Genomic DNA, 288,358 nt, shown 5'->3' with positions numbered 1-288,358 from the left:
GTAGTACTCCAAATATTTCCTTTTTTTAGTTTCCTTCGTATTTCATCCTTAAAGTGGCATTGCTTTCTAAGCTTTCCAATAGATTGTATTGAAAGAGAATAAACAACAGCTCAAACATCTGCAAATGTTTGTCATGATCTAAATGGGAAAATGAGCTTATTTGATTGCTTATAAAATGTTTAACAGCTTTTAGAGCACAACTATCTTGTGTCCAAATGTTTGAGTGATACTGACCTCTGAACATTACAAAACCTATGTGCTTTACTGCAGTTAATTACAGTTCGTGTTTTTTCATATGCATGATTATGTTTCACCCGGAATATGTTGTCTACTGTGGATAAACTTTACATGTATCATAACTGAGGATCTAAAATGTATTTCTATGTATAAATTTGCTTTGTGTGGTTCTATTTGCACCATTTTCAAACTTTTACCACAATAGACTACAAATAATGGTGTAGGACCTCAATCTGTAAGGGACTGGCAACCTGTCCAGGGTTTAAAACCATTTTTGCACCGTTGGAAATAGGCTTAAGTCCCATGTGACCCATCACACAAAACAAAAATTAAAATTCAGTGGATGGATTGGCAAGTGGTTGGTAGAATCACGTAAAAAGGGTCAGTAGATAATCCACTGTGGGGTCATGTATGTCTGAAGGCACAGGACTCTATGATGTTAAAAACCTGAGAAGTTGGATGGATAAAAACAGCTCACATACTGGGACAACTGATAACAGGGTGGAAGAAGATTGGTTCATTAACTTACATATGAATAACAGCTAGGAGAGGATTGCTGTATGAACCATTTGATTCCAGAAGACATTTCTGCCTGTCAGCGGCGTAGGAAGCGGGGGGGACGGGGGGGACATGTCCCCCCCAATATAAAAGCCAGGTGGATATGTCCCCCCCAAAAATTTGTACCGCAAAATATTATTTTGACATTTTTTTAACTAGCGTGCTTTTATTTTGAAGGCGCAGCATAGCGTTACGTCACTGTACTCCCCCTCCCCTCTCTGAACTGCTGTGTGTTTGAGCACTCAGAAGGGAGGGAAACGGCCACAGAAGTCAGAAACTTGTGAATGAGGTAAAATGGTCTGTTGGGAATGCTGCTATGAATATTGCCTATTTATAACGTCTTGTCAGTTCACTTTCATATATAGAAACTGAATCTTTTTGGTTTAGTCATCTTAGTCTTGTACGGAAGAGGATTAGGGCCACTGAAAAAAAAAAAGGTTAACTGATTTTTACATTTTTTTTTAGTTTAACATGGGTAAAAAAAGTCAGAATTCTGACTTTTTTCTTCTGAATTTTTTTCTCAGAAATCTGACAGATGATTAATATTTCTAATCAATTTACAGTGTTTTTTTTTTTTTTTTTGGGGGGGGGGGGGTGGGGGGGGTACTATACAGATATATAAAAACAAGGTCTAACTAAAAAATAACCAGAATATATGTTTAGAGTAAAGATTGACTACTTGTGTTTACACAAGCACACAATTTCAAATCTGCTGAGCTTGCTGTGCAAGAAAATGTAAAATATACAAAAAAACAAAAAAAAAACAGGTTATGACTCATTCAAAAGAAATATAACAGGAAGTACTGATAAAACAAACTAAATGTTAAATAATGTAGATATTGGTTTAAAAAAAATCTTCAGATTTGGAAATTTGGAATACATAATTTTGAAATTAATCAACAAATCTGGTTAAAAAAAATAAATAAATAAAATAAAAGTTGCACTTTTTTACTTGAGGAATTTGTTGAATAACTTCATAATTATGAGTTTAACTAGTTGGAGGTAATGCTACACTTCTCTGCTTCCTGTCCTGCTCATAAAAGGTAAACATTATAAACCCACCATTCATTTTCTACACTATTTGGAAAACACAACACAAATGTAATATAACAAAAGTATGTTTAACAACAAACATGTTAGCATCAAGCCATAGCCATGTCTCTTTTAGAGACTAGCTCTCTTGTTTTAATGACCTTCTGCTCCTCCATTAATGAGGGGACCCCTCGGGCACGTAAAAATTGCCTAATTCTGTCATTTTCCACCAATGTGTCACTGGCCCTCTCAAACAACTCACATCTTTGTCAGTGAAGCTGAGTGCTCTCACATCTCTGCCTTCATGGTGCCCATCTACATTAAGATCAAACATTCTGAGAAAAAAAGTCAGAATTCTGACTTTTTTCCCATATTAAACTGAAATAAAATTTAAAAATCACTTAACTTTTTTTTTCCAATGGCCCTATCCTCTTCCGTAGTCTTGGGCTGATCACTCATCCAATATTTAACTGCTTACTTTCTCTAGACGTTTGCCACGCTAGCCAAAATGTTTTTTTTTTTTTTTTTATACAGTATATCTCATTTCAGTACAATGCCACCACCAACTAAAAGGCTGAAACAGCAGTAGGACTTACTCAGATTTTTTAAAAAGAGAAACGTCAGTGTGAGTAACAGTCACCTAACACAACTTGTGTTGAAATTAGCCCGGTCTGGGCGTGCGTTTTACGAGGATTTTTTATTTTTTGCATGGTTTTGATTCCCCGAAATGGACAGATGTTATACCTGCCGTGCTCCTGATCGTTAGTTAAAACCAAAGGGAGAATTAATTTTAATTCTTAGCAGCGGCGGTCGCATTGGTTGTGCAACCACTAATTAACCAACTAATTAACTTCTGCACCTTTATTTCCTCAAATAAACTGCTGGCTCCTCTTTTTAGACTATAAACAGATTAACACAACATTGACAACTATAGTTTTCTCTGTTCTGTACTGCAAACTGGAATTAAAGACGCCATTTCTACCAAAGGTCTTGACAGACTGGCGACCTGTCTAGGGTGTATCCCGCACCAGCACCTCCCGACCCCACTAAGGGACAGGGTGTTCAGAAAATGGAAGGATAGATGGATTTCTACCAAAGATTTAGAATGCGTTTGTGAACCAGATGCTTCAAAGCGCCCTGTCCATAATTCTTCAACACACTGTCAGCTCCCTCTGTCAGTCAACCTATATAAATTCATTTTTGACCATTATTGCAAGTTTGACAAAATAAAACATATCAAACTTTGCACTTGTGTGGCCTACTGAACTGTTTTTAATCCAACTGAAATATTTGATTTTCTAGTGTGATGCAGACACTAAATATGCCAAGGGCTGAAGCCCTTGAAAGACATCTCCCTTTGCTTTATAAAAGACTCCAGTCATTTTGTTTGGTGATATGCTCACATCTTATGAACAAATGCATTATGTAAATTTTAGATGCATTATTTTTGCAAGACACATTTATAAAGGAATAAAGTAAAAGATTAAATAGCCTTTTTTTAAAGTAGCGTACTTAAGACATGTTTCTGTTGAATATTTACGAATCTCAGATTTCCGACATGTGTCCCCCCCAATTGTAAACATATTCCTACGTCCTTGCTGCCTGTACAGTGGCAGAGGACGCAACAAAGTTGTTTGACATAAAATCAAGTTAAGCCATTGACTCCAAACATTATGGCCTTTACTCTGCAGAAGGTTTGCATATCTTAAAGGAGGTGCAGACGTGTTTGGACATGCAGAGCAGATCTTTAAATAAGATGCAGTGTAATCCACATTTGCAATTGAGCATTTTTTGTGTGTGCCTGTGCCTTCATCAGTATGTGGATCATATTCTAATGACCAGATCTTGCAAATTCATGGATGGAGCAGTAGAACCAAATATGGAGAAGCAGTATTTAGTTCCTATGCTCCACTTATCTGGAACAAACTCCCAGAAGACTGTATAAGTGCTGAAAACCTGAGTTCTTTTAAGTAAAATTTAAAAATCAATTTGTTTAGAACTGCCTTTGACTGTTGAAGTTGAACTGATAACAGGTGTTATTAGTTTAAGGTTGGGGTCCGACTGTTGTATTTGTCTTACTCATGTTTCTATCTTTACCTTATTTTATTCTGCTTTTATTTTTGTTCATTTTTATTATCTAATTCGTACAAAGCAGGTTGAAATGTCTATATACTGAATTGTGCTATACAAATAAACTTGACTTGCCAAAATATATACAACACCTCTTGTAATATGATTTCTATAAAAGAAACTCAGTTGCAGAGGCAGTTATTGTGTCTTTAGTACTTTTGAAAGACTGTTGCAAACTGACGAGCAAAAAACAGGCATTGGTACGAAGGAAGTTGTTTAAATATTATCTAGTATTATCTAGCATTATTATTATTATTTTAATAACCATCATTATAATTTTTATCTGCATGGCTTTGAACCTCATCTTTCTTTTACAATCGTTCTCAAACTGTCAGAAGAAAACCCAATCTAACCCAATTAATGGGCAGAACCAAAGCAATTTGCATGTCCTAATATTTGCACAGCAATATTTGTAGATCAGCTGCAACTCATCCTATTAATGCACGTACTGAAAAAAATAAGTTTATTTTAGGGCCTCTCATATGGAATTTTTGAGGATCAGGCCCTACATGATTTGTTAGTGTAGACAGTATGATCCCTTGTAAATTTATTTTTATTATTTCACATATTTGTTAGTAGCTCAATCTGTTGTGTATTAGCTATTCTTGAATTTAAAAGCTGAAAACTGAAGAAATAAATTTTCACATAAATTTTGAAATAGTTCTAGTTCAAATTTCTTTCAACTTGTTAATTTTGACTAACATGTATTTGTGTTTTAATTATTTGTACCCTTAAAATTTCTCAAAGTATAAAACACTTTTAAATTGACTAGGAATGTCTCAATTCCTTACTGATATCATAAACTGCTCTGATAAAAGCCAAAACACTAATAGCAGAATATGTTGGCTTGCATTTAAATCCCCTACTGTATATAAGCAAGCTGATAAAAGTCTTAAATTTTCTATTTAAAGAACAAATTGTAGGCTACATTTTTGACAAAATGCTGAATAATTGTCTAATGGATGATATTTGAAAGTATATTTAGTATTTAAAATGCTTGGGCTCCATAACGAAGTGAATTGAACAAGAAGTGTAATTTTTTAGCAATGTCTTGAAAACCTGCTTAATTTTTTAAGAAGTAGCATCATTTGACGTCACATGGACAAGTCATTGCTATTTCAGCTCTGTATGGAGAGCAGGTAGTTAAAGTAAAACTGATGTGTAATTGAGTTTTGTAGAAGTTTGAAATTGCATTTATTGATCATAAACATTGTCAAATATTGCATTTTAGGGAGCTGCAAAAACTCTGCTGAATGAAACTGAAATAAATGAAAGTTGTTCGCTCGGAGGGACTGAGATGCTACCAGTATTCCAGCCCCAATAAAATTATTACTGGAGCCGAGGCACAGTAAACATGAGAGCCCACACACACTTGCTAGTGGCTGTCTGATTGGGAACTGTGAATGGGATCAATATGAATCCTGGAAAAACTTTAAATAAAGGGGGAAAAAAATATATCTGTTCTCTCTGGCGGTGCAGTGTGCACATGCACAAAAGGTAGCCAACATTGCTCCACCAGCAGCTGGTGTTTCCTGCAGCTTACCAGCCCAGGTTTGGCGCTTTGATCTGTTTTCATGTTCTTAAAACAGATCACTGGGCTATATCTTTCAGAATGATGTCTGTGGATTAGAAACATGGCAGGATCCTGTTGGACTTAACTATCCTGGTGAAATTGCCTCCACCAGCTCCACTGATTGCTCTCACACCACAGCTCAATCTGTATTCTTTGGCCATTAATTCTCCTTCCAGTTTCTCTCTGCTCTCCTGGGTGTAGACTCATAATTAAAAGGTTGTGTTCTATCATACGTGTTGTTGTACTATTTAAAGCCTCTTTGTCGTCTGAGTTAGCACAGTTTGGTTTCCGTTGTTTACTGCTTTAAAGCTAAGCTGACCCCTTCACATTGCATCACTTAAAATGCCCCGTTTGCAGGTAAAATTTTCACACAAAAAACTACTTCATATATAAAAACATTTTGATTCAAAAACTGATTCCTCACACATTTTTCTAAACACAATTCAATTTCAATTCTTTTTATATATATATATATTGATATAGCACCCATTCACAACACGTCATCTCAAAGCAGTTTACAGTTCACCAGATTATACAGTCAATTGATTCAAAGTTTTCTATCTAAGGAAAACCAGTTGATTGCATCGACTCATTGACTCGAAAGCAATCCCTCACACTGTCACATGCTTGTAGCAACAGTGGAGAGGAAAAACTCCCTTTTAATAGGAAGAAACCTCTAGCGGAACCAGGCTCAGCGTGAGCAGCCATCTGCCGAGGCCGACTGGGGTTCAAGTAGACAGAAGCACACAAGGAGACAGATGTAAAGTGAGGCTATAACTTGCAATCTGCTCTTTAAGTGATATCACTTCATTAAGCCTAGATTTCACTCTACAAAATGAGTACTAAGAGCCCGATCCTCATGATATGGGACGCTCATTTGTGAGCGAACTGGCAAACACTCTGGCACTGGAGTGAAGCCCTCCGCCTCCTTAAGTACAGATCTCCTGATGAGCAGATGAGAGACAGATGGTGCGGTCGGCTCATGCTCCAGGAGATCTCGTGCGCCCTCTGGTGAAGAAAGTGGACAAACCTCCAGATCCCAACAATACTTCTTATCCTTCCTTATTATGGAAACAAACTGAAAAAATGCAAAAGTGCTAAATCCCTAAATTGCATTAAATTAAGATTTAAAACTTACTTTTTGAGAATTACCTTGCTATTTAAACATTATTAGATAAGTTTGCAGTACAACTTTTTAATATTTTTCATCAATCATTTTATCCTTTATGTTTTATGATCATCTTAATCATCCATTGTTATTCTCTTTAATAATTCATTTTCATTAACTATTTATTTACCTTTATGTCACTACAATGTACCATGTGTTTGTGCACTTTGAATTGTCTAGATACTAAAATGTGCTACATAAACTTACCTTCAAAAGATAGAATTTTGGCAAGATATTTTCCCACTTAATCTTATTATGATGATTAAACATGTACACCAACACGACAATGAAATAAAGCTGCACCTATTTCTAAAATGAATCCATCGCCACTGGAATGGATACCAGATTGCTACTTTGGAAGATGCCACTTACTCCAATGGTGTGTTCAAATGACGCATACAAAGCCAGACATTTTTATAAGCAAGCAAACTCCTTTTATATATAGGACCTTGTTATGGTTTCTCCTTTTGGGACTTTGAGTTTTGAATTTTCAGTTATTAGTAATTCTGTTATGGTTGCTCTTTGATTTATTTTCATATTATAAGCAGTCTTAAGTTACTCTCTGTTGCCCCCTTGCGCCTGTCTCCTTTCCCCTAGCACCCTTCTAGTCTCTTCCATCCACACCTGCTCCATATCAGTTGATTACCTCAGTCTTTGTTCTGTCTTCCATCTTCCGTGCTGTTTCCTTGTTTTTTGTTGCTTCCTCGTCTCTGGTTCCCCACGAGTTTTCCCTGATGTTTGCTGGTTTTTGGTTCTCAGTATTTTTGTGTTTTTGGATGTTTGCTTCAGTTTTTCCTCATTAAACCTACAAAAACTAATCTCTGCCTCATTAATCTCTGTATTTGGGTCCCCAACAAACACCCACCCCCCATGTTCACAGGAGATTTTGAGATAGAAATCATAAAGCTTTCAGATTTGAACTAGAATACATACAAATATAGGTTTAATCTGAAATAAAGAAAGTTAGCTAATAAAAACAGGATTATTTTTCTAAACTGTCTAAATAGCAAGCCTCTAAATCTCCCTTTTGAATGAGTCACAACCTGTTTTTTTTTTTGTTTTTTAAGTTTTAGGGAAGTCAGTAATAAGACTCTGTAGTACTGCAATGCATTTATCCATCCTCACTAACATTCAGCTATCTCTGTTTAATCCCTCCTTTGTCAGATCTTTCTTTTTCCTGCATGTTCCTTGCTGGGTTTCTCCTTGTTGAAGGCTCCTTTGTTCTTCCCTCCCTGTTTATCGTTAAGTTGCTTCTTTAAATTCTTTCACCTGCTTCCTGGTGGCATTTATCTTGGTTATTCAATTTAGAGGTTTTATTTTTAGAAACTGCATGTCACTGAGCTTTGCAGGACACTTAGTTAATATATTTAATAGTTAGTTAATATATTACTTATAGACTGTACAGTATTTTACTTTATCATTAAGAAGTTTAGAATATAAAACTATCCAAGATGCTGCAGTAAGAGCTATGATGATAATTTAATGGGAAGATCCAATTTCTTTGATTCTAGTGTCACCTCATTGCCTCTCTGTATAGTGCATAATATAACATTTTTGTGATTCAACTTTGTCAAAGGACAAAGAAATCAGTGATTAAAGTCTGACCACTGAATTACTGCCACACAGCTTTTGTACTTTTAAGATTTGGCTTGAAGTTTATTTTCACATTGGGCCAGGCTAGTTTAAACACATGGTTTACCATCATAAATCAAATCCTTTGAAAACTGCAGTGTGCATTTACTCATATTATTTTATACAGTTCAAACAACAAAACTAAGAAAGTTAAAATCTGTTTGTGGGCTAATACTTTTTAACTATTATTTTCTAATGTTAATGAACTTAAGTGAATACTTTTTCTTGCACTTTCTGTTCATTTTCTATTGTTTATTTCCTAAACATATCCTAACAATCCTGAAAAGACTGGCAACCATGCTGATGTTAGCATTCTGTAAATACATTTTCTAAATGTATTTACAGAATGCTGGAATTTAATTGGAAATGGTTTTTCCATAATTCCTGACTTTTGAGTAAAACAAATTATCTTTTCACTTGTTATGATTTAGACTACTTTCAATTGTTATAAGGAGTGCTGGTAATTTTTCTAGTAATGACATAAAGGTTATGTCTTACTAAAGATTGCTACATACTTCATGTGAACAAGATTTTTTTCTTGTTCTTGCAAACTTGAGAACTAAAAAAATGTTTGTTTTTCCTCAGAGTATTCAAACGCCAAAAGAAGCTTGGTTGCCAAAGTCCATGCCACTGTAGCACACTTCCCTTAGGATTGATAGAGAAATTTTGGCTCATGGATCTGCTCTGGTGCTATTTGGAAAAACTGTAAACTGGGAAGTGCAGTGCTATGGGTGTTGGACTGCCCCATTAGTATAATTTACTGAGGAAACTCTGCAAGTGCAAATAAGTGACATATTTGACTGCAAAAAATTTAGCTTCCGACTAGTGTTGTTTGATTGCAAAGTCATTTCGTTGACGCTCCTTTTTCGTTTTAATGACAATAACGAAAACTGAAAGGCTAAACGTGGATCTTTGATGATTAAAACATGACGAGTCATGTTTTAGTTTTTCATGTTTCTCGTTGATATACAACAAGACAAGACTAAATAAAAAATAGCAGGTCGTCAGTCAGATGTTTAAACTGCATCACCATACTGTAATCATGCAGCCTTGCTTGTGCGTCCTTTTTGATCATGCCGCCCATCTGCCGCGCAATGCTGCTAATGCTGCTAATGCTGCAGGAGCACAGATGGATCATTGTAGCAGAGGCAGGGTCTGACAAAAAAACCTGGAATGGTCCGGTACTGCGTGCTGAACTCTGAAAAACTGCTCTGCTTTTCCATCTGTGCTTGTGCAGAAATGCCTCTTTGCACGCAGAGCTTCGAGTCTACACTTCACACTCCACTCTAATGTTAGCTCTCAGCAGTATGGCTCTTTCATAGCTACTTAATAAACTATGTGGCTGATCATCCGCTGCCAAGAGTATAAAACCCCTTTGTCTAACTATCAAGATTTTATATTATCTAGCTCACAAAAGGTGATACTAAACATTCTTTAATTTCGATCAATGTAATCCCTAAATTATATCCAGATAAGATATTTAATTGAATTCAGTTTATTTCTAGATAAAGAGCCAGATGAAAAGGTACATAGATCTTTGAATATTTCTCTCGCACTGTTCATGTTTCTATCTATTTAAATATGATGTAAATGTTTCCTTATATTGTCATTAAAAAATTTTCTCTGTTTCCTTTAAATATTTAAATATTTTAGTTAGCATATTCATTAAATGTGGGTCTAGATTACCATGGCATTACAAGGCAATTATGTAGGTTATCTCTGTATTATTTTTTTTTAGATCAAAACCCTGTGAATTTAGATCTACTTTGACCCATGAGCAGCGGTGACTGAAGGGTAAATTCTCAGATAGTAAGCCAAAATTGCCAAAGTAGAAAGAAGAATGCTTTTGGTATTTGCTTCTTTGGAGCAATGAAGATTTTATTAATCCGTCTGTAATGCATTATTCATAGTAGATCAGGATGTGTTTGCATTGGGATGGAAACCTTGTTTGTTTAAAATAATTTCTTTATTGTGAACTTTTTTGAGACACTTTTTTTCAAAGTAGAACATTAATTCATAAAAAAAAGTTTATTTGAATTCTAAAAATCAAAGTTTTCTGCCCAAAAGCAATGATGAACTGCACAGCAGCATTCTATACCCAGCAACTGTAGTATGTAGGCTAGCATCTAGTCTGGTAAAGAATCTGGTTGTTATTTGAAGTTGTAAAGGTTAACCTTTTTTTTGCAACATAAAAAGGACTAAAACTAGAATAAAACCTTTTTAGGTTTTGGTCGACTAAAACCGACTAAAACTATCTCGTATCGTAATGACTAAAATGTGACTAAAACTAATAACAGTTTTCGTCCTGAAGACTAGGACTAAATCTAAGATGGCTGTCAAAACAACACTGCTTCCGACATGAGATCAGAAGGAAGTTATTTGTTTACATGTTAACAGCAAAGTGATGAGATGTAGCGACCTTTGTCAGTCTGTTTCAGAAGGTAGCCTTTTAATACTGCTTTATGTTTTTCAACAAATTCCAGTGTGTTTCTAAATAAAGTGATAAAGAGACTAATAGCTGAAGTGACTTAAGGCTTGTCTGAATATGTAAATGCAAGTTATAAATATATTGATCTCGGGTGACAGGGTCATGGTCAGCAGTGGATGTTACTCAAAAAGGTTGAGAAGCACTGTCGTAGAGTACTGTAGTAGTACCTGGGCTGCACCAGTGGGAAATAAATTGATAAGCATAAAAAGGAATAATTTACTGTAGCAACTAAATGCTACCTATTTTTATTCATAGATCAAGATTTTATTTGTCTCTTTGAATAGAATAGATAATTTTTTATCACCCTGAATGGCTATTTTTTTTTATTTCTAATGACCTATAACTATTGTTGGGGTGAACCATACTGATTGATCTTTGGAAATGGAGTTTGAGCCTCTGCAGGCGCAGAGGCTGTCAAGAGAGAAGCAAACTGTAACCATTTAGAGAAAAAAACGTCTTGTTGGAGATTGGATTATCACAGCAATTCTAAATTGCCTGGAGTCTAGATACGATGAGGCTATTTGTTGTCTTTCTTCGTCAACCCATCATTCTCTCACTCTCTTTCTCTCCCTGACATTGCTCTAAATCAGTACTTACCATCAAACTAATGTCAGAATGCTATTTTGCCTCAGCAGCTTAATAGTTTTTAGGTAAAACAGATTCAGTTCTCAAAACCCTTTGCTTACCTGTTTTCATAGAGAGACAAGATTTTCATAAGATCAGATGCCACTCAAGATCTTAGACAGACACTGAGTTATTACTATGAAAGTACAAGGCTGCATACAGATGGCAACACTTAGCAGACTTTCAGACTATCAGGAATTATTTGAAAGAGCATTATTGAAAAGTATTTACTTGCATTCAAAAATATAGTTATTCATAAAAGCCTCATAGCCATAAAACGATAGGCCTTTTTTAAAGAGTCTTGGCTAGAATGTCACATTTTTGTGTTGGGGTTATTAAGTTTTGTAGTACTACATATTCCTCTATCATATGTACTTGTGCATTTTTGGTAATTTTGTAACCAGCTTTTCTTTAGTATTAGAGCTGAACTTTACTGTAATATGTTTCATAACAACAATGCATTAATTTATAGCAGCCAGTGGATATTTTGTATCCAGTTCTGCATCTTAGGATTTGAAAAAGGCGTTTTTTGCTATATAATAGTAATGGTTAATTGGGAATATGACTAAAAAAAGTTTCTTCCACCATACAGTGGCTTAATTATTGTTGGTCCTAAACTATCAAATTTTAGAAGGGTCATCTGGATCTATTGGGAATAAGAACCAAAATATATTGGTATGATAAAGTGTATTACATCATTTTTAGATGATGTGCTGTATTCAATTTGGTTAAGTCAGAACATTAAATTTGAGAACTAAATTTCAATGAAAATAAATCAAGTTACTGTGATTTAAATGGCTTGGAAATGTTTGAAATAGAAATAATGAGAGACAAAATAACAATGCATAAGCACGGAAATGGGCTTCTACTGAGTGAAGATGTGAACTGACCTGAGGTTGTAAACACACCCATGAATTCTGTAGAGCAACAAATTAAGAAACCGCATGCTTTGAGATACTAATGATACTTTAATTGCATTTTGTTTCTGATAGCAGTTAATTAATATAAACAATGTTAATGTGAATCCAATTATTTCAAATGATGTATCTCTTTATCTTCGATTTTATGTTGAGTAAATAATGACATAGGGGGCAATCTCACATGTTTTTGTTTGCTAATGGATGCTTGCATGAAAGTTTGTTAATGAGGATTCTAATCCTCTTGGCTTTGTTCAGGTCACGTAGGCTGTCAGGTAGCTGCAGAGATGCAAAGAGAGGGTCAGAAGAATTCCTTTGTGTCAGCAGAGAAGCAAAGTTAAGCTCCAAGTTCTTTAGCCATAGATTGACACAGGAATGTGGGAGTGTGTGCGCATGTCTGTGTGTGTGTGTATATTTGCATGTTGTTTTACAAAGCAGACTATGTTTGATCTTTCATAAGATGTTTGGGCTACAAAGCCCCTTTTCATTGCAACAAACAAACATGTTTTTTGCACATATTTCAGAAAATCTAGGGACCTGATCCACCTTGGGTGTGATTTTGCATGACAACTCATGACAAAAACCTTAACATTATATCACCATGACAAAGACTGACTGACTATCCTCAATACTACATGGATAACAACCCCACATTATGCAGGAAATTGAATAATAGTTTGGTGGTCTTTCAAGAATACAGTTGCAATGTGCCACACACTTCATTAAGACATTTTAATAACCTTATACAGTCATTAGTAGCACAGTAAACCGGACCTAACATGGATCAACTATCCACTCTACTCATGACTCTCCTGTCCTCTTTTACAGGAAGATGTTTTTCAAGTAATTTATTATTACTAATATAAAAATATGCGTTCTTAAAATGTAGAAATGTTTGTTGATTTTCTTTTTACATATTATGAGATGTAACAGCACACTGTTGTAATAGGTGGTTAGCATTCACTTGTAGATGATTGCACAATGCATAAAACCCTTTTTTTCAGCAAGGAAACAAAGAGAAAACAGCATGTCTTGATTGCAGGTAGGCAAGGTTTTTAAGGAGGTAAGAGAGTCCAGGTGTCTCAATTACTCCCATTGTCTGCTCTCACCGACTGCAGCAGCATATAAATAGCACATATAGATTGGAAACAAGAGCAGGCCAGCATATACACCAAGTTTCCAAACGGACATAGTTATGGCTTTAGGTAATAGCTTCCTATCAGTCATCTAAATATGTTGCATTCTTCCTCCACTTGATGTAAACTAAACGTATATCAACAATTTTTTATCATTTTCAATGTAATGAACAGGTTATATCATAACTTTAATAACCTTTCATGTAAAGGACAGTCTATTATGCAGAAATTATGACTAAGGTCATGATTCCTGCACAAAAATATTGTTTTTCTATTTTCTTATTCATCTGATATGTCCATAGGGGAGACAGAATTTTGAAGGCATTCCCCTCTCCATCCTCTCTTAACATTATTTTCTCTATTTTCAATCTTGATTAAAAAAGCTTGTCTTTTTTTTTTAGCAACACAAATGTAAGCTGAAGCTCAGATTTATCAACTGCTGATAATTGTGCTTCCCTGAGTTTGCAGTCAAGGCTGCAAACTAATTTTGCAGAATACGCCACAATCGGCCATTTGGCTTCCGAAATTCGCAATCTCTGCCTCCCTCAGTTTTGCTTCACTCCAGAACCGCCCCTCTACATAGAGCTAAAATCAGAATCCTTTGCTCCAGCTGTGAAATTCACTTTTGGTGTAAATGCACTTTAACACTAAACCAATTTTGAACTCAATTCACATCTTAGTCCTAAGATGAACACCAGTTCAAGTTCAACACCAGTCAGAGGTTCCATAGGAAAACTCAAGAAATCTCCAGAGCAATAAAAGGCTGAACAAATACAGCAGTCAAATATGAAACATGATTTGCTGATTTTAGCTATTTTTTAGCTGATCAACACCCAACAAAATTATGTATGCCAAGGATCCTAGCCTGGGTGCCATTCCGAACTTAGTCCCGCCCACAAGGTTTGAGGTCGGTCAGTTCGGTCTGGCTCTGCTCCATAGTAGCGCGAGTATGATCGCCCACCCTCTGGCGATCCAATCAAATTGTCAGGGCGGGCTTTATACGATGATGGACAGATGATCAACAGTAACGTAATCAACCACGTGACCAAAGCGCCCTTTGGTGACAACAACAATGGCTGCCGCCGGAGAGTTGAGGTGAGTAGATTCTGCTATTAGGTCTGTTCTAGAAGATATCGACAGCAAATTAATTTTAAAAGAGGAACAGAGAAACGCCATCAAGGCTCATCTTCTTATTCTAGGTGTGCAACTGCACGCTGTGATTTTTTTTGACAACAACTATGCGTCACTTAAGATACGTCACGCACTCCGTTGCTCTTATTGGTTGTAGGTCTATCCAATTGAGTGCAGAGGCATTTTTTTTCCTGGTTCATTCGAAACACGCCCCATAATCACAGCTCTATGGAGCAGTATCAGACTCATATTCTGACTAGAATTGAGTAGGACTACGTCAGGCTACAAGGATACTGCTACATTAATCCATTTAATTTAATGAAATCCTGCTTCAACCCTGCACCCTGGAACAGCAAAGTAAGATATTATCTATGACATAATTGTGCAAGTTACAGCTAGAGACAGTACTCAAGTTGAGGGGGGATAGGGGGGACTGGCATCCCCCTTCTTAAAAAAATCTTAAAAATCATCCCTGTGATATTTCATTACTGAATGTATAAATCTCTACTATATATTAACAGTAATGGCAATAATATTGCCCTTTCAACATTTGGCAGGCTGTCCGCTTACGAGTATCCTGACCGAATTACGGTGGCCCAGAGGGCACACGCAATTTAGTTTTTGACCTCAGTGGCGCAACCAGCAGGTGACGGTGTTCTGAACAGCATCACAACAAGACAACGCGATTTGAGGGACTTGGTTTTTAAGAAGGCGAAAACCAACTCTTCAGGTAAGTCAAGAGTCAGAAGTAGTGATGATTGAATGAGGCATCTTGAAGCGTTTCGAAACATTGCCAAATTGTATTGATAATGTGTTAAAGCATTATCACCTGACACTACAGGCAGCTTATTTGACAGACTAAACTGAATTGAGCTGATGACCTAGTACAATGATATCATTTAAGTTATTGTAAGTTATATTGTATTATTTCATATCTATGTTTAAATAGAAAATATATTTTACATTTGTTGATGCAACCAATAAATAATGAAACCATATAAGAGGAAAATTTGGGGGAAAATGTGAATAAGGATGCTTGTGGACTAGGATTTTAAATCATATTTTTAAAACAATAAGTACAGTAAAAACAGTAAATCAACTAAGCGTCAAATTGAAATGAACTTTAATTCAGATAAGTTGAGTGATAACTAAGAGGAAAAGTATGACAAAACGAGAAAATTAAAATAACAACAGCTAAAACTGTCTGGGTTTGGTTGTGGTTTAGAGCAGCGGTCCCCAACCATCGGGCCGTGGACCGGTACCGGTCCGTCGCAGGCCGCAGAGAAAAAAATACATATATATTATTTCGACGATCAGAGTCTGAGTGATGTTTTATATAGAAAAATATAAAAAATTGGGGTATTCTCTCCCAATTATGGCAGTCGGTGCATCTGTGCCTCTTGACACAGGTTAATTCAGGTCAAGACGCATCCTATCTATAACCCTAACCCGCATCCTATTTCCTGCGGTTAGAGCGACCAAAACAAAGCTACGGAGCAGACTGGACATCAGGACCACACTTCATGTGTCATTGTCTCCGATTACGCCTAGATGGGACCGGCTTGTTTCATAAAAACAAGCTCAGGGCGCCCACTAATTCAACATAATGGTGAGTTTTATTTTTATGCTGTTTGTATTTGATTTTATGCCAGTCGTATTATTTTATTTTATCATATTTACCCCCCACACTTTAGAGGCCGGTCCGTGGAAAATATTGGCTCAAAAAAGGTTGGGGACCGCTGGTTTAGAGGACCCAAATGCAGAGGCAGAGAGGCTGAGGTGATTTCTGCAGTTTAATTGGTGAAAACAGGAAACAAAGGCAGGAATCCAAAATCCACGACAGAACCAGCGACAACAGAAGTGCAAACAAACAGAGGAACCAACAAGGAGTGACAGCAGAGGGAGAGTATATATATAGCTGACTAAATCAAAGACAGGGCTAACGAGCAGATAAGGAGCAGGTGTGAGTAGAGACAAACAGGAAGCCAAGGGAAAAGGAACACACACACAAGAGGGTAACAGAGGACAACAAAGAAAAACATGAGAACTAAAATATATTCAGAAAATACAACAAAATAGGAATTAAACCAATAAAACTAGAAAACAAAGGGCAACGTAAAACATTATAGAGTCAAGACTGCTCCAAAATTCTTGATCATCTTAATTATAAACTGCAAAAGACATTGTTTTAGCAGATACATCATGTTGACAGATCTGTTTTTAAATACAGTTTAGTGTATCAGTCAGTTAGAAACAACTCCTGTATCGGTCACATGACTTTCTTGAAATGACACGCGCACCGTTACACTGTTTTGCTCTATGGGCTCGACGCATGCACCGACGCATCAGTGTTGCTGGACCCATCACTAGTCAAAAAACATTACCTTTTATAAGCTTACTATTGTGTAACCAAATATGTAGAATTCCTAATCTCTGGACATAGTGATAGCATGCAAAACTAGGTAATCTACTTTCAAACGCAAACATTTTTCTGTCTTTAAAGTTGCCATGACACGAAAATTTGTCTACAGGCATTGCTGTACATTCATAATCTGCATTTCGGTTGTGAATTGAACATAAAATTAATATGCAGACTGCTAATGTTTTGCTAGGTGACAGCCAGAATCTAGAAGATGTTGGTGAGACAAGTTGAACTGTGGCCGAGAGCGCTGGCCTGGAGGAGAGAATCGAAGGTTTGAAAAAAGCATTTTAATTAAGCAATTTAAGACAAGTTTTAAGATTATTATCTTGCAAGAACTGCCAAAAATGGTCATAAATGAATTAAATGTTGACCTCTGACTGCAAGGTCCTTAGTGTGACTTGCAGAATGCGAAAGTTGACTGATCAAGAGTAAATATGGTTCAACAGACCTATTAGAATATTTATGACTCATCCATTGCCAGCACGAGCCTAGCTTACTTTAAATTAAACAATAGAAGCAATACTGGTTTTCTGATAAACAGACTATTTTATAAAATAAATACTCTAAATCAGGCATCCCCAAAGTGGGTCCTCAAGGGCCGCTGTCCTGCAGGTTTTAGAGGTTTCCCTGCTCCAGTACAGCTGATTTACATTGATAGTTGATTAACAGGCTTTTGCTGAACTGCAATCATCAGAATCAGCTGTGCTAAAGCAGAGAATCCTCTAAAACCTGCAGGACAGGTGAGTAAAATTATTAGATTTTGAATGTATTTGAATTTGCATTTGAAAATGATTTCAGCTGTTTCAATTTAATTATTTTAATTTGAATTAAAAAAAAATACTTGACTTGAAGGAATTCAGATATTAATTTGGAGGGTTTTCTGAGATTTTATACCAAATTTAATGGATTCATTGCCAAAAGATTTTCCAAAGTAAAATCAAAGAAGTCTCCTACCATGACAATGAAGCTGTTCCCAGTGGGAAATTTGTCCCTAACTATGTAGGGGCAGTAATAGCCATGCCAGCCCAGGGACTGACTGCAGTTCTGATGTAAGGTGCCTTTGGCAAGTTCAGTGACCGGCGTACCTGACATGTAACAACCATACCATGCATATTGCTTTAGGTTCATAGACAAGATTCATTAGACTATGTATGCTTCCACAAAAAAATTCCACCATTTTTTTTTTAAACTTGACTACAGGCTAGAGATGACACATTTTATGCAGAAAGATGGAGGCTCACCATGAAGTAATTGTTACATGTTAGTTCTACTGGAGAAATTACCCAGAATGTCAAGAAAGAATACAAAAATACAGAAAATAAGCGAGCCTAATTTTCCTTCGTATAGATTGCAAAAATCTGTTCAGAATGCAACAAGGAAAACAATACTATTTAGTACCTGATTGGCGACTAAGAAAAAAAAAGACCAATTCCATGCATCTTTGATCACAAAAAAATAACTATTTTGTGGAATTAAATGTAACAAACACAATCTTGTATATGGAATCCTTATCCGCATGGGACACAAAATTCAGTCATTAACTGATAAGGCAATTCCAAGGCAGTTTAAAGTGTGCTGTGCTTTTACTTTACTTATGCTTTTTTTTTTTTACTGTGCTTTAAAACAGAAAATGAAATAAGATTAAAAAAAAAAACACTAAAATTTAACAGGTATTTTTGTACAAAGTTTATATGCCTTGTTATATACTGAATCCTGCTGCAGGTAAGAAAACAATATGTAAAATACCAATAAAATATAGTAAAATACCTGCCAAAACAGACATTTGGCTAGCTGTTAGCTGGTCACTCTGAGGACTCCTATTTGTTCTAGAAGACAGAAGAACTATTACTGATGAATATATTTTAACTTATAAGAATTCATCTTAAAATGCAAACCGTCTTTTTAAGCTCAGACAAAAACCAGACACCAGTTTTCATCTGGCATATTCTTAAGCGCACAATACTCTAATCCATCACCTGGAACCCTATTTCAGCACTATTTTTAATTTATGTGTGATACGGCATTGCTGACTCTTGTACATTAATTTGCATATAAATGACCTATACAAAGAAGTGACTTATACAAATTTATATCAGCTTAATGAGTTGACATGTCACACAGCAATCCAACATATCTAACAGAATTTTAGAAAACATCTTGATTTAAGCCAATTAAAAAACCTACAGCATAACTGCAATGATGTAACATGTTAATGAAAAAGGTGTAAGGGTCAGTTTCTACAAACTGCTTTATAGCGGTACTGTAAATAAACCCAGTGGCTCAAGAGTCAAGGTACAAATCAAGCCACTACAAGTAATTCACAGTTTTATGACAGTGTATCCTTGTAAAAGAGATTCACTTAATTGTAGATAATATTTTTATGGTGTATGAAGCTTTCTACATGTGTCCAGGTGCTGTTTTTTCTTTTTTTTTATACTGCTCTCTTTCTCCTTTCATTTTAACTCCACAAAAATGTCTAAAAAACTCATCCCTAAGGAGAAAGTAAGAATGTCCATTTAAGGATATGTTATTGCCGACAACTGTCCAGTGAAATATTGCAAGTATATAGTGTACAAAAGAGAGGCTTTTTAAAGAAATGATTTAAAACAATAAAGAAAGATAATTCATACTGCATGATTAGGCAAAAGACAAAGAAAAAAAGTGTCCTATTTGAAGGGAAATGACAATGATAGAAGATTCCGTGATTAAAAAGTGTGTACTTTTATTAGACAGAGTATGTAGGAAAGTAAGCTCCCTCCTATCTCTGCCTCATCACACATACCTCCACTTTCTATACAGGAATGGAAGATAATTAAAAGACAGAGCGATGGCTCAGAAGGCCACTGGGGCCTCATCTCCTGCTCATCTGGCTCGGGCATTATTAATATAGTGGCTTCTGTGAGATTTTACATGTGAATAATCATACTGTAGTGTTGTTGTTTTGTTTTTTTGTACGCCTCACTAATTATTCCTGTCTGTTTCCACCTGAGAAGCTTCTGTGTGCAGTCCCATAACGTCACTCTCTGCTCCAACTGAATACTATATATTCCTGACTCAGTGTGGAATCGCCAGATTCTAGAAAGTCATTTGTGTGAGTAGACCTTACAGCATTCCTTCTTTAGACCTCCTGATCTTGAACTGTGCTGTTCACATTTTATCTTGACTGTCTTGCCCCAGCCAGACACTCCTGTTTGCTTCTTATCTCTGGACATCAACCTTTTACATTGCCTTATGACCCTTTCTGGATTTCCCTGTTTATCGTGCATGACCCAAACCTAGACTACAGATCTGCCTCCTGTCTCTGTCGCTTAGGAAACCTCTAACCACTAAGGTGGCTCCTGTTATAGATTCTCTCTCCTGTATTCCTCTTTCTTCAAGCCCATCTGGAAACATCTGACTAATTCCCTATGCATGACTTCCAGGCTGACAATGACTCTTAGACATAGACAACTTTTATTGTCATTTTGTATACACAGAGTGTACACAAAATTAAACTTCATTTTGTACAGCTTTCATGACCTTTCCATTTCTTATCTTTTCAATTCATTTTAGTTCAATTCAGTTGAAATGAAATGAATAAGTCTGTTCATATATTCACCAATTAATTCAAAACACAAGTAATCTCTAGGCATCTTACAGAGAAAATCCAATCATATTCATTTAGATTGATAAAAAAAAAAAATTTAAATTCTATCTTTGGAAAGGCAGCTGATTAAATCGACTCATTCCGTTTAACAGAAAGAATCCTCCAGCAGAACCAGGCTCATTGTGAGCAGCCTTTCGCTGAGGTCAATTGGGGTTTGAGGAGACAGAAGCAGAAATAAAAAAACAAACATAGAAGCATCATTACCTTTTCTAACATAGTAGAAAGGTTAATCGTAAACTAGCTCCATAGTTGTCTCTGTCTGAGAAAGAAACAGTTAGGTAGATGAGCCCTGGGCCAGTTTTCATGTCAAAGGTCATGTCAAGGTGGAAAATTCATAGTAAAATCTGAGACCAGATGAAACTACTGTACTTACTTGAGAACAAGCAAAGAGAACATAAAGTTAGAGGTTGCATTAACAAAGACAGCAAAACTGGAAAAAAGAGACAAAATTAAACAGAATGACTAAATGTGTTCCCTGTGTCTTCCAACAGTTAAAGCCTATAACAGCTTATGTACCGTATAGATAGGTCAGGATAATCCAAGCTACTCTGAGTAAAAGCTTTATCAAAAAGGAATGTTTTAAGCTGCTGGAGATCGGCCTGTTTTCCGGTGTAGTCCTGTTACTCTGACCGTGACTGGCTGGATGTGTTCTCTTCGTCCTCTGGCATGGGAGCTGGCTCGGAGCTCGTCTGCCTGGCTGTGTGTTTCCTGGACGGGGCCGCCTCTTACAGCTGCTTTTTGTGTCTCTGCTTCTGTCTCCTTCAGAGATGGCAAAAGTACTCACTTTCCGTACTTGAGTAAAAGTACAGATACTTGTGTTAAAAAATACTCTGGTAAAAGTGAAAGTACTGATTAAACTTCTTTACTCAAGTAAAAGTAACAAAGTACAAGTTTGTAAATTTACTTAAAGTATAAAAGTAAAAGTAGAAACCACTTTTTTCATGTCGTTGCCTACATTTTAAATGGATGTCTGCCAATAGGACTAGATCTCCGTTGTGTTCATTTTCAATCATCTCGTCGTCCATACTACTATGCTAACGCCACCGCCACCAAGCTGCAATGATTTGCCGCGAATGAATACCGCTATATCTGTCGATTCATCTTGTAGTGGTGCGTCAAATGCAACGTAGATTCCCATCCAATTAGATTGAATTTGGTATTGATGACATGAAAAATAATAGCGGTAACTCCATTGAAATGATTCAAAACTAAAGTAACGAGCCAATTTTTTAAAATGTAAGGAGTAGAAGTAAAAAGTCACCATAAAAATAAGTAGTAAAGTAAAGTAAAAATATCAGAAAAATCTACTTGAGTACAGTAACGAAGTATTTGTACTTCGTTACTTCCCATGTCTGGTCTCCTTAAACCCCAGTCGGCCTCGGCAGATGGCCGCTCACACTGAGCCTGGTTCTGCTGGAGGTTTCTTCCTGTTAAAAGGGAGTTTTTCCTCTCCACCATCGCTACAAGCATGCTTAGTGTGAGGGATTGTGTTTGAGTCAATGAGTCAATGCAATCAACTGGTTTTCCTTAGATAGAAACCTTTGTATCAATTTGACTGTATGATCTGGTTGAACTGTAAAGTGCCTTGAGATGACATGTGTTGTGAATTTGGCGCTATATAAATAAACTGAATTGAATTGAAATTAAGCCTAATTTAAAGCTACAGTGTGTAATAATTACAGGGATATACAGTCAGAAATGTAATATATTATACATAACTATGTTATTTATCATCATCTACGAGCTCAGCCTCTTAACCTTAATATTTGCGTTGCCTTAGAATTCGTTATTTATAATTACATAGGAGCGGGTCTCGCAGCCATGGAGGCAGACATCTTTGCGCTACGGCAGCGCAGAGCCAACAAACTAGTGATTGCGAGATCGCCCATTATGCTGGAAAGTAACTACGGCAAGTTGATAGAGATGAACTGAGATGGTACTGAACAATAGATGGCAGTATTAAAATTATCTATGTAAACAAACCTCATCACTTGAGAAGGTAGGTGATGCGGACGTCGTGGAAGACATTTTGTCCCGTAACACTCGCCGTACTGTTGGGGGGGAGAAGCGGTGGGGGGGAGATGTTCATGTTGCTGCGGTCTGCAGTCTGGATGCTAGATGTCACTGAAAATTACACACTGTAGCTTTAAGCCTGATAACTAATATATCTTTCATTCTACTTTTAGAAATTTTAGGAACCACTAGTAAAGTTGCTGATTAGGAGTGAAGGGCTCTCTTATGAACATAATACAAAATAAGATATCTATTTTAATAAACCTTTTAAATGCTACTGAATTTTGGGTCTCCATAGTCTGTTAGGAGGCATGCATCTATCTATGCCAACAAAAATCTTTCATTGGCAGAAAGTCCCCAAAACAATAACTGTTTTAAAACTGAAAATATTTTACAACCCAATCAGGGAAGCTTCTTAATTTCTTAAGGCATTTAATGGAAAGTTAATTGTTTCATTATTTTCTTGATTTAAGCAAAGAAAACTCCCAAGGCCAGTTTTTACTCAGGGTTATTAATTTTTCTGCAGTAATTATGACCACAACTACCATTCTTGTGACTTTAAGGAAACCCACAGTTTATTGTGTTTTACTTTCTTTTTAAGTAGTATTTGAAAACAAAAATCAATGTTCTAGCTAACTTTGTGCTAAAATTATCATTCTTTATCTCTCGTGTTTGAAAAGCAACCCATTTACATTGTGTTGCTTTAATAAGGACATAGTTCTGTTGTGACATTATATTAAATGCCCATCCAGGTTGGATGCCATAATAATGTTGTGAAAAACTGTTATATTCAATTCCCAGCCAGCTGGGAATTCATATTTTCTGATAGTTAAAGATGTTTATAGCCCTCCCTGGTTGGGGTGGTAAATATCTTATTTAATCAGATATTATTTGGGCTGTTATATATTGTTTATGAACACATGCCCTACTAGCTGTGTGATAGAACAATAAATGAAAGAGGGATTCAAGCTCAGATCATGGTCAAACATAATTCTGCACATACATGGAATAAATTCACCAGAACTTCTGTTCAAAATATAAGGGAGATTATTAACAAAAATCATTCAGCTCCAAGTCAAACAAATTTCAGTTTAAAACTCTGAACTAAAACTAGTGAAACTCAACTAAACTAAACTACTATGTATAAAGAGGAAGGGGAAACATAGCTGAAAATCATAGTAGAGTTTTAGATGGATTTTGTGTTTGAAAACCAAAGTTTATCTAGAAGAATTTTGGAAATGACCAAATAAATTTTTTCACTAATGTAGAGACATTGTAATGTTTTCAAACCAATTCACAATGCAGATCCATGAGGTGAATAAAACATTATTTGGCCAAATAATGTTTTATTAAAGCTACAGTGTGTAATTTTCAGCGTCATCTAACGTCCAGACTGCAGAACGCAGCAACATGAACATCTCCCCCCCACCGCTTCTCCCCCCCAACAGTACGGCGAGCGTTACGGGACAAAATGTCTTCCACGACGTCCGCATCACCTACTTTCTCAAGTGATGAGGTTTGTTTACATAGATAATTTTACAGATAGTATTTCATTAATCTGTGTAGGGTATAGATTTCATGTAGACTTAAGATAATAAATATACCCGTTATTTTTTCTACATCGTTGTGACGTTTTGGTGAGCTGCTTTGCATGGTGATATAAACAGACGAAGTAATTGTAGTCATTAGTTTAACAGCGAGATTGTGTTCACTGGAAGAATATATATTCCCTGTTTACAGAGTCCAAGTCTTGTTTGTGGCACGGGGGTTACAAGGCGAGGAAGAGGGAGAGGAAGAGGGCAGAGAGGCCGGGGTGAGCGTGCAGCCAGGGCCAGGCGAGGGAGAAGTGCCAGCGGGGTGACTAGAGCAGAGGAGGAAAGGCTTGAAGATCTCCAAAGGAGCCGGAGAGAAGTAACCGAGATATATATCCAGAAAATTATTTTACAGAAAATTACTGAATCATTACCTGTGAAACGTCAGGGACGTTGCTGAATAAGTATACTGGAGAGTAACAGCATCATCACTCAGCATGTTATTTGTAATGGGCAATCTCGCAATCGCTAGTTTGTTGGCTCTGCGCTGCCGTAGCGCAAAGATGTCTGCCTCCATGGCTGCGAGACCCGCTCCTATGTAATTATAAATAACGAATTCTAAGGCAAGGCAAATATTAAGGTTAAGAGGCTGAGCTCGTAGATGATGATAAATAACATAGTTATGTGTAATATATTACATTTCTGACTGTGTATCCCTGTAATTATTACACACTGTAGCTTTTGATGATTGGCTAAATCAGGAACCCAAAACCTTTAGTTAAATGATTCTTTACCCTCTTTGAAATAGCTAGCAGCGAATAGACATCAATATTCTACTAAATGACTCTTGGTCGCACTTGGTAATGGAAATTTAATAAGCATGTGAGGAACACATTAAAACTAATGTTATATCATTGTTTAAACCCTTGGTGATATAAAGCTTGTCCAAGCTTCAACAACAGCTCAAAACATATTACTGTAGCATAGCATAGCATGAAGTGCATCCTGTAAGCTTTGTTTTACCCATCAGTAAACACATGAAATGTTCAAAATCATCAAAAGACATATTGTTTGTCCTGTCCTTAATTGTGCCAGACCTACAAACCTTTTGTCCATGTCCATTTGGAAGGTTGAGTTTTCATCCAGCAGCAGCTTAGCAAGGCAGGCTCACAGCAACATGGGGTCTTCTTGTCCATGTAGCTCACACCAAGGGATCCTTAGGAGACTTTCTCGTCCAGTCTGGCTCTGTAAGTTCTGAAACTCAACAGAAATGTGTTGCAAAAAGTCTGTTTTGCAGCAGTTTGGTTCTGTATAGTCAACCCTCATTACTTATCCTTGGTCATTCTGGAGATCTAGGCCTTTTTCCTGGATCTCCATGGTGGCCTCTTCCGATGTGAACCCCCTGGCAGCTCTATGGGAAAGAGAGAGAAGAGAAAGAGATCCTTTATGGTTTTACTGTTCTCAGCTCTGTGAGGGGCCAAGGAAAATCACATTTCCTGGGTCCTGTGGAGCCAGTCGGCTGAAAAGCGGGGGGGGCGTCTCACAGCTGCTCCATGAGCCAAAACTGCATCTTGTTCACCGGTCATCATGTCAAGAGGAAACTTGGACACTGGTTCCCAATGTCCAAAACCACAATCATGGCTCATGACACAACAGCTCCTTTGTCTTTGAGACTTTATAAATTGGAGAACTGCTTGAGAATATGAACACTTTTTGCATGGAGGGCTTTGATAAAAAGAAATAGTTATGAAGATAGTGCAATGATTCTTTATGAGCCACTTCTGCAGATGGGTCCCACAGACACGTGAGCTGACTCAATGCCCGTAGTTCAGCTCTCCTTAAAATAACTCATGTATTTCTTGAACTACTTTGTGACTTTGCAGAACTCTACCAATGTAGGATTACTTTTTCTCTAAGTACTTTGGTTTACATCGGATCATGCTTATTTGCATGACCAGGTGTCAATCTATTTATGCTTTTATGATGCTATTTATAAAAAGAAAAAAAGATATTTTTGAAATAAATGTCTCAACAAGTGGAGCATATGAATTCAGAGGGAGCTAATGCCTAAAACAACAAACAAAAGGACACTATCTGAATATTAACCAACTTACCTAATTGAAAGTAAATAAACTAAATGACAAAAACTTACTTCCCTAACTAAGAAAAACATGAAAAACTTAAGGGAACAAAAACGGCAGCTCACTCCTACACGCTCCAGAACTTTACATGATGTTTAAACAGTGTGGCCTGTTAAGATGAGCTGAGGATGAATGCAGGAAGTCCACGTCAGCAGCTTTTATATACATCAACTCAAGAAGGCCAACAATTGGACATCTCCGTTGTTGTTGTGGTCGTCGTCTAGCAACCAAGCAGCGACAAGCACCTGCACACTCATATTTAGATAAGTTGACTATGCCAGTTGTAAAAAATATATTATGTGAGCATAGATGTAATGACTATTTGGTTCAGAGAAGGTGATGGCAAAGGGCATTTAGCTGGTGAACAAAACCTTTTTATTTCATAATTCATTAATTTGTTAAAGAATTTACACTAGAGACACTGAAGCCCATCTATCCCAACCATAGAAGTTTTTGTTGTCTCCTGTCCAAGAGATATTAGGACAATTGAAGAGTCTGCACCAGTAAACATGCACTAGTCCAGTCAAGGATGCTTAAGGAAAAGCTTGGTCACAAAAAGAAGATCTAAATTTACTTGTGTAACTTTTTTAAAACTGTTGGGATCCGGAGGCTTGCCCACCAGCGGGCGCCAAGGATCCCTTCCTGGGGGTTTGTTTTTCTGTTGGTTTCTGGGTTCTGTCTGCCTTTCTCGTCCAGAGGGCGTCCTGGGTCTCCTGAAGCTGGAACTGACTTCACCAGCTGTTCCTCATCTGCTCATCAGGAGACCAGCATATAAGCAGTGGCAGCGCAACACTCCAGTGCCAGAGTGTTAAGCCAGTTACGGTTAGCAAGCCTGAGCCAACCAACCAGTCTGATTCTCTGACTCCCTTGATTCCTGAACCTGAACCTAACCAGTTTTGTCCTCTCTGCTTCTTAGGAAGAACCTGACTGAATCCTGCAACTCTGGAAGAGAGTTCTTTCATCTGCTACAACCTGTTTGCTCTCAGGAGAGCATTGGATGATCAACTGGTCTGAACCTGCCTGCCCGCTCTCAAGAAGAGAATTGGGGAAACCTCTGATCTGAACACTTGAAAGTCTGAAGTCAAGCCCTGCCACTGTCAAGCCCTCTGCTCACCTTCAGCCTCTGGACCCTCCTGGTTCCCTCCCTCTGCCGCTCAGCCTGAACCACAGAACAGAGAACCCTGTTGTGACCAGTCCTGGACCTGTCTTTCAGAATCAGTCTTTATTATTCATTATGTTAACAATAAACTGTTGAACTTTTCTTCCGTGTCTGAGTGTGTTCTGCATGTGGGTTAGGTCCCTTAATCCCACCATGACAAAAACATCTTTAGGCACTACTCTGAAATGTTTTAGGAATCATTATGAACAACCTAATATGTTAGAGGAGTATTGCACAAGTTTAAAGTCAATATTTTTCTTCCTCCCCATTGAAATTGAAACCAATAATCCTGAAATGTATCCAAAGTGTAATTTTTTTATATCTATGTACAGAAGATGTCTCTATACATTAGAAAATTAATGATAGTGTGATTTGCATTTTATTCCTGAGGTGTGAGTGCGGGTATGACTGCACTCTCTCATTCACCTGGCACCCATGTTTAGTATCTGCTGCTATTGAAGCATTAGCAGGTGAACATGGAGGACTGTTTTTGAAGAGGGATAAAAAAAAAAAACAGGCTACAAGTGCACCCCCAAACCCCTTCCCGGACTCCACACAAGAGTTAGAAAATAAAACTTGTGTCAAGCGTAAATAAAATGAAGACTTTCTTTCTTCAGTGTTGTAATGTTGACACTGCTCAGAAGAGGGCACAGCTGTATACTCTTAAGCAAACCCTCACCAGTATTTGCAAGAGAAGTAATGTCAGAGTGAAAGTATGTCAGAGCGAAAGCATTAAAAAAATATTGTGGTTAAAACAGGGATACAAACTAGAAAAATAAAATCCTCTTGATACAAGAAAGCCAACTTTTAATGAATAAATTAATTTATAATTGTCCCTACCTCCATGCACTCGACAAACACCTGACTTCTAAAGAAGTAATACAATCATTTGATTTTAGGTGTGCTGGAGCAGAACGTTATCTAAAACAAATTAGACTGCATATTGAGTCACTTCGTCCCATGGTCCAAATCCATGACTTTTAGGTTAACTGTGTATACATGAGTGTATCTCGTTGTGCTGCCCTGCAAGGGACTTGCCCCCACCCCCCATAGCCTGCTAGAGATAGGCACATTACACTGACACCAAGCTTCATTACAAAAATAGTGAAACACAAACTGTCTTGAATAAGCCTCCAATAAGCTCAGTTTCAATATTGTTCCACTAGTTCTGGAAGAAATCTTTTTTACTTATTTATCAGCAAGAAAATCCGCTAGAGACCAAAAAGAAAAGAAAAGAAAATCCTAAGGCAAAAAAATATGTTTTACCAATACAATTAGGACCAAAGTCTTAAACAAGTAACCTGCATAAATGATGATTGGGTACAAACACTGAAGTGTCAATGTGGCAGGTTTGTTTTTAGTTTAGAGTCTAAACACAGGCACAATAAAAAAAAATATGTAATAGAAAATGGGAGAAATAAATGGAATTACATGCCAAAAAACCAACACATTTATAAAAATATCTATGATGACCTGGTAAGTAAAAACAACAAGCTGATTTCTATTAAAGACAGGTTAAGCCATGCAATATTTTTTTATTCTATTTTGCCCACTCTATTCTAATGTGGGATTTTCAGTTCGGATGGAAAATTATACCTCTGATTTAAAATTCAAAGAGTTGGAACCATAAGACGCCAAAAATGAAATCAAAGGGAGACAATCAGGACCTGTAGAAAAAATAATGCAGAGTAATAGGTGTAGCACACTTAGCATGAAAAGAAGAAATTAATTTGTTCCTGTTAGGTTCTATCATGGGCTTCAAACTGTGGGACTTCTTGATTAGTTTTAAGAGGAGAAACAGAGAAAGGGCATGGTGAAAAGAAATAAAGCACTAGAGAAGCAGCACAAGAAGCTTACAGTTATGCTGGACAATATTCAAGGTTACTGTTTTGTTACCTACAAGTACATTCTGATAGACTGCCTCTTTTGGAGACAACTAACTTCAGACTATTATTTAGGTGCATCAAGTTGCCTACTGCTGTGAAAGATCAAAGATGAACATGTAAAAATGTATTTTAATGATCTCATAGGGACTTACCTCAAAGTTTAATATTCAAAGACCGAGGCCCAGGACCATATTGCATACATGGGAGAGTTTAAAGGCCACACCTCTGCTAAACAAATGTAAGCAAATCCTCATCTCCAAATTCCCCAAAATATTGCTAAGACTTTGGAGATATAATGTTTCCTCTGATGAAACACAAGTGGACTGTTACATCTGATATAAAACTAATGTAGTATACCTTTGAACTCATTATCCATCCATCCATGTTCTTCTGCCTTTTCTTTCAGGGGCGTAAGGAGGGTTACACCCTGGCCAGGTCGCCTTACTGTCGCAGGGCAACACAGAGACATACAGATGCATACAACCATGTGTACACTCACTCACAACTAAGGACAATTTAGAGGTGTCACTAACAGTCAAGTTTTTGGAGTGTGGGAGGAAGCAGGAGTCCCCAGAGAGAACCCGCACATGCACAGAACATGCATCCAGAAAGATCAGGAATCAAAAAAGGAACTTTCTTGCCAACAGTGCTAAAACTTGCATCACCGTGCAGCACAAAAGCAATCAAACGTGGTGGGAATGTTATGGCCCTTTAGGACTTGGATGGCAACCTACAACTAAAGCCATCATGAATTCTGCTTTATGGCAGAAACTTCTGAAGTGGACAGTGTTGCTATGATTACATGACTCAACTTCAAGTGCAGTTGGGTTATGCAGCACAAACTTTCAAACTTTGAAAGATTATGTCCATTTTAATGGTTCTGAAGTGGTCCATTCAATGTCTACATTAGATATAATTTCGATGTTGTGGTTCAACCTTAAACAGGTTAGTCACTCTTGAAAACACTTATATGTGGCTTAATAGCAGACATGTGTACAAAAACGTGGGTCAAATATGATCCATAGAACTAGAAAATTACAATGCCTTGTACTGCAAATGCTTGATGGCAATTGTTATTGGCGGTGGCAAAATCCGGCTATGGGGACAAACATGTTTTTATAAGGCCAGGATAGTTTTGATAGCTTTTTGTTAGCCTTACATAAAAACCAGAGAAAAAATAAATGTTTTTTATACTTAGATTGTTTTTAACTGTTTAATATTAGTTTGATAAGAAGTAAAAACTAAAGAAATTTGTAAGAGAGCATCGATACTTTTCCAAGGAACCCTAAAAGGTATCAGCAACTGCTTTCTATATTTAATTTGATTCAAATAATACATACTTTATTGTTCATGAGGGGGAATTAAATTCTGTTTTAACTCATAGGGTTTTATTTTATTTTCAAAATAAAAGCAGGCACAAGTGGTTGCGATCAAGGCACATTCAAGGGGTTACTGTTTTTGTGCTGGTTGGCTGCTTGCTTCTCTCCACTCTGCTATTTACGGTGGACAGATGCACCTGCTACATACCCAATCACCCTCATTCCTCCCAGCTATTATTCTAACTACTTATACCTGCCTGTCTCAGTTATTCCCTTTTAGAATGCCCCCTTTCTTGCTCTTATAAGGATCACTGTAATGATAGTGTGCACTGCCAGCCTTCATTGGTTCCTGTGTTCTCCCTGCCCTGAGTTTTTCGATTTATTGTCAATGTGCTTGGCCTGCCCTCACTAGACAATTTGCCTCTAAAGTTGGCCACATTCTAGACTGTTTCTGGCTGACAGGAGTGTTCTACCTGCATCCAGGCTGTTCAGAAGCTGGTTCCAGCCAGTCCGCAACCACCCAGTCTGCTCAAAACCTGCCCAAAAATGGCCAACCTGAGAGGGCATATAATGAACAGCCAGTTCAGCATGTCATCAACAAATTCAGTTATCACCTGCTAGCCTAGGTTCCCTACCAGTCTGCGCTCATGAATATTCACAACAAACTGTACCATAAACCTTTTCAATGCAAGCTCTCTTTCTGACTGCATCCCAGGTTCTCAAAGGTCCTCACGTTGCATACATGTGCTAGTTATGTGTCGTCTATAGAAGCAAAATTATAGAGGTAACTCAGAATGACCTAAGGTAATAAAAAAGATACCATATACGCTAAAATCAGTTTTACCTGTTGCTTTGAAACAGCTTTATCATGTTCCTTTTATCTTCAGACAACTTACGAGTAAATAATTTGAAATAAACTGAGCTTTGGTTGGAGTTTTTATCTCATGTAAATAAGGGCTATATACCAGTGAGTTATTTTGGTATGCTGCTGTTTTACCAAGGTCAGTTGTAAACTTTTAAGATTGGGAAAGCAATTAAAACACCAAGATAAGGTTTCTGTGCTGACGATGACATGTAATATGTCCAAAGTCTCCTGAGCAGCAGCCTTGCAAACTTTGTCAGGTTGTGACAGCTATACAAATTAAGTAATAAAAGTACTTTGACCCCAATGGCTCATGTGGATTTAAAGTTTGACCATGAAATATATCAGGGTCAGAACACCTGAATTAATCTATTTTGTAATTATTACCTCTGCCAATGTAGGTTATGTTTTTCTTCTGGATTTGTTTGTCTGTCTCTGTTTCCGCTTTCAAAATAACTAAAAATGTTATGGATGGATTTTGCTTAAATCTTCAGCTAAGGTGCGTATTGTGACTGGCAACAAATGATTCAATTTTGGTGCTGATAAGGATCATCATCTGGATCCAGGTATCTTTTTTTAAAGATTCTTTGAATACACGTTATCTTAAGGTGGAGGTCGAAACACGTCATAAGGAATTAGTTACTTGGTGGAGGGCTTCGCTCTCAGAGTGGTTTTCTAGTTTTGAAAAGGAAGAAAGAGGAAGAGAATATGTTACTTTATCATTTACTAATAGAGAAAAAGAAAAAGCAACATTACTGCTACCATAGGAACGGATAAGTTTTCTATTTGTGTTTTCTTTTTTTGTCTCTCTAAAATCCATTGACTACCCCTGGTCTCCCTAGTCCCCTTCTCCACAGCCTCAGAGATGGACAGATCAATATTCTGTGAAACTCAGCTCTCACCATGTCTTTTTAAGTGCCTTCATAGCTCCTCTTCCCCTTTCCCTCGTCCCACTACCATTCCAGTTGTACCCTATTGTAATCCCTCTCCTTCTTCCTGGCTCTCCTTTGCTCCCTCTACTTATTTTTCACTCTCTCTTTGAGCTTGCAGCCTTTCTTAGGCTTGATTTCAGTGTGCGCGCGTGCCTGTGTACACGTGAAAGCGTGAGGGAGGGGAAGAGAATGAGAGAAAGCCCTACTAGAAATTTTCTAAATCCCAGGTAAGAGCAGAGATTTTCAGAGGGAGAATTTCATTTCACCACCTCTCATCTTGCACTGTGAGCTGGAGGATAGGACTCTCCCAGTTATGAATCCAATAACCATTGTGTGTATGTGTACCATGGATGTATGTGGATGTGTGGATCTTTGTGAACGGTGGTGGTGTTGGTGGGAGGGGTGGCTAGACAGTGTCTTGTTTATAGGATTGGAGGTTACTCTCATAAACTCAAAATGAAGGTCAAAAAGGAGAGGGAAGAGAAAAGACTGCTGGAGGATAAGAGTCAGCCAACCTGACATTTGCTTTTGCATGAACATATTTATGTGAATAAGCAGAGGGTCACAGAGTAAGTGTGGAGTATTGAGATGAGTCAGTTTGACAGTCTTCAACTCTTTGTTAAAAAAAAACTCCTATTGCAGTTTTTTTATGTGAACCATATTTCGTGAACCACTAAGAACCACTCACTTTAGCTACCATATTTAACCAAATTTAATGCAACATAACCAAGAAGAGTGAATAGAAATATTAAAAACACCTGGTGTTTGGGGCACTCCATCTCATAGTGTTAGACTAGACCCACCATAATTGAAGGCTATTAGACTATAAGGTTATATATCTCTCTTTCCTGTCTGGAACAATGTAAATGAAGTCCAATTGTGCTGCATAATGCTGTCACAATTTGCTTCAAAGATTTAGTGTAGAACTACTTCTCGCCAAAATAATGGCTGAAAAATGATTTCAGGTATGCTTCGACAAACTTTGCACATACAATTGTAAAAAGGAGGTCTAGGCTGTGAATTAGAGTCCTGCACGGGTCGAGTTTTACCAACCCGCACCCGCACGAACCCGTTAAGATGACTTCCGAACCCGACCCGTCACCCGCGGATATCTTCAATTCAAATCTGAACCCGACCCGACCCGTTGATATTTAACCCGCAACCCGACCCATTAACACATCAAGTAATAGGCTATAGTACGCTGCACTGCAGAACAGCACCATTAACACTGCAGCAGACGTGTATGCACTGACTGTGGCCTTTTTGGAGGGAAGCCCACACTGCCGGCAGGGCTTTAAGCTAAGACAAGGGTGACCCCAGTACCTGATTAATATAACATTTCTGATGTCCATAACAACACACACGCATAAAAAAAAAATCACCAACTACCCGCCCCCACAAAAAAAATATCCGCCCAACCCCCCGACCCGTTTATTTTTATTTATGTATTTTTCACCCGCAAAAGAGCATTTTAGCAGGTGACCGGTCCCCGACCCGTTGCAGGACTCTACTGTGAATATCCTTATTTTAGTCTAAACACAGATTCTTTAGCTCTGGATCTGATCGGACTGTATGTAGGGTTGTTTAAAAGTAAAATCCTAATGCCTTCGGCCGCCCTTTGACAGACATTCCTTCAGGCTTTAGTGTAGCTCCATCCAAGGTGCCACATCAAAGATTTTACAAAAAAAAAGGGTCTCATTCAGTGTGCGTATGGTATCATCTAAGCTACATTGTTTTGCAAGCAGTAAAAGCACTTTCTTTAGAAAATCTCTTTATTCTTGCCACTTGACCATAAAGCCACATTTTAAGAGTGAATACTTCAGCCATAGGTCTCTGCAGCTCCTTCTTAGTTATCCTGGTGCTTTGGCTGCGTCTCCAATTACAGCTTCTGTGTCAAACATTTGCATTAGATTCTATTAAAGGCAACACATTAAAATGTTGAATAAATATGCATGTCAAACATTACATACTAATTTGTTGTCCTTTCTTGTCGTTACGCTTGTACATTTTGTGTAACTAAGCCACATAAATTCCCCCAAAATGCATAAAGGTTTATGGTTGTGACATCACAAAACCTGAAAATTTTGATGTTGGTTTAAGTAGTTTAGGAAAGACTGTATACCTGTTTATAAGCACACATATATGCACCCTAGAGCTGAGTAGAAGAGAGTGTATTAAGTTAGAGAGCTGAGGTCAGCTTTAAATCATTACAGGTCACCATGGCCAGCCCAGCAACCCGATTAGATTAAAGTCCAGTTGAGAGAGCAAGCCAAGTGCATTATAACACACACACACACACACACACACACACACACACACACATTTAGACGCTGAAATAAACACAAAATTGTATACCCAAGCTGCACATTAATCACTATGACTCTGAATGTAATGCGCTGTGATGTAGCTTTGGTTTTCTTCTACAGGAGTTGGGGCCATTTGGTGACCCCTGATCAGTGAACAGCAGTGCAGTAGATAAAAGCAGAAGCTGTCCCAGTGGAACATACTGTTTGGGAAATTCAGCCTATTAGGAAGTTGAAGAGACTGATTAGATTAAAGCAAGCTGAGACGGGTCATGGTGCCGGTCCTCTGGCTCCAAAGCTGTCACCCCCAGAGCGACACACACCAGAGATGACCTGCAAATACTGAACATTGCTGTGCTTAATTCTCTGGGAATTATGATCCTTTTTCAAAGATTAAGAGATATTTGAGAGCAGCTGGATGGAACAGAGGGTGGAATGAATAGAAAAGCTGCAGCTGCTTGTCTGCTTGGCATCTCTGCTTTCTAGCACAGGAACATAAATATAAAGCTCCTGTGTGGGCTATATGTTACAGCAAGCAAATCCATACCCTATATTCAACTTTCTGCCTCACTTACACATCTGCCCTTGTAGTTAAGATAACCAATAAAGTGAAAGATGGAAGATGTTTATCTCTGTCCAACCTCACCCCCATCCTCCTGTCTGGCATCTTTCTCTTTCTTTTCACACATTGCCCATCATGCTCAGCAAGGCGATGTACGTGTGACCTTCACTGCCGAGTTTGCCATTTGCTGCCAAGTGGATCCTTAACTGCTTCTGCGATACACATGACCTAACTTCCTCTGACCCTGCTAGGCGCTGCTCCCCATGGCTGGCAGCCAACAGAACAAGGGCACTGAACTCAGGCCAGAGAAAGACTTCTTCAGATGAGCTTAGAGCACAATGATAGCCCTCCTACTTTCTATCATTTCAGCTCCTTTCTCTTTTACTCCTTTATAACCACTGATCCAGGGCTTCAGAAAGTCCTGACTCATTTTCTAATACCAAATTTAATCAACAACCAATCAGGGACTGATTCCAGCTGCTCCTGTTTAGAGCACCTCCTCGCCTTACCTTTGTTGACTGAGTTATCCTTCTCCTGGGCTGCATAACAGTTGCAGGTCCTGGTCAGAAAGACATACTGCAGGAAGCCACCATTACCAGCCGTGACTCCTGGACTCCCAAAACTGGTAGTATCTCTGGATCCAGCCTAGAGTCATAAAAAAACATGCTTTTAACTTCAACTTCTGTGTTAAAAACACAGATGTCCAAAAAGTAAATCAGTACATCACATAAAAAGTAATTTATTTAGCTTAATTGTTTTAAAAGTAAAATTTTAATTACTCAATATTTTATTATAGCAATGTTATAGTCCTGTTATGGTCTGTACAATCGTGGGGAAGAAAAAAAATTGCAAGGAGACTTGTCAGGCTCAGAACAAAAGGAACCAGTTTTCGAGGCGGAGAGACAGTGTTTAACAAAATGTTTATTTAAGACGGAACTGTAGAGAAAAGCGTTGGCGTCTAAAGCAGGAACCTCTGTAGGGGGAGAACGTAGGTCAGTGATCACATCTATCTGGCGGAGGATGACAGTGATCATGTGGGTCACTAACCTGGTCTTATAGTTGAGAACATGCCCAGAGGATGGGATTGGTTTCAGTCAGTCAGCTGTCAGCAAGATACGGTGGGTGCCACCCAGAGACTCCCAGACGCTGTAGTCCCAGAGTCAAGAGGACAGGCTGACGATCAGAACCGAGCAGGCGAAGGAAGGCAGGATAATCCAGAGGGTGAGGACAAAGCCAGTGTCGAAGACATTATCAGGAGTCAAAGACAGGAGATCAGAGATATGAAGAGGTACCAATGGGAAATCCTTGATGGAGTCAGGAAGCAGGTCCAAGTTCGGTTCACAGGCAGAATCAGGAGCCCGAAGACAGGTCAGGCAAACAGATCAGAATGGAGACAGGCAGGGTCAGAGGTCCAGAGACAAAACGAGTCAGGGTCACAAACAATCGGGTACACTAGAAAACTCTCACCTAATGCTCGAATAATCTAGCATTGATGACTGGTAGACGGCTGGTTAGATAGAGGCTGAAGCAGGTGGATCAGATAAATGGTAATGAGAACTGGGCAGAGATGGGCATCAAAGACGCAAACACAAAAAAGAATGCAACAGAAAAAACACTGCAAACATACATCATTATAATCACTAAACTTTGAAGCAAAAATCTACAAAAGACAAACTACAGGCAAAATTGTGCAAGCCTAAAGAAAATGCTGCATTAACCAAAAGAAAATGCTGTAATTAGTAAAAACAGAAGAAACTGGAGCCACATAACAGAAGTGCTCCATTTCATTTCATTTTCATAGGCATAGTCTTACAGGATTACAGAATAACAGCATAGTCATGTGTAGTAACAGATATATTACAGTCCAGTCCGATATTGTTGGCACTGTTTGACTCCCTTTTGCGGTCAGGGGTCCTTCTGGTTCTTTTATAGCTAATTTGATTTTTGTTTTTACGATCACCATAATTTTCTTTCTGAGATTACAGCTTTTTGCTTGTGGTTGCAGCATTTTTTATTTGTTTTTGTACCTGTTGGCTGCCGTTGATACCATCTACAAAGAGGGTAGACAACAAAAGTTCCACTCTAAAGAACCTTACTGTTCTTCAAATTCTGAATCAAAGCCAAATAACGAGTTTATAGGAAATATCAAAAGTGTGTCTCTTTAATTGAGATGTAAGAATACATTTTGATGTATGCATTTTTAAGTAGAAAGTACTAAATGGGACAAAAACAAAAAGAAATGTCAAACTCCGTTTTTCCCCCCCAAACACCAGAGGTCATTTAGACTTACTTTTTTAGGCTTAACCTGGTAGGTCTGTCATAGTCTTCATTTAGTCCAGAAATAGCTGTTGAAAATTGGGCTGTGGTTGGTCAGATTTTGTCCCACTTTAGTCCAATAATAGACATTGAAAAGACATTGCAAATCCAATTTCTGAAAATTACGGCTTTTCCCCTTTCAATTTTCAATTAAATGTTGACATTGTTTGGACATAAACCAGGTCGTCTTTTCAATGTGTTTTAAACATGTGGGTTCTTCCCACAGTAAAAGAAGCCATAGAGCAGTATATCTTTCTTTGATTACAAGTAGGTTAGGGCAGAAGTAATTTTCTACTTTACCTGGTTCTGCCGGGAGTCTCTTTCTGTTTCTTTCAGATCATCCTGTTCTTAATCAGAATCAAAATCACTGAAACAATGTAGCTGTATGCTTTGTTGTGCTTGAATGCGTTCAATGAACATCGTTCAGTGAATACATTCATGTTTTTAGTGAACGGGGAACTGAACTGATCAGTTTGAAGTAATGAACGTGAACGAGAACAACATTCACTCTGAGAATAGTGAGCGACACACACAGCTCACATTCGCATCCAATTGATAACGACAGTTTCGGATAACGTCAGGTTTTATGGTACTTATTACAGCAAACAGCATGACAGACCAGCATGTCTATTGCTAGTACTATTCTGCACGATTCAGATTCATTATCAGGTATTTCTGATGCCAGTTTTGTGGAGCTCTTGGCAGAGTTTTATGAACTAACAAAGGAAGACTTGGACAAAAAGATCTCACTTTTTTGTGCAAATTGTGCCCACTGGGACTTAACAAACAAGTCTGTACATCAGCCACATCCACTTCAAATTCAAAGCAACACCTCAAGTTAGAGGATCCAAGCTATCTTAGGAAATACCTGCTACTGCATGAGGAACATAAGAAATCATTTTTGATAAAGATCAGCAGAACCTGCATGTCCCTGTATGTTTCTGAAGTTCTGTGTAATTTAGCTAAATACAGGCTTCAGTGCTCATACAGTATACCGTGACTGCATCGATTACGTTCCATTTATTTCTATATATTGTGATGACCCATTTAAAGGGTGAAATATGAGGTTCTATTGTGTAGGATTGTGGCTTAATTTACCAAAATCAACTTAGGTTTATAAACTTAGTTCATTTTAAAATGTGGACTATGAGGGTGAGCTAGTTTATTTTCGGCTGTGTGAATTGAACTATTGAGCTGTAATAAGAATTCGCTGTAAAGTATGTAACATACATATGTATGATCTTATTGTATATTTTTGTACATATTTTCTGCTTTGTTGTGGCATAGCATTAGAGTTGTTTTGAATTGGAACTGTGAAATAAATAAAGAGGAAACAAACTCCAGATCCAAGCAGAAACATAAATACCAATCCTTATTACCATGGCTTTTTGACCTCTTAAGAATACAGAATAAGAATAATTCTGGAAAATAAAATTTTGTCAACTCTTCATGTTTGTCTGAACTGTAGGTAGGTCAAATATGCTAAACAGCCTTGGGCACAAGCCTGAGGGATGTGGTGGGGTAGTAGAGACGTGGGAGTTTAAGAAATGGGAGTAGGTGGACAGGGGGCTTTTAAAAAATATTAAAAGAATTTCTGTCAAAGTGCATTAAGCATTAAAACTGTGAATTATGCCCCTATTGAATGTGACAGAGGGAGTTTTAGCAAACACATGCAAATCCAGTAGGACTAAAAGAGAAGTGGATTCTCATAAAAGATATACACATTCTCTGCATATATGCAATTGTGAGTTGCAGCCCTTCTGATACAACACGATGATTCCTTTCTCTGTGCCATTTTATTATAACTCCAGGACATGTAGGGTTCAAATCAGGACTTTAGGAAAAGTAACAAGTAGACTACCCTTCACAAGGGTTGGTTCCACTTTAGAAGCAAGGTTTTTAGCTCAGACAGCCCTGTCCTCAGCCCTACTTTGGTCCCTTCCTGTCTCATCACTGCTTCCTCTTGGATTAATTCTGGTTGGAGCTCCTTTCTTCTTTGTGTCAATTTTCTTCTCATTTTCTACTTCCCTCTTGCTATGCAGTCTGCACCCACACACCCTCACCATGTAACCATAACTAAATATAAATCATCCATTCTTTTTGCTCTTTCATCCCGATATTTCTGCCACTCTTCCATTTGTTCTTTTCGGATTTATCACCCCCTCTGTTCACCCCCAAAGTCTCCCGCCTATTTTTCCGTCTGTGATATTCCTTCTTCTTGGCTCTCCTCCTTACACAAACACAGCTCTAATAAATCGTGGACTGGTAATTACATAGAACCCACCGGTAAATTTCACTTCCATTTACATTTAGATTAAAGAATATTTCACTCCCATCAATCTGCAGTGCCAGTCTGGTGTGCACAGTTATGCCCACGTGCAGACACAACACTTGGTGGCATTTTTATACTCTTGCCAGTGCATGTAGACATTCCTGTGCATATGGGAACCAGCTCAGGGTTCCCAAATATAAATGAACCTAAAGTGCATCAGAGAGAGCACTACCACGCAGGTAAGTTAGATGTAAATGGCAAGCTACTATGCCAACTGAGAGAAATTAACCAGCTGAGCTGTAAATCTAAATTTTCATGAGCTAATACAGGCAACTGCTCATCTACTAATCAAGTATTAAATACCTTTGTGTTTCTAATATACACATATATATTTACTTATTTCTAATATACAGTGTCAATGAAAATGTATTTGTTTATTTGTTAAATTTATATGTTTTTTCTCAAAGTTTCCTTAGTTGTTTTATACAAATTAATACTTAAGCTAAGAGAAACTGCAACACCATCAGTGGAGTGGGTCTTGGTAATAAGACAACTGGTGCTCTTTACTCCCAGTGCCATTAAGATTTATTTTAACACTTTGTTTTCTCCATTCCAAACACCTTATTTTTGTTGTGACATAAATATTAGTAGAGACCAGCTTTAGACTAATGCATTTGATTTACTCCTTTAATTATTAAGGTGGAGTAACAAGCTTGTATCAGCCTTAATCTGGACAGAGCTGTCACTTAATAACTACATTATTCCTTCACAGCATTTCATTAGCAACTAGGTAAATATCGTGCCAGAAATCTAAAGCACAAATACAAAATCTTTTTTTTTTTTTATCACAGTCAGTCCACATTTAGGTAGTTGATACACCGACTTTCTTACTATAAGCAAATATCTACATGAACTTGACTTATGGACAATGGAGCTGATGATGGGAGGTCTTAAAGAAGAATTTCGAAAACTCGAAAAATTTAAATATTAAACACATACAAACAAACACCCGCTGACTCCAATAAGCAACCCCGTTCCTCAAGAGCCCCCTAGAGAGGGGGGCCCCACCAGACTCGCTACCATAGCACGGGGGACAGGGACAGGCGGCAGGTCCTACGAGCCAGCCGGCCACCAGGGCCAACACCGCCACCCCCCTCCCATCCTGTCCATCCACCATAGCTCCCGGCTTTCAGTAACCCACTTCTTGCACACACACACACATGCATGAGCAATTTAACACCCTTTAATGGAGCCTTGTCAAAAGTTCAAATTAAGAAACGATCACTTACCCTAATCTGCTTCGTGCCAATCAGGATCCAAAGTTCATAAAAAATCCACATCTCAGTCATCTACCCAAAGCGCATGCAATGGTCACGCTTTGTCGGAATTCGTTTCGGATGGCCCTAATTTAACCCACCTCCTTCCCCTTCTCCACCATCGTAGCTAAAGCTTTAGAGTGTCATTATTCCCCGACTCTTACTGCGTTCCCTCTCTCATCCCAAATGGTCCGGCAGGAGACCGCCATGTTGAGCCTGGTTCTGCCAGAGGTGTCTTCCAAAAGGGGAGTTTTTCCCCTCCACTGTCGCTTCATGCTTGCTCATAATGGACAGGTTTATGCAACCTGTGTTATCCAAGCTGTACATCTTCCATGTCCCCTAGGGAAGCACTAGTATCAGCTCACGCAGCCCACTGGATCTCTCCATACAGCTCAAGCACACCATCTTACCAGCCAGCAGTCATGGACAAACCAACTTCATCCTCTCCACTCCACCACCAGTTTAAGGTCCTGGGGTAAACATCCCTATTCTTTACTCCAGTTTATGCATATCAAAGCAAATTCAGTGCCAATGTTCACTGCCAAGGTCTGAGCGCAAAAGACTAAAGTAGTTATATGAATAAAATTCTTCTAATTGTCTTCTCTTTCCGTGTGAGTTTTTCAGATTGAATTCTGAATGCTTGAAGATCAGGCAAAAAGACAGCTAAATAAGCCAAGCACAAAAATTGTGATATTTTAAAGGTTTGTGAAAAAAAGACCAAGAGGCAAATCAAACAATGGAAAATGGATACAACCAATAGTTTACCTTTCTTTGACTATTTCTTTAACAGTAATGAAAGCACCAGGAGCTTGTAGAGGGCAAACGGAGAGGGGTGCAACTTTAGGGAATTAGTCTTTAAAATGTACACAACAGTTTTCTTCGAGTGGCTGATCACTGCAAATAAGCCCCCTCACACCTTTCGTTCCTGCAAACACACACAACAGATACCCAGCAGGTATTAAAACAGCAGTGTGTTATCTGTGTGTTATCAGATCCATGATGATTTAACAGCGTCATTATCAAAGGAGCCAATTTTTTTTCACTCTCCATCAAGAAATCTTTGGAGTTGTCTTCTGCATCACCAGATTGACTCGAGACATAAACTGTTCTCACAAACACCTGAGGACAAAGGAAGTACATTATCTGGCAATGTATTATATGTAATAGATTTTATTTAAAGCATTTGTTGGAAGATAGTTTGTAGGTCATTTCCTGAGCGAAACTAGTTTCCTCTTTCTTCTGAGAGTGTAATATAATGGACAGAAGGACCCTGTATTCAAGGTGAGAAAGCCAGTAGGAAAGTTCAAAACGTGTATTAAAACAAACACATTGACAGAACTGGTGTGGGCTGCTGAGGATCTGTGGACCTGTAGCGACTGCAGGTGTGGGGTGCAACCCATCACTAATTATGGTTCAACAGTACAGTCCATTCAGAAACAGACAGATCCGGGTTCCAGGAATCTATCAGAGTGCGAAGACAGGTTCAGAGTCCTGTGCATCGAGCATCCAGCTCAGACAGAAACGCACCTTTGAGGACAGGGTCAGAGTCCCATGCGTCAAGAATCCAGCTCAGATAGAAACGCACCCTGAGCATCAGAATCCAGGAGTCCAACCGTGGTTCAGGAGAAAAAATCAGACAGGGACAGACAGGGCCAATTGGTGAGAGGGAACAGAATCAGGAAGACAGAACCCCAAGGGAAACACTGAAACGCTCTAACCACTGGTTACGGAATAAAACTAGCCTGAAGACATGGGCTCAAAAAAAAAAAAAACCCTCACTTGAACATGAACCTCGGAAATAAACATAAAACTAACAAAACTGACAGACAAGACACTAACAGGAATCAAACGCGGAACAAACCTAAAACAAAACAATGATCTTGCCCCGAATGCCCAGGCTGAAACGAATATAAAGCAAAGGAAACAGGTGAAAGGAATAAATGACAATTACAGCAGGGAGGGTAAATGGCAGGTGAAAGAAATAAACAATTAAGGTGTAGGAATCAGGCCAGATCATGACAGAGAGGAATGTTTATTTTTTATACTCTCTAAAGAAAACAAAAAAAATTCTCAGTCTGACACAGTTAAAATATATCTGCAGGCGTTCACATTAAGGCGCTGTTTCAGCTTAATCTCTGAAGGGGTGAGCCTGTGGCTGCAGGAGTAAATTAAAACAACAGGGTGATGTTAGAGAGTCTGGAACAACAGAAAGGCAGGGAATCATGAAACTGCTACTATAAATATTAAGAATTCAAAGCTATATGGAAGAAAAGATACTGTTCAGACCATGAATTTTTGAAAACCTGTTGAAATAAATCTTGAACAGCACAGAGCACTGGAGAGCACACATGCTAAATGATCAGCATGTAATATGCTGTTTGTAACTACTCAAAGCAAAAGGAAACAAACAACAACACATCTTAGACTTATGACGAGATATCCATCCATTTTCATTACCCTAGAGCCTTAAGAGGGCCAAGTGGACACGTCGGTCTTGAAGTACTGCTCATAATATACTGGGGGAAAAAAAATGTTTTAGGGCAGAAGTCGGGGCAGTTGTAGAGAGTATGTACTTTTTGTCAGAGAACAAAAGTCAGGTATATATAATAAAAAAAAAAAAAAAAAAACCTTATTGATGGCAGAACTAAAGAGTCTTTTCACAGATTAATACCAAAACAATGACCCTGCTTCCACAACGGCAAAGGTTGTCCATTCTCTCTTTATCTTGGTGCTGTAACCAAAGCATACAGCGCCTTGCAGACATTATCCATATTCAATCCCTACTGTAAATCACTTGGAGCAAAGCCAAGGAACAAAGATTCTAATCCTGAAAATAAGCTTGACAGGGCTTATGACCCAACATGGAAAAGACTACAGACAGACATGTCTTCTACCCAAAGTATCAACAGGTGAAAAAGCAGTTTACTTCCAAACAGCAGATAAGCAAGGGCCCTACTGAGATTACTGAGAATATGGGGATTCAGCTAAAAAAAAAAGGTTTACTACCCTGCAGGACCTTAAAGAGAACAGCCTGTTTCCAGACAACAGGAAGAGGTATGACAACATTCTGCTCTCTGCCAAACAGCCTCATAACAAACCAGCTTCTAACCCAAGAACATTAATAGTAACTGATGATGCTGTGAATGAGATTAAACGCTTCTGCATCAAGAGAAACACAGAAATAGTGAATGTTATCTGTGCCATGCTTTCCAAAATCTCAAAGAGTGTCAAGGATCAGAAAGTAGAACCCAGGATTCAGGCAGACTGAACAGATGTGTTTAAAAACAAAATGCTTTATTGACATCTCAGTGAACTGCGGCTGGTCAGCTGGGACTGGCTTACTGGAATCTCTGGTTCTTAAGTTATGTCTGAGCCCAGAGGAAGGAGTGGACTTCAGCCGGATGATTTCTCCAGAGAGTTCCGGGAATGAAGCAGAGAAAACTGATGAGCGAAAGCCAGCAGACGAGGAAGAGCAGAAAAATCCGGAGGAAGAATCCAGAGAAGGTGTCGATGCAGCAGCAGATGTCCCTGCCAGAAGGTCAGAGAGATGAAGAGGTACCGAAGGGGAATCCAAATCGAGGTCAGGGGATAAATCCAAGGTCGTAAAAAGGCACAATCCAACCATCAGTTTTAAGACAGGTCAGGCAAAACAGACTGGAAGAGGGGCAAGCAAAACTCAGGAGTCCAGAGGCAGAAACCAGTCAGGCTCAGGTAATTAAAAACACAACTGTGTACGCTACAGAACTTTCACACACGGCTTGAATAATCTGGCACTGATGGCTGGAAACAAGCAGCTTAAATAGGAACTGGAATAGGTGGATCAGGTGAGAGAAAATGACAACTGTGCAGAGCTAAGCAAGTGGAAGAAATGAACCAATAATCCAGTCATCAGTGCCAATATCATAAGAAAGAGGATCAAAAATTTCACAGAATACACCCAACCTTGAAGAACTTAATCATTCACAGTGGATCGTGAATGATGTTGCTAAGAGGAAGTCAGAATTATTAAAGAATTACATAATTAGTCTGCTTAACACTTCAGAACAGACTAATTTAAAAGTTTTCATTTGCAGCCCTGTTACACTAACTTCAGCAGGAGATGAAGTTTTCAGCGGAGTTTCTCATCAGAATAAATCAGTCAAACAAGCCTGATCTGCAACATCAGTTGGCTTTATTGATAACTTTAAAATCTTCTGGAAAAAGAGACACCTCTTGAAAAAAGATGGATTTTACCAGATTTTACCTATATAGTCCCAGAGCATATATACTGATTGAGGGGTTAGGGCAGAAATTCGGACATGTGCATGGCTGTAGCACTGTTACATTAAATGTAACATTTGCCCCTTTCTTAAAAAAATATATACAGACAAATAAAACTATTTCAAAGAGGACCTTCCATTTTGAAATTGATTATATTTTTTTTTATTATATCTAACTTGTGATTTTTCGTCAGTGTGAGGAAGAGGCAACAAACCTGTGGAACCAGGAGCCAGCCTCCTGGATGCCCTCTGCTGGAGAATAAAAAACTAAACCAGTACAGCAAAGCAAAACAAAACCAACACTATTTCTTGACAAAAACAGGTCAAGGACAGAGTTATGGACATGTTTAAGTTTATTGAATTTATAACATATGCCCAAGGCATTTAGATATACAAAAATTATGGCTGAGCTGCAAACCTGTGAAAGATGGCTCATCTAAACTGAAAAGCTGGGCCAAGGAGAACATTGATCCGAGAATAGATCAGGGGTTTCAGGTAGGTCTTTAAGACATGGACATTCAACTTATTATTAAGAAAGAAAACAAGAGAGCCTCTGTTATAACATTGTTATTTTTTTACTTCCGCAGTGAGAGGGAAGCAGAAAATTGTTTAAAAAACGGTGCGTAAACTTTTTAAAATCTGAAAAAAAAAAAAATAAAATGAAGACAGAGGTTTATGATTCCCCAGAACTTGTAGATTCAGACCAGGTGTGAAAACGACCCATATTAATCATTAAGTTTTGACTGTTGGGCTGCTGACTGGACCGGACCTCAGCAGAGAGCCACGAGCCACCCGTCCTCAGCCAGAGGAGGGGGGCTGGAGGTCGGTAAGGTAGGCGGGGGGAAGCACAGGGCCGCCTGTGTCCAGGCTACCGTCCGCCGGGGTTCCAGGACCAGCCCCGCAACTGGCGGCTCAGTTCGAATGCCTGGTGTGTTTCGACTACATACTGTACTGCACTTTAGTCGACCAAAATCCCGGACGATTTTGAAATTCCCCCTGTACACCTTTTTAGGTATGAAAAGTGGAACATGTCCAGGAAAAGGAGGAAGTATGGTTACACTACCATATCAACAATTTCAATGTTTCAGTGAGTGGGTGCTTGTTGCTATGATGCGTCTTTGCTCTGCAGCTTCGCTCATCGTTAACCAACCAATCAGCGCACAGCGCATCTAAATATTCATGAGCATACCATAAAAGGAAGAAAACCTGTCGTTTCATCCTAGGGCTTTTAACCAGGCTTGAATTAGGGCTCATTGAACAGCAAATATGCCATTTCAGCCCAAGCAATGTTACACACCCTATTGAGAGACCTTAAGGACCAGCACCAAATACCCTATAGAATCATTCTATGACCCCTTTAAGAAAAAAAACATGCAAGGTGTAATTTAACTCTTCATGAAACAATACATATTCACATATTACTTTTTGATAGCTGTTCAGTGGGAAATATTAAAATCTGTGGAATATATGGAATCTATAATTCAATCTTGACAGTCACAAAGGTAGTTGTGAGCTAACCACTCAGTAACACCTCTCCACATTCTCTTTACCAATTTGTAAAGATCTGTACAGTGTAAGAGGGAGATATGCCGGCAGCAGCAAAAATGTGCATGAAGAATACTGTTGACTTATGCATGAATGACTCTGTTTCTGCAATGCATTGTATTGTAATGTAAATCCAAAAAGCAAAAAATCTATCGAGATTAAAAGCAGCATGACCATATGCTTTTTCAGCATAGTAGATCAAAAGGAAGATACAAGGCAGCATACTCCTCCCAGGCTTATTTATGTAATGTGACTGCCCAAATTCTGAAGTGGTGAGAAGTGGCAGAAGCTGGGCCTTAAGAACCAGATAATAATTAAAGACTGTAAAAAATGCAGAGTTTGACCAAGAGATAAACATTATTGGAATATGAGATGTTTGCAGCAAAGTAATAGGATATGGCAAAAATTTTGAATTACATATTTTACAACAGCAGTGATTACAGGAAAAGGATCATGTGAAGTTCTGGTGCAGAAGAACACCCATTAGCTTATTTTTTAGTTTTTATTCTGCCTCTATCTGGGCCATTTTCACAGTCTCTCAGGCTGAATTGATAGCTGTGCTAAATCTGTTGAAAGTTGGAGGATGAGTAGCCTCTCAGAGTCTGGCATTTTTGTTAAGATGTATTGCATCTCCCCACCAAGTGACAAGTGCCTTAACCTTAAATATCTCTTGAATCTTTATAATAAATTACAAGCAGTGCCAACCACAAAAATACCTTTCCTTGCAAAACTCTCCATATTGTACATGTTAGAGCCATGAACTTCCTTGTGTTTTTTTGGAGATGTATGCACTACACCAAGACAAAAACAATACAAAATTACAAAATGAAAGGGAAAAAAATTATAAAATTCCTTTTTACAAAATAAAATCAGAAAATGTGGTTTGCACTTGCATGCTGTGCTCCTTAACATACTTATATTTTAGAAATGCATATCAGCACCATAATAGATATAAGTCTTTTGTGGTTTGTCTTTACCAACACATCGACAGAGAGGTTCTATAAAGCCTTTACAGGTCTGCAGAGGATTCTAAGTTAGACGATGCTAAGTATCCTGTATTTAGTGCAATTTAGTGCCATCTATTTTCTTACGAACTCTGACCAGCTCCTCTCTCTGTGCTGAAGAAAAGCATTAACCCTGCATAATGCTCTCATCACCATGATTTACCAAGATAATTGTTTGTGCAGTATAATGCACAGTGTTGGTTTTCTACCACACATGGCAGGTTTTATGTAGATCTACTTTTTTCTCATCTAACTAAAATACCCTCTTCCACATGTTTATCTGTCTACATATGAGTTCCTGACAAATAAGAAATATTCATTCATTTTGGTATAATTCAGCCATTGTTTCCCCACCTCTATAAAACAACACATTTGCAGAATGCACAAAGAAAAGGACCATACTTATCATGGGTGCTTAAGCTGCTTCATTTATTAATATGCTTTCCTTGATCAGTTGGTCATGTCTCAGTAGATTGACAGTTACTTCATTTATTAATTATTATCTTTTTCAGTGTTAAGTGAAGTATTATAAGTTAAGATATGGTTTTATAACCTGACCCTAGTTGAAACATTTTTACAACCTTATACATGACCTGTTTGACCTTGCTTTGATACAGTATTTATGTGATGGCAATGTTTCCTCACCAATGCTCTCAAAATTCCATCCATCCATCCATCCATCCATCCATCTTCTTCGGCTTATCCGGGGTCGGATCTCGGGGTAGCAGCTTCAGTAGGGAGGCCCAGACGTCCCTCTCCCCTGCCACTTGGGCCAGCTCCTCCGGGGGAATCCCAAGGCGCTCCCAGGCCAGCCGAGAAACTCAGTGGGACATGCCCGGAACGCCTCACCAGGGAGACGTCCAGGAGGCATCCTAATCAGATGCCCTAGCCACCTTAACTGGCTCCTCTCGATAGCTCTGCTCTTAAAATTAGTTTTTATTATTCTATTTATGTTGGTAATTACCTACATTAAGTGGACTCCATTGACTAGATATGTGAATTAAACAATTTGATGGTTGATCTGAAATGTTTCTCTGCTCTAATATGAAAATGCTGCTCTGTTGGTAACAAGTAAATGAAGTTGATCCAACTCATTTTTTTAATTTTTTTTTGCTTATATGTTGAAGATTTAAATAAATTCAAATGGGCAAACTTAATCCATTATGTTTTACCAGTTGAAATAATTAATTTAATTTGGGGCTGCAATTTATTCTTAGAGAGTCTCAAAGTTGAGTAATCTGAATGCATAAGCACGCCATCCATATTAGCCTTTCATTTGTAAAATAATAACAGCAAAAATGGGGCATAAATATAAATAGCTTTCATTGGACCTCACAGTTATTTGACACCTCACTCTGTCATCTAAAATACAAATGAAATCTTTTGACAAAATTCGAAGGCTTGGCAAAACATTGAAAAAAAAACATAAAGAAGTGGAATTGTTATGAATACTGCAATGGCCCATAAGAGTGAACCTACTCAGCCAGCCTATAGGTGACAAGAAAAACAAAAAGAAGAAAATAATGATGGACGTTTTCCAACTTCAGCCATACAACATGGAGCTGTCCGCTCAAGTGGGCGGTGCGCAGAACAGTTTCAGCACCACGTTGGGGTGAACAGCTCCTTGCATCTCCGAGACAACCTGACAGGCTTTTTCTGCTGGATCCGAGCTGCTCTTTGAAACAACTCACTTGGGGTAAAAAATGAGACTCTTTATCGCACTAAGGCTGCAGCAAAGTGAGCCCATATCTCCCATCGGGGAATCTTATAGCCTAAAAGAGGGAGGTGTTTACTTTGATAAAAGGACACTGAAAACTGAAGACGAGGTGGTTAGGATTAGTTGGGAAAAAAAAGTTCAACAGTTTGCAGGAGTAATGGCAAACAATGTCTTGTAAAATGAATAAAAGAAAAAACATGAGAAGACACGGACGTGTGTAAGGAGGATTGTTTGTGAGTTCCTCACACACAAAGTGGACGGGAGATATCCTCCTCTACCCCAGACCCATGCTATAACTGGGGCTGCAAATTTTAGAGCAGACAGGAATAAAGACTAGCACAGCATCCACTGACACACACTAACACTAATTGGAGAGAGAAAGGGAGAGAGAGATGGTGTCTTTGAGAGAGAAGTGAACTACTTCAACCTGCCTGCGCGGGAGCCCGATCTTTTCCTCTGGATGGATTTACCGTCCCTCCCACCACGCTCCGCAAATTTTCGTTCACAAGAGGGCTGATTGTGAAGCCAATCAATATAGAGCGGATGAGAATTGGAAAATAGGGATCGGGTTTTTTCTTTTTTTCTTTTTTCTTTTTTTTTTTTTTTGCTTTCCGACTTGCCTGGAGGGGAATGCGCACCTTCGGAGAATCTCTGCGTCCCTTGCTTTATGCTCTCCCTGAGAAGTCAGAATTGGAGCTGTCACAGCTATCGGCTACACTTTACTGGACTGGACAGTGTACTTGGCATTAGGAGGCGAGAGGGAGGGTGAAGAGGAGAAGGAGCGTGTGTGTATGTGTGAGTGGATGAATCCATCCTTTTCCTTTGGCACTCCACAGGCGCTCGTCCATTTATTCCAGCCTAACCGACGGACTGCATGCCAAACGCAGACTCTAGCTAAAGAGTTTGGTGAGTAAAGACATCCCATTCTCTCAATCAACTCTTTTTGTACCCATCTTCTTCAAAGAGTAAACGTAGCTATCCCACAGAGCAGTTTCATTCGCCTTTCCTCTAAAAATCTTTCATTTCTCAGAAGACTGGAGTTAGACGTTCGCACCTGCAGCATTCCCGTGCAGGACCGTGCAACATCTCGGATCGAGGCTGTGCGGGCGACCTTGTTTAATGGGCCCCAAACCCCGAGACCCCCCAGGAATGGCGTGTAGTGCGTGTTACTACCTGGTTATCAGCTCTACTCACCTGAGCAATGGACACTTTCGACGCGTCAAGGGTGTCTTCAGAGGACCCCTCTGCCCAGCAGGAAGCACTGACTCCCCGGTAGGAGAACATCCTGAGTGGAACATGTGCATGTTTTCATTGTCTCGTCTGTTCAGCTACTTGTTTCTACTATTAAGTAAAGTCATCTTCTTCCTTTTGTATTTGAAGGGTTAAAACTGGAAGTGTCATGTAAGGAGAACCCTGAAAATTGCAGGGTTTACTGTGGAAGCATCAAAAAGAAAATAGAGAATGGAATGGTTGTTGAATTTTCTGACTTTATGCTCCATCCTATTGTCTAAAAAAAGATCCATCAGTTTTTGCAGTTTGCATATGTTAGGAATCCTGTAGTGCCTTGAAAAATAAATAAAAGACAGACATTTAATGATCCAGTGTGACATTTAAAACATTTATATGTCCATATGTTAGGAAATTAGCTTTTGTTAAATATTTATTTATTATCAAACCTCTTGAGTTTTTATTTTTGTGCAAAATATTACTTCTTCCATTTCTATCATAAACAAATTTCTATGTCTGCAATATTTGTTATTGTTAATTAGTTTGTAATTTTTTTGTTGAAATTAATTGCTGTTATGAATATTTTTGAACAACTATTGTGGCATTGAAATAAAAAATATTCTTGTTGCATTAACCCATAACAACTTTTTTATCATACAAAATGGCATATTTAAAAGCTAAGAAGTAAAATTTTGATAGCTGTATTAAACTCAATAACCTGTGTTAGATTAAAAACCCTATAGAGATGTAACCGAGGCTTTTTAGCAATTAAGTTGAATGCCATAATAATAAAATTTAAAAAACAGCACTGAAAAACAGAATCAGCTTTATATTTGATATAATTCGGTTATTATTTCAGAAGTTAGTCATGTTGTTCTTAAATTAGAATAATGACAATAATAGTCTGAAATTATCTAAAAGTACTCAGTTTATTTTTTCTAACATAGATATCAAGCGTCTACTGTCTGCCATAGGTTCACAGTAAAAAATGTTTTATTTATAATTCAAAAAATATATATGCTTTTTTTATTTACTTTTTAAATTTCCTATTCCATCTACGACTTTCAGATGATGGAATGTAAAGTAAATGATAAATTGGAGAAGAAAAATAATATGATTACAAGTTGTTGGGAAAAAAAAAAAAAAAGCACAGAAAACTCTTTTAATTGGGGTGTTAAGATCTTAAAAGAGCCCAGCAAACAACTCGCTAAGAAAACACACAAAAAAAACTAAGAGCTACAGCTTTGGATCAACAAAGTATTTTTGAATTGAGATGAGCTGATTTAAATTGAATTAAACTATTTTCACTCAAGGAACTCCTCAAGTTAACTGAAGGTAGGAGAGATACGAAAAAGATTAAAAAAGCTCATCACATCCACAACTGCTGCAGGGTGGGTTAGAGTATTTTTGCAGGTAGAGATCATTTCATTTTCAAAGCCAGAAAATACATTTTCCATTTTCTTTCTTTTGGTGAAAGAGAAAAGATCATAATATTTTTCTTTTCAAAAAGAGGGAAAATTTGTTTAGTCAAGCATGAAGCCATTGTCCGGAAAAGTTTGTTTTCTCTCCTTTGGGAAATGAATCAAACCACATTATGTCTGCAAGGAGAAGAGATGAGTTAACCAGACAAAATAGGTCTAATTACCTCCAGCCTATTGTCTAGGTCTACATTGTTCGTTACGTGTATTCAAGAAAGAAAGAAATGTTTTTTTCCATTAATGAGAAATATTAGCCATAAATTTGCTTGCATGGATTCTACAGTCTATTTTACAAATCTATGTAGGAAATGTTAAAAGACTGCAATAAACATAAAAAAATCCTCATATTTTGAACTTTTATATTTAGGGTCGTATTTTTGTGCATGTAGGTGTGTGTCGTAGGTCAAAAAACTGCTTGGAGGGTCTCAGGTAATCACATATTATTCATGTGCTCTTAAAGTGCGGTGAGACAAACAGGCAAAGATAATGACAAGTTTCATGAGAACGGAGGAAAGAAGCAGCTGGTGTGTGCGTAAATGTGTGTGTGCATGCGCATGTGTGTGAACACTCGAGTTATTACCAGTCTGTCATGTTCTGCCCGCGCTGTGTGATGGGAATGAGCGAGTGGTGCAGAGCAGACGCACCCAGACAGGACACAGCAATAAGTCACATTCACAACCATCCCTGCAAACTTTAAAATACTTTCTCAAAAAACATGAACACACCAAAAAAAAGATATCCAGTTAGGCAACCTATGCATATCAACTCTTTAAATGCACACTCCAAAGCGCATCTCTCTCTTTCAACAAATTAGGGCCGCATGTTTGAATTTCATCATTCCTATCACCTATCTCAGGGCTCCTTTATCTTATAAAAAAACATCAAAAGCTCCTTTTTGGCTGCTCCTGCAACTGTGTAAGTCTCCTCTCAGCCTAATTTATCAGAGAAAGTCAAATTTCTCCACAGTTATGGCAGTGTGGCACATCTAAATTTAGAGATGGATGCAAAGTTTTCAAACAGTTTCTACACTAATTCCCAAGTTTATGGAAAGTTGTTTGAAGCCCCTTGATGCATGTTGGAGATGATGATTCACCTTAGATTTTCCACAGTTTTTTGTCAAATCTACTTTCAGCTCTAGCAAAGAGGAAGGTTTGCACTTGCAGAGCCTTTAAAGTATCTCCCCATGCCATTTGTCCAACATTTTATCAAGAAGAGACACTGAATATTCTGTTAATATAATTCAGTGAATCAAAGCCTCCCTCTTCTAAGAGGACTATCGATATGGAGGCATTGCATGTAAATTTGTAAGGCACCTTTCAGTAACAACACTATTTTCTGCTGTTCATAATGAAAACATACGAAAACACAGATTTAGTCTAATTCTGTTTCAGTTTATGGTTAAAATAAAGTAGTCAAATACAAGTCTAAACATTCTTGTGCATCGTGTTTGCTTCTGCTTCTGGGTATGCAGAGTAGACTTCAGCTAGAGGACCTGAATGGGTCAGAGTGTTTGATACAAAGATGAATATGTAGAGGTTAAGTCATGTTTTGCCTAATCTTCAAATATTCTAAATAAGGGCATTCAGATTATATGAGTAAAAAGAGAATTATGTTTGCAATAATTGGAAGTGTTGATTGGGCAAACTTGTCCTCTTTTGCCCTATTTAAATATGTACTTTAGGTGTGCTACTTGCAGTTGGTAGTAAAAGAATGATCAATTTCTAAGCAGGAGAGTTGGAATGATTTAATTATAACTATTAGAAAAAAATGTTTTAAAAAAACAAAAAGAAAGGAAAAATTTTCTAAAAAGGATAATAGTGATGGGTATTATTTATAGTGCATTCTATATATAAGGAGCATTAAGTAGTACAAGCAAAAATAGTGAAAAGATTGTATGCTGTTAAACTGATGTAACAAAAGTATTAAGGTAAAAGTGCCAATCAAGCAAAACCATTCAAGGAAGACTGCAGGGAGCTGCATTTCTAAAGATTCTCTCTGAATGTAAGGGTCTGTTCAAGGGCTGACCTTACTTTACTTTGCTGGACAAAAATTGCTGACATCCTGAAAGGGTGAAATAGGCTCAACTGTGTTTAACCTTCATTTGAAACATGGCATTCAAATAGAAATTTGAACACATTTTCTGGTGTTATTCATTTTAGGAACATCGAAAGACTTGGCAGAGCTAATGTAGCAAAATGCACACATAGGAAGTTTTTCAGATTTACAAAATGCTGGCTTGGTAGGAATGAAAGGTCAAACGGTAAAAGAAAAAAAGGTGCTTTCAGATTTATCCATATGAATGCACGCAAGGGGAGATATATGAACTTGTCAAAAATGATGTACAGTCTGTGCTTGTGGTCGAGCAGTCGAAAAGTGAACCGTGTTTTAGGTGAGGTGAGGAGGAGTGATTTTAAAGCATCTCTTGAAGGCAGTTAAACATGCTGAGCAGCATCTTTTTGCTGCTGTCGCTCCCATTCTGGAAACTGCCACAACAGCTGGTTGCTCTTTGATTTGGCAAAGTACAAAGCATCCCACCTTTATATATATATATATATATATATATATATATATATATATATATATATATATATATATATATATATATATATATATATATATATATATATATATATATATATATATATATATATACTGGGCACCAACAGCCGCTGAAGATCAGCCCCATTCTAACTATTTAACATATCCTACTGGGTATGTTAAAAGTGCTCCGTTTTGTTATGTAGTTATCTTCCCTGGAGTATCCTGTTCTTCATCAAGGACAGGCTTTTTTGCTCATGACTACTTTATCACCACTAATTAGCCTTTCTAATAGATTTGTGCAATAGATCTACATTTCTCATTCTTTTTGGATTTAGTTAGGGCTGGACAATGTCAGCATATATACCAATATAATTATATTCAGTAACAGTGATATGACACATTTCTGGTTGGTCTGTATCCATTGCAGTCTTTTGTTACGTCGCTTACCACTGACTCATGTTAAAGAGGAAAAAAAGGGATGTTTTATTGAAAAATAATTTGAGATCTGGTCTGTCTTCATTCAAGCAGCTTTCATTAATTGCAAGGGGGAACAGATACAGTCTTGCCAACGTTCCTGCCTGTTCTGGTCACACAGGATTTCACTCAATACTTAAGAAGCACAGAAAGAGATTATCACAGACAAAGTAGACAGTTTTCCACAAAACCAAGGATTTCTGAAATAACCTTGATTAAAGGAATCAAGCCTCTTACTAAAACATTTAAAACTGGAAAAAAAGCTTCTGAGGTGTCAGTAAGATAAGACCCACATTCAGTCATATCTGTAAGTTGAGCGAATACTTTTTTAAAGTAAGGAAAACAAAATCAGTGCTCATAATTAATGCTATAGGTGATGTGATAGGAAATAGATTTTTTTTCAACCACGCTGACATTCCAGACGCAGGTGACTGGAGTCGAACCGAAAGAGCTGCAGCACATTAGCTAAGTGAGTGATGAGGTACAGCTGTAGGTTGTGCCACGCAACTGCTGTTCTCCAATGTGGTGAGATTTAGCAATAAAATGACCTGTGCCAGGCAGAAGCCTTCCCCTCAAAGGTCTCTGACTTAATGGATGAAATCACGATTGTTTTGTGCAGACGATGTAGAAAGCAATGTTCCTCTTAAAGCAACGGCTGGTCATGTAGCTTCAAGTTGCTTTCAGGAAGAAGAGCTGAGTGCAGGCCTTAAATTAGAACCTGAGTTTGTCACCACAGACAGAGAGCCATCCTGTGACATTATGCGTTCTATGAATTGATTATTTTGTTTTAACTGAGCTGATTCTTGATGAGACAACTTTTGGGATGATGCTTGGAAACATTACTAGTGTTGTTAACCCAGGTACAAAAAAATATGTCTGAGATCTTTTTTATTTTTACTTAAGATGAAAAGTGCAAAATTAACAAGGCTTGTATTAGAAAAAAGAACAACATAAGGCAAGACTAGAGCAAGGTAATGTAACTGAGAAACAGGGAGAGAAATCTTTATGAGATCATTTAAAAAACAACAACAGACTTGTTGTAAAGCACGGCCTACAGTGTCAATAAGGGTTTATCAAACATTAGAATTTTAAGAATTAATTGAGGACCTTTACTGTATTTTTAGATTTGGTTATTATGCCCTTTTCTTTATTGATTTGTGAACAGAGTCTTTCAGGATTCAACTTATGAAAGTTAATCATGATAAAATGGCAATGTCAAAAGAAACTAAAAGAAGCAAGAAGCCATGGACATAAATATAACAAGAGCAAAAACCCTGGTGAAATGTGGATTTCATCTGTTAAACTTGTAGATCGTAAAAAAAGGAGATGTTTTATTTAATAAACAGTTTAGAAAATGTTATATATTGGAGTAATTTTATTGACTTTGATATTTCAGGTTCAGAGGTTTATACAGGATTCTGTTGTGAGCTTTCTTGGCAGTATTTCTGAAGCTTTTACATCAGTATCATCATAATATAATATCGACCCAAATTAAGATAAATGTCCTGAAATAGATTTTGGGCATATCGTCCAGCCCTAGTGTATTCTCAGCTAATCATAACAAGGAAGCCATTCCTAAACCTCACATTACCACTTTAAAATATTTTAAATATTTTAAATATATTTTTTACTCTTGGTGTCAGCATTAAGGGATGACAGGACATAGTAAAAATTAGGGTGTTACAGGTCCAACAGATTCCTAGTTTAGTTTCAGACCGATATACAGCCAGTTATTTTCTGCCATAAATCTCTCTTTAGCTCATTTCCTTAAAAAAAAAAAAACAATTTTCCTAAAGAGAATGAAAGCAATGTTCAACAGTAAATAATGCTAAATATCTGTCATTTCTTAGTTTTTCAAAGCTATCTTTCCTGACAAAGCTGTCAAAAAACAAGGGATGCAAATAGTTTTTTTTAATAAGCGATTTAATACATTTGAGACTCTTAACAACATTTTCATGTAATAGAACAAACAGTTATTAATTTTGTAACATAAAAAAAGCATTTTCATGGCAAAAACAATGGTCAATGTAATGACCAAAGATGAACTTGGACAATAAAGGGTTAAAAGAGAACATAATAGCTAATACTTCTATATTCCCTCTGCCATTGTTGGTCTTCAATTCTCTGCTTTCAAAGTTTTATTTCAATGGTTGTAGTCTGCTGCACTTTCTTATACAAACATTTTACAAAGACAGAAAAGATATCTTGATTAGAAAATATCCCAGGAAAAGAACCACAATCGCTTTTTTTGTTTGTTTGTTTGTTTTTTACAATGACAAGGACAAAAAACATATGGCCCCACTGATTTCTTAAGATTGGCTAGCCTTGTGATGAATCTAGTTTAGGTGGAGATATCTAGTGAGAATGTTTAGCAAATGTTTTATTAATTAAAAATATTTATGCAGTAAACCTTTCAATGTTAGTTTATTAAGTAGAGGAATGGATTAGGGCTGAAACAATTAATCAAATTTATCGTGATTAATCGATCATTGAAATAATCGTCAACTAGTTTAGTAATCGATTAATCATTAAATGAACTATAGAGACTGTAAAACATGCCTTTAGCTGACAGAGCAACCCACTTAGAGTAGTAATTATACAAAGATTGTTAAGAAAAAAATAAGTAAAAACTTTGCATTTAAGATTTAAAAAAAAACTTTCGTCTGCCAATATGCTTTATCCAGAACTTCTCAAGTGGAAAAGTTTTAGTTTCACCTAGCTTGATTTCATAAAAAACATTCTATAAAGAACCATTGGCTATCCAATTATTAATCAATTAAGTAAAAAGATAATCAAGAGCTTAATCAATTTGCAAAATAATAGTTGCAGCCCTAGAATAGATAACTACTATGATTTACCTTTCTGATCCCTAAAATGGTCTAACTTTTAGTTTTCCTTACTTAGTTTAAGCATCAGTACTAAACAATCTTCAGCATGACCCTATATATCATTACTGCTTAGGTTTTAAAGGAATAGTACACCCAAAACATGATTAGCCTTCATTTTCTACTCACCCCCATGCTGAACAACACTCTGGAGTACTTTTTTGATATCTCAAATGCATCTGGAGATCTGGGAGGCTTCTTGCTGTCTGCTGACATTCAAATAATGGAGGTCTATTGTGCCCGAGACAGAAAGGTCCATAAAAGTCCACAAAAACGTGTCAATATTCCTCCATGCTGCTCGTCCAATGTATTCCAAGTGTCCTGAGTGGGTAGCATCCAGAATTTACTCGAAACGAAGTAATTTAGAATGTTTTTAGAGCATAAGCAGTAGTGTATAGGATTTCCTAAAAGCGCGTTCATGAGTCTACGGAAACCGCGGCAGACCAAACCAGATGAAAGTGCGCATTCAGCTCGGCAAAGAACTCCTGCTCTTCCTCAACACTGAAGTCCTCAGACATTTTTCTTTCGTTGTTTCTTTCTTTGCACAGGTAAACAGCACATTTCTTCTTCTACGCTTGCATTATCAGCAGAGCAGACGCTGAATGCGCACTTTCATCTGGTTTGGTCTGCCGGCTTCCGTAGCGTCCTGAACGCGCAGGTGCGCGCTTTCAGGAAATCCTATACACTACTGTTTATGCTCTAAAAACATTCTAAATGACTTCGTTTCGAGTAAATTCTGGATGCTACCCACTCAGGACACTTGGAATACATTGGACGAGCAGTATGGAGGAATATTGACACGTTTTTTGTGGACTTTTATGGACCTTTCTATCTCGGGCACAATAGACCTCCATTATTTGAACGTCAGCAGACAGCAAGAAGCCTCCCAGATCTCCAGATGCATTTGAGATATCAAAAAAGTACTCCAGAGTGTTGTTCAGCATGGGGGTGAGTAGAAAATGAAGGCTAATCATGTTTTGGGTGTACTATTCCTTTAAGGAGATATACTACACAATTAAATTTTATCTGTTAATGGTCAGGATGCAATTCAGGTACTGACATATTGTATATACTTTGAGGAAATAATTACAAGACTCCAAACAATTGCAAGACTCCAAAAGATGGGTATAAAACTGTCGCTGAAAATGTTGACATGGTTAAATCCCACTTTCTCTTTAGATTGTTGTGAGTACCTGTCATCAAATATTTCTCACTTAAACTGGGCAGCATAATTGGAAGTATTAATACTATTTTTTTTAATAATAAATTTAAGATAGCACATTTAAAACAATATTTAAAAAGAACATCTCCTTTTATCAAACACTCTGAAGCCCACTTGAAGAAGCCATGCCAAAATAAGCACAAATGGTGCTAAAATGCTAAACTTTTGTTTTATGGTGAAGCTACATTAGTCCCTCTGAGTCCATGGTGCAAGGTTGGAAGAAGATGTTCTTCTCTGGATTTGGTGCTTGCTGCCTCAAGGGAAACTTTCACTGCATAATGCTTGGTGAATAGATGTGTTTAAACAACCCAAATGAAGTGCTCTAATATCTCGCTCTGAAGCTTTTGCGATGTTTCTCAGTATATGGTACTTGACATCGCAAAGGAAGGAGGCTTTAGAATAGATCAAGGATTTGCTGATAAGATTACCCCTTATTACTGGAATGGGAATGCCTAAAAGTAATATTATTAATAGTTATTAGGGCTGGGACTTTAAAGCTTTCATTTCAATTAATTAATAAGAAATATTTTAACTTATGAATGCAATTAATTTAATTTTCTTAGATATATACTAAAATCCCAGGCGGGAACCTTTGTACTCACTGTTTCTGACACAGAAACAGTGAGTAAATCTGACACACAAACCGCATCACAGGCATTGATCTCCTAAATGCAATCCTTTATCCAGAGCAGAGCTGTCATAGATCTATCACTATTAGAATGGAAACTTTATGTTCTGTTTACAGGCAATTGTTGCTGTATTCATTTTTGTAGCATTTTTGTAGAAGGAATAGTCTTATAATCGTAATATAAAAGTAGTGTTCGAATAACCTAAATAGTTAGATTAAGCAACAAAATATAGCCGTGTTCTTCTGCTTATATAATCCTTTATTCAATATTGAGAAGGAAAATGTTTTTTTCAATAGAACAGATGGGGTTTTTTGGGAAGATCATATGGTTTTCAATTCAAATGCAATTAATTTTAATTAATTAATAAATTACAGACTCGGTTATTAACTTGATAAAAATATTTTATTGAGTTCCAACACTAATAACAATGGAAATAATGTTATGACATCATGCTGCTGTTTTGATTACTATTGTTTCTTCTGTATTTGTCAATAATATTAATTCAGACATTTTAGAGGACATAAAAAGCTAGAAATACTGTTTTTTAAAAAAAGGGCAAGCGATATTCAGCCTCAGTAACTAGAACTTTAATCACAAAATTTTATCAGAAAGAGTAGCCAATCAGAAACAGCTAGCAATCTAACATTGACACGCTGATTAGTCAATCAGTCAGAAAGGCCAAATAATTATGTTCCAAGAGAAAGCATGCTGGCATTTTAGAAGGGAAAGCAGAAGGATTAGACTGCCTTTCAAAGGAAATAAGTCAAACCTATAGGAAGCTAGCAAGAACCCTGCATCTGTCAGTTTCTTTACTGTAGGTTGCAGAGAGGTTGGTTTCATCAGTGGAGTGCCTGAAGCCACCAAGAGTTCGGCAGCTACTTGGACTACACATGGAGGACCTGGCTGAATCTTTGCTCAACAAGATATGAGTAATTATCTCCTTCAAGAGAAAATGAAAACCATAATTCTCTAGAATTTACACAGTAAATATCAATGGGGTTAAACTGAATTGATTGAATGTCCCATAGTGCTGAAAGCATTGTGTATTGCACAACAAGAAGCTGACATAAACTATGAGAAGAGATACGATTAGTGGTGGGACTCGATTAAAATGTTTAATCAGGTTGATTACACAGTCTGTAATTAAGAAGTCACAGTTACATTTCTATTGAAAAAGATATAACAAAATAAGCAACCTTTTAAATTCAAAATACTTTTTGCTCATATTGGTCACTGAAATAACTTCAGTCTGGATAAGTAAAAATGGATAAATTATCTTGGAAAATGAACAAAATAAAGTCAGACATTGTTGTTCAACCATGTTTCAATCATTATGTTATAGAGGTACCTTCATTGTTATCCAGGCCTGTTTCATTACTTCATTATAAATTTCAGTCAACAGACTGAAAATAATGTGACCAAAGGGACATGTTAAATCAGTCACTGTGCTGTTTTGTGACATAGTGTGTACCATACTCAACATGAAACCAGATGAAGCAAAGGAAAGAGAAAATTATAGACAAGCATTTTAAAGGTACAAGCTATTGGAGCATCTCCAAGCAGCTTGATGTTCCTGTGACTGCAGATGCACATTTTTGGGCCAACCCAAAGCTGACATAATGTACTCAAATATATATTTATTGTTATTTATTAAATATACTAAATTACTTATCAATTTACCAAATGATAATCTAAGTAAATCTAAAATAATCTAATTTAAAATAAAGTATCATGCACATATGTCATCTGGTATGCTCTGTGTCTTCCAAAGGTGGGCCAGCTTGACTAAAAATGCTTGAGTCTTCTTTAAGCCCAGTCCGGCCCTGGCCTTAAGGACCAGGGCAGAAAAACAGTCAGAAAATTTTCAGTAAATACCTATGTTATTTTATTCTACTTTATTGCAAAATAAAAGTACACAAAACAATGAAAGGGCAAATGTATATGAATCTTGTATCAACTAAGCGTTGGCTCAGATGAAGCCTGGTAATGACTTTCTGTCAAAAATAGCAGCAAAACAATAAAAACAAAATGCCAGCTAGGTAGCAGTACATAAAAGCCATAAAATGAAACTAAGACAAAATTAGAATTCCCTGTGTATATGATGCAGACAATCAAGCATTTGAATGTTTGCAATGTATAAAGTATAAAAAGAGAAGGACTAACAAAACACAACTTGAGCAAAAGTTCTTGTAATCCAAAAGACGGCCATGCGGGAAAAGTTTGGGAACCTAACGTTTGAGACCTAAACAAACTGATAAGCTTTTTTTACATCCTACAGCCAGGAAAATAGAAGTTTGTTGTTTTAAGTGATTCCTTATTTCAAATGCACTACGTGCTCCCTCTAGGCATTGCAGAGTCAAAGGCTAAGTTGGTATATTTCTGCGAAAGCAGACTGGTAACAGTTTCTATTGATGGAATTATACAAACCCCCCTTAAAGATTGTAATTTTCTTGACAAATGGATACCGAACTCCCGACCTGCATACGGTGTGTAGCCTTGTGTCTGCTCATCCACCACAGATCACTTTGATGTAGGTTTCACTGCGGTTGCATGAAGATGAATTGAATACTGCGTGTCACACAGTGTCAAAGCGACTGGAAGTGCTCTTCTTTTGAGTGTAAATATGTCTCTGCATTCACAACCTTCTGGTTTCATTGTGACTCTGGAGGGAACTAAGCAATGTTGATTTAAATAAACCTTCATTTAAACATAAACCCTCAACCATTACCTTGAAAAAAATTATTCAGCAGCAAACAACACTGAAATGTCCAGAGTGAGTCATGTTGTAAGCTACAAACAGCGGGGCACTTATGAAGGGGCAGAAACAGGGAGAGCCAACTGAAGGGGCCATTTGGCATCGCAGTTTAAGAATCCAACTGGCTCTTTTAATTACAATCCCAATTATAAGTAATTCAAGAAAAGTATAAAAGATCTCTCTCAACAAAATATGAACATTCATTAAGTCTTTCACCTGTTAGCACCAATGTGTAAACATCTTCACTCAAAAGGGGAAAAAAATCCCAAAGACAGCTACTAAATAACGAGGAGTTGCTGTTTCACAGTCGACACCTGTAATGCCGCAGCGCCTCACATTTATAAGGGCTAATGGCAATGCACTCACATGCTCACCGACTTGGCCAATAGGCCCTGGAGGAACAGATTGAGAGAGAGAGAGACGATAAGTGCTACTGAATGCAAACGTCCTGTATGACTGGGCCGTTCCTGCTGACCGCTGCAAAGTACTCCTGCTGATCACGGCTAATGTCCTCCATCACCGCACATGCTCAGTGCTCTAGATCTGGCATGTGTGCAAGTGTGTGTGGGGGAGAAAGGTAGATAATTTGGACAGATGGGTGAGAGGGGATGATGTTAGGGAAGGGGGAAAGGAGAAGAAATCGACAGTTGGCACACTGTATGTATTAAAACCTTCTAAAGCTTTTATTGGCATTTCATTAAACTAATGAAGTAATTAGTGTCTTATAGTATAATAACCTCTGCTTGATAAGTGAACTGACTCCTCAAGAGAGCAGTGCAGTCTATGATCTGTTGCTTCCATACTTTTCTCTTTGAAACTTTCTTGTCAACTTTTTTGCTTTGCTCTCTATTTTAGTTTTGTTTCATTCTCCTAGCAAAGTTTTCTGTTTGTTTGTGCTTCATTATATAACTTCTGAAAAAGTTTCTGTTTGAGGTGATGTAACCTGCAAGTCTCTCAGCACCGACAAAGCATACCCTGAGGCAGATGTTGGGTGTTTTAACATCCTAAACGCCCCCCATGTATTGTTGTATTTTTGAGTCAGGGTTTTTTTTAAGATGGTAGCTGATCTCTATAAGGTTCACTGATCACTAGCTTTTTTTAAGTACAACTCTTGTAAAACAATGTTTATCTGCAGTCCATTGTAAACATACGGATATATTCAAAGTTAAAAGCTTACTTTTTTAGTTTTGTGCTGTCCCTGGCTGGTCACCCTTAGCCAGCTTTTAGGGAAGAAAACAAAAAGACCTTGTTGCACCAAAAAGAAGATCAATGTGACATCTGTTTACATAATCTATAATAGATCAGCAGTTATATTATGGTTGAATCAACATTAAAAAAAAAAACTGTGAAAGCCAAATAATCTATATTCCTGATGGGTTCACGGTTGATATCATTTTTCATTATTATGTTTTGTGTGTTTTTTTTTTTTTCTTTTCTGACAGGAATGTTAGTATTTTGGAGTAGCCGAATTAGAGCCTGATTTGAAAAAGAAGAATTTGATTGTTGTTATTCCAATCCACTTTTCACTGGTTATTAAAATGGGATGGATGATATTCAACAGGTCTTTTTTCCTTCATTAAGTAATGTCTTATGTCTTAAAATATTATATACTTTCTACATCATCTTCTTCCTTATAATGAGATTTCATTTTCATTTCTGAAACAAACTTCTCAATTTGCAAATAGTCTTAAATCCAAATTTGCCACGGTTATACATAATTTTGGGCTTAACTTTAATCTACTTTATGTTTTAGAAAGGGGTTGCACAGTGGTGCATTTTGCAGCACTGTTGCCTTGCAGCAAGAAGGTTCTGGGTTCGATTCCCAGCCTGGTATCTTTCTGCATGGAGGTTGCATTTTCTCCCCGTGCCTACTTTGGTTCTCTCCAGATCCTCTGTCTTCTCCCCATGGGAATAATTATACTAACATAATTATCTCTATCAAGGCACTCTAAAATCAAAATGTTTGTCTTACAATGTTAAAAAATGTGTATAATGAAACTACACATAATCAAAACTTTGTTTTATTAAAGATTTATAATCTAATTAGATTTAAAATTGTATAATTTCATATCCTGCTCATAAACACACAACAGATACTTTCCTATTTAAAAAACTCAAATCTGTACAAATAAAACATATTTATCGCTTTGTCATTTCTCCCAGGGTTATTAGTCCTAGTCATAGTTCATTTTAAAGTTTGATGTTAACTTTGAGACATCAAGTGCCTCAATATATTTCCAACTTGTTAGAACTTTACACTTTTCTATGACTTCATGGTAATCTAACCAGAGATTAATAGGAGTTCCTCAGACCCGAGTTAAAACCCCAGGGAGTTGGTCCTTTCAAAGGAGCTGCTCTCCAGCAGTGGAATTAGTTTCCCTCGTTTTTACCACTCACTGTTTTGATTCTTAAAAAAAAGTAGAAGCAGATCTATTTAATCAGAGATGCTTTTAGTAAGACAGAGCTCTTAAGGATTTTTTTGTTAAATGTCCCTGCATTATCCTCTTTTGTTTTTAATATTAATGTTACATCTTTGCATTTTATTACATTTATTCTGTAGTACTTTCCTGTCTTCTATCCAACAAATCTGCTATAATTACAGAGTAACCTATTTAGTCTAATATATATCTGTCTAGCTATAAACCACACTTAGTGGTCATATCTCTAGCTATGACATCCACCCTATTAAACTAATATCTGTCAAAGCATAGAGTATTTCTTTGATGTCTTCCTTACCAACTGTAGTCTAGTAAAGTGCTTACTGTTTAATTTGATTTTTTGTCTCTAAATGTATTCTTTTGCAGATTAAGGAAATATAAAAATGCTATCCTTTGCTATAAAGTGTCTAACTGAAGGCTATCATCCGTCCATATAAAGATATTCATATAAACATAAACATAGTTGTTTTTGTCTGTAAAAACATAAAATAACACAAATAATAAGGTTCAGACATAGTAAATAATGATAATCTTTTTTCATTTTTACAGATTTCCAAGACAGAACTCTTGGAGTCAGCTTTATTAATATTCTGGAAGAAGCATTACAGATGTTGCTGCAATGATGGTCTGCAAACACTGTGCAAACACTGTACAATCAGTGTAGCAATAACTGTTTCATTATTCTTCTTCCCTGTTTTGCCAATGGAACAAAGTAGTGACATGCTGCGCCTTTTATTTCCAGCTGTAAGACCCTATCATTACCATTTTTAGTGAACAAGTAAGATCCAGTAGATTTGTCTGGTATCCAAAATAACTTATAGTGCCATTCACTCTAACATATTTCTCAGGTTTTAGTAGCTTTTCCGGAAATCCATTTATTGTTTTTCACTAAACCCACCTGGATTTCATTACGATATTATTGCTTCAAGGCTCAATCTTAGTAGCATCTATCCAAAGCAAACAATTCCTGCTGTATTGACGGAGTTAGAAAAAACTCCTTGTTTACACTGGTAATGGTCTAATGGTTAAATCTACAATTAAGGATTGACCTTTGGAGGCTTTTCTTTAATATTCCTGTGTGCCTGGTGACAAGATAAACCTACCTGAAAAGATGATAATTTTTACATTGCAGTGATCATTTATACAACAGTGATTTTTGTTGTTGTTGTTTAGAAAGCACATTTTTATTTTCTATTAATGTGATAAAAATAGAGGGAAATTTTAAAAAATGTTTCTGTATCCCATCATGTTGCATCAACTAAAAATAATATATTTTTAAGGCTCCTCAGAAGCATTTTCAGAGTGGAGGTTATTGCATAATATCCACAAAGATTTCTGCAGAGCTTAATACGCCTGTATTACCACTAACTTCCTTGTGTAAACAATAAAAATGAAAAATGCCCATGCTGATTAAGATATTTCATCATGAAAGGTCCAAATATTTGCAATGTTTACTGTCAGTGCGTGTCGAAAGAGAGACACAGGAGGTATGCATCATGTGTCTTTGTGGATTAAGCATGCACAGTCGATTACTGACAAAAACAAGGCAGTGCAGGCTTGGAGATCTCAATAAGATTACAGGCCACCCTTTACATGCTAAACTTAAAAAAAAAAAAGGTTTAAAAGCTATGTGAATGATCTAAAGCTGTTTATATTTTGGTTCTCATCTATGTTGGTTTTTAGGTAATTTAATGGTCTCTCTGTTTGCCCATAGGTAAAGTTTCTTATTTCTTTCTTGTTTGTTTCCTCCCCTCGTTATTTGTTGCCACGGCTTCTTTCTCTGAACTTTGGATTCTTCTTTTGTTATTGTTCTGGTTCCTATTTTAATCTTCTTAGTTATTTCGCGATTACTAAATCTGTGATTCAAAAATTTATAACATACCCGCTGATGTCCTGATGCCATTACGGTCCCCTCAGCCACCTGAAATGATTCCACTGAAAACTATTTTCTAAAGATCATTCCCTGTTTAAAGGTATGTAGCATATGCATAATTGATTCTAATCAATATTTTAAAACTAAAGATGTCCTGATCCAATATGGATATCAAATATTGGTCCAATATCAGCCAAAACATGATTATCTTCAAAAATCGGCCTGTCTGTAAAATCTCAGATATCTCCACATTTGTTTAAAGTTTATGTAACTGTTTGATGATTAAGAAATGTGTGTGTTTTTCTCATAGCTGATGTTGTTAAATAGTGTGCTTTTTTTGATCAAGCATTTTATATCATTCTATACTATAAAATAAGTAGATTCCTTCTGATATCGTGTCAGGTCAATTTCCTTATCGGCCAATACTTAAAGTTGCAATGTCGGTATCGTATCAGAAATGAAAAGTTGGATTTGACATCCCTGTTTGAAATACAGTAGCCATATTAACTATGTAAACCATACTTTTTTGGAAACATTAAGATTTCTCATGCAGCTACATGTCAGCATACATATTTTACAATAATAATCCACTCTGTACTCTCACACTGAACTTAACTAAATTATTCAATTGAAACAACCTTTTAGAAAACAAATATTTATGTCCCAGTAGCTACCTGTAGTCTCAAATGACTCAGACTCCATACTCCATATGTAGATGTAAGGCTGAACAGTCTATATTTATTAGGGGGATTTTCCCTACAGCTGTACATACTGCAATCATAAACAGCCACTGCACTAGGTTGTTTAACTATACAAACCAGTCAATAGTTTTTTTTTTTATATTTTCTGTTCTCAAACATGTCTACAATCTTATGACATTTATAATTCTCTCTATTTCAGCACGGACTCTTTCCAATGGGGTTGTTGTTCTTGATTAAGTATAGAAACAGAAAATTATAGAAACAGAAAATAATATAAAAAAAATGTAAAAAGAACATGTATGCAGTTTAGATTTTAGAACTGTACCCAAAAGTGTTTCCAGTTACAGACTTTACACCCCTTTCTTTCAGTCATTCCATTTACATCTGCTTAATGTTGTTCAGAATTTTACTGGACATATTAGCTAATCCATTGGATTCTAAACTCTATGCATGTTGTTTCATTGTTGTAAAATCATAGTAATGTAAATAACACATAGGAAAAGTTCAGGAAAGACTAATGGTTTCTCTAGCTGTACAGATCTAAGGATAAGCAGGTTCTTTGCCACCTCCACATGCTGATGTGTTCTGCCTGTCAACTTGCTTTAAGAAGGATGTTTTTCTTGTATTTACATTGGCAACCAGTTTAGCTTTTTTAAAGAAAAAAAATAAATAAAATGAAGAAATAACAGTTCCATGGTACTATCACAACTAGCCTATATATCTCTCAAGGTCATCAGTCCCAAACCAGATACAGTCTGATTGCTGTCATGGTGAAAATATTAGTTTTCCAAGTAATATTTGAGGTAAATCAATTTCTGACATGACTCTTTTAAAACATTTTCTTTAAATTGTTTTATTTTCTATTACCTGCTTGTTACCTGCTTGATTTGATAAACAATCCTTTAGGTTCTATGGTAATTCTTCTAAACTTACATGCCTATCTCCATACTTTTTATTTATTTAGCTATTTATTTTTTCCTTTTTTAATTTTTGGGCGTATTTTAGATGAATTCGTTTTCTGCTGACATCCTGCAGTGATGCCTGCTCCTCCGAACTGGGTGCATGCCAACCAAGATCAGTACTGATTACAGATGAGTGCTTCATTCACCTCCTTCAAATGATCCAACCTAACCTTTATAAAGTGTGCATTTGAGCATTAGATCTGTGTGGTGAGTGACACGTGCTAACAAAAGACTCACATGCTCACTGCAGGCGCAGCAGATGGTCAACCTCTCATTTTGTGCATTACCGCGGGACAGATGTTTGTCTGTGTGGTCATTAGTGATCGCAGCATCAGATAATCACCTGGAGACACACCGTCACATAAACACACACACAATTAGTGAGTGTTTGATAATTACAGGATGTTTGAGGAACCATCTGGAACACAAACTAAGGGAGAGACGGGCATACTTTCTCAAATGAAAACCCTACCTTGTAAAATCTCAGGGTATTTAAAATATATTTAAGGAATGAAACTGTTGACTTTCATCAGAACACAAACAAACAGAACACTTCTTTAGAGCTTTCTCTTGTTGTATTTTGTGGAAGAAATGTGCCCCTTATACTCCAAACTCTACAAATATTTTATTTTCTTATCCAGCAAACTCTCTTTCACAGTTAACATCTGTTTTTCCTTTTCCATTTCTGTAGCCAATACGTTTGTGCTCACTTCTTCCTTCTGACACCCTCCTTCACTGCCCCCTCCTTTTGCTTTTCATCTCATCTCTCAAGCCCATTCATTTTTAGCAGGTCAAAGGTACAACTGTTTAGGCCTTTGAATCCTCTGTGTGTGTCTGTGTGTGTACAGTATTGCTGTTTGGGTGTGGGTGATGAGACTAATATTGCAGTAGCAATATTGCAGAGAGGTCCTTGAAGGAATGAAAGAGAAGACAGATTGTGCTTTATTTGATGGTCAGTTTTTTTTCCTGCTCTTCAATAACCTCAATTTTCACATCTCCATTCTGCTTCTTCTTCATCTTTTTAGTCTCTCTGAATTCTCACCTCCACATAAAAAAGATTGTAGAGATTACATTTATAGCTCCATTAACCAGAGGCTGCATATTTTGATTTGAAATGCATGCCCATCCGTGTGCGTTTTACATATTTGCACCTGTGCCTGTGTATCTGCACCACTGACACCCAGGCCAGGGTTAAGAGCAGCTCAGACAAATTAATTATCTCTTCTCTGGAGGAGAGATGACTCACAGTGCCTTCTGGCAGAACAGAAGCCCAGGAAATATTCCCAGACTATCAGAGACCAAGAGACTGCTCCTGAATAAAGCAGCTTGGATGTCTTTCCCGGCTCAATCTTCACATCATATTTTACTTTGACTTTCAATGAGCATGAGGATTATTTATAAAAATAAATGTCTCTGAAAGTAGTTGAGCACACACTCTACATTTATAAATCAAAGTGGAGGAAAAGTTGAATGCATATGAACAAGTTTTACTCTTCTGAGACCTAAGTTTGATGACACAAGATCAAGGCTTCTTATGTTTTGCATTGTGGCACCTTGGGAAGAACAGGCTGTTATACTAAATGTTGCGGGGTGCTTTGATGCAAAGATAGCATTAAGATATGTTATTAAAGTAATAAGTTATTAAAGTTATTCATACTGTTTAGTCCTGTTATCATATGTTTAAATATGGCTTATTTAGTATCTATAAGGTCTATTTTCATTAAAAAAAAAACATTAACCTGTAATGACTAACACCACCATGAATGGGTGAATGATTCACATTCTTCTCTAGTACTTGATACATTCAACCCGAAAAAGTGTTGAAATAGAACTATACTACAAAATGCTAACTGTTAGCTTTTTAAAAATGGTTATTTTCATCAGATACAGTTTGGCATACTTGTCAGCATTGGGTTGTGATAAATGGGGAGATATTTTTTCATCTGTGTTTCACTAATGGAGTAATTATGTCATTTCTTGCCTTGCATTTTCAACCTGATGAAGGCACCTTATTCTAAAAAAAATGTGTTTCTTTGACATTAAATAAATGAGTTTTATGGACAATAAAGAGGAGTTTTAATCATTTAAATGAGTATCAGAAGGCTAAATAATTAGGCAGTTACACTGCAGTGCATTCAATGCAGTATTCATCAAATTAAAATGTGTATCACTGACTTCCCCCATCTAATAGATTAATTGGCTTTTGCCATGAAGAAAAGTGGCCGCAGCCACTGAATTTTAACATCATGCTATTAAAAAAAGAAACTTAGAGTCGCCAAAACTGTAACTTCACAAACAAATTGTTTAATTTGATAACAGCTTGTTCTTATTATGTGCAGGCTGTATGTGTAGGGTTGCAAAATACAGTGACATCTACAGCTGTGCTTTAACGTTTGCATGTAAATAACACAAAACTGAAAACAGTGATAATAAATTAAAAGTGAAATTGAGTGAAATTAAATATTGATTTCAGATTTTTATTTTAAAAGATAATTCTAAAAACAAACTTTCTCAGACAAATTAAAGTACAGTACAGTGTCAACAGGTGTCAACAGAAGTCCGACTGAACATTTCCGGAACGTCACACAAAACACCAGATTTCAGTGATTGCCTGAAAATGTTGCCAAAAAAAGTGGAAATCATGACATTGATTTCGAATTTATATATATATATATATATATATATATATATATATATATATATATATATATATATATATATATATATTTTTTTTTTTTTTTTTTTTTTTTTTTTATTCAAAATCACTGTCATGATTTCCATTTCTTTTTTTTTGTCATTTTCAATTTATTTTATTGGTTGCTATCTTTTTTCTGTCTTTAAAGGATAGAAGCACACCTGTATATTCCCCACAAGCTTAGGGAGATAACCATAAAAATCATTAGTCTTCAGCCTAAATCTGAAGAATGGGCAAGTATGGTTTGGACCAATATAGACATTCTAAAAGTGTTGAATTTAACTCCCTAGAAGTTGAACTGTCACCTGCAGAGTTGCTATGTGCATAGGTAATACGAAAATATCTACTAAGATGCAGTAATAGCTACATTTTATGTACTGTATTGCTAATATGTATAGATGCTCAACAGTGTTGTTTTTGAAAACATTTCACATTTTAGTTTTGCCCTGATTTATTTATTTTTTTAACAATTACTTTTTCCATATAAAATTAACCTCTTACAAATGCTGAGCAGTGAAGCAAGACAATGTAATATATAATATTAAGCTGTGGATATAATTGTCATTGATCAACACATACATTTGACTTAATGCTTTTTAATTATTCAATTTGTTTTTCCAGGTGATGAAATGCAAAAACTATGTGTCACTCTGATACTTTTTCACAGCGGTTTTCTAAAGAAAATTAGTTAAGTTTCTCATTATCTAAAGATAACGAAAGCCATTTTCCCGTGATAACAAGATAATAATTTTCTCATTAGAAAGGTGTTTTATCATCATAAGAACATGATGGTGTGTCTTAAAACTGATTACATTCTTCAATATCACAAAAGTGGGAGAGGATTTATAAGTATAGGTCATGGCAGCCTATGTGTAATTCTGTAAATAATCCTGTGTTTAACTTTAAGGTAATGAGATGACATTCTGATTCATTAGCAATTAGACCTATGCCTCCTGTGCTAAGGCGCCGGGTGTTTTCTGAATACCCCGGTGATACACCTGTAACAGGTATAAGATGCATTAACCCCCAAAATGAGTCCAGATTAAAGATTTTCATAAAAAAAAAACAGTCAGATTTGTTTCTGCTGTATTCCATCCAATCCAATCATCCACCACGACCAGACAATGAGTAAAAAGAAAAAGGAAACTAAAAAAATCGCTGTAACTGCAGTACCACGACTGCACAACTACAGTATGGACACCAAAGGCCTGGATGGACTGGGAACCCAGGGCTGTTGGCCAGCCTCATTCATTACTCATACAGGTTAATCATCTCGTTATCTCAAGAAATCTATTACAGTTTTGTCATGATAACAGTAAATGTATGTTATCTCGAGAAAACAATTAATGGTTTAGACCTTAAACATAAAAATGAGCTGAACAAAAATGGTGGGAAATCTACTAAGTTCTGAAGCAAAACTTAAATGTTTCTGCCGCCTAAGCCATATTCTTGAACTCAGAACACTCCATAATTTCCTTCTTAGCCCTAACCAACATCCCTGACTAAAAATAGTTGGTGAAAAAGTCAGAGTAAGGGTCAGGGATTCACAGAGACAAAATGGGTATGACTGCACAGTTACTTTTTAAAATCTATGTGCATCTAAACCTATATAATTTATTCAGTATTTGACTTAAGGGGGATAAAAACCCAACACAGCAGAGCAGACATACATGTTGCATTATAATAAAATTGCATGTATTACCACATACACTCATTCTAGCATGTTCTCATATTTATGTATAAGGTAAATAGAGTCTTCTAGGACATTTGGAGGGCCGGTCAAGCATCAGAAGAGATAAATCAAATTATAACAGTTTTACCTCCACCAGCCTCAAGAGCCACAGTAACACTAATAATTCATGCTGTTTGCTTCAACCAGCTTTCACATCAGCTGCCATGGCAAAAACAAGCAGCTGCAATTACCATGAGATGCAGAGCTCCTATGTTTAGCAGACGGAAGATGCCAAACGCTCAGCTTAGGTTAGTGCTGTGCAGAAATGTCCTGGCTGCATGCTGCCAGGATAGCAGGATCACAGTGGTCTGCAGGCAGCCTCCAGCTACCAGGCCTTGGCAAAACCTTTGTATACGGGCAGGGTGCCTGACTCTGCTGTCTGTTTGTGTATCTATGTTTGCAGTGATTGCATTTCTTCTTCTTTCTTTTCTTTTCTTTTTTTTTGCACAAGTCTGCTTGGTGGCCTTCTTACCCTTGCTGTGAGGTATATTCTTAACCCAGTGGTACGGGATTAGTCATAACAGAGAATCGGAAGACACAGAAACAGCAGGAGGGGAAGGAAAAGAAGGAGAGAAACAGCACAAAGATGAGAAGCAACGTGTGGGTGGATTGCGAGCATGCAAGTGTATATGCATGGCCTGGATACTCATCAGGTTTCCTGAGATTCCCTTCTTTCCACTTCCATAAAACCCAGAGGCAGGGAGTATAAACACAAACTCTGTGAGACTCTGCTTCAGTCTGCCTCTTTTTGTTTCTCTATCTGTCACTCTTCCTCTGTCAGGTTAGCAGAGTAACTGTTTGTAATTGTTACCCATGCAACACTTCTCTTGTCAAAAAGAGACACACAAAAAATGTACAGTTGAAACATTTAATCTCTTGTAGCAACCAACCATTTGACATGCAAGACTGGTTAACCCGCTTAAAATTTTTTTTCAAAAACAAAAACTTTATATTTGGCCTCCTGAGTTAAAACTTGGTGCTCTTTAACCCTAGGGCTATGGACCCACTGCCCTATACATTTAGATGTATCTCTGCTCAGGCACACCTGGATTAAATGGTTGCATTCCCTCATTAGCAGCCAACAATGGCTGGAGAGGCCAGTACATCACCTATTTCTTTAAGTCTGTGTTTGGGGACAGGAAAATGCCTTAAAATGTAGGACAGTGATTCCTGTAGACCAGAATTGTTTACTCTTCTGTTGAAAAGCCACTGCAGTTATGCTGTCGGTCTGTGACAGCTTCTTCTTTGCAAACTAGTCCAAGCGCAGTCAGATTAGATAAAGAGTGTCTGTGAACATTTTAATAACAAAAGAATCTGTGGTAGTTTTTAAGGACCCCTGTACTAAAAGATGTATTTATTATGGTTCCTCCCTTGTGGATTTCTGTTTGAGTTTATTTTTAAGCTTTCAGTTCCACTTTGATTTATTGCATTCTGTGTTTTCTTATTTATTAGTGTATTTTCCATTTTGTGTTATATTTATGCAGTTTTGTATTTGTATCTTGAGTTACTCTCTTTTAACCCCTTATGTCTGTCCCCTTTCCCATGGCTCCCTTCTAGTCACTTCTATCCACACCTGCTCCATATAAGCTGATTACTCCAATCTTTGTTCTGTCTTCTATATACAGTATACTCTCCCTGTGCAGTTCCTCAGTACTGGTTTCTTGTTGTTTCTCTGTCCCACACATATGTTTTTCCCTGGCTTCTCCCGGTTTTTGGTTTTCTGTATTTTGCTCCTGGATTTGTGTTTCTGTTGCCATCTTCATTAAATCAGGTAAACTAATTTCTGCCTCCTCATCTCTGAATTGGGTCCTCAAACAACCTTCTCCCTTGACAGTATTAAAATAGCAATACAAGGAATTCAGAAAGACAAGGCACATGTCTAACATAGTTTGTTTGGTTAAATAAAATGTAATTTTACATTTTACTGCTGATGGCATGAAAAATCATAAAGATAAAAAAAAGTTTGAGAAAGGTGAAAGTGAAAATTCGAGGTGGGAAAGTTCGGGGTTTCTAGTTAGCTGGACCTAGAAATTCAACGTGGTCACCTTCCCTTTAAGTCATTTCAATAGCTACAATACATATGTTTTTATGATTTTTATGTCTATAAACCTTTTTTGCAAACACTGATGTACCATGTCCTTTACTAAGCATGTTGCTACAATCTTTGAATATACAGATTACAAAATAAGTTTTTGATAGATTTTATTGATAAGAGTTATCTTAACAATAAAAGATCTGACTGCTTTTAAAATTTGAAACTGAAACAGGTTTTAGTAAAGTTTGATTCATACTGCTATCAGTTCTACATAAACAGAGCTTTTTAAAATGAAAGGGTAGACTGGTCCATCCTAAACAACTGGTGTATCCTAATTTCTACAGCAATACTGAAATGCTACAAAGCTACATAAACTAAAACACTTTGAGATTTTACTCTTTTCATTAAGAGAACATACATTCTCAAAACCCCAAGGGTCCAGACTAAAATGGGCAGCAGGTGTTTTCAATGTTTGGCTCCATTTGTCTATGCAGAATGATTTGGTTCTCCAGTAGCTGGTCTCAATAAACCCTTGTTTCATCATGTGCTTCCAACATGAAAACCTTTGTAAAGTATGTGAGCACACTGTAATGACTTGCTATGGCGACCACTGAATAAGGAGCAGCCAAGGGGACTCATTGTAATTAGCTTTAGCTCTCCATCGATGTTTAGCTTTTTCCCTGCTTAATAATCATCCCAGCAAGCATGGTGTTACCACCACCACCTGTCACAATTGGGAAGGTTTATCAGCGCAACATAGTTTGTATGTTTTCAAAAATATTTATTTTAATAATTGATAACATTAATGTAGTTTGAAAGTCAGTACACATCAAATTAAAAACACTGTATTTGCAGCTCATGTAAACTTTTTTCTTTCAGACAGGGCAGCCAGTTAATGTGTTTTAGGAAAAGTTGAATTACTCCTTTCACAGAATGAGCAAAGAAAAATCTTTGCACGTGCAGCTGAATATGGGAGAGTGTTTGCATTTATGCAGCGGCATGTGAAAAACAGCAGCATGTGATTTATGTAAATTAGTGTCACTGGCCGAGAAGGGAGGAGGCAGAATTCCCAGGCCTGATGAGTGGCTTAATGATTCATCAGCCTAGGCTGAGGCAGGCATCAATAATGAATGACAGAGTGGGTCATGCAGGATTGCTCGCCCCTTGATTAAAGCGCTCCAATGCTAAACGCCTCACTTCCTCCCTTTTCTTACCTTCAGTCTGTGGGGATAAATACAGGAGATGTGCTTCATGTGCACGCTGTCGCACGCCTGCACATCTGGCCGCACACACAGCTCTTCCACAATCTCTCTCTGTGCAGCCTAATGTCATCTCACCTCTCACATGCTTAATAGGCTCTCATCCCTTCCTCATCTCCTTACCCTGTTTCTTCAGCCTTAATCCAATCATATTAAATGTGAGACAGCAATAGGAGAGCGGTAGAACAGGCAGAAACTGGGGAAAGGAGAACATGAAATCCATTTGGTTTAAACAGAAAAGGAACATTTCTTCTTAGAGATGAGACAGAAACATAAATGTTCTTGGACTCTTCTCACACAGACTGGAAAGAGGCATTCTCTCTCTATGTCAAGCTGTAAGCTATATGTGGCTGTTAGTGCAACAGGACAAATCTCTTTCTATTAGGAGACATAAACCTCTAAACCCTGAGCTATACAGCCATACATACTAATGTTGCTATGCAGACAGTAGGAGATACGTTAGAATGATGGTAAAGTATCCAGAGAGGGAAAGTGTGTTGTTGGGAACAAAGAAATGGAAAGAGACAGTGGAGGATGTTAAGATCTGAGAAAATAATTAAAGACCAGGCATCACCTGCTGCAAAGTTGCAAGAAACCAAAAATAAAGAGGTCCTGCAAAGTTGCACAAAACTCATAGAACCTGCTTATGTGTGGCTACAAAAAGTTCATTTCATCTTCAGAGGTATCATTAGTCATCCATACACTCATGCTGTAATCTTTCTGGAACAAGATCACTGACTCTTATTGGACACACTGGTGTTATCCCCCCGATAAAGCACAAATGAACCACACAAAGAGAAGAAGCACGCACATACAAATGCTAGTTGCACAGTACCGGAAGGCTTCAAAAGAATCTGCAATCATAAAAGCTTGAAAGGGAGCAATCATTCCTCAATTCACCGGCATCAGCAACATATCACTCGCTCTCATCCATCCTCACTCCTCATCTGTTAGTTTCCTAGTTACAGGGGCTTAGACAAGCTGCAACAGAAGTGTGTGTAATCTTTATTTATATTAACTCTGCTTTTGAAAGCTCTCTTTCATGAACCGATTAACTGTATTAATCAGCCAATCCGTCTAAACTTAATGTTGTTCATGTAAGTTTGGCTCTTCTGCTCATTTCCTTTCAGCCTCTTAAACAAACTTTTTAGATTCAAGAAGAAAACAGTTTCTAGTTTTAATTGTAAAATTGCATTTGATATTTAGTTTATATAATGGTTTTAGAATTAGCTACAAGGCAAATGGTTAAGTCACTAGGAAGAGCTTGAGTTTTCTGACTGTTAGAAAAGGCTGCTTACTGCAGTAAGTGATATGAGAATGTGTCAACCTCAAAAGAACCACAAAATGTTAAACATAGTTGCATTCAGGACTCCATAACTGCACAAGAAAGGTGAGTCAAGGAAGTTTTGTTTGAATTTGGTAAACTAATCTTAAACTAATGATACCTCAGTTTAACTTCAGCCATCAAAAGAAGTTATAATCAAAGGTGTTTTTAACTGAATTGAAAGAACTCAGGCTTTCAGCACTTTTATAGTCCTCTGGTAGTTTGTTCCAAATAAGTGGAGCATATGAACTAAATGCTTCTCCAAGTTTGGTTCTAGTTCTGGGTGTACAGAGTAGGCTGGAACTAGAAGACCTGAGTGGTCTTGAACAAATCTGTTATATATTTAGGTCCTGATCCATTCAGCGATTTATAGACTAGCATAAGGATTTTATAGTCTATTATCTGATCTACAGGGAGCCAGTGTAAGGAATTCAGAGCTGGACTGATGTTCTATTTTCTTAGTTCTAATGAGAACACTAGCACACTGCAGCTGTCTGATTGACTTTTTTAGGTAGATCTATGAAGACACTGTTGCAAAAATCAAATCTACCGAAGATAAATGCATTAATTTATTGTTTTTTAGATTCTGTTTGGACATTAGTCCTTTAATCCTGGAAATGTTCTTCAGGTGATAAAAGGCTTAACTGCCGTTATGTGCCTCTGAAGATTTGAATCTGAGTCCATCATGACACCAAGATTTCGGCCATAATCAGTGGTTTGTGGCTGTAATGGTTAACTCTAGAGCTAACTCTGGATCTCTCCTCCTTTGTTCCGACCATTATTACTTCATTTTTGTTTTTAAAATATGATTTCAGTCCACCCTTTGTAGTTAGAACAGCTTCAAATCTTGTGGAAATGCTGTCCACAAGGTTTAGGAGTGTGTTTATGGGAATGTTTGACGATTCTTTCAGAAGCACATTTGTTAAGTTATAGACTGATGTTGGATGAGAAGGCCCGCTTTTCAGTCTCTGCTGTAATTCATCCCAAAGGTCTTTTATTGGGTAGAGGTTAGACGGCTGTGCAGACCAGTCAAGTTCATCCACACCAGATTCTGCCATCCACGTCTTTATGGATCTTGCTTTGTGCTCTGGTGCTCATGTTGGAGGAGGAAGAGACCAGCTACAAACTATTCCCACAATGTTGGAAGCAGGAAATTGTCCACAATGTCTTGGTGGAGTTCCTTTCACTCAAACGAAGGTGTGCACAGCTCCTGAAAAAACACCCGCACACCATAATCACCCCTCTGAAAAAGTTTTCCATTTGGCACAATGCAGTCAGACAAGTACTGTTCTCTTGGCAATTGCTAAACCCAGACTCCTCCATCAGATGTTTAGATAGGGTAGCATGCTTTGTCACTCCAAAAAAGTCTAGACTTCTTTTGAGTCCTTTATACCTCTGCATTCACTGCTTTAGTTTGCAGTTGGTGATGTATGGCTCTGATGAAGCTGCAAACATCTTGAAACCCATTCCACGAAGCTCTGTTCTTGTGCTAAGGTCGCATGAAGCTTGGAGGTGTGTATTGACTGACTCTGCCGAAAGTTGGTGACCTCTTGGCACTACACGCTTCAGCATCTACTGAACCCACTGTATTTGTTTAGGTGGCCTACCACTTCAGGGCTGAGTTGCTGTTGTTCCCAAATACTTCCATTGTTTTATGAAACAGCGGCCAGTTGACTTTTGAATATTTAGGAGTGAGGAAATATCACAACTGGATTTGTTGCACAGGTGGCATCCTATTAAAGTCCCATGCTGGATTCTTTCACGGACCTTTGCAACAAAATCCTTAATGACTATAGGTGCTTGATTTTATACACCTGTGGTCATCCAAGTGATTGGAAAACCTGATTCCAAAAATTTGGATGGGTTATGGAACACTTTTGGCAATAGAGTGCTACAGGCCATTTGACATAACTTCTCAAGTGTATTAAGACGTTTCTTGTTCAAGGCTGTTTGCCAAAAAATCCTCAGATCACAACAGGGGGAGCTTGATGGGACCAGCCTAGCTTTAGGCTACCCTGTCCTTTTTACAGCTCTGCTCAAGGCGGCGGTAATTCCCTTCACTACAGAAAAGTAATGCAAACTGATGTGAGATCTGCAGCATTCTTTCTAGCATAGTTTTGGTCTGCCTCCATGTTTCCTTACCAGATTAGATGGTCAGTATTCTATGCAAAAGTCAACTTGTAATGAGCAAAACATCTAAATAAGATATAAAAGGTATTTTGCTTTAAATGGCGAGATTAGTGTCTGTTTTCTATTCTCTGTAATTTAAATGAACTGAATTCAATTGTCCTTCAGATGTTCATACATTAATATGTAATAAGAGCCTTGGGTAGATATGGAGCTCATTAGACACTTTCTAAAAGACATTGAAACTGTTTTTTATGTGATAAAGAAATGCACCCTGTTTATGTAGGTGAGAAAAGATATAATGATACAAAATATTTCAACTGCTAACACAAATAATTGAAGAACTGAAAACTGGGACAGGCTTATTAGATGCATATTACAGAAACTAATGAAATCAGATCTGTATTTTTACATGAATAAATCTCCCCCACATAATAATTTATTCCATTTAACTAAAATATTTTACTTTCTTGTCATCTAACCTGGACACATTTCATATATCTGCCTTTTCCTCAAAATAGTCTGTATAAAACTGAATGTTCATGATTTTCAACTGGTCTTACTTCCGTAAAGCTTACGGTACATTTATAGGGCATCCAACTAATAGTCACAATATAATGTATTGATACATTTTCAATTATGCAACATGCTTTACATTTTCAATTGGTAAGGTATCCAGAGCTTGATGTTTTGTTTTATACCTAACGCCACTCCACAACCTTATCCCTGACTGCTTTGCTGTTCCTTGGTCTTCATGATGCTGTTTTTTGTTTGTTTGTTGGATTGAATTATACAAAAGTTGGTTGAGCTGGTTGGTTGTAGTTGATTTTTTCTCTGGATATATAGTAAATAATATGCACACCTAACTTCGCAGAAACAATTTTTTTATTTAAAGTTTGAAGCATTTGCTAATTTTTCTTTCACATAATGAAGGGGTTTCCTTGTACTAGTCTGTCACAAAAAAATCTATGCAAAAGACACTGAGTCACATTTACCCAACACAATAGCATTTTTGTAAAAACTATAGAAAAAAACAAAGAACAAGTGCCACTGTGGTGGCCTTCGAAGAGCTCAATATTTCCTAATAAGTTTGCCAACCACTGTACTAATGTATGTTCATTAAAAGGTGACCGACTAAACCTTGATAACTTTTTGAAGGCATCTTTCAGCAGCTTTTCTGGACAGATGGGAGAGTGACTGACAGGGCATTAGTGGCAAATTTGATGCATGCAAGATAACTCAACAGTGCTGTAAATCCCTTTACGATATCTACGCAGGGTTTTCAATTGTGTCTGTTATTTAAATGTCAAGAGTGAATGCTCCATATACTTCTTTTTTTATCTGCCAGCTGGGAGAGGAAACGTTTAATACTTGAGGTGACATTTACCACAAACGCAAAGAAGCTCGATAGGCACTCTGATGGAAGGACACATTACTGACAAGTGCTTTCAGCCCGCTTAAGAGAAAAAAGGATACGAATCAGAAAATGGGTGGAATCCAAAACATTATAACAGGGGATCAGAAATAAAATAAAAACACCTGAAAGAAATGGAATGTTTTGTGGTGGACGAGCAAGAGACTGAAAGGATAATAAATTATCAAATCCCACTAATCTGTTCACGCAAAGTTCTTCTTATTTATTCAGCCTCTTTGTTGAATTAGTGTTCAGTCAGTTTAAAAACTGGACTTCAACACTCACAGTAAAATTCATAAAATGAATAATAGTAAAAAGCTGAAATTGCATTGGTCCCATCATCCTTGAGGGAATAAGTGGTAGCACCTTAAACTTTAAAGAGGAAACTAAAGGTCAAAGTCAGTGGAGTAGTGATGGGAGTTCCAAGAAAACATTTCCTGCCTTTATTAATATATAAAGCACTCTTCTTTAGTAAGTTAAAATATATCTTGTTCTCTTCTCTTTGTTTTTCTTTAAGATATATGAAGCAAAATACCTTGATTTCTCCTAAAGCCAGACTGCCAGCCCACATTGTTTTAGTAGGGCAGGAACATGGGGACATGGGGAGAGAGGAGGGCATGGATGCCCAGAAGTTGACATATCTTAAATGTGTCACAGGGTAGTTCAGTTGTCCAGTGCATGATTAACTCTGAGAAAACAAGTTAGCCCAGTTGAATTGAGAGGAGAAATAGAGAGGGGGATAAAGGCAGCGAAGTGTGGTAAGTCCTGCACTCTGGCCCATGTGGCCTTGCATTATGATGGACAGGGAATTAAAGTTTGATTGCCTGCTTACAGCAAATCATAAATTCATGACTTCGGCAGAAGAGAGGTGCAATTTGTGGATGCTCTGAATCTGCTGTTGCCCCCCATATAAAAGCAACCCTGTCATTCTTAGAATAAAAATGTTTGCATTAATATATTAATGTAAAATTTACAGTATTCTTTTCTCAAAAAATGCTGAACAGCTACCTTATTCTTAATTGAAATTATGCAGCATAGATTCAAACAGCTTTCTATCTTTCCATTTATTTTGGAATGTAAAACGAATGATTTTTACGTGGACACAAAAGTGTCACTCACCTGCCTATCTCAGCCCAGTTTCTCATTACCGCTCATCTGTTTCACCTGCTTCAGCCTCTATTTAACCCACCTTCTTCCAGTCATCAGTGCCAGATTATTCGAGCCCTTGGTGAGAGTCTTTCAGCAAGTATTAGTGTTTTCTGATTGCCTTATCGTGATCTTTTCTACCTCTGGACCTCTGACCCTGCCTGTTTCCATCTGATCTGTTTGCTTGACCTGTCTTCGGACTCCTGCTGGATTCTGCCTGCTTACTGAACCTGGAGGTTCTTTCAGACACAGACCTGGATTTCCCTTCAATACCTCTTCAGATCTCTGATCTTCTGGCCCGGTCTCCTGTGAACCTCCACAGCACCTGCTCTGGCTTTGTCCTCTGGATTATCCTGCCTTCCTTCATCTGTTCGGATCTATTCTCCTGCCTGTCTGGGGGTAGGGGTTTCTTGGGTTTCAACTTCTGGGACTCTCTGTGCAGCATCTGCCGTCTGTTGTTGTCAGCCGACTGGCAGGGAACAACCTCGTCCTCTGGGCACGGACTGAATTTTAAGACCAGGCTATTGACTCAGATGTTCATTATCTTCTTCCGCCGCATTGACATGATCACTAATCTGTGTTTTCTTCCTGCAAAGGTTCCTGCCTTAGACTCCCTAGCTGTTCACTGCAGATCCTTCATGTTAAATAAATGCTTTTTGAGATATCATACTGTCTGTCTGCTTGAATACTGGGTTTGGTGTTCCGAGTTGACAAATATTGAGAAAATTAACTGCATTTTAATTAGAATTTTATCCAGAAACCAAGTCCTGCAAGGAAACTGCTTCAAACTGCTTTACCACACAGCACCGTAGAGTACGTCTTTATTTTAAACAAGTCTTTTTTTAACATAATCTAACAGATGTTTTTGATCCATACCTATACAACAGTTAACCTTATGTCTCATTAAATTTAAAACCACAGGGTTTTACATGCACTGGAATGATATAAAAACAGCTTTGAAGAAATCATGCAAGGATGAGAAAATGTACTATTAAGTAAAAATAAACATCATTATATTGTGGATCTAACTATATTTAAGATTCAGTGTCTTTTACAACTTGAAACTGCCCCCATAATTAGCTCTACCCCAATCTGTCTGCCTCATTTATTTCTGACCTTGTTCTCTGGGAAGACAAATTACTCAGAAATACATTTAAAAAGAATTAACAATTTTACAAGTTTAAGTTGAGAAAAAAAAAGAAGGTTTAATCAAAAAGTGTGATCCAGTAAAGACAAGCACATTAATGACAGATAATCAAGAAACAAGCAGGCAGGCAACTAGCTTAGCAGAGAAAGCAAATAAAATAAAAACGGAAAAACAGAAAAGAGAACAAAACAACATTGGATACATGCAAAAAGCTATTTCTTGCAAAATTAAGCTTTGCTCAGATTTCACTCAAGTGAGCTAGTTTCTCACGGTGAACAAATATAGCAAATGAGGAGTAGTTTGATTAACAGGTGGTGGAATGGTGGAAAATTAAACCATACATTCTGTTGTATGATAATATACAATGTTTTAACAGTAAGGACATTTCTGACTTTTTATCTTTAGCAACTGCATAAATTCTCATAAACCTTCCCCTGTGATGTAGAGGTGTAAGGCCAAATATAAAAGCCATAAAACACAAAAAGCTGCAACAGACATACAAATGCCAAAACAAAAAACTGCGTTCACACTGAACATGAATGGGGCTAGTGGAATGAGTGATTCACATGTTACGTGTTATAACGTTATTAAGGTATGAAGGAGAGTTTTCAAGGGATGCAAATGAGACAAATTGGGCAATCAGAGCGAGGTGGAGGGGTGACAAGCTCAGTGGTATTAAAAAATACTTTATTAATCCCAAATGCAAATTAAAGGAAATACAAAAGCACTACACACTACAAAGCCACAACACAAAAAAAAACACAACACCAATACAAAAGCCATAATACAAACAGCCACAACAAATATAAATGGCAACAACACAAAGTTATAACTCAAATAGAAAATCCACAGCACAAATTCAAAAAGCCACAGCAAACATATAAATGCCACAACACAAACGCAAAGCCATAAAATAAACACTGTGAAAACATAATTGTCCTGGATTGTATGTATTGGTACTGTCACTGTATGTTCCAATAGGGGCAGGCTTTACAGTAGGAGAATCCACCGCTTGCAGACAGACGAGGAGCCGATCAGTTATAATTAAAAAATGCAAAATGTATATATTAGGATATTTTTATAATTTAAACAGCTTCTTTGCAGGTAAGGGTTTTTGTGTTCATGAGTTGTGTCAAGCTACAAAAAGGGGGTGTGGCGGTCTAGTAGTTAGGGCATAGAGCTTGAAATCCTGAGATTCTGAGTTCGAGCTCCATTCCCACAGACTGCCACTCTTGTTCTCTGAGCAAGACCCTGAACCCCACACTGCTCCCTGGGCACCACAGAGTGGCAGCCCACTGCTCCCCAAAGGGATTGGTTTAATGCAGAGGTACAATTCTCCAATGTGAGATTAATAAAGTGCAATTATTATTATTTCCATAACATTGCATGTCAAAGCTTAACAGCTCAAAACCCGTTATGGTCAAATACACAAAAGGCTTCAAAACATCACAAAGAACCTTTTGATGCCCCTTGACAGACATGCACAATAGACTTTGCAGGGAAACTGGCCCCTCCAACATCCTAAAGATGTTCGATGTGAACACACCATAAGTTAAAATTTCAGTCATGAAGAAGAAGCTGAATGTAAATCCATTGTATGCTTTGTCTTAATAGTTTGGCAGACATGGCTTTTGTATTTGGCCTCAGCCTCTGGGGCATGCTAAGCTGCTGGCATGCAACATCTCATCATTAACTGTAACCTACAACTGATTGATATAAACATTACTGACAGGACATTGGTACATGATACTTTTATAAGAGACAATTATCAAATAAAAACAAGAATACTCTGATAGTGCAGACCTCTGCCCTGCAGCAAATTTTACACCTATAGCTAAAACTCGTGCTTGAGCTGGATCATCACCCCAAAAAAGGGCAGCAATGTCTATAAGCATAAGACACAGCATGTGTCTGCAGCCACAGTGTCTGTTCTGCTCTTTTCCTTTGACGAACAAATAAATTCTTTGAGCTATGCATGTCTCCCTTTTCTTGTGTTTTTCTATTTTTCTTTTCAGTACAATTCTTCAGGACTTTTTGAGTCCAATCTTAAATAGTCATTGCTGCCATCCATCCCTATGTCACAATATTTGGAGGGTTTTTTTTAACTCTCCTGTATCTGGATTATGCTCTGGATTATCATCAACATTTAATGGCTTGTTCATTAATATGAGACACACCTCTTAAAATAATTTTTATTAAAATCCTTTAATGGTCACTAAAAGTAATATTTCTACCTAACAAACCAACCAACAAACATAAGCAAAAGCATAATCTCCTTGGCGAAGGCAAACACTGTTTCTAAGAGGGATCAGCTCTGCATGACGTGGGAAAAAATAATGGTTGGTCAGAGGTTACAGTAGGTAGAACCAGCCCATAGGAAACATAGCTTGGCAAATTTATTTTACTTCTTAAAGGAACATCTTTGAAATGTGCTCTACATAAAAGTCAGATAGACAGACCTCTAACCTTGCAACTTCCAGACTTACATTTTTGTCTGTGGATATCTCTGTGCCAGATGTTGTACACTTCCAGGGTTTTACTAAGTCTGGTCATTATTAGTCTACTGCTGTGGGACAGTACATGGCAAGATTTATTTTCAACTCTAAGGACTGAAGCAAGTCGGCCTCCACAAATGGCCACTCACACTAAGCCTGGTTCTGCTGGAGGTTTCTTCCTGTTAAAAGGGAGTTTTCCTCTCAACTGTCGCTACAAGCATGCTTGGTGTGAGGGATTGCTGTCAACTAAAGTTTAAACCAGTCTGACTAAATGATTTGCTTGAATTGTCTCTGTTAAGTGCTGAGATGGCATGTTGTGAATTGGCACTATATAAATTTATTAAACTGAATTGGAGACCAAATACAGAGCAAATAATGATAGAATATGTATAAATAGATACTTTTGGTAACATCAGTTTTTGTTAAAATATGGTTCAATGACTTATTAAGCTGCTAAAGGTTTATTGGTGGCCACAGTGGCACAGGATGCAGAAGTTCGTTCTGATCATCGGTTTGAACCAGAGCTCCTTCTATCTCCGTCATTGTGTGTCTTCCACAGGGCAGCTGTGGCTACAATGTAGCTTGCCACCCTCAGTGAGTGAATGTGTGCAGGATGAATGACTTGATCAATTGTAAATTGTTTGTGGTCCTTGGACCCGTTAAGCCATATACAAGCACAGGCCATATACAACTAACCTATCTGACATGCATACAACAAGGACTTGTAAATATCTATTCATCTTCATTGTCTTTTTTAAGTTCAACCTCTTTAATATTTACCATGAAAAACTTTTCAGATGTTTGTGTGCAATATATTTGCTGGCAGAGAGTGTAACTTCTTCCTTAAATTACAAGAAAAATGTTATTCTGCTACCACCGTCTGTCCTCGAAATCCTTAAAAACTCTAAAGACAGGGAGACAAGGAGAAAGGAGGCCTCTGGAGAGTAGAGAAACACAGACACCTGCTTTTCTCATCCTTGCTTGGAATTGTAACAAAGAAATGTAAATGAGAAAATAAGAAAACTATGTTCACAATATTATATTATTTATATTTTTAACTTTTAAACTCATTTGACCTGGACATTTTTTCTCTTCTTTTGTTTCTGTTGATGATCCACCACTTCCCAATTCCAAAGAGATGAAGGCACATGGAACCTCTGGAAGAAACAGAGGTTTAAACTGCATAACAGTCTTCTCTCAATGAGGATTTTATATAAATGGAAAATTTTAATTTGCACACAGTTTTTTGTAACTTAAGACTGATGTTATTAGACCGAATATTTTTATCATTAGACAGTTTTTGCTCCTCTGTCTGCAGATCTCACCTCACACACAAGCCCTTTTCAGAGCACCAGGGACCTGCAGAGTATATGCCGGAAAAAAAAGAATTGCTGTCTTCTCTGCAGTAGGTATATTCGTATGCAGTCAATAAAACAAGATTCTCTGCTGGAGATGCATTCTCACAATTCTTCAGAGTAGCATCTGGGATAAGTTCACAAGAAGCCGCTGTGTTTTGTTTACTATTTGTTGAGAATGGGAGCTAAGGCTCCCTGATGACTTTCTTCTTGTGCTACTATCAATATCACATAAATCTGGACAAATTTACAATATCACAAGGTTACTGGAAGGCAACATTAGAACAGGTGAAACAGTGTGAAGCAGCAACTCCTGTCAGCATGCACTCTCACTCCTTCAATCCTCCTGACAATTTCTAGCTGTATTCACCAATGGTCTTACTTGCTCAAAATTCAGGCTATTCACTTGATAGCCTGCCATATAATCAATCTGCAAGAGGTCCAGAATGAGTTCCACGAATTCATAAATGCAGCAATCTTGAAACTTCTCACATAAATGTCAGGTCTACTTTAATCTACTGTGACCGTAATTCTCATTTTGGCATAATGGAGGGGTACCAAAAATAGATTTGTGTAATTGTAAGGAAAGTGCATTCTGTGAAACATCCTGTCTTGACTTCATAGCTTGTGTGCCTCTTTGGATGTGTCCAAAAATTGTATTATCAGTATATGTTTGGAGAGAGTATGTTTTACCCAAATTCCTAATTGGCTCAATTAATGAGCAGGAAACAAAGACAGCCATACGACACACAAACTCCAGAAAGTTGTAAATAAACCAGAGGACAGACTGGAGCATGCATGAAGATGGATACAAACTCATCAAATGAATAAATGGGTTGGACCACACCACAGAGGCATATTACAGGCAGCCAAGGGAGATACATTAGGGCTGCAAATATCAGCTCATTAACACTCTGCAATGCTGCTTGGCACTCTGTGTCTGAGTACGAGCACGTTTGCATGAGTATGCCTGCCATAGACATCCTCAGGTTATTAAAGTAACGAGCAATTTGGCCCGTGGGTCAACTGTCACTAGCTTCAAAAGAATGGCACAAAATCTCCTTGCTTTGCCAGACGCCTCTGCTGTCGGAGCCTCTCCATTTGCGTAAATAAATGTGTCTGACAGAAAGTATCAGAGGAGCATTTTAGAGGCAGGCAGGGGTAAAACAGTGAATGTGCTTAGAGACGGTTTAGTCGTCACTTCAGATGGAGTTGTTTCTATTCATTACAATGCTAAAGGTGGAGATAATTAAAGACTTAATTGAGCTTGATAAACAGTTGGGTATAGTTTATTAAATTGTTCTCAGAAGGCATAGTAATTAGAAATTCTGTGAATTGATAAATGTCTCCTGTTCATATGGTTGTCCTTGTCTCACTCTTCTCATATTCCTCCCCCTCCTCATCTGATTTGACTGATTTACAAGATATTACTGGAAACACCATTTGAAGCAGTGTGACATTATGCCTTTAGTTCAAATATTACCTGTTAAAGTGCTTGGCTCTGGGGCTGAATTTTTTGAAGTGTAATGATACTTGAACAAATAAGCAAACAGTACATATGTAGCAAATAACAGGGATGGGCTAAATATTTTCCTCTTGTTGTTCCTAACAGCTAACAATTACCAAAGCTTTCTATAAACAGCTTTTATCCTGCCAGGTATTTCAATAAAAACCTGCGTTGTGTTACTGCATCCACACAAATCGGAAACAGTGGGTAGAGATCTCACCAGCAGATTAAACAAAAAATATACATTAGAAATAAAAACAACACTATAAAAGCCTAAACACTTTTGCTGTAGCAAGCTTTCATGACTCCTCCTGAGTCACGAACCCCCATGGAAGGGGGGATTTGTATCTGTGGCACACATCCATACTAGTCAAGACTCATGTTCTTCTATTGTATAAGAGATAGTGACAGTGGATTGTGCACCCCAAAGCCTAGCAAATAACTTATTTGAAGTCTCTCTTACCCAAAGTTTGCCAGTAGGACAACTACTCTATATTGAGGATCCAACAAAAAAATCTTTGCAACAACTTTTAATCTTGCATTTCTGCAACATTCTGATAACTGGGCAATTTTATTTGTATAGCACAATTCAGTACATGGACAACTCGAGGTGCTTTACATGAATTAGATAACTAAACAGAAGAAAAATAAAAGCAGAATAAAAGCAGAAACATTTGTAAAACAAATATATCAATCAGCTAGAGTCCACTAAAACCTTTAAGTCTATTCTACAGAGAAAGGAAAATTATAGCTTCCTACAATCACCTGCTAGCCTTACATGGCAATAATTGTGCAGAATTATCCCGAATCCTTGCCACATGGCAAAAAAAAGACATTAGAATTGTAACGATCTCAGAATATTGGACCCAGAATTCGAGGCGAGACAGGCAGTGGGAAAGTTCAAAGCGTTTATTAAACACAAACAGATACGCGGGGCTGCTCGTCTGCTGCGGGGCGGATCTCTGCAGCGATAGGAGAATACAGGTCAGTGACTGGATGTGGAGCTGAATACGACTTGGAGCAAAGTCACTGACCTGATTCAAAGTTCAGTCCGTTCGCGGAGCTTAGACCGCAGTTGTGGCGGCCACGCCCCCAGAGTTCCTAGAGAGCGAGCAGCAGACGCCGAGCAGCAACAGAGTCCAGAAGGGAAATCCAAGGCCGAAGTCAGAAGACAGTTCCAGGTTCAGAAGCCGGTAGAATCCAGGACCAGATGTGACAAACAGAGCAGACAGGGACAAGGCAAAAAACTGGGCAGAAAACTGGTCGTAATCAAGGAAACGGACAGACTAAAGATTGCTAGGAAATGTCTCAGAAAAACACACGAATAACCTGGCGCTGATGGGAGGCAAACACACAACTTAAATAGTAGAGGAACCAGGTGAAAATGATCGGCGATAATCAGCCGCAGAACCAATTAGACAGGGGAGCAAGGAGCAAAGGAAAAAACCAAACGTTCAGCGCCAAGATCATGACAAGAATCATATCCCCGCTATCTTTAAACTAGAGTCTAGTCAAGGTTTTAAAAATGTTACTTTTCTAACTTCCTGTTACAGCTAGCTGTGCTGTAATAGTAGCACTAATTTGTACTTACATGGGAAGAACTAGAGTATTGTTTTATGATGTTCTATTTTTATACCTCATCTTCCCAGGAACAGTGCAGGCTAACAATCAGGATGCCCGTCCCCCAGACGTTTCTAACTCTATTGCTAATTACCTCAAATGTGTCAGTTTTGAAAAAGACAATTTATCAAACAATGTAAATAAAAATTATATGGTTTATATTTAGATTGATGGCAAATCCAATGCTATGTTTATAACAATTCACTCTGCCAAACAATACATAAGTTCTTATGACCAGTTTATGATTGGCAACTGAAATCAAATAAAGAATAATTTCTTTGAAAGTTGCAGTATTCATTAGGATCTGACTATTTTCTCTCCTATCCCCCCTGCATTAGAAGTTTTTATTCAGAGGTTTCTATATTTGAGCAGAGAGAATTTGTAACCATTGGCTGTGTTCTTCCAAACTCTCTATCTGCATTTATTATGCATGCATAACTGTTGTTCTGTCCTATTTTTTGCCAGTACTCCTCTGTTTCAGTTTCAACACTGAACCAAGATTGCAATTAAAACCTGTGTTAGGGTGCTGTTAACAATTATACCCTCTGATCAATTACATCCCTTAATGTCCAAGCCAGCATATTTAGTAGGCCTGGAGAGGCACAAATACACATTTGTTTAAAAATTATTGGTACTTGCCACTTGCATTCACATATCTTTTCAGTTGTAATGACACATTAATGAGATTTTATGTGTTTATCTAGAAATATCTTAATACATAATTGGTGTAAATGTTGTTTTCTATTTGTCCTCCCTGCTCTCTTCGTCAAATAAAACTGCTTCTCTCTTCTCGAGTCACATCGAATTTGCATTAGGGAACGGTTTTAATAATCTTTCCCCATTCTGTGTCTCATCCAAACATCATCAAATTAAGAGGCAAAATGCTCTCAAAATACAGCGCCGCAGTAACTATCAATCTTCTCAGACTTCAGAGTAAATCCTTGCACTTTTTCTAAGGTCGGCTCTAGCAATCCATGAAAATACTGTTCAATATTTAATTACAGGCAACAAGAGAGTGACCGGTGAGATGAGAGAAACAATTTAGCTCAAGAACAGATGGCTAGTGGGAGCAATATGAATTGTTTATTTTAGCTAAATTGATTAAATCATAACAACTTATTTACTCAGTCATGTATTCTGTAATGAAAAGAAGACTTGATTTTTGTTTTTTCAATGTCATGGGCTCATATGTTAAACCTTTTTTACCCTTTTTAAACCAATTTTAAGCAGGAATCGGAAAAAACATTTGGCATACCAATATATATATATATATACAGTATATATATATATATATATATATATATATATATATATATATATATATATATATATATATATATATATATATATATATATATATATATATATATATATATATATATATATCTTTTGTAAAGTTTTCCATTAATCAATTTGTATTTCATTTTCTTTAAAGCTTTTTTAATATCAAAAGGCCTGATCTGATCTGACCCAGTTTTACCTAAAAAACTTAAATGAAATACAACTTGCTAGCAAATTAGTTTATCTAATGCATAGAATAGGAACAATAATATACTATAATAATAGACATTTTAAAGGATTTAGGGAAAGATGGGTATTAAAGTTCATATACCTAAATAAAAGATTTGATGTGCAGCATTTGTTATTTATGAATTATATTCTACATTAAAACTATGCAAAGCAAAATCTTGCTCTTTACTGTTTTCATGATTTTTGTGATACTATTTAGAGGCCATAGGTTTCAAAACCAAAACTTAGATGTTGCGATCTGTTGGATTTTGAGTTTCATTAAGTATTTTTTTCTGCATTTCATTTTATTCAATCTGTCTCTGTTTATTATGATGTGTTCTCTGATTTACTTTTCTTTGTTACAGGGCTTCTGTGTCTTAGTTATCTGCTGTTTTCCATCTGAAAAAAAGATACTCACTGGTTTAGCAGCTCAGTAAAGAACTTCTCCAGCATTAGTAGTTCTAGTTTTGTTAGTTAGTGCCAGTTTTAGCAAGTCTATTTCTGAGGTCTGATAATTTTTTTTTTCTTTTTAAAATATTCACTCAGCAGGTTCCTTCCATAACAAGCAATGGCAGCGTAGAATTATTAGTGATTGTTGTTGTATGATTATTTTTTATTTTAAAAAAATCCTCTTCTTTTAAACATGGTGTGCCTGAACTGTGCAAGTAAATTCATAGAGGGGGGTCGATTTGTTCATGTGTCAGGGTACCAGCACAGGGGGGAGGGAGCAGCAGACAACCCTGATTGACATGTCAGGAACCAATAGTGGACCACAGACCTTGTTTTGTGATTGGTGGGGGTTTCTCATTGATTTAACACTGTAGCGGGGACCTTTTTTTCTTTTCGTTTCCCTTCCAGACCTTCTATTTCACTGCTTGCTACGTGGCTGTGGGGATTTCTTCAACCAACGTGGTAAAAAATGCGTAAGAAAAGATCTCCTACTACACCTTCTTAGGGAACTGAAATGGCTACACAACAAAGAGGACAGACGTAACAGCAAGTCAAAATAAAATATTAAAAACATTTGGATGCTGGTGGCAGCTGGATAAAGTGTTAACCAGATTTCACACATATCTAGTACAAATGACTACACAATCCAACCATAGCAATCTACATAGAAAATTAATAATAATCGATAAATATTTCAAAAGCGTATAAATTGACAATGGTAAGGGCTAGCATAAGAGTTAAATAATTAAAGTACTTGAATTTCTAACAAAATATTAGTAGTTTATAATGTAAGATGATAAAACAATCCAAACCAGGCAGAATCACTGACAAAGCTGGTTGGTATTTGATCGGTGTGACCGCTGACTGAGTCGATACGGCACCAAATTGAGTAAGCCTGGCTGTTATCCTGGTCAGGAGCAGGCTAACTGCACAGAACAAATCACCATAGTAAATTTTGCATTAATGCTTTTTTGAAACTGAGTAAAGGCTTAATTAGGCCAGAATAACTTAGAATTAACCCTGTATATTGGCTCTGTGAAAAAGGCCTCTAGTAATTGCATGTGTCCCTGCACGGCACACACAATGGTGCACCATTATGTGACTGTGTGTGATTTTTTTTTAAAGAACAAAAATAGTGAACTGCCTTCCCAAGGACCATATTTTATTAAATTCTAAATAACTTCAAATGTAGCCTTGAAAGCAGTGGAGGATTGTTACTGTTAATATGATAAATGTGTGACTTAGCAGCTTTAAAAAAGAAAAAACACTTAAAGCAGAACCACAAAATGGCTGTAGCAAACGTGTGACCTTTGCTACCTGTACAGTATACAAGAATAACTGGTGAGACAGTTATGAGCTGGCAAAAACTCAAACTGTATTACCGTATGCTTCTTCTCCATTGTATTAAGAATTGCATTGATATGCTTTTCTCTATTTTGTGATTTGATTTCTGAGGAGAACTCCCCATGCTTTTTCCATTCTCTATCCCAGCTTTTGTAAACAAGAGATGCAGGGAATAGGTCATTACATTTCAACCAAGCATATAGACCATGATTTTGTTATCTGTTGTAATTTGATGATTTTTTACTTTTTTTCTTTTTTGGGTCTTTAAAGATCTCACTTTGCCTTTGGTTTTAGTTTTCCAGTAGATGTTTTCAAGGGACAAAATTTGCCTTTTCTGAGTCACTGCCAGCATCACCATATAAATAAAGGTATTTAGTTTTAAGTTTCCAATAAAATATCAAAGGTTAGATGTGGCAACAGGGACAACAATGCAGCAGCTCAGCAAGTCAATAAACCGCAAAATTAATAATTTTATCCATCTAAAATGTAAGCCATAATTTTATTTAAGATTGGGATTTTGTTTGATGTATACATTAGATCCCAAAATCGAGCTTCCTTAAAGTAAAAATGGCCAACCATTCATAGATTTGTGATTAAATAGAGATATCTTAAATCTGTATCTGCAGGTAAGGGACACAGTATAGTGGAAACATTGTGGGGGAACAAGCCAAAGCCACAGACTGTCCTAAAAATGCTAAAGGATCAGACATGGTGACCATTAGTATCAAGAGAGCAGATGATTACCTCAGCATGGTTCTGCTCAGTGGGGTCCATCAGCAGGATCTCACTTGATGGGGGACCTGAGCTGTGGCAGCAGAAAGATGCTGAATTCTGAGGCAGAGAAAGAGTGAAAAACAGCAAGAATAGATTTTCATCAAGGCCCATTATGGCTAATTGCTTTGATGAGTTCGGTCACATCTTTGTCTATTTATTTTCATGTAATCCGGAATATATCGTTTTTACTTGTTTTCTTAACAACCAAAACATTAGCTGTGTAAATATTTGTTGATGGATGGATGGATGGATGGATGGATGGATGGATGGATGGATGGATGGATGGATGGATGGATGGATGGATGGATGGATGGATGGATGGATGGATGGATGGATGGATTCTAAGATTTTTTCATATAGAAGAAAACGGCAAGCTTTAGGTAGTAAAGTTATTCTAATATTTCTATCCCTGAATAAACTTTATTCTTCCTGGGAGATAATATTGAAGTCCTAAAAGAAAATGTGGATTTTGTGTTTTAGTCTTATGACTAAAACACAATGGCTGACTAATCTCCCTAACTGACATGCTTTCTGTAGATCTTTTAAGGTTATACTTGCGCTCTCTGTAGCACTTCATTGCAAGTTTAATGTAGTAAATAGCTGTTTTATTTCCTGTGTTAAGTGTCCTTTTGTTAACTTCCACTTGATTTTCATTTTCAGCATTGCTGTCCTCCAACCATGATATTAAATCCGCTGACTCCTTAAGTCTATCTATCTATCTATCTATCTATCTATCTATCTATCTATCTATCTATCTATCTATCTATCTATCTATCTATCTATCTATCTGTCTGTCTGTCTGTCTGTCTGTCTGTCTGTCTGTCTGTCTGTCTGTCTGTCTGTCTGTCTGTCTGTCTGTCTGTCTATCTATCTGTCTGTCTGTCTGTCTGTCTGTCTGTCTGTCTGTCTGTCTGTCTGTCTGTCTGTCTGTCTGTCTGTCTGTCTGTCTGTCTGTCTATCTATCTATCTATATAATTACCTGAGTATCGTCTTTTAGTTCAATTTGAAGACAAACTAATTAACTACTTTTCAGGAGAGGTTTGTAGAAATTAGGACCTTCCCTTTTATATTTCAACCGATATGGTCCTGGCTTACAGCACACACCGTCTTGAAATGCTGATAATCGTTACATTTTTGTTAACATAGTGAAAGAGCCATGTTCTGGATGCCTCTGGTAGAGATGAACCTACTGAGATAAGGAGGCGCATTTATCTCGCAAATGAAGCAAAGGTTTCTGGCTCTGATATGAGCTGGGTCTTTGAGATAAAAGAAGATGGTACTTCATGAGATGAATGACTTCAGTTTTGCCTGGAGGTTTCCCATAGGACCCCTTTGATAGGCAGAACACATAATAGTGTCTATCCTTATCATAAACCCCTTTTTGTAAGTCCGTGGGGTGGAAAGGAATAGGGGTTACATCTCATCTTGCTTGTAAGGGCTTAACGAACAGTAGTGTTTCGCAGTTTGCAAACCTTGATGGATTTAACGGTGTAAACTTGATATAAAATATCACAATATTTTTTAAAGCAACCCAAAATCGGTATAGTGTAATCTATACCGAATAGATTGTGTGTAAATATAATGAATAGATGAAAATTATTCATGCAATTAAATACATTTTACTTTATTGATAAAGAGTACAGTTATAATTATTTTGAAGATAGGTTATGAAGTTCCAATCAGTAGATTTTCCCCATCCCAATATACTGTAGAGGAGTGCTTCATCTAAAATGGAAAAGTGAACAAATACACAAAGTGATGAAAGAGCTTGAGCTAGTCAGAAATAATCTGTTCTAAAAAATGATAAATAAAATTGTATTAAACTGTACAATAGACTTTTAAAATGTAAAAGTCTATTGTACACTAGTAATCATCTGTATCCTATGGTTACAGAAGAAGATCTTTTTTTTTGCATTATTTAAAAAAGTATCTGCTAGATGGCAGCTCTCTGATAAGCTATTAAAATGCACTAACAGGAAAATGAACTACTAGCAATAATAATTTTAATGAATTTTTCTTCATAAATTTAACCACACTATATTCTCAAGGGTATCGAATTGCCCTCCAAATCAGAGAAAGAAAGTGTTTCAATATCTCTCATGCTCATGTGCATTAAATCCACTACCTAGACAAGCAGACCTCTGCTAAACACATGATAATTAATAAGTTGCTGTGTTTTAAGAGAGATACTACAGTAGGTTACCACCTCTAATGTACTAATGATATTTCATAACAACTAAATATTCCCCTGTCAGCTGTTAGCGGTATTACAACAAAGTGGAATCAACTTTATGTGGCCTCTAAATTATCTTGGGAACAGTGTGTAGTGTGTGGAATTCATGTACTCTATCAGCATCTCTGGCAATCCAATGGTTGTGTCAGTGGGCTGACATAATATTTAAGCCTTTGTAATGAAAATAGTAGATCAAATAATGGCAAGTAACCCAATGGATTTGGCAATACAAGGTCTCACTGTCTCTTAAAGCAAAGAATAGGATAGTTCTACAGAATAAGAACATGAAGATAGTACATCTTTATTAGTCAATTGATTCGGAATGTGACTTGTAATCAATTTTTAAGTCATTGTGGATATTAATCACAAATGTTAAAGTAGCATCCCCAGTAATGCCAAAATTAAATGCTGAGCAACACATTCTGTACACAAGATAAACTGTTAAATAAAACTGCATAGATAAATAAATAAACAATCCCACCAATTTTAAGGCCCATAGATTGTTAGATTTTATGTGTTGTAAAATCTATAAAAAACACTATACAGACTTGAAAAATTCCAGAATTAAAATGTTGTGTCTATGCTTTTATCTAGGTTTTAGATTAATGCATTATGCACTATTTAATTTCTGTGGATATATTTGTAACTGATTATTTCTGTAAAACAAACAGCACATGTTCGTTTTCATAGCAGGTAAAAAGAAAAAATCTTCTAAGAAATCCACGTTTCCTGATAATTTGGTGAGGGTCGGTAATTATTCTTATTTATGTCAGTTTTAGGAATGGAAATGTCATTTCTTGGAGAGACGCAAGACAAGAAAAGAAAAAAAAAATCAAGAAACATTGAAGAAGATTAACATTTACAAGCCTGCAAAATTAATCTGAAAACATGACACATTGAATGTTCATTCAGGCCTGCAGATATATCAACTGTGTTTAGATGAGAATAGATTTACACTAGTGAGGTAAATTGAGGTCGAGATTAATTTAGCTCTGGCATTTCAGTTTGACAGACTGTGTATTATTGGACAAGCTTCAGTGTGTGTTAGGATGCTCCTTCTGCCTATGTATTTCTATAAATGGGTTTAAGCGCGCCAACATGCGGGGTAAGGGTTAGGAATAACACGCGTGTGTGTCTTCAGAGCCAATTAAAGTTCTCATGTTTGATTTTGGTGTACAACAGAAAAAAAATTTTCTAGGGTGCCTCTAACACAAACAAATTACTCTTGAGTGCACACACAGATATACACACATTTCTGCTTTGGTGCCTTCGCACCTTTTCTTTTTGTTTCCTCATGTGTACACTCCATACTATATTTCATTGTTAAAAGTAATTATCCTGACAGAATGCAGGGAAGTGAGAGGAAGGTGTTAGAATATATCCTGAGGTAAGGCCAGGCGAAAAATTTGTCAAAATCACACACGGAGAGTATAAATGCATCTACGCATACACCCTAGCATTCATTATTTCCACCTCATCTCTTAAGTTTATTTCCAAGGAACGATGGTCTCTGTGATTGGATCATTTCCTGCAAGTGACCTAAGCTTGCAGGTCAGATCAATACCATGGCAAACACATACACACTTCTAGAAGCACAGGATCGATATATATCAGTTCCATCTGGGTTCATTTCAGTCTGGAAGAGTCCTGTCAGTCCTTTCCTTCTTTTCACTCTTTATGTGTATATGAAACTGACTGACAGCTTGAAGTGTGGAGGTGTTCTTGCAACGCAATGAAATTGTGGCAAAAAAGATTTTGTAGCTAAAAATAAAGAGCTTTAGCTTTGTGGAATAAAATACCCAAGTGCTCATTTAGGTTAGATTTCTAACTGTTGCAGCTATTTCTCCATATCATTTAAAAGATTGAATAGATTCCCATTCATCAAGGTTTTCCATATTGTTGATATTTAAAATTATGTTATGCTTTGTGGTTGTTAAAAGTAAAATAAAATGAAATAGAATAAAACAATTTTGAGTTAACTTTTCTGTTTGTTTGTTTCTTTGTTTCTTTGTTTGTTTGCATAGGCCCCTAAGTGCTCCCCCATACTCAAGCTTTCTCCTCTATTTTTGTTGTTATAATGGTTTTGGAAAATTTACAACACTATGAAGGTTTGCGCAAAATACATTTAAAACATATCCGTCATGTGTTTTCTCTTTGTTAACATTACAATATATCAAAGGAAAAATGCAATGTCAAGTACTCACTGTGCAACAGCAAGCAGGCTTTTATTACTGGCTAACTTTGTTTATAAGATAATGAAACTAGCCAAAGTGAAAGCAAATATATCTATTTATGTCTATAAAATTATAAAAAGAATATAAAATTATAAAAACAATATTTAGGATTGTGCAACCATTTGTTGACTGAAACCTTAGGTGGGGGGTTAGTGGTTAGGGAAGAATCCTGAGGTTCTCAGTTCGAGCCCCACTCCCACAGGCTGCAGTACTCTTGGTCCCTGAGCAAAGACCCTTAACTCTACACTGCTCAACGGGCGCCAAGCAATGGCAGCCCACTGCTTCCCAAGGGGATTGGTTAAATGCAGAGTTCATTTCATTGCTGTGTACTTGTGACAGTGTAATGACAATAAAATGCTGGGGAGCTTAAACTACCAGAGCAATATCAGTCAAATCATATCCAGCAGTCTTAGAAAACACCATACAGATGAATCTAGAGTGTGATGTGAATCTGTGGCCTAATCCTAATATCCAATCCTAGAATGACATAAGCACCAAGTTTAATACTGATATCCAATCAGATCTGACCCATTTCTGAATGAAACATAACAAGTTTGTTGTTTTTATAAATCCCCTTTACGTCTAGCTTTTAGATTGAAGCAAAAGCTCCCGCACAAATATTTTCTACTGATGTACAGCCTTCCCTCTCCCAGAAAGCTTCTTTTAAAAGGTCTCAAGGCTTGATTTGCATGTATAAAATATTGAACAAATATTTATGGACAATATATAAGTTTGGGCTGATATTTACTTATGTCAGTTGGTCCTGAAAAACTCACCGGGTGACCCAGGACTTCACAAACAGAAAAGAAGAGCACCAGGATGTAATTAAAATTGAAACAATGGGAATAAAAGGAGGAGATGAAGTAAAGAAGAAATTAATTGACTGAAAGCAGGAAAATAAAAAAAAGACTAGACAAAGTGAGGAAGGAAAGAATGGACGAAGGATGGAACGAAGGATAGAATGAAAAAAAGAAGTGACAACCTCAAATTAAATTCCCATCATGTCAGAGTAGAACAGAATTCAATAGTGTTTATTGGCAGCTCCTAGCCTCAGGGAAATTACATTTTGAAGCAGAGCATGGCATGAATGCACTACTAACCCCCCCCCCCCCCCCCCCCCCCCCCCCCCCCCCCCCCCCCCCCCCAACACTAGTGCACACACTCAAACATAGCCATACACAAACAAGTGAACACACCTATGTACACAGCACTGTGCAAGGCTCTGGACCCAAAAAAGGCCTTCTGGTTGATGTGAGCATGCAGACAGGCAATTTATCCCCTTGGGTCTATATGCCATTCATTCAGTGCATGTGTGTCTGTGTGTATGTCTCTGTCATTGTGCTACTGTGCTTACCTATTTGTGCGCATGCAATCTTGTTTATACACATCCAGGAATTTTCTGCTGCAAAGAAGTCTAAATTGTTCTATTCAGACGGTCATGCTTCCTGTCGATCCAATGTCATTTCCTTCACAGCCAAACTCAACACATTTCCTATAAATGTACATACGCAGGTTTAATATTATTGTGCTGGTGTTAAACATCTACCTCCAGGCTCCGGCTGCCGTAAGAATAGAGCTTCAGTGACTTTGTTCAGCTTCCAGCAGTGCCAGTAAAGGAACCTCTGTTTAATAGGATGCCGTTTAACAGTTTTATGTGGAGCACATGTAGAGGATTTTATTGCTGATGTCTTTGGGATGCAGATTTGCTCTAAATGGATAACTGTCTGCCATTTGCTCCTCCTCTCACTTTCTATGTCTCTCTAACCCTTTATGCTCTCATTCTGAATGCTTCTGTCTTTCTTCCTGCAGGAGTGCACAGAGAGGGCTTTGGGTTGCTCGATCGAGGATCTGAAGTCACTTTTCTACTGCGAGTTATGTGACAAGCAGTACCTGAGACACCAGGAGTTTGACAACCACATCAACTCCTACGACCATGCACACAAACAGGTAGACAAACGATGCACCTGACATGCTCATACACAAACTGGCAACATATAGACAGAAAAACAGGCCTCATTTTTTGATTTCCTATAGTGAAATTTGGATCTGTTACTATTGCACTTTATGTGTTGATAGAAAACGTGGAAACACTCTGCCAGAATGTTTGCGCTTCTGAGCTGGAATGTGACAGTTTTATTGTTAGATCATAACAATTACGTTAAACAAGTATCAAGAGCTCAATTTTTCTACCCTTCAATGACTTTTAACCTTTTATGTATTTTAGCTGCTTTGGTAACACCTGATAATTATCTGTTCATTTTTGTTTATTGGTTTATAACTTTATTTAATTTGATTTAAAGTATTAATAAAGGCCTTATATGATTCTAGGCTTCAAGATATCACAATTGGAGACACAGGGTGTGTGGCTCTACAGCTGCATACCAAAAGGGCAACTCTAACCTTAGTACACATAAATAAATGCATATTTCATGAGCTGTTCCTTTGATACAGGTCCAGCACTTTATCATCATATTTTAGGGCAATCATTCTGGTATTTTGTTGTAACTCTTGCAGAACACATAGAGGAAGTTTTATTTGAAATGAACTTGTGTTGGAAAAATCCCCAAAAAGTAAACTTTTAAAGTTGCATGGCAATAGTTTAGAGTACAGTATGCACAAATGAAAAGTTACAGAGACAGCTAGAATTAAAAACAAATCTGCAAAGTTTGTAAGTTAAAATGTAAAATTTCAGTTTGAAATAAAACTTATTTTTGGATAGTTTTTGCTCAAGAACAATTTTATGATTCAATTTTGGGTGAGTTAAAGCTATTGGACTATTAGTAGAAGGTCTGCCGCGGGTTTTTTCCTCCTCTTACACCCACTTCACCTCCAGTCTGGACTAACAAGCTGAAAGTTCTTCCTGATAGCCCATTCTCCTCAAGCTATCTGTTGTCATGCCAAGACATATACTTGCACGCTAAAGCGTACAGACATGCACTTACCCTTGTACACTTGTCCGCAAACACAAGGCGATCTCTCAACCAAGCCAAAGCGCTTCCTACTTCTGAACGCCCACACCGTGCATCATGAAATAAACATCGAGTAGGGGCCGTTCCTCCTCTGTCATTGTTCTTTGGAAATGAATTGAGGCAACTGCAGGCCAATGTTAATGCTTTGTTTTAGCCAACGGCAGGCACATGAAACGAGCTGCATGAGGCACTGAGCTGACAGTAGCCAGCGGTACAGTGGAAACACACACTCAACCATACACCCACACACATATACACAGACACACGTGCAGAAATAAAAGGATGCATGCACCTCCTGCCTACAGACAACAGATGAAATTCTAGCTGAAGACAGTTTCCCTGCAGGAGTATTGGCTTTGGAAAATGGAAGCTGATTGCGTTTGCTTTGTCTCCTTTTTCTTGCCATCGATTCCAGGGTAAATATGTCTATATAAAGGACTTTACAAGTCCTTACTGCTGATTATGTTCATTGATTTTACTAAAACAATCCCAATTTTTTCGTTTTTCGATTGAGGGAGGGGTTATGCGGGTGGTGGGTGTAGGTATTCAGCCTATTACCAGGTCTACTTAAAAGCTGCTTAAAAACTATCATCCCTTATGCAGGAGAATTGGAATAAACTTTGGCTTAACACAAAACAAATATAAATGTACTGTAGCATAGTATATAAATACAGACTCTATCTAAAATTCTGGACCAGGAGAAATTAAAAATATTTATTTTTATTGCATTTTAGGCTGGAATTTAATCTATTCACCCATATTGGGCCATGAAATTGCAAGGCACACAAATTCAAAAGGTACATATCACATCCAGATGGCTAAAAACAGAGGGGAGATCTTCTTTATTGAAAGGTAGAGAGGACATAATGGATAACAAAGGAGTAAAACAGGCAGTCACCTGAATGGCAAATGGTTAATTAAAGGGTCTGCTGATGTTTTAGTAACATCTAGGATACATCCAGTGGCTTCAACTTTTTTTATGTAGCTATCAACTCTTGAGATTACATATGGAATTTTCTGCCTCAAAACTCATTTTGAGGTCAATACATTTTAACTGTTAGAGGTAGTAATAATTACAGGTAATGTATGGATTTATATAGCTTAGTGCCAGCAGACAGACACTTAAGATGTTTTCTGATGGAGCTCCACCACGTATAACACCTATAGGCACCTAAAGAGCTATACATGTATTGTTTCAGAGGAAATAAGAAAGGAACTACCTAAAATGTGACTGGATTGCATCAGCTTAACTGGTGAAATAGGCTAAATGATATGCTAATTCAATGCTAATTTGCTTTGTTTTGCAAGCTGAACTTTTTAATACACAATTTTTAGCTATAAAGGGAATTGGAATGTCAGTGTATGTTCCAATGAAATATTTTTGTTGTAAACCTTTATTTAGAGGTAAACTCTAAATAAAGGTTTAGAGGTTTAGACATTGGAAACTGGCAATACAGACATAAGAAATTCCAAATGGTACTTTCTGCTCTCTCTATTGAGCAGTTGAGTTGGGATATTATAGAGTTGAATTGTCCCTGTAAAATGCCTTCAAATGACATGTGTTGTGAATTGGTGTTATATAAATAAACTGAATTGTATTGAAACTGAATGAATTATGAATAACAACATCTGGCCAGCCTTCGAAAGGCTCATGTAATTGTACAGACAAAATCAGGAGATATATTTCCCATGATTTGAAACACAAGATTTTCATGAGTTTTAATTGTCTTGATTGCATGTTTTTTGAAAGGGTTTGGATGTAACATTTTACTGGGTTTTGCTTAAAGTTTGCAAGCTAAGGGACTTTTTATGTAAGAAAATATGTTGGCAAATGCACAAAGTAGAAGGTATTCATCATCATATATTTGTTCTGTTAGAGACTGGTCTGTTCCACTTACTGACTGCCACAAACAGTATTAGTGCAGCATCTCAGATCTTTTCTTTCTCTTTTTCGCTGTTTTCCCCAGCCACAGTAGTTCATCTTACACGCTTGTTTAATCCAGCATGATTAATATTCCCTGTAGGATAAGTTTGGCATCGTAACTACTCACAGCTTCCCACATCTATACACTTGACAAACATCTGGCGGCTCAGGCATCTACATGTTTCAGTGATCCAAAACCCACAGCTCCAGTGGCGTATACCTGGAGCTATCCTTGGTAAGCACAGAGTGGGAGGTTAAGCATCCCTCGATAATGTAAAAAGACACCAGCTTGTGTAAGACACAGCTGAGATTAACCTGACAACTGTCAACTTCTGCAATGGATCCAGCTTGCAAAAATGAGTGAGTATATGAATAAATCTGATGAGTGAGGCACTAATCTGATGAGTGCATGCTAGTAAGTGTGAGATACATATTGCATGGGAGGATAACAGTGTAACACAACCTGAAAGTACATGTGGCGTATTCCTGTTGAAAATTACAATCCAAGATTACATTTACAAATATATGAAGCAAACAACAAACCTTGAGCTCACACTAGCAGAAATTTAGAATATACTGGAAAGCAAAGGGAAAAAAGTGTTGCACAAGTTTGCAGTTATTCCCGAACTCCTGATTCGCATCCCTACCCTTTAGATTTGTGTGGCGACAAAAAGTCTGTGCACTCTCACACCTGCCAAGGATGGATAAAAGAGGGATTAAAGCATGTCAGAAATGGAAACAGGAGTGAGAGGCATGAATCATTGTTTCCTTGAAAGAACCAGTACACCCATGGCTAAAGATTCACATAAAGGAATTCACACACACACACACACACACACTCCCACCCATCGAGGTGGGCCCAAGCTAATTGACCTATCACATTCTTTAAAATGAAAGCACACTTTTTCTTTCTGTTTTTCTTCATGTTTCATGCATTTTTGTTTATGTGTATTTGGCATGATCAAACAACCAAAGATATTGCTTTGTCTTGCTCCCACACACAAGATAGTTGTCAAAACCCCTTTGGCAACACATTGTAAATCAGTTGTTTTCCCTTAGCACTTTCATGTAATGCACCGAAATAATGAGGGAGTATATTTTAAGCCCACCATCCACGATAACGCCAGAAACATGACAACATAATATTTTACACAGCCAAGTTTTTTTTTTCTTATCCAAGAGCACGAAACAGATAGTCTCCACCTTTAAAAGAGTTGTGATTCAGTTTTTTGGGTTCAAAATACATTAAATATTATAGTGAACATTTAGAATTTCACTACCTGATGTAGGCTGTGAGGGTAAACACTTCACAAAGCTTGAAAATCATTTAATGGAATACAATGAAAATGTTCTCTCCCCAAGGAAAAAATGAAAAGTATTGCATTTATACTTTATTATACATTTTTGTTTTCTAAGAATAGGAAAATACAGCATCCTGGAGTACTTAAAAACTCCTCCTGCCAAGCCTTAGAAGAGACAGGACAAGATTCTCGAGGGCATAGAGCAGTCATCATTAGCCATGCTGGGCCAAGACGCAGAACAAGTTACTGACATTGAAGAAAAGCAGCCCAAAAACAAATGATTGCAGGAAGTGTTGAGATGTGTAATTTTAGTAAGGGCAAGCTGAAAAATGATCTGCTAATGAGTTAGTTGGACATTTTGGACATATTTCAGGTGTCTATAACCAGAAATGTGGCCAAACTCTGATTGTGTTTCACAAATGTGAACAAGAACCTGCTCTTAAATCACTAACTTGTATGTCCAGAAGACTCATCTCTGAAATGTATTTATAGTCTGTCAGGAGGAAGAAAAACATTTTATTAAACGCCCAGGTAAAAAAGTAAACACGAACACTCACGCCTGTTTGCCTTATCTATATATTTGTGTTGAATGTAAATTAAATTTTGTTAACTATAAAACAAATAAATTAAAATAAAACCAACTTTAATTTTGCAGAAGTTTCAGTTTCTGTTAAACGTAATGGATGTTAGACATCCATCTGCCTTCTCTTGTATTGCTCCAAGCAACAGTTGTTGCCTGATCTTGTGCATCTCATTTATGTCATTGGAGATTCGCTTTGAGCGCACAAAGGGGGTGCATAAGAACAGGGAGACAGATTTTTAGAAAAATACATTTCAACATTTCAAAGGGCTAATAACCATCCTGATCTTGCTACTTGCTGCTGTGTAATCCTTTCTGTCCAGTCTCCTCTCCAGGTTAGTTGTTGGCTGCGTAAACTGAAAACTCACGAGATTTGGCTAAGAGTTCCAGGGCCTAATCTTCAGAGGTTGTGTATTTAAACACTTGAAAACATTCATAGAAGGTACAAAGCTATTTGTGTATGCAGCACAGCATAATAGTATTTTGAAAGTTGGGTGCAAACTTCCACATAAAAATTCAGCAATCTTTGTAGCTGCAGTAATAATATATAGAGTACTATATATATAAAACTGGTTTAATAAAATATACATACATTTATGTGGCAATAATGAGCCCTGATAGTCTTCAGGTAAACACATCAGTCTGATGGATGCACTGACTGCCATTTTGCTCCCAAACTGTGCTGGTAAGCCCTGACTGGCATCCCGTCACATGCAAGAAGATGTTGGTACATGCACATATACTGTACTCTAGCTCAGACGGACCAGCTTTAAAACCAGGAGACTGGAGAACAAACAAAGGGAGATAGTGAAAGATGAACTACCGTTAGTTGTTCCAAACTGTATGCATTTAATCCAACCTTTATTTATTGATTTATTGTGTATGGAAATTAAATTTGATCCATAACAGATTCTTTTTTATTTGGGTGTGACTTATTGCAGTTTATATGTCCATGTTGGGTTTGATTTGTGGTTTAGCAGATACATGTAAGAGCAATCTAAAGATTGCAGGACAGAACACTGATAACTTTCTCAAATTGTAGTCATCATATCTTTAGAGATATTTGCATGTCTTTGCTGTGGTTGTAAATGTTGATGTGGAATTAGAAAGCAGATAGAAATATAAGGGGAAAAAAATCCTCAAAAAAAGGAAATTATGAAAAAAAAAAATTCTTATTAGATTCTTAGTGATTTTGAACCACTAAAAATGGTCAAGCCTTCAAGAAAAGTAAAGCTTTTGTTGTTGTCCTGTTGGATTACTTTAAATTTGAGCTTTGTACGTTATTGTCATTTCTGATCAACTTATAAGAACTACTTTTTACCTTTGCTGCTATATTTTCTAAAGATGTAGGTTTTTTCAGTTGCTTTTTTTATCCATAAAAGCAGTCATCAGACAATGTTTGTGGTTCCTTTGATGTAAAATCAGAAGTCAGTGAATCATTTTTCTTAAACTGGGATCATTATTTCATTTAAAGTTCTGTTGCCTCCTTCTCTGTCAGCAAAACATAAATGAAGGACCTTCCAACAGTTTAGAAACAGCATCAGTAACTCCCTCATGTCAAGTGCTTCTGTAGGCTGCTCTTCAGTGTTTGGTAGTGTTTTGGTCTCAAGCTGTGTGTTAAAGGAAAAAAACCCTTTTTCCTCAAGCTGAATGAAGTTGATTGCCCATGAGCTTCGGGGGAGAACATCTGCAAACAGAGCTTGCTGACGGCTTTGAAAGACAGCTGCATGCAGAGAGCCTGTGAAACTAATTTCTCTCTCACATCTTCTCTCTGTCATCTTTTTTCCTCCCCAACCACCCACCCCTTTTTATTTGTCTGCTTCCCGCAGAGGTTGAAGGAGCTGCAGCACCGAGAGTTTGTTCGCAACGTGGCCTCAAAATCATGGAAGGACCAACGCAAACAGGAGAAGGCTCTCAGGCGCCTGCATCAGCTTGCACAGCTGCAGCAAGAAAGGCAGCGGTGAGCAGGAGGAACGTGTGTATGTGTGTCTGACCGTGGCAGTCTGTGTGTAATGAGACCAGTGGCAGCAGTCCAGAGGGGTTAGAGAGCGTCACATCCAGTCATCGCTTCTTAGACTTGATGGATGCAAGCACAGATTTGAGAGCACTCAGCTGGCTAGATAGGCCACAGGTGAAGTAAATATAACATAAAGACACATTCTTGCTGACACGTGGAGAGTGGATGATTTGTAGGTGAAGGAGATGCAGGTTTTTTTTGAGGATACCGAGGAGTAGAAAAAATGTAAAGTTAATTATACTAGAGGAAAAAAAAGTTGAAACTTGCCTGTAATCTTAGTTATAAGAAGTGATAAAAAGTGTACACCACTTTATAATCATCTTGGTTGTTCTTATGTTATTTGCAATTAAGTGCTCTTCTATAATCAGATGAAAATAGGAGGATATCACTGTGAAAACAAAACAAAGGATGTTTTCTTTTACTCTTTCCTTATTGTTATTCATGTGGGAGTATTCTGTTGAGAGTGCAGCAATATAATCTGTGCTAAAGTTACATACTTTATGGAATGGACTAAACAAATATTTTATTTATACATTAATAATAGAAGTGCTGGGAAGTTGTCCTAAAAAAATCCTGCAACCAAACAGTTATAGAACTATAGGTACTAGTATTTATATTTCTGTTAATAACTTGAGTTGGCACAAGATGACTTAATGACTCCTCAAGTGAAGGATTGTGAATTTACTTTTACAGCCTGAAATATTTTGAACCTTTATTTGCTTTTCATCTTATAGATATAGTTATAGTTTTCAAATAAGAATAAAACAATTTATATCAGTTAAAAGAGTAAGTCTTACAAAGAACTTTGCTCTCATTAACCACAATTTTTTTATCCATCTTACTTGCAAAGAAACAGGCCTGATTAGTGGCAGACCTGTAGTTTCGACAGATTACTTATAGATAAACTGTCTTCATACATTAGGGGGGCAAAAAGCAACGCATAATACCCAAATACAATAAATAAATAAAAATCGAGAATAGTGGAGAGAACAAAACACGTGATTTATCCATGGAGAGAGTCTTGAAGTTTCTAAGGACGGCACCATACCACAGTGAGAGCCATTGCAGAAAATAGAAAAACCTGAAACAGTGGGGAACCTAACCAGGAGCAAACAGCATAAATGACTCATCCAGGAGCTCACAATAGAATCCATAATAGCATCTACATCACTGGAAACATCATGCCAATAGGGATGTTTCTGGTCTGCGATGTCGATCCTATTTATTATGTATGAGGGATCGTGGATCAGTTTAAATACATCAAAATACTTAAAAAGGTCATGTTTTGTTTTGTTATGCTATGCTATAATATGAAATGTCCCTAAAACCTGAGCTTGACAAGACAAGAACGTCAAACAGCATCTTTATTCCAGACCAACAAGCTTAATGTTAGGAGTAGTCAGCCCAGTCCCTGGACGATAGACCTGGAGAAAACTCAGAGGCTGACATTAAGCCTGTTACATTATTTCTGAAGCAAATATTATTTAAATAGGCTGTAACATCCCCCATGCATTTGCGAGGAAAGGAACAGTCACTTCTTAAGCACATTTCCTTATGTTTAACACAACTCTAATTGACATATGATGAAAAAAAGAAAAAAATTAAGATAATTGAGCCAATAATAACCAATAATAATCCAATAACAAAATTTGTACTTAAAACATTAATGTAAAAGAAAAGCTCAACAGATATTTAGGAGAGCTTATTATTTAACTTTGCTTTTCAGGGATCAATGACAGGAAATATGACCAACAATGTGCCATTTCATTTAGTTCTAAGATGTAATGGATTGTGTTTTAAACACCAGTTATGTTTTATTTTGTGACAAATGTGAAAGAAGTAAAATCTTTTTGTGTATTTTATATCTTGTTGCAGAGTTCCAAGAAGGACTTATGGGCTTATACATGCAGCTAAAGCTTTTAGTCAGACACAAGATAAAGATGTGAACCAAAGAAACTGCAGCTCAGAGGACAATCCTAAATCCTGTGACCACCGCCAGCAAAGCACAGCTACAAAGCCAAGGACTTTCAGCAACAAGTCAGATGATTCATGCCAATCTCTTTTAGAAATACCTTTAGCCACAGCTCTACAAGAGTCTCCTCCAATCTCTTCAGTGTCTCATACAGACCCTCCATCGTTGCATCGTGAATCTTGCCACAGCTTTTGCTCCCAACTGCCTCCCTCTGCTCAGGGGAGGGTGGGTGGAAGGCTTGGAGTGTCCTTCTGTTTCTCTCGGAGAGGACCCAGGCTAGAGCCTTCTGCTTCTGTCTTCTCTGACCTGGAGGAAGAGGAGAGAGAGAGGAGGGAACAAATGAAGGAAAAAGTAAAGGCGATAATGGAAGATATTGACAAGGAACTAGGGGAAGCAGATGAAAGTGAAAAGGAAAAGTCCAGTTCTGAAAGCATAGTGTTGAGAGACAAGGAACCAATCCCCGGAGAGTTCACAAGGAAGGAGGAACAGATGGAATGTTTTCCTATTTCCTCTGCAGCCACTGATAATCAGAGTCAGGACTTATTAATTCCCCAGTCACAGGCTGCAATGACTCTGTGTGAAGCTGCACTAGCATTGTCTGAGATGGACATCAAACAGAAAGACAGAGTTGAAGAAAGACATGAAATAACACTGAGACAGAGGGATGGTGATCATTTTCTAGATGTGCAAGGAAAGGATGGCTCAAGTCACCTGAGATGGCCTGCCAGTTTGCTTAAGTTCACAAAGTCCCATCCACACATTTCCTACAGCTGCAACCCGCTCTGCACAAATGCTGGACCTGTGGAAAGGCTTACTGAAGATCCACAAGAGTCGCAACAAAATCTGCTGAGTGCTCTTTCAGGTGAATTAAATTCGTTTGTGCCATCTGTTCAAACAGCAGATGCTCACTCCTGTTTACAAGAACGAGAAAGACATGAGATGAGAACACACAGACAGGGAAAAGATAAGCAACATATCAATGTAGAGACAGAAGCACATCTGCTCCTTGAAAACAAAGAGCTTCAATCACCAGAATCAGCATCAGACAAAGGAAGGTGCCTGCTAAGAGAGGAAAATTGCATGGGGGTAACCCCCCATCCATTTGACCCCACTCAGAGTGACAGCTCTGATACAAACTCACAATATACTCCAGGAGGCAGATTAGTGGGTGCAAGAGGGATCAGGAAGAGAGCCATCACAACCCTGAGCTGTAAATTAGGGTCTGTCATCCAGCCTGGCACACAGGGGATATGCATCAGCTCGTCCAGGTGTGAATGTGGCAGTGAGACAATACACAAGTGTGCCAGAACTCCAGAGCCACATGTGGGTGTCCCAAAAGTGTCACCAAGAAAGAAAAAGACCAACACCAAGAAACACAAGCTGGCAAAAAGAAAAAAGAAGAGGAATAAGAAAGAAAGATCCTCAAACAAAATACAATTACGAAAGTTCAAAGTGCGGAGCGTTGTCTCTGAAGTCCGGAGAGCAAAAGACACTGAAAATAGTTCGACAAGGAAACTTAAGCAAAGAAAGGAAAGAACGAGGGGGGTGGCTGGCTCACGCAGTAACTGTCTCCTGGGGAGATGTGCGGCTGAACCAGCATCTGTCTCTGTCAGAAAGAGGAGGCCTCAGAGGAGCAACTATGGTAAACTCAAGTCAAAGCTGGGCAGTGAGCAGGCTGAACCATACAGTTTGTGCTCTGGGCTCAGGGGCAGAGTAGGGGAGAGAAAGCAAGAAGGGGATGCAGCCGCTTTTCCCTGGCGGTCCCATTTCTTTCGTTCCCCCTCACCGGGATGCAACTCAACACAGTTTTGGGAAAGGGGTCACCATAGCAACTCCAAGAGTTTCATTGACTTCCGTTACCCTGACAACAACTGTGGTAGCAGCCTGATGAAAAAGAGAAAACTCCTCCGCAGGGACAGAGAATTCATTCATGAAGATAGGATGAAATCAGAGGGTTGGTCAGGCCGCAGAGATAGAGGCCTGACTTTAGACCCCCAGCGGTGGGAGTGGATGAGAAGTGGCCGTGCTGGAGACAGTCAGGACGGCAGGTTGAGGGTTGAATGGAGCCCGAAAAATAAAGGAAATCAGTGGGATCATGTGGGAAGGTTTAACCCAAGTCCCACATGCTGGAGCAGGAGACATGAGAAGACAAAAGATGTAGATTGGGACAGGAGTAGCATTGACACATGGACTTTTGGCAGTAATGACAGCTGGGAAGACAGAGAAACAAATAGATCAGTTTCTTGCGCCACGGCAACTTGTGACAGTAGAGATAGCCCAGGCAGAACATGGAGATGTGAAGACACAAGGCAGTCAAGTTCAAATCCCCTTTCAAGTCCTGAGTGGTGGACAAGCCGGCAGCCGTCCAGAGGCCCGAGTGGAATGGGTGCACAGGGCAGCAAATGCCCTAGCCCACGCTCATGTAGCCCCTGTAGCAGCACCAGCTTGTCAGAACTTAGCTGCGAGTGGAGCAAAAGCAGCACCTGCTCAGGAGTCACTGTTGATAGGTTAACTGTCGGCTCCTGCACAGTATCGTCAACTTTTCCAGAGACACCTCTAGAGGAAAGGAAGCACGCCAGCCCTACATTTACTCCATCCATGCCTCCCGTTTCTCAGTCATTCCCCCAGATTACCCAGCTGAAAAGGCCACGCCTCCATTGTGAGAGTAATTCTACACTGGTAAAGGAGACCCGTTCAGAGTTAGACAATGAATCCTCTGCTTCAAACACAGCTTCTCCTGGGAGGCTCCCCTGTAAGACTCTGGCACAGACAGCATCTAGAGCGATGATTTTACCTCTCATTGGAAAACGCCCTGCGATCCAGAGAAAGGCCAGAGAAAAACAGGGTCTGCTGGAGAGGAGTCAGGAAAAGAAGAGAGAGGAGGATGCCAAAATCCACGAGGCTCTTGGCAGCCTTAAAGGTTCCCTGAACACTCCTGACTCTGATTCCAGCAGCATCCCAAATCTTTTTTTGCCTCAGATTAGGACAGATGACAAACAGACAGGTATAGAAAACACTGCACCAATCAGCTTTTCAGCAGAGGAGATGGACAAATACCGTGTCTTGCAGGAGCAGGCAAGAGAGCACATGCAGAAAGTCCTGAAAAATATTCATAAAAGTCCAGATATTCACACAGAGACAAGCAATACACTCAGCATGCAGACAGATACTGCTGTTATTCTGCAAGAAAAATACAAACCTGCGCTTCAGCACAGCCCAATAGAGCCTCAGTTGATTCATCCAGATTTGTTGCAAAGACAACTTCAGCACACATTTCATGTCAGTGTCCCACTCTCAGAGGAGAGCTATACACACCCTGCTCCCCTGGGAGTTTCAAACCTCAACCCACTTCCCCCTCCTCCCCCAATGTCAAATCTTCAACATGTAATTTTACAACATACAGCTCTCTCCTTGCCCCACCATGTACCCTCCATTCCCAACTCATCTACTTCCCTTCACCAAAATTCTTCTCAACAACCTCCTTCCCTTCCTTATCCTCTTCACTTTACACCATTCCCCATTTCTTCCCTGTTTCCGACAATTTTGTTTTCCCATCATCCTATCCCTCTTGTCTCTCATGCCCCAGCATTGCATCCATCCACTCTCACTCCACTATCCCCAGTTGTCTTGCAGCCTTTAAACTCACCGCCTTTCATTGACCGATCATGGCCAATGCAGTTTCAACAGAAGGCAACATGATTTTTCTCAGAGTCACTGCCATGTTTATTAATCTCTCTTGGCATCACTAAACAGTGACAAGACAAGAGGGAATGCCTGGGAAAAGCGTTTTGTTTTTTTTGTTTTTTTTCCCCCACCCAAACTAGGCCTCTCTTATTGGTGTACACAAATCAGCACCATCTCTTACTTACATTTGCCCCCATAAACTTCACACATGAATATGCACCAACAGATATTTACTATTCTCAAGTGAAAATGTGTCTCTTTGTTTGGCCTCTGCTCTGCTGCAGCTTACAGTTGAAATAAAACTTTATTTCTGTCCATTTGCCATCATTCCTCATTCAGGTCCAGCATAAAGGGGAAAGGTACACCTGCTTTTCAAAGACAAGCTGGGCTCATGTCATCCTCTCCTTTTCCTCTAGAGCTACAGGCAGACCAGGCACAGGGTAACAATAGAAATGGATAATACTCCCTGCTTATCTCCATTTCATTCAGGTTATCTGGGTTAGACTTAAACTTTCAACAAAAAAAGATAACATACCAAGGACCAGGGGTGGTGGTGCCACAGCCATTTTATGTAAGCTCTGTGTGACATAGGAGTAATCCTGCCCAAAGAGAAATTTATATCACAAAGGACATAGATTAGTATATTTGAAACTATTAAAATTAAAATGTTTTTATACACTATTACCTACTAAATAAATGTATTGATAGATATCCATTTACAAAATTAAATGAGGAACATGATGTTTTTGTTTTTTGCAAAAATGCATTGAACAGTTCATGAAGCTGATATGTTATATTAAAGTGTGAGTGATAATAAAGGGGCTGTCAAAAGTTTTCAAAATTCTGTCTGATGTCTTGTGTTGCTGTTTTTTCTCCATAACATGTCTTCTGCATCTCAAATGAACTCCTGGTCTCATAACATACAGCAACTATCTGCTGTTTTATATTTGCTTCAAAAACAGGGATCACTTGCTTTTTAGCGTACTTGGTATCCAAATAACAAATGTACTCTGAATGATATTGAATTGGGAAGATAGTATTTTCTAAAGCAGGCCCTGGTTATTAAACACATTACATTCTACATGTTTGTCTGACCAAAGTTAACTAAAACAATACTGATTTATGTCAACATCAAAATTATCAGCAGTTAACAATCTAGTGTTACCCTGCAATTTTGACAAGCTGTCCTGCATGAAAACATCAGCAAGATGTCACTTTACTAAATATTGGTTGTCAAGCCAGATCTAGTGTACCTTTAAAAAATCAACCTATGCTAATACAGTCAAGATAAAAGATATTCATACAAATATCAGATGAAGTTTTAAAATCAGAGTCCTAACTTGTATCTACTGGTATCTACTGAAGAATCTGTGGCACTTAAAGGTTTTTACTTAGGAACGTTACTTTTAATTATTTTCATATGAACCAGAAAGCATCAGCCTCTAAGGTTGTCCAACCCTCAGCTTAGTCTTTAGTGACAAATAACGAAGCAATACATTTTTTCAGTGAAAGTGTCAGATCAATATCTTAGCTTTTTTAATCAAACTAATCAAACAAGCAAATCAAAGCTGTGCCGTACAAATTCCCACTGGGAGAAAAAAAATGTCTGTAGGTGTCAATAAAAACGGACAGAAGAGACTGCAATGACTAGGATGTCAGGGGTAAGTGAAGTGAGACATTATCACAATACTAATGTAGGCCATGTAACACTGATGAAATGTGGCGGGATACTTCATTACACTTTAGAGCTGCTGAGGTTTCAAGTATATTGCGACAATGTTAATAAAGTGTTGGATGGGAACTCTGTATGATCAAATGTCTGGTTATGAATTAGTTAAGTCAGTATCTATAATAATATCTCCTGATGTGGGATTATAAATGCTAAAATAATCTATGCCTCACCACCTTTCTACAAACTTAGAAGAGGTCATTGTCGTTTTGTATGTTGGAACCAAAAGTCTTGATTTTGGGGTCAGGATTACTAAATGTAGACAATCAAATAAAAAAAGATCTGACTTTAGCCTGTATTAAAGCTAATTTTTCTGAGCAGAAACCTAAAAAATGTGAATTTAGAGTTCCATGGAAAATTCAGTTTATACCTTTTTCATTTGAGGCATTTACCTCCTATGACTCTTTAGCACATGGTGCATGTATACAGTGTTAACCAAATTTACTGGCATGCATTATAAAAACAAATGTTTTATTGTACCAAACCAGATTCACACTGAAAATGTGAATGAAATGAAAATTAGAATGAATAAAAACTTTTAAGTTGAGTAAATTAATTAATTGAAAAATATCCATCCATCCATTTTCTCCCGCTTAGTCCTTGTCAGGGTTGTGGTGGGGCCAGTGCCTGTCTCCGGCAGTATACGGGCGAGAGGCAGTGCACAACCTGGAAAGGTCACCATTCTGTCACATTGCAACACAAAGACACACAAAGACACATAACCAGGCACAAACACACAATAACACCTAAGGACAAGTCAATTTTGGACTGTGAGAGGAACTCGGAGTACCAAGAGAGAACCCACGTATGTACAGAGAGAACATGCAAACTCCATGCAGAAAGACCTGGGTAGGAATCAAACCTAGAACCTTCTTGCTGCAAGGCAACAGCCCTACCCACTGTGACTATCCACTGTTCAGCCCTAAACGAGAAATACTTAAAAAAAAAAAAAAATTGTTAAGACAATCCCTGTTGGCATAAATTTTGGTACCCCTGGTGTAATAACTTCTACAACAGTCTTATGACAGTACACACTACAACACTTCATATTGTCGGACAATAAAGGAAACAGGATGCTTACCCATTCCTCTTTAAAGAATCTCTCTTGATCATTCAAAGTCCTCTCTCATGCCCATTCCAGCTTACATCCACAGGTTTTGTGTCTAGTATTTAGAATCAAGGATGAATAATCATAAAAAATATGAATATCATGTCTTTGTAAGTCGTTTGGTCATACATTTTAGATCACTAAATGCTAAAATAAGTAATGACTACACACCTTCAGTTTCTACTTAGTATGAACTATGATAGTGAATGAAGTTTAAACTTAGAAAGTTGTAAATACATATTCTTAATGTCTAACATGGAGGATGACTTTGCCCTTTAAAAGGTTCCATATTTTGTGGGTGTGATGCATCTTATTGCTAAACACTTAGGCCATTTTGTCTAAAGACTAATTTTTCTAGCCTAATTTCAAGCTGCTTTTAAACAGCAGAAAATAAGGGGCAGAAAAAAAATCCCAAACTTTTTTCATCATTAATAAAATAGATGAGTTTCATTCTCATATTTCTTGCCAAGGGTTATGGATGATTGTAACTGTTGCTATGCATTCAAGCCTGGTAATAAAGCTGCTTGCCAAATAGTTGATAGCAGCAGCGGTCGGCTCCCAGGGAACAGAACCCAGATGAAAACATAGCGGCATCTAGATGGCGTATGGACCCGGACTTCCAAGAGTGCTTGGAGAAATTGAATCGATTTTTCCTCCATGATATCAAAGAGCACAGGTCTTTACTGAGGTTAGAGACGGGAACAGCAGAGGGGGCAATAATCAGACAAAGACAATACTGAAAACATATACCCCCAACACAGAGGTAGTGGCAAAATGTAATGCAGAGATCATGTATTTAGAGCCTAAGTTTGTTTTCTCCTCCTCTTGACCCCTTGAGTACCTGACAAACAAAGAGCCACTATAATTAAATGGACAAGAGATCAAACAGACTGGCTAAAATATATCACAGCAATAGTTAGCACATTTAATCATAAACCTCTCTATCTCTACCTATATATATATATATATATATATATATATATATATATATATATATATATATATATATATATATATATATATATATATATATATATATATATATATATATATATATATATATATCTTTGTGCTCTGAAACTGATAATAAGCAAGAAATTACAAAATCAACAGTGTCACTCTTGGCCTTCATCTCCACTTCATAGGAATTCAAATTAATGCTGCAGTCTTAAAGCAAATTAACAAAAACTAGTCACATTAGGCAAAAAGGGTTGCTTTAGAAGAAAATAATAAGGTAGAGCTAAGAACTTTTATTATAGAAGAAAATTGCAGCTGTCCTAAACTCTGGCAGCGCAGCCATGTGAAAATTAGTAATCACAATATCAGTGTACTTCCTGTCAGTGACTGATTAAACCATTACCTAAACCCCGAGATTTGCCCCCTAGTGGGTTCATGTTTTGCCGCGGCATGCGCGCGCCCCCAGAGAGCATGTTGATTTATGATGGAGAGGAAGCAGTTTGCTCAATCAATCAGCTTCTGAGAGCTAATGAGGAATAAAAACTAAAGCTGGCACTCAGTCAGACACATCAGCAGCTCTGAAGAGCTCTTTGCTTGGGCAAGAACTCGTTATTGGCACCATATCTAACTGTGTTATTAAAGAGCACCGAATGTGTTCAAAGAAAAGTGCTTTTCACAATGGATAAGACAATCAGTTTATCCAAAATGTGTAAGGTTATCTATACTGTCCTGTAAAAGTATTCAGATTCTTAAACTTCTCCACATACTTTTGCATTAAAGCAAAAAATATATTTTACTAGGATTTTATATAAATAACCAAATGATTGTTGCTGCAACAGTCAACAAAATCCAGATTCAAATGAGACACCAAGACCACAATTGTGTTTGTGATGAATGTCATTCGGTGTTGATGCAATCGGAATTAGTCTAGTTTGAGATAAAGGCTAAATAACTTTTTTGTGTGAGCCAACAACTGGGTTCTTGATCGAATGAGAAAATAATAAACTTTAAAACCAAGGGAATGGTAGACCTTTGGCAATGCCACATCTTAAAGTCTAATCAGAATCAATCAGAATCAAAATACCCAGAATTAAAAATTACTTGAAATTATAATTTATGTCTACTCTTTGCTTTGTTTATAAATAGTAATAAGCAGACAGTGATTTATTAATCATAGTTTTACCCAACTATAGTCTCAATAGTAAACAATTACTTTTTTAGTTTCAGCAAATCTAAAGAAAAAAACAGAGATTAAATGGAAATTTAAGATTACGGTAATCAGTTTCACCGATGAAACATGAAATTGATTTAATCTTTAATAACTGGTGTGACTGGTTCACATAGCTGCAATCCCTGAACATAATGCTGTTGGTACCGTGTTTCAGAACAGAGATGGTCAACTGTAACCATTTTCTACTACAGGTAAGATTTTGCGTGCAGGGAAATTTTTCAGTTTTGCTCAAATATAAAAAAAACCCACCTTCTTCAGCAAGTTTGCTGTGTCCACTTATATGAGAACCACATACAATCGGCACAGAGACTTCACGTTCACGACATATGACAATCTCCAGATAAGTTTATTGGATTGCAATTACTTTGGCTGGCATTGGGGTTAAAGATGGTCAACATGTCTGACTTACTCAATAATCAGCTGGAATGCTGTTTTACTGCACAGCACAGTCAACATTATTACCTAACAAGAAAGATTTTTTTCTACTACAGTGACATTCATTAAAAGTTTTTTTTAGTTCTGATGCACAGAAGCACACTGTTTAAATTAAATTCCCCCCCATTTTTACTTCCTCTTTTCAGTTTTCTGTGACTTTACCAGCAAATGAGAATAAAAGTTCAAAAGAACATGAAATGACAGATTTAAAGCTGAAATTCTGGTCTCCATTACCTGAACAGTCTGGTGACCTTTTAGTTGGATCATTATGCCGTGTTGGATTCTGCATCTGCTGTGATGTTTCCTTTTTTTGTGACTCACCTTGTTAACTCTTCCTGGGCTTTTGAACTTCCCCTAAAAGTACAGTTCAAAGACTAATCTGCCACCGCTGATGTGTCAAGAGAGACTGCGTTCCCTGCAGGTGTGATATATGGAGAGATAATTGGATTCGGGCTGTTTAGAGCTTTTACTTCAAAACAATGCATCACCATGTACATCACTGAGCCAGGGAGAGCATCTTCATCTAATGGAAAACCACCTTGTTTTTTGTTTTATTGAATTGTTGTTTACTCCGCTCTGCTGCTGAGCCAAAATATGTTTCTTTAAGACTTTTTTCTGGTGTCGAAAAGTGATATATATATATATACACCGTATATATATATATATATATATATATATATATATATATATATATATATATATATATATATATATATATATATATATATATATATATATATACACCGTATATATATATATATATCGCCAAAGTTACTGAGACACTTCTCTTGAAGTTCAATGAAATATCTAAGTCTTAAGCATTTATTATTAGATTGATAACAACTGCTTCATCTCTTCTGTAAAGGTTATCTACATTATTTAGGAATATCTTTGGAAATATACCACTTTTGTTAGTACCGTATTTCTTAAGTCAGTAGTTCCAGACAAAAAGTCCTGGCACTCTGCACACAAATCTAATAATTTACAAGGTGCTCACTCTAGTTAAGTTCAAAGTTCTGTGCAATTGACGTATTCTCCTACACAGCAAACCTGCTCAACATGTCTTTAAAGTCATTTTTCAAAATTTAAATTTACACTCTCATCCTGCAAAATACCTGGACCTCCACTAACTCCTCTGTCCCCCTCTGCAGTGAACCCACTCGTGACCAGTCCAATCTCTTCCTGGATCTGATTAATCTGTGTGCCTTTCAGAACCCACTCGTGACCAGACGAGTTCCCCACTGGATCTGATCATTTATTGTGTACAACCTTCTTTAATAAACCTTTGAACTTTTCTCCTGCCTCTGAGTGTTCTGCATGTGGGTTAGACACCTTAAACCAAACATGACAAAGAGCCCATATTAGTTGATGAAGGACTCCAAGTGGAGACATCATCAAACTTTTGGAATCAATGCTCTAAAAAGCTAGATTCTAGATGGTAAATCTTCCGCAATATGGGGCACAATCAAAGACCTCACCTCTTTGAGCATCAGCATCACGTCCTGACCTATCTAAGGTTTGCCAGTGACCACTTGGATTACTCAGAGGACGGTTATGTCGTCTGAGGAGACAAAAAGAGGGCTTTTTTTGTTCTTTTGCTTTTTAGTCTAAAATCCAATCACCATGTTTGGAGAAAAAAAAATAATTGTGTACAACCCCAAAAACACTCTCCCTACCATGAAGCATGGAAGCGAAACATACTGCAAACAAAGGTTTTTGTAACAAATACTTTTTTTTTTTCGTTTTTAATACATAAAATACCTATTTCATGAAAAATAAGTTAACATTTATTTCTTCAACCCAGATGATTGAGAATTTACACAGGCATTAATCACTTCAGTATACTATTATACATTGCTTTTTATTTAGATTCCTTCACTCACACTTCAAGAGTTCCGGTATATAGAAAAATAAAAGACATGCATAATCAGCTGTTTATTAAATACTTATTCTCCCCACTCTTTAGGGACTTGAGGTCCTTTAGCAACAACTCAGCATTGTTTGATCACCTCAGTGGTCCTGACCATATTTTTTTTTTTTTTTTACCACCTTCATATCTCAGTAGGAACCCATCTTATAGCTACTTCAAGAAGGACGATACGCCAAATCACAAACTCTTACCATCTCAAGCTGGGTTTTTATTATTTTTAAGATGAGAATCATTCTGCTATTGTCTGTTGGACTACACAGTCACCTGTAGCTTTGGGAATTTTTTTTTGTTTTTGTTTTTTTGTTTAAGATATGTATCTGAGAAATTGGAAACAACTGCATCATCATGACATTATGGACCAAAGACTTTCTGGAATATTTCTGATGCCATGTTGAATCTATGCAGATGTTTTTTTTTAAATGTGAATCTAAAAAAAGTGGACAATGGGAAAAATAAATGGCAATTCTATCCCACAATGTATTTAAAGATTAGAAGTGGCATGCTCTGCGATATTCTTAAACTTGACATGGACTCATCCCAAGGACATGACGCAATCAACACATTGCTTCCACTCATCTGTACAAACCCACAGGTGTAATGGAGGAGATTTCAGGAGGCTGTAATAGTGAGATGTGATGCTCGGTTGTAAGGCAGCATGGTTAATTTCCTGGTTGTGTTATCTCTGAGAGACAGATGTTCTCAGCAAAGATTATGGTGCATGCACAGACAAAGCAAAAAAAAAAAAAAAAAAAAAAACTTGCACACAAACTGGGAGAATTCAGAGATGCGTGAACACATTTGCAGCAGGGGGAATTTAAAATAGCCTCTATTGACAAAAAAAAGAAGAAAAATCAGATCAATTATTAAGAAGAATTCTCTGAGCTTATTGTAGGACACAATCTGTTTCTTTGGATAAAACATGGGAAAGAAACCTATTATTCTTACAGAAAGTTTTTCTTGCACGAAACAGATTCACAGAAGAGGATAAAGATCATTTGATACATGGCTTCACCCTGCGGCTGTCAGCCCCTTGGGTTAGATAACCATCCATCCCATTATGCTGTTAATCCAGTTTGAATGCAGGGCCACAGCTTAAAATACATCAATCTAGATGGATGAGACACAATTTCCTGTCAACGAACAAGTCAGGGGTGTCGATTTCATCCTCTGCATCCTTTTGTCCCGCTTGTCTAAATTTCTGTCTCCTTTCCAGGCTCTTTGTCATGTCTGAGAATATTCATAAACTGCTCCTGCAACCAAGCACAGTATCCATGATTCACAGAGCGGCCTTAACGGCATCATTGAAAGGTTGAACGAATTGTTTATGGGCCTTGAAGCAAACAAGAGTGGTTGAGCGTGACTTCAAGGAGGCTTTTTCCACAAATGAACATATGGAGGTATGTGCAAACATTAGAGCTGCCTCTCAAACTCATTTATTGTCCTCTCAGCTCAGATCTCCCTCCTCCTGTTTTCGTTTAAATGGCTTCAGCTTTAAGTCTCCATATTCAGATAATTTCCTCCTTAATCCCTTCAGAGGAGCTCCTCTCTTAACTTTCTAGTTAAGTCAGTGAAACACACCAACACAGAATAAACAGCACACACACAAGTCCTGCAATTTCCACTTATCTGATACAAGGACAACTGGTGGCTGCCTTGCTGATGTGTGCTAACTGACTGTAGGAGGGTATTTTAATGATTAGAGCCCAATCAGGGTGTTGTTTAGAAACACATGCATTTTAAAGCTGTTAATCCGGGATTATTTCCCCTCCCCTCATATTATTACTGTCGATTATTAAAAACAACATACAGACTACACACAAACATCCACCTCCCACACATACTCAAATGCTAATTATGGCATGGTTTCCCTGGAGACGAAGCTCATACAAGCATCTGAGGTCTCTTAACATAGCTCCACATTGCCTATAGCTTTAACACAAATTTGGTTGATGTATAACTTTATAAAAGGAATTAGTTGGGCACAAAACAGGATGGGCCTTTCTTCCGGATATTTTCTCTGTTAAAAATTGTCATTTTGAAATTTGTCAAAATACATTGCTGCTTTTAAACAATTTTCTAAAGTCAACATAGAGGTGGATGGATGGATGGATGGATGGATGGATGGATGGATGGATGGATGGATGGATGGATGGATGGATGGATGGATGGATGGATGGATGGATGGATGACAAGTGGAATAAATAGATGTATTACTCTTTTTTTCTTCTTTAATAGGATTTTTTTGTTTTCCTTATTACACAAAATAATTCACTCGGGCAGACTCTTACACACCTGTAGGAGTAGACTAGGCTCGGCTAGGTGTTGAGGCCTAGATGTTTGGATGAGAGTGAGGTTCCCTGAGGTCTAAGGTATCTGCTTCCATCATGTCTCGCAACAGCTGTATGAGAAGCCCTTCTAGCTTTTCACCAAGTAGTTAGTGAAATCCTTCGTCTACTGTAACCAGAACAGACTGGTCTCCATTTCAAACATTAATAAATGCTGCTTGAACGAAGACCAATAATTGCTCTCTTGTTGAACAAGACTGATGCTTTTTTTTTTTTTTCCAAAAACAACAATTAGGTAAATTGTAAATATAACACAGACATAGTTCAAATAGATGGGTATACAAATGGACTATTATGTAATTTTGAAAAAAAAATCCACTTTATAACTTCAAAATTATTATTACCTGTACGGTACTTTCCCTTTTCACCTTTCAAAGTTAAAGTTTACCCGCAGTTCTAAAGCTGATGTACAGGTGAGACAATGTTGAAGGGTTTTTATATCACCTGAAGCCTTGTTTGTCCACTCTGGCCCCTCTCACACTGGGTCAGCTCAGAATAACCAGACATGGCTGACTGGCTGTGTCCTCTAACCTCCGCCTGAATCATTAATTGCACAGGGCTACAGATGAGCCAGGCATACACATGCCACAACACACGGGCGTAACCACGAAATTGCACTGGCACATAAGACCTGCTTTAATTAGAAAAACGAAAATGCTGGATGACAAAATAGCTCCAGGTAGACATTCCTCAAGGCCTGCAGTTGTGCATTACCGTAACCCAACAACAACCGACATGGATACTTTAAAAGCACACAGCATGGTCCACAAATAACAAAACGTCATGTCATATAAACCTGTAAAACTTTTAAAACATGCACAGCTCCGACACACACGCACAAACACACGCAGACACACAATCCATGTTTTAAATACAAAGTCAGCTCCTGGAGCATATTTAATGCTCTTTATACACAAACATGAAGAATCTGATAAGGGTATCAAACAGCAACTAAGCCTCTCAGCTTGAAGCAGGGTCACCATCTGCTGCAGGATCTCTGATAACGTTCATATTTAACGGGTCTTGGGATTTTTCAAAGCAACCACACTGCAGTGGATGCTTGTGGAGTGTTTTCAGTGATAACAGTAGGGGAACACTGGCTGAACGGTCTTATTTGGTGGCATAAAGTTGGACAAGATGCTCTCATCATCATTATGCTGCTATAAAAATTTGGGGCTTTTGATTATTTATTTTCATTGGCTTTCTTAGGGTGGTTAGAATATTCAAAACTTTAGTCAATTTAGATTTTTGTAAATAATATTAAAATGAGAATTTCCGATTAATTTTCTTTAATCCAAAGAGGGGTTAGGACAATAAAAATTATAGATATACCGCAGTAGTGTTTGGTGAAATTTCCTTTAGCATAGTGCTCTTTCTAGCAATCAACAAGTGCTGACATACTTGGTGAGTATAAGAAATAGTAGTTAACTTAAATATGACTGTTTTGACACCAACAAAGCTTTTAAGAACAATTTCTACATTTTCAGTTGATCCATGGTTGAGAGTTCAGACTTTTTGTTTACCTGTTTCATTCACTCAACAAAAAAGGTTTCTATGTGTTATGGGGAGTGTTGGCAGAGTGGTTAGAGCACTGAAGGTTGCAAGAAGAAGGTTGCAAGTACCTGGTTCACTCCACAGCCTGCACTCTGGGTCCCTGAGCAAGACCCTAACCTTATACTACTCCCCAGGCGCTGCACAGTGGCAGCCCACTACTCCCCAAGGGATGGGTTAGATGCAGAGGTGAATTTCTCAAATGTGAAATCAATAAAGTTAAATTATTATTATTAAATCATTATTATTATTATGTGTTAGATATCAATTTGCTGTTCTAACATAATTTCTTCTGTCAAAGTTTTAAACATTTAATGTTCTTATTCTAAATTTTTTTCACATAACATGGAGCAAAACATTACAGGCAACTTTTGCTTTAACATTTTCTTTCCAATCTTAGATCATGACCCCTTGTTAAGAACATAGGACGTTTCATGCAATGCAGATAGCAAATGTGCCAACATTTTATACGACTTAACATCCCCCAATCTGTTTGTTTTCTTAAAGGGGAACAACCATTTTTGGGGGATAAATTCAGAGGGTTCATTTAGTTGCTCTGTACTTGTGACAGTGTAATGGCACTAAAAAATAAATTAAAAAGCTGGAAAAAATTATCATTTCAAATCCTGAATAATGTGGATTGCTTTTGCATGTCACTAAACAACTTTACAATAATAATTGTAGTTTGGTGAAGAACCAAACTGCACAGGAATACAGTAAAAACCTCTACAAGTAAGTCAAAGGGGCATCAATCAAGATATATCATACTGTTGCTATGTGCACTTAAAGTAGACAAAAGAGGTTGACATTTTTCCCACTGATTTAAATACTGTACAGCAGATGAGGTAATAAACCTATAATAAAGTGATGTGATGGCTGTGGCTGCAGTCTCAGTGATTGTTTTGTATCTTGGGCTCATCACTGGACTCAGCCAGTCTCACACAGTCAGAAAGGTGTCTGAGAGTGAGCCATGTCTGGTACTTTGCTTTGATTATTTCCATCTGTGAGAAGGCCATCTCACATAGCTATGTGGAGCCAAAAAATGCCTTCACTTTCACAAAACAAGAGGACAGGAAATGTTTTTCTGCTCACAGGTTCCCAGAAGTTGCTTTCCACTGTCCTTGGCTGCAGCTCACTGTCATATTGCAGTTCAATTATTTCTATGTTCACACCATAAGAAAGAAGAAAAAGGGTTCTGCATCTTTATAGATGCAGTTCCAATGACAATGGGAAGAAATGGTATGTGATTAATTTGAAAATCTTCTTTGTCATTATGCTTTATTGGATAAAAACGGAACGGGTCAAGATTGACATCGCTTACTTTCCCTTGTAGTTGTAAGTTGAGGAAGTGTGAGGATCTCCACTTTCTCAACTTTGTGGTCAAGAAAAACACTTAGACTTTGAAGAATCATATAATAACTCTTTGTCTGCACTCTGTGGTTCAGAGTTTAGCTAATTTCTTTGGGCCATTAGGTCTTTGAAGAAACCCAAACCAAGAAGCAATGCAAATGCCTCATGCTAAATAATGCCTCATGTTAAAAAATACTCAGATCTTTGGGAGGAGTTTAACTAGCTCTGGCACTTTATCATGACTTAACTAGCTCGACCCTCAGCATACAAGAGTAAGTCCTGATGTTTGGTATCCAGTTAGGATTCTGTTCTATAGACGTTTGCCCAATTTTTACAAGCATATTCCACATACCAAAAAACTTGGCTAGTGAGCAGCAGTTCTTGCATTACGTAGTTGTAATTGCAGAAAAGAGGTCTTAGCAACAGAAAGGTGTAAAAGCATAACCTGAGCCCAACATTGTTGGTGTGCCCTTAAGTGGTAAAATCATCCATTTTATGAATTGGTATGACAGTAGGGTGACCACATCATGTAAAAATAAAACAAATGTAGGAGGGCTAGGACATTCATGAGGGGCAAGGTGGGTCAGATGCAGCTTTTTCAGCTGTGTGTTTCCTTTGTGACTCACTTTTGCATTGCTGCTTTACATCACAATTCACTTTTAAAAAAACTAACAAACGCAAACTTCACGGAAAGCTCTCTGCAAATCATCTGTCACTGGCCTCAGTTAAACAATGTTTTGGGGTCCTCATTAATGTAAGGGCTGCTTTTTAAAATCTTTTAGCACATTATTATAATTGTATTTATTAAAATCCTTTACCTGTCCTGTCTTAAGAGGATTGGACATGACATGGGTCACTGCTGCTGCTGCTCTGTGACAATGATAGCAGCTCTGCTTTCTTTGCATTTCGAAAAGGTGCCTGTGAATACCGGTATGTTTAAAAAAAAAATCTAATTTGACCAAATCTAATGTGAGACATTGCTTCAATCTGTGGGGCAGAAGTGAAAAATGCAGGACTTTTTCTCAAAAATTGGGACATCTGGTCAGCCTATATTTCAGTGTCATTCAAATGTGATTTAAGCCCTTTATAGACTTCCTCGCCTCTCATCCTCACCTTTTAAAAGCAAAAGTGAGGGTAAAAATATTACTTTTCAAAGGTCATCCCCATGAACACTATCAGCTGTTCTTTGTCATCTTCACAGACTCATCCAATTGTAGAAAGATGAATTTAAAAGAATTACATTTCACAGCCTTTTTGAGATACCTTCTATTATAATGATGCATTTTACGTAGCTACAGTGGCTGAGCCCAGTGGTACGCTCATGACCGCTCAAGAGTTACCTTGGTTTTTATAGTCTTTACATAAAGTTCCCACAGAGATAAAAAAAAAAAGCATGCCACAAAACAGCTGCAGGTGAAAAAAAACGTGTTTTGTTTGTGAACAAGAAAAAAAAATATCATTGATGTTTATCAAATATTGCTGAAAAAACTCCTAAAATCAGTTATGTTTTTCATAAAAATCCTTTAACTTAAATGCAATCAGAACACTTATATTAAGTGTGTCTCAGCCCACCCCCCCTTCAGTGTCCACCACATTGGATCGGTCCATTTGCTACACATGTTCAGAAAGGTCAAAATAGCAGCAAACCATTTGAAAACAAACAATGCGAAGAGCAATGTTGTGAACTTAGAGCTTTTGTTGCCATTTTTAGCAACTTTTCAGACTCTCTAGCATCTAGTTCCAAAATTAGCAATTTTTTTCTGCTACTGGAGACTTTGGCAAAAACATATCAAAGCACCAAAATCTGCTTTCCAGAGCAAGTAGATTCGTAACCCTGCCTCCTGCTCTCCTCTGTCTTATCTGCTTTCATAATATTTATTTAACTTTACAAATGAAAAATGGAGAACATATTAGCAGATCATGGCTTGTCTACACTGAAAAGAAGGACTGTGTTATTTATTTTTGCCTTCAATTTTTTGGAAAAACAGGAAGGAGCAATCGGCAATGTGAGCTTAAAGGAATAGTCCCTTATTCCTTTTCTTGTTTTTTTTCCCTCTATTTATTTTTGTACTCAACTGACTTTTCATGCTGTCTCAAAAGGAATGAAAGATTTTTTCCAAGCATTAAAGGAATAGTACACCCAAAACATGATTAGCCTTTATTTTCTACTCACCCCCATGCTGAACAACACTCTGGAGTGCTTTTTTGATATCTCAAATGCATCTGGAGATCTGGGAGGCTTCTTGCTGTCGGCTGACATTCAAATAATGGAGGTCTATGGTGCCCGAGGCAGAAAGGTCCATAAAAGTCCACAAAAAAACATCTCAATATTCCTCCATACTGCTCGTCCAATGTATTCCAAGTGTCCTGAGTGGGTAGCGTCCATAATTTACTCGAAACAAAGTCATTTAGAATGTTTTTAGAGCATAAACAGTAGTGTATAGGATTTCCTAAAAGCGCGTGCATGCGAGTTCACGAGTCTACGTAAACCGCAGCAGACCAAACCAGATGAAAGTGCGCATTCAGCGTCTGCTCTGCCGACAATGCAAGCGTAGAAGAACAAATGTGCTGTTTACCTGTGCAAAGAAAGAAACAACGAAAGAAAAATGTCTGAGGACTTCATTGTTGAGGAAGAGCATGAGTTCTTTGCCGAGCTGAATGCGCACTTTCATCTGGTTTGGTCTGCCGCGGATTCCGTAGAGTCGTGAACTCGCATGCGCGCGCTTTTAGGAAATCCTATACACTACTGTTTATGCTCTAAAAACATTCTAAATGACTTTGTTTCGAGTAAATTATGGACGCTACCCACTCAGGACACTTGGAATACATTGGACGAGCAGTATGGAGGAATATTGACACGTTGTTTGTGGACTTTTATGGACCTTTCTGCCTCGGGCACCATAGACCTCCATTATTTGAATGTCAGCAGACAGCAAGAAGCCTCCCAGATCTCCAGATGCATTTGAGATATCAAAAAAGCACTCCAGAGTGTTGTTCAGCATGGGGGTGAGTAGAAAATAAAGGCTAATCATGTTTTGGGTGTACTATTCCTTTAATGCTTGGAAAAAATCTTTCATTCCTTTTGAGACAGCATGAAAAGTCAGTTGAGTACAAAAAAAATAGAGGGAAAAAAACAAGAAAAGGAATAAGGGAGAGACAAAACATAGAACAAATAATAGATGTATATTCTATAATCATTTCTGTATCTGTATAATGGGTCTGTTTTATGTGTTGTCTTCTCAATTCACAGGCCCCCCTGCCTGTTTTTGCCTAGGGCCCCAAATTTCCAAAATCTGCCCCTGGCTACAAGTATTTGGAGTTATGCATCTTACATCTTGTCCTATCAAAAGACATAAATCTCAGCCAATTCTTCTCTGTAAAACAGTTCCAACTAAGTCCGAATAGTATATATAGTGTATAAAGTATTTACCAATTCATGGAGGAGGTTCTCTACTTCAGGTTGCTCTGGCTATATGTTTAGGGTCAGTGTCTTAGGAAGGAGAATATCTATCCCAGCATGAATTCTTCTCCAGCTTTTTATTTGTCTTCCTGGATCACCTTGTATTTAATGTAAATAAACATCTACAGTGACCAGATTCACAATCCTTAATGTAAAAACATAACAGCATGTTGTCACATCATGTTTCATGTGGGATGGGGTTGTCCTCACACAGGGTTCCTCGTTTCTGTGTCCCCCTTCTTGGCATGTTGCAAACTATTCCATCAACACCATTTTTTTTTTAACAAACCCTGTGAGCTTTGCAGAAAATGTGCTTTTAAACTGAGATAAAACTGCACCTTAACTATTTACCAGTACGGTGAGTTCTAAAGACAATTTACTGCACTAAATTATATCTAATAATTTTAGAGCAAAGAAGAGAAAAAAGCAAAACATATTTGAATCCCTTTGTTCCACTTCCGATTTATGCACTACTTTATGTTGATCTATAATATATTATTTCAATAAATTATGATTTTGGTCATTGCAAATAACCTGGATCGTTTTCTCCAAATTTGTCACTTGATATGTTGGTTTGTTTTTTTTAAAAAGTAAATCAAGAACATAATTTTAACAGGGCATTTCATTTGGAGCAGTATAATTGCTCAACAGGATTTCTCAACTCTATAACCTGCATTGTTGTGACATAACTTTTTTATTTGATCTACTAAATCATACAAGAAATCCAATATAAAAACAGCAGTTAGGGCAATCATGTCAATTTTATCTTGTTAAATGCCAGAAGATGGTAATTAAACACAGATGGTCAATATATTTTAAGTCTAAACAGTGCAAAGACATCATTTCTTAAATTTGAAGCAAGAAGTGACTGTGCTATTTATAGAGATTTGAAAACATTTTGAACTAATTTATTTTAGAGTAATTGGTAAACAGTCAATACTTTCATTCTTTGACACCTTTGGCCACAAAAATCCATTTGTATCACCTTTATTATGCAACGTTGATCTATACATTTCATACATTGTATTAAAATAACCACTTGCTATTATTATGCTAGGCCTTTACGCACCAAACATTGTGGAACTTTTAGAAGATGTTATACAAAAACTTGTCTTGAAAATTCTGTTTAAGTTTCTCTTTCATGCAAGTCACTTTGAACAATTGAGCAGCAAAAGACAAACTCTGCATGAGTTAATGTCAAATTCGCTGTTTTCTTTTGTTACTGAACCCAACCAAAAAAGAGAAGGAAAATTGGACTGAAGCATAAACTGAATTCCATTTAAAAAAATCAATCATTTACATAAACACTGCATTAAAATCACAGTAGATGTAAAAATAGCATGAAGTGTTAATAACTGGGCAGCACTGACAATGCTTAAAGAAAAAAACGGTTATGCTTGTTGTGCTGAGTGAAACAAAGCAATTAACATGCTTCTTTTGTGTTTTTTGTTGTGTGTATGTGTTGTTCGGTCCTGCTCACATAAAACACTGCGTGGGTGTACAGCAGAGGTGAAAGCATTCGGGGGATCCTAGTGAGAATTAAACCTCTAAAAACTCATTTCTTTCATCGGCATCTGTCGAGATTAGGTGAAGCATTACTCAAGTATGCACTTATTTTGACAAAAGCATTAACAACTTAACTGAAAGAGATGGGAGTAGATTTTTAATGCCACTCTGTTTGTGTACATCAACTTAATCTTTGAAAAGCTGGTATAAATAGGCACTTTGAAGAGGGCTCAAAAACTCAAGGAAAGATGACGGGGTGCAGTCAGTGCTCCATGGCATCCTCTGCTGTGTCATCGTCTTCATCGTCACTGCAAGGTTCAAAGTCGTCTACAACGGCTGGGTCTTCATCCTCTGCCTCCATCTCTCCTCCCAGTTCTCCCAGCAACTGCTCCGCATGCTCCAGCATCGGCTGGTCATCACATTGCAGCTTAGTGAACAGCTGCAAGGAGATAAAAGTGGAAAATGTGTCACCTTTAAGGATGGATATCGGTGGGAACTGAAAAAAAATGCTTCTTCAGCACAAATACTGAAGTTAAGCGAATAGCTACGGATGGGTATGTGGTTCCCATGGTATGAGGAGAAAACTGAGGTTTTATGGTCTCAGGATTTTAGCACAGACATATACCAAAACAGCTTCTCCATTAGTTCATAGGTTTGCAGGGGTAATTAGCCATCCGCCTGTTTTTGGTAAGGTAAAGCAGGGGAACATATGTAGCATACTAGCTCTTAAAGAATTGAATTATACAAACTTTAGATTTTCAGTTGATATCAAGGAACTGAATGACTTTAATTCAATCAGCTTTTTTTTTCTCTCTCCAATCACTAGATTCCTTGCCTGAGTGGGATTCTGTCCTTGCAGGAAGATCTCTTAGATTTTAATCAAGAATATCTGTGAAAACATTCCTCCTGCGTAATGTCCCCACCTCCTCACTTTATATAATAAGGGCAATGAAAGAGTTAATCCTGGTCTAATTTAAACAGAGAGCCTTTTCAGCATTTCATTAGACAGTCTGTGATGCAGCAGACTTAGAGAACAAAGTTTGACTTTTTTGTCTGTTTTTCTGCGCTGGAGTCTTGCACAGTGAGAGTAAATAGAACCTACTGTATTTGATGGCTTTTACATCTTCATCATCATTAAGAAACTATACCTAGAACACATCCTCGGTTTGTGTTGTTCTGACTCCTTGGACAGATATCATGCGAGTGCCATTATCCCATGTCTTGATTATGAAGAAACTAGAAAAGCACACATCTCCTTTTTTTGTCATATGTGAACCTATTTCTTCTCATCCATATGTCATTGCACAGTCATGCTCTTTTTGTTATAAATTACACCGCCGTTATGCAAGTCTGAATTTCTTTTTCATTTTCAGCTGTACTTACAGATCTTTTGAGAAGCAGTAGTTATTGCCAAGAAAAGATGGAAAATTCTCTGCTTCAATTCTCCTTCAAGTTAATTTAATGTAAGTGTTAAAGGGGAACACCGTTTTTTTTTTTCACATTGGGCCCTTGGTTTTACATTATTACATCATGTTCTATTCACCCATTTTAGTTTTGTGTCATTTGGAGCTGTTCCGAAGATTTTCGGTTTTGTTATATCCAAGTAACCTCTTCCTATGGGCAAACTAAACTGATCATAATTTATTCTTCATGGTACACCAGCATTGATAACATGTAGGCGAATCACTGTCCCCCAGACATCCACATTTATATTTTTTATATTTATATATTTTTTTTAAACAAAGCGGAGTGTGAATGACGTCATCCGCGCACGCCGGTTACCGTTCATTCATCCTGTCCGCTGAACTGCTGCTAGTTTTACTCACATGCCTGGAAAATGTCTAGTGCTACTACAACAGACAATCTCTATCTCAAAATGGAATTGAATGATTCAGATTAGCTAGATTAGCTAGCTGAATGAATAGAAGGGGTAGAGCATAGCCGCCTGTGGCCCGGGCTGCCGGTCACAACTCCAGTCCGGCACACAGATGACGTCATACACGCGCCGCTTTGATTTTAAAAGATATAAATAAAAAAATATAACCGCGGATGTCTGGGGGACAGTGATTCGCCTACATGTTACAGTATGAACGCTGGCGTACCATAAATGATAAATTATGAACAGTTTAGTTTGTGCCTTCAACTCGTTGCACATAGGAAGACGTTACTTGGATATAACCTAATGGAATATCTTCAGAACAGCTCCAAATGACACAAAACTAATATGGGTGAGTAGAACATGATGTAATAACGTAAAATCAAGGACCCAATGTAAAAAAAAAAAACGGTGTTCCCCTTTAATTACTGGGCAGCCTTTAGGTTTACATGAGAAAAAAAGTGCTCATTCTGTAACTTGTACCAAATTGCAGTACTGAGAGACAAAGGCAACTCTGGTCACTTCTCTGTTTTTTAACTTTATAAAACCTTGGTATTAATCACAGACTAACAGGCTAACCCCAGGAAGGTACCTGTAATACAAGAGTATTGGTTAACAAAATGGTCTCAACAGGAGTTCTTTCCATCGTGTCACTGAACAGCTCATCAAAGCGCAGTCCTTAGGCAGCAGCTTGGAGCTGAGAGAAGCGAAAAAAACATTGGGTTTAAATGCCTCTTCACCTCCTTAAATACCCCACCATATCTGTGTTCTGTCAGAGGCGCAGCCGCAGCTTCGGCAAACCCTTTTTGTCCTTCATTTGGCAAATCAGCACATTTGATACACAGTTTAGCTGCACCAGAGACAGAAAAAAGCATCATTTATCTTCCTCTCGCTATTGCGACACACATGCATGCAGAGAAATGGATCATGAAACACATAAGGCAATGTGGTGTTCCTGTGCATGCATACACAAGTACTAAAGTTATCACAGTGAAATATGCTGTGAAAGAGCAAGATTTAGGGAAAAAAAATCCACAGGGCTGTTCTCAAAGCTGCCAACAGATTTATCTCTGTAAAATGGGCTGCTTGTGTGTAATTACTGAACTCAAAGAGAAGCTGTCTGATAAAAACTTCTAATACTACCAGTGACAATGGGAATAACGTGAAATTTTGCTTTGGTATGCAAATGCAACATTCAGGGTAAGGAAAACAAATGCAGATATTTGAATGTCACTACCTTTCTTTAAAAAGGTGGTTAAAAAAAGCACAGATTGTGTTTATATAATCTGGGGAATGAATCTTGGTTAGCCTTGAAAATGTGTGGAGTAGAGCAGACAGTTGCTTAAGCTTGTGGACAATACACAGCCGAGTGCCATCATTCTTAGTAAAAGTGTAACGAGGCCAGGGGAGTGAGTGAGTGTGACTGCTTTGCCCCAGGACCAGTCTCTAAGCAACAGCAGGTCCTGACAGGAGACACGCAGTCCCATGGGAACTCATTTGGAGTGTTAAAATGTGCCCTGTGTGTGTGAGTGTGTGTAAATTTAAGCGGATGCTGTCTCTGCAGATCGGAGCTCCTGGGATGCAGAGCGTGACCCAGGTCCAAGCACAGAAACAGATACCAAGAAGGAGGGGTGACCCTGCCAGACTCTTTTAGAACCTTATACCTGCACACAACCCAAGGCATTGTCACTCTCAAATGCCTAGAGATGTATACCTGATATAAAAAACAAAAAAAAAACAGACTTGCTTTACAGTAGGCTCTGCTAAGTATATGCTGAATATATGCACCTTGAAGCTTCGGGTTAACGGGAGAACACAGACACTCATGTGAGTTTTATTTTAGCAATAATGAAATATATGTGCTGAAAATTTGCAAACTTTTCCTGTCTTGTACCTTACTGCATACAACCTTGAAATCCTGTTTGCAGGTGGTAGAGAGTTTCCCCAAATCAATACCACACTACATCTACGGGACAGGGCTTGATTAGATGCTGTGAAGCTTTGATCGAGGAAAAGAAAAAAAAAAAACCAGGAGCTATTTTTTACACATTTCACAATGAGTGCTGTTTAGCTCTGCACGGCTGTTACGGAAAGCAAACAAACAGAACAAGCATTTCTCATTCAGAGCAGCCAGATGGGTTTTTTTCCTCCATATTTCCACCTTTACAGCCCAGAAAGCTGCCTATAGAGGAAGTGATAGTATAACTTTTGCACGTTTTTTCTTGCACCATTTTAAAGTCATGTACCAAAGCACACTTAGTGTAACTGCTAGTGTAACCATTAGTGTAACTGCTTAGATACGTCTATGCTGTTGTACATTTAAAGATGGAAGAACACAACCCAGTGGTTGTATGCTTGCTGCAGTTTGGAGTCACTTTGGCTTTAACAAGGTTGAATAAATAACTATGGTTCCAGTTCTGGTCAGAATTTTTCTTGTCAGAAGGGGAGTGGTGGCCTAGTGGTAGGGCATTGTGCTTGGATCCCAGAGGTTTTGAGTTCAAGCCCCACTCCCACAGACTGCCACTCTGGGTCCCTGAGCAAGACCATTAACCCCACACTGCTCCCCCGGCGCCGCACAATGGCAGCCCACTGCTCCCCAAGGGGATGGGTTAAATGCAGAGAGTGAATTTCTTTGCTTTGCACTTGTGACATTGCAATGACAATAAAGTTGAATTTTTATTATTCTATTCTTTTCACTCACCCATGATGGGCTTTAACATCAATTTTGTGATTTTGATAGTAAAGTGAGCAGTTAGTATCTACATGGGAAAAAACAGCTTGTTTTTAAGAAGTCTAAGTAATAATCTGATTTCAAGTTGAAGAATTTGGAAATTGCTTTCATTAGTTTTCAATCTACTTTATGCAATACACCAGTCCCACTTGAAGTGGGGGAAAAAAACCCTTAGGATGATGCAACCACCACCATACAAGAAAGCACATTTTCTGAAAGGTATAGTGGAGGATGTTCTTTTTTTTCGGGTGGATGATCAAAATAAGGGGTCCTCCTAATTATCAATCATTCTGGTGATTTGTTTACATAAGGCCATCCTACGTGCTCGTCCCCATTTTCGCTTACCGGTGGTGAGTATAACATATTTGAAAAATTGCAAATCTTCTTTTGGTAAGTACAGTAAGCTTTTATGAGCGATGCAAACATCAACTTTTAAACAAATCGTGCACAAGGAGACATGGGCTTGTGCTTGCATGGAGTTGTGCATGTGCATTTTTTATTTTTTTTTTAAGTGCAGAGGGCGGGTCTTTTCAAAAATTTGCAAAAATCCTCCACTATACCTTTAGGTATGTTTTGTTTCCTCCACACATACACTTTACTGTAAAAATGTCAGAGGTATGTCTATATTGAGAGAACTTAATCATTTACCTTGATAATAACTTTCACATAAAAAACCTTTCATTTGGTAGTACAGTCAGCCATGCATCACATTTCTATACCTTTTTAAACCCTTTGTAACAAGAGGGGCTGTTGCCTGTTAGTCAATAGACAAGAAGAAGCTCTGGACCAGTCCCCCAGTCCATCACACGCCTACAACCACACACTCAGACATAAGAGGATTATCTAAAAAAAACCTAACATGCATACTTTCGAACTGAAAGAAACCCAGAGGGAATATAAACCTGTAGTCTGAGGAAAACAAAAACAACAACAAAAGAGAACTAACAAAGAAAAACTATACTCAGCCAGTGAAAAAATGGCCATAAGGAAAAGGCTAAGCGAGTCTGCTGTGGAGCTGGGTGACTGGCTCACACAGCTTTAATATCAACCTGATCAAGCATCTTTTCTATGAATTAGAACAGAGCCATGCCTTCTCATCTAACAGCAGTTCCTGGCCTCAACCAACACTCTCCTTGAAGAATAATGAAATAATCACACCAATAAACCCTGAAGACGCAATTTCATGTAAAGTTGAAGCTGCAAGGGTTAGGCCATCTTTTCATTAAAACCTTAAGACTGGGAAGTTATTACAGTTTATATGCATAAAGGTAAACTTCTTCATTTTTATAGTATAATTGAACATACCACAGAATTATTTACCTTGAATGCAAAAATAGTTCAAAAGGTAAAACATGTATGCAACTCGCCTTGACCACCATGTTTTCAGTCACTTATTCACAAGTAAACTAATAAATGAATTCATTAGAAAACATCTATAGGTTATTTTACACGATAATCAAAAGAGCAGTAGAAAAAAATATAAGCTGATGGACACTGGTGCAAACCTAGATACAGAATGTAACCTCTATAGGAAGATTTTAATTAAGCTAGCTAGAATGTTACTTGTCTCTTGGTTTCAGAGCCAATTCCGACACTATTAAACAAAAAGATTGAAAAAAATATTTTATTAGCTTAACTTTGTTTAATAGATGAATCTGCAGGATAGATTATCTGTATTCTATCTTTATTATAGCCAAGTAAGAACACAAATGTTTAAAATAAAGACACCATTCAGGCATCTATACAACAATATAAACCTTTCCTTTCATTTTCCCGTAGAATTTCTCTTTAAACTTGTATTGCAGATAAAAGACCAATAAAACATTATGTGGTAAGTGCCTAATGATTCCATCATTGTTCGCCCTCTGCTCTGCACCTATGCTTAACTTCAACTTTCATTTCACCTTTTCTTTTATTTCATTTGCTAATACAGTCACTCCCCTGCTGCCTCTCTCTTGTTCATTTTTTCCTTTTTAGCGTTGCCCTCTTACGCTCTCAGCAGACGACCTTCCCGTCAAGGAGATAGATATCTCTTCTCGCTCTCATCCATACGCTCACACAAAGCGCGTACAATCGTCCACCATTTTGGCAGAATAGTGCCAGGCCTCCTCAATGAACTCCTTAAGGTCTGAATATTTCTTCATTAGACCATCTTTTCTTCTCTAACTCGTCTGCTATATCTCACAGTTTTATTCACACTTCTACACTGGCGAGGGTGCGACAGTGGGTGAGATTAGAGCCTCTGGAGTGTGAACAGAGCATGTCACTAAAAATCTCCAGAGAGCTGACCACAAACTCACACAGACACACACAACTTAACACCCCCGATCCTCCAGTCACATCCTTGTAGGGAAAAGGCATTAAAATTACAAGACTAGCCCACTGCCCACAATCTGTGCTCATGGGGTACCCTTTCAGCTACTTCAAATAGCCAAGCTTTTGTCCTCTTCGCCCTAGCTGCATTTGCTGCACAGACATAGACAGCCACACATTCACAGGTCATACATAACACCTTCTCTGTGTGCGTAAGCCACATATGCTGCCTCAAATCGTACCCTATCTCCAATTCCATTTCACGTCCGGTTTACTATTGATTTTACCGTGGCCCACTATTCAAAAGCTACACCCCCAGCATCAACACACACACACACAGACACAGCAAGTCTAATTTGTTCCTTTTCCCTGCTCCCAAGCTCATCTACTACTTTTTTTTTTTCCTATCTGATTTTCCTCATTGTTTTCTTTATTAGAGCTCAGTGTGCAGCCAACAAATCCAACAAACATTAAATGTAAATTTGGGGGTGGAGACGGCCTTATCCCCTCCCCTTGGTTGTTCTCTTTGGGATATTATATTGGTCTGTTTTTTGACAGCCTTGATTTTCTCTATTACATTATTTTTTGTTTTGTTTAAAGACGTTAAAATAAACATTTACGAATCAGGTCCTCATTATTTTTTTTATTCTTAGTTTTTTGTCTCATCCCAGAGCCAGGTTTTGGCAGAATGAGGGCTCGTCAGTTAGATTTTACTCAGTGATACTTTGTTGATTTGGTTAGTATTTTATTTTTTGTGTGATGTTTTCTTTTAGTTTTGATGTTTGTAATTTGAATTTTGGCGGTTTCTTTGGGCAGTATTTTGGCTTAATCTGTCCACTTTGGGTGTTTTTAGTGGGTCATTTAGGGATTGTTGTCTCACTTTCATGATGATCCTCTTCCCTTGCCTGTCCTCATAGGGTCATGGTTTTGGTCTGGCCAAATTAACCTTATTTTTGAGAGGCTTGATTTTTTCCACTGAAATTGTTTTTCCTCCAGGTGTTAAATGAAAAACTGATCAGGCCCTAATGTCCTTTTCCTTCCTTTTTTGTCCCAATCCTTCAGACTGTTAGGTTAAACAAAAAGAAAAATCTGACTTTTGCAGTTAGCCCAGTTGATACCTTTAGAACCAACGTATTTAGCATTTCAGGGAGGAGGTTTTTATGGGTATTTCCCTGCCAGCTTCCCCTGGTCTTCAATTTTTGCCAAATGTGAGATACATGAAATTCCTGTTGAAACAACAATCTAAGTTTGCCACCAATGCTTCATTTGAATCACATGTTAAAATTAATCTATTCATACATTTAAATGGGCCCCAAAATTAAAATTTTTATGTTTAATTTCCTTCTGTCTCCCCCTCTTTCTACTAAGGAGTCTTCAACTCCAGCGCATCAGTCTCTATTCACTACTCCCCTTATCGTTTCCATAGCTTAGCAAATGAACCTATAGACTCTAATCTCACTGAATTCTCACTGAACAGCTTCCCTGTCTCTACTAGAGAAAAGCGTTCCTGCAGCATGATGCTGCCATCAACATTTTTATAGTGGGAATGAGCTTTGTAGGAATAGTTCCCTCCACATGTTATATTATGAACTAAAAGAAACATTTTGGTATCATCTGACCAGGGAACTTTCTCTCTTTTTTTTTTTTGACAAACTTTGTTTTCACCTCAAGGCTAGATTTGTGAAGAGTAAAACCAATATTTATTCTGTGGATAGTTTCTTCTGCCTTTGCTCTGGGGGGATATCAGAGCTCTACCAGAGCTGCCATGGGGCTCCTGGCTGCTTCTCTGATTAATGTTCTCTTTGTAAAACTTGGGATACTGCTTTGTAACCAAGACTGCTTTTAGATGTCTCCTCAACATTCTCCCTGACAAATCTGTTGTGTGTCTGATGGTGCTGCCTGTTCAGTAATGTTCTCTAACCAATAAAACCTTCAAAAAGCAGCTGTGATTAAATCACAAACAGATGGACTCTAATTATTAATTAGGAGTCTTATAAGGCAGGATTACAGCAACAGGTTTCATTTAACAGTATCAGACTAAAAATACATAATTACAGGTACTTACCACACTTTTTAAATAAGTATAAATTTTTTTTTAATCAACAGTTATCTCCATTATCAAATACTTAATACGCAATCTATCATATAAAATCCCCAATAATATACATGTTGTGGTTAAAATAAGACAAAACAAGTCCATCAGGTATAGCTAGTTTGGCAATGGCCTGTGTGTGCATGTACCTGTGTGCCTTCTCTTACTGCACACCCTGCACTTACTAGGGTCATAAAGTATGCAGAGCAGAAGTGGACTGGTGCCAAAACAACCCATTGGGCTTTGAGGCCCTCATTTTCATGTTGGGAGCCTCTTTTAACTAGCAGAGAGACTCGTCGTTAATATTCAAAACTCACGCTGCGGCTTGGAAACAAAGCTCAGATTCAATCTAGATCGCATCTAAACAGCGGACAGATGTGCACACATGCACGGGGGGTGAAAACTGCACTACAGAATGAACTGTGCTGTGAGGGAGAGGGATAACATTCCACCTCACCTTTCCAAGGTCTTTGTGCTTTACCGTTCACATTATTCTTTTGCTCTACTCGCCCTGCAGAGAAACTGCAATGCTGTTTATTCGCCACGCTCCGACGCCCCGCGCCATTCCTTCAGACTCGCACCTTATTTCCTTTGCCTTCTTCCCTTTCGAGCAACCATCCTAAATACCTGATTTGTTCCATTCTTTGTCGCATTTGTCTAATTGTCTCCTGCTCCACATAGGTGGCAGCTATGATCAATATGCACAAGATTCCCTTAGTCTCTCTCTTACCAGCTGCAAAATCATTGCCTCTCTGTCTCAGTTGAAGGTGCAGTCAAAGGATGCTGCTGAGACAGTCAAGTCAATATACTGCCAGTCCAGAGAGAACAAACATCAATGTATTGTCACTAACCTGTCGCTACTCATCTCTAAGAGAACATTTTGGCACGGCAGATGGGTTGAGAAGATGTGTAATGCTATGAAGGGTTGGAGGGGTGGGGGGGTATGAGGAAAAATAGGAGGTGGGGCCTGCCATCCTTTAGGCTGCGCTGCCTGATTTACAAGCCTATTGGATTTTAGACTAACATGAATCACTACTCCACAGAGGTATTACTTCATGACAGAATGACAGAATAAACGAGACACATCACTTGGTGCATGTGCTTGTTTGTGGTAAAGAGAGACGGGCGAGTGGTGCTAAATGAAACTGGGTGGAAACTTAAACATCTTTGAGATTCTGCACGGCTATTTCTGATGCAACAATGAAGCTTAGTGAGAATTGGCTCAATGATTGTGGTGCTGCATATGCAATTCCTCTGACAAGAACCGACTCTTAGGAGGATAACCTATTGTGACAGCTTACTGGACGTTAACCATCTGCACTCACCGTTGATGCACATAATGAGAGGGAGCTGCACTCACTTCACACCAATATTTAAGTACCAAAAAGGCTTACAGGCAGCACATTTTTCTGCAAGTAAGGGGAAAATGAATAAATCTATCTGGTGAGATTCTGTATTGTACTTAAAGTGTTGAATGATGATTGATTTTTGATCCATTAGCCATTTGTTTTCCACTCCCTTATCATTTAATACTCAACACTCTTACATACAGTACCATGCTGAAATATTTGTACACCGAAATCTCAGTCGTTTTTTTTTCTTCAAATGGGTTCATTTTCCCTTTATTTGAGCAGATAAGTAAGACAATTCACCAGCAGATAGATAATATATTTTGTAGTAAAAAAAAAATGATTCCATTATCTTATTTTAGTGCAAAGTATCTAATTATCTAAGTTAAAAGAGACAGGTTCAAAGCATTTACTGAACTATGTCCTTAAAATAGCCTTTGTTTTTTACCCTTTATGACTAAAGCTTCGTTGGATGAGCAGACTGACACCTCAGTAGTTCAGGGCTGATGGATCTATAAGCCTGTATCCTATTTTCCTGCATTTACTTCAGGTTGGAAGTTCCCGTACTGTCTGGCAGATGTGAAATCAAACGCCTGCTAGTATCGGTCCGACCCTACAAACGATTAAAGCTTTACATAAAGATGTATTATTTCGATACTCAGAAGTGACAGGCATCCAGCTCATCTCAGACACTAATGACAACTCCAGGTAAGGGGGAAAAAGTAAAAAAAATAAATAATAACAATAGTCAAGCTCAGGCTACGAGAATGAGCAGAACAGTGCTGCAGTTTTGGCCACAGGTGGCGGTATCAAATGAAAACTACATAATGCTCATTTAAGGGCAGAAATTATCATTCCATTGGTAGATCATCTTTTATACCTGCTCAAATTAAAACCAAATACACTTATATCAAGATTTCTTTTCTAACCAATTTTAATTCAGTTAACTCAAATACTTTGATGTGTGTGGTTTCAACGGGGAATAGAGAAAAGTTCTGTAACTTTATAACTATAAAGGACACCTTTTTTCTATCTGGCAGATAGCAGGCAGGTTGAACTAAATGTATCTTATCTAAGGTAAATTTTAGATACCGGTAGGTATTTATTGCAAACATAACCTTCATCTATATAAAATAACAATGAAAAGAACCAGAAACAAGAGGTATGCATCCTTTGCAGAAAAAAACAGAACAAAAAAAATCACTCAGATCTTATGCAAGTTTGATTAGTACTGAAGAAAGAAAATTATGTCGCTGATATCTTAAGCAAAATTACCTTCTTGGCATTAGTCAGGTATGACCTAGCAGCATCCTGCAAAGCCTTCCACTCTTCTGTTTCATCCTCGGTGGCTTCTCTTCCTTCTGTTTCTTGCTGTTGTTTTGCTTTTTCCCACTGGAGGTAGCACACCCAGCCAGACAGATACCAAACCTAAGAGATATAAAGTGGGACAGGTGAGCTGAGGAGACATGGAGTGAAAAAAAAAAAAAAAAAAAAACTAGCTGACTTTCTCCCAGTTAAGAGTTCTGCAATGACAGAGTGATATTTCAGAACTGTCAATAAATGACAAGAATGGATGTAGCCCTTAATGGTATTTACACCTAATTCTGGTCATGCAATCTGAATGGGGCTGCTGAAACTGAGATACTTTGGGCCAGACAATGCTCTAAGAAATCTGTTAGAGACCGTTTATTGTTAGCCTTTTGGACTAGCAGTCTTGGTTTGCAGTTATCTAAAAGCAGTGGCGCCTGGCGTTGCCTTCTGCTGCTGCAGTGTTTTATGTGTGGTGCATTCAGAGATGGCATCAAACTTAATTAGGTCTCAACAAATGGATATTTAAGCTAGTGATCGGCAAGTATCATATCATTTATCAAGATTGGGGAAAAAAGGCATCACTGATGTTTTTTTGCAGACCCAGACAAAGCAAATTATGGTGCTTTGCTATCATGTAATAAGAAGATGTACCCAACTGAGTGGCTCAGTGCACTTGCACTGCATATACATATGTAAAAAGCTGCTGATTTGAGCACTTCTGGATTATTATTTAAATTACATTAAGTCAGAAAACAAATAGATGCTAAACTATCAGGTACATGCTTCAGTTTTATGTTTTTCTAAGACATAATAATTTAAATTATATTTCTCCCACCCGACCAACAATTTTAAAGCAAAAAGAAACGTGTTTACTGCAGCTCCATCTGACCAAACTATTAGTAGGAAAAGAGAAAAAGTGAGGGAAAAAAAAGCTATTAATCAAAAAAGTTCAAACAAAGGTGGAATATCTTAAATCTAAGTATCTGCTCTCAAGCACTCTGAAATCATCTGGTTCTTTTTTTTCCAATAATGACGCTTCATGCCTCTGGATAATCACATCGACTAAGCTGAGCTGAGCCTTCCACCTTTAAAAACAATCACGTCCAACTTTCTGCAAACTCGGAGGTGTGTGTGCGCCTCTCATCTAAGGCCAAAGATCACCCACCCACTGTTCTTCAAGCACCAAGAAACACATATTAGCTTTATTCATTATTCATTGAGGGTAGAAGCAGTGCGGGGACCCAGCACCTTCGACAAATCAACCATTTAGCTAACAAACACTTCGTGGCATGGCACGCTGAATTTAGAATTGTTGCCCAGCAGGCTGAGTAGGAGGCTACCCCCACCCCCTGCAGCTGGGCTTATCACAACAGCAGCAACACTACAGAAATAGGACTGTGGCCATTTTCCTCATTGTGGCATTTTCTTGGGATGCATATTGAAGAAAATGTGAACTAGAATAAAAACCATATGCATAATTCTGACATTTTTCTTTGAAAGTAAAAAGATGTAATTCTGTCTGATGGTCCACTAATGAATTACGCGCAGCAAAAAATTTAAAAAAAGCCCATAAACATCTACATTAAGAATTTTTTTTAATGAACCAATTAAGAGCTTAGAGGAATCAACTCCACTGAACAACAACTTTACACAAAAGCACAGAGAATATAGCAAATTCTGAGTGTGTCAATCAAATCTTAAGTTCTGTTATAATTTCAAAGGCGAGGCGCATCTTCACTCCCATATGGCACCAGTGAGGGAGGAACAAAAGCATCATGAATCAAGTGAATACCTTTGAAACAAGATTTTGCAAAGCAGCAGCTCTGTTGTTTGTGAAGACTTAATGCTATGCAAGTAGGGTTCCAAGCTTTGAGATGCACGAGCGCAAGCGTGCAGACGCAGAACCCAAGTGCACAGAGGAGGAAGGGACACCGGCAAGGAAGAGAGGAAGCCTGTGCGTTTAACTATGTCTCCGTTATTCATTGCATGTCATTTTTGCCAGGCGACTGTGAAACGAACAGAAAAAGAAAACTGACCACTTGGACTAGTTATTGTTTGTGTGGCATGCTGTAGGCCCGCTCAAATTGAGTGTCTCAGTAGTGAGTTTAAAAGTTCAGCCCCCTGATGGCTGCTCTCAATCTGTCTGTGGAGGGGTTTGTGTGGGAGGCTGAGCCTGAGGGGGGAGAGTGGGGGGAAAAAAGAAAAAGAGAGAGAGTGCTCTTCTGTGTAACACTAAGTGACAAACCCCGATTTTCTGTTACTGACAGGGGATTTTTAGAGCAGATTGGCACATTCTTCTGACTGAATCACTGAGAGTACAGCTATTTATGCCACCATGGAATAGGCTTAGTGCCAAGTCCAATGTATGAGCGCTTACAGTCTTGGTTAGAATTTGGCACACCTGAAATCTAGATCATCACTCACTGCATCTTTAAAAAAAAACTCAAATAAATGTTTAGGTTATCTGGAGTAAAGGAAGATGCTAAAAACAAAACCATGTGGCAAAAGGACAAAAAGGTATATACTAAACAAGGCATGCCCAAAGTCGGTGCTCAAGGGCCACTCGTCCAGCAGGTTTTATAGGTTTCCCTGCTTTAGCACAGCTGATTTTCATTGATTGCTGATTATCAAGCTTTAGCTGAACTGCAATCATCAGAATCAGCTGTGTTAAAGCTGGCAGATAGCAGGCAGGCTCTAAAACCTGCACAAAGTGTATGACATCCAAACCAGGTGTACCTCCGTAAAATGTTCCAAATTGTATTTATTGTTTTGGCACTAGTGATCTTTATAAGATAGTATGCTGACAGGAATACTGTTAAAAACTACATTTGTTAGTTTATGTAAGGAAATGAGGTCATTGATGTCAGTCAACCCATCATCTTTTAATCTACAATTTACACCAAGTCCTGCTACACTGTGCGGGGAACATCAGCGCCCTCCCAACATACATTATTTACGCGCCACTTGGCTCTGCTGCAGTGCAATGCCCACAGGAATGATTATGTGCAGATAGGCTGGTGAAGATTCTCAGTCATCCAGGTCGTAGTCATTCCAAAAAAGTTAAAAGATAATCCACTGGACTTTGTTTCCAAGTTTGAAGATGTTTTGCTTCCCATCCAGGAAGCTTTTTCAATTCAAAATGTCAGAAATAGTGTTGAGTTTGAGGCTCTATAGAGTGGACCAAAAAAAAAAACCTTGTTTTGGCTCAAAACACATTCAAATTGAAGATCAGATGAATGGATTCACGCCTTAGGAATGGGCAGTCATTTGGGCTCTTTGTTAACCTGCAATAGCCAATACCTGTCTAAGCCTCTGAAAGGGGGGTCGTTTGAGGGAATTGTTGGCCTGGATGAACAGGCAAGGTGTTCTGTTCCCCTGTGTGGGGATGGGGGTTGCAATGATAGCGGGAAGGAATCAACTCTATCGCTACATTGTAGGTTTTTGAAAGCTGAAATCTGAGTCCAACCCCTCTGTTAAAGGTTGGTTTTTCTTTCTTAACATTAGATGGCTTTCTTCATGCCCCTCTCAAACCACCTGTCCGCTATGTTTAAAAGGTGAACATTCTGGTCCTCAAAAGAATGTCATTTGTTCATTAGGTGTAGATGTACTGCCAAGTCTTGTCCCGATGAGGTCTCTCTTCTATGTTGGGCAATGAGTCAGTGGAGAAGTTGTTTGGTTTCTTCAATATAAAGATCAGAGATTTCCTCACTGCATTGAACTGCATACACTACTCAGCTCGTATTTGGTCTGGGGGTTTTGTCTTTAGGATGCACTAATCTCTGTTTAAGGGTCTTGTTTGGTTTGATATGTACTGGGATTTTGTGTTTGGAGATAATCCTCTTAAGTTTTTCAGAGACTCCAACAATATAGAGGATGGCAATGTTTTTGCGTTTTTCCGTTATGTTCTGCTGCATGTCTTTTTGGATTTCCTTGCTGATTTGACAAACGCCAAGTTTGGGTAAAAACAGGTTTGAAGAGAATCTTTAATGTGTTTCTGTTCTTTGTGCTTCCCTTCTATTTTAGTAGGGACATGCTCTGCCCCATGTTGTAACATTCTGATTACTGAAAGTTTGTGTTCCAGCGGTTGTTAAGTTCAAAAAGTTGATATTGGTCTGTGTAAGTGGATTTCCTATACACTTCAATGTTGAGGTTACCATCTCCTTCCATGCTCACCAAACAGTTTAGAAAAGGTAGCTTTTTGTCGTTGGTATCCTCTCTGGTGAATTAGATTTTCTGATCAACCGAGTTGATGTGTCTTATGAAAGCTTCCAATGCTTTCAGCTGGATTTTGGCAAATATGTCATCCACATATCTAAACCAGTGACTTGGTGGTGTTCCATTGAAAGTGTCCAAAGCTCTCTTTTCCATTTCTTCCATGTAAAGGTTGGCTACAATTGGTGACATGGGAGATCCCATGGCACAACCATGCTTCTGGCATTATCCACGAACTTGAAATAGGTTGTGGAAAGACAAAGGTCCAGTAGGGTGCAGATCTGGTCCAGAGTGAAATCAGTCCTGTTGTTTAGGTCACTGTCTTCTTGACTGTTTCCAATGCCTCTGATATAGGTATGCATGTGCCATGTGATATCCGTGTCACCAATAGTAGCCAATCTTTAAATGTTGTTCACATAAACAAACGGTTAAAACTTTTTTGCTTTTTGTCTTTGGTCCAGGTGGGTGAACTGAGCGCATAGAAGCTGTATTTGTGTATTATATATTTGGATTTGATGTTCAATCATTAGGTTTTGATTTCCTACGTCAATATATGCAGCCCAGTAACTGATATACATATATATATAAATATACATGTAAATACCGGACTCATTTGTTGCTGCAGTGGAGCATTAAGGCACAGTATTACATCAGGAGCGTTTTCAGAGCTGAGCCACCCAGCGAAGTTGGATTTAAATCATATGAGCATAACATCATCACACAACAGTAGTACAACAAACCAGCAAGGTATTTATTGATCTACTACTCCCAGCCTCTTGTGTGGCTGGTTTTATCTAATCACCTAATTTTTTTTTCTTTGAATCTATCATGGGATAGTGAATTTAAATATATATTTTTTTGTTATTTATTCACTCAATAGCCATATGTATTATAGATTTCGATTAATTTTATAAACAGAATATTTTGCCATATAGAAATCCAGAAAATGCGATTCGTAGTCTGTAGTTTTCTTGTAAACACTGAATTGACTTTGCTTTTCACCAACTTACTTCCAGTCTAAACAATCTGCAAAAATAGAAGAGGAATGTATTTTAGAGAAGGGGCCAGCACCCCGAGGTGTCTGGGGGGTTTTCAGGATTGTGCCACACCACTGGATGAAACCACTATGGCTGACTAAAATTGGCAGAGCTGCATCGTGGCGTGTGTGCTGCTTCCACACCCAGTGAAACTAAAAGTGTAGTATAAATACGTTTTTAAGTTAATATAGTCGTCTTAACTATAGTATTTCAAAAAACAGGATGCTGTGAATGTTCCTTCTTCTGTTGGAGTTATTTCTGGATATTTACTGCAACCAGTAAAATAGGATCAATTCCAACTTTGCCTGTGTGCAGTCTGCTAGATGCCACACTGCACACATACATTACATTAAGTATTGCAACAAGCCTACATTTCCTGGTTTTCAATAAACAGCCTTTGGCCCTCTGGGATTGTAGCTAATAAATTTTATGTCAACTATTGGGAGTTATTAAACATTTCAAATCTAACCTTAAATACACAAGGGGTTAAAAATCAGTGGAATTAATCCAAGAGGGACTGTCATCACATTTGTATTTTTTCACCCTCCTACGGCTACAATAATCATAAGGTGAGATATTTTAGTAGCAAAAGCATTAATATTAGCCACTGTTTTTTCAATAAAATCAATTAAACCATGTTTTACATTTCAGCTTTAATTTTCCCTCCAGCTTAATGGTATGAACCTCATGTCTAGACCTAATTATTTTTTACAATTTCTAATCTTATTTTCAGAGATTAGTAACTGCAATAATATATATCTTTTGTAAATAATAATAATAACAAAACAACAATTGCTTGTAAATAAATTAACTAAAAGATTAATGTTTTAGTGTAATTTTCCCCCTGCTGTTGGCTGGTACCACTTCTCTTCCATTGATCCTCTGAAGTTCAAAGTTTGAATGATTTTTCATATAAAGCCAAATGAGACCTCAGAGCTGGATGCTTTTTAACAGGCTGTTCCTTTTCCACCATCCTTTTGAGCAGTAACAAATATGATTGGGTCATGCTTTTGTATCCCTCCAAAATACCCAGGGCCTTCACCTGAGACGCAATTTTTCAGACAAAAATTACTCCAAATTGCAGCATTATTCTCTGGCTTTATTTTTCCTTTGATACATTCAGCACTTCATCTTTAGCCAGGAAAGAGTCGTATAGTATCGGAAGAATTTCGAAAAGTTCTATATTTTGCTCAGTCAAGTCGTTTCCTTCTGGACTTTATTTTCTATGGGAAAACAAAAAAAAACTGATGCACTGCCTTCACTTAAATACCCTTAAACTATCTTTGAATCTTCTGGATCTTAATCTTTATACAATTTGATGATTTTTTATTTTTTTTTTCACAAAAATTTGGATCAATAGGTTGCAGAGCATAAGTGATAACGAAATTGTCCGGGTAACCATTCAAAAGCTATTTTGAATTCTAAATCAAAGTCCGCAAAACATCTGATTGTTTTCTTACCATAACATCCCTCTTCCAGAAGATCAACATGATGAGTCCCAAAGACTAATATATGTAATGAGGGTTGAGGTATTCACACTGATTGCTGTAAATATTTAAATGCCATTGCGACACCCATGCAAATGGTGTGTTGGATCGGTCGGGTCTTCTGGAGGACCTTGTAAATGGAAAAATTAGGAGGGAACGCCTTTTCAGAGATTACCAAGTTGTCCTAGTCCATGATCATGACTTGCATATGAGCGGATTAGATTCCCTAGATCAGGGGTGTCAAAGTGGTTCCAGAAAGGGCCGTGTGGCTGCAGGTTTTCTTTCCAACCAAGCAATAGCACACCAGACTCCATTCATCTCATCAAGTGAGTCCAGTCCTGACATGATGACTTGATGAGATGAATGGAGTCCGGTGTGCTATTGCTTGGTTGGAAAGAAAACGTGCAGCCACATGGCCCTTTCTGGAACCAGTTTAACACCTGTGCCCTAGATGATGCTCTTATATCAATGTGCAGAACAGGGTCCAATATTGGAGAAAGCGACCCACCAGCCCTCCGCCATCCATGTTTAGTTAACAATCTGAGTTCATCCCTGTATCTATAGAGAGGAAACGTCTAGATATAACCAAACAATTTTATCTGTATTGAAACCTCAATACCACAGTGTGCCATTTACCCAGATTTTTTCCCTTTTGTTATTTTTTATTTTATTAAATAACTACAGTTTTTAACCACTCTGTGGTTCCTGGCAACTGGCTCTTACCAGTGTGAATTCCCAGACAGGTGTAAAACATGATCAGCTATCAAATAACTCTTTGGAACAAAATAGTTCATTGAAATTATCCATAAAGCTGAGATAACAGCCAGCTCAAACGGCAATACCGACTGCTGTCTCGAATGTTCTTGTTAATATGATCAGTTGCCATTCATGAATTTTCCTTCTTTTTGTCATGCCACTAATAAAGCTACCAAACACATTTATCTGACTCTTCAACTAACTCACCAACACATCTATTTCTGCCTCAGTTGAATTGTGTCTATTGGTTTTTAACCCTCCTCCCTGTGGTTAGTATTGGTGCCATATCCATAGAGAACAGAAGCATGCATGGGGAGAACATGCAAACTCCATACAGAAAGAGCAGCTGGGAATCGTGAAAGACCCTGGGCAAGGATTCAAACCCAGGACCTCGTTACTGTAGGGCAATAGCTACAAACCTCACCACCTTGCAGCCCACCATTGGTAACCATTAAATAAATGTAATGTCACGTAAATCCCTTCATTTTCCCAAAACGGGAAAATTACGCTATGCATTTTGACCCATCCCCTTTGGGGAGCAGTGGCCTACCATTGTGTGGCACCCGGGGAGCAGTGTGGGGTTGAGGGTTTAGCTCAGGAACCCAGAGTGGAGGCTGTGGGGATCAAAGTGGGTACTTGCAACCTTCTCAGAGCACAAGCGCAATGCTCTAACCCAGTAGGCCAACACTCCCCTAATTTAACCAGATGGTTGAATTAAAAGCAAAACGGCATTCATGTGGTGCTTTGCATGTACAATATCAGGGTTCTCACCAGCCTATTTCAGGTTAGCGTTCCTGCTAATATATAAAGCTGAGATATCACAGACAGCTATGCTGAAATGTGCAACCCGCTACGCAAGGGGTGGAGTTTCCAGATTCCGAAAGGATTCCCAAACGGGAAGCCGAATCGCCTGTAGGTCATTGCTGCACTGGTGACCAATTCTCCACAGCTTAATCCCAATAAAAAACTATAGTGATTGCTAAAAAACCAAACAAAAACAAAAGCCCCTGTAAGCAAGAATATTTACTCTTTAGACTAAAACCCAAGGCTGAGACTTAAAGGTTCAAGTTAAATAAGTTTTATGGCCTCTAATAGGAAACTTGTTGCACAGGCAGGTCATCAAAAGAAAGAACCCCCTCCACACACAAAAACAAGCACACATTAATCATCCAACAACAGTACAAAAATCACTGACAGTAACGGTTTAAAAAATGGCATTGCACTTGGCACAAAGGAGTTTTTCAGCCCTTTTGTAAACACAGAAGCCTTGTTTGCAATGGGTGTATTCATCAATAAAAGTGTTGTTAAAATTATGAAAGTATTTTACTGAACTGCAATAAACAAAAGAAACATACCAAAACCTAAATCTCAGACCACATAATCACGAAGCAGCAAACTTTGTAATAAACTGCAGTGAATGTCTCTCTGAAAAGATTTAGTCATGAATACTTACTGAAATTCATGAGAGTAATATCTTTAGAGCTTGCAATACAAATATTAATTTTAATACTTTCAGACAAACAACACCTTAGCTGAAGGAACTGAGCCTTTCTCCTTCTCCTCTAAAGCTATAAAAGTCTATAAGGTAGTTTGATCCAGCTGTGGGCACTGTATCACAACAATGAGACTGCAGTCTGCAGAAAGAGTGATAAAAATGGCTATTTTAATCCTTTGGATTGACAAGCGGTAAAATACACACAGGCGTATTTCCTTCCGCAACAAGCTTGCTGAACCATCAGAAGAGATGAATGCAAGTTATCAGAGTCTTTTACAACCTGGAATTTATAGTTAAAGTTCTTGAAGTGAGGGTAAGTGGGGCTGTTTTCTGTTTTCCCAAAGAGGAAATCTTTAAATCTACCCAAAGCCCTGACTGGATAACATCTTCTTTTCAATTTAAGAAAAGCATTTTATTCATACAGGATTGATGTGAAAAACTATTAGGACATAGGCTTTCTTTGAAGGACACCCAGGGAAACCTAGCGAATAGCACAGTTAATATGTCTCTTCTTGTTAAAAGGAAGTGGTACCTTTCAGAAGTCACCACTTGCTTGCTGAGTGGTAACACTTTCTTTTACAGTACATCAATGACTATCTAATAACATGGTAATAACATAGCAAGCTACACTTAAATACTAGGTAACAAGAAAAACTTAATGGAGAATTTTGATAAGTGCTGTGCTTCAAATTTTAGGCAGACAAGGTAAAGTCAGACTTCTCAGATTTAAAATAGTTATTACCAGTTATTACCAATTTTATGTCTAGAATCTCAAAAGTGTTTTTTTAAGGTTTAACTGATCTGATAGTACAATTTCGCATATATTTTATGTTGGATCATTAAAAGTACATTCATTTGACTGCTGCTATGTGTGAGGTTGCTGGAGGACATAGGGACCTCTTTTTTCATAATTCTGCTTCATTCTTTTTCTATTCTCCCACGCTGCAGAATTTCTTATTTCAATCTCTAACGCTATGCAATCTCTGTATTTTCTCACAGTAGCTTCATTTGGTCTGGTAATGTTTGGGTTTGACACCATCCTGGAGACGCTGCCATCAACTGCTTTGCTATGGATGTTGGAGTTTTTTTTGTTTTTCAGTGTAGTCCTGTTTACCTGATTGTAACTGTATGTGCTCACTTTATCCTCTGACATGTAGCGGGCTCGGAGCTCGTCTGCCTGGCTGTGTGTTTCTTGAATGGGGCCGTCTGTGGAGCTGGTTTACAGTTGCCTTTTGTATCTTTGCTTCTTTCTGTATGTCTGCTTCTATCTCTTTGAACACCAGTCAGCGTCGGCAGATGGCTGCTCATACTGAGCCTGGTTCTGCTACAGGTATCTTCCTGTTAAAAGGGAATTTTTCCTCTCCATAGTCGCTACAAGCATGCTTAGTGTGAGGGATTGACTTCGAGTCAATGAGTCGATGCAATCAACTGGTTTCTTAGATAGAAAACTTCTGTCAAGCTTTTTGTTTCCAAGTTCTGCTTTATAATAGGGGTGTAAATAATAATCGTTTTGTATCGCTGCATCGATCCAACAGCAGACGATCCGATGCATCGAATACGTCCTCAAGAGTATCGAGTCATGTATATTTTTTTTTCCTCCGGTCTATTTTTATCCATTTGCCCCTGGACGTAATTCTCCCTCCAGTGCTGCGATGGCGCTAAACCTATTTTGCCCTCCTACCTTACTTCCTGGGTATACTCTTACAGCAGTTTGTTGCAGTCACAGACATTTTTGTTTATGCTCAATATTGAAGCGTGGTCTGCGCTACACACTGTGGTTCTAGATACGGCCGAGGCGGTGAGGAAATGGGGGCGAGTTTAGTCCGATGACGGAGGGACATGAGGGCCAAAAAGAGCGGCGATCCAGGTGGAAAAAAGGTCCCAGCGTTCTTGCGCACCTTCTTGTGTAGGGGTATTATGACTTTTCAGTGAATGAGGTTTTAACAGGAATAGGTGGAGTGCAACTTTTCTACTTCTGTTATTTGCGGTTGTTTCTCAAATAAAATGCATAACGATATTACAGCTTTTATTGATTTATTTCAAATTTGAAACATTGTCTAGTCTGTAAAGTAAAAAAAAAGAACCAATTAATCGAATCGAAACGTATCGTGGTGTATTCTTGAGTATCGAAAATAATCGAATCGTTGGGTCAGGAAATCGATACTGAATCGAATCCCCCATGATGGGTGTGATTTACACCCCTAGTTCCATGGGTGGTTCCATGGGTGGTTTCATGAGGCGTTCCCCAGTGGTTCCATGAGGGGTTCCCCTGTGGTTCAATGAGGGGTTCCCCAATGATTCCATGGGGGTTTCCCAGTGGTTTCCCGGTGGTTCCATTGGTGGTTCCCTGACGATTCAATGGGGGGTACCCTGATGATTCCATGGGGGATTCCCCAGTGGTTTCCCGGTGGTTCCATTGGTGGTTCCCTGATGATTCCATAGGGGGTTCCCCAGTGGTTGCATTGGTGGTTCCCCAGTGGTTCCATTGGTGGTACCCTGATGATTCCATGGGGGATTCCCCAGTGGTTCCCTGAGGATTCCATGGGGGGTTTCTCTGTGGTTCCCTGGTGGTTCCATTGATGGTTCCATGATGATTCAATGGGGCGTACCCTGATGATTCCATGGGGGGTTCCCCAGTGGTTCCCCAATGATTCCATGGGGGGTTTCCCTAGTGTTTCCATGGGGGGTTCCCAGTGGTTTCCCGGTGGTTCCCTGATGATTCCATAGGGGGTTCCACAGTGGTTGCATTGGTGGTTCCCTGATGATTCCATGGGGGGTTCCCCAGTGGTTCCATTGTTGGTTCCCTGATGATTCCATGGGGGTTCCCCAGTGGTTCCATTGGTAGTTCTCTGATGATTCCATGGGGGTTCCCCAGTGGTTGCATTAGTGGTTCCCAGTGGTTCCATTGGTGGTTCCCTGATGATTCCATGGGGGGGTTCCCCGGTGGTTGCATTGGTGGTTCCCCAATGATTCCAATGGGGGGTTCCACGATCATTCCTTTGGTGGTTCCCCAATAAATCCATGGGTGGTTCCCCGGTGGTTCCATTGGTGGTTTCCCGATGATTCCATGGGGGGTTCCCCAGTGGTTCCATGGGTGGTTCCCCGGTGGTTCCATTGTTGGTTCCCTTTATTGATTCCATGGGGGGTTCCCCAGTGGTTCCATGGTGGGGTTTGCCAGTGATTCCATGTGTGGTTCCCGGTGGCTCCATGGGTGGTTCCATGGATTGTTCCATGGGTGGTTCTCAAGTGGTTCCATGGGGGGGTTCACCAGTGGTTCCATGTGTGGTTCCCCGGTGGCTCCATGGGTGGTTCCATGGATTGTTCCATGGGTGGTTCCATGGGGGATTCCCCAGTGGTTCCATGTAGGGGTGTAAATAATAATCATTTTGTATCGATGCATCGATCCAACAGCCGACGATCCGATGCATCGATACGTCCTCAAGAGTATCGATTCATGTATTTCTTTTTCCTACGGTGGCGCTAAACCTATTTTGCCCTTCTACCTCGCTTCCTGGTTATACTCTTACAGCAGTTTGTTGCAGTGAGCTTGACACAGACATTTTAGATTTATGCTCATTATTGAAGCCTGGTCTGTGCTACACACTGTGGGTCTAGATACGGCCGAGGCGGTGAGGAATTGGGGGCGAGTTTAGTCCGATGACAGAGGGACATGAGCTCCAAAAAGAGCGGAGATCCAGGTGGAAAAAAGGTCCCAGCGTTCCTGCGCACCTCGCTCTTCCAGCGCTCAAACAAGTTGTTTTCCGCAATTTCGGTCATAAAAACAAAACAAACCGGCCTCCTGTCTGCGGTCAGCTACAATTTGGGGGAGGTGCAGCGGAGCATCTGCAGAGGAGGCGGGGACGTCTGGAGCCGAGGTATTGAATTGCACTCATTGCACTGATTTTGTACAGTTTGATGGAAGGCCTTTCAGAATCTATAACACTGGGGTATTATGACTTTTCAGTGAATAAGGTTTTAACAGGAATAGGTGGAGTGCAACTTTTCTACTTCTGTTATTTGCGGTTGTTTCTCAAATAAAATGCATAACGATATTACAGCTTTCATTGATTTATTTCAAATTTGAAACATTGTCTAGCCTGTAAGGTAAAAAAAAAAAAAAATTTAAAAAAATTAATCGCATCGAATCGTATTGTGACGTATTCTCGAGTATCGAAAAGGTCAGGAAATCGATACTGAATCGTGTGATTTACACCCCTAGTATATAAACATAATATGTAAAACAATTTGTGCAAATTTTAAAAAAGTCACATATATCAATACCCAAAGCAGCAACAATAGTACAGGCAAATGGTAAAACAAAAGTGAGGAATTAGGAATTGCAACAGCAGGATTTTCCTCCAAACAAACATTCCTAAGAAGCAAGAAGGGAAAAAAAAACAAAGTGTCGTTTCTTTATCTTGTAGACATGATGACCTGATTTCAGACGGAGATTACAAGTGCTGAAAACAGATGGTTAGGCTAATTGTAAAAAGTGAGGGAGATGCGAAGAAACATGTTTCAGGGTGATTTGTTAGCCTTTATAAACACCTCACTGGAGAAAAACCCCCTGAACAGATTAAGACGTTGATTCTGAGGAATATTTCATCCAGCTGGAAAAAACTTTAATCTGACATGGGAAGTTGTCCAGCTACACAACTTTCAGCTAAAATATGATTCTGATTATACATGACTGATACTAAGAAAGGCTAAGTTCACACAGCAGCCTGAAGTGACCCAAATCTGATATTTTTGCCCACCTGCGACTTGTATCTGATCTTTTTATTACAGTATGAACAACACAGATCCAATTTTATCCAATGCGACCCAGGCTACTTGGCTATGTGGTGCTGAATACGATACGTATCTGATCTTTTCCAATGCGACCTGTGTCTGAACGGCCAGCTCACATTCATTCGACCTGAACGTCATTAATACTCAAGAACAATCGTCTTGTAAGGGTAGCAAGAAGCAGAAGCAGTTAGAAAAACAACAACCATGGTGGACGATAATGCGGAGACCAGACTTTATTTTCAGCCTTCTTGAAAAGATTGTTTTATTACTGCACTGGCTAAGGTTGGTAAAGAAATGAAAGATTGAAAGAAGCGCTCCAGCACAACAATCCGTGTTTACTTCAGTAAACACAGAGCCTGCTTGCTTGTGACGTCATTGCTTCCTCTACTGAGCATGTGAGACAATGCAGTTCACACTGTAGATCACATACAAGTTGCATTTTTTGGAAATGTGAATGACCACACAAAAGAATCGGATTTCATAAAAAAAATTAATTGAATTGAGCGACAAGGCTGTAGTGTGAACGTAGCCAAAGAGGCTTGAACTGGAAATTATAAGACTTATCATCCTAAAAACTTTAACCAGCTTGAATCTGTTACATATTCTTTTTTTATTGTATTCCTTTTCGTGGATCTTTACCACTCATAAACACTCTAGTCTGCTACTTTATCACTACTAAACACCGTATTCTGCTACTTTATCCCAGTCATAAACCAAATGCACCGCAGTCATACATATTCATAAGCATACACTAACAAACAAAGCAGATCATTTGATTTTTGTGAATTATGCATAGCTGAACTGAGTACTTAGTTCACAACAAACTATGCTCTTTTTGTTATAATATACATGATACTATGGATCATTTTCTATGCTGTGCAGTCATGGCAGAGCTGGCTGGTTCAACTGGACCCTTCATCGCTATGTCTGTGTGCTTGCTGATCATCATTAGTACCAATGATAGTTTTTCTGAAGTATGGACATATAAACAGTATTTGAAATTCCACTTTGGTTCTTTTCACGATCCATTTTTATACGTTTTTCATTGTTGAACTGTCCACAAACAATGCAAAATTATCAATTTACAATTTGCAAAGGCACAAAATAGAAGTAAACAATCAAAAACAAGTGTGAACTAGACAGACTTTATTTTATTTTTTTATTGAGCAAGTCAGACCTGCTTAGCTGTCCCAACCTGAAGACTAACACCTTCTATTCTGCACAGAATGCAGAAGCTAGTTAGTGGTAAGGATACATAGTTTAATCCAAGTTTACAAAATAAGTGAAAAACATGATTGTTAGAAAATATATGTTAATGTTACAAGAGCATTTGTCTTACAAGCTGACTAGGACCATTGGAAATTAAGCAGCCCTTAATTAAATGAAAACCAGCTTAAAGAGGGAAAATTTAGCTTTACTGACTTAAATTTGTGTATTTACCCTCTGGTATGTAATTTCAAAGCTTTACATAGGGCAACTTAATTTAGTGCCTTCTGACAAACAATCTTAGTTTTTAAATGTTTCATGGCAAGTGGTTTTAGTCATTACATTTCCTGCTCCTGTCCTAATCTTGTCCTCTATATGTTTTGCCTTAAAAGAGACCTGGTTAGTTAAAGCTACAGTGTGTAATAATTACAGGGATATAAAGTCAGAAATTTAATATATTATACATAACTATGTTATTTATCATCACCTATGAGCTCAGCCATTTAACCATAATATTTGCGTTGCCTTAGAATTCGTTATTTATAATTACATAGGAGCGGGTCTCGCAGCCATGGAGGCTGACATCTTTGCGCTACGGCAAGCGCAGAGGCAACAAACTAGCGATTGCGAGATCACCCATTACGCTCGAAAATAACTACGGCAAGTTGAGAGAGATTAACTGAGACGGTACTGAACAGTAGATGGCAGTATTATGCCTGAGAAGCGTTTAGTCTGCCTGAAACCAAAGAAGAAGAAGAAGCAGGTATACTGCGCCTCAGTAACAAGAAAGGTGAACAAGGCGGCAGGCGCGAGTGACTTTGCAAACTGTTTGGCACTGTGTGGCCAAACATCAGACGAATGGAGGATCATGCCTACTCTGTATCACAACGAAAAGCGGCGGGCACCGAACCCCCGTCATCTAAGAAGCGGAAACACGACGAGAATAAACGCAAGCGTGACAAGAAACAACAAAAAACACGGATCAACATTGGCACGGCATTTACACGATGGAAGTCACTGATGGAGGAAAAAGGTTTTCAAAGTGACGCTCAAGTTGCCAGTTTTCTCTTGGACAGGTAATTAATCCTACACACACAATTGTCTAATATCACTGCAGTTTTTGGAGTACAGAATGCTCAGACCTGTCTAAAACAATAACATGCTGCGTGATGATGCTGTTACTCTCCAGTATACTTATTCAGCAACGTCCCTGACGTTTCACAGGTAATGATTCAGTAATTTTCTGTAAAATAATTTTCTGGATATATACCTCGGTTACTTCTCTCCGGCTCCTTTGGAGATCTTCAAGCCTTTCTTCCTCTGCTCTCACCCCGCTGGCTCCCCTCCCTCGCCTGGCCCTAGCTGCACGCCCACCCCGGCCTCTCTGCCCTCGCCCTCTTCCTCGCCTTGTAACCCCCGTGCCACAAACAAGACTTGGACTCTGTAAACGGGGAATATATATTCTTCCAGCGAACACAATCTTGCTGTTAAACTAATGACTACAATTCCTTCGTCTGTTTATATCACCATGCAAAGCAGCTCACCAAAACGTCACAACGATGTAGAAAAAATAACGGGTATATTTATTATCTAAAGTCTACATGAAATCTATACCCTACACAGACTAATGAAATACTATCTGTAAAATTATCTATGTAAACAAACCTCATCACTTGAGAAGGTAGGTGATTCCGACGTCGTGGAAGACATTTTGTCCCCTAACGCTTGCCGTACTGTTGGGGGGGAGAAGCGGTGGGGGGGAGACGTTCATTTTGCTGCAGTCTGCAGTCTGGACGTTAGATGTCGCTGAAAATTACACACTGTAGCTTTAATTATGGAAAAAGGTATGGATTTAAATTCAGGAGCAGAATTATTTTCTACTATGCAGGAAAGTACATCTGGACATACATTTCTTAAGGTGGCGTTGTTTGTTGTGATGCATATTTTAGTATATTCACAGTACACCTACACCCAGAAATTGTTGGATAGAAATGCAGTAAAGCAAACAAATGCCAAAAATGTGTCAGTAACAGCCTGCTGGCAACAAATTCCATCACTATCCATTTAAAACTGCCTATTTGGCAACCAAGCTGTTCATCTTCTGAGTTTGAGAGTCTTTTTTTAGGCCTGAATGAGTACTAGGTTGGAGTTAGGTAGCCAAACAAAAGCAGAATAACAGTCAGAAAAGCTAGAAAATAAAGAAAACAAATGCAAAATGATGCCAGCAGTTCTTTATGTTTTTACCTTATGTATATGAGTGTTATTTTGTATGTATTTTAACTTACCGGTATCTTTTTTTTTTTTTTTTTTTTTTAGGATGACTGTTAAAAGTCTGTCCAGGTAAAGCAGATAAAAAGACCTTTTAGGGCTAATTCTGTTACATTTACAGAACTAATCCCTTCTGTAAATTTAATTTCTAATTTGCTAATTTGTAAAACAAATTTGTAAAACAAATTAGAAATAACTTTGTCAGAACAGTCATCTTTAGGGAGAAATCATGGATGTGATTTCAGGGTTTTTTCCCCCACATTTTAACCCTAAAACTCACTGTTTAATAATGAAGTGTTTGCCAGTTTCCTAAATTAATTACAACAACTCCCAAGGTACTTGCAGTAGAAATGTTAAATAAAGGCTGGGATTTAAACATGGACTTTGTAAAAAAAAAAAAATAAATAAATAAAACAGCAGTAAGAAGGAGGCTGGATCAAAACATATTTAGAAGATTCTAAAAAAATTTTGTAGCTGGGGGTGAGGAGTTTGGAAAAATGGATCACTCAGTGCTGCACACATAATTTACAACTTACTTTAAACATATTTTACAATTTCTTTCACTAAACATGTATACTGCTTACCTGAACAACTTCATCATCTTCCTCCAGGAGACCTTCCAATACATCCACAGCCATCTAAAAAGAGATTCAAAGAGATAAGACAGAAATCTAAAAAAAATTAATACTTCAATAAAAACAAAATATTTTTCATGCATTAATAGAAAGTATTCTGAGCCATTGCTGTAAATAAATCTACAGAGACGAGCAACATTGTTGTGGTCGGCATTGTTGTGCATCCTCCAGGCAGCTCGATCAATGACAGTGATCAGAGGCTCTGATAAGCATCTAAGGGGTCAGCATCCGCATTCACAATGTCATCAATACCAAACAAGACAACAGACACGGCAGTCAATACACACACTCATGAGTTCTTATTGCACGGTCGATAATCACTACAGCCACTGTCTCTGATGGCCCTTTTAATCTTTTTAACTGATAATTTACCCTCCCTTCACCCCAGACAGAAAAAAAAGGACAGAATAAATGTAAAGATCAACTTGACACGCTGTCCGTATCTCCCCGCCTACGTTCAGAGTGTTAGCGTGACTTCCTCTCTGTAGTGTTCTGAAGAGGCAGTTTGAGGTCTACAAGGAGCCAAATGTTAGCTGACCTTTGTTGGAGCGAAGTCTGTGGGAAGTTTCCATTACAGCATTCAGAGCTTGGCTAAACTTGGCTGCGTGTTTATTTAGCTCTGTCTCCCTCCATGTGGTACCTGTGCTCACTGCTGCTTTTGTCAATGTGTGTGTGTATGTGTGTGAAGCCCCAGGTGATGATATATTGATTTTTGTCAACTCCAGGTTGGAGGCGACCGTAAGCAGATCACCCATGCTGAAGGGCAAGAATAAAAGACATTCACACATCCCCTACATGTGCACACACACACAGAAAGCAAAAAGCTCAGAAGAAATGCGACCAGAACAGGCTGCACTCGTTTCTGGTTAAGGTGGACTTATTAGCTAATGAACTTCCCGTTTTTTTTGTTTTGTTTTACTCCTCCTACTCTGTGGCGTTTCTTTTCATTAAGTCAACGTGGTTCCAGTAATGATAAAGAGGCGCAGACTGAGTCGGGTTAATTGAGAGTATCTCGTTAGGAGCGCTCAAACGCGCAAGTCAGAGAGTCAGATGATTGATCGCTCGACCCATTATGAGCTGAGAACCTATTGTCCTAAATTAATTAATGACTGATTAAAAGCACACAAAACAAAACCACCTAATCTCAACCGATGAGGGATGGATTTATCCCTGGTACACAATTATCTCCTCTACTTTCATTTTCTCACCTCAACACATGCATAAAAAGATGGTGGCAAACAATAGATATAAAGTATTTCTAACTAGTGACTTTTTCCACATTATGTCATGTTAAAAACACAACTTCCATGCAATATCACACTAAAGAAAAGAAGTGCGTGATTTAAATTCAAATTTTGTCCAAACGTTTTAATTAGAAAAATAAAAGAGTTGTCGTGTGTATTTTTTTTTTAACGCTGTCTTTACTCTTACATGTCTAAATAAATTCCACATAAAAAAACAATTAATTATGAATTTCATCCCAGTATTAATCCAGCTGTTCCATGAAGTCCTTGCAGGTTTATTAGAGTATTGATTAAACAAAGTGCTTCATAGATAGCTTGAGCAGAAACACAGCCAGCAGCTCAGAGAAAAAAAGTTATTCAGAAGTTTTAAATGAGGATGGGTTATAGAAAGACATACAAAGCATTGTTTACTCTGAGACAATAATGAACAATCATCTGTAAACTCTGGATGAGCTGTAGAGGTCCAAAACAATAGTGACAGAATGGGCTGCTGGGACCACAACTAGTTGTAAACTTCATAAATCTGAGCTTAATGAAAGAGTGGCAAAGTCAGCAGTGAAATAAATACAGTAGAAGGTTTGCCACATGCAAGGGACAAGGCAAGCATGGAAGATGTGGATCTATTTAACCTTTATCTATATAAAAAAAAAAAAACTTGTTAAGGGAATGAAACTTTGCAGATCACCCCGAGGGTTCTCATCAGGATTTCTTATGAGTGTAGCCGGGGAGAATGTTGCAAAATGACATCATTAAATAGACTCGAAATATATTTAAAACTCAATATAAACTTTATAAAACATTTTCTAGTGTTCCAGAAGGCTATTTTAACCTAAACTATCTAATCTAAATCAGTTTTATGTTATCAAATTCAACTTAAAAACAGAGGTACACAGTGGATGATGATGTTTATGACTTAAATGCACAGAGGATCTACAGGTCCTTCTCAAAATATTAGCATATTGTGATAAAGTTAATTATTTTCCATAATGTAATGATAAAACTTGAACATTCATATATTTTAGATTCATTGCACACTAACTGAAATTTTCAGGTCTTTTATTGTCTTAATACAGATGATTTTAGCATACAGCATAAACCAAAAATTCCTATCAAACAAAATTAGCATATCATGAAAAGGGTCTCTAAACGAGCTATGCACCTATTTGTCTGAATCAACAAATTAACTCTAAACACCTGCAAAAGATTCCTGAGGCCTTTAAAACTCCCAGCCTGGTTCATCACTCAAAACCCCGATCATGGGTTAGACTGCCGACCTGAATGCTGTCCAGAAGGCCATCATTGACATCCTCAAGCAAGAGGGGATGACACAGAAAGATATTTCTGAACCAATAGGCTGTTCCCAGAGTGCTGAATCAAGGCACCTCAGTGGGAAGGAAAAAGTTTGGCCGAAAACGCAGCACAACGACAAGAGGTGACCGGACCCTAAGGAAGATTGTGGAGAAGGGCCAATTCCAGACCTTGGGGGACCTGCGGAAGCAGTGGACTGAGTCTGGAGTAGAAACATCCAGAGCCACCGTGCACAGCGTGTGCAGGAAATGGGCTACAGCCGCCGCATTCCCCAGGTCAAGCCACTTTTGAACCAGAAACAGCAGCAGAGGTGCCTGACCTGGGCTACAGAGAAGCAGCTCTGGACTGTTGCTCAGTTTTGCACGTCATTTGGAAATCAAGGTGCCGGAGTCTGAAGGAAGGCTGGGGAGAAGGAAATGCCAAAATGCCAGCAGTCCAGTGTCAAGTACCCACAGTCAGTGATGGTCTGGGGTGTCATGTCAGCTGCTGGTGTTGGTCCACTGTGTTTTATCAAGGGCCAGGTCAATGCAGCTAGCTATCAGGAGATTTTGGAGCACTTCATGCTTCCATCTGCTGAAAAGCTTTATGGAGATGAAGATTTCATTTTTCAGCACGACCTGGCACCTGCTCACAGTGCCAAAACCACTAGTAAATGGTTTACTGACCATGGTATCACTGTGCTCAATTGGCCTACCAACTCTCCTGACCTGAACCCCAAAGAGAATCTGTGGGATATTGTGGAGAGAAGGTAGAGAGACACAAGACCCAACACTGTGGATGAGCTAAAGGCCGCTATTGAAGCATTCTGGGCCTCCATAACACCTCAGCAGTGCCACAGGCTGATTGCCTCCATGCCACGCCGCATTGATGCAGTCATTTCTGCAAAAGGATTCCCGACCAAGTATTGAGTGCATAACTGGACATGATTATTTGAAGGTAGCCTTTTTTTTGTATTAAGAACACTTCTTTTATTGGTCGGATGCAATATGCTAAATTTATGAGATAGGAATTTTGGGTTTTCATGAGCTGTATGCCAAAATAATCTGTATTAAGACAATAAAAGACCTGAAATATTTCATTTAGTGTGCAATGAATCTAAAATATATGAATGTTCAAGTTTTATCATTACATTATGGAAAATAATGAACTTTATCACAATAAAGTTTCCTTCATATTCAATGAATAAAACAGAGGAGAGTCGCTCTTCTCTCTCCGACTGCAGCTGCTGCGTCTGACTCAGTGTTTTGTAGGAGGGAGGGGCTCCCTAACTTCTTATTGAAGACGCTGACACTGTTTTCACATTGTCACCAAAGTCCCTAAAAAGAAAGGAAATGGTCACTAGTCACTTTTTAAACAAAAAAGTTGCTGAGTTGGTCAGCTCAACTCAGTGAGGTGATGACAGTCTAAAAGGTGCACGGTTTGGCGTTTTCAAATCGCTTCCCTCAATGTGTGCAATAAGGAGGTAAATGTGTTTAAAAGCACAGCAGCCGTTACGTTCATTAAAATTCAGGATATTGACTTATTTATTTTTTTCCTCAAAGCTTGCTGTCTGCTGTCAGGGTTGTAGCATGTTTACCTGCCCTAGTGAGCTGAACATCTCAGCAGTGCAAGGTACAGGTTCTCACTTCGCTGCTCTGATGTTTATGTGCAAATAAGAAGGTAAATATGTTCAAAAACAGTTTCTGCTGCCGTTGCACTCATTAAAAATCAGGGTATCGGCATATTTCATTTGTAACTGAAAAAATTTTAGATTTTAGATTTTAGAGGAAGCCCAAAGCCAGTCAAAGGGCCGTTACACTCGTAAAACACGACCATATCAGCCTGAGTTTCAACTTAACGGTGATTGTTTTTCCTGCAGCGCTCTCTATGCTGAAATACACTGGCAAGAACCCTGACCCTGAAGACATCCTCAACACAAAGGAAGAAATGGCAGAAGAATCTATCTGTGGGGAATGTTGTTCTTCACCGGGGGAGAAACATGTTGGTCAGCATGAACGGGAGGATGGGTGACACTCCTAGAAGTAAATATCTCAGAAGTTGCACAATAATGGATAGTTGAACTGAAGGAAACCTTTAAATAGAAATATAATAATAGAAACAGCAAACAGTTCACATCAAAGCATAATCATCTTTCCGCAACAGACACAGAGTACAAATGTGCAAAACTTTATAGAACTTAACTTACAAAAAAAAACAACATTTAAATCCATTTGCTGCTTTGCGTTTTTCTATTATGTAAAATCCCAATAAAAAAACATCCACATTTGTGGTTATAAAATGACAAAATGTGAAGAAGTTCGCACTAATAGATTGGAAAAAAGATCTGCCAGGGTATTAAACAACAGACAGAGCAGGCAGTTTTGGAGCAGTAAAAATAGAACAAGAGATATATCTAGAAGCGAGGACAAGTGAGCAATGATAACCATTATATCGTCTCCAAGTTTTTAACTACGCTGGTCAGCCCAGGGGCGAGTGATTAAAGATTCAGAGTTGTTAAAGCTGCTTCACGCTCTAAACAACAACAAGATTAATATTTCTGTGAAGATAAGAGTAAAATGGGGAGTGATAAAAATTAAAAGAGGGAGAAAGTTGGAAAGGAGGGGCAAAAAAAACAAAAAAACCAAAGATGCACATTAATATAAAAAAAAAAAAAACAAGTATGCCGTCCTCCTTATTTCAGGGCTTGTATAGCAAAAAAAAATAAATTAAAAAAGCAGCACTCTAGGGAGGAACTCATTTATAATGTCCATTGTGCTCGAGTGCAGTTAGTGTGTTTGTGTGTGTCGTCTTCGGGCAATGCTGTTTAACAGAATCATTTTACTGGAGCATGCAGCAGAGACTGGAAAAAGACAAATCACTTTACAAGTGAGGGCGCGCCATAGCTCACACACATGCAGACACACACACACAAACAGGGACAGCTACGGCGAAGTATATTAATCTGGGAGAAGACTATGCAAACTCTGCTCGTAAGCAATATTGGAGAAACAAGCACAACAAAGGGAGTCTAAATTTAAAGACGGAAGCATTTAATAAATAAATAGAAGCAAACACATGTGACAAAGTGAGTAGGTGCTATCCACCAGCTTGTATGACAACTGAACTGAAAGATGCCTTAATGGCCGTCAGGAAAAGGTAGCTGCCCGTTTCCCCGTCTCCTGTGTGACAAGTAAATCAGCAGCGATGATGGACGATGATGATGATGACGGTTGTGTGTGCGTCTGTCAATTTAAGTGAGAAAACAGGAAGCTCTAGAGGACACTTAGAGATGCAGAGGAACATTTTTTTCTTATTAACAACAAAGTGTCTTGATGCCTGTCAGCTGGGCTTCAATAATGTTTATGCCACATTATATTGTTATATAATTTTCTTTTGAAATGGGTAATAAGATCAAAACCAAACCTAATTATTAGACTACATTAGAATAAATTAAGCTAATTCCTTTTAATTGCAAATATTTACATATAACTGAAAGCATATATCGACACTATGCAATAAAAAACTTCTATCCTCTTTTTTTTTTTTTTTTATGGCCACTTTAAATCATCGTTGGCTTTTTTAACCTTCAAGCCTGGTTGTAACTAGTTTGTTGCTACAATTATGGTTATCTCCAAGTTCTTGCTAATGCATCGAGAAGTTGCATCATTGTTTCCTTATAATGTTTATTCCAAAAGATCCAACCTCCATCAGTCCCTTCAGCAGATAATATCTCCTGCAGCATGATGCTGCCACCCATGTGCCTTAACACTGGGATGTGTTCTCAGGCTTGCAAGCTTCCATCTTTTCCTATCAAAATGTAATGATGGTCATTATGGTCAAACACACATCCTGACCACTAGAAATTCCTCCTAAACTATTAAAATGTCTTTATTAGAGAATGCAAAAATGTATTCTGGGATAGTTTGTTTTAGCTTTCTATGGTGTTGTTGAGGTAATACCTTCTTCCTTACTGAGCGGCCTTTTAGCCCATGTGGATATCAGACTCATTTCATAGAGCATAATGACACTATGTCCAATTTTAAGATTTTAGCAAATATGTCTTTAGCACTAAAACACTATTCATCAGTGCAATTCTGTTTATACGTTTAGATAACAGATGACATGAAACTATGAGACATTTGCAAATTGTTCCGATGTGTGAGCTGGTCTTAAGTTCACTTTCTGGAATCTTTACAGATTTTTTTAGAGTGCATGTTTATGTCACACAAGGACGCCGTGTTTTAGGCGTTGCCTTTAAACTCATAAGCCGTGAATCTGATAGACTCAAATGTTGTGAATTGAGTTATCAAAACAGCAAAGTTATGATCATGGTCTGAACTTTCACAAATGATTCAAAGGGTATGATTTTACCTTTGATTCTGAAGAAACCAATAAAAATTGTTAGACCAATAACTCCATTATTAAGTAAACAAATATTTTAGTAAATGATAAATGACTCAAAAAAAGAAAAAAACAAGTTCATTTTGTACAACAAAGGTAGGAATCTCTCTTTATAATTGATTTTAAATTACTTTAAAATCCAAAACTGTTTCAGCAAAAAATAATGAATTAGTTGTAAGCGTAAAACAACACTTCAAAAGATCTACAAGATATCTAATAAAAAGCTATCCTCTTCACTTAAAACAGTGATAGGATTAGTAGAACTATCTTAATGAAAATATAAGCTGTATAATGTTTCTCTAAAACATTATACAGCTTAATATATTTGATAGCAGTGATTAAACTGCTTTAAATCTCACATTGACAAACAAAATATATAGCACAAATTAATGCTGCTCACTTAAGTGAATCTTAATTGAAAGAGTTTTATATAAATTATGGAAAGTCAACTTTTTAAATGTATATAAAGCAATAGAAAGCACAGAAAAACAGACCGATTCGTGTTATAAAAATGATCAGTTATATTTATTTTGTAGAAATTTGAAGGAGTGCCAGTAAGTGTAAAATGTTAGATTTTGTAAAAAAAAAATTATGTCTCAGAATATTCAAAGGTGTTTTTCTCAGAGCTCATAATTATTGGCACTGTATAAGGGACATGTTTGGCAAGTATTCATGTTTTGCAAAGATTCAAAAGGGGGAAATTATCTGAATATGTAATTTTAGCTAATCTTTCTTAGGCAAACTAAAGAGGAAAGATCATTAAATGTGAAATCCTTTCATGAGGGAAAACAATTTTTTAAATGCCGCATCTTTGGAACAACTAATGATCAGGTCCTACTTTCAATCACAAACCATTTATAGGCCATTTTCAATTTTCATTATAAGCTTTTAATATTCTTAAAACAAGAGTAAAGGCTTAATTTTAAAGTGTTTTTATTTTTTTTTTATAATAATAAACCAGAAACTGCTACAAGAGATAAATCTGCTTTAAAAAACGTCTCATCAGAAAGAACAGTTGGAAACTTTCCTTTTATGTAACAATTTTTTTCTATGGCTAAACTAACTTTTTCTCCAGCTCCTATATCTATGAAGATATAGCCAGTGAGCTACGTAATCTTCAGTACATCTTAAATGTTCTTAATGAGATTAAAATAAAGGAATCTAGGGTGGCCAATCAATGAGAGTAATTTATGGTTCATCCTCCCTAAATAACGCTATGGATGTTTGAGCTCATCTGTTAGGTTTAGATGTTTTTTTAAATAACTTATAGTAATTGTAAAGGTGCATCTTAATAAATCAAAGTGTTGTTGAAAAGTTGGTTTCTTGGATCCAACTGTCAACCTCCTTTTTTTTTGCCACTCCTGAACAATAGTGAGCATCAAAAACATAACTAGATTTAAGGAGAGAACAGTTCCAACTGTTGCTAAGTGACCCAAAATACTAGATTTCACATATAATTGGATTATTGGGGTTGCCCAGTCCCAGATGTACAGAATCCAAGCTGTTTAAGGGTCCACTGTCAAGTTTCTAGTCAGTGATGATTGCAGGATTCATCTGCTTATGTTGGTCAACTAAGTGCAATCTAGTCTAACGTCAGCTGAGTCTATTCCGTCTAGTTTAAAGTGATACTGGTTTCATTTTCCAGCAGCACCTGCACCCACTGTTAAAACTAGCCAAACAAATTGAAGGCATGATTAAGTTACATTTTCACCTTAATATATTCTCTGCTAAGTTCCTGAGGTGGTAATCTAAGGGTGGCAGTGCTGTGGTGCTGCTCTTGCTAACATGGACAGCTTTACAGAAACCCAATATAAAGCCAGTGGCTTCACATGCCTCACCATGCCCTACTCTCTAAGGTTGGGCAATCCGGAAAGATTTTCCAACTGATATTCGTCAGTCCAACAAATGGAAATTCTCGATAAATTTGTGCAGGAGACTTTGCTGGTAAAGACAAGCACAGCCTAAAAGCATGTCTTCTGCACCGCTGGTAATATTGTTTACCCTCTGCATGCCCTGCTAAAACACAAGGTAAATTGTTTTCCGGTCATATATATATGTTTCATCCAGTGACAATCGTTTCCTCTTTTCCAGTTGTTCTGACTATATAATTTTGAATTTTATTTATTTTTTAATCAAATCTGTAACAGGCAGAGCTGCCTGAAAACACAATAAGAAAAAATGTCTCTCTGGTTCTAGTTCGGCTGTTAAAAAAAAAAAGTTTGGTTTGGACCAGTTCTTCCTTTCCGTCTCAACTTTAAGTAGATAAATCGCTGCTGCACGGTGACAATGGGGAAATGAGTCTTTTGTCGTGGGCAGCGCCTCAACCTGAAGGGCTGAGTCTATCGTAGATGGTCAATTGATTCGTCCAATCGCCTGCCCTTACTACCCACAGGTGATTATAGAGCAATTGTTTTTTTTATTTTATTACTCATGTGTTTATTACACAGTGAAGCCAGCAAAGAATTTGCAAAGTATACCTTTTTGGAGAGAGGAAAGGAATAAAAAATATGGAGCAGATCAGATGAATTTAATTCCCTTTGGTTATTAAGAAGTATTTTTGTACTGAATTAAAATGAACTGAACAGGGCTCACAGGAGTAAAAACTTTTTAGGTGAGACCTGTTATTGGACTAGTAAGTACCATATCTGCTAACCTCTATCAGACTTACTATTATGAATTCATCTGTATGTGAGATTTATTAGAATATCACAATAAAACATGAAGAGGCTGATTCACCTAATGAGAGTAAAATAAAAACGGGTTCCTTGAGAGACAAACTTAACTGACTTGTATAAAAGTAACAATTTTCAGTGAAAAGCTTAGTCTACACTATTTTACATAATAGATATTGTAAAACATTCCCACCTCTTCAGATATTTGGCTGAGGCAGCACCTGTAGCTTGGTGCTGCGTGGTTGCAGAGGGCTCAAACCCTCACTGCATTGTTGACATATTTTAAGCAGAAGGAGCCACAACGACATACCGGCTGCATATATTGAACAATACATGAACTTTTTCATTAGGTCTGAAACTCCTGAATGAAAAATATGTTTTGCTGGTCTAATATAATATTCTTACCCATTGCTTTTTATGACTGCAAGCCTTAATCATCAAAATAAACTATGCTTTAAATATTCCACTCTATAATAAAGCCAATAAGTTTCAGATTTTTTGTGCTTTTTATTCCAATTACTGAGAAATGGCTGCATATGAAGCAGAACCTTTTTTCTGTTTGGTTAATTTGTGTTTGGTTTGTTAATTTTTCCCCCTCTTAACTAGACATTGTACAATTTTAAAAGGTAATAGGAGCAGAGTTGATTTTTCACTGAGTCAAAGGTCCAGGTGTGTCAGCTTCTTGTTTAAACCATCAACGCCTGACGAGTTCACAGCTGATGAAGTGCTCTCTGACACCAAGAGACGGTCTTGGGAAAAATCATTTTAGGTGATTGAATCTGTCACTACAGTACAATAAAGACATTTTAACCACTTCTTACTAACAAGAAAGGAAATCTAACACACTGATCATTTGGCACAAGCAGTTACAATTTTTTTCTTGCTTTGAAAAAAGGATTGGAATGTATAAAAACGTATCCAAAAACATCCGACAGTAAATCCGAATTTTTAACTATTTTTAAACATATCTAAATATAAAACAACATCTAAACTATTGATTATAAAGGGAAATTCCTAAGCCCAAAAAAAACTGTTCATAATCATTTAGCACTCTGGACATTTGGGTATGGTAAAGTATGAAAACTGCTACAAGTAAATTTATTTGTTTGTTTACTTGCTTCAGCAATATTGTTTCTTTTTTACTATAATCTGATTTATTTCCCAGTCTGCAGATTTAGAGATAAACATGCAAAATGAGTTTTGTTCCTTAAACATACAAGTGCCCGACAACTGTCCTTTAAAAATGATATATTTAAAATCTAAATATGCAACCTAAACAAATATCTGTGCTATAATATGGATGGATGGCTGGATGGATGGATGCTTGGGATAGTGTACAGATTAAAGAGTGAACCAATAAGTGAAGCAAGAGATTGATGACTAGAAAAACAGACAGCTGGACGGATGAATGGACCAGCAGATCTATATGCACTGACTGACAGATGGATTGATTGAATGATGGATGGACATATGGATGGTATAACAGACGGACAGAATAACAGAGTAATGGATCCAACTGGAAATACAAACATGTTTCCATGCTTGCAGAAAACTCCTGGCTTCCTGGATTTTGTATCAACACTTTAATAAAAGCTTGCCTGTATGTCACGCATCAAAACGTATAGCAATCAATGAAAAGTGAGGAGGTTTCCTCCTCGTTGATCCCAATCAAATCTAAAGCCTGATATATGCACAGATACCAGGCCGTCTGCATGTGTCATAGTTAACGCAGATATGCCCCCCTTCCGCAGACACTCTAATGCTCCTCCCCAAAAATTGTAGGTGACTACAAATAGCATTACAGGGAGGATAGAAAGGAGGCCTCTGATTGGTCAATTCTACATCCCTCTACACAATGTGTATTTCCTGTTTGGTACCTAATGGCAGAAACTCTGGCTGTAGTGCCGTCCACAATGGCTGGCACACCTTGGATATCATTCCAGACACCGTGCAGGATGCTAGTTTGTAGCTCTGTGCAACGGTCTGTTGGTTTGCACCCGAAGCCAAAACTCGCAGCGCCACGGCCAGTCTTTTGGGAACACTCACGAGTAAACTGTGTGTTGTCTGGGGTTTGATGAGAGTGTTGTAGATGTCGAACAAGCTCGTCAAACCAACACACAGACACCCAAAGCTAGTTTGTGATTGTCCCTCTTGCATTTGGGTGTGGAATAACCTAGCGCAGAGCACGCTTCAAATTTGGGCATAAATCAAAAATATCTGCTTCATACCTGCGACAAGATAACTATGACACACTGCTGCTAAGGCATACACAGCCCTTAAGACTTGAATCTGAGAAAAGTTATGAATTAAAATTCAATGAAAACAAGCAAATCAGATATATCAGATATTACTTTTCAACGAAGATTTAACATTATGATTCAAAAAATCCCCCCAGATAGATCCTATTTCTGAATAATATATTCAGCTGTAGTCACAGGAATATCGAGCTGGTTGAAGATGGTCTCGTAGCCTTTACCTTTGACATGATTGTCTTTAATTTTCCTTCTAATCTCCAGAGACAACTCTTTCCTTTACTTTGTCTGGTTCATGTTGAGTGCGGTGCACACCACGTCACCAAACAGGACAGCAACTACCTTTAGCCCTATACATAGGCCCACTGACTGATTACAAGATTGTAGACACAGCTTGATTTAACATGTCCCTTTGGAGACATCATTTTCAGTCTTTTAGAGGTACTGTCACTTTTGTCCAGGTCTGTTTTATGAGTTTATTTTCTTTAAATCATTTGGTTAAATCATATTTGAAAAGCACGTCTGATTTTCATTATTTCATTTTTATACAATTATTTTCATATTACTACTTTTTTTCTCCAATTCAGGTTATTTCTGTGTCCATTGTGGGATTGTCTTTTATAAAACAAAGGGTACCATCAAGTTTGTCCATGCTTGTATGTATCAGTGTTGGTATATATGGAAAATAATGAGAGATTATGAAGCTGTGAGCATAACCACAGCTCTGGCATCAGGCTTGATGACACCAACAGGAGGATGAAGACAAATGACATGTCAGAAACTATGGACTGAAACGCTGTCATTTCACTGATGCACCTGACAGCACATATCCTACTCCAACTCCCACACACATGCAAAGACATAACAGCAGCCAAACCATTTGGATGGGAGAGTAAAGAAAAGAGAAAATCATAAAAAAGAGACACTGTGCTCATTTCCTGTCAGTAATAACCATAAACCACCCAACAAGATTGACTAGAAATTAATCATTGGATCACAACAGAAAATTGCTACACTGGCGTCGGTGTGGCAGTCATCACAGAAAATGACTTCAAGCGTTAATGATTGTTAGGAGGTTCAGTAGCAAACTGAAGGCAGCGAGCCACTGAAATTGAGACCATTTAAACTGGAAATTGATGAGTGATTTAGCAGATGAGTGTGCTGTTTCAAAGATATGGCAGCAATTCATCAAAACAGGGGTTCATTGTGATTTTATTCCCTCCATTTCTTGTCCTCCCTCTCCTCCCTCCTGCACCCCCCTCGGTCTCTCGCTCTCTGTAAATACCACTCTTCAATTATTGACACTAAACTCTGAAGGGCATAAAGTCCAGGCATGGCCTTCCCACCTCCAGTGCTATTCAGTGGAAAAGAAAGGCACACGAGCACACACAAAGAAATGCCAGTCGCCCTCCTGCCGTGAACCACGCACAGACTGGCCATAACAGAGCGTGCAAGCACATCACAATGCAAACACATTACCTCATACTCCTCTGACTCGATAAGCAGTTTGGCTGTGGTGATGCGAGACTCGTACGGAGGGATCTCATTCTGGAGAAAGGGGGGAAAAAAAGAGGAGAAAATAATAAAGGGGGACCACCTTTGGAGGAGTGTTTACACGAGCGACATCAAACAGAGTTCTTCCTTCCTTTTGTCTGATAATAACACGATCCAATTTCAGGCTGCAAAATGCTCCACAGCTACATGGCTGTTAATCTCAGTCAAAGTGTCAGCAGGCTGAGTTTGGATCAACCTGCGGGTGAAGATAAGAGTCATAACTGTGGACTCACAGGGGGTTTGTTCTACCAAATCATTACAAAGACTCTTCCTATATCACATATTCTTTTCTTTAAATGAACTTGACTATAATTTATTTGGAGATATTAAAAACTGGTACCGCAGCCATTATTTTTGCCCATTAGAATCGCTACTGGTGCTTTCTTTCATATCTGCTGTTTTTCTAAGCACTCCAACTTAATGGCACACATTTGTGAAGCACCTATTTCATCATTTTACCTTTCAGCATAGCTAATTCATTATCTCATACCTTTTTATCTCTACTGATGTCCTTAACGTCTGCTCCGAAGTGCAGTGTGGCAATCGGACTAGTTAAAAAGGCCTTTTTGAAATGATGCTCAGTAAAGATGTAGCAAAAACCAGAAATTGCCCGGCTTGACAGGCCAGTAGGGAGTTCAGTAGAAACATCTTTACCCAATAAATCATCAAAACCTCCATCAATTCATACAGTGCACAGACATAAATTGGTGAGAAATGCTTATACAATGGAGCAATAGCATAGATTTGCTTTCGTAAAATAAATGTACTTTTATCAGATTATGTTAAAATATAATTATACCTTGAATCTTTGGTAAAGGGACAACTTCCTTTTCTAAATTCTATTCCTTTTTTTAAATAATTAATTCTTAATTAAGTCTTATTCTAATGTAAAGTAAAATAATTTGCATTAAGGGTACATTTCCTTGTATTCTTAAATTCATTAATAAGTGTTAAGGCTTTAACAAGACTTTTGTTGTTTAAAAGCAATGAGGCTTATAGCATCGTTCAACAAATTAATCGTTGTTAACCGTGATGCAATTAGGGCTGAAACAATTAATTGGATTAATTGTGATTAATCGATTATTGAAATCAACTGATTTAGTAATTGATTAATGGTTAACAGGAGTTCAGAGACTGCATAATTTGCCTTTAGCTAACAGAGCAACCCACTTAGAGCAGTATTTATATAGAATTGTAAAAAAAAATATCAAAAAATCTTCTTTAAGGAACCTTTGGGTATCCGATTATTAATCAATTAATAAAAAAAAAATCAAAAGATTAAAAGATTTGCAAAATAATCTTTAGTTGCAGCCCTAGATACAATATTTTTATTCCCTTTCATCGCTGCTGATGGCAACACTCTTAATTGTGGAGGCTGTTATTAAAAGAAACTTCAAAATTCAGAGGACAATGAAGATCTAAGAATTAAATTTTTATAAATATCATTGACTACTCACAGCAGGAAGACATGGAGGTTAATCATTTATCTTCTTTCTGTTATTTACTGACAAAACATATTAAGCTCAGATCTGTTTTTAGCAAGTCAATGCTGTACAAAAGCACATATCAGAACTTGGCCACAAAATTCTGATCAGCGCATCTCTTTATTCTATCACACCCTGAAAACAAACTCACCCCTTCTTCCTCTGTAGCACTGGACGCTACACTTTGTTTGTAAGCAGGTAGCCACATTCCAACACTTTTTAACAGGTATTCCTTCCCTTCCTAAAAAGAAGGCAGAAAAAGAAAGGTGTGTTCAAAGATTAAATCATCCAAAATCTTTCCAAGATGCCTCCTGAGACAACTAACAAGTTAGCAACGTTGTGAGCATGTATTCCTGTATTATATACTGTCTAGTGTATTTATGTTAATGAAGAATTATTATAATAAAATCTTATTATTCTTCATTATAATAAATGCTGTTAAGTAGCAAAAGAAGTTGGTCAGAGGAGATGAGGAAAGTGTGGGAAAAAAGCTGGGGCAAGCCTGACCCCTACAGCTTGTATCTAGGATTGCAGCTCCACTTCAGTTTAAAGGAATAGTACACCCAAAACATGATTAGCCTTCATTTTCTACTCACCCCGATGCTGAACAAAACTCTGGAGTACTTTTTTGATATCTCAAATGCATCTGGAGATCTGGGAGGCTTCTTGCTGTCTGCTGACATTCAAATAATGGAGGTCTATGGCGCCCGAGACAGAAAGGTCCACAAAAGTCCACAAAAACGTGTCAATATTCCTCCATACTGCTCGTCCAATGTATTCCAAGTGTCCTGAGTGGGTAGCGTCCATAATTTACTCGAAACGAAGTCATTTAGAATGTTTTAGAGCATAAACAGTAGTGTATAGGATTTCCTAATAGCGCCCCCATGCGCGCTCACGATTCTACGGAAGCCGGCAGACCAAACCAGCGCATTCAGCTCGGCAAAGAACTCATGCTCTTCCTCAACACTGAAGTCCTCAGACATTTTTCTTTCGTTATTTCTTTCTTTGCACAGGTAAACAGCACATTTCTTCTTCTACGCTTGCATTATCGGCAGAGCAGACGCTGAATGCGCACTTTCTTCCGGTTTGGTCTGCCGGCTTCCGTAGAATCGTGAGCGCGCATGGGGGCGCTATTAGGAAATCCTATACACTAATGTTTATGCTCTAAAACGTTCTAAATGACTTCGTTTCGAGTAAATTCTGGATACTACCCACTCAGGACACTTGGAATACATTGGACGAGCAGTATGGAGGAATATTGACACGTTTTTTGTGGACTTTTATGGACCTTTCTGTCTCGGGCGCCACAGACCTCCATTATTTGAATGTCAGCAGACAGCAAGAAGCCTCCCAGATCTCCAGATGCATTTGAGATATCAAAAAAGTACTCCAGAGTTTTGTTCAGCATGGGGGTGAGTAGAAAATGAAGGCTAATCATGTTTTGGGTGTACTATTCCTTTAAATATGTGAGTGAAAGTCTGACTACCTGTAAATAAATTCACGGTGGATGTATTGCAATTTTATATCCAATTTTTTTCTAATTGCTGTTGGATCAAAGTCATTTTTTAAGCTTTGAACAATGATCCAAATAAGGCTGTAGGATGTTTCCTGTTTCCAACAATGTCAAAAAAATAAACAACATGAACTATAATTAAATGTTACTTTCATGCTTCGTTAAAACTCCATCAACTCATAAAATCCCACTGTGACACAGATGTAGGATATGATGTAAATGTTCCCCTTTAGGCGTTTTTGTCAATTTTAACCCATGATAACCCACAGTGATAACTTATCAACCTCCTCCTGGGTTTGTGATCTAATGATATAATTACCAACACTGAAACGAGTCTCGCCAGCAGCTCTGACAGAACCATGCTTTATTAAAATTGTTTTATATATATATATATATATATATATATATATATATATATATATATATATATATATATATATAAATTACATCCACTGTTAAAGGATTTTTAAATCATACATTTTTTTTTACCATCCACATTATATTGGACCATAGGCTGTAAAATGGTCAGGGAATATTCCGCACTACTGTATATAATAAAATATATAAGTTGAATCAACTATAATCTGTTTTAGTTTAATTTACCGGTAATGAAAATATGTATGAAAGTTTAATTAATTTAAACAATAGAAAATATCACACTAAGACAATTTGTAAAAAGTAATTGTACAAGGGCACTAAAAATTAGAGGTACACCGATCTATCAGATAAAGATCAGAATCAGGGGAATATCCTTTTAGAAATTAGCAGAGCAAACAAGTTGTAAAAATGTGTTGTTTTTTTGTTTTTTTCCACTTGCCAAATCTTTAAAAACGAAGAACTCTCACCACTTACGGTCCATAATGATATCAACCAGCAGCAGGCACCATTATGCCCATTTTCAAAGGGGAGAAAAAGTAAGCAAGCACTAAGAAAAACATTCTTTGACAAATCGTTTAAATCTTTTTTAATTTGAAATTTTAAAAAAATGTTATCTATGGTAATATTTCTACTCTTTAGCATTATTGTGCTTAAAAAGACAATCTGAATCACATTTGGCAGAATAGTAAATCAGAAATAGGCATCAGCCTGAAACACTTGAAAAATTGTTTCCTACAATTAAAACACTGTTTATTTTATTTTGAAATTTTTTGGAGAAAAACATTTTCTTCTTCATTCTTATTAAAGCAGCTGTAAGGTGTTCCTTTCAATTATCTGAAAGCATTTGTTTTGCAGTATAAATACATATAGTTTTATATAAAAAAAATATTTATATTAATTAAAAGACATATGTTACAAAGCTAATTGATTATATACTATATCGTTAATACATTTGATTTGGGATTTGTTTAGTTTGTGAAACACATCTTTTGATGTGTTTCTAAAGCGAAATTCATCTGTGTTCCAATGTGCTAAAATTGGACAGTTGATGTGGTAATTTTCCCACAAGCTGATTCCAATGTGCTTTTTCATCTCTTTCAATTTATCAGATGACTACATGACCTCAATGATCTGCCCAGTAATTAACATTCCTGTTGGCATAACCCATCTGTGATTGTGTGTTAATGTAAGTGTTCATCTGCTGATTAATGGCACACAATTCAATCTGCTCAGAATAATTAACTCGGCAGATCCCTTCTTTAATGTGGCGATAACTCATTTCGAGTCTCTGTGTGTGTGCAAAGACTGACCTGGTTTCTCTCTGTGCTGAACAGGTAACTGGCCATAAGCTGGTGAGCCTCTGGGTTGTCATGGTGATACTGTAAAGCTTTTTCAATGAACTCTCTGCACTTGTCTGCAGCTCCCTCCTCCATGCTACGGTCATGAAGAGACACATTTGGACCCATTAGAAGTGACAGGAATGTGAGATGGGTTTTCAGTAGTATTACTTTATCTGCTGCAGTACCAGAGGTCTGTTAGGTAGATCTCGGCCAGGGAGCAGTAGGCCACGCTGACATCCTTTGTTGAAGGGACCTCGTCCTTCTCCTCCGTTGTTCCGGTGGCTCCGTCCTGAGCCTGCAGAAGAACAGCATAAGAGAGATTTGAGTTACTGATTATCATATCAAACATTTAAACTGTGTGAATGATGAACAGGCAAGTTTTTTTCTCCCCATTAATAATTACATAACATCAGGGAAAACATGTCCATTCACCCAGAGGAACTTCGGCTGAAAGGCCTATTTACACTAAAAACATGGAAGAGTCAAGCTGGGAAATCAGATTTATAAATGAATAATTCAATTCAGTTTATTTATATAGCGCCAATTCACAACATCATACAGTCAAACTGACTCAAAGTTTTCTATCTAAGGAAAACCAGTTGATTGCATCGACTCATTGACTGGAACGCAATCCCTCACCCTAAGCATGCTTTTAGGGACAGTGGAGAGGAAAAAACCCCTTTTTAACAAGAAGGAACCTGCCATCTGCAGATGGGTTCAAGGAGACAGAAGCGGGCATAGAAAAAGAAGCAGAGATACAAAAGGCAACTGTAAAAGGCGGACCGTCCAGGAAACAACCAGCCAGGCAGACGAGCTACGAGCCAGCTCCCATGTCAGAGGATAACGAGAGCACATCGAGCTAGTCACAGTCATAGAAACAGGACTACACTGATAAACAGGACAACATCTATAAACAAAGGTGTTGATGGCAGCACAGCTGATATTTCTCTCCAAGGTGGTGTAACAGCCGAACAGGAGCAGACGAGGCTAAGCTACTATGAGAAAAAGCAGAGAGCATAACTTTAGAGATTGAACTAACAGATTCTGCAGAGTGGGAGAATAGAGATTACATGAAGCAGAATGATAAAAGGGTTCCCAATGTCCTCCAGAAGTCTAACCTTATAGCATCATAACTATAGAGATAGCTCAGCCTCTCTAACTATAAGCTTTATCAAAAAGGAAAGTTTTAAGCCTACCCTTAAAAGAAGACAGTGTATCTGCCTCACGGCTACAACTGGTAGCTGGTTACACAGCCTGATAACTAAAAGATCTGCCTCTCATTCTACTTTTAGAAATTCTAGGAACCACTAGCAAACCTGTATATTAAGAGTGAAATGCTCTGATAAGTAACATAAAGAACAATCATATCTCTGATATAAGATGGAGCTTTGCCATTTAAGGCTTTATATTTGAGAAGGAGGATTTTAAATTCTATTCTGGATTTAACAGGAAGCCAATGAAGAGAAGCCAGGATAGGAGAGATATGATAGGATAATTAACAAAAGTCTAGAATTCCCTGTTGTCCTTCAGTGCAGTACATAGGCTTTCTTTAATGTCACACAAATAAAACGCGCAGAGATTTCTTCTCACTTCCTTACATGTCCCAGTCTAGTGTTTCAGCCTATCAGAAGTTAGGTTTTTTTCCTTCCTATGTTGCCAAACTATCTTCTCCAGTGTTTTCTCTGAAGCTTGAACTTAGATGGCGGGTCATTTTCTCCACAGGAGATATTTCCTGCACTATAGTCATCAACCGTGTCAGACCTAGAGTCACTTTTCAGTCATTTCCTTGTAATGGTCTTTTCAGCACCTGATATCTGTGTTTTGAGGAGATGGATATCCTCACTGTGTGTCTCCTCACTCTCTAACCAACCCAGCGGATAGAATGTGGGCACTCAGGGATTCGTAACCTACTGCATCTTCAAGAGCCTGAACAACTCGACTCCAATAGGTTTATATGTTTGTCCCCTGGCATATACCAGATTGATACGTGTAGTTCCATTTGAGGTCAGAACATGTTTTTTCTTGAGTGTGCGAATTCAGAAATCTCACGACAACTAATCTTGCTTGCAAAGTAAATATTCTAATACATTGCAAAATAATATAAGCATGATTGATTAACTTTTTTGATCTCAAAGTTGAAAGATTTACTCTTTATGTTGACTCAAATAGTCAAAAAGAAGGTGCCCAAAAGAAGAAAAGGTGCACAAGTTATTGTAATAGTGTCGCATCGTAGAGTCTGATGTCACCAGGGATGAATGACCTGCGGTAGCGCGTCCTTTTTATGACGCGATGGTTGTTTATCTTCCACAATGTATCCAACATAATTACCGTTTTTTGTTTTTTTTTCCTGTACTGTGTACAGAATAACTTATGCAATTGAGGTGTTATAATATAATGCATCTAATTTTTCCAACCACATTGCCTCCAGTCTCTGGAGCTTGTGGAGGACGGCTGAGTTCTACACACTGAAAGCCAGACGCTCTTTGACAGTTTCACATTTAATTCTGACTCCAACTGGAACTGTAGATTCAATAATTCCCATCTGATTTTTGTAAGCTTTTGTGGAGCTTAGACTCCATGTTTGTTGGCATTTTCACCTGTGCCTGTAAATAATTTGATTAACTCATTTCCTTTCTGTGGCATTTTTTTCCTTAATCTTAGCAGATAAAAAAAAAAAACTGTCTTAGCTGTAGGCTTGTGATAAATCCACCTCTAAGAGTGTAGAAAAGCCGTTATCCCTATTCCTTTCCATCCCATTAGAAGACAAAAATAAATAAATAAGACTTATAATTGCCAAGCTGTTATTTAGGTTTCCAGTCCGTGATGAAAAAAAAAATAAAATTTTCGTTAATTTGTGACAAGTAAAGTTTTAAGCTAAAAAGAAAATGCAACGCTTGCATTTCCTGATGTTGATGACCACATGAAACTTAGGCATCTATAAGGTCGCCTCCCCCGGGAGGTGTTCCAGGCATGTCCTATTGGGAGGAGGCCCCATGGAAGGCCCAGGACACGCTGGAGGGACTATGTCTGTGGGCTGGCCTGGTATCCCCTTGGGGTCCCTCCAGGGCAGCTGGAGGAGGTGTGTGTGGATCGGGAGGTGTGGGTATCTCTGCTTAGACTGCTGCCTCCTCGACCCGGGGCCAGATAAAGCAGAAGAAAACTGATGGATGGATGGATGGATGGATGGATGGATGGATGGATGGATGGATGGATGGATGGATGGATGGATGGATGGATGGATGGATGGATGGATGGATGGATGGATGGATGGATGGATGGATGGCATCTAAGATATTGACTAGAATGTCACTTTTAACATTGTTTATGTAAAAACTACAGAAGTAAACAAACACATGATATGTTTCATTTCAGGACCTATTCCATCCATTGCTTTTTTTCCAGTTCTATCACATTAACACCACTAAATTCCCCTACTGTCATCATCAACTGTCTCCGGTTCAGAGCAGTGTAGCTCCTCTGACAAACTAAAATCCAGCTAAAAAAATAAAAAAAAATTGGTCAATACAAAAGATGTTTGTTTGATTTCATTGGTAGACAAACACCATCATGTTGTCTAAAACAGGTAGATAAGGGATAAAGTTGTTTGGCCGTTTACACCAAACTCATTGAAGTCCTGTTTATAGTTCCAAGCAGGGGGTGCAGGAAATATTCATCATAACCTAGGCTCTCCACCCAGTGCCTGGACAGGGTTTTCCATCATTCAACCTTAGCAATGTGAAACAGTCTTCCTTTTGTTGTTTCAGGAGGTGTTCAAGGTTTCAAATCATGTATCTTTGTTAGAATGGCCCGGCCAGATGAAGACCTAAATGTTATTGTAAAACTATCAAGACATGAATATAGATATTTACATATTTCCTGTCTCAGTTTGAGATGTTGTGTAAAGATGAACTAAAATTAAAAATAGTCTCTAGAAGTGCAAAGATAGTACAGACATACCACCAAAAGAGCTGCAGCTGCTAAAGCAAAGGCCAAGTCTGTTAACCCAGAAGGCCTTAATACAAATCTATGCCACAAACCTGTTTTTATTAAAATATTTCAAAAAGTATGCATCATATACTTTCTAATTTCTAATACTTTATAATTAAATACTAGTTTGAATTAGTCTGCCATGCAAAATATGTATAAAATACCATGTGTTTTGCTATTGTACTTTGACAAAATGTAGGAATAGGTTTAAAGGGTATGGACAGAGTTCTCCCTCACCATAGCATCCTGCTTCCCAAGTGCAGAGAGAAGGACCTGTATTCCACTTGTGTAGTAGTCTACAGCCTCCAGGCCAGTGTGAATTTGTCCCAGATACATATATTTACTGTGGCCAACATCTGGGCTCAGATCAATTGCGCGGAGAAAGACTTAAACCTTGGTAAAGGAAGCCCAACTCATTCCCACTTCAGGTCAGAATCATGTTTTGTAATGCTTTGATGACTAAGCTGTAAATATGTATGAAAAATAAAATCAAAAAGGATATTGATTTAGCTTTCTCCATGTCTCCTAATTCGGAGCAGATGTTGCCCAGCAGGTCAAGAGCTTGCAGGTTGTTTGAGTCCACATCCAGGGCTCTCTGACAGAAAAGGCTGGCCATCTCGAAGTCAAAACTATCCATGTATTCCTGGGTCTGCACACAAAAGAGAAATTAAATTAAGTGAAGATTTCCAGCGACTGTCTACAGTGATTTGTTTTCAAAATCACCTTCTCTAGGAGTTGCTGTACTGAGTACTTTTCAGCTGTCTTCTTCTTGGCTTTCTCATGCATTCTCACCCTCATCCTTTCCTGAGGCGACAAATCAACAAATCCTCCATCTGTCGGGATGAAACATAAAAATGAAATCTCAAATATAAACCAAAGCACTTAAACCTGGATAAGAACTTGCTATTCAGAATCCATGCCACTTATGTTTAGAAATCCTACAGGAAAAAGACTAACAAAAACACATAATCTGACCCCTGTTTTGACGGCTGTCTTTCTTCTTGGGTTTGTTTTTCTTCTTGCTCTTAGCCTGTCCGCCCATAATGTTTCATACAATTTATTGCGTGTCTTAACAGCTAGCTTTGACTTTTAAAAGAAACGCTTTTCCCACATTTACTTCATGCGTTGTTTAATGCAAGCGGCATGCAACACGCATGCGGTAGGGACTGAAACTGGGTGCGCCTCATTTTTCATCCGATGAAGCTATCGGTTCTCCTTGTGGGCGTGATGTGTACACTCGTCAAATGGTGCAGCTGCCATTGCATGCACTGGATGTCTTTTTCATCTCTGGTATAAGCTTCGGACCCTACTTTGATCATTTTCCAACCATCTATTTTCTGTCACGCTTTATCCCAACCGGGGTCGCGAGAGGTGCCGGTGCCTATCTCGAGCTACTTTGATAATTTTATGATATGTAATTGAATATTGTCTAAAATTGTCAGGGAATCTAATGAATATTATGAATACTTGGTTGTGCATCCACCAGCCTAAATTGCTTTGGTTAGTCGTGTGCAACCGAGATGAGTGGAAAAATGTCTCCTCCCCGAGTTTTCTTTTCAACCAACTTATTCCCCGTCAGACTGTGAAGGATTGTCAAAACTACGGAAAGCGATAAGGAGCAAAATACCAATTCTACTGGACACAATAGTTTCGGAAACCAAACAGTTAAAATATAACAGATCTAGTTCCATGGCTCTTGCTTCAGAAAAGAAACCAAAATCTGTTTAAATCTGTGTTTTTCAAAAATAATAGAATTTCTGCTGAGGCTTGACTTGATTGACAAGTGAGTTGACCAATCTGGAAACGCATCAAGGCTACGCCTTGTGACGCTCCTGGAACTTTCTCGATTTCAACCAATGGTGCAATACGCCTTATGCACGCAGAAGTGTTTTTTTTTCTTCAATTTACTATTTGCTGTAAATAAACGAATGACAGAAATTAAACTGATGGGGAAATTTTCAAGAAAAAACTGACCCTCTGATACCCGAATCGGTTTGTCGGTAAGTGTAAAACAACCACGTTGAATAAATAACCGGTAATAGGCGTTGTGTCAGCGCCTCCGGAGTGACAAGAAATAAAATGATAGGGCAAGGTAATGTTAGCTGCAATGGTAATGCTAACGCTTTATGATGCCAAGCCCATTTTTAACCGAAATATCATTTTCTTTCTATTACCACGCTGTAAGAAACCCTTAGCCGTTTGCTCAGTTTTATTTATTCCCTCCGTCAATATTGTAACCACCTGACGTCGTTAGCTACACCTAGCCTTTTAGCTTGGCAGCAGAATGAATGTTCAAGTGTTCAAACAACCCAGTTCGCGCCAGGTTTGGTATATTGTTCAAACATTTTATGTACCGTCCTTGCATTAACATTATGGATTGTAATTTTTAATTTGATTCCATATCTTATTTATCATTTTGAAATGATACAAATACAATAATTTAAGATTTATGTGTATAAAACTAAATAAATAATAAATGTTGTAGCACAATAACCAAATTCCCCGAAAATGATTAAAATTTTAGCAAATTAAAATCAGAATTATTTCCGAATTATTACCTGTGATGTCAGAAGCAGAAACCCCGTTTTACTGAGTTGAGATTATTAGCTATGTTAGAAAAGCGGTTGTACAGCAGTGGAAATATAATACAATCTGAAAGCGTAATAAAGCCTATTTAAAGTGATGCCAGGCTTAATGTGTGCAGGTTATACAATTTGAAATATACAGTACTGCAAAAACTGATATTATGGAGGAGTTTCCAATGGAAATTGCTAAATGTCTTTTTGTACCAAAATTGCAAACACTTAATTTAACTTTGATTAAAAAGAAAATTGTCGACATTGTGATAGATTGTGATTGCAATTTTTTTTTACTGTTATTCCTTTTGCAGTGGTTGAAATACATTCTTTCCATTTTGATACATTTTTATATTTTGATAAATGCAGGTTAATAGACACTAATTGGCCTGTATTTTCATCTTTAGGCCTTTATCAGACATTAATCAGTACCTGTGAAACAATAAAATCTTCTGAATTAACTGCTCTCAAATATAAATCGAAGTTTCGAGTATTGACAGTGGGTGATTTTCAGACCTTTGCAGAGGTATATAAGATTGGCAGAAAATATCAGATTCCCATCTAAGTATCTGCCGATCACTGATCTCTCAAAATCAAGGCCAGTCAATCGGTGCACCTTTAAAATGCAGTGATCATTTATGTAACTGGCCAAGGGAGTTTGCTTAGGATATTTGATCTATTTGTGTATTTGAAAGTATGTGACTATTTTTGTTTTGTGAAAATTTATAATATTTAAATATCTGTAACTGCAATCTGGCTGAATTCTTTTTTTTTTTTTTTTTTTTTTTTACAAAGTAAAGATAGTTGTTTATCCTCTTTTTCTAATGACTTAAACAGAAATCCTGATTAATGTCTGTCCTGTTGCTTGGTAGATTGATCTCATACTACACACTGACTCTGCTGCCAGTCCCTAAACTCAGACGGATTGGGAGCACTGTGGGAGCTCGTGGCCAATGCCACAGGAACAAGCTACTCTAAGAAGTGGACAGTTGCAGTTAGCAAGAGACGGCATTAGGAGCAGACAACCTCTCTTGTCCCTGCATGAAGGTTCGACTGAGGAAGGTGTGGCTGAGGATCTTAAATCAATCATGTCGGAGTTAAATAAGGAGGTGGTAGATTTGGTTTGGGGAAAACCATCAGGAGGAGGGGTTTCCGCTTCCATTTTCCGAAGGTGGTCTCAAGGTAGGACTTTTGTTGTGTTTATCATTGTCAGTTAAACAGGGTTAAATGTTTAGCAACCACTTTGTGTTGTACTTTGTGTTCTACTTTTTTTGTGTTTTGATAACCCAGTGTTTAGCAGACTATTTTGTACTTTTTAAATCTGTCTCTTTATGTTCTTTTTTAAAAGAAATAGTTTTGCATAATCTTTGTGCCTTAATCTGAGTACATGTTAATCAAGTCTTCCTCTCTCACAGGGTTTGTTTTCAGTGAGCATGAACAAACCGCTCTGAAGCAGTTTGAAGGAGGACCATGTGCTGTGATTGCACCTGTCCAGGTGAGGTTCCCACCACCTAAACGTCAGTTAATCCTAGGGCTGGGCGATATAGAAAAAAAGCTTATCGATTAAAAAAAAATGCATATTGATCGATATCTAGGGTTGGGAATTGAAAAGATTTTCATGATTCCGATTCCCTTTTCGATTCTATGAAACGATTCGATTCTTTATCGATTCTTTTTTCGATTCCAATTTGGGGAAAAAAGGAGAACAAACTGTTTGATTATCAGCATCAACTTTGTTTACTTAACTATTGCACAATCTTACAAAATCAACAAGATCAATATGTCCACAGGAAATGTGAAACTGGAGTAACATCCGTGTTTAAATGAAAAATGAATACAAGAACAAACTTAATAACCAACAATGTCTAATAAAAAATGATGGGATAATAACCTATTTTAAATAACAAAAAATACTAATTATAAAACAGTAGTAGGGAAAATTAACAGTTATTTTGCAGAAAGATAAGCATATCTGCTTTTTCTGGAAGGATACGGGATCTTTCAGCGCTTATGGTGTCTCCAGCCGTGGAGAACACCCTCTCAGATGGGGTGGAGGAAGCCTGCACACAGAGGTAGTTTTCAGCCAGTCAGATAGCAAGGGCAGCACATCTTGCTTGTTCCACCACCACAGTGTGGCGCTATCCCTGCAGGGGATGGAGGGCAAGCTTTTATAGAGCTGGATTTCCTGATCTACCCTCTGGGCTAAGGAAAGACGGGGCTTTGATTCACAAAGTGACCGCAGCTCGTTGTCTTCCTCCTCGAATAGTTCTTCCAACTTGCGTAACTTACGTAACTTACATAACTTACGTAAAAAACGTGACGTAAGTCGTGCTCCCCAGAGCCGGCGCTCTAGGCTCTGGTTCTTACTGGAATCGAAAAAAGAATCGTTCAGCGAGCTGCCAAATGATGCCATGGAATCGGAAAATACGGAACCGGTTCTGAATAGGAACCGGTTTTCGATTCCCATCCCTATCGATATCGATAATTATTGAAAAGATTTGAAACCATATTTTATGTGCAGCTCTGCCTGGACTTTTTATAATATTGCTAAATGATTTAATTTTAATAAAAAACACAAACACAGACTTCGAATGAAATCTTTATTTAACCAACTTTTTTAACCATAACAGAATTGTTTTAAAGAAAAATAACTTAAGAGACCTGGGTTATGTTATTAAATACTGACAAAGAATAAACTAAAGTGACCAGAAAAGTGACCAAAATGAATATAACAAATAAATAAATCCCCCCCACCGCCGCCCCCGTTTCCTGCTTTAACCTGAGTTATTACTTTGAAGTTTCTGGCCCCTAAGCATTTTTCTCTCAATTGTTAGAACTACGTGGGAAACTGCCCAGAACTGAAAATATATATATATTTTCCCGAAATTCCCGAAGATTCCTCGGAGGAGAGCCGCGCTGAGGCCTACACAGCTCGTACTCCTGCGGGTGTGAGCGGCTGAGATGATAAAAAAAAAAAAAGTTGTTTGCGTTATCAGACTTCGTTTTCACTGGTTCCCTACACATTTTACAGATGACTGTGGTTTGTTTTTTGTCCGACTTGCCATGACCGAAATACTGCCAAACTGGCGAACTACAAAAACCTTTCTTTGGAACAATTTCCTCCGCCTCTCCTTGCTGCGACATCTTCATGTGCTCTGTGTTGTGGTTTGAGAGGGCGGCGCTTGGTGACGGCATGCCTGGGTCCGCGATTGTGATTGGTTGGGAGGAAGCAGTGACTAGCATAAACCTACATGCTAGGCTACAATGAGAAGGAAGGAAAACTGCGTTTCTTTTTTATCGAACTTTTATCGACCCTCTTTTTTTCTATTGCGCCACACGTCTATCGATCGATATATATCGTTATTGAATTATCGCCCAGCCCTAGTTAATCCATTGACAAAGCATAAAGCTACCAAATACTTGATCATCATCAAACACAACATTTTGCTACAGTTAACTAAATGTGTTTCTTTTCAGGCTTTCCTCTTAAAGAACATCCTTTTTAGCAGAGAAAGTTCAAATTGGAGACAGATGTCAGGTAGCTTCCTTATACATAGGCTGTTGTTTTTTTTTTCTGTGTGTGTGTTTTGCGAACAAAACTGAGGATGTTTTTTATGTTTGTTAGAAGAGGATCAGAAGATGGCCCTATGTTCAACACTGACTGAAATACTTGAGTCTGCCTGTGCCAGCCCATCCTCAGGGTTCTGCCTGGTGACCTGGGCTAAGGGACAGAGCCCACACACTAGCACCCTTTCAAAGACCCAGACACAGCCTCAAACACAGGGCATGGCCAAACCAGAGAGCAGCCAGTCGCCACAGGAACAGCAACCAAGTTAGTACTGTTTCACTGCATCTTAATCTGCATGACTAACTACAGATTATTAGAGTTTACAGTGAAAATGAAACGATGAACCAAACTAACTTCATTCATGAGATTCTGTCTCACTATTGTCAAAAATGATATAACAAACGTGAAATACATAAATGTAAAAGAAAAAACATAGCTTTGTTTTTTTTTATTTTTGGCAGGGGCACTGCTGTGTTGCAGCACTCTATGCGAAACCCTTAAGGGGGGAGTTCCCTATGCGGCTTCCAGTTGAATACATTGGTAATACCAGCAATACCTTACAACCTTAAAACACTTAAGACATTTGGATGAAAGATGAAACTAAAAGACACTTGATGATCTAAATCTCATTGCTGTCTTTGAGCTCATTCACTGTGTGACTCAAACCATAGTAAGGAGAGAAGAGGCAGTTTTGGAGAGTCTGTAGAGCAGAAGACTTTTGAGTCTGGCAGCTAGCTTTCCATCGGACAGCCAGCTAAAGCCTGAAGCTGCTCTCAGTTTTTTTGTTATTTCACTGCCTAGAAGCTGAACTCTGCTGACTGGCCAACACACTGATGACAGGGTGCAAAAAAATGTTAAGCTGGGAGAGCAGAGACAGCTAAAGTTATGTTGGCAGGTACTAGGTCATCAACTATGCCACTAACTCCAAAACAAACTAACTTAGTTCTCCGACTTTATCCCTATTCAAGTCTTTTACTAACACAATTTTCATCACTTGATGCAGTATGCAAGAATAGGTTATATTATAGGATACTGTTTATTTTATTTTTTACTCAATCTCCAAATAACACGACAGACTCAGCAGATGGAAAATAACATTTAACCAATAAACTCTGAGTACAAATAAGAAGAGAGTGTGTCTTTTAGTGGTGCGTAATTGTTTTAATACCAGCTTGTTTTTGTTAGGTGATGTTACACGTATAAGATTGAGTTGCCAGAAATTTTACTCTAGTAAAAGTAAAAAGTACAATCTTGTAAAACTACTCCTAAAAGTGTATTTTAAAAAAAAAGGAAAAATAGTTACTCAGGTAAACGTAATTGGTTACCACAAAGCTCTGCAGAAATCTCATCATAGCGCTTCCATGTAGCATTGTCTATCTGCAACCTGTGACATACCATCAGTTTGCGCTTAGGCATTGCCACATGGTCAGATCACCGGCTACACAGCCGTCTGTTCTCTCCTTCACAGCCTCATGTCACACGCCCAATGGGCTAAAAAACAATATGCAATGGGATTTAGATGATGGAGTGTCCTTTCACGTTCGTCTTTCATCAAACTAAATTTCTTAAGTGTTTTATGGTTGTGAGGTATCACTGTTATTACCAATGTATTCAGCTGGAAGCTACAGATCGAACCAACCCTCTGACCTCGTTGCATGGAGTACAGCGGCATGGCGGCCCCGCTGCAAAGATTAATGAAACTGACACGTTTTTAATTTTACATTTATATTTTTCACATCTGTAATATAATTATTGATCATTTGAAGACACAATCTTGTAAATTAAGTTAGTTTGGTTAACTGTTTCATTCCCACTTTAACTCACTAACTCTCCTACATTCTGACTTTATAACTATATGGTTTTGTGTTTTTATATGCCTAGCTGCTTTGGCTGCTGAGGACCTTGGCTTTGAGCAGTTTCACAGTGTTCTTCAGTAAGTGAAAATTATTGTGTTGTATTTCATTTTTTATATATGTATAGATTTTATCTACTGTATCCTAGATATCTAGTTCTGTATTGCATATTTTTATATGATTTAAAACAAACAACTCTAGATTTAACAATTAAGTCCAGTATTTTTCCAGTTGGCTGCATATCTTTCAAAAGACAGCATGAGCAGAGTAAATAGGAGGTGTGAATTTCTCTGTCTTTGTTTTTAAATTGAACTTGCCACTTTGCTCTTCGCAGTTTGCCAACTCACCACTTTCAACGATTACCTTGAACAAATCGAATGCTTATCTGACACAAAAAAATGTCTTTCAAAGATGCAAAGGCAAATTAAATGTATGCAGGGTTGAGTTTGCTTTGAGAAATATTTAAATTGCATCCCATAGCTCAATGACAGCATAAACCACAGTCAGCAAAAAGGAAAGCTTGCTCAAAGCGAAGAAGTGCATGCTTAATAAGACAGACAGCTGCACTGGTATTTTATTAATGAGGAACAGGATAAGAAGGATGGAACACTAACCCCTAGCGATCAAATATTTCTTTGTACTTTCTTCCCTTTTATTTATTTTCAAAGATTGTCAAGGACTAGGAAGTACATTCCTTGTCCTTTAATTACTTTTCTCACTTGAACTCAGTTAATTATTGTTCCGTTTATTATTCCACAAACCCTATAACTTGCCAAACATATAGAGTCACAACCACCAAATATATGAATTCAGGTTTGCTAGTCGCTCCCATAGCTGCATATATATAACATTTGGAATTGACACATTTGACTTGACTGCACAGATTTGTGACATCAACCTTATTGAACGCCTTTGGAATGAACGAGTGGAGGCAGCAACTCTGCGTCCCTTGTGAAAGATATTAAAAAATACAAGTTGCAATTGCTTGGATTGGCAGGCCATCAACAAATTGGACCCTGTAGATCAAGAACATTATGGCATCAAAGTTCTTACACAGAGAAATACTTAAGGAATATCATGTCATCATATTTTCCTTTTTTTTCTTCTTCTATGTTTTGCAGTAAGAGAACTGTCCTCTCAGTATCTGATCTCAGAGAAGAGGTGGTGTCTCTCTACCAGTCCTGGAGGGGGTGCTGTGGGGTTTTGCTTTTCCTTTACTCTGTCATCCTCACCAAGGTAAAGACCCAGAGATATACTGATTGGGATTTGAATAATTTCCTCTTGTTGTTTTTTGTATGAGTTTTTTTTTTTTTTTTTTTTTAATAAAGCTTTCTGTCAACCATGCCCTAGCCATAAAACAAATAAAATTTTATATCTGGAAACTCGTTTGTAAATGTTGTAGTTCTCGAGTGTTTCCTGGGGATTTTCATATTTCTAAATGTTCATCTATTTTTCTCTTTTTTTGGTTTTCTCTTTGCAGGGCATAGAAAATATTAGAAATGAAATCCAGGACCCAACAGAGCCCCTCATAGATCCTATTCATGGCCATGGAAGGTATACAAATCTATCTTTCTTTTTTCTTCTTTTAAGCTGACTTTAAATGAATGTGGCACATTCAATAAACAAGAAGTTCTTCTAATATTAGGTTTCAAAGTTAAAAAAAAAGGGTTCATATTTAATCACCTACATTTTCAACTCAATTGTCAGACTGTTATATAATTATACCATCTCCATCCTAACCTGAACTAGTAGTCTAACTTTCTGTTTTGAAATACATTTTAGAAATGTGTGTTGGTCTGAAAAGAAAGGTACAATTATTTGAATATTATTATTTATTATTTTGTCCTCACATACCATTTGCAATCCTGCCTCTCAATGTTGTGATTGCTATACAATGCTGCTTAGTCCTTTTTGGTACGCTTAACTGAACCCTTGTAGATGCAACTTTTATTTACAACATTTTCTTTGTCATAATGTGAAATAAGTCAGTTATTCTAAATTGGAACGACTTGGAACGTCAGCGAATTTTAAAGTGAAATTCACAGTCGTATTAAATAAAAAATACTTATAATAATTATATTTTAATTGGTCCATATGGCCTGACTGGTTGAGAGCAAAGGCATAAATGCAGGAGGGTCATGGCAGAGGTGGAAGATGAAACATTTAAGGGGTGAAAGGGAAGCTTTAAGTGAAAGCTGGGTGACATGTAGGCAGGAGAGAAAGGATGCAAAGCTTGTTCTTGAACTGAACCTACTGAAGAATGTGTTCAGTTCATTGCCTCTGCCCAGACTTCCATCTGTCTGTTCATCCTGCTTGAAGCCTGTGATCTTCATCCTTGACCACTCATCTCTGATAGTGTTCTGCTGAAGCTTGCATTTCCAGCTTCTTCCTGTTTGCTTCCTTGTTTTCGCTTACCTTGACCTTAAGTTGCTTCTGTATACTCCTCAGTAATTCCCTGTCTCCTTTCCTGAAAGATATGTTTAACTTGTTCAGCAGTCTCTTTAGATCACTGATTACCCAGGGTTTATTATTTTCTAGTGGGAATGGTGTTATCGACCCAGACATTTATATAGACAGTCAGTCATACACTCGGTCATTCCACTGATGCGTGCCTCTTAACATTGAAATCTGATTTTCCAAAAGAAAGTCTAACTTAAAGTTGTAGGGAAGTCATATTTAAATGTCAAATCATTCTGGCCTAAGCATGTATATAAATGTACTCTATATCAGATTATATTGTCCCAAAATGTAGAAAATTTCTATAAAAAAAAAAAAAAAAATCCTGTCTTAAAATCTGTGGGGGGGTTTTCGTTATTTTATGCAGGCCTGTTAGTTAAACGTCAGCTTGTACACCTAAATTCGGCCAATCATATATATAAAAGGTCATCTGTCAATAAAATTTTTTTGTTCATAGCAACTTGATTCTTATGTCGCAGCTAATATACGCAATGGTTGAAATAAGAATCATTGACTTTACCATAGAGTTACGTCCCAGTGTTCACGGGGATGGACTGTGTCTTCGACAGGCGTAGAGCTAACAGAACTGGCAGCGTTGCGAGGCAAGGGCTCAAACATGTACGGCTGTAAGCCTTCTACACCAAACCAAGCTTCTGCTGCCCTGGCGTCCTCTTCCAGAACAACTTAATTCCTGCTTTCCTCCTCTAAATAAAAAATGTATGACGGAGGACACTCATCCATGACTTCTGACACAAAACTCTCCTACTCTTGCATTTTTCCGCTGTCCATAGCGTTCCTTGACAGTGTCGTTGCTAAGTGCTACTTGGTCCCAATGTAATTTCCCATTGGGAACCTACTAGCACTAAGTTGCTTACTGGTTAGCAAGATGCTTCTGAAAAACCGGCCACAACCAAACTTTCTTGCGAACCTTCCGCCACAACAATCCCGCCCCCTTTATAAACAACCAATCACATTCACTTTATTCCCTCATGTAAAGCCGGGCACCACTCGGGAGAATTCAGAACTGCAACCGTTGGAACAGCCGCTTCCCTACGACTTTAAGACACAAGGTTTTCTTTTCTCAGGCACAGCAGGTGATAAAGTAACTGCTAGGACATAGGAAGTGTAGCAATAAATGAGGCTTCATTAAAAAAGACCAGTACAATGCAAGTAGATAAGCAATAATGGCACTAATGACCTCACATGCAGTTTCGGCAACAGCAGAAGGTGGAATGTAAACGGTTAGAAAAAAACAACACAGATGAACTCTCTGGGTAGATGATATGAATAAAAACAAACTCACAACAGTTCAATATCTGAGCTGCAGAGACAAATCTTTACAGTAACATGTGCTGGATGACATAATCTGTTTTTCACAAGCACTGCTAATCACCTCACTTTAGTTTTCAAGCCATCTTTTAATCTCTGGCTGCTTGTATGGTCAGAAAGCCAGCCAGAGGAAAAACTCGAGTCCACAATTTGATCCTGCAACTGTTTCTATAAACACATAATACTGCATTCCCATTTTTTTGTCTGGATCCATGTCAGGGCTTGAAGTTCTTCTAACCTGCTTCCTAAAGATATTGTATTGCCCATGATGACTGATGGAAGAGATGACTTATATTTTCTCTTCCTCTCTCTTTTCTTTGCTCCTCCTCTGCATCCCTGAAGCCTCCTTTTCAACTCAGCTGAGACTTGCATAAGTAGTTTAAGTATTATTTCAGCGTTTGAGATGGTAATTTGTTGCTTCTGCGTGTGTTTACAAAGAGAAAAGAAAAAAAAAATAAGTTACCGGTACTGTGATATAGTACATCATGACAAATGTCAAAAAATTAAAACATTTTTAAAAATCCTTTCAGCTTCACAGCATAGGTTAAAAAAACCACACATTCCACATAATTATCAGAGTTAAGCTAGCAGAGCTGCTCCAACATGAAGCCACCTTGAACAGAGCAATTGTAGACTTGTTTTACCACCAAACAAGTTGCTGCCTCCTAAGACCAGCTTAATTTGACTTTGTTTCAAAAAGTTTCAGTTCTTTGAAAATGTTCTGTCTTTTGTAAAAACTGTTTCTCTTGTCCCATTTTTCTTTCAGTCAGAGCCTTGTGAACCTTCTTGTAACCGGCCATGCAGTCTCCAATGTGTGGGATGGGGATAGGGAATGCTCTGGCATGAGTAAGAATGGGCACTGAAGTTATTGAAGAGAAAAAAATATATTATTACCATCATGTTTATCTAAAGGGTCGACACTTATACCAGCAAACCTTTTAAATGGTTTCATATTTAAATATGTTTGAATGATGGGTAATAATTGTCTTAGTCCCATAGCCTTACCCATCAACAGAAAGTACTGTAACTCAGTCTTATGTCAATAATCAGATTTTTCCTCACCTTTGTTGTTTCTTTGATTAATTCCAGAGCTACATGGAATTCATAAACAAGCATCTGTTGGATTTCTCACATTAATGGAATCACTACGCTACTGCAAGGTACACAGAAACACATTTTACATATTCATGAGAAGCTATCACACTCTTTGAGTTTCTCATAATCTTTTCTTTGTTGTTTTTTGTCAGTTTTTTATTAATCCAGCTCAGTTTAATCTAGATGTAGATGATTGTACACACAGAGTATTAAGGCTAAAAAGATGATGTACATTTGCTTCCTCTTATTTAAACTCTTATAATGCGGAACATTTCTTGTGTGTATATATATATATATATATATATATATATATAAAAACAATCAAAACATTTCCGTCACTTCTGGTGCCTGCCAGGTCACACACCTCAGAATTTTATGTTATGTTGATCACTGCCCCTCTGTGGTTTTTTGCGAGTCCTGCACCTACATCTGCGTCAACTATAAATGTGTAAAGCGCTTCCATGGGCTCAAGCACGGCGCTTAGACTGTCATGTCAACCCCATGTGTGAATATCTCTGTATACTATATATGACCTTTTGAAAATATTTCTGAGCTACTGCACTTTCACTTTCTAGAAAGTGGAAGATGCATATCACGACTGAAAATCTAAAGAGGTGGGTAATATTGTACATTGCCAAATGCAAAGTAGTGTACAATAGCTATTTTACTGAAATTTACTATTTGTTTGCTTTCATAAGGTGATTCAGCCTCCATGATTTCTAGTGGTTTTTGAATAATCAATAACACAATTGTAACTCTAACAGAAGCTTGTAGATATCATACTTAGAATTTAAATAACAGGGCAGCATCAATTCTCTATTCTTCTTTTTGTTTCTGGTCTTGTAATGAAGCAGACCCCATGCCCAAATGGACTCCTCTGGAAGCCCTGATCCAATTCTCCTCTATCCTGATAAAGATTTTCTTTCCTTCTTTCTCTTTTTTTTTGCTAGCTCCCCTTTGCCATAAAACTCCAAAATAAAAACTAAAAGTTTTATATTCACTTGTGAGTAGCATAGCATGAAGTGTGTGGCTATTTTTGCTAACAGCCTTTCATTGAGCTGCACAGTAAACCTATCCATCTTACCATGTGAACACTGTCAGCAGGTCAGTGGCACAGAAACTTGCAAGTGTGGTTTTCAGACCAGAGACAGTAGGGGGAGATGTCAGACCACTCTATCGTCTCATAAACACTTAGATTACCATCATAGGGAATTAAAAAGGTACAAATTTTACTTAGTGCTGCATTAAAGTATGTATTACCAGTTTTCAGTGTATATGCAGGTGCCAAATCCAGCTGGAAAATAAAAACGCCATAATTAATAGTTTTTATGATGAAGTATTAAAAAATGTATACAGAGTGTTTATGTTCTGTTTTCCTGCATCACATTGTCTACATTTAAAACCCTATTTATGGTATAATCCTAACCACATATTGGCCTGTATGAGCTCCTTTATGAAACGTGGTGCTAGTATCACGCTTTGGGAAGCTTCCCTTTTAACAGTGACATATTGAGTCACAGTTAATGGTAAAAAAGACTAAGCTAAATGCAGGTTGTTATTGGAAGAATTTTCTGTTAGCTGCCTCTCAGCTAACAGAAAGTTCAGGAAGTTTTTATAATACATGTCATCTCCTTTCAGGCAGTAGGTTTTTCTCCATAATAAATCATACACATGTGGTTAGAAGCAAATGCTAAATCATGGCTGTAATTGCCAATTATGGGCTCTCTAATGTAATATATTCCTCTCACAGTGTTTTTCTTTTTTCTTCCCCACTTCAGGTTGGGACATTCCTCAAATCTCCAAAGTTCCCTATTTGGATTCTTGGCAGTGAAACGCATCTCTCTGTCTTTTTTACCAAGGCAAGTTCACTACACTCATCGAGCACATATTTCATATGCTGTGCAACACGAGCAGGTCGTCTTGGCGGGTTAGAAAAACTAAAAATAAGGAATGTGCTCAGAAGATTAAATGTTGTCCAGATCAGATATCGGTGTGTTTAAAAGCAAGTGAGACAGAGATGGAAAAGAAGGAATATGAGTGCTGGAGATCGTCTCATATGGCAGATGCTGTTTGCTTGGATCTCACTAATAAAGCATCAGGGGTCGGGGCTCACTTAACCAGGCAGAGTTTAACAAAAACAGACATTTACACATCTTCACAGATGGTCTTAGACAGTCCATATATCATAATGTATGATGTAAAACTCTGTTTGACATCAGTAAAAGACACCAGGTTTACCTTTGCAGCCACGATAATTATAACAATGTAGATTTATGTTCCAGCACCTTTTAGGTAAAAGTCTCAAACGTTCTTTGTTCATAACAATCTACATTATCAAAGGCACTACAGTGATTCACTTTGAATACATTTTTTACAGTGTTGCAGATGTTGCACACAAGGAAGAATTTTTTTTTTCTTTCTTAGCATTTAATCTTGCCTTATATTTACTAAATCAAATGGTATCCTCAGCTCTTCATTTAGCTATTGTGTGCTTCCATCATATGGTCCAAATCATAACCTTATGCTGATGTTAAGGAAAGATAAACTAAATACAAGTTTTCTGCAGTGTTTATATTCACATCCACAAGCTCACAGTGGTTTTGGTGAATGAAACTGGCATCTTGATTTAACGGTCTGTAAAGACTGACTGTGCATGCCCATTATCACTTACTGTGCTATAAGTGACAACAGATAACAGTAAAGACAGTTTCTTTTTGGTTTGGTCATTTGGGTTTTTTCTGTCTTTGTATAGTTTTTCTTTTAAGTTTTGTTGATTCTTGTTACTTTCTACTGACTGAAAAAACAGAGTTAGTTAAAAGGCTAAACAGCACCCCCCAATTGTTTTAGGAGAAGTCTGGCACCGATTGAGCCATGATCAGAATCTTCAGTTGTCTTAAATAAGTATTTTGACTTGACTTGAATCTCACAGATGTATACAGTAGATGCATGTTGCTGTTATTGTTGTTGTATTGGTTGTTTTAATCTTGGTAGACATGACAAAAGTAAGAGATGATATAGGGCTACTATAGGTTACTGATTAGATGAAATCCAGTTTTACAAACAGAATGGGGGGGGGAAAAGGAGACTCCAACTGTGAAAATAATAAGATCCATTACTGTGGTGATGAGTATTTTAATTCTGCTGCAGTGATTTGGAGCCATTACTATTTTAGAGAGTTCAACTTTAACAGCTATTGCAAACTTTGCCAACACATTCTAGTTGTGAATTCAGAGCTTTTAGTCTAATTCTAGCCGCTATTGTTCCAATGGCAGAGATCAATGTTCTCATTTATTTATTTAACCCATTTAGGCCTAAAACGCCTGGAAAAAACACCTTAAAAACCTATGGCCGATTTTAAAAAATACCCCTAAAACCTGAAGTTTTTCTGTAAATTCAGCAACTGTGTCAACGCCTTAATTATTGATATCTCATCTTCTGTAGCAGATAGAACTCAAAATATATTTTATCTTTGAAATTCTTCCAAAAAAAAAATGTGAAAAGCAGTAATCAAAAAAAAAAAAATTCAACCTTTTATTTTTTCCATATGTGATCATGTCTTCATTGAGAATGTGCAATATAAAACGTTTTCAAAATAAAGAACAAACATTACATAAATAACTATCTGATGATTACTTATTAACAGTATTATTATGCATAATAATGCATATGTCTGTGTTATAAATTGCATACAACCTACCTCCAGATGGCCACAAATCTGTCCCGGGACATATTTTGGGGGAACTGCGTCCTGAAGAGAGGTTTACATACACAGCCCAATAAATGTCTTCATCTCCGTCACAGTCACGGGTGACCACTTTGCCATCTTTGCTCTTGTTGGAGTTTGGTTTGTTTGGTCACTGTACCTATTCGTCTCGGTAACTAGATGCATCCAAAGTTCTTCATCAAAAATATGCTCAAATGCCTGCAGCGGTGTGGCGTCTGCAGGCAAATCAACTTTCACTCCAGGTGTGCGGTTGAAAACACTCCGTGCATTGCGGTGGTAGTTCGATTGGTTCAGCGCGTTCAAAGTCATCATTTCATCTATACCGTCATCAAAGCCGACACACTCCTCAAAATCACTGCCTTCCGACAACTCTTCTCTGTCAAACTCCTCCATGTTTGCTTGAAAAAAACTTCTTTCTTCTTGCTTGACTTATATGCTCTCCCGGCGTCAATGGTAGAATGACGCAACAGCACCCCCGGCTTGAATGGTAGAAATGCGGTAATGCTTTCCCGGCCTAAATGGGTTAAGTGAATTTATTTAAGTATGTTCCTCATTCAGAATACAATGGCTGAAGGAGAACCCTCTCAGGGCCGTAATCTGTGTAAACACATGAAAAAGCTCCAGATGTCGATATTTTCTGTCGAGGGCCCAGAGATGCTGTAACGTGTTAAACCATCAAATGTGCCCTGGTTTATGCCAAGAGTTATTGATTTCATATTACAGCTGAGAGAATGTTGGAACCTTTGATAGAAACTCAAGTAGAATGGTGTCATGCTTGTTTGCTTATGCAGTGGGTCATGCTCATTTATCCTGCACTCTAATAAACAGGTAATCTTTCTCATTTATGTGAATGTAACTGTATATGGTGAAAGCTAGTGTAATAAAGAAGGGGTCTATCGTTACAACACACCCTTAATATCAGATTGATTAAATGCTTGGTAACATGATGGAAGCTCCACCCTGCAGTGCCAGTGTATCAGATGTTAGCTCTGTGATGAACCTATCATATAGGCACTAATGAGTTAACGATTCCCTCTGCTCTTTGGGGCTGGTGGCATGTTCGTATATATACATCCACATCGCAGAGGAAATTTAATCCTGATTAGCATTAGTGCTCTCTCCCTCTCGCTGTGTCTCTAGTTAGTCGGTGCACTTTGAGAAATGTGATTCCAACGTTTCACAAAAGACCATGAACATACAGACAGAAAAATAATAAAACACACATTTTCATTCCTTTAACTTGCGTCACAAGCTAAAGTCAAACTGAAAAAAACCAAAAAACTTTTGAGGGTGTTTTGGTCAACCTGACAAGTGTGACGCTGATTGTCTTTAGCTGGTAACAGATTTACTTTAAATTTGAAACTTATTTTCAAATGTTTAGTGATGCAAAACTACCCATGCCTGGTAATGGGGCTTTTAGCTCCAAACAAGGGCTGTTCCCTCATGTATATTCCCTTGAATGGTTGTGTGACTATGGCTTTTAAACCCTCACATTAATAGCATTTTGTTTTTATCTAATCTAGCTGCAAAAAGAATTTTGCTGCTTTTTTTTCATCCCAAGATGGTTTCCTGTATAAAGGTTTGTCTCCCTATTAGAGAGAGCCATGGTAACTATTTATTGGATTGTTATAAACCTTTTTTTTGACAGGAGTTTTCCAGATACACTATATTGCCAAAAGTATTTGCTCACCCATCCAAATTATTGGAATCAGGTGTTCCAATCACTTCCATGGCCACAGGTGTATAAATTCAAGCACCTAGGCATGCAGACTGTTTTTACAAACATTTGTGAAAGAATGGGTCGCTCTCAGGAGCTCAGTGAATTCCAGCGTGGAACTGTGATAGGATGCCACCTGTGCAACAAATCCAGTCGTGAAATTTCCTCGCTCCTAAATATTCCACAGTCAACTGTCAGCTGTATTATAAGAAAATGGAAGTGTTTGGGAACGACAGCAACTCAGCCACGAAGTGGTAGGCCACGTAAACTGACGGAGCGGGGTCAGCGGATGCTGAAGCGCATAGTGCGAAGAGGTCGCCAACTTTCTGCAGAGTCAATCACTACAGACCTCCAAACTTCATGTGGCCTTCAGATTAGCTCAAGAACAGTGCGCAGAGAGCTTCATGGAATGGGTTTCCATGGTCGAGCAGCTGCATCCAAGCCATACATCACCAAGTGCAATGCAAAGCGTCGGATGCGGTGGTGTAAAGCACGCCGCCACTGGACTCTAGAGCAGTGGAGACGCGTTCTCTGGAGTGACGAATCGCGCTTCTCCATCTGGCAATCTGATGGACGGGTCTGGGTTTGGCGGTTGCCAGGAGAACGGTACTTGTCTGACTGCATTGTGCCAAGTGTAAAGTTTGGTGGAGGGGGGATTATGGTGTGGGGTTGTTTTTCAGGAGCTGGGCTTGGCCCCTTAGTTCCAAGGAAAGGAACTCTGAATGCTTCAGCATACCAAGACATTTTGGACAATTCCATGCTCCCAACTTTGTGGGAACAGTTTGGAGCTGGCCCCTTCCTCTTCCAACATGACTGTGCACCAGTGCACAAAGCAAGGTCCATAAAGACATGGATGACAGAGTCTGGTGTGGATGAACTTGACTGGCCTGCACAGAGTCCTGACCTCAACCCGATAGAACACCTTTGGGATGAATTAGAGCGGAGACTGAGAGCCAGGCCTTCTCGTCCAACATCAGTGTGCGACCTCACAAATGCGCTTCTGGAAGAATGGTCAAAAATTCCCATAAACACACTCCTAAACCTTGTGGACAGCCTTCCCAGAAGAGTTGAAGCTGTTCTAGCTGCAAAGGGTGGACCGACGTCATATTGAACCCTATGGATTAGGAACGGGATGTCACTTAAGCTCATATGTGAGTCAAGGCAGGTGAGCAAATACTTTTGGCAATATAGTGTACATGTGGAGGAAAAAGATCAAAGAAATGCAGGGAGCGATGTTCAAGGAAAATGTCCCGCTCTGCTTTTTAAATTCCTTTCCATTCCAGTTTTTAGTGAGTGACCTCCCTAGCTGAAGGATCGTCCTGCAGGTTCTTTACCTTATTGGTCCCTCATGGGATGAAGAGAGGAAGAAAGGAAGCTAGGAGGAAGGATGTACTTAAACAGAGCCCTGCAATGGTCACTCAGGAAACAGGCTTAGGGGAGGGTGATCCTCTTGTGACATTTCTCATCAGTCTTACTCTACCTTCACCAAGTGATGAGGTTCGCAGGCTGTATCTGAGGTTCTCCTGGGATTTGTGTTTGTGTGCTTGCCTGTCCAGTGGTTATGCTCTGGGTCAGTGATTTACTTGGAGATGAACAGCCGCTATGGCACTCTGCATCAGGTCACAAGAAACTGAGCTGATACAGTAAATGTAGGTTAGATTAATGCATTGAGATTCTATCAAAATGAACACAGGTTTTTGAAATTTCCAAACTAAAACATGTGAGAAAATATTCAGAAGTTAGATGTATTTTTTTCAACCCTTTGATCAGAGGTGAAAAGGCATCAATAGCTTTCTAGAGTCAACAGTGTCTTAAAGATAACACATTTGTAACATGTTGCATAAGATGCATTTGAAAATATAGGTTTCACAGGGAAATATATTGAATATGCAGTTATATAAAAAACAGAAACTTGAATGTAACTATGTAATAAACTCTTTGGATTTAAACATTTGAAACCAGGATCAAAGTCATGTAGCTTTCCTAGCAGATCCATACCGATAATCTCACTTTACACACATTGTATGTTCTCCCCATATGGTGGAAGTTTCTTGATATGAGCAATATGGCTCACCGACCAGGGTGTCATTCGACTAAGAGCGACATTAGAAGTTAAAAAAATATTTCAAATTGCTTACATTCATATCCACAAAAGAGGGAAACTTTCTTTTATTGTTGTGAGGACCAACTTGGATCAAGACAAATATGGACAGAATTATTTTACACCAATCAGATTCTTCAGAAAAAAGCTTGTAAAACTTTCTCTTTCATAAGAAAAACTGAGAGGCGCATGTTTCCACTCTTATAAGATCCGCTTCTGACCCAAAAAACGTTTTTTTAAGATACAAATAAAAAAAATAGAAGTATTTATTTTTAAAGATGACTTCATATGCATATTTAAGGATCGATTTCTTGTGAAAAGAATTGCTCCCTGTTTCCCTTTTCAACTGTGGGTGCGGGCCACATGTAAACACAAAACAACAAAGCAGTGTACATGAACAGTCATTAATAACTTATGACAGGTCAAATAAAAGGTAATTGTAGTGGGATAAAGGCTTGTCATCTCAGGTGTGCGTGTGCTGCATTATTCTTCATTTCCCTTTGGTTGAATATTGGCGTTATAAGACGCATCAGTAAGTTATACAACTACTCTCCGGTATCCCATCTCTTTTCAGTGAGACGCACTTTTGGATAGTAAAGATGTCCTCATAAATCATTGCTTTGTCCCGTCTGTCACACTTGAGGCTCATGCACATTCTTGCTGCCAAAACTGCATTCCCATTATGTGGCAGGTAGGGCGGTTTCCATTGTTTCCTTTTAATCTGTGATGTATTGCGACATATGCTAGTTGGGATGAACTTAAAAAAAAAAAAAAAACGACAACCAAGTTCACATAAGAACCTCTTACATGTTGACCTTCTTAATCGGTCATGTACTGCGGTTATCGGTCCCTTCCCTGAACAAGACGTGAGACGTTATCTAAGACCTGGGCTTTTTTTTTTTTGAAACTGAGAGCTTTAAACATGCTCCATGTCCACTCACAGCCTCTCAGCAAACACAATAGCTCTTAAGGAGAACAGGAGGGAAAGAAAGTGTAATTCTAGTAAAAGGCTATGCCTACCTGTCTTACCTGAAGTAGCTACCTTGATGAGGAGATAAGGTTTGAAAGGAAAGTCGGAAGGAAGAATGAACAAAAACTGGAGGGCAGGAGGAGAGGAAATACTACAAAACTAGAGTACCTACTTATCACAGGAAAAGGTAGGTAACAAGGGCAAGGGACAAAGCGAAATGGGAAACCAGACTAGGGTGAGAGATCGTCTCTGCTTGAAGAGCTCACAGAAATGCTGAACTGGCATTAAGGTTTTGTCCATTACCAGCCGGCATTCCACAAAGTGACACAAGCGACGAAAAGGTCAAATAACTATCAGACAAGCTTTTGTACTTTATCTTGGAGACCCTGATACAAGAATCCTAAGAAGATTATAACAAAGGAAGACAACCAAGAAAAAGCTCTTCAAAGCCTCTATTGAAATGTCTACAGTAGATCTACTGCAGGGTATTTTGGAGTTTGATGCATTTTCCATGTATGTATTTCAGTGATTGTTACTAGCTCATATTTTTTGTTTTTATCTATTTTTTTAATGCTATTATTAATATTTACATCCAGCGCCATTACAAATAATAGTGGACTAATATAGGGAGGGGCGCTGTTTTGTTCTGTTCGTTTTACTAAAGTAAAAGTCAAACTATCAGCTGATAAACCTCTACTTTCCCAGACTGAACCACATTAGGGGATAGAGCCATACATTATTTGGGGCCAGTATGCAGAGGCATTTTGGCACGTCATTCTGGGAAGTTTACTACCTCACTGTTGCAGATGCAGGACCTTTGCAGACCTTTTTAACCTGAGTCCCTAGAGTCAGCTTGAAGTATCAGCAAAGCTAGCATGTAGCATGGTTCAGCATTTAGTTTGTTGTCTGGGCTGCCTGCCTCTTTAGCAAAGCAAGTCAGAATAAAGCTTCCCTTTTCTTGTCAGCTTGAATTTTTCAATTTTTCTAGCAGACTTTATAACTTTGAGAAGCAGATCATTGTTTTTGCCTTAACCCACACCTAATCAAACATAAATCAGTTTGATAAGAATATTCAATATCAAACCATGGGTTTTGATCATTGGTATATATTGGTTATACATGATTAATTTAAAATCTAAATCTCCCCTCTGCTTTAACTGCAGCAGTGCTTGCTGCAGGACTGGACTGTGACCTTAGCATGGGAAGTAGGAGTGGCTCACAGCAGCTCACTCAGGACAGTAAGTTCAGAATGAATGGTGTAATCACCAAAGGCTCCGATGACAAAAAAAAGATAGATTTGTTGCTAGAAACATAGTTGCTAAGTTGGCACCAATGGCAGGGCTGAGCTTGTGTTGTGCTTCTGCAAGAGTAAGTTCCACAATTTTGGGAAATATCAATGAGCCTGATTATATGGATGTTTGACATGACTGGCTATTAAAGAGTCATTTTTTTTTTCTCCATCACCTTACCCTCTCCCATCTTCCCTTCTCATTTCTTTTCCATTTATCTATTTGCCATCATTCAGTCTTGTTTTCTCCTTAATTCTTACATTTCCCCATTTTGTTTGTCCAACATCCATCTATCCATCTTTTCCCTCATCCATTAATTAATCTTTTTTTCCTTCTGCCACCCAACCATTCATCTTTCCTTCTGCCTATTAATGTATTATCAGTGTGTCAACCCTTGTCTGTTCATCTATCCATATCTCCTTTTTTTCCCTTTTCTTTTAAAGCACCTAAGAATATAGTTTTGGAAATTTAGGCAGTTCCTATAATGGGGAAAACAGTAGAAACACAGACCAAAAAACATAGAAACACACTCACTCTTTCATTACATACTGTATATATGGCCAAAAAAGAATTATAAATATGCAGTCTTTTATCACTTTTTTCCTTGACCAAGCTTATTTGTTTTGTTTAGAGCAATTAATCCCCCATTAGAACGTGTTTTTTAAATCACTAGGGGTTGTGTATGTTGTTCGGCCTCTATTCCCTTAGGATATATTGTTGCGTTGTCATGCAGGTCAAGGGTCTGTGCAAAAAAGGTCAAGCTGCAGAGTTTGGAATGTGCTCCTTGATTTGATTAGCCACACTTAAAGAGAGTTGGCCTTGGTGCGTGTGTGTTTGTCATTGTTTTGTGTGTCTGTATGAGCTCTTAGCAGTAAAGAATCCAGTGCCCCTGTATAAGCAAACACTTGGTATCAGGGGATGCTGTCTGTTTGTTGCTCAGATTCTGTCTCTTTCAAACATGTTCACAGTGGAGGGAGAAGAATTGTTCAAGCAGACAGACACACTTCCAAACCTTCCTGCAGAGTGTTGGCTCCGTGACTTGTTTTCCAACTCAGCAGCATCTTCCTGAGGCCTCTAATAAAACACAGATCAAAGACAAGCAAGCAGACATGTCATTGCACACAGACACATAGTCGTGTAATTTCTGCTGCTGTTATTAGTTTCTGTGGTTATCTTCACAATCTTTTGCAAACCTGAGTCACCACCGTTTTCGTTCTTTTCAACCCATTATCATTTTTTTTGTTTTTTAAACACTATAATTTTGTGTTGCCTTAAGTCATCTAATGACCTCTGGGTAAAATTTGTCTTCTTATAAAGTCAGTGGTCATGCTTTAATTTAAAGTCAACAGAATGACTTACACAAATCGGGTTCTTGCTGGCTTTAAAATTGACCCTATACTTATTTTGTCTCTGGACTCACACTAGACCAACCTGTGGTTGGAGTGCTGCTGTTGGCCCATCCTGATAGGCACATTACAAATTAAATGTAGATCAAACACCCACCCATTGTCTTTTGCTGTTATTGGAATCTTAAAATTGTAAACTTTGTCATCTGAATCTTGATGAGACTGTTTATGGTAATCTCTTTTTAATGAGTTTTGGGAGCCAAAACTGCATTCCTCCACCTAATGCTCAGTTGGTTTTTCCCTTTTGACAGGACAGGCTTCCTTCACGGTTCTTTCCAACCATTTGTCTTCTCTGTCCTAGATCTGAATATAATGGTTGTCAAATGTTTGTCCGTTGTCCTTGAGGAAGTTCATGTGTACGCCTGAACCTTGCCCAGAGCTGCTTACACTTCTGTGCTGCACCATGTTATTATATACAGTGGGGCCAAAAAAGTATTTAGTCAACTACTCATTGTGCAAGTTCTCCTACTTAATTCAGCCAATTCATGCTTTTGACGCATAGCCCCTGCATCCGTCAAATCTGTCTCTATGCTCGACCACGCCCCCCGCGCAGAGGTTCTGCAATCGTCGTTACACACCTCAAAAAAATGCTGACTACGCATCGGACGGTCGCAAACCTGTATTTTTTTTTTTAGGACTAGACTACTGACTGTATTTGTGGTATTGCTCTATCCCTGTCTGTTACAGGTTGTCTCCCTGCATGTGACGTAGGACTGTTATCTATAAGCAATATCAAAATTGCTTAGACTAGGATGAATGGTAGCTGATTATATAAATAAAATTAAGGGTTTCTATATAATCGTATGTTTGGTATTTAAGCAGAATATGTTTAGATGGAAATGGTACTTTTAACTTTTACCAATGGATGGATACCTAAAACGCACAAAAAAGTTTGTCTATTTATGAGAAGTTATATTTTTTCATATTTAACATCATTATTACATATTTTTCTGGTATCTTGCAGCTCTGATTAAATTCCTTTTCTCTTAACTCTGAATTCTTAAGTACATCGCTGTATTATGCTGCTGCCACCACAATGTTTCAATGCTGGGATTGTTTGCTCAGGCTGAAGTGCAGTGATTGTTTATCCTCAGATATGCTACATTGTTTGTCTTAGTTTGATGGAAACACTTATTTTGCTTTGATTCCTATCAAATCGTATGGCAAAAGATTTACTTTTAACATGTTTCCTCACTTTTCCATAAACCACAGATTTTTAGGGATCTGAGAATTAATTGGACAAAAATTGACTCAAATGATTTGATATCTTTTTTTAATTAATAGTTGGGACAAAATTCCTGTAAGGATAACAGCTTAAAAGTTCTGGAATTAAAATGAAACCCATGTAACCTTTTCCGTTCCTCCAAGACAAATAATATTTAAGGTTATAATTACATTTGCATGTGCTTTAATTAAACTTAATCCTGTTTAGTATTGAAGAATAAACAAGAACCATTCTCTTCCCCTCCCCACCTTTGAACCATTGTCCACCTCTGTGAGTGAAACCCAGACATGTTCTGGTTATGACAAATCTGCCGACAGCTTCATGGAGCCTCTAATGTTAACATGTCAGACCCCTTGTGATAGTTTGTGTGACAGAACTGTATGTGATTGTGCATTTGCTGGCGTGTGACTGTTTTCTTTTAAATTTGAAGAGCCAGCAGCTGGGAGCCATCTCTTCTTGATATATCCGCCTTAACACCCCTCTCTCACTTAGGAAGCCCAAAATACAGTAATAAATAGACTGTGAAAACCATGCAGGCTGTGTGGATCTGAAGCTCAGGCTTTAATTAAGCGGCCTGCTAAAAGGTGGACTAGCAGGGTTAATTTGTTCTCCCAAAACATGATGTTTGTCCAGAGATTTTGTTTTCATAAATACTGGCCCTCCCAAACAAGAAAAAGAACAATGAGAGCCTCTCCACTCTTATTTTTCACCATTTTACACACCTTGATGTATGTGAGAGAAGTGAATAAGTGAAATGGCATCTAATGTTTATTTCTCTGTTCCTCACCATGCTGTGATCATGCTCTTATTTTTATTTTGCGGTCCCTCTTGCTTAAATTATTTCTTTTTTTTTTTTATTTCTTGGTTGTTTTGTTTTCTGGTTTATGACAAACTAGATTCTCAGTCGAGAGTTAAAAAATACTATCTTCGAATCTGTCTATCGAATACCTTTTTTAGAGATGAGATTCTATGGTTGAAGAAATCTTTCCTTCTCCGTGTCATGCAACCAACAACAACAAAAAAATATGGAAAGCTTCCGTGTGAAATAGCATTAAGACTTAAAGTGAAGTTGGTAATTAATCTTCCAATAAGTTCAATGTTTCATTTCATCAGCGCTGATTTTTTTTCTTTTATATATTTATGTTAAAAGTGTCTACTTTTTAAAATGTGATGATCTAACAGTCATTCTGGTAGAAAAATATATAGTGTAAAATGACTTAGAAGGTTTCATAATTTTTGTTCAGTTACACCTACAAACCTCAATGTTACTATGACTTTATCTGATAGATCATAGTGCTGTGTGGAAAGAACAGAAGATTTATGCCAAATGTGATTTATTTGAAATCAGTTCTTCTCTACAAACTTTGCATATTTACAGACTGAAATGGTAATCCTCAAGCTGGATGAGCTTGAGTGGAAAACTTTTGGGACAGTCTCCTTTGCATTCTGGATTTTGACCATTCAGCCCTACCCATGAAAATACTTTGGTCAAAACTAGGTATTTCCATTGTGCAGCCTGAGGATCTTTGGTGGCTCTTGATTGGCTCCTGACTCCAAATATGTAGAATAATTTCAATAAGATTTCTAACCATTTTGCATTTGGCATCCAGCTTTTACTTTCAACTTTAGGCCCATGTGGAAAAAACTCCTTCAGAGCCAAAGCATTCCTCTGGCTGAATGTGCTTTAAAGACAGCATAAAAAGACATTGAAGTTTGTGTGTAACTCCTGGCATGAATGCTTTCCCAAGGCAGACATTTACTGTGGATTGCAGGCCTGTCGTTAAAGCCATCACCATGTGTAGATCAATAAACATATCTAATCTTTTCATTCCCTTCCAGCACTGATTTCCTTGAAGCAGCTTTCTGTCAACAAACACCATAGAGCTTATCGTAGAACATGCTATATATGTGTGTAAAGCTTGATATCCTGATTGTGTTTGTTTGCACTCAAAACAAGCTGTCTAAGTTTATCAGGAGATCAGTTATTAGCCCAGTGCTCTCTGCTGATTGTTCTAGCGTCTCTCACCACACCAACACTAGTCTCACACCAAATACATGTTTAACATACATTATCCTGCTCACAGCACAGTCATTGATGACTGACAGAGTATGCTGACCTCGTGTTTTTTTTCCTGTGTAGTAGTTTGTTTGCTTCCAAACCTTGGTAAAACCAGTGTCACCCTGTCTCTCCCTATTCTAATCATAATGCTTTACTGTTGATTAAGCTCTTACCTCGGGCAAACTGACTTAAAATTGGCTCTGATATTTAAGCTGTCTACTCTCTTTAGTAAAAAATGTGGATCCTGTCATAAGTTTGTTTTTGTTTTGCAGGGCTCTTTTTAACATTTCCTTTCTCTCCTCTCCCCATTTCATCCTTTACTCTCTCTTTCATCCTTTCATCTGTTTCCAAATAGGAGATGTTGCTTGTTGGTCCAGAATCTCCATCAGAACAGGCAAGAAGGGTTTTCCAGTCATTTGATCCTGAAGGTAAATAAGCAACAAGCATTTGCATCTTTTGCTCTGTACATGTGATCATAATCTTGCACACTGATGTTGGTTAAGTTTTTGTTTTTTTAAGGTAAAATAGAGCAACAAAATGAAAACTCTAATGCCAAAATGCAGGATTTATACAAACTTCCCCAGAGCTGCACTTGCTTATCAAACACTAAACTTCTACTTTTTCTCCCCATTTTCCAAATTAATTAAACTTCCCCTTTTAGTCTCTTCCCTTTCAGTCGGTATTTCTTTTCTTCTATAAGGGGAACAAGATGGTTCTGTGATGTCTATTGTTGCTGAAGTCAGTGAGATCAGCCCCGCTAACAGCTGAAACAACTGTCCTGTGTCTCTCCTTGTTTTCCCCCTTCTTGCTGCTTCCAGGTGACTGGGGTAAAAAGCAGCAGGGAAAGACCTGACTGATATTTTTTTATCACCATTTTAAAGTTGGATGTTAGTGACTGAAAGGATTTCTAATTTAGAGGATATTTTATTTATAGTCAACTATTTCAGCTTGGGGAGAGGAGAGGCTCTAATCAGCCTTAGGTCTTTTTTGTTTTTCATTTAAAGACGCATCTTGTTTTAGTTGTGTATTCTGCCCTGGGGATTCTTTCCACTATTGCTTTGGTTATAATGGCCATGCACTATGTAGCACAGTGATGCAGCATAGCCTTAGAAGCAATGAATTGAATCAGCCTGGTTTGCTTTCAAAGAGCAGTTAATTGATTCCTGCTAAATGGTTCCTCTTTAACTATGAAAAAGAATTGGATGTCTTTTGATTTTTATTCTCTAATAATCAGCGCAACTTAGTATGAAAACAATCTAACAAGAAACAAATTTGCTAGAATTTAATTAAACCATCAGGCATGGGCATTCTAATTCCTTAATTGGGAATATCTTGACAGTTGAAGCTTCACATAATCATAATCTCTAACTTACTCAGCAGCGTTCAGCTGAGTAAATTAGATGCAGGGGTAGAACGGTGATAGAAAGCCAACATGGATCCCCTCTGGGTGCTGTGGTCCAAGAATATTACGAGTTTGTGCTTCAAGGTTGACTTTGTCAGGAGTGGGTATCTGTTACTGAGACTTTAGACAGCATAGCGTATCACTGGCTTGAACAGATTGAAAAGACTCCTGATGATTGAAATACAACAGCCCATAAAGAATTCTGTTCCAAATTATCCTTTTCACGCACTGATTATACAGGACCACCAGATATGCAACATTTTTCAAAACCCTACTTTTTACCCTGCATGTATGTGGGGGACCAAAATAGGAAATAATGGTTAATGACTTCTTGGGTTTAATGTAAATGCCTGTTAACAGCCTTAAAAAAACTTAAAGGAAATACTGATTGAGTGATTGATACTGAACTTCCCTCATTGTGTCACATCTAGTCGACTTTTGACTCAAGTTATACCAAAGAAATACGGCCATTTTGGGTCACATTTGTCTTTTATTACATCTTTAACCACAGTTAAGTGTGAAATAATGCCCAGGTTAGCAATAATAATTAGCTTTTCTTTCATTTTTTTTTTTTATTTGAGGAAAAAACAATTCACATTTTTTCGGTGGCTTAGCTGCTAATGTTCAAAGCATTTAAGAAATCATTTAATGATAATAAAGTAAAAATAGTATTGTAAGTTAATCATAATCGTCTGGTTTTTCTTTCATTTAGTTATCTCATATCATGAAAATACATGCAGTAGCCCAAATAGTTGCATATATGTTTGTTTGTTGTTGTAAAATCTCAACATAAACGGCTGTCATAAACAGCCCCCAGGAGCATTTTCTGATTTGTGGACATTATTCCTAATATAACCCTACAATCCCCTGAGATGACTCCCTTGAGCTTGGAGCAGTCATGTTTACTCAGTCAGACTCCACAATAGATCTGTAGACATAACTGTCAAATGCTCTTCCTTGTTCTTCATTTGTTTCTTCCTGTTGCACAGTGCACCAGTGCCTCTGTCATCTGCCAGCACGTTCTGCATACCATATGGTATGCTCTCACACATGTGTGCACATAAGCGCATTCTTTGTCTGCTGTCGGCGGTCCCACACGTTTAAGTGCATATGTGTACACATGAAAGGAGCGTGGACTGGACACATATCCAGCATATAGCTAAACACTGTGGTAAAAGGGGCAAAACTGCCATATGTATAGTCAATATAGTGCTTTTGTTGTGGGGGAAAAAAATATTACTGCCACATGCATTCACACGCAACGCAGAGACTCATGAGAGGTTCTCAGAAACTCCCTGTCTCGGTTCTTGCTGAATGTTGTTTGGTCACATCTTTGTGTTTGTGCATGTCCTCTAATTGATTGTCACACTATCAGTTGTCGCTCTGAACATCTGGTGTTGGACTAATCTGAACTGAGCGACCAAGTGCAGTAATTGTCAGTTAATCTGTACAGCACAGTTGGGGAATAGGCATGATGCTAAACAAGATAACCCAAAGGCTCACATGCTAATTCTTCAGTGACATAGAAAAGTATGAAGCCAAAGCGAATGGGCAAAAACACATGTTTGCATTTAAAGTCGCTGCTTTCAGGTAACGCAATCATGCTGTTCTAATCAGAGGGAGACGACCAAGAGTTTTCAGATGACTTCATTCCACAGCATTTGTGACTTGATGTGCCAATGTTTGTGTGTTTTGCTTAAATGCTTTGCCTTTTTTTTTCCACCAGGCTCGCCTTATGTCTCCTTTTGTCTGTCTCTCTCTAGATAATGGCTTCATACCAGAGTCTCTGTTGGAGGATGTAATGAAAGCTCTTGACCTTGTCTCGGAGCCCGAGTAGTAAGTCCTTGCATGTTCAAGGCTTTATATAAGCTTGTGGGGGGGGATTTAGCTTGTGTGGTTGAACGTCGCACCTGTGGAGCTTCTAAAGTTCTGCCTCCTGAGTCAAGGCCAGGCCAGGTCACTGACCCTGTGCTCATGTTTCACCACCAGGCGGCCATTAAGTGAAGCAAGAGAGAATGCCGCTATAAAAGCTTAGAACAAAAAGGGAAAAAGTCAGAAACTGGCTTAGAGTGAGATCATGAACAAAGACGGAGAGATTGAAGAAATGCTTAAAAGTGCCGCTTGAAACAGAAGCATGTTTTCCTCGCTGTAAGCCCCAGTGCTGTAGTTGGGAGGGCTCTGCCAAGAAGTGGACCACAGATCAGGTCTGCAGACCCCCAGATGGCCAATAGATCACAAGAAAACGTAACAAACACAGGAAAATCCTACCGCAAGGCACAATCATTACCACACAAGAGTTTTTGCAGGGATTCCTGCTGTTTAAATGCTTATGGTAAATCCAATTAAGTCCTGTTTTATATTAATAAAGACAGATTATTTTTTAGAAATAAACTTAAGTAACACTAAAAAAGTTTTGTTGTCGATAAGTTTTAATAGTTATAAAAGTTATAAAAATAAAAGTTATAAAATTTCTCCACAGTGCAACACTATTGAATAGTTAACAAGCTGTGTAGTATAAGGTGTATTTAGACTTATCTTACACTGACAACTAAAAACCCAACCTTTAAATTAGTACAATTTACTTAGTCTGGATAAATGGGCCCAGTGGTGTACTATGCCTATAAAAAACGCAAAATAGGGTACGTTTTTTGAAAAATGAAGCTGACCAGATAGTGTTTATTTTGTCCTATTTCAGCCTGAACATATTTTTTACATGTGAGTGATCAGCAGACATAAAAATGTTGTATGACTCATCCACTGAACCAACAGTATCCTGACCACATAACAGTGAGAAAAACAGAGGGAATTTTTTTTATGTGAAAGATTGGAGTTGGGCAGTTTACACTGCTGTGAAAATGTTAGATATGGGTCACATTTGGAGGCTGTGGACATAACCTAGCTATGGCTAAAGGGACCTAAAGCTGATCTTTTTGCCTATATGTGATTCTTTTTCACTGCAATCTGAACGCCCTAATTCTGATCCAACTAGGGTGTTTTGTTGTGCTGTTTTAATTTACCTTCCTTCTTTGTTAATGATATGGTCACAATCCCATTGGCTCCCACTGCTCAAGAGTTCAATAACACAGAGACACCAACATTCACTGTTGTGTATTTTTTTGTGTTTTCCTTCAGAGAAGCTTCATTAGACACTTCTAGTGACAGTTAAGTTCATCATTACTTCAGTGAACAGTGCTCTGCTGTGTGATGTCTAAAGGCTGATTTATACTTCGAAACCAGGTCATCTGCGTAGGTGTCGCAGTGAACAAAAAGACGTCCCCCCCCTCCGCAGACACTCCACTCCACCTCTCCCAAATTTTAGGTGACCGCAGACAGAAGGTCAGCTTGTTTGGTTTTTATGACCGAAATTGCGGAAACCAACTCGTGAAGTTGGACCAGCTAGAAGAGTGAGGTGCGCAAGAACGCTGGGACCCTTTTTCCACCTGGATCCCTGCTATTTTTATTTTTTTTGTTTTCTAACAGTGTCCTGTCTGGCAATTGGCAATAAGAATAATTGTCTCGATGCCAAAAAGAGCCCAACAGATTTTACTTTCACAAGTGTAGCAGTATGGCATTTGCCATATTGCTCTACTTGTTTCATGCATATAAATTGCTTTATTATAATTATGCAGGGAGTTTTACAGTTTATTTGGACACTGCAATGTAAATAGAACAGAAGAGGAAAAACTGAAGGAAAAAAAAGAGAAAAGATGAAAGGAAGAGGAGGTAGAGAGGAGACAATGACATGATCCCCGCTATTGTTCGCCGTCATGTCCCTCCATTGTCGGACTAAACTTGCCCCCACTTCCTAACCACCTCGGCCGTATCTAGACCCACAGCGTATAGCGCAGACCACGACAAAAATTGAGCATAAATCAAAAATGTCTGCGTCGAGCTCACTGCGACACACTGCTGTGGGAGTATAACCAGCCCTTAAGATCTTCTGCCTGTAGGTCACTTTGATATGTTGGAGCATTCATAATAAACTCTGATAGTGGTCACACTGATTTAGTAGAGTAAAAGACCTTGACAACAAGATTGCATTTCAGCAAAATTGAATGAATGTGGCCTAAATCTCATGATCAAAGCAAAAGACTCCAGGCGAATACATGGCTAGAGCCATTGAAAGACTCTAAGGTGTTATCCCATTTACCATGTTAAATGTTCTCTGTTTAAATTATTTGCTACTTTGATGCATCTTTGCTAGGGGTGCCGATATATGTGGGTAGCAGTGTAATATCAAGCTAATGGATATGTAACAAGGCACTTGCTTATGATAAAGTAATTAGACATGATTTTTTTTTTTTTATCTTTTATTCTTAAGTTGTTAACGTGCTTAGTGTCAACTATAACTATACTATACATCTAGATTTTCCAATCCAATATCAATTTATTAGCCAAAAACTAATATTGGGTTTTATTGGCAGGCACCTAAAACCTCTGATATTTTCATGCTGATAGAAATTCTGCTTCTATTAAAAGTTTGTTACTCATTGGTTAATTTTACATGGCTCAGTTGACTTTTGTTCCCCAATTTAGCAAAATTATTTGGCCAAACTTTTTCTACCATTCTACAATATAAAATGAGTAATAAAAGCTGGTATGATTCCTCCTGATATTGCATTGGATCTTTATTGGCATCTGCTAATTTTTAGAGCTGCAATATTAGCATGGTACTTTAAATGAAAAGTTGAATCGGGACTCCGCTGATATCCAGCTATAAAACCTAGTATAAAAGTTTCAAAGACTCTGCTCTGTAGCAGCTTCAGCAGTAGGTTGAGGAATGATCCCTCTTCTGTGTGTCTGAGTAAAACACTCTCTTCCCTATTTTCTCCCTTAAAAGGACAATCTGTTCAATTTTTTTATCACAGTGGAATAATAATAACACTGATCCAACACGTAGGAATGTCTGGAAAGAGGTATATTTAGTTGTACCACAGTATTTGTAAAAAAAAAAAAAAAAAAAACAGGCACACACTGAACAAAACATGCATCTCAGGTCCACACTGAGTGATTAGATGATTGTAAGTTTGGCTGGCTTGTCATGTGCAAAGCTTGTTGTTTTGTGCTGCACTGTTGCATTCTTCCTGCTACACTCTTTATCTGCTTGTTGTTTTTGTCTCGTTTTCCTGGTTCTGTTTTGTCTGCTGCCTTTTTGTTGATTTCATTTCTCTGTTCTCTACATCTGTGCCTTCTCAGCGTCAGCCTGGTGAAGAGTAAGCTTGATCCAGAAAGCTTGGGCATAATTCTTCTGGGCCCTTTTCTCTTGGAGTTCTTCCCAGATCAGGTATGTGTAAATGTGTGTCTGGAAATCAGCTTTCACTTCAAAAGATGCAATGTATGACGCATGTCTTCCATATATCCCACCATCCATAATATGATAAAAACATATTGAGAGAGATCGGCGTATCCAGCATGTTGCCAAAGTACTTTTTCCTTTAAAATTTTTCAGATTTGTTAAGTTGGAATCACACATATTGGCGTGCTGCATCGGTATTGTATTCAAAAGGTCAACATAGTGGTTTATATAACAAAAAAGGATGATGGATAACGTTTTCAAACAAAAGTCTGAAAGCGTGACCCCATTATTTAATTCTTTTAAAAAATAGTAGCTTCCATTAAATTTACAGTTGCATGTGTTTTTAAGCTCCCTTTGTGAATTACAACCTTCAATTTAATGCCCACTTTATTTTTAGAAGCTCAGTTGGATTGGACAGATCCATTTTTTAAGGCCTCTTTTGGATTTGTGTCTTTAACTAGGCCATCCTAACTAATGGATATATTTATATCTAAACCATTCCATTATAGCTCCGGTTGTATGTTTAGTGTTGTCTTTTTCTTTTCTTCTTTAACTCACTTTTAATTTCTTTGAAAGGTGTTCCTCTTTCATCCTGGGAATGGTTTCCCGCAGCATAAGTTTTCAGTGTTTCACAATGTTCAGAAAAATACTTACTATCAAGTATTTGCATCTATTTTATTAAAGTACATAAAACCAAAAATTTCTACTTAAGTCCAAAAAATTCACAAGAAGAATACATTCATTAAATGCAATCCATTTCTTCCCTTGTAAAACAATCACAGCTGTCCAATAATCAGTTGACCTATGAAAGGACACCAATTCTTACACAAAAACCCATATATACTTCTGAAATTTAGTTTACATGATGTTGGTTTTCCATCTCCATTTCGCACGTTTATCAATTAAATTTCGAAATAAATGTTGGTGCTTTATATAAATGCAAAAACATTCTGCCCACATGAAAAGCAGGCTTTTTTTTTCACTAACAGAATTATGCTCTGCATTTTATGCATTTTATTTCACATTTAAAAAACCCAATAAAGCGCATTTGAATTTGATATCTGTGGTTAGAAAATGTGAAGTTCCAGTAGTTTTATTGCTTTTGCAGGCTCTGAACATGCATAGATGGCTCTAAGGTTTTAGTTGCGAACCATAAGCAGAGTGCTGTTTTAACAAATCTTTCTGGGCCTCAAACATTCCTGTGGCATCTCATGTGAAACCTGCGAGTGTTCGCAATCATTTGAGATTACTTTTTGAGGAGCAGTAAGATGCTTTTATGAGGCAGAACTGGTAAAGAGGACAGAGAAGAAGAGATGGAGGGGAACTGTGTTAAAGTGATCAGGGCTTTAGGGACTAAGCAGAGGAATGGTTCAGAGCCACAAAGAAATTACACTACCATTAGCCAACTGGACCCACACACACTCAGACACACGTGGGATTGTTGCAAGGGTTAGTGTTTCATATATAGGAATACAAACATGAGACGCTCAGCACACACCCTGTTAGCCCTCTCTGCACCTTCAAGCCAATTTCATGGGAAACGTCTTTGCTCGCCATCACTGTTCAAGCACTTTTCTGCTGTTGGCTGACTTGCGGTTGCCGATGTTGAGCCTTACAATGCGCACATAAACACACATTTAGGTTTAACACATGGGATTCACTATAAAACTTTGGTTGCAGTCAAGAGTTGTGACTGTTTTGACTTTTTGGTTTGTGAATGTTGTGCATCTGCCAGTCTTTACTCCATTTCTGTGAGAAAAGTCTACTTAAAGCCTCTTTTTGACAATCAAGCATGTTTTTTACTCTTTGTTGCAGGATTCAGGAATCCCAGACTCATTTCCCGTCTACCACTACAATGGGCTTAAACAGTCCAACCACAAAGAGAGGGTAAGCCACTCTTTCATATGGGTTTTTCCATCATAAGTAATGGTGGTGGGTCCTTTTAATATTCCCTGTCTCTTTCCCATTTACTTTTGCTTTTCCTGTCATCATTCTTACACACTTGCACTCGTGCATACACAGAGCCAGAGGCAGCCAGCCACTCCAGAATAAACAGTAGCTGTTTGGATCCTAATGGGCTGTCCATCCAGTTGAAGGCCCAGCTCAAGCCTCTGGTTTCCTCGAGTCGCTTCAATACCAAGGAAACAGACAGCAGCTTTGCTTTAAAAAATATTGAAACATAAACTTATTAAGCTGCCTCAGTTTGATGGATGATTGTCAGTAGATGTAGTTGGTGGCTTTGCATAAACCTGGAATATCAATTTCCCCATCTATCAACTCCACCATGTGTCTTCAGGCTCTTATTTTCCAGCCCGCTACCTGAAGTTAGAGAAATGGCATAGCATGCATGCCCCCACAAAGTCCCACACATACACACAAGTAGAAGCAAGGCGCCTATAAGGGTGTGATGTTATATCCATTCTCATGGCTCACGATGGAAACAGCAGACCCTCTGACAGCCATCGACTGCACGGGGCTCTGAGGAAACCTGCTGTCTATGTTCACTCATCCCTCTGACCCCTTCAGAGGAAATGTCTGCAAAGAGATGTGGTGAACAGCTCTATTTCTTTAGTGAGCTCTAGGCAGTGTGGTGCCAGTTCACTTAAAATGAGAAGTGTTAGTTCTACAAATTAGACTTGCCTTTACACAAGTTTAACACATGTTGAGCATGATCTTAGGCAATAAAGTGGCTGTTTAGAACTGAAATATCTGCATACTTTATCAAGATATAGCCAAATTGTCAAAATACTCCCTTTTTTTTTTACTTTTTCTATTCTTGCTGCCCTGCATTCAGCTAGCAAGTAATAGAGCCATTATTCCTAGAGAGTTAGGCTACCACTGTTTTTTAAATCAACAGCAACATTGAGTTAAAGCTGAATGCAGCTGACTCAGTCAGAACAGGTACTGTTCAGCTTTTTCCACTGTGTCATTTGTCATTCAGATGATCAATGTGAAGCTACATACCAGCATCATTTAACTTAAATGTCCAACTGGAAGAAAGATGCGCACATTTTGAAATGACTAACTTGATCATATTTCTTTAATTGTTAATGCTGTTAATGCCATCATACAAAAGAACAAGCATGACTGCAGACATGTTAATAATTGTGAACATTAAGCACTGCTGACGGTTATTGGAGCTTTATTCGATGTTTTACCAATACATTTATATATGCGTGTGTTTGTTTGTTTGTATATGTATGTATATGTATATATATATCTATATATATATCTCTATATATATATATATATATATAGATATATATATATATATATATATATATATATATATATATATATATATATAGAAACAAACAATCTTAAGTTAGTTGAATCCGTTAAATTATTATTTATGCCATACTACGATTTTACTTTCACATATAAAGGTAGTATTGGGTATGGGTGGTAAAGGGACATTCACAGGTGTGAAGGCAAGTAACTGAAGTGTTGTTTTTTTAATGGCATAAATTCCTTAAAAAACAATCCTGATTAATCGACAAATCTAAAATATGATTTATCGGTTATTTGCTGCCCTAGTTGTTGGACTCATTCTTGGATCTTTCAGTATATTAAGTCTAAAGTATAGAATACAGCATGTATTATATGTAACCCCTGCCAACAAAGACAGGTTACTTGCATGCATGGAACAAACAAAACACGCCTCTCTGCACAAACATACACCAGTCACCACACTCTTACCTGCAACGGTAAATGTTGCCATACTTTTGTACTTGTTTTTTTTCACTTCCATATAGCATTGTAACACTGGAGAAAGCATTTCTTAAGGTTTTTCATGTTAAAAAGTCACAATTCTTTGCTACATCTGCATGACACCATTCAGAAATATGTTTGTGCACAACCCTGGCATTGACATTGCTGTGTTCTTTCAGGTTGAATATGTGGAGGGGACGGCTTTGGTGCTTGGCTTTGAGGACCCCATGGTCCGGACTGATGACACTCCTGTGAAGCGCTGCCTGCAGACCAAGTGGCCCTACATTGAGCTGCTGTGGACCACCAACCGCTCACCGTCACTGAACTAGAACTAAAACATTTGGTGTGTCTTTGCATGTGGTCGTACCACTGCTGCCCCCCCTCTGCCACATGACCCTTCTTAGCTTCTCCTTTACCCACTGACCACAGCAGTCAGCAGATTGCAGAAACTGCGACACATGCAACTGATTTGGGACAACAAAGGGAAACCAATGCACATGGGAGACAAACGTTTATGGATAAAGCTTTCCACTCCAGCCTGAGATCCATTTCTTTCACCCATGTTCACACATTCCACACAAATAAAAACTTTGCATTAACCCTCGATTGTATTTAAGACACAGGATGTTTATGACTTGAACGTTTTAAAAAAGTGTGGCTTTTTGTTACAGCCCTGTGCTAAAGCCTTAAGCTACATTTTAGCAGTAGACATGTAAACACTGTTTAGCAGCTTGGTTCAACAAGGGTGTGGATAAATCTCACAATGAACCACATGTAGATCCAGTCGACTGTGAAACCCTAATCTTAACCCATAGCTACAGGACTGTTTGAAGGCAAACTTACCAAAGCTTCCACTGAAAAGAACACTGAAAGGCTCACACACCCACTAACAGCCACTTCCACTGTTCAGAGTTTACACAATTAAGGGGACCAACCCAGCAGGAGGGATCCTAACTGGATGTTTGCAGCCCTTTCCCCAAGGTGAAGCTCTGTGGGAGCTTTACGCATTACACTAGGATGCTGGCTAAGTGCTTGTATTTATTATTATTATTATACTCAGAGGTTGTGGAATAAACACGGATTGTTTTTTTTGTTGTTGAAATGTGTGCCTATTTTATTATGCCTCCCACTCTAAATTGACTTTAAGTATTTTGTGGATATCCAAAAAAAAAAAAAAAAAAAACTTCACAACTTCATTGCTATCCTTTACTCTTATCCCGTTTGTCCAACTCATCTCTATTTATTCACTGGATTGCTGATAGCCCGAAAAAAGTGAAACCACTGGCTGGCATTTTGGGACTCCCTACTCCCACTGAGACGCACCATAAAAATGCCTACATGTGTAGCATTTCACTGCAAAAACAAGCAGTTTGCCGGCTATGGGAAGATGTTTCACTGTTACTTTTATAGTCGGTGGATGTACTAACCTAGAAAATCCATGCAGTATACATATATGCCGAATTATCCCATAGTATAGCATATAGCCTAACATTAGTCTAGCTATCTCAGACTGACTCAAAGTCCCTGAGTTAGCCATCAACATTGTGTCTAATGTTAGAAAATAGAAAGTAATTCAATGTGAAATGTCAATGTAGTAATTCTTAAGTGGATGACAGTCGTTACTGTAGTGTTTGTTGTATTTCTCATTTAAATATTAATGTGAGTAAAACTAGCAGCAGTTCAGCGGACAGGATGAATGAACGGTAGCCGGCGGGCGCGGATGATGTCATACACGCGCAACTTCGTTCTTAAAAAATATAAATATGAAAAATATAACCGCAAATGTCTGGGGGACAGTGATTTGCCTACATATTATGAATGCTGGAGTACCATGAAGAATAAATTATGAATAGTTTAGTTTGTGCCTTCAAGTCGTTGCCCATAGGAAGACGTTACTTGGATATAATCTAACCGAATATCTTCAGAACAGCTCCAAATGACACAAAACTCATATGGGTGAGTAGAACATGATGTAATAACGTAAAATCGAGGACCCAATGTAAAAAAACGACGTCCCCCTTTAAAGGCTAATGCACATAAACAGCATAAACTATATGGCATCATATATGCATAATTTCCAAATAGGAAAATACTATAGCATTAAAAGATGTTTACTTGTAATTCAGTCTTGGAAGTAATATGTAATTACCATAACAATATCATCAATACATGTATATTATATGTACATACTTTTGGCACATCAGTATTATGCACCATTAACATAAATTTTGTTGTGAGGGATTTGTAAAATATGTTATATTACATGATTTATATAGACTTCATACTGACTATGCAATGTGATGTGCTTATTTTTTTATTATAAGTTAAAGTAAACTACTTATGTTATGAAATACCAATTGTGTGTCAAAGTAATGAATTTATCTTAATTTTAAAAGTATTAAGTCCCTCTGTAAATGAGAAAATCACCGTTGTTTAATGCTGTAGCGCACGTATTGTTTACAGTGCGACTGGTCTAACTAGAGAGTACCAATATGGCGGCCGGTGGCTTCACTTCAATCCCGCACTACCAGCTATCAGCAATCCAGTGAATAAATGGAGATCAGTGGTCTGTCCATACATGAGTCTGCGGGTCCATCTCTATTTATTTGGTTGTTTCAGCTCAAATCACCACTCGTCTTTTTTTCCTTTCAACTATTTGGACATCTATCCATCCAAGCTCTTCCATTTGGCAATCATTTAGCCATCTATCAGTTCCGAAGCCATTGGTAGATCATGAATTTCTCCACCTATTTGTCTGTTTTGTTTTGCCTATTTTTCTGTTTCCTATTCTGTCCAACAGTTTTTTTCTTAATCCATCCATCTGTCCATAGATCTTCCTTAATTTCTGTTATCTTCAAGATTAAAAGCATAACTGCAATTTGTACCATAAAATTCTGCTTGAAGAAGGACTGGTGGCTGTAAAAATCCAAGGCTAGAGAAGTACTTTTTTGTTTTGTTTTTTATCTATGGAAAACATGGAAGAACCCCTCTTAGATTTGTCTTGACCCAACACAAGATAACCTTTGGTTTCAAATGTCTATGGTCTTTCTGCTGCTTCAACAGTAAATCACAGCACAAACCGATGTTGAGTGTCCCAGAGAGAATCTAAATCAGTTTCTTAATAAATCCCCAAGACACTAATGGTGACTTAAGTGGTTCTCTATAAACAGAAAGTAATCCCCCTCAGACAGAATATGGTGTTTGTCTAGCACCAAAACTTCTATAAAGAAGACCAATCATACTCTTGACTCTTACTTCAAACCCCTCGGTGGCAGACTGTTGGCTGCAACATAAAACACTGGAACATTCTGCCTGTCAGCAGTTGCAGGTTGAAAGTCTAAATTAGTTTAAGCTTTAAAAGAAAAGCACTTTATTAATCTACAGAGAACACTTTTCTCTCCCTCTATCCATAAACAGGTGTGTTGTAGTATACCCTGTTTTTTAATAGAGACAGATTGCAGTGCCAACACACATCTTTAACAGTCTTGTTACGAGTTTATAAAGAGGGAAGGGGAGCGAGGGCACGGTGCATAAGGAATAAACCACTACTGTTCATGAGCTGCAATCACTCCAGAATGACCTGCAGTAAATCTCTGATCAGAGCCCACTGGCAGGCTGACAGGGTCTAACCTGAACAGCATGCATGTCTATTCCTGGTAATGTAAAAGAGGACTTTGCTGGACTTGAAGACAGATGTTAACGTGCGCACAAATACACCTCTGCATTTAGACACCTGATAAACTATGTCAAGGCTGCCTGAAAGCAAAAACATTACACTGTTTTCACATTTGATCATCCTCCTCATCTCCCCTTTCTTTCTCCATTGGTAAGTGTGGGTGTGGGGGGGGGGGGGGGCAGCATCTTAGCCTGCTGCTCATGTTTAACAGTTCTTTTTCTCCTCACTGTTGATTTAAATTTACTTATAAACAACTGAGAAAGACCAGATCCTCTCCTGTTCCTTGTTCTCTCTTTAGTCTGACACTGGCTGTAGCATTTCAGGAAGAGAATCACTTGGAGATCCAAAGGGGATAAACCAAGCCTGTGTTGAATAGGCATAATAAAAATAAATATGGAGGAAAGTATGAATTAAACATGCTGGGTTGGGTGAAGATCGCCACTTGCTTCCTCCTTCCTGGTTTCACTTTCCTAGCATATTTGAATCTTACTTTTCTTTACATAAAACATTCTTTTGTCAGACATCCTGGGACAGTTTTAGATGAGAGCTGAATTTGTGCCTTTGTATGCTAAAGAGTTTTACACAGAACTTTCTATCAACCCATCTATACTATCTTAATTCTAACATTGTCATAAAGTGGCATATGATCATTTTCTCCAACCTGGGCTGCTGCTTTTACCCATGCTGTCTACAGGATCTCATGGAGAAGTTGAGAGGTGGAGGTGTAGCTTGGGAACCTAAGGGTTTCATCTTCACTTTACCAGATAGTTTGCAGGCGGCACTATGGTGGTGGGCCTCATCAGAGGACTACAGAGAGGAGGTGGAGCAGCTGGTGCAGAGACTTCAACCTGATCCTGAATGTGGAGAAAATGAAGGAGATCTTTGTCGACTTCAGGAAGAACCTGGCCTAACCACGCTCCACTGCTCAACAGCTCAGCTGTAGAGGTGGCAGCACCAAATTCCTGGGAGTGTACATCACAGACAACCTAACCTGGATGGTAGACACCACCTCACTTATCAAAAGGGCACAGAAGCCCTTCTACAGTAGTACCATAGAGAGTATTCTGACCGGCTGTCTCACTGTGTGGTGTGGAGGGTGCAGCGCCTTAGACTGGAAGAACGTGAGAAAAGTGATGAGAACAGCAGAGAGGATCATCAGGGCTGCTCTTCCCTCCATTAAAGAAATTTCATCCCATTGCTGCGTGTCCCGAACCTGTAATATCCTGAGTGACCCCTCACACCCCCACCATGGACTGCTCTCCCTGCTGCCCTCGGAGAAGTAGCTTTGCAGCATTCGATGCAGGACCAGCAGCGTCTGCAACAGCTTTTTCCACTCTAAACTGGACTCTGCATAACATTATTTTGCACTACCAATGTTGCTGATTTTGCACCTTATTATTTTTTGCACTATTGAACATTTTCATATCAATGCCCATCTGCACCATTATTTAAAGCTGGAACAAAGCGGACCCAAAGGAGAGGCGAGGCTTAGTGCAGAAAGAAGTCAGAAAGGTGGAGGAGGAAAGCCGGCATGTCAAGGCTGTAGCCATGAACGAACAAGGCAGCTGGACTAGATGGGAGAGTGCAAGAGAGAGGGCTCTAACTTGGCAGGACATCTGGAGCATGGAAGGCCACCGCATCGAGTTTGTTTTATGTTTATGAGGTCCTACCTACTCCCTCAAACCTCCACACCTGGGGAATGGTCGAGAGCCCAAGCTGCAAGCTCTGCAGAAGGATGGCTAACCTTGAGCACGTCCTCTCTTCATGTCACTCAAGCTTAGCAGATGGCAACTTCTGGTGGTGTCATGACCAGATCCTTGCTTAATTGGCCAACGGCATCGGGCAAGCAAAGAAAAGGGCAAGACAGCTGTCCAAAGGGCCTCGTTTCATACTTTTTACCAGGGCAGGAGAAAGTGGAATAGCAGGAGGGAGGAGCAAGGAGAGAGAGAGAGAGAGTGATACTACTGGCCCACAGATGGTGCAGGGGCAAGTACCTGTAAAGGTGGGCCAGTTGCGATATCCCTTATCGTATTTTACATATTTATTTTTCTCCTACTTTGTTTACATTCTGATCACTGCGGCACTTTATATTGGTATTATTTATCTGTTCCAACTGCAATATCATTTCAACTGTTGTAAGCTATATGCACAAAATATTGTTTTGTTTACGCTGTGCATAGAAAATTATAATAAAGTTTGTCATATTGTGAATCCCTGGGTTCCTTCCCTCCATGAGGTACACCACATAAGGTGGAGCAGATGAAGAAATAAGCCAGGGCTGGTATAATTTAAAAGAAAATAATTCAACAGGTGCTCCATGTAAAGGTGCAGCTATGTGCTTAACTGGAGGTCAGCCCATAATTCAGGTTCTGCCTATGGCCTCCTACTATCTTTGTGTCAGCAATAACTTTAGTTCTCATAAAGCTAAAACTAAACCCTGAGTTTCTAATGAGCTGATTGGGGGTTGATTAAAAGGGTGCAACACTTACTCCCCAACAACCAGAGATTTTTTACAAGACAAATGCTCCTATGGGTGCAAAGCTAAATATACAGAACCATTCTGGTGTGGCCTGTCACCTCTCTTAGAAAGGTTTTCAACTGAAGGATATTATTACCAACAGGAGGGAAGTTTGTTACCTCAGCGGTGAGGCAGAGTGAAATCTCTTGGTGTTGAGTGAAACTGTGGTGGTGGGGGCAAACCAAACTACTTTAAAAAGTCCACAGTCTTTAACTTGAGAGATCTCTGCTGTGAGTCGACGTAATAATTAGCGACATAATTACAAGAGATTATTCTCAACGGAAGGAAACGCGGCCCTGTTAAGGTTCTGGATGGCTTGTTAAAGAAAAAAAAAGACTGGAAGGTGTTTGAATTCAGTCATTGCGCGCGAGCCCGTTTCTCTATGCACGCGTTCTATCTGAGCGCGCGCATTTTTCCATTAATTAGTTATAAAAATGTTTTTTTTTTCCTAATACAACAGATTAGTCTTATACTAATCTAATACAGTCTGATACATATTAGTCCAGGAAGGACTGAGATTTACTAGCTGCGCTGTAAAATGCGCGGGGACGCACCATCCTCCCTTTGCGCGCATGGATGTGGTTTGTGCCTGGTGTGTGTGTGTGTGCGTGTTGGGGGTAAAGTTTAGTGCAGGGGGCGCGGCGGTGTACTCTGGTGTAGAGGAGGCTCTGGCTAGACCTGGTGGTTAAGGGTGTCAAGAAGCAGAAGTGAGGAGCGCAGCAGAGCAGGCTTCGATTTCTGGACAAAACGCGTAAACGTCTCCCTCACCTGCACCCAGAGAGCTCTGCATATCCTCATCCTTCTCTTTGGAAAGCTGCTGTCCTCCAGGATGGAGCCTGTGTGGGATTGTGCCTCCTCTGCTGGGATGTTTATGCTGGGGTTGCTCTCTGTGCTGTGGCCGGCGCCAAACCGCGTTTGGAGTTTTAACCTTTACGCAGAGCATCCCACGGTTTACAGCGGACCCGATGGGAGTTATTTTGGATATTCTGTTGATTTCTATCAAGCAAGCCCTGAAAGGAACACGTGAGTGGCCAAATGAGCTCCTTCACACGTTTTTAACCAGTTTTTTAAATTATTCAATACAAAAATGTACTTTTAAATTCATGGATGGTGGTCATTAAATGATCCAACTTATGTTTAATAAGCATATAGCTCTGTTTCTGTCTTGTATATACCTTGCCCCCCACCAGGATTAGTGTGCTTGTGGGGGCTCCTAAAGCGAACACCTCCCAGCCGGGCATCGTGGAGGCTGGAGCCGTCTATTACTGCCCCTGGCCCGGACAGCCTGATAGCTGCAAACAGATTCCCTTTGATATTTCCAGTGAGTCACCTGATGCTTTTTAAACTTCTTCTTTCATTTGGATTTAGAGCACATTTAGATGTTCAGCTTTTAATCAGCTCTGGTGCTGTAGTTCTTAAATAAGGTCCTATAAAGGATTTGGATAAATCCAAACTATAACCATGAGTTTTTCTGTCCAATACCGATTTTCAAATGTATTTTAGTTTTGAACATGAAAAAAATGACACTTTTTACCAATTGTTTTTCATTATTATTATTACATTTACTTTAAGACATAAGGGGAAAACGACACACATGTTCCATTAGTCCAACAGTAAAAGAAACTAGTTAAGAAATTATGGCATTTTTTTTCTCACCACAAATGTCTCTATGTAATTTATGTATAATGTGTGTGTTAAAAAGTAAATTAAAGAGCACAGTTTTGATTTATGTATTTGTTGCCCCAAAACACTGAGAGTTCTCATTTTTGATCCATTTCATATCCTGGAGTGAAACTTTTTTCACTTTTAAATTGATCCATTTTAATATTCCATTTGCTTCCTGCATCTCTAATCTATAAGTTACCACATGCTGTGTTGCATGAAAGAAAGACATAAAACATGTGGCTCTCGTTCATTTCTGCTTAGAAAAAAAAGATAACCTTGCAAGTTTGCTTATACAAAGACCTTTAGATCATGTTCATTCTGATCTCCAATTTATTATCATCAGTGTCCTATCACCAATTCCTTCTTCATCACTGTCTCTGGTGTAGTAAGTGTGTTCCTGGGCTACAGAGGGAAAGATGGGGCAATGTGATTGGGAGGGGGGGTAAACTGTAAGCACATGGGAATTTGGTTCCCAGTCGAAAGAACGGGGGATTGGGTGAGGTCTGCTTTTTATTAGATCTTGAAAACGTATGCCTGTGTCCTTTCCCCGCCCCTTGTCCTGCTTTGATTCTCAATCTGTCCCTCTCCTGCATGATTTTAGAGGACCACAAAAAATAAACTGGAGATTAGACTTAATGTTAAAAGTTTTTCTCTCTCTCTCTGTAGGGGGAAACAATGTTTTTATAAATTGACGGTATGGTGCACAGATTTAAGACAGCGGTGGCAGCAGACAAGGCAGCATCTAAAGCCTTTTCAATAAGAAGAACAGTTTGATGAGGATGGAGGATGAAACTTGTCTGGGGTTTCTCGCTGAACAGTCCTTCTTAAACAGATTTGTATTTTTCCCCCTAAAATCCACAAACTTAATCTGATTCTCTCTGTACTCTATGTAATATAGTTGTGTCAATTAGTTCAGAATTCTAAAGCAGAAGGAAAACATTTTTAAATGCACATTTGATGAGACTGTGTTCAATCTGATTACAGTATAGCAAAGGATGTTCTATGGATGTCTTAGAAGTTTGTCAGCGAACATTAGTAAACACACAGCATCAGGAAATCCAAGAAACACAGCCCAGAGGTCAATATGTGGAGAAGTTTAGAGCAGGGTTAGGTTGGGAAACAATATCTCAAGCCCTTGGTAATACTGGAGGAGCAGCAGAGATCCACAGCCTAGGTGGGAGAAAATATTGGCAGGACATGTGTTAGTAATGCACTTTACCAAGCTTTTATGCAAGATTGGTAAAACAAAACCCTTTTTTAGAAAACCACAACAATCCTACAGATAAAACAAGTAAAACTTTAGTCAGTATGACCAAAGCTGAGCTTTTTGTACGTTAGAACAAAAAAAACCTGAATAGTTTGCGTCACCCTGAACATATAAGTGAGGGTGACAGTACCATATGCGAATAGATAACCTCGCCAGAGTTGATGGGAAGATAAACTGAGTGACATGCAGAATAATTCTGGTAGAAAATATATTAGAGGCTGAAGAAGACTCAAGACCTGGGAAAGGGTTCATGTTCTGTTACAACACCAAACACAAACATAGAGACAGAAATACAAGGGATTAGGGGTTGCCCATTATTACCAGTCAGAGTTTAAGCAGTCTGCAAAGAGGAATCAGTCTTTAAGGCTATAAGGACCTGCAGCTGCAATTACAATCAAAGCGTTTAATAGTTATAAGAGCAGGTAGCTCTTTTTACATTTTGACTTGTCTGCTAATGACATTGCCCTCTTGCTGGTCCTGAATAAAGAATCCTGGTTCACCTCTAGCTGACTTCAGTCATCTCTCACTAAGGACATGAACAAATATGTTTAGCTTGGTTTCAGGTTTTATTAATGTATCAGATTAACTAATCCTGGAGTGTAGTAGCTTTCATGTGTCTTTCTTCACAAAGGTAGCTGAGGGATAATTGATAGTGGAAAGTTCTATAATTACAACTGAGCTATTTTTACTCATATCAAAATATCAGCAAGAGTAGTGAGCATAAATCTGCACGAATTAATGTTTGGTAGCTTCAGATTTTTTTGTGCTTTTTCATGTTTCTGTGCACATCCACATTTCAGTGACATCATGTAGACTGACTTCATTGGGGGATAAAGGTCTAGGTGATAGATTCTGCTTCCAGCTTTCCAAAAAAGGCTGGATTATGGTTATTGATTAATGTTGCAAAACAAAATGATTTATTCATTGTATTGCTTGCTTCTTTACACATTAGAACTCAGCAGCCATAATGGTGAATACATTCTTTTGCATTGCTAATTTACAAAATACAATTATTGAACTGTAACATTTAGAGTTTTAAGAAGCCAACCCATATGAGTGTCTATATTGCACCAGTTTATAAGCAGGAGGAATAATTTGATAGATTTAAAAGTCTTTAAAGGCTGCTTTAGTAAATCGGTTATTACAGAAAATAGATCATGTATAATCACTTTTTCTTCTGAACAGTTTGTATAATCTGCAAATATCTTACCTTTTAAGATGTCAGTAATAATATTCCTGGATTCAATCTCCAGTTACCTTTTTAAGATTTGATTCTGGATCATCGTTTCAAATGTCTTAAACTAAATTTTTTCCAAAGAGTTGTAAAATTCCATCCTGGTTTAAGATGCTGATGGATTCTGCAGTTTATATTCCCTACGTGCTCTATTATTTTATTTTTTTTTGTAAGCCTAGAATGTAATTTGAAATTTTATTGTGATTTCCATCCTTCAATAAATGATGACTAATTCCTTCCTACAAGATCATAGGAAGATCCTGTATGTGTTCAGAAACATGGAAAACAGCACTTTTCTTGAACTCATTAATACACAATTTAAACATGTGAAGGCCTAAAAGTAATGATAAATCATTTACTGTACACCTGTTTGTCTAAAACCAGGGTATTCCTGTAAATCTATGTATGTTTGTGGGCACACATGTGCTAAAGTGGAGGGATTAATGAGGAGGGGTCTGTGTGGGTCTGATGAGACCCAGCTGCTCTAAAAGAAAAGCACTGGAAAATATCTACATCAACCAAAACTCATGCACCAAATCTGTCCTTTTATAGCGATTTTCAGTGTGGAATTGACCGTCTTTTCTGTGATCTTGTCTCCGTGTGTCTGTCTCAGTTCCTAGAGTGTTAATTCTTTATTGGAGTGCATCAAACAAACAAACAAAAAGCCAACCATATCCTGTCGAATGTTAGTCTCAGGGGGCAAATGGTGTTTTGCTGTGTTATAGGCCTGTTTAGGACTTTGCTGTTTACCCTCGCTCATTAAGGACAAATGATCACAGACCACATTACCATGGTCTACGTCATCTTTTACTGCCACCACTTTGAAGATCTCTGTTAAATTCTCTGTTCGGTTTTTACATCTTTTCCACCCCCCACCCTGCATCTGCACACATCTCTCTGCCACCAGATAACAGAATGATTAGAGTAAACCGCACCAGAGAGCCTCTAGAGTTTAAGTCCCACCAGTGGTTTGGAGCATCAGTCAGGACGCACAAAGGAAAAGTGGTGGTGAGTGGTGATGTTAATCAAACTCTACAAGTTTTAAGGTGTTTATATATAATGAAACTCAGAGATTTATGGTTTATGCAGGCCTGTGCTCCACTCTACCACTGGCGGACAGTGAAGAAAGAAGGGGAGAAGGACCCGGTGGGAACCTGCTATGTCGCCGTCCAGAACTTCAGCGCTTATGCAGAGTACTCCCCCTGCAGGACCAGTGAGTCAGTCTACCGCTTCACCTATAGAAGCCTTCATTCACCAGCTGTGCTTTCATGTGTCTGCATTACATTCAACCAAATTTTAAAGAGAGAAAATCGCCACAGAAATAGGTAAACCTTGACTGATGTTACTAGTTAGAAAACGCGTTGTTGGTGAGAAGGATCATTAACTTGAATATTTTAGCTGAGATTTTTAAAAGACACTTTTCGGACAAAGTTTTTACAGAAAAGTGTGATTTTTACAGAAAATAAATGATGAGTCATTAGAAAAAGCGATATTGTTTGCTCTGCTTTGGATCTTTGTACTGTAGATTGAATATGTGCATTAGCTCCCAATAATGTTAGTGGTTACCTAGCAGAGAAATGACTGGCTTCTGCCCATCAGTAATGTCCTGCTAAATCCTGACTGGACATTTAACAGCTCTTTGAATTAGAAAAGGCAGAGCTTTTTTTTAAATGTGCTGGTTTTCTGGACACACCCAACATTTAGGCTGTCCTAAAATTCTTCACCCAATTTTGAGATAAGCTGGGTTGGGAGAGTGCAGTGCTGATGAAGAACAGAAGAAAAATCTCTGGTTGGATTCATAGGATATTGATCTTTCTCCTATGAGGCTGTCGACTCTTCTAAAAGCCACAATGCTAACCCAAAAATGATCTCCCCAATAGTGAACCAGTCTCTCTATTTTGTGAACTGAACGCCCCACTCCTCCAGCCCTCAGCAAAAGCTGCTTCTTTTCAACAATCCTGCTCTTTTCTTTCTCTTCCACCTTCTTCGTCTGACACTCTTAATCCTGTATGTAAATACAGCACACTGCCAACACATGATGATCAGAAGCAATGACGGCGAACAGGTGGCACCGTGTAAACAGCAGAGGAAATCCTGCCCTCTCTTTAGTAACTCGCTCAGTGTTAAAGATTTCAGTTTATGTTACTTATGTCTGCGCTGACTAATCAAGACATGAATAATTGCACCGTAAAACTGGAGCGTTCCCAAAAGGGAATACGTTGAAGTGTTCTCAAGATTGGGCAAAGTGATTCCTTACTGTTTGTTGGAGCCAGAGTTTTCTGCCACCAGCTGCTTTTTTTGCTTCATATTAACATATTTTGGCGGCTGCTCAGGCCTCTGCTGTAACTGACTTATTGTTTACACTGTAAGTGCACTTGTGTAGTCACACATCATTAAGTTTCACCTCAGGCTGCCAGGGAATTGAAGACAAATTTACGATGTGCACGGTACGTTTGGTGTGTTTATGTACAGTTAGATTATGTCATTTAAAAAAGACGTAACTTTTATTAGTTGCAGGGTTTTATAGGAGACTCAAGTTCCTCCTCTTATTTAGATTTTAGTTTTTTATTTAGACATTCCAAACATTATAAACTCACTTCACACTAAAGCAGTGTAGAGAAGAAGCCAAGTATCTCCTTTATGAGTTGCCAAATCTGTTGATTTTATCTTCTTTATCAAAACCGTTTTGCTTTTACAGAAGATTTGGCTCCTCTGCCAACATTTCTAGCAAAGCTTTATGCATGTTATGCTAACCAGTAGATGTACCGTGTCATGAAGATTTATTATATCCCATGAGCTTTACACATTTTTTCACCCTAGCATCACAAACTTTCTATCTTGTTGGAAGTTTTTGTGATAAACCAACATAACTTTACAGAACTGTTAAAGAAGAAATTTGCTGCATTATTCTGCAATCATTTTTTTATTTACCTTACACAGCCATCGCTTTCCTTCCTAAATGAAAATATCCACTGACTGATGGACTGACTTTATTAGGCTATTGGTTGCACTGGATTTTATTTAGAGGTATTAAATTAAAGACGATGTGTAAAAACAGAACAGATTTCCTGAAATAAAGGTTAGAGGCAGTCAGTTCTTGGCAAATTCCCCCTATTGATTCTCTAACATACACGTGTAGTTGTGATATTCTGTGCAAAACCAAGAAATCTTATTCCAAAAGTTCCCTTTTAGTAGAAAATAGGACTTTTCTTTATGTTTTGTATGTGTTTGTGTTGCTTTTAGATGACCCAGACCCAGAGGGACAGGGATTCTGCCAGGCTGGTTTCAGTGTGGATTTCACCAAGGTAAAACCTGCAGGATCGATCACATGTTTTCAGCAGTACAATGTCTTAGAATATCATATTTAAGAGCTTTAGACATTTATGGACCCTTGGAAGATGAGGCACCGATCCTCCCTGGAGAAACCAAAGTGACCTATCGCCTTTAACACAAGTGACGTGCATGCATTCTTTCACTGTAAAATAAGTCTGAACCCTGACCTCTGCCTCATGGTCCAACTTTACCCTTCCATACAGGAAGCTCTCATTCTCTGTAGGATGTCAACAGGCATGACAGCAGAAAATGTTTGCCAAAAAGTGCAACTTCTCTAGTTGCACAAGGTGTCGGATGTAGGAGTTTGCCCTGAAATCGAAGGATTGACGGTTCAAGCCCCGGCTCTGACTTTCAGTGTTGTTGTGTCCTTTGGCAAGACACTTCACCTGCATTGTCTACTGATGGTGGTCAGAGGGCCTGGTGGCGCCAGTGTATGGCAGCCTTGCTTCTGTCAGTGAGCCCCAGGGCAGCTGTGGCTACAATTTAGCTTGCCACCATCAGTGTGTAATGACTGTAGTGTAAAGCGCTTTGGTCAAGTTTCCTGACTTGAAAAAGCGCTATATAAGTACAGACTATTTACCAAAGATGAACAAATCTGTCTATATGTTTCTGTTAAAGGACTAACAATTTTCTTTTTATTACAGGAGGGGAGACTAGTCCTAGGAGGACCTGGAAGCTTCTACTGGCAAGGTGAATAAATCAGCAGTGTTCAAATGATGGATGAAGTTAGGTATGAGGTCAAACAGTGGAGCCCAAATATGCACCTTGGTCCAATGGCTTACCATTTTCTCTCTGCTCCCCTTTTCCCGCTTTTTCCTCCCTTGTTACTTTACGTAATGCCTCACGCTGACTGCAGTCAAACAGGAAGTGGGTGTTTAGGTGCAGTAATGAGCTGATCGGGGGTTAAATGGAGTGTGGAGGAGCTGCCCTCTACTAAGAGAGGGAGCCTGAAAAGTTTCAGAGTAAGGGAATAAAACTGGTGAAGAGTGGACAGCCAGAAGAGAAAGCAGTAGGGAGGGGATATCACTGTTGCAGTGAGGGGCAAAGTGCTGCTTCACAGAGGAAGATGAGAAGTTAGGGAGGATTTAGAAATTCAGACAGAGGAGGAAAGATGGGGGTGGCTTGCAGGACATGCAGGGCTGGCCAAAGCAGAGGGATTCAGTGTCTCAATTGGTGTTGCTGGAGTGCGATGCAGTGAAGCTGTTCAAGTGAAGCTAACCTCCTCCAGCTCCAGGTGTTTAAAACTTTGTGGAAATAAATATGTTAGAAATAGAGCACCTTGCTAATGAACCTGGAGCCCATATTGATTTTTTGGACAAATTTCTTTGTTTGCTCCTTTGTCATCAAATCTCCAACTTTCCTGCAAATTCTTTTGAACTAGCGATGCCCAACTCTTAGATTTGTAGCCTGATTTAAAGAGATTCTAAAGCTCCAACTTATTCATACCAATTTAGTCATCTCTATCAGATAAACCACAAACAGAATAATTTTAACTGGAAATTTAACACAAAACAGCAACAGGTTACAGTGCTTACTCTATCCCTGTTATTTAATATTTAAATATAAACAAAGAAGCAAATGACCGAAATATAACCATTCAGTTGAGTTTATTTATAAAGAGTGTAAATTCATCTTTATAGTGTAAAGTCATCTTAATGCACATTCTGAGACAATTCAATCACATCATTCAGTCAGATTGGTTAAAATTTTTCCTTCTTAGGAAAACCCGATGGTTTCATCGATCACTGACTTTGCAGGACACGCTCCTGCTGCATGAACATGTGGTGACAGAAGACTTTCACTTGATCACTTTATGAGTTTATAAGATTATAAGCTCAACCCTATTATGTATAATCATCTTTGCAAAGAGAAAAAATTTGTTTAAGAGAAACATTGTGATGTTTATTTTTTTTGTTTTTTTTTTACTCTTCCTTTGCTAATGAATGTGTTTGAGTTTTAATATGGGAAACGTTAATATGCAGCTGACAGCTATTGCGGAATGGGGTCAGCAGAACCCCTTAATCGGGTCGAGTGCAGTTAAAAACCAGTGTCTATGAGCAGATGTGTCACACATTCTTATGTTTGTTTGTTTTTCTCCTACAAGTAAACTTTGTGTGTTTCTGTGTGTGAAATATAACCATTCAATTGAGCTTATTTATATAGTGTAAATTAAGGTGTCATCTTAAGGCACATTCTGAGACAATTCAGTCAGATCATCCAGCCAGATTGGTTAAAAGTTTTCCTTCTTAGGAAAACCCGATGGTTTCATCGATTATTGACTTCGCAGGACACGCTCCTACTGCATGAACATGTGGTGACAGAAGACTTTCACTTGACCACTTTATGAGCTTATAACATTTTTACATGTTTTGCAAATAACACAAGCTTGTGGTATAATACAGAAAAAAAATTTTATCGTCAGGGTTTGAATCAACATATCACAATTTTGTGGATCTGGTTTCACAATTTTTTTTTTCTTTTGCTGCTAAGATTTTATATATATAATAACTGTAAAGTGCCTTGAGATGACTTGTGTTGTGAATTGGCGCTATATAAATAAATTGAATTGAATATATATATATATATATATATATATATATATATATATATATATATATATATATATATATATATATATATATATATATATATATATATATGTTAGGGCTGCAACTAATGATTATTTTGCAAATCAAATAATCTGTTGACTATTATTATTTTATTAATCAATTAATAATTGGACAGCAAAATGTTCCTTAAGAAACTTTTTACATAATTAAAATTGGTGAAACTAAAACTTTTTCACTTAAGGACTTCTGGATAGAGCATATAGACAGACGAAAATGCTTTTTTATCTTGAATGCAAAATGATTACATATATTTTTACAATTTTGGCATAATTACTATTCTAAGTGGGTTTCTCTATCAGCTAAAGGCATGTTTTACGGTCTCTATACTCCAGTAAACGATTAATCAATTATTAAATTAGTTGATGATTATTTCATAATTGATTAATCCGATTAATGGTGACAACCCGAATATAAATATTAATACTTACTTAAATTTAGTATTTTTTAAGTATGAAATTTGCAAAACATATATATATATATATATAGGCCTATGTATAGATAAAGTAAGTGTGTTTTTGAAGGAAGAACTATTCTTTACATATGTCACCACTTAAAGATAAATTACTATTAAAAGCCCAAAATAAATACAGTACTTTAAATGTTGAGTGTATGTACACATCTGACCTGATGTATACTATCAGTGCTGCTGCCACATGTTGAATAATACATGCTTCAGCATAGGAGACCCACATTACGCATGCAACATAAAAAGCCTAATGGATCGTTCTGTGTCTGCAGCACTGCAGGCAGGCTGCCTCCAGTTAAAACACTTCCTACAAATGTTTATAAAAGCACTCAGCCTGGATTTTTATGGCCTCTAATATACACCGATTGTCTTTAGCCTTCAGCCTGATTCATCATAAAAAGAGACTTTTATATACAACCTTGTTATTACCAGGTGTGAAGAACACCTCAAATCAGCAGCAGTGACTCATGTATCTGTGTTAACAGTTGATCCCATTAATCAGTGGGAGGTTTAATATTGACTGGATGTGTTAGGCTGAGAGATAAACTCCGCGCATGGTGGGAGAGGAGCTGGTGGGAGGGTTAAGGGGGCACATTTTCCTTCCCGTCAGCACGCTCACACACAACGGAGGATTTATGGAAGGTTGAGGGCAACCATAGATAAAATCATCTGTTTCTTTAACCTGTTGTTCAACAGCAGAGGAAGGATGTTGTTTGAGTCCATACACCTATTATGTATAATTCTCTTTGCAATGGGAAGATTTGTGTTTAAAAGAAACATTGTTCTGTTTAGTCTTTTTGTTTTTTTTACTCTTGCTTTACTAATGAATGTGTTTGAGTCTTAATATGTGAAATGTTAATATGTAGCTGACAGCTATGGCAGAATTGGGGACAGCAGAAACCCTCTAATCGGGTCGAGTGCAGTTAAAAACCAGTGTCTATGAGCAGATGTGTCACACATTCTTCTGTTTGTTTGTTTTTCTCCTACAAGTAAACTTTGTGAGTGTTTCTGTGTGTGCGAGTGCAGGTCAGGTGATGACAGCAGGGATCGCAGAGATACTCAATGGCTACTCTTTAAAGGCAATCCTGAGACGAGTTCCAGGGGAGAAACAAACCGGAGCTGCAGACGACACAAATGACGACAGCTACCTCGGTAACACTCAGGAACAATCTCCTCTCTTCTCGCACTCACGCTAAACTTAATGAAAATCGGTCTGATTATCAGGATCTAATGCAGCAGCACCAAAACCGTTATGTCTACATTAAATCCTACCTTGTGTTTTATTTTAGGCTACTCTGTGGCTGTGGGAGAGTTTACAGGAGACTCGGAGCAGGGTGAGTCAACTTATCATAACTAGAAGAAAATCAGTTTAAGAAATAGATTAGATTAGATTAGATTAGATGAGCTTTATTGATCTCACAGCGGAGAAATTCACTCATCACATATTGGCATAGTAATAAAAGAAGGTGCAAACAAGGAGGAAAAAGGTGCATTGAGAAGAATAAACAATATATATATGTACAGTATATCCAGGTATATACAGTATATCAAGATAAATAAGGATTAAGGTAAAAGTGTACATGTATCGCACACAATGAAAAACAAAATAAAAATAAGAAATAAAACATACAGTATGAATCAATCTTTTATATCTCATACTTAATCTTAAACTTTGATCAGAGTTTCCAGGGATTTCTTATTAGTAAATCATGTTTTTTTTAAAACTATTATTTACTCTTTAAGAAGGGCAACAAAGTGTCACACTCTGTCACATCTCAGTGACCTCTTGGAGTAAACTGAAAATCAATCATCACTGGGTCTTGAAACAGGATAATGATCAATAAACATGTGGCCACATCCTTAGAGAACTGGTTGAAGAGATACAAAATCAGCCATCCTCCATGACCTAGACCTAGATCCTGTAGAGAACATCTGAGATGAGCTGACGAGCAGAGAGCAAAAGAGAGAAGACAGAATTGATGATCTAGAGAGATATGCAAGGAAAAGAACAGTCCCTCCTTCTTTATCTTCGAATTTAGTGACATTTTAAAGGAGAGAGCTGTTTATGCAAGGATGTTTTACAAACTATTAACTTCAGACCATCCAATAAATGTCAAAAGATCTGTTTTTTTATACTTTTACAGATTTTTTTTTTAACAAAGAATGACATTAATGGAGATTGTAGAGCCATCCACAGAGAGATGTTTAATTCAGTTGTGGATAAGGAGTTGACAATGGCGTCTTCACTCGGAGGCAGTAACAAGGCCTGTCCCAAGCCATCTAGGTCATGACCTAGGAGGAAGACGACTGTAGGAACCACTGATAAGGGGATTTCCTGTCCACCATTCTGACTGATTAGAATGATTGTTGGCAGACTTCACACACCTCTTCAGGTCAAGAGCCGGCCCTGGACCTCGTCTGGACGTGATGAAAAATGGAAAGCATAGATATACAGCAACACAACAAAAATAACAAAAATATCTTGGCAGAAGAGTTCCTCTGAAATACAGAGTCTTTCTTTCAGGCGGCCTTTCTACATGGAAAATGTTCTAGTATTGCATAAAAGTTGAAGTGAAAGGTTACCTGGTTCACATCCTACCAAGACATATATGATAGCTGCATGTTTGCCTCTTTCCAGGAGAGCAAACACTAAAACCCAGAATGGTTTGTTGGTGGAATTTTATAAAGATTTACCAACATTTAAAGAGGAACTCTGGTATTTTAATGCTTACAATAAAAAACTCCTTGACTGAAAATTGTTTCTGAACTGCTTAGAAACCCTGAAAGTAAAAAGTTTATATATGCTTGAAATAACAGTCATTCATTTGTTTGATATAGATTTTATAATAGACTAACAATAAGAAGTAGAAAAGGCTAAAATGGAAGAAGAAAGCACCAGACTGAAATAATTAATCAGATTAATTGTGATGAATCATTTATTGAGATAATTTTCATCTAATTTAATGACAAGAGGTGTATATGTATTCTAAAATGTGCTACTAGCTAAGATAATAATCCATCTGCAGAAATTAAGGCAGAACTAAAAATCTAGACATTATATTAAAAATGAAGTCTCTTTGTTTGAAGGTTTTTAAAGGGCTATAGTGTAGCATTACATTTTTAGTGTTGAGGTTATTGCAAGATTTTTATTGTTTCAGCTGCTAGTAAGGCAGCAACTTAGCCTTTAGGACAGTTAAGTTGAGCTTAACTTGACTGAAATTTAAATGCATGGTAGGTTTGCAGTGCTCTACGTTTTTTAGATGATGATTGAATTTCTCTTTTAGATGTTTAAAGTTTAGGATTTTTGCATTGAACCTCATTGCATCTTAATTCATTTGTTTTGTTTTGTTCCTTTGTCTTTATGGTGTTTTTTCTTTAAAATTGTTTTCTTACTAACACAAAGGTGAACACCTTTTGGTTGGCTTGCACAAACTTATGAAATTTAAGAGTGGGACTGAATACATATACATGATATATTTAAAACTTTCTTTGTAAAGCAGTTTTTAAATAATATAAGTTTCTTTTTTTGCCCTTTCTGCAAATGGTAATATGTTTTTTGTTTGTACTTTTAAAGTTTTTAGTTGCAAAGGGGTCATTAGAAAAATTGCTAGCATGTGAGTGCTTTTCCAAGGCTCTGTACTTAATGTGAAAATTGCTTTACTTTCGTTCTTTGAAACATATTCATCTTAGATTTAAAGTTATGAACGTTATTTCTTTGCTCCAGTTCAAATACAATGAACAAGGAATTTCAGCACGAAAGCAGCTCTTTTCTTTATTAAAGACAAAACAGGCAGAGCACCACAATCATTATATTTTTCACACAATTTATAGCTTCGTCTTCAAAGAAAGACACCACACAGTCTGTCACACTTATATAAAACCAACCCCCCCTTTCCCAGCATCTTTACCATTCAGTGGAAACTCTGGGTTACAATTCTGTGTTTGCATGCCCTCATACCAACCCTGAAAAACCCCTGAACACCCTCAGGCACAACATATGTCACGGAGTCTTAAAGTAAGACTAAAGAGGCAACACATGCTCACTGATGCACTATGTTGTGGTTCAAAACTCCTTGTGGTCATGTTCTTTAAACCAGTGTCAGACTGGAGAACTGGTTGTAACTGAGAGTTCTAAGCAAAGATGAAGCAGGGAATTAGTTTGGTGGTGAAGTCTGCTGAGCCACAAGGCAGGAAGTGGGGACTCTATCTGCTCTCTCTGGGTGGGACCCTCTGATCATCCTCATAAGTTCACAAGGCTATACTCATCAATCACCGCTAGAGCAGAGTGAGAGTCCCCATCAGCAGGGTTTGACTTTATAATGAGTGTGAGGGAGGTGCTTCAGATAACTGCTTTATTGGGATTTTTTCATGTCTGTCCATCTGTTTCTCACAATATAAAATCTTTGTTTTCCTAGAGCTGATAGCCGGAGTCCCAAGAGGAGCACACAGCTTTGGATATGTAAGTACGGGAAGCAAAATGTCTTTCACAAAAGGGTTCAAATATTAAAATACTTTTATAAATGAGATGCTTTTCAGCTGGAGAATGTCAAACTGCTATTTTACACCTAATCGCTAATTCCTGACAGGTAATTTACCTTGTTCACTAGAGGTAATTCAGAACATCAAAAAGCAAGTTTTCCATTTGAAGTGATGCATCTGTAAACAGTTATTTTAAAATATATCCATCTATTCCAACCTTAAGTAATAGGTAAGGCAAAATATCTTATTTCTATTAGGGGAGAAAAGCACCAGCAAAGAAAAAACTCCATTCAACTTTTCTTTCATTTTTTTTTTTTTTTTTTTTTTTTACCTCCGTTAGGGAACTATTTACTCGTAAAGTGTTCAGATCAATCTGTTTAAACTATTTAACCCTTTTAATTGTTCTGCAGGAAAAACAAAGGCAAATACATATAAATTATATAAAAGATATGGTAAAAAGTCAATGTCTATCAGTTATTCAGTTTAAAAAGTGGAACCTATATAATATATTTAGTCATTTCATGTAGAGGGGTTTATTTTATGCTCTTCATATTGATCTTTGTAGCTTACAACGAATGAAAACCTACAATTATGCATCCCAAAAAACATTATATAGAACATATAATAAAAAAGAAAATATTTCAGTACAAAAATGTAGGCCTAATAAAAATGTTCTCATGCATCATGACTGTGCACGTGCATAGCATAGCATGGATGAGTTCGGTATCAATCTTTGCAGCTGTGTTTAAAGTAGCCAAGGTTGTTTTAATGGAGCCTTATGCCTCTGCATTGCTGCTATTGGTGTCTCTCCTCCTCCTTCATAATACTCTATAGACTGTCTATGTGGGTTATCTGTTGTTTACTGCCCAAACAAGCACAAGAGGCTTCAGTATTCTGCCTTTCCACATTTCCCTCAGAATATTAGACTTTTAAATGCAACACTTCACTTTGATCTGAAAAGAGAACTTTGGACCACAAAGCAACACTCTCGTCATTTTCTTCTTTGATCAGTTGAGAGGCTTTGAGGGTTGCTGGACTGTGGCCTGGTTGGATGAATGGGATGTTTTAGCACTTGACCTCTGTGGTGTCTCTTGGAGGTCTGACTCCGGTGGCAGTCAACATGTTATGAATCCCTCCCAAGCCTTTGAATCCAACAATAACTGCAGTTACCCATGATGCATCTGCTCACTTTCCCACCATACCTTTTTCTTCCCCCTAGAGATGCATTGGATATAAAACTCTAGATGGGATCTTTAGCAATGACCAGTTGTGACTTACCCTTCTCAGTTGTCTGCTGGACAGACGTAAAGTCAGCACTCTTCGCTATGCTGTCTAGGTAATACATAACTAAAACTTAACATTTCTCAGAAAATAAGACTTTTTTAATTGGCTTTATGTAATAATTTAATATAGTGATAAATTTAATTTTGGGTTTTCAGTTGCTTTAAACAATAATCATTCTAATTAAAAGATTAGCTGCTTCAATTGAAGTATTCTCTTTTGCCACAAATCTGTTTGAGTTTTAATTTAATGAGAAAAAAAATACTTTTTTCATGACATTATGATGTATTGAGATCGTCTTGTTTGTGAAGATTGCTTTAAAATAGGTGTAGTCGGAGTTGATAAACCTACAGTGCTTCTTGAACATTGCCCTTATGCAAGAATATTTTAGTATTCTCGTCATAAATTTGTTGTACTTTTTGTCCTACCAGAACTTTTAAGTAGGTGACTCGTCAGATTCAACAAACAATCGTCACTTAACTAAATGATCGTAAATGTGCTTTGTGCAACATAAAATGCTTTACATGAGTTCAAGATCAACTAACATGACAACGTTGTGCTAAATCTCCTTTTAATTCACAGACACCCGTGTACTGTGCATCCCACTCTCACAACATATAAACATATATAAAATGTTGATGAAAAAACTCCTAATTTAATGAAGTCGGACAAACCCAAACTAAAATATTCAGCGTTTAATGTAAAAACACAGAACCAAGGAGTGAAATGAACGAAAGTCTTACTATTAGGGGAGTTTCACTGAACTTTCTTTCCATTTTCTGTTCCAGATGTTATTTCAATATTAGCTTGATCTCTGTTCTTTCTTTTGACGACTTCGATGACAACTTCCTTTGATACCAAAATGCCATCTGCGGGTGTAGTGACAGATTCTGTCATCAGCAAATAAAAATGTCATTTATAATTTCTGAGTTGCATAAAATATAATAATGGAACCCTAATAAAATGGACAGTTGCCTCTAAGTAACAGCAAATATAGTAATTGAATGAAAAACTAGGTTTGGATAACAGCTCACTTAATGTGCAAGACTCCTATAGGTCAAGTCTGGAACACTCGTAAAATTCGTTGGTACCGAAGAGAAGATTAGAAATAGGAGAAATTGGGTGAATCTTTCACTTCTACGAATAATTTGAGAACAAATTTGTTCGAACAGTTCTTGCACAAGGCCCATTGACTGTATATTGTATGTCATATTGGCCTTTGGGCAAATGGAGTTTGGTACAAATTACTGATAGTTGGAACATCTTTTAATTGTTTTGATAAGTATTATCCCACACATTAATTTGTTTTCAAATAAATACAGTCCTGAGCATTAATCTGTGCATTATAAAGGTCTACAACTGCTCTACATCTTCAGCTGTCTTTTCTTATGGGAACTTGTCTCCAGGGCTAACTGTGTCAATCCCCCTTAATGACACACAGCTTCCGCTTTATTTGGAGGGCACTGACCCCACCTAACCCTACTAACCCTTTTCTACACACACAACCCCTTAACCTGCAGTGTAACCACAGTACTCACCACAAACAGAATGCCAGAATGATCTGTCCCGTGCAAATGTTTCTGTCTGAGCATCACAGCTGTGAGTGAGCAGGTAAGGCATAGAGGCTTGGTTCTGGAACAGCTGTCAGGCCTGATTAGGTTTCTTCTGTGACCAATCCAACAACTGAGACCAAAGGAAAGTAAATTTTCTAGCTATTGATCCAGTGTTTGTGTTTACACATGACCGTCTGTCCGTAAATTTCTGTAAGTCTACCCTTCTTTACTCCGTCTCTCAGAGATCAGTGATTGAGTTAACATGCATCCTCTTGCACATGTGTGTGTGCGTGGAGCTGTGTGTGTAGCCGCTGGCTGTCTCCATGTGGTTGTTATTTTAGTTCTTATGAAGGAATTCTTTGCCTCCCCTTTCTGTCTTTCCCTGCAACTGGGGTTAGGATGGGGGAAGGAGAGAGAGATTGGGGGGGGGACTCCATCAAGACAGGCTGAGCGGGAAGAAGAAAGTTTTAGTTTAATAGAAACTGTTTTATTACTTTTTCTTTAATTAATGTTTGCCATATGTTTATTATGATCCATTCTGATGTGCAACAACAGCAAAGTCTGCTGATTATATACCAACTCCCTAGAACATATGAAAAGGCTTCACAAGACAAGTTGGTCCGATTAATTAAGACTAAATATACATCAGATCAGTTAGATCTGATGTATATTTAGTCGATGAAAGATTTTCATCCTTATTAAAAAATATCACAAAGATCTGCTTAGGCTGATATTTGACAGGCCATTTTCTTGTTCATATCTGCATATTGATTATATAATAGTCCAGTTTGATGCACTCTAGATACCCTTACTGTCCCCACTTTCACATATATTCTTAAGTGACAAAGATGCCAAAGCTCGCAGGGGTTGGTGGTGACATTGTGTCATGATACAGAAAGAAAAGACAATGATTAGCCACATCGTCGACACAATTTTCAGTTATAGCATCCACGTGTTATGCTCCCATATCATACAGATATCATACAGATTAAAATTCTGCCACATCCAGTCCAGCTTCACACATTTTAGTTATAACACAATACAGACAAACTGCTTTGCCGCAATCCCTTATCCAACAGCAAGACTAATGCATTCGCACTGTGTTTTCTGTTTTAGGTGGCAATGATCAACTCCACCAATCTCACCTTCATCCATAACTTTACAGGGGAACAGGTAGCATCATCATCTGATACCCAGACTTAGTATTTGTGTTCTATAATGGAGCTAGTGATGGTTTGGGTGAAAAGCTGAACTGTTCCTCCCTGGTCTATCCCTCAGATGGCGTCTTATTTTGGTTACTCAGTGGCTGTCACTGATTTGAATGGAGACGAGTAAGTAAATAATCATTTAACTATCTGAAACATAGCTAACTTCTGTGCCATCGTTCCCTCTGCTCATTAAAACATGTACTATGAACCCATCCAGCACGGATGATATCCTGGTTGGAGCACCGCTCTACATGGAAAGAGAGATGGAGAGCAAACCCATAGAGGTGGGAAGGGTGTACCTCTACCTGCAACTTGCTCCGCTCATCTTTTCTCAACCCATTGTGCTTAGTGGTACCTACACTTTTGGACGTTTTGGGACGGCTATAGCACCACTGGGAGACATTAACCAGGATGGATATAATGGTAAGCTGAAAATATGCAAAATTAAAATGAAAGAAACCAGATGCATTTTGTTTTTAAAGATAGAAGAAGTTTTTATGTGCTGATGAACAACTGCTGCCGTCTTAATAACAAACACCATTTTTTTCTGTGATCTTTTGTCTGTCGGCCGGTTAAATAGCTAACTGAGGAAATCCTGTCAGGCTCCTTAAAGCCCTTCAGCAAATCAGGAAGTGTGGCGATGAAAGATTTTGCGTGTGTGAACCTGGCTTCATCGTTTGACAATCCTAGTGAGGGCACATGCTGTGTGTGTTGGGGCTATTTTTACCTCCCCAGATGTGGCTTCAGATAGAGTCATCTGGGATTTTTTTTTTGTGCTGCAGCCCAGAGTTCATTCCTCTCGGATGTGTTTGTTTTATTCTCACGTTAATTAGACAATGACTGACACGCACAAAGCCTGGAGCCCAAATGCCTCACTAAGCTCAAACCTGTGGACCGCATTATTAAAGATGAATGAGGGAATCCACATCTGGTCCTTCTTTGACATCAATCCTCCTGATTTATTTTTAATTTACTCTTAGGCAGCATGTGTTAAAGTGCACACCGGCCCTTTAAATCCCATTAACTAGCAGATCAATAACCAAGGGATCAATAGTGACGCTTTTCCTGGCTACAATCATAAATCACATCTGCTGTCTGACATTGGGTGACACTGTAAGGATTTCTGGGAAACAGTTCAAATATGTACAGGATTTTATTGTTCACGATTATGAAATTAAGCTGATAGATTATTGATGTGGGTTTTCTGGGAATGTTTGTACTTTCTAGAGTAAAACTGCTGTGTTCCTATAGAGGGCTTTAAAAAAGGGCTTATTTTCAAATTTTGCCATATTGCAACTACTAACTTTAATTGGTTTAATCCAACTTTTATGTTATATTATGACACAAATAACTTAAGTTTAAAGCCAGCGGTTAATTTTTTTAGATAAACATATAAAACATGTTGCGTGCATATGTTATGAGCCTCTTTTAGCCGGATATCCTTTACTTAAATCCCTGAGAAGTACGTAGAGTCCATCCATGTTTTAATGTTTAGAGAGCACCAGTGGTCAAACAGATTACCACAACTGCAGAAATCTACAGTACAGGTAAAATAATCTATAAACAGATTTTCTAATAATTGCCATGCTATCCACAAATCTGACCTAATGGAAGATTAATGAGTAGACCGTCATTGTGTGTGCTCAATTCTAGCTTCCTCTAGTCACTGCTGGTGTGTTTCTGGGTAAGACACTTGGGCTACCAATCTGCATATTGGTGTATCTATGTGTTTTAAGTATTTTGAGTGGTTAGTATCCACCTGTGTAAATCAACTCCATTACACCACATATGTTTACCTTCCAGCTGAACATTAACTCCAACCATACAGCCACAAGTGAAGTAGTTTGGTCAACATCATTGTTGGGCAATTCCAGTTTCTTAGGGCCGGTACCCTGCAACCTTTAGATGTGAGTTGGGTTTAACACACCTTAATCAAGTAATTAGATTCTTGAGGGGACTCTGGAGGAACTGACTGCATACTGAGGAGGTATTTGATTCAGATATGTTAGACCAAGGATGGATCTAATAGTTGCAGGATACCGACCGCTGGGAACTGGAATTGCACACCCCTGGTCTAGATGGAAGCATAGATTTATGTTAGACCTAGAGTTGTATCAGGTCGCTGCCGCCAGGCGCCGCCGTGATGTTAACCAAATAGAACAATTAGAATAACACTTAGAAATTAGAACATTTCATCCAGTTTAACTGATCTGAAGCTGTTTGCAAAGAGGAATTTTGAAAAAAAGAATTCTCTGGATGTGCACTAAAGACATGCTGCAGAAGACTTGTTTCTTTAGCTGATGTCTGAGGGGAGTCTACAGAACAGATTTACTTTATGAGACGTGACATTTGTGACATTGATCTTCTTCCATCTCCCGCAGCAACCCCAACATTCTTCTTAAAAACAGAACCATACCCGTCCTGTGTCACATTTTATGATTCTTTTCCCCAAGTCTCAGCTGGTAAGCCCTTACAATTTAGCTAATTTGATTTGCCATGTGGCTCCCCTTGTTTATAATTTTCATCTAACAACACCGGCTTTTCCTCTCACCATTGGGTACAGTGAATCAGCTTTTTAGTCTGTAAGACTTCCCAAAGTTCCAGTTTCATCACAGTGGGTGTTCTTCTGGATGCCTGCGCTGTGTGGGACGCTGTTGAGCAATACCAATGAGTGACTTTTGCATTATTTGAAGACTTTTTTTTTAAAGGAGCTTATTATTTTTGCACATCTATTCAATTATGTACACATAGGCTCACGCAGACATACAGGCTCACAGGCACACATGGATACACATAGGTTCATTTATACACTTGCATACACACATGGTTGCATTTATACTCTTTCTACCCCACAATCTGCTTCATGTGGAACCAGTTGTTTAGGCTGGGAGAGAGGGGGTCCAGAGACAAACAGGATGTCTAGAGGGATTTTGGACAGTTACAGTACTGATGGGTATTTAAATGAAGGACAGTGCAAGGCACTGGAGAATCAAGTTTAGAATATATACCAACATCTGCCTACATTGTTTAAAAAAATGTTTTTTTTTTATACGAAACAGGTGCTTTTTTGTTATAGTCACTTTCAAGACAATAAGCCATTTTCCTTACCTTTGATGTTTTAGCCATAAAGCATAAAAGACCCTGAATGTAGGCTTGGGTCCAAATTAGATATTGAAAAGCCTTTATTGACTGTGAGCTCTAATTTACATTTAAATTAGAACGTGCAACTGTGAGTTGTAAAGTCTTTGATTTTCCTGGTTGAAAAACGTTATGTATTTCTACAACATTCCTTTATTGGCTCGTAATGTAAAAGGTCTAGAAAAGTTAAATAAATATTTAGGGCAAGATGAATACATGAGTCCAGATTAGCGGTCATGTTCTCCCATTTTATACTCATAATTTCATTTCAAACCTGTAAACAAAACATCTTATTGTACTTAGCTTCAGAGCTGATGTGAAAGTTTACCTGTCTGAGATGTTATTTTGGTATGTTCTAATGAATTATAGAGAGAAAATGTCATGGCAAATAGTTAAGTATGTGTTAAATTTTGTTTTAATTTAATTTTATTTTCTGAAGTCAGCTTATTTCAATTTACTGCAATTGTACCTCTCTTTGAACTGCCTGACCTTAGTATTTCTATTAAAACATTGAATATAGGGGGAAGACAGCATGAGTAAATTCAGCAGACAGCTTGCACATGCTGATTCCATTCATTAATGAAGAAAGTCTTTCAAAAAACACCTGGCTGACTGTCATTAATAAAGTGTTTCAGAAAGCTGAGCTTAGTTTTGCCAGCCAGGCCTTGGTGTAATTACTACCAGAAATGTTCAATCATGAAATCACTTAAGTAAAAACAATCTGACAACGTGAAGTAGGCCAAAGGATCTCAAAACGCTACATGCTGTAAAATGTCTCAATCCACAGAAGTTCAAGAACAGATGGAGAAACTGCATCATTGAAATTTACCAGTCTGGAAACTGTTGCAAAGTCATTGGTACGGTTTTGTGACTCATGTGAGCCATAGTGAGGGCCATCATTCAATAATGGAGAAAGGTTTTAGCTGCTCTCCCACACCTATTCAAAGAGTGCATCGATGAGGGATGAAGGCTAGCCTGACGTAGTCCGACTCAATTCTAGTCAGAATATGAGTCTGATACTGCTCCATAGAGCTGTGATTATGGGGCGTGTTTCGAACGAACCAGGAAAAAAAATGCCTCTGCACTCAATTGGATAGATCTACAACCAATAAGAGCAACGGAGTGCGTGATGTATGTTAAGCGAGGCATAGTTGTTGTCCACAAAAATCAAAGCGTGCAGTTTCACGCCTAGAATAAGAAGATGAGACTTGATCGCGTTTCTCTGTTCCTCTTTTAAAATTAATTTGCTATCAATATCTTCTAGAACAGACCTAATAGCAGAATCTACTCACCCAAACTCTCCAGCGGCAGCCATTATTGTTGTCACCCAAGCGCGCTTTGGTCACGTGGTTGATTACGTTACTCTTGATCATCTGTCCATCATCGTATAAAGCCCGCCCTGACAATTTGATTGGATCGCCTGACAGTGGGCGATAATACTCGCGCTACTATGGAGCAGAGCCAGACCGAACTTCCCCGAACTCAAACCTTGTGGGCGGGACTAAGTTCGGACTGGCACCCAGGCTAGATGAAGGTGGCCTCAGAACCCAAAGCATCATCTAAAATACTGCAGACTGTCTTTGCTGCAGTTAATATAAGTGTAATCTGACATCTAAAGGTGTATGTAATTATTTGCTCCTTCAGGACTCTAACATCTAACTATAATGAATAGAACAATTAACTCTGTCTACACCCTTGGGTTTTATAAAATAATCCAACATGAACTAACAAGTCCAACATCATCTGAGAGAAGAACATGTAGGTGAGCGTGGCTTTTTCAAAGTCTGGACTCTAATCCCATTGACATGTTGTGGCATGACCTTAAACAGTTCAGTTGTGCTAGAAAACTGTCCACTGGGACGATAAGACAAAATTAATCCAAAACGATGTGAAATACTAGCAATTGTAGTTATAGGCTTAATACAGAACCAATTGTTCATAGTAGGGGCACAGGGCAAATATTTTTCAACGATTATGTAATTATATTCCCCATAGCACACTTTAAATTACAGGAAAGTTCTTTAAATTACACACAGGAGAATAAAAAACTGATTATTTGTAAAGGTTTGAGCCAATTATGCTCTGATTTAGGAATAATCACCTAAGAAATCCTACACACTAGACAAGCACTCTTCTAAAGAGTAGACATATTATAAACAGAAGACTTTACCAGAGAAATGAAAGAAAATTTACTTGTAGATGCCAAAAATGTTCAAGTTTCAAAGAATGTAAATTCCAGTATCTGTCAGATAAAAAGCCAGTTAAGCAGCAGCAGTCTCTGGTCTTGAAAACAAGATTTGCCTTTGCCAGAGTGTTGGGAAGACAAAGGTATGCAGAGCATGAACTGAAGCAAAAATCATCTGTAGAACATGTGTGGGTATTATTATCTGCAAAGCATGCATGGCTTATAGTGGCAAGGGGTGACCAGTGCCTTTTAATGGTTTCAGAAGAAACAGTAGAGTGAGTTCTATAGTGAACGGCATACAGAGAGAGCTCGGATTGAGCCAAATACAGAACACTTCGCTGAAAGCTGCGTCACAGAGCGAGCTGACCCAAAACATACTGTGGGCTTTGAAGGTTAAGAAGCATGAATAGATCAGCAGGTTGAGTTGCAGTCCAAAGATCCAGAAACTAAGAACAGCTGAAGACATTTGAAATAAAAGCCTTGCACACCTTCAAAAAGAGAGAAATAGATTTTGTTTATATTTGTGGTTTTGGCTAGTTCTTACTGACTCAAAACAAAGCTTTCAAGATGAGTATTTAATTTTTGAACCTTAAAATATTTTTCTAAACCCATCTGTCAAATTAATAGCAAACATCTTAAGAATCCATTAGATATAATTTTCCACAATGCATTCTAAATTTAGATGGTTTACTTTAAGGCCATATCAGTTTAACTGTTTGTTTAAAAACTTACAGGAATGTCTCAGCGTCTGAAAATGTCAAGTTCATGTTGTAAACTAAACTGTTTCAGCAATGACAAAAGATTTTCTCAGACTGCACAAAGCGGTCTTGTTAACTGCATGTTCAAAAAGTATTCAATCCCATACCTCTTTAATTATTATTTATTCATAAAGCACTTTTAAAATAAAAAAGGTAATCAAATTGCTGTATAAAAAAATGAAAACAAGGATACAATTAAAATAGACCAGCGAAATACAGACAAGCTAAAATAGTGATTAAGAGTTAAAGAACTGTTAAAAGTACTTAAATGATTAATAGATGAAAGTAATTAAAACAGAAGAAAAATAGAGTCAAGCTCTCAGGATGTACAAAATGCCTCAGCAAACAGGTTTGTTTTAAGAACTCTGAAAGAGAGGAGGCCTGCTGGACATCCAAAGGCAAAGTATTTCACTGTGGTGCTTCCACCCCTTACATTAATTCCTGTTTTCTTATGTTACAATAACCACGTTTAATATTTATAATTTAGCTTATGTGCAATGCTGTAAGCACTAGGCCACCACTCCCATGTTTCACCATTGGGATGGTATCTTCAAGGTGAAGTGTAGCACTATTTGTCATGTAATGTGTCATGCAATTCTGTCATGCAATGCCTGTTTTCCTCTCCACTGTTACAACGAGCATGCTTCATGTGAGGGATTGCTGATGAGTCAATGAGTCGATGCAATCTGCTGGTTTTCCTTAAATTGAAAACTTTAAACCAATATGACTGTATGATCTGGTTGAATTATCTCTGTACAGGGTCTTGAGCAGTGTTGGGCACGTTACTTTGAAAAAGTAATTAGTTATAGTTACTAGTTACTTCTCCCAAAAAGTAACTGAGTTACTAACTGAGTTACTCCACAATAAAAGTAACTAGTTACTAGTAAAAGTAACTATTGCGTTACTTTTGCGTTTCTCGCCCCCGTAAACCTCACCACCCAGCCCCCACCTTCTCGCCGTGTGTTTCCAAAGCCAGCTGAATAGAGAGGACGACAAAGACAAGAACCTGCAGACAGTTTAGCATTTATTGCAACTCAACGTAAATGACATCAGGGGGAACGCGATGTGAAGTTTTATAACAGGACATTCAGATCTGGTGAGTATATGAAATTAATAACTGGGGATGTCTAATTCTGAAATCCTGTGTGTTTGGGTTGTTATAGATACTGCAACATCTATCTATCTATCTATCTATCTATCTATCTATCTATCTATCTATCTATCTATCTATCTAGATGTATACTCTGTGTGTGACATAAAATATGGATCTCCATCCCTGCCACAAAGGCCATCAAATAATGTTTAAAATAAAAAATACAGTAGGTTGAGAAGGCAGAGCATCCATCCATCCATCCATCCATCCATCCATCCATCCATCCATCCAGATTTCTCCCTTTCTCCATATAGGCTATCATTTCTGGCTGTTGTCAGGTTCATTTGATCGTTCACGCTCTCCATACTTCTCCTGTGGCGCGAGCACAGAGCGACTGTTGCGCGCCTTTAGCGAGCATGCGCGTTTCCTGTCGCTTGCGCGGTGACTCGTGCCGCCTGCGCTGTGTGGAGATGCAGAGGAAACCGTTATGTGATGGGGAAACGCAGCTCTACGTAACACCGGTATTTCCATGTGGAAAACGCTGTTTTGCTGCTGGAGTCATCCTCACTCTCCATCTCTCTGTGTGTGCTGTACGTTAACACCCGCCAGCAGAAACACCCACCTATTCAACTGACAGACGGAATCTCATCCTCCCCTCTCTCATGACAAGGCGCGCACCTCTGGATGACCTAAAATAAATCTTTAATATCTCTTAAACAAAAGTAGCACAAACAATATTTTTTTCTGCACAAATCTGCACTAACGTTGCACTAACCATTCAGTCTATTTGCAGAGTTTTTTGACGTGGGTGGGGTGTCAGCTTCACGCAGCTGCGCACGAGTCCTATCATGAAAAAAGGTTCATTGCGCGACCTAAGTAACGCGCAGTAACGGGGTGCCTGCAATGGTAACTGCGTTATAGTTACAGTCAAAGTAATTAGTTAGATTACTCGTTACTAAAACAAGGTAACGGCGTTAGTAACGCCGTTACTTTCAACGCCGTTAGTCCCATCACTGGTCTTGAGTGAATTGAATTTAAAGCTGCTTTCTTGTTTGACATGTTTGCACTAAGGTCAGATTTGTGGATTGTATGAATTCATGTTTTCTTGACAGATTTGGCTTCCTGAGCTTTGGATCTCTGCAGCTTGTATAGAGGGAGCTTTTTTTTGTTCATGGATGTTCTCTAACAAAAAGATTTTTACTAAGTCAGCTGTATTTAAACAGAATAAATTGTGCACAGATGGATTTTACTCTTTAGGTGACTTTATAAGTAGGTTATCTGCACTGAATTTTATAAGGGCTTTTGAGGTTAAGTGGGATGAATATTCAAGGCTTTTCCAAGTATCGTTTTGGAAGATTTATTTTAAAAAACTTTATTCTTTCTATTTCCACATATTACCTTCCCATGTTTAGATATGAAAGGTCAACAAAAAAGGGTGAATCTAGAAATGAGTTGAAAAAAATAAACATTTGGTGAAGTAACTAAGACTTAGACTTAGACTTAGACTTAGACTTCTTTATTTGTCATTTTGTATGCACAGGGTGCATACAGAACGAAATTGCGTTACATACAGCTTATGAACGTTGCATTGATATTTCACAATGGCACGAGTTATAGAAAAATACAAAAAGTGCAGCAGTGGTCAAAGTGTGAACAGTGCAGAGGATAAGAGACAGTGTGCAAGTTGCAGTGGTTCAGTGCAAAATGGCATTTGTGCAAAAAATGCGTTATTGAAAAATACAATGAGATGAACAATTTAAAGGGCTAAAAGTTAAAAGTTCAGCAGCATTTGATGCCCGATAATGTGCAATAGGTGCAGAGTTCGGATTGTGGATCAAAGGTTCAACAGTCTGATGGCAGTGGGGAAGAAGCTGTTGCACAACCTGGTGGATCTGCAGCGGATGCTGCGGAACCTCTTTCCAGAGGGCAGCAGGGAGAACAGTCCATGGTGGGGGTGTGAGGGGTCTTTGATGATATTACGGGCTCGGGACACACAGCGCTGTGATGAAATGTCCTTAATGGAGGGAAGAGGAGCCCCAATGATTCCTTCCGCTGTCCTCACCACCCTCCTCACATTCTTCCAGTCAGAAGCTCTGCAGCCTCCACACCACAGAGAGAGACAGCTGGTCAGAACGCTCTCTATGGTGCTTCTGTAGAAGGTTGTGAGGATGGGCGGGGGCAGCCATTCCAAAGTTTAAAAGGTCAAACTTTTTTTCTTTTCTTTTTTCTTTTCCTCCAACCTGAATTTCTTTTCATTGCTTCTTGTCTCAGAGGGCCTCTTAACCGCACTGATGTCTAAAACATACGTGTTTGTGTGTCACCCCTTAGACGTGGCGGTGGGCTGTCCATTCGGAGGTGAGGACCACGGAGGCAGGGTGTTGATCTTTAACGGTAACAGAGATGTGTCCACTAAGGGCCTGATGCTGAGCCAGGAGTTGCGAGCAGCCAGGAAGGCCGGCGGCAGCTTGCCTGGATACGGCTTCACTCTTAGAGGAGGCCAAGACCTGGACAGCAACGAATACCCTGGTAAACTTTCAACAATTCCATTCCTCTACTTAGATCCCTTTGTTATAATTAACATTCCTTATAAAAATATATATAAAGTTCAAATCTTTCCTTGTTTAATCCTGACCTCCACATTTCCTAGACCCTGCCATGTCCATGATTCCTTCCTTCTATCTGCTAAAGTCATCAAAAGGGGGGTACAGGGATGTTTGCCATAAGCGGCCGCCGCATCCATTCTCTAGGGATTGACAGTACTCAAAAAGTAGAGAAAACAAGACTTATAATAATATATTATCCGCATGTTCTGTCTGCCAGACATACCTCTGTGTATAGCCCTTACTTAAACGGGGTGCAAGAGAAGCAGAATGCAGAAAATCCCTGCTTGCTCTACCACCCACATTTTACCTTCTCAAATATGTGAAAAAATTACACTCAATTTACAAAACAAACTAAGAACCGGGTTATTTCTGAAGCTGTATTCATCTGTGAGTTGTAAACTCACAATAAAAGGTCTCTGAAACAAAGCAGGTCTGTATAAATCTGTTTTACTACATTATTTTCCACCTAATTTGAAGCCATTCTTCTCTCAGCATTACTTTGGCTGTGTGAGTCCCCAATTTAGGCTGAAATGAAGAATTTGTTTAGTTTTTCCCCTTTTCCTTTTTTTGCCCCCCACTCTCCTTCCTCCTCTTCGTTCTTTTTCGTCTATGAAAACAGATTTCTTCACTCCACAAACAGGATATTGGGGGAAAATACACACACGCAGGAGTACACACAGGCTCACAAGAGCTTTGAGCGTGCGCCAGGCACCATGTCTTGGTCAGACCTGCACAGGCTCACTGCAAATCAGAAATAAAAACACTGTGATAAATATACAAAAAATTATTACAGGTTCAATCCTATGCCGATTGGGAGAGGGAAGCAGGTCACAAAAACAGGGATGGTGGAGCTTTGGGCCAACACACACACACACACACACACACACACGCACACATGCTCTGCATTCACCATCTGTCATTACATCTAGTTAACGGAAGTGCGACATGTGCGCTGATCTCATGTCGTTTGCAGGCGAGTAAAGTCACACGTTCAAAGGAGCGAGGGATGTTTGATCAGCATCACAAGGGGCCAGCACAGGCGTCTGGGAGGCCTGCAGGAGCCACCATATGCACACAGCAACATTAAATGTCATTAGTTTGGTGCAGAAGCAGAGGGAGGTTGATGACTAAGCTCAACTTTCAGCTTTTGTGGAATATGAATCTTAGCATTACTGTAAATTATGCATTTGCCTTGGAACTTGGAAAAAAGTATACTGATTAATGTTCAGCCCTTATTATAAGCAGAGATAAGCAGTTATACAGCATTGTTGATTTGGTGCAATGAGGCTGGTGAGGTGAGTGTTGCAGAGGATACTGCATTTTTAGTTTGGGTAACAGCTAATGGTTGAAATCAATCAGTGTTTCACCTGAGAGGAACAACAGTTTTAACAAAGAGAACAGATGCTGAGTAAATCCGTTCAGTGGCAGTTTGACCGACTTTTGGCGCCAAAGCATCATTCAACTGGCAAATTGGCTGCAAAATTATTCACAGTATTTACACTTTTTCACTTTTTTTAAAGGCACACTGATAAAACATTTGTTTGTTTTATTTAGATTTCATGTAATAGACCAAGACAACTCTGAAAAGTGTGTCCTGCATGTGTCCCTCTGACACTTTCTACAAGCACCTTTAGCCTTAAACTCCTAAAGTGCCTGTGATCAGTTCAGCCTGTAGGGGAAAGTAAGTCTTACGTTTTTTCTTCTTGGATTACTCATTTTTTTTTATATCCATCAATCTTCCCTGCAGAGGATAAACATTTATGTCATGTTTTGTGGTGGAGACAATTTATTTTTTAAGGCATTCTTTCAGCACTCAGCTGGTAAGACACAATTAAAGTCCACATCTGTTGCATCTTGTAGATTTTACCTGAGCTGTGGATATAAGTCTGTAGCTTCTCTAGACTAAAGAACTGGCTGCTTCTTGGATTAATGGTAGGTTTGTAGTTGTGCAATACTTTGTCATTTTCAGATGATGAATTGAGCACAGATCCATTAGATGCTTAAGACTTTGGATAATAAGTATATTGAAAACTACCTCTGTTTTAAACATTTACAACATGTTTATTGACCCCTATTGTGCTAATTGGTCTAAATGAGGCTAAATGATTTATACAGAGATTTAATCACACAGCAGAAGACTCTGCTGACTTAATTACATGGCCTCTAGAAGCAACTGTTATGCAGTAAGTAGTATAAATTGTCATTTACTTTTTTAGTTATAAATTTTTCTGAAGCCAAAGGGAAACACTTTTTTATGTTCTTCATTTTTAACACTTAGCTTTAACTTTAGTGCAATAATACAGTATTATAACATGTTTTCTCAATTACGATATATACTGTAGCTTTCCAAACTAAACATCCTAAACTAAACTAGCAATATAATCCCCCCTATATGGATTGTATTCTGCTCTTAAAAATCCTTCCACAAATTATTTGAAAAGTTCCCAAATCCTTTTCTTGCATCCAAGAATAAAGAAATCATTAATTTCTAACTTTTAACCACTAAGTGCCATCGACCCTTGGCCTTCGCTCTTCAAAGCCAGCCTCCCTGCAGCCAAACAGGCAGTTGCAGCTGACATTCAGTGACAGTTTGGCAGTCTGTCTAAACTCTGGATGGGAGATGTGTTTTTTCTCAGCCCAGGACACACTAACAGCTAGGGAAGTCAAGTTACCCAGGCTGTTCCTACACCTATCAGCTCTCTATCAGTCAATATGTTCTAAGAAGCCAAAAAAACAACAGAATTTGGCAGTTTTGTTGTGTGCCAAGAACTAGGATTTATACTACAAGGAAACACTGGATTCACGTTGATTTAGTTTTTCAATCATCCATATGCTCACTTACGCTCCCGGACACACTTAACCTCAGAATCAGACTCAGGTCATGCAGCTTTACATGAGCAAACATAGTTAGATTAGGCAGCAAACACATCGTCAAACTTACATAGTTGTGGCAGGAATGAAGCTATATGGTTTCAGGAATAAAACAGTGCAATGAAGTGGGGAATTTGGACTGTTAGGTGGTCTTCCTCAACCGTTCTGCTAAAAATACACCTTAGCTTTGACGACTTTTACAGATTGTGGTTTGATGGCAGCCTTTCCATCTTTTCTCGTGTGATTCCTCCCTACGTCCTCCCCTACTTTTCACTCCCCTTTTTTTCTTAACCTACACGAAAACAATTCAGACACAACTTCAGGTTCCTGATGCCCCTACTGGGGGATTTTTAAAACTACTCTAACTACTGTAGGGACAGCCAAGATTTTTTTTTCTCAGGTTTTAAGAATATGTGTTTGGCAAAACATAAGTCCCAGTCTAATTCTTTGCATTCAGTAAAATAGCATTATTTATAATCAGGAATACACGGTCTATATTGGTTTATTGATTGTGAAGCACCAAACTTAATATCAAACACTAACACTACAAAATGTCCATTACATTTATTACATTTTATCTGATTCAACGTTTGCCCCTACAGTCTTGAGTTAGCTTTAATCTGTCTCCTGCATTCATTCTTAATTTCAAACTGGGAAGTTTGGATACTCATTAGTTTTGATAAGACATTTGAATGTTTTACTTGTTTGAGTGTGATTCCAGAAATGTGTGTGCTCTCTACACCCTGAACTACCTTGCCAAAAAATGAATAACATTTTTCACACAAATTCAAACATTTTTTTCTCTGTATTAGCACCCCTCATTCACATGCAAGAAAAAAAAAGGAAAATAATGACAATCCGAAGCTATTTAAATGTTTTTGAACCAGATTCTGGAATGGGGAGTTTGAGAAACTTTGCAGAACATACGCTCATGTTGCAAATGCATGCTTTGTCTTTCCATTCAAAAACATTAGATCAGTAGTTCAGCTTTGCATAGACTGTCTCTCTTTGGCCTTATTCAGTTTCCTCTAAACTTTAGATCTAAGCTTTGATATTAGTGATTGAGAGGAAATTTTAAACAGCATCAAAAGTAAAAACAGGCAAAAAAGAGGATAGTGTTATCTTAAGAAAACTCTGATATTAGTGTTTTCTTATTTGCTGCCCTCCTACAAGAATTGTCTATAATGACATAATATGGCAAATTATATAAGAGTATATGAAAAGAGGTTTGGGCCATAACCAAATTTCTCTAAGTATGCAAAGAGATATCCCAACTCTTTCTCTATGTCAAGTGTGATAACCACACTGTGGTATCACACCGGATGTGAGAGAGTAAATCATCAAAAGAGCCTGACAAATCCTGGAGCCTCCCCGTGTGCTTCTATCCTCCACATGTCACGGTCAGAATTCTGCCATTGATAGTCCTTTTAAAAATGTTAACATAGTTAACAATAATATCATCACCACCTGCTGGTACAGCATAGGTATCAGGACTTACCTGAATGGAATCCCAAAGACAGTGAGCTGTAGACTTACTGAAATAGAGCGGAAAAATGATCAGTTTAAAAGGGTATCTGAACTGCAGCATTAAATTGTGAGACTAAATTGGAATCTGTGAGATTAGGATCAATGATATTATGTGAAGTGGCTATAATACAGATTTACAAATCGTGCACATGACAATAGTCTAAGAAAAGAAATTATCATGCAAAACATTTCATTACGCCTGTGGAAGGAGCTGACATAAAGTTACCAAAAACAAGTATGGCAAGCCTAGTTAATTAGGGCATTTCTGATCATCTTAAAAAGTCTCCATTAAAACTCTGTTAACTGTTCCTTGCTCAAACACACACACACACATTCATAGAACAATATCCTACTTACGGAGGAACATAGTGCACTCAAGGGGGAAAAGGACAGGGCCTGAATGTTTAATGTTGTGGTTTCAGGGGGACCAAGTGACTGCTGCCAAAGGCAGAAACAGATGTGTCTCTCTTAGATTCAATTAGTCTTGTTCCTCTTAAATGCATAAAGGGAAAAAGTCAAAGCATTTGGCAAGCATGGTCTGCAAGAGTGCATTTAAACATTTGTTGCCATCCTTTTGAGGAGCTTTGTAATTAGGTTTTATCTTAAGGGGGCACAGAATTAAACAGCAGAATCACAAATATGCAGCTTGCATTTCTTTATAAAGACAGATCTATAGAAGACGTTGTTTGGTAATGGAAATTTCAGCTGATTTTTCCTGAGCATCATAAAGTCGCAGTGTCTGTCAGGATCACACAGCTTAACTTCCTGTTACATCTGGCAAGAATGGCTTGTATCTATTAAGGCTCTCTTTTCTAGTTTCACATTGTTTTAATCAGATTTTGTGTATTTGAGTAAGTGTGTGTGTGAGTGTGTCTGGCTTCCATTGGTATGTGTCCCCTGACCACAGCCAATAAATACCCTCTCTATTTTAAACTTTGAGAGCCTGTTAAAATCATGTGTTCATCACAAAGCCCATGAAAACAAATAAAATCGCACCATGATGAGATCTGGTGCTGCTTACAGTTTAGACCTCGCTGCTCGGGCTGTTGGGTAATGTTGTTGTTTAGCAATCTGTGATTGGAGTGACAGGAAGTTGGGCCCCTGGAATGCTTCATTTGGTCCCTGTCTCGCAATGATTCATATACCCTATATATGCACTCTTAAAATAAAAAAAGCAAACCCCCATAGTTCTTTTTTTTCATTGAGTTTGGCTTACAAACGGAACAGTATCTCGAAAGAGAAAGCGTAAAGATATCGGAAGGTCACTATGTTACATAGCATATGTGTGTGTTTATACATGTTTATTACATGCAGTGTCTGTGTTTGATGAAGATTATTGGAGACCTTGAAATCAGTCCCATCTGTGGCATTCTTTAAAGCTTACTGTTTTGCACCCCTCCTCTCTCCTTCCTCTCCCTGTGACTCATTGCAGACCTGATAGTCGGGGCGTTTGGCGCAGGAGAGGTCTCAGTCTACAGGTACCGCTATAATAAAAATGCTACATTGTGAAATTTGTTCTTTATGTTGCATCCTAATGAAAAGCTGTCTCTTTGCATGCGTGTTCAGGTCTCGAGCTGTTGTGTCTGTGGAAGCTACAATGACCCTAACACCCAGAATCCTCAATCCTGACGACAGACAGTGTCGCTTGCCTCAGACCTCTAACATGGTGACCTGGTAAAAGCAGCTTCTCTTATTCCATTTTGTAATTTCAATATTACATTTTCCTTTGGTTATCTGCATTTACACATGCACACACATACTCACTCTGCCATCGTAGTGAGGACCATGTGTGTGTCCCATTAACTTCTATTGATTTTCAATCATTTTCACATCTTTCTATGCCCTAATCCCAAAACTAACCCTAATCCTAACCATTACCAATGCATACATCACCCTAACCCAATTGATACCTTAGCCCTAAACCTAATCATTAGAAAATAGCATTGAGGACCAGCAAAATGTCCTCACTTTGCAACAACTGATCCTTAGAAAAAAACATTGATACATGGCTTTTATTTATTACTGGAGGACATCATTTCCTGGCAAAACTTCACAATTTTTCATGCACCTTCAATGGAGGGTGACACAGATCTGGTGAGCTGAAAACTCCAGCAAGCTTGTATACTTGGAGACAACTTAATTGCGTACAAATTTATATTAACATTATATATTTGAAAAGGAAATCTGTTTACTGTATATTCAGCCTCCCTGAATTAATACCTCATATAAACTCTCCAACTTCCACAATATCTTTGTGGATTCACCTTCTACTAGTTTTGCACATCTAGAGGCTTAACTTTATGTATGTCTTTCTTTTCAAAATAACTGGAGCTGATGGAAAGACATCCACACAGTACAATTCTAAATGCAAATCCACAGCACATTTTTTTTTATTTGAAAAACATTTTTTTATTGTGGTCCAAACTACAATTTCACCCAACTTTGTTTTGGTCTAATTATCTAAAGAGATCACATTGAACTTTGTGATTGTTGCATTACAAAATGAGAGAAGACACTGTTTATGAGAGCTAGAGGAAAACACCTTTGTTAAGAAGACATATTTTCTTTATTCATATTCCTATTTTACTTGTGGAAAAGGCTATGTTTGTGTATTCCGTTGAATACACAAACATTTGTATAATTTAGTTTAAGTTTTAGGTACGTAATCAGTCACTTTCACTGGCAAACAGAAAGAACCTGATATAGTTTTCTTTCAAAGGTAAAACAAGCTCAGTTCTAAAACTTAATTATCATTTTTGAAGTGGTTTCTCCAAATCAATAACATATTTTCGCTCTCTAAAGTAGTTTATTTTTTCAATCAAGCAATTTTTATTAAAGATGTAGCTACCAAGCTTTCTTACTTTTCTTTGTAAAATGTCCAGACCTTAAATTAACAATGTGTTGAATGATGGCCATAAAAAAATTGCAACACAGTCTCTGAAATAGTTCGCAGTTTTACAGCCAACAAAAGATGAAAAAGTTAGACCATTATTTATATTAAAACCAAAATAAAAAGCCTTCAATCTATTATTTTTTTAATCAAAATAAAGTCTAAGTAAGTGATTGAAGACCAGAAGTTGGGGAACTGACCTCATTTTTTTTCATTGAACATGATGAAACTGTTGAATTTATTAATATATTTTCACTGCTGACTGGTGCATTGTTAATTTATATTTTGGGAATTATCACTTTCTTGCTTTCCTAAATTTGTAATTAGCCAGAATGTAAGAGTATTATCCCTGCCTTGTTTTGTGCAATGTTGTTGTTTATTATTATTTACTCACTTTGCATATAATTGAGACACAATTTAAACCAGCTCTGTTTTTGCTACAGTATGACAATGTAATAAAATCCTATTGCTTTATTTGTTATTAATATCTAACACTGAGAGAACAATGGACAATATAGAAACACATTCCTCTCTAAACTGATTTGAAAAATATATACTGTACAGGTGCAAAATGTGTTTTCTTTCACCTTTGCCCCTTTATTCGGCAAAGAGAAGCATTTTGTTTACTTGCTTTAAGTTTAACATAAACCGATGGTTCCTGTTTTTAACCCAAATGATTAGCTGTTTCTGCACCCCAGTTTGGTTGTTGCTGTGCAACCTTTTGAGAGAAAAACATTAACCTATTGCCAAATGTCTTTATTACCATTTTCATATTTTAGACGGATTTCTCTCTGCCAAATGAAGAAGTACAATAAATGCTAAGAGGAGCTTTGTTGAAAATCTTTACATGTTTTGGTTGACAGGAGCAAAGAAAACAGAAGTTTTTGAATATTGTAGATGAACAGACAAAGCCGTGGTTGAGATTACACTTGATGTCATATTTGATATGCTACCCTGTACATGACATTATGAACCACAGTTTGTGAAACTTTATTTCAAATTAAAAACTATTGAAAGAGCATAAACTAGTTCATGTTAGTGAGCGTTTTTGTCAAAGTGTTTAGGTATGATTTTATCCTTTTTGAACCAAGATTAGTGAGTAATTTTTGTTAAGGATAAATATGCACAACACCAGTAAACAAAAAAAACGCCACTTTCCCAAACATTCCAACTCAAGATGAAAGTTGAAAGATTCATGTTGGACTACTAATCAGGTTAGTTTGCTGTTGGCCTATAGCCTATTACTATTAATAGCCTATTAACAGATCATATTACAGAGCAGGTAAATTAAAGCAAGAAACGTTCAAAACCTTAAACTAACATAAAACTAATGAGGCACCCTGCTGTGCTGAAACTTATATCTGTAACAGATATTGTCCTGCTCACACCGCATCCTAAAAAGATATGCAGCATTACACACATTCTTTCACCAATTATACTCACAATGACAGATGTGACAAATATTTCACCTCTGAGATCTAGATGTCTGCTGTCAGCATTAGACTGTTTGCCTAACACTACAGTGCGTTAATCAGGCAGCCCATAAAAAAACAAACTCATATATCCTGAAAATTCCAATTTACCAGACTCTGCAATTAATTTGAGACTGCATTATTCTGTTTTGACTATATCATTGCCCGTGTGGGTGGCAGAGTGGCTTTGACCAGCCTCGGCTGCAGTTTAGTTCAGGGAAACCAGCCGAAAGGTTCTTCCCACTTGGCTAATGTTGGTCGTAAGGTATTGGAACTGCTGGAGGAGCGTTTGGATGGGAGACGTTTGGCTTGGCTCATTTCCACAGTGGTTTCTCTGAAGCACTTTGTGAGTATTGGCAGCAAGCGGAAAAGTAACTGGGTATGAATCGGGTCAACAAAAAGCACTAAACAGTGTGAATACTATAAACTTTCAGTTCAGTGATATAGACTGAAGAAGTCATTTCATGATGAAAGCAGCAGTAGAATAAAAGAGTGTTTCAGTTATCTAACTCTGGGACATTTCAGCTGTTTTCCATCAGTTTTAATTGGATAAGATGAAATATCTCTGTCAAGTTGTAGAGCAAGTGACTTCGTGATAAAGTGTTTTGGGGAATGTTGGCCCATTGGGTAGAGCAGTGCGCTTGTGCTGTGATAAGGTTGCAAGTACCTGCTTCGATCCCCACAGGCTCCACTCTAGGATCCTGAGCAAAACCCTTAACCCCACACTGCTCCTTGGGCACCGCACAATGGGGGTGGGTAAAATGCAGAAAGTGAATTTCCCCATTGTAGGAAATTAAAAGGGATTTACATAAATACAGTAACCACCACACCTTTAACACCAGAGATCATTAAGACAATGTTGGCTGTTGTCCTGAATGTGTTTCAATAAACTCCTGAGGTTCTTGTTACTATTTTGGCTGAAAAAATATTGTCTCTTCTCCAAAAGCAAAGACAAAAATCATGCCTTTTCTTTCAAGCAATTGATATTTTCCTTTATGAAAGGAAAGATGGGAACAATAAATTAATCAAATTGGTTCTATATCTAACGAGAAACCTAAATATCTGGTATCATTTGCATTACTAAATGCTATTACTTAGCTTATCCCTGTGGAAATAACATGCAAAGAAAACCTCCAGTTAGGATTCAAACACGGGACTTTCTTTTTGTTCGTTACCACAGCAACCCATTGCACCACCAGAAACTCACAGTAAAGTACTTATTTGTAAGATCAGTTTGAGAAATGTTGGTCTTCTGCTATGTTACTGCTGCAGGAAAAATATGTCTTGTTAAAGTTTCATATGACATTTAATATTTTTTTTTCTCTTAGAGGATAATGCTTAGCTCAGTGATGTTTGTATAATAGCTCAAAATGAGACTCACACCTGGGGCTAAGTGGAAAGATCAAAGTGCCAGTGAAAAGGGGAAATTGTTAAGTGAATAGTTACTTGAATTACAGCCAGTTAAACTGGAAAAGAAATTGTTTTCTGCAACACATTGTCCGACTTCTCAAGTATGAAAAGTGCGTAAACCTGCCAAATAACTGCATCCAGGGCCAAAGGAAATGCTGGCCCTAATGCTGACCCTAATAAAGAGTTAGAGAGCTGCAAAGCATGCGGGAGCTTCCTGAGAAAAAATCAAAAAAGACTTTAATGAAATCCATCTATATCTTTATTGACTAATGCAGCAACAATATGTCCTTGTCTGAGAGGAAAATAGCTTCGTAATCAGATTTTATAATGATATTACTAAGTATTTGCGTAGGTTATTCAGAGCAGACTCTTGGCAATGCTGAAAAGGATTTACTGCAGGGACTGAGTGCCGTCTCGTCTCATGTAGGATGGAGCAGCACAAATGCATTTCGGAGAAATTGCATAACAAAATAACTAACCTGGGGATCATTTCTGCGTAGCATAACCTTAAATGTCACACACGGCTTTTATTGGTCACACACTCTCACACACCTTAATTTTAACAACATATGTTAAACAAACGTACACAACCACCTGGAAATGTTTTCTTTTAGAGCTAAGTTGGTGTTTTGTCACACGAACTCATGAAGCTGTCATTCACACCAAGCACATTTTAACAGCAGATTATCAGAATTATCGTGTTATCCGATGGGAATCCTAATTATTAACAAAAACACACATGGCCGCAACATCTGCAACCTGGTTTCCTAAACTCTCCGTAAACTGAGACAATCTTACAGGTGCCAGTTCTGAAACAAAACCTGCATTAGGTCATCTGCCTCACTGCTGCGAGTTACACCCATGAGATCCACCAGATTACTGCATATTAGCAGAGTAGATTTCCCTGTGTGGGAGGCACTTTCCTGTTGTTGATTAAAGAGGTGATAACACACACCGAAACGCACTTACACAGCGCTTAATAAACATTAGTAGAGGAAATGCAGAAAGGTTTCCCAGTCTCCCATGTCTGTGTGTCTAATAGTTGGACCTCCACTGTAATTCTTATTGACCCCTGCAGTAGAGGAAGGAAGAAAGGCCTTGTTTAGAAGCAATTTATTTACTTAGTGAGTTCCCTGTTTAAAATGAACTTCTATCGGAAACAGACAAAATAAATTAAAGCAGTCAGTCTGTCGGGCTCATAGCACAGTGTGTCTGTGGCTTTATTGTGCATTTGGTACTCTGTCCTCTTTATATTAATAAAAAAGTCAGATCTGATGTGAAGAATTTAGAAGATCTCCTGAATTCATTTTAGAACTTTGTTTTTTCATTTTCCTCCAGCCTGAAGGTAGATGTGTGTGCAGCAGTGAGTGGTGTGGGGATCCCCAACAATGTAGGTAAGTAACTGCACAGGGTTTACATTTCACAGGTGAGATGAAGATCCATCTGAAATATCAATATTTATATCTATCTATCTATCTATCTATCTATCTATCTATCTATCTATCTATCTATCTATCTATCTAGATCTATCTATCTATCTATCTATCTATCTATCTATCTATCTAGATAGATAGATAGATAGATAGATAGATAGATAGATAGATAGATAGATAGATAGATAGATAGATAGATAGATAGATAGATAGATAGATAGATAGATAGATAGATAGATAGATAGATTGTATCATAGTATTTGAAATTTGAATCTATTGTTTTCTCCTCCCAATATCTGCTCAGGTTTAAAAGCTGAGCTTCAGCTGGATTGGCTTAAAGGCACAAGGGGCGGGGTTAAGCGAGTCCTCTTCTTGGACACCCATGAGACTCAGCGCTCAGGGCTCCTCAGACTGGGTCAAAGCCGCCCACAAGCGTGTCTGAGCTATATGATTTATCTGAAGGTAAGTCCCAAAGTAGCACACTCATATAAGAACCAGTCAGTAGGCTACCTGTTTAACCATAAATATAATTACAGTCATATTGTCTTCTCTTTCTCTTGCTTTGCAGGAGGAGGATGAGTTCAGGGACAAACTGACCCCCATTGCTTTGGCCCTGAACTACAGCCTCGCTCCACCTTCTGGAGAACAAACTCTTCCACCGATTCTCAACCAGTACAGCAGCACATTCCTCCAGGAACATGTAGGTTTACATTTTCAGAGATTTACATCAGAAAGCTCTAGTTCATTAGATTATGCTATCCATGTAATAATCCGATCAATGATGACATGAATTTTTAAGATGAACCTCGTGTGAAACAATGAAAAGTTGAAATCAAAACCCTGATGCATAACAGGACTTATTATGACTAGATCAGTGTACACAATGTTCCACATTAACTACCTTTAACTGAGATACAGTATAAATGCCCAGCACAGTTAACTCTGGGAAACCTTTTCCCCGTTTAGTTCAGCAGTTTAATATATAACAGCAATAAACAATAATAAGAATGATGAAGACATTGCCGGCCACGCAACAAAGCCCGGGAAAGAGAAAATCTCTCAAAGAAAGGAAATATGTGTAACCTAATGAATTAGAACCCCCCCCCCCCCCCCCCCCCCCCCCCCCTTTGATTGCTCTTTATCAAAGTGGATGTGTCCAAATAAACAATGAGATCTTTTAAATCTTTCGGCGCCGAGCTTTGGTGAGCAGAACAGATTCGACTTCTGAAAGAAGTGCGCACGTTTTTATTAATAAATATTGGGTGTTTTAAAAACTAGATTTCTCTGTTTATATATTGACCAGAAAAACTCTATTATCAGTTATTTTTAATCCACTGAGTAATTACTTACCTTTTTTTTGATATATTTTATCACATTTAAAGCATCAGTTCTCAAGCTGTGGTACAAATAGTGCAACTTGGGTTCTCTTCAGACTGGAAGAAGCTCTTTTTAAAGGGGATAAAAAACATCATAAATGCATATAAACCATTGTTACATTAGCTAGTGGGACATTTTGCATGTTAGGCAACCACATTAGATATTGAATCAGGGTTATAAGAATTTCCAATAGCAGATTTATAGTCCTTTTTTTCATCATAAATTGCAGTAAACTTCTTCCGCTCATGCATTTCCAGCATATTTTTTCTGCTGTAACCAAAGAGACTATCAAAGTACCATTTATTCTTTATTATCACATTTTCATCAGTATAGTGATGCTTGTGAAAAATAGCTTTTCTGTGAGGTGGTCCTCGTTATGAAAGATTAGAGAACCACATGTCTAGTGATAACTGAACAATTTTCCTCTAACGTTCCTTCTCCATGTGCGACTCTTTCTTCGCAGGCTTACATCCTTCTTGACTGTGGTGATGACAACATATGTATCCCCGACCTACAGCTTTCTGCCAGCATGTAAGGCTTTCACAGTGACGCCCTTTGACCCCAACCTGCAAATCCTAGACTTCCAAAAAGCAGGCATTCATGAAAGTAAAGCAAAGACAGAATGTCTGCTATTCCTCAACAGATGATCACGTTTTACAATGAACACATTGCTCACATTTTGGTCACTTTCAACCTGTTAGAGATGTTGCGTGCACACATGAATGTGAAACAACCTTCTCAGTATAGTGTTTCCAGCTGTGCGGCATCTCCATGGCAGCCTTGTATAAATATTCTCTCACCAGGCAGTGACTAACACATACACGCTCACGCACTGTTGGGGGCTGTTGCATTCCTGTGCAGCTGATTGCACATTAAGTGCAGTCCTAAAATGATAAATGTCACAATTTGCTTCTTTTTGTCAATCATTGTCTCTGTCTCAACACACAAATCCAGGGATCGCTCAGAGTTGCTGATTGGAGATGACAACCTGGTGATGCTGACCATCACTGCAACGAACCAGGGAGAGGGGGCGTACGAGACAGAGCTGTACACACGGATTCCACCGGAGGCCGACTACATTGGAGTAGAGCGCAGGCTAGAGGTGGGGCATCACATGAAATCTCTTGATTGAATCAATATCAAGTTGATATTAATGACTGAAATATACAATGTGGGTTAGATGTTTACATGTACTTATCACAGCCTTAATCTTGAATTTTTAACAATGCATTTTTCAGCATAAATCAGGAAGTGATATTATTTAACAGCTCTGACTAATTACATGAACAACAACTAGGTGCACAACTTCCCAACCGCTGCTGGGTTCATCGACCCTCACCAAGTTGCAGGAAAATCCCTTTAAGTAACAATCAATCAGATTCTGGTATAATTCTGGCTTATCTGACCGACATTTATTCCAGAATGTATCAATCTCAATAAAATGTGTTAATTTACCATTTGCATTTTTGGTGCTGCGCCATTGTTTTTAAGAAAAGCCTACAAATTATCATGATTATGAAATGGTTTTTCAGTAGTTTGTGTTAACCTGCTTTATTTGATAACCATTCCAAACCAGTTCCAATGTGTGTTTGGTTTCATCTAGGAAAATCCGGTTGTTTCTAAATTTTAACCATTTAGCTGCCACTTTGAAGTAAAGTTGGAGAACTCTGTTGTGGAAAAGTAGAGCCTCAGCATGATACTACCACCACTGTGCTTTCCGTTTTTAAGGGTTAAACAAACCTCCCTTTAACTCCTTCAAAAAAAAAATTTATTTTTGGTATTGTGGCCGAATATCTAAATCTATCTCTCATCAGACCTTAAAATAATTTTCACTGGAGGCCATTTTGGCATCTTGGCATTTGCGTGTACCAACAGTGCTATGATCTCAAACACATATTGGATCAGTTTTTTGCATGAATAAAGTCATCTTCATGCTTTTGGTTTAGAATTGGCTCCAACATTAGCATGGTTTCCATGCCTGGAAGCAAACATCTGAATGAACTCTAAAGTAACCTTGTTTTACAAAAGGCCTATATGGATCCCCTGCAACTTGCTAAGGGATATTATTTAAATACTAATGGGCACTGTGTGAATATATTTCAGTCTCTTTGTATAGTTTTGATTCTTTCAAGTTTAAAGAAAATGTGCACCAAAATGAATCCTTATTTTGACTGCAGCCAAAAATCATTTAAGGAAGTGTCCTATTTGAGGCTGCAGTTGCGGTGCAGCATCACTTCCTGTTGTACCATTAAGTCATGCATCTGGCCTGATTACTGCAAGGCTATCAGCAGGATATGCTTTACTGGCATCAGCCCAAAAGCCCCTATTATGATTAAAAGGCTGCATTAGCTGCCATGGTAATGGATAGGGTCAGTTTGTTCAAGTGTGTCTGTTTGATGGCACACGTGTGTGTATGTGAGCTAATGAGGGTGTAATGGAGCTTTTTGATTGATAATATTATTAGTTTCAGAGTATCCATCACTCTTTCCCTCCTATGTTCCTCCTCCTCTGGATTCGGATGGCCTCTTACCTCCTTATGTTTTCCCCATCGTTCCCAGTCTTATCTGTTTTTCTTTCACCAGTCTCTCACTCAGCTAAACTGCGAGTACAAGACCATCAACGAGTCCAGGGTGGTGGTTTGCGATCTCGGGAACCCAATGGTGACAGGAACAGAGGTGAGTTGTGAGTACCCGAAAAACATAAACTCCAAACTCACACGCTACAATAAAACATCCATGCTAAGAAGTTCTTGCCACACTTAATTTGAATGATGTTTCCCAAAGTCGTCCGATCACCACCTTGACCCTCATTCCTTACCCTCTGACTCCCATGGCTGTGCTTGTGTCACGCTCAACTTGTGCATGCGTTCCGGGGTAATAATCCGCTTGGCTCCCTAAAGGCCGACATACACAGGAAACAGAGGCTTTGTAATTTAAAGAATGGTCCCTTGCAACATGAAATTCTAGCACTGTTTAGCAAAATGCAGCATGCTCAAAAGGCATGTCGCGTGTGTGAGCATGTATTTTTTCTTTTAAAGATGTCAAGGCTGGCAGGGAGGAGCGTCAGCTCTTGGGAGTCGACACACGGCATTCTGATAAATCAATTATGTGGTCATGTTTCACAGTTTGGAGGAGGGGGGCCATGTGTGTTTGTGTGCTCCCCAGCCAGCCAGATGCTTCGCATATTCTGCTTTCCCCTTGCCCTGTTGGACGTTAAGGAATCCATCAGCTTACGAAGAACATACCTTTACACACACCCCATACAAGTTCTCTGAGCACAGGTCTGATCGCTCCGGTTCATTGTTTGTGCCACATGACACAGCTGTAGAGACTCACTGGTCAGACTGATTGGTGTAGGAGGTCCATGTCTGAAGGTCCTGTCTGAAGGAATGTAGATTCCGACCCTCTGGCCTGCCTCTATATCTGCATTTTCTCTCCTTCTATAGTGTGAAAATTTACCTCGTTTATCAAACCTCTATTAAGTGACAGAAAATCTCTGTTATCTATATGATCAACAATCAACAACAGAAGCATAATTTTGTAATCTTTTAAAGAGATCTTTTCAAAGTTCATAGACCTTGACCTTCTCTATAAGTCTGTCCTCATTTGTTTTGAGCTTTAGTTGTTTTTCTTTTTTCATTTGTTTTCTTTATTATCCATACCATCTATTCATTTTAATTTTCGGTCTTATACATTGAATTAAGCAAAAACATAGAATCACCATGTACTATATTAAGTTTTACCTGTGTTCTGCTCTTTTAAAGAGGCTTTTCAGTCACAGTTTGCCAACAGCAATTTTATAATTACAATGATACATAAAAAAAAACGCCCAACTTTTCTTTCTTTTAATTAACAGGAAAATGCAGCAGCACTAACCAGCTGGCCAGCAGTGTGCAGCAACGTACAGGGAAGGGTCGGGACTGTGTTACTCTTTGATTTAAAAAAAACCCTGAGAAAGTTCTTAATGGTGACTCTGAGCCCTTTCTGGTTAATATAAATAATTAGCTTTGAATGATAAGAAATGCATTATGGGAAATCAAAAAGAAAAAAGATTACAAATGATTTATTTTTGTGTGAAGAAAGAGTATGGTTCATTTCTGCAGTTTTAAAGTCTTTGTTTCTGCATGATTCATACGCTAGGTTGGATTTAAGTGGGTTAGCAACCAAAACACATCCTTCTAAGTAAACTTTCAACAATAAAAAACACACAGTGGCCAAAGTCAGTCCTCAGAAATCCTTCTTAAAACCCCTTTTAACAAAGCATTTGTGCATGAAAGCAAAGTACTAAATGAAATCAGGTTGTGTCAGTACTGTTCCAAATATACAGTTTTATCACCCCCACATGATGCACAATAATCACTGATAAGGTAAGGAGCTATTTTATTAGCAGAAATTTCCCTCCTTGATGAAGAATGCATCTCTGAAGCCTGCCTTTAGCAGCTGCACAAACTTAAGTGCAGACTGCAAGGGGGACCCGTGTATGATGTCGGATCTGTTTATTCAGTAATTCTGTTATCAGATCATTTAAACAGGGCAGCCTAGGCTGGACGTGATGCTGCTGTCTGTGCTTCACCAGGTTTTCATCCTCAAACCATCGTAGCCCAGAACAGTGTAGGGCTCATCCCACAAGGGCTGCAGCTGGAAACCAGTTTTCTAACTCCACTGTGTTTAGATCTGTTTGAATATCTATCTTTAAAGCTTTGAACACATCAATAAGGAAAGGTAGATTCATATAATATTTACCACAGCTCCTCTGTTTTAATTTTCAAAGATGACATTTTTTACTTTCTTCAAAACTTCATTTTTCGGGCAAAGAGATATTATCCCACTAATATCCCCAAAGGACATAATAGTTATCAATGCAGAATTTTAAAACGCTCTTCATGAATGTAAAATCTGGGACACAGAGCTGTTGCTGCTCACATTTCAAGGAGTTTGATTACATTAAGTCAAAGCTTTTTATCATGCCGATGTTGCTTCCTTATATCTACCTGTTTAGCAGGCGATTGTTTTGCAACATGGATTTATCTATGCTTCAGCTTAGCAGTGGTATATTAAGCCCTTCACTATATCTTATTTTTTTTTCAGTTTAGAGTTGTAACCAACTCTTTTAAGAACGAACTGAAGACTTCTTTCAGAGGATATATCATAATAAGCATGCATCACCAATTCAGAAAATACAACTCAAGCAAATGTATTATCATAATTCATCAAAATACCAACCAAAAAGTTTTACACAGTTGTTTGGATCAAATAGTAAGCATGGGTCAAAAATTGAATTTTTTTGTATTTAATATACTCCTGATAAAACTCTGAATTAAGATCATACCAAAAGATAGAAGAAGAAGCATAATTTGAACACTGGTTCAAACATTTAAAACACTTGATTCAGGTGTGTTGGACTAGAGAGATATGTAATAGATAAATTACATATCTGATAAATAGATAAATTCTCAGTCACCAGGAACATGGCAGTCACAAAACAGGCTCAAAAAGACAACTGGACTTTGGCACAGTTTTTCTGAAAACATTTTGACACTTATTGTGAGTTTTTGTCACTTCTTTTGGCTCGCACCAGAGCAATCTATAGTTGGAGCGCTGATGTTTTTAAGCAGGAGAGGTCCATCAATCTGAGCACATTCCAGGTCCCACCGGTTGTTCTTAGAGGTTGTTGAAATCTTTTGTTTCATATGGATTTTGTGTTTGGTTATGTGAATCATAAATGTGCCTCTGTAACCTCTTTGGAATGAGTTCCAGGGCAGAGTTCTAGATGCTTGGAAGCTGAAACCGCAATCCACCCCCTCTGTTCAGTGATGCCTTTTTTCTTTTAACAACTGTGGCTTCCTTTACCCCTCTTTCAAACCATCTGTCCAAAATCTGACCATCTTGGTCATCAAACATGTGTGCTTTGTTCTTAAGGTGACAATGTTCTGCTGAATCTTACCCAGAGTTGCTAGCTCTCCTGTGCTGCGCCATGCATTTGTGTAGTTGTAGTTTTGGTTTTTCCAATACAGGATTCTGAGCAACCCTTGCTGCAGTGGCCTGCATTAACAATGCTTTATGTGTTTTGTCTTTGTGATAAACCAGTTTTTTTTATTTTGTGTTCTAAATTTACTGTTATTTTATGTTTAGAGAATCCTGAGTTTATGAGAAACTCATGATAAAAATTGATTTTAAATGTTTTTAGTTTTTCTGTCCTCTCATTCAAAACTAACAAAGACTTCAGGATGGGTGTCCAAAGGTTTTCAGAAAAACCGAAAGTCTCGTTACCTCCAGTTTAAGCTTGTTTTGTGGCTGATCATATCTAGATTTCTTTCAAAATCTTCTTATATTTAAGCCTTTAAATATACAAGTAGTTGATGAAGGGAATTAACACATAGTTGCACTGCTGATGGTGAAAAGTGACATTAATAACAAATTACAGAAAAACTATATTTCTACTGCTAAAAACTTTGCAAGATTGACAAAAGCTTCCAAATTATTCCTGGTTGCTTAAAACCAATGTTCCCGCTGTTGCTGTAAGGAATCATTGTTTTCTGCATTATAGCTAAACTCTCTAAGCCAAAGCTTTGCAGCCACAGGATAACTACAGCCAAATGCAAAAGTGGTTTACTTAGTACACATATATTTGATTGTTTTTTTTAGGATACACTGAGCTTTCAGACAGAAATGACAATGGCAAGTTCTTTGACGAATTTATAACAGATGTTTTTTTTTTCTTTTTTTTATCATTATCCTTATGAAAACAAAGGATCTATTCAAACAAAGAAAAATCAGCTGAAACTCTGAACTCTAAGGTTTTCAGATTTGTATCAGACCTGACTGTGTTGCTGTACATATTCACAGTACCCATCGTCTTCTTTTGATTTTTCACTGAACAACACATTTAGTGCCTGTCTCTTTAGACTTTCTCAGTCTGGCTTTTCTCTTCCAAGTGTCCCTAACGTGTCCTTTAAAGATAGCCTGACTTTGTACCTCTAACGCCCTGGAGACATGGCTCTTGAAGTTTTTAATACAAGTCTGCATGCTATCATTTCCCCCCTCTGGACTGTGGGCTTGACCCATTTTTCAACAGAGATCACATGTGCATGTAAATACACATGCGGCGCAGCAGTTTATGGCGTACCGAAGCCTCCACGTGTTTCGTGTTAGCCTAGGGGACAGGAGGATTTAAACAGAGGAGAGACGAGGAACTTGACTGTGGTTTTTAAGTATGTGTCTGTAGTCTGGCTTTTGTCAGATTTAGGAAACTTGCTGTTATCAACACACGTTTACACAATCCAGATATTGTGACAATGAAGTAACAGAAAAAGGTTCCAGTTACATGGATTTTACTGTCAGTTCAGAGCTGCCTTTGATTTAGACATGTCTCTCATTCTCCACCATCCTCCTATAGATTCCCTTCTCAGTCTGTCGTCACATCATTTTAATACATTCTCTTTGTTTTTGGGGGGTTTCCTGTTGTTCCCTGGACAGCTCACCGTTGGTTTGAGGTTTTCAGTCCAAAGGGTGGAAGACTCCGGACCAAAAATCAGCTTTGAGCTACAGATCCACAGGTGACGCAATCACAAGCTCACTCATACAACTTAGACACAAAGATCTGTTTGTCTTTCCTCTGATCCGTGTAAATTTGTCCCGACTCAATGCTATCAGTGCTATACTGTCACTGTCTGCGGTCTCATGTGCCTGGCCACAGTGATGAAGAAAGACAAGGGGAACAATATGCAACTGTTTGTTGTACTGCAACAGACTGCAGCATTTGTCATTAGTACAAGTACTTATCCCCTGAGGGAAGATTTCAGGAAGTAAGCTGAATATTCTCATCTAATTTTTATCAAGAGCTGCATTAAAATTTACTTTAATTTGTAATACTAGTAAAATATCAGCTTTTTACAAAAATGAGATAAAAGCATAAACTGAAAGATATGCAGCCCAGGAGAGGAGTGGCAGCCTAGTGGATGGGCATAGAGCTTTGAATCCTGAGGTTCTGAGTTCAAGCCCCACTTCCACAGACTGCCACTCTGGGTCTCTGAGCAAGACCTTTAACCTCACACTGCTCCCTGGGTGCTGCACAAAGGCAGCCCACTGCTCCCCAAGGAAATGGGTTAAATGCAGAGAGTGAATTTCTTTGCTGTATACTTGTGACACTGTAATGACAATAATAGGCTGACAAGAGAAAAACTTTACATACACCTATTATGGGCAAGAATTGCAAATTCATGTCTATAAGTGTATGCAAATTCTTTTGCTATTTTTTTCACCCTTAATACATGATTGAAAATCAACCGATTTAGGGTCATTCTAGAAATCAGTACATTTTCCCTGATCCATGGAGCTATTTTAAAGTTACTGCTTCCTGTCAGACTTGGATTTTAAAGCAAACCCACGCATTTCCAACTGGACCGAGATCAGGGCTATTCCACAGGCTGTATGCATTTATTCCCAAATGCATCCACTTATTTGGGCTTTACTTTTTTTTTTTTTTATCATCCCACTTTCATTTTATTATATGCCAAACAAATTTTTAAAAAGGATAAGTTGCTATTTTCAAAAGTGTAGTTGGTGTTTTAAAAGGCATTCGTAGGTAGTTCTGCTCAAAGTGTAATTCTCTCCACAGCTCCAACAAGGACAACTCTGACAGCAACCTGGTCAGTTTGAATCTGACCATTACTGCCAGTGCCCAGCTTGCATTGCGCGGGTGAGTTGATTACATTTTTATGCCATATGCGAGAACCTCCCTCCTCCTCCCTCTCCACTACCCACTGCTGCAGCCGATTTGCTTTCAATTTTATAGTTGTTTATGAGAAGGGATTTCTGCTTTTAAGATGTTTGGATTTTTATGCAACAGCACATATTTACTGACATAAATTCAAACAAAATAAATGCATATGAGGTTATTCGTCAGCTTTTCCATACTTATGCGTATACAGTAGTCTCTCACACAAAGTTCAAAGCCTTGCGGCTGACATGCTGTTGTTTGGGTGTGGTCAGCTGAGGACATAAACGAAGCAGCGATGGGGAGAACCTGGAGGAGGATATGCAACACTGTTTGTCCTGTACGGTGTTCTGCTTCAGATTACATTTTTTTTTTCTCATACTGCTGCTGTAAAACATTATACGGATTTTAACTTCTGATGAAACTGTCATGTTGAAGTAAGAAATTAGCCTTGACTATGGGGTGTGGCTTGCATAGCTCAGTGATTGGTCCATGCAGCCCTATAATATCTATACTTCTATCTGGCAACCTAGATATTTTTAAATATTTAATCTGAACTTTTTGAAAGGTGTCAAAAATGTATCAGAATGAGGAACGTTGCAGACATTCCCATTAAAAACTGAAATCGTTCACAGATTAGATTTTAGATTAAATTTAACCTAAATATAGTTTTGTTGACAAAACAAGGTGGAAAATTGCCAGAGTTTATACTTCAAAAAATGGAAATCTAAATTTCATTTTTTTTAATATATGTCCTTTTTTTCTTAAATTGAGGATGTAAGCGAGACACTTTGTCAGTGCAACAAGAGAATTTACATGTAAAATAAGAAAAAAACAATTTCATTTTCTTATTTCAAGTGCATAATATCTAATAATGTTATCTTAAGAGTAAAAACACTCATTCCCACATCCTCTGCTCAAATTATGGGTAGATATAGTTGATTTAAGACATTATTACTTATTTCTAGATTTTTTTTGCAGTGTGCAGATTTTTTACATTTTAGATTTTGCAGGTTACAATTAACCTGCATGGCTGAAACTGGTGCATATGCTAGAATGATGCAAGTATTTGTCTGCATAGAGTAGCATATGAATAGTAAATGTTAATATGTCATGTTTTTCACATTTAATCCAAATTTTATGGCACAGCATGTGTGTACAGCGCTACATCTCAGAATTATAGTAGTCGTGAAGTTTATATTCTGTGACCACCTGAATTACCTGGGGATAAAGTTCTCTACACTGTAGTTACAGAGAAAAAGGGAGGCTGTTACAATATTTACTTTGTAACTGTGTTTACATTCAGTCAATCTGTTATATCTGTTTTTCTGCTTCTTGCAGAGTGTCTCATCCCTCTCAGGTGGTGCTGCCATTCCCCAACTGGGAGCCTAAAGAGAAACCTGTTAAAGAGGATGACGTTGGTCCACAAGTCACACATATTTATGAGGTACAGTTCAGATGAATATATTTCAAAGTTAAAAGATGTTAGGTGTATCACTTTGAAAGATCAGCTGGGAACCAACTAACCACTTTTTATCAAATTAAGTAGAGAGGTGTGGCAGGGGGAGCGGGTGTTAAACTTTGCTACTTTTGACCTTATTTTGCTGATTAAGAAGGAAACAGGATGAGGATAAAATAGGTGTGTGAAGTTGCAGTCAGGGTTAAAGGATTCGAGAGTTCTTCAGGGTGAAGTAAACACCAGTCAAAGTAAAACCAGTTGCTCTATAAAGAATTAAGATGTGGCTGATCAAAGGTCTCCAGCTCAAAAGTAATTACTGCTATGATGACAGGAAGGAGTGAGAAGGAAGAAAAACAGAAGGGAACAGCTACCTAATGAAGGGGGAACAGGCAAACAGAAATGTGTAACAAGTGAGTGTTTTAGAAAAAATTAATCTGGGGAGTTAGAGATGTGCAAACCAGTTAAAGTACGCCATCATCTGTCTGTACTCATTTACTTCCTTTTTTTTCTTGCTTTAAATGTTGGGAAGCTTCACTGAACCGGAGTGCAGTGTTGCCTGGCCTGTCCTGCAGCTGATAATGATTTTCATTTGTGGTACTTCTCCCAGTGGGCAGCTGCTTCTAGTTAGGAGGGAAGGTTGTTTTTTTTCTCCTCTTTTTAGAATTCCTGCCCTGCAGCACCAGGATCATGTCCTGTTTGGATGACTTGCTTCAGTATATTATAGGTAGGGGGTGATGGGGGTGCATATCAGGGGGAGATAAAGGCGATAAAAAGAGGATTTATTAAATTAATGGTCGATTAAGGCTCATTATTCATTCCTCTAGTTTTGATGATAAACCTGATGAAAGTTTTACTTGTGTTGCCTTTCGATCCCAAGAGACTAAAGGCTGCATTAATGTTATCATCATGAAAACACAGGTGGTCTGTCTCATCATACCGCGGTTATGATAACCTAATTACAGCTCTGGTCACATGAGACCTGCTAATAGGACCGAAGAGGGTGAAATCCTGACAGCTCTCTGTTTTTGCTGCTCCCTTTCTCTTTTTCTAGCTCCATAACTTTGGTCCCAGTAGTATTGGGCAGGCTGAGCTTCAGATCGGCTGGCCTGCCCGTTTCCATGATGAGAACCTGCTGTACGCCATAGAGATTCAAACTGACGGCCCAATTAGCTGCCGGACAAACACCAGCCTCAACCCACACGGCCTGGAGGTACCGTATACATTTACACACACATGCATGCAGACACATGTTCCAAAACTAGTGAACTTATGGATATATTTCCTGTAATGGGAATTAATAAATAGACCTTAAGCTGCATCGCATTTGATTCCTTGATCTCCAAAAGGTAAATGTTGACCTGATGTCAAAGATGGGAGCTGTTTTATTCATCCCATAATCCTTCATTATAGACGTATCCTACTAAATATTTTAGATTAAGCCAATTTACGTGATTTTGATTAGTGGGGTAAAAATCCCAATGCAATGAATTTATTTTGTTTTAAAAGAAATTGTGATGCCACACTTCATGGATTCGCCATTGTAACCGATTGTAACTCAGAACATGTTAACAATGATTGCCAATCACTGTTGATTCCCCACATCTGCAAGATTTTTTTTAATGTAACTGCAGAAAAATATGTCTGAATGAGGAACACATATGTTGAGCAGGACGGGAAGAGTTTTTAAACAAAATGTAAAAACTTGCCCTTACAAACATGCAGGAAAGATTGACATCTAGGGGTCACCAAGGCTGTGTCCGAAATATAGAGTGGGGACTATATAGTGGACTTGATAGTGAACTCAGATAACTTACTGTTTGGATAGATGAATTCTACTTTTCACTCCCAATTGGTCACATAGCTCCGCCTCCATCGCGCGGTGCCTGCAACATCTTTATTAGTCACAGCTCTCGGGTAGCAACAGCCTATGGCGACAGCAGGCCGCTGTGACAGTAAATCCCATAATGCTTTGCGAGGAAAGCTCTCCGCTCATAGCATTCCGGGATATATCTGCATTGTGGGAAATTTCGAGTCCACTTCTTTTTTATCCACTAGACGTTCTGACACTCTTTTAAAATGTTGTAACCACTATATAGTGCCCTATATAGTGATGAGGGTGGATGTTCGGACACAGCCCAAGTCTTAATACCAGTAATTAGACACTCCTACATGCCAGACAGTTATTTTGGAGCCTTACCTTGAAATGAAAAGTTTCTCCTCTAAAAGAAAGTTTTCTACACTGTTAGGGCTTTATTAGCTGACATGATGTGCTTTGGTCAGATCAAGTTAATTTAGAATTTTTCAAAAAAGGGATTTAGTTTGACATAAAACAAAAGATGGACTTGTAGAATATCACTCAACCCAGCTAATAGGTATGGTGGGGAAATTGAGGCTGTGGACCTGTTTTGCTTTCAAATGCCAAAGGAATTAAATCTGAGAATTTAAATACAAGAAAACAGTGCAGCCTCTACATGCGCATAATGCCAAAATGTCATTTACCGAATATTAAAAAAACAAGATCCAATTAGATGGGCTGCACGGTTGGGCAGTGGGTAGCACTGTTGCCCTGCAGCGGAAATGTTCTGGGTTCGATTCCCGGCCTGGGGTATTTCTGCATGTTCTCCCTGAGCATACATGGGTTCTCTCTGGATACTCTGGCTTCCTCCCACAGCCCAAAAAAATGACTGTTAGGGTAACTGGCTTCTCTAATTTGTCCTTAGGTGTGGGTGTAGGTCGTCTAGACTGAGGAGATAGGCATCCTTTCCCATGATCTGTTTAATCCACAAACCTATATCAAATAGAATGGTTGGGCTGTGCTGAAGAGAGAAATACTAAGAAATTGTTCAAAGATCAAACACCTGTTTTATACCAATTATTAAAAAAAGAAAAAAAAGAAAAAGCTAAATCCCATTCACAAACTTATCTGGGGAGCCAAAAAAGTGTGGGGCAAACAACATCGTGTGTTGTGTTCCCATTGTGTTCTATTTTCCAGTGAAAGAAAAAAGGAGGAAGAAGGCTGGTGCTTACCTTAGATGTTGGAAATGTTTCCATATGCAATAAACCCATCTATAGGCTACTTTATAGAGAAAACATTGGTTTCTTTGTGTAAACTATTTAGATTAAAGAGGATTTTTTTTCTTCTAACAGACATTCCTATGATAAAGCTGCAAAATCTGTAATTGAATCAATGAGCCAAATATTGCAAAAAATTTCTTCATTTATCAGTAAGAAAAGTCTGAGGTTCTGTTTCTAACCACAGGGCTTCAAGAAAGGAAGAAAACAAATGGTCTCCCACTTCCAAAAATAGCTGATGTGAGAAGAAAAAAATAATCAATGTGTGCTCGGTGTGCTGGCTTTTTCAAATATTTAAATTAAAATATTAAATCAAGCTGTTCCCACTGGCCCGCCTCCAAAGCTGAGCTTCCCGAGCAGAAACAATAAAATCTATCTCTGTTATCTGAAACTTGAGGACATGTGGGTTATTTTCTCCGGCTGCCCTCCATGCTTTTCTTGCCATCAATATAACAATGTGACCTGAGAAGTTAAATCTCCTCAAATCCAACGTTTTAGATCAAATGTTACAAAGGTTTGTGCAGCTCTATATTCTGTGGGATTTTATCACATCTTTTGTATCTTTGGACATTTTATTTCGTTTTCAGCTGTTAATAAATTTATGTTATGTGCAGTTTTGGTGCTGATTAAATAAGCAATGTGTGGCGAAGCCCAAACTTCAGGAAGCCCAAACACATTATGACATTTAAACATTGTTTAAACAATAATTCTGTTCCAGATCTCCTCTCTGCAAGACACGCCAGAACTGCTGGGTTTTCTGAGGAACACCACCGATCTTCCTCACCGCCACAAACGATCTGTCAGCACAGCTGGAAGTTACAGCAGTAAGACCTTGGTGAGACCCCCAACCCCAATTCTCTCTTGAAAACAAGCTAATAAAAACATTTATATGTGATTCACAGTTGCTTCATGTCTTTCTTCTCACTGTCCACTGATCAGAACTGCACCAACGTCTCCTGTCTGAGGATTACGTGCATGGCTGGTCGGTTGGATCGAGGCCAGAGCGCCGTTGTTAAGATAAGATCAAGACTTTGGGCACATACGTTTTTGCAGGTGATAATTAATTACTTTATACATGTTATGTTACTTTTTGTGAGTTGTAAATATTTCAACCTGCATTAATTTATGTATTTCATCTTAAAGCGGCGTAACGACCCCTACATTCTAAACTCCACGGTGTCCTTTATGGTCATATCTATGCCCTATCGTGTTCAGCCATCCACACTGCCTCAACACAAAACCTCAGTAAGGAAAGAACTACATAGTATTGCTGTCGGTTCTCAGTTGCAAAAACAAATGATCAACTTTTGCATCTCTTTTTCTGCAGATGGGAACCCATGTGTTATGGGGCACTCCTGATGTTTCGTTTGCTGTGCCACTTTGGGTCATCATCCTGGCCATATTGCTAGGCCTGTTAGTACTGGCCATGCTGACGTTAGCGATGTGGAAGGTACAAGAGTGAAAATAGTTTTTACAGTAATATGCATCATTTATTATTCCATCCCTGATTTCTATAAACCTGCTTTCAAAACGTTGGAACATATATCTAGTCTTTCATCCATATTCCCCATTAGACATAAGACAACAATAAAAAAAAACAATGTAGATACAAAGGGAAAAAAACATTACTGAAAAAGAAGAGTCTCTGTTCAAAAGGACTATGAAGCAGACAAATTTATTTAATCCCATTCCTTTGCTGCACAAAACGAATTATTATCATATAATGCAACCAACAACATCCATTACAATGAATACCAATAGTGAAGAATATAAATTTTAGTACTATAATAGCAATGATAACACAATTCACTGGTTTATAAAAAATCACTTTATAATTCACAAGGTTTCCTTAAACTGTGGATGAAACGAGGTGATGAATACTAGGAGTAATTAGGCTGGTTTTTAACATGTGATTTTACATGATAGCATACTGTGCAGTTATGATGGGTGACAATTAACTAAAGCAAACATTTAAACTCCCCCCCATAGTTCAGTGGTTAGCGAGCCGGTGCCCAGTTTTAAGCCAACTCAGCCCATTCCCATACCTTTGCTCCTCATGAAAGAGGCTCATCCCCCACCAGGGCAATTAAAACAAAGGAAAGAAATGTTAAGAAAAGAAAATACCTTTCATTGCTGGTATGTGTGCACACCATAACAGCACTGCAAGATAAAACCAAATTACAAAATGAATTAAATATTGAAAGAAAGACATAAAAATGTTGATCCTACAGGCCCCGACAGGGTGCCTGAATATTTGTTCCGAATGTTGATCAAGATATTTTGCATGTTTCCCTAACCAGCGGATACCGGTACAAATGGATTTTTTTATGCAAGAGTACTGATCACATTACTGTATGTATTGGCATGACAATCATGAGTTGTTCAACTTAGCTCCTGGGGGAAATCCTTCTGGATGCTGTCAGAGTAGTTCTCAAAACCTCCTGCACACAGCAGCTGCATCACAATGATAAGTTAGAAGAAGCACCTTCAACCAGCTGTGGGATGATTCATATTAAAGCTGTGGTGTAAGGCCTTAGGTGACATGAGAGAACAATGCAGGTACCTGAAGGCTACAATTAATGACAAACAGCCTCTTAATCAGATCCCTCTTTGCAGCAACCAGCAAAATTTTGTAAAAGCCTTCCAAATTCTCTTTAAGTTATAAAAGCATTTTTCGTTAGAGATGCAAAGTTGTATCTGAAAAGCTTTTTAAATGCCTAAATAATTAATTGGTTAAAATTAAACTGAGTATGTTTAGATAATAGAATGAAACACAGCTTCACAGGGAAATGAATCATAATCTCTTAGGTCTGCTTGAATGAAAAATTCGGTGAGATTATATGTCAGCAAAGATGGATTGCACTGCATGCAAATACTGTAATTCACTTGACTAGTTGGATTTCGCTGCCTTTGATACAAAGATGGTGTAGAGTTCAATTAAAAAAAAAGCTTTAGTTTACAGAAAGGGGTTGGAAAATAAGAAAAGTGTATTGATCATAGTCAGATTGACCAATCTGAGTAATGGATTCAAAATGATTAAGCTTTCAATTAAATTCCAAGCAACCAAACTACAGAGAAAAACTTTGAAAGACTTTGATCCAGAATAACCAATAATTAAGATAACGTTTTTTAAAGTTCTTTACAATATTTTCAAGATGTCAGACAATATTTTTATTACCATGTTACATATTAACTTGTGAATGTGATTCCCGCAGTGCGGTTTCTTCGACCGAGCACGGCCGCCAGCAGATGACAACATCTCCGACCAGGAGAAGCTAACGTCTGATCAAACCGGGGATGCCTAAAGAAAATGAATTACAACACTTGGTTCGAAGTTTATGATTTAGGAGGAAAGTGCACCTTCTGAATGACAAAAATCAGATCTGAGATCTGGAATAGTTGGAAGCTCCATTCCCCTGATTTGGAAGACTTCTATCTTTTTTTTTTTTAAGAAACTGACTGCAAGAAAAAAACAGCAGCGCCACGCATTCTGGAGCCACAACAACTGAGGTCACGGCACGCAAAGTGGAGCAGAACAACACACATATCAGGCTAAATTACCCACACATGTCCATTGTTTATACATTGCAATGAAGCACCACAACTGAAGACCAAGTGGATTATATTGAAAGGACAATACTTAAAGTTTTTCTTGTCTTTGTGCAGCACAAAGAGAACTTAGATCTCAGCACAAGTGCTTTTAATAGGTTTTACAGTGAATGAGTGTATGTGTGTGTGTAAATTCCTGCAAATCTGTGTGCAAGAAGTGTATGTGTTTATAATCCACCACAGGATTTAATTTCTCCCTGTTTCCCCTCAAACAAGGCTGAAATCCATGCTGTTCAAATTTACATTCAGTAAACACGCTACCACACGCAAAGTTTTTAAAAAGGGGCACAAAGTCAAAGTGTATATTTATAAATGTATGTGCAATATTTGGGCGTTGTGTGATGCTGAAGCTTGTTGTTACACTGGCACTACTTTTTTAGAGCTTCATGTCTTCATTGTGTGTGTATATATACCGTAAGATTGGTTGGGTGGTGTGTTAGATAACTGTTATTTCAGAAGGCAACATATTTTTAGACAAGTACCAGCCTGTTGAAACCTTTACCAAATAAATAACTTATTGTCTCGTTGCAGCTCTGGGGTTTTATCTTTGAAGGAAAAAACAACATATTTATAGCTGAAGCATTGCATTGCTTGTTTAAGGTTTGCTAACAACTTTTTGTTTTACTTTTATTTTATTTTCCAAGGATAAGACTTGATAAGTGGGGGGAAAAACACATCTGCTGTTCTTTTACACAGCAGGTTACAGGTTTTTTCATGTTTCTAAATTTTCATGCACCAATCGTCAGAAATTAAGCATCAGCATTGCTGGAATCAAGATTTAAGGTTTATCATTTTAAGATATGCTTTATAGGATATGATTTAAGGTTTATGCATTAAATTTGATATTTTTTTTCATCAGTATAAAAGAATTATCAAAGCAGCAGAATTTTTAATAGGTCGCTAACCTTCACATAAAATGGGTCAGTAGTACAGTGTTTTATTAAATATGTAAAAAGGTTTACATCTTTTCAGTTTCCCATGATAAATTAAGTTTACTTTAGAGGAAGGACTGTTGCTCCCCCAAATGGTGCAACAAAAATAATGCAGCCTTGAATCCTGGCTCTGCATGAAAACAGATAAATAGACAAAAGCAAAGCAGCGCCACCCTGTGGCTTTAAGCTGTATAGATTTTAGTGCATTGAGTAACAAAGATTGAGGATAGAGCTTTCATTTCGTTTTTGCACTTTTTAAAATACTGATGGAAGTTTCTGTTTCAATATTTTTCTTTAGTTATTCATGTAGTAAAGAAATGTTTATTGGAAGCAAAGTTTTTACGAAATAATTCAAATTTATTTCTACATTTGCAGAACACAAACAATTACATGTAACACCTCATTTAACCCCTTTTTTAATTAACAACATTTGCTACGAAGCAGCAGCTGGAAACAAAACAAACCTGTTCCCTTGTTGAAGGAGAACATCTAATCAATCTTTCCAGGCTCTGTTGGGGTTTTTTATACATGGACATTTATCCACCTATTATATCCAATGCAATTTTCATTGTAACTACTGTATCTCTGGGTGTGATAAAAAGGATAGAAATAAAAGCTCTCTTTGTGTAACAAATAAAACACAAAGTGAAAAAAGCATTCAAATGCTGTCCATTTGCTGCATTACCCATAAAGGAGATTTAAGGTCATAGTCTGTTAATAAAAACATGAAAGGCTTTTATAAAGTACATTTCAAATGCATTGTCAGAGCATGAGTTGCTTCTTTCATTCTTTGCAAATGGCATCATTGTTTATTTGTTTAAAAAAATGCTCTAAATCCTAAATTCTTATCTGAAAACCGTAATTTATATAAGGCATTGGACAGAATGAATAAGGTTTTAAAATATCATCTGTTGCGCATTAGTGTTCATACTCTGGAGTGAAAAAAGGAAGATATGTACAACTGGATGGTAATATTTGTCCAATAATACTGGCTAAACATATTTTACAATTAGCAGTATAAAATAACAATGTAGGAGACAATGTTATAGTTATCCTGTAGCTTCCCAAAACCATATCACTTTCACCTTTTAGTGCTTTTATACTCATCAAATTTTGTGAAAAGTAATTTTTTTAAGTAATGCCACAGATCACTGCTTTAGCTGAGTCATCCTCTGCATGAATATGCTCTGCTCTGTATCATTACGTTGTAGATCTGGATGTGGGTTAAGGTTGTTGGGCTCAGATATTCTTTGAGGATTTTCTTGTATTTATCTGCAGTACTCTTCCCATGCACTTTGATTTAAGACCTTTAACACAGAGTTGGCAGCTTGATAGTATCACCATCAAGTTTTGCAGTGGGAAAGGTGAGCTCAGAGTGATATGCTGTGTTTTTTCCATTAAACATAGTATTAAGCATGTGTCAAAGGCTTTCTTCTTACCGGGCTTTTTTAAAGGTCTTAGTAGGAAAAGTCACCACTGATTCTTGCACCTCAGCAATGAAAACATGCAGCAAAAAAGAAAAATGTTTGCAACACTTTTCATATTATTTGTAAAAACAAAAACAAAAATGTATTTATCAAAAATTTTAC

At 38.1% G+C, this 288,358-nt stretch overlaps 4 protein-coding genes and 1 long non-coding RNA gene across 6 annotated transcripts; 3 read left to right on the top strand and 2 right to left on the bottom strand.

The window, feature by feature from the left end:
- Positions 1–50,433: 50,433 nt before the first annotated feature.
- LOC119772886 (G patch domain-containing protein 8) lies at positions 50,434–114,705 on the top strand. 2 transcript variants are annotated; one of them, XM_038269575.1, is made up of 5 exons: positions 50,434–50,738; positions 50,866–51,104; positions 101,227–101,364; positions 108,021–108,151; positions 110,084–114,705. In XM_038269575.1, exons 2-5 carry the CDS (start codon positions 50,952–50,954, stop codon positions 113,877–113,879), a joined length of 4,218 nt encoding a protein of 1,405 aa, XP_038125503.1. In that variant the 5' UTR covers positions 50,434–50,738; positions 50,866–50,951; the 3' UTR covers positions 113,880–114,705. The 2 variants fall into 2 exon arrangements, with proteins under 2 accessions (XP_038125503.1, XP_038125502.1); XM_038269574.1 differs by having other exon boundaries at positions 50,863–51,104.
- Positions 90,188–102,565, bottom strand: LOC119772887. The gene is made up of 4 exons (XR_005279316.1): positions 102,360–102,565; positions 94,921–95,007; positions 90,288–90,354; positions 90,188–90,215 (listed from the first exon to the last, which is right to left on the bottom strand). It is a non-coding gene; the product is annotated as an uncharacterized LOC119772887 (long non-coding RNA).
- Positions 114,706–130,853: 16,148 nt separating the features above from the next.
- On the bottom strand, positions 130,854–184,312 carry si:dkey-12j5.1 (probable assembly chaperone of rpl4). The gene is made up of 11 exons (XM_038269480.1): positions 184,113–184,312; positions 183,861–183,970; positions 183,640–183,786; positions 183,375–183,524; positions 179,336–179,445; positions 179,121–179,244; positions 176,071–176,160; positions 174,361–174,429; positions 160,975–161,028; positions 143,103–143,255; positions 130,854–131,905 (listed from the first exon to the last, which is right to left on the bottom strand). The coding sequence occupies exons 1-11, from the start codon at positions 184,177–184,179 to the stop codon at positions 131,729–131,731; spliced, it is 1,251 nt and encodes a 416-aa protein (XP_038125408.1). The 5' UTR covers positions 184,180–184,312; the 3' UTR covers positions 130,854–131,728.
- A 665-nt stretch (positions 184,313–184,977) lies between these two features.
- mindy3 (MINDY lysine 48 deubiquitinase 3) lies at positions 184,978–222,017 on the top strand. Its single transcript, XM_038269479.1, has 16 exons — positions 184,978–185,137; positions 186,586–186,895; positions 187,129–187,208; positions 189,191–189,251; positions 189,339–189,545; positions 191,163–191,214; positions 192,256–192,370; positions 192,615–192,688; positions 195,687–195,766; positions 196,010–196,080; positions 197,794–197,874; positions 210,862–210,934; positions 213,672–213,744; positions 217,105–217,192; positions 219,020–219,091; positions 221,095–222,017. Exons 2-16 carry the CDS (start codon positions 186,667–186,669, stop codon positions 221,242–221,244), a joined length of 1,506 nt encoding a protein of 501 aa, XP_038125407.1. The 5' UTR covers positions 184,978–185,137; positions 186,586–186,666; the 3' UTR covers positions 221,245–222,017.
- Positions 222,018–227,753: 5,736 nt separating this feature from the next.
- On the top strand, positions 227,754–287,423 carry itga8 (integrin, alpha 8). Its single transcript, XM_038269528.1, has 30 exons — positions 227,754–228,132; positions 228,300–228,430; positions 232,183–232,283; positions 232,365–232,488; positions 234,519–234,580; positions 235,253–235,298; positions 238,731–238,856; positions 238,994–239,038; positions 242,120–242,163; positions 246,134–246,190; positions 246,296–246,348; positions 246,443–246,648; positions 255,728–255,925; positions 261,833–261,878; positions 261,967–262,074; positions 267,511–267,566; positions 267,910–268,067; positions 268,174–268,305; positions 269,446–269,513; positions 269,937–270,084; positions 271,565–271,657; positions 276,458–276,537; positions 277,599–277,679; positions 279,039–279,144; positions 280,208–280,366; positions 282,947–283,063; positions 283,168–283,281; positions 283,372–283,473; positions 283,556–283,678; positions 285,444–287,423. The coding sequence occupies exons 1-30, from the start codon at positions 227,939–227,941 to the stop codon at positions 285,531–285,533; spliced, it is 3,168 nt and encodes a 1,055-aa protein (XP_038125456.1). The 5' UTR covers positions 227,754–227,938; the 3' UTR covers positions 285,534–287,423.
- Positions 287,424–288,358: the final 935 nt, after the last annotated feature.

This window comes from Cyprinodon tularosa, unplaced genomic scaffold (assembly GCF_016077235.1).
Source record: "Cyprinodon tularosa strain WSP-4 unplaced genomic scaffold, ASM1607723v1 ctg73, whole genome shotgun sequence".
NCBI lineage: Eukaryota > Metazoa > Chordata > Actinopteri > Cyprinodontiformes > Cyprinodontidae > Cyprinodon > Cyprinodon tularosa.
This window is presented reverse-complemented; position numbering and strand designations above follow the sequence as displayed.

Excerpts from the sequence above, each read along its gene's own strand:
- mindy3 (XM_038269479.1), top strand. The coding sequence starts at position 186,667 with ATGCCACAGGAACAAGCTACTCTAAGAAGTGGACAGTTGCAGTTAGCA. Across the intron at positions 187,209-189,190 it reads CTGTGATTGCACCTGTCCAG|GCTTTCCTCTTAAAGAACAT; the intron begins GTGAGGTTCCCA and ends GTTTCTTTTCAG. Across the intron at positions 192,689-195,686 it reads CCTATTCATGGCCATGGAAG|TCAGAGCCTTGTGAACCTTC; the intron begins GTATACAAATCT and ends TTTTTCTTTCAG.
- LOC119772886 (XM_038269575.1), top strand. The coding sequence starts at position 50,952 with ATGGGCCCCAAACCCCGAGACCCCCCAGGAATGGCGTGTAGTGCGTGT. Across the intron at positions 51,105-101,226 it reads CAGGAAGCACTGACTCCCCG|GAGTGCACAGAGAGGGCTTT; the intron begins GTAGGAGAACAT and ends TTCTTCCTGCAG. Across the intron at positions 101,365-108,020 it reads ACGACCATGCACACAAACAG|AGGTTGAAGGAGCTGCAGCA; the intron begins GTAGACAAACGA and ends TGCTTCCCGCAG.
- itga8 (XM_038269528.1), top strand. The coding sequence starts at position 227,939 with ATGGAGCCTGTGTGGGATTGTGCCTCCTCTGCTGGGATGTTTATGCTG. Across the intron at positions 261,879-261,966 it reads GGAGAGGTCTCAGTCTACAG|GTCTCGAGCTGTTGTGTCTG; the intron begins GTACCGCTATAA and ends ATGCGTGTTCAG. Across the intron at positions 280,367-282,946 it reads TCAACCCACACGGCCTGGAG|ATCTCCTCTCTGCAAGACAC; the intron begins GTACCGTATACA and ends ATTCTGTTCCAG.
- si:dkey-12j5.1 (XM_038269480.1), bottom strand. The coding sequence starts at position 184,179 with ATGGGCGGACAGGCTAAGAGCAAGAAGAAAAACAAACCCAAGAAGAAA. Across the intron at positions 183,971-184,112 it reads AGACAGCCGTCAAAACAGGG|ATGGAGGATTTGTTGATTTG; the intron begins GTCAGATTATGT and ends TCATCCCGACAG. Across the intron at positions 143,256-160,974 it reads AAGATGATGAAGTTGTTCAG|GTTTGGTATCTGTCTGGCTG; the intron begins GTAAGCAGTATA and ends TATATCTCTTAG.